This window comes from Cygnus olor, chromosome 1 (assembly GCF_009769625.2).
Source record: "Cygnus olor isolate bCygOlo1 chromosome 1, bCygOlo1.pri.v2, whole genome shotgun sequence".
Lineage (NCBI taxonomy): Eukaryota > Metazoa > Chordata > Aves > Anseriformes > Anatidae > Cygnus > Cygnus olor.
The window spans coordinates 129,671,344-129,931,381 of NC_049169.1; the positions used below are offsets into that span (position 1 = coordinate 129,671,344).

The following is a 260,038-nucleotide window of genomic DNA, read 5'->3' on the forward strand; positions in this document are numbered from 1 at the left end:
CCTCAACACCTGATAAATACATGTGCTGTGAAAAATGATCAGAGTTTGTTCATTTTAAGACTGTTTTTCATTAGTGTTCTTTCACGCTCTCCATCCTTGTGTTGTAAGATAGTAAACAGTCAATTAACCCCTGTTCAACTTGTCCATGACACTCAGATTTCATACACTTCTGACCTCTGTCTCCACATTACAGTCACTTCTTTTCCAGGCTGCATATCCTCCTCTGTGTAAACCTCTCATACTGAAAAGGTTTCATGTATCTGGTAACTCTAGTTAACGTTCTCCATAACCTTGTGAGTGGGCCATCCATACCCTTGAAAAGAAATCCTGGATATGCCCTGTGCTTTCAGATGGCATTGGACTTCTTAGCTACCTGAGCAGACCCTGGCACACCATACAGCCTCCTTCTACCTTTTCAGAGGCCAATGTCAGGCAAAAGAGAAAGCCTGGAGTCCTCCCTAAAAAGGCCCAAAATTCACCTGTCCAAGGACAGATTAAACTTGCAGACAGTCTGACATTATACTGCATTGTGGATGCCACGTGCCAGGTCTTAACAGTATGCTGGGTTTTCAGGATTAGACACCTTGCCAGAAGTATAATGTAAATGTAGACACAAAGTCAGATAATTGCAAAAGTGCTGAGTCAAAGGGACCTGGAAGTCATCCCATGCACCTCCCTCTTAAAGCAGGACTTTTCATCAACACTTTTTCAGGTCATCACACCTTTGTTCAGCTTTTTCTTGAAAGCATCCAAGGACTGATATCACAAAATCTTCCTGGGCACCTGTTCAGTGCCCTGTTCACTGCCGTTCTGGTGAAACAGCTTTTCCTAATGTCCAGCCTCAATGTCCCAGCCACGCTTTGTGGCTCTTGCCTCTTCATATAGCACTGTATACCACCAAAATAATTTGGCTCCACCATCCTTATAACTTCCCTTCAAGTAGCTGCAGGCCACTATTAGGTACCCGCTTAGCCTCGCCTGACGGAGCATGTGGTCCAGCTCACTACTGTCTTGGTGGCCCTTCACTGGACTTTCTTCAATTTGTCTATATTCTTGAACTACAGAGGTCTGAAACCATATACAGTCCTACTGGCAGCCTTACCAGTGCCAACTGGAGGGGGATATTGCTTCCCTTGATCTGTCAGCCACTTTCCTCTTGAAGTGACTCAGCATGTAGTTCACCTTATTTGCAGTTGAGATAGCATTTTTGGTTCATATTCACCCAAGAGTAAATAATCCACCACAAAGCCTCAGACTTTCTCAGCTACAGTCAACATAGTTCTGGTCAGGTAATTCATCGCCCCAGATTTAGTAAAATATATGGCATTCATTTTCAGGTGTGACAATAAATTTGTAATCTCATGACAATTTAAACAGCCTGTGGCACAGGAACAGAGAAACCTTCACACATACTAATGAAAGAAGGTAGTCCTTACTTCAAAAGAAGAAACTTAGACAATTAGAGGTATTGCATGGAAAATGAAAGTAAATAGCCAAACATGAGCTGACAGTGAGATACTGATGTTTAGTACAAAAAGTAGCAGTTTCAGCATCAGCTGCCCATGCCATTATATTTTATTGACATCTTCCATGTCTGATCAAAGTAATCGTGGTTATAATCACAGAATCATTCAGGTTGGAAAAGACCTCTTAAAATCATCTAGTCCAACCTTTTACCTAGTACTGACAAGTCCACCACCAAACCATGCTACTAATTTCTACATCGACACATTTCGTAAAGACCTCCAGGGATGGTGACTAATGGTGCCATGACAAAACTCCGTCGGGTTACCAGTCTCACATACAATGTCATTTTTCACAGAGGCTAACAGAAAACAATATGGCTTAAGAACAGGAAAATAAACACGACAGAAAGTTTTACCAAGGTAAGTCAACTGGAAAGAAGGAAATCCCCAAATACCTGTGGTGCTCAACATGTTCTCTGGAATTCCAGAACAATTTCTGCAACAGCTCCCAGAAATCTCCTCGGCAGGCAACCTGTGCTCAAGTGAGGCAAGAAGGCTGCTAGCTTTCAGCCTGGGGCTGTGTTCTTCAGAGTGCTCTACCTGGGAGCCTCTGCAGGTACATGGGACTGCACTTTCTTTTTAACCAAGCTCACTGATCATGCCAGGAGCAACAAGTTCCTGAAGTTCCTGCACATCGCCTACAAACCTCCTGTCAATGTTGTCAACGTGACCTCAGCAGTAAGAATGACTGAGGGTGAGAAGGTAAAAAGCTGTAAGAATTTTTGTGAAATATCCATGAAAATTTATTGTGAATATTTGAAATCTAATAGTAGTGAATCAAGAGTAGTGAATTTTGGGACAATTAATTTTACAATATTTACAGTATATAAAGTAATTCAGAGGGTTAGTCTGATCTCTCTCTGTGGCACCAGAGCACAGTTTTCCTTTAAAAAAGGCTATATTCATAGGAATCTGAATAAATTCAGGACCATAAACATGTTACTGCATTTGCTGAAAAAGGAACAGCAGCCTAATCTGGTCATATTTCCAACACAAAGTGCCTCATAAACTGTGAAACAGGAAAAGGCAAACTATGCATTTTCCCTTTACTAGCCCAGTCTGCTTTTAGCAATGGTAAAAAATAAAAATATCAAAGAAGAGCATTTTTTCGGAGGCTGTTAATATACGCAGTTTCTAACTCCATGTGAATCCAAAAAGTGTAGCAACTCATTTTTCCTCTCTGTGGACTGAAATCATTCTGTTCCTGCTCTAGTCACAATTAAAAATCCCAGTAGCCATAGCAACCGGACCACTGAATGTCCAAGGCAGGCCATATAAAGGTCTGAGAAACACTTCCAAGCCTGGAGCATATATGATTTAAAAGGGAAGCGTTCTTCCTCACTCCTTGACTACCATCTTCTTGTTGCTGAGGAAGGAGGCAAGAATCCTAACTCCCAATATGATATCTCTGTATATTAACTAGTTAGAATAAAGGCTAAATTCAAAACTAAATCACTCGAGCAGAAATTCAGTACCTAATTTACTCTAATATTAGGCCCTTGGCTCCTATTGTCTTCAGTTCATAAATGCAGATTGGCTGGAGGGACTGCAAAACACAAAGCAATAACATAAAATAAACTATTAAAGCAAAGGACACCGTGTTCCTTCTATTCTCACGAACACCCACACACAAACACCCACACATGCAAAAGCTCCTCAGGAATAGGAATCCTGAAACGTGAAAAGTCCAGTATGCAAGAAGGCTGTAAAACAGATTTACTACTTTTTAATGTACATGTCCTTTGTCATTAAGCACCCTTCCTAGAAAAAATGCCATGGCATCTACATGCCTCTTTTTTGGTGCCAGAGAGGTAATTGCTTTTTCAATACAAGTCATTTCAAGCTACTTGCTATACATTGAGTGACACAGTGGATGAGGAATTTTGTGTTCCCACAACAGCAAATTAGAAAGGCAGCTGAGCAACTGAGTAACCACATGGCAATCTTGGTCTCCCCTCAAGTTTCAAATTATTGCATAGAAAGCACTAAAAACAATAGAAAGTCCAGCTATTGATTTCACCACAGGCCGTACTTCACCCCAAATTCTTCTGCAATAGTTCACGTCTAAATTGCTTTTAAAAGGATTGCAAGTGTCTAGAATCTTAACCAAAAAAGTTGTTAAAGTTTGATTTTTACAGACATGGGTGAGAGGAAAAAAAAAAAAAAAAAAAAAAAGCAGTTTATTTTTGAAGGAACCAGTTTATCTTTATAACACTAAAAAGAAAACAAAAGGTTAACACCAAAAGCAACCAAAACCACTTCCAAACATACAAATCTACAGGAGAGGCAAACAGAACTTCTGACAGAATAAATCAAAGCAATGCAAACAGAAAAAGGAATATGCTGAAATCCATACTTCGGTACTCAGATAGAATTCATACAAAATTTAAAGCAAGATTTGCAAGCAGTACACTAACTGGTTGTTCAGACTCCACGACTTTCCATAAATAAAATTACAAATATACAAGATAAACATCCAGATGAAGTACATTGGTTTTCCTGTCTGCAAGTCCAAGTCCAAAACAAATTACTTGTCTTCTGTGCTCAGACTCAGAATTAGAAATAAGTACAGCTGGTTCACTTCTGGCTCAAGGGATTGGCTCTGAGTTGGCTTGCTGAGCTAGACAGCAGCAGTAAGCTTTCTGTGTGTAGAATATAGTGTTAAATTTGGCACTTGTTCTCCCTGCAGTCCCCTTGCACAATGGCATCTATTCAGACCGCCTAGTTTAGTTGCCTAACACAAGTGCTGAACATCTCAAAACTGGATGCCTGACCACAGCAGGCATCAATAATAAAATAATTCAGAGTACCCAGCTTAGGGCTACTTAGCCTCTGGAAAGAGCCAGGACTGCATGAAAGCCCCTGAGGAATGATTCAAAGCACTAAGAAAGATGCCAGCTTCCTCCTGCTGCCTGGAAGACCCTGAAAGATGAAGAAATAATCCTGAAGGTTTCCTTGGGAGTGCTGGAGCATCACAAATTGACAACAACCCATAGGAGAGGAGAAGATGGGCTCCCAGCAAGCGCTTCTCTGAAAGTTTTCTATTCAATGTTTGTATCTATGTGAGTTTGGAATGGCAAGCCTTCACCTGTGGGCCACATACCACTGAGGTGCCCCCTGGTCATGCTGGGCAGGTGAACAGAGCCTACGCAGGACTTGCTGTGGTCCAGCTGTGATGGTTTCACACTAGTAGGTAGCTTAGCACCTCCGTGCCACTCCATCATTGGCCCTCCTCAAAAGAAAAGGGGGAGAAAGTAAGACGAAAAAAGCTCGTGGGCTGAGATAAAGACAGGGAGAGCACTCAACAGGTATCATAATGGTCAAAACAGACTCAGCATAGGGATATTAATATAATTGATTGCCTATTGATAACAGACTAGAGCAGTGAGAACTGAAAGCAAACTACAAACACCTTTCCCCCATCCACCCTCTTCCACCTCCTCCCCCCAAGCAGCACAGGGAAACAGGGAATGGGGGCTGCGGTCAGTCCTTAACACCATCTCCATCGCTCCTTCACGGTCCCTCTCTGCCCCTGCTCCACGTGGGGTCCCTCCCACGGGATGCCGTCCTTCCCGAAATGAGCCTGCGGGGGCTGCCCACAGGCAGCAGCTCTTCCAGAACTGCTCCCACATGGCTCCGTACCACGGGGTCCATCCATCCCCCAGGAGCAAACTGCTCCAGCACGGGTCCCCCACGGGCGGCAGCTCCCCCCAGACCCCCTGCTCCTGCGTGGCCTCCTCTCCATGGGCTGCAGGTCCGGCCCGGGGCCCGCTCCTGTGGGGGCTCTCCGTGGGCCGCAGCCTCCTCCAGGCCACATCCACCTGCTCCACCGGGGGCTCCTCCACGGGCTCCAGAATGGAAATCTGCACCACTGTGGTGTACCATGGGCTGCAGCCTGCTTCACCATGGTTCTCTCCACAGGCTGCAGGGGAACTTCAGCTCCAGGGCCTGCAGCACCTCCTGCCCTCCTGCTGCACTCACCTGGGGGGCTGCCGCGCTGCTTCTCTCAACGTTTTCTCACCCCTCACTCCCAGATGCTGTGGTGCAGCATTTTTTTCCCCCTTTCTTAAATCTGCTCTCCTAGAGGCCCACCCAGCGTCGCTCCCTGGCTCAGCTCTGGCCAGCAGCAGGTCCCATTTGGAGCTGGCTGGAGCTGGTTTTGGTCTGACCTGGGGCTTCTGCTGGGCTCTGCTCACAGAGGCCACCCCTGAAGCACCCCCTGCACTACTGAAACCTTGCCATGGAAATCCAGTACACAAGCCCTCACCCAGGGTCAGAAGCAAGCTAAGCCCACCATCCTCTTTTCCCAGGGACATGCTATTTGCTGCCTTTTTGGAGGTCATCAAGTAGAGTTCATTTTTGTTCAACCCCACTTGCCATGGTAGCACAGCAGACATGTTTCCCTGAGCAATTCATTCGTTAAGTAAAGTAGCCTATATTCCAGACTTCAGCTGCAATCTAAGAGCTGATGCACTTCTGATAACGCAATGAAATTTTATTTTATGAAGGATCTTATCACAGAATCATCTAGGTTGGAAGAGACCTCCAAGATCACCTAGTCCAACCTCTGACCTAGCACTAACAAGTCCTCCACTAAACCACTAAACCAGATCACTAAGCTCTACATCTAAACGTCTTTTAAAGACCTCCAGGGATGGTGACTCCACCACCTCCCCGGGAAGCCTATTCCAATGCCTAACAACCCTTTCAGTAAAGAAGTTCTTCCTAATATCCAACCTAAACCTCTCCTGGCGCAACTTTAGCCCATTCCCCCTCATCCTGTCACCAGGCATCTGGGAGAATAGACCAACCCCCACCTCGCTACAGCCTCCTTTAAGGTACCTGTAGACTGCGATAAGGTCTCCCCTGAGCCTCCTCTTCTCCAGGCTGAACAATCCCAGCTCCCTCAGCCGCTCCTCATAGAATCTTCTACGTTGGAAAAGACCTTCAGGATCACCAAAGCTAATCATCAGACTGATCTACCAAGTCCCAACACTAAACCTTGTCCTTTAGTGCCACAGTATCACAGATACATATTATAGAATGGCTTGGGCTGGAAGGGACCTTAAAGACCACCTAGTTCCAACCCACTGCCATGGGCACTCCTCCCACTACACCAGGTTACTCAAAGCCCCATTCAATGTGAACACCTCCAGGGATGGGGCATCCACAGCTTCTCTGGGCAACCTGTGCCAGTGCCTCACCACCCTCTGAGTGAAGAATTTCTTCATAATACCAAATCTAAATATACCTTTTTTTAATCTAAAACCATTCCCCCTTGTCCTATCACTATCTGCTCATGTAAAAAGTTGTTTTCCATATATAAATATATATTAAATATGGTATATATATACGTACATTAAATATGTATTATATACATATAATTGATGTATTTTATATATGTATTTTATATATATAATATATATATAACAATGAAAATATGTATATATACACAACATAAAATATAAATATTAATACACTTTATATTTATATAGTCTATTATATATAGATTATATGTGAATAACTTTTTGTATTATAAATTACTGCATTTATCATAAATAGTATTATATTATAAATAATGTTATATATCAGCAATATATATAAACTGAGATCTTGCTCATTCAGAAAAAAGTGTAATTCAATATTTTTTCAGGTTTTCTAGGCTTTACTCTTTGCAAGAATCCCTTTATCCCCAGAATGGGATGAACAAATTCAATAATGGCGTTCAATAAAAGATAGTGTTTCAGGGAAAATTTCATCAAAAGGTGGAATGATTTAAGGCAATCAGCTAAACTGAACCTCTACTTCCTCTGCTTCCATTTTCAAGTGTGAATATATGTAGCATAAATGTAGAACAAACATAACTCCTGCAGCATCTCCAATCCCGTCTCCTTGGTCTCTGAATTGTTTCAGTTCGTGACTTGGTATTCCCAGTACTGCTATTCCAAATCAGTACAACATGCAGGCATTGTACATTAAAGAACTATAAAATGTACACATAAAGTCTATGCATACTTACAGTAAGTTACATAAAGCTAAGCTGGTCTGCTGGATAATAGCCTAAAAAGCTATCAGTGCGAATTTTGCTCTGTTAGGATAGACAAATACAGATTTAGAGCAATTCAACTAGAATCATTGGATACTCTGAGCTTATATTTGCCACCTAATACTATTCAGAAAGATTTAGCGGTATTTTTCCCATCTGATGAAGTCACAAATATTTTTCAGGTTGTCTTCAGTGTGACAGAAAGAGAAGACTATGAGACCCACAGGCCTTTTCTTCAAGGTTAACAGCATGCAAGATGTGACTTTACATCCTCTGAGCAATGTCAGTTCTCTTACATTCACCCCAAAAGTCTTTCCATTGCATCATTTCTAGAACTTGCTTTCATATTTCTTATTTCCAGTGAAATAGCACTTTCTTCCCTTGTGAAGTTGTTTTTTTCAGTATTAGCAAAAACATCAGAACATCCGAGGCAGTATCAAAAATGTGGTTGGTGGGGCATTTTATTTTATTTTTACCTTGTTCCCAGGATGCTACATGCTTGGTGCCAATATTATCAACAACAAAGTTAACTCCAAATAACCAAATGTCATGAATGCCTGGTTGTTAAGTACAGGTATCCTACAGATCTGGCCATAATCATCTATGGACTTATATCTCATGGTCATCATAAATAAACCCCATTTTATCAAGAACAATAAACAGAGGTCATGAAGAAAATTCTGGCTGGCCCACGATATGGCAGCACGTCTCGTCTGTTTAGAAGAACAAGTTGCCCTGAACACATCAGGCTATAATTCTCTGTTCTGGTGCCTGCTGGAAATAAATAAATAAAAAATAAGTAAATACAAATTTAAATTATATATATATATATATATCCTACCAAGCACCGTCCTGCTGATTTGAGCATGCAGAGGACTGGCCTCGCTACCTCAGACCATGTCTCCTCCAGGTGGCCCCAAGACCTCCACACCAGGAGAGCCACAAACTGAGTATGGGAAAGCCAGTGCAGGATTTTCAGAAGAAATCTGGCAGGAAGGTGGGGGAGCCAGGAATGAGACTCAGCTCTCCAGCTGTTCCACACAGAATCCCATAAATAAGTGTTTCAAAATACTTACACACTGCAGAGATAATTTATCAGGAGAAAAAGTGAAGCTGTACAGAGAGTGCTTGCTCATGCAACAGGGAGATTCCCACCTGTTGTGAATGTTCCTCACTTTCACCCTGATTCACGTGCCAGCTCCATCCAGCCCTGCAATCAGACAGGACAAAATAGAAAGAGAGACAGACAAGAGATACAGTTATTATTCCTATGCTGAAGGCACTTTACAGGCATTCACTTACCATCTTGCTATGGAGAAAACATTGACAGATAGATAGAAAGGAATTTAACATAAATGACTTAACTGAACAATCTTATGACACTATATGATCTATCACAAAAACGTCTTCTGAATTTTCCTCTATTTTGCAGTTAATTGTTACTCACTAAAGTATTTCAAAAATTAAAATTTACAACATTTTTTTCAATATGTCTTGGATGAACTGACATTAATATACATGCTGTTCTTATGAAATTTAAGCTATTCTTATTTGCATTCAAACTGGGATGTGTGGGAGTTATTTTGGGTATTCTAATAGTAAATGAATAAATGAATAAATAAATAAATAAATAAGAAGGAAAGGCTTCCACCAGTTCTTGAAGTCAATAAAAGCTAAAATGGTAAAAGGACAGGCAGAATTGTGTGAAATCTTCTAGCATTTAATATATTTTTTTAAGGCAAGTGATGAATTTTTTACCCTTAAAAACTAGCAAGTTTACTGTAGGGAGAAGGCTACGACTTATAGTAATAAAGTCACAACATTCAAATTATGGAGCTTGTAAAAAGAGAAAATTACCTTTGAACATTAAGTCACAACTGTAAGATGATTAGCATTTCGCATTTATTCCTGCACCATTTATATGGCACCACTGGTGTGTGAAGCAGTATACAAGAGCAGAGCTGGGGTAAGATGAAAAACTGGTCATTATGCAAAGCTAGTTGAAATGCATGGGCCGATATTGCAAGCTATAAAATAAAGTTGGACACATTCTGGATATAGATTTTAACCTCATTTATTTGCATCCTCAGCCATGCCCAGTTTAGGCATACATCAGCCTTTCATAGGCACTCGATGCATATTTTGTTCCAAGACATACATACCTTAGTGTCAGTATCCTGTGCCTATGATCTCTGCTTGTTCAGAAGTTACCACCAAGGCATGCAATTCATCCACCTTATGGCTGCCTTTCCTCATCAAATCTTTTAATGGGTTTATCATGCAAAAACATTGCTCGGTCTAAAATTAATCTTCAGTACCACAGAAGCCTGAAATGTGATTGTTGTGGGAATTCCTCCAGCTTTGCAGCATTTAAATTCTCAGCCACAATCCTGTGTTAATGTAGAATAGTTATTGTGTCTTGAATAGGTTTGTGCCTACCCAGAACAATGTTAGATTAGAGCTTAACAATTCTGTATCGCCCACCTTCTTGTCACATGCTTTCTTTTTTTTTTTTTTAGCAAAATTAAATCCAGCTTTACCTAGTACATACTAATGAGTCTAAGCTCCTTCTGTTTACTCGTGGGGAGTTTCCTACGGTTTATGTTACAGGTTGGAAAGCCTATTGTGTGTTCTGTTTAAATGAAACAATGAAAAAAAGCAGAGCTGAAAATTAAGTCCTTAAGAAAAAAGACAAAACTAAGAAAATTCCTCAGCCCTCCAATTAAGAGCTCGCTCATTCAGGCCTTATGCATTTCCAGCAGACTACACACTGATAAAACCAATTTTAGATTATTTAGACTTGAGAAAAAAATTCTGTGAGTTTAGGGAGCCAGCATGAAAATCACTGGCATAATGACAAGATCCAGCAATAAGAAAATTCAATTAAATCATTACACAGAAACATAAGCACTGATGGAATTTTCACAGCTCTAATGATGCCGGTATGGAGTTCATGACCCACGATGAAGAGTGTTTAACAATGATGGGCCACTGAGTGCCATTATTTATTTGAAGTTCTAAGAGGGAACTCATCCTGCATTCTGGATGGGTCTAATCAGCACTAACAAATGATAGTCTAAACAAAAGACATCTCTACCTCTTTCAGCCTCCCCTTTACCAGAGGAGAAAAAGATAAAATGATTTTTGCAGCAGTCTCATAAATTGGGAACTAGGAAACTCTTGGTGAATCAAGGACAGTGCTCAGCTCCATCAGCAGGTCGTGATGAGGCTTTAAGGGATGTAGAAGAATGATTGCTTTCTGATGACAATCTTTAAGAAAGTTGTCAAAATAGAAGAGAACTGGTGAACTGGGATTAGGGTGTACGAGAGAAAGAGCCGTGCACATGGGAAAAGCAATGGGACAGGAAACAGCTTAGTTTAGCAGAAGTGCATGACCAAATAAATCCAATGTATAACTGATGGTGCATTTAATGGGCTGAAACCCAGAGACTCAGACTTAGACTCAACACTGCCAGGCTCTGTTCTTCACACTGTGTAATTGTTGCAGTGATACCTGTTATAGTTCTGGACCACTACAACTAAAACTCCACAAAATTTCTGGTTGTGGTTTAAAAGTGAGTCTGGATCTCAAGCATCAAGTTGTATTAGAGAGGACTGTTTAGCAGTGTGGATGCAGGGTGCCCCATGCTGTTCAGTGACAGCACCAAGCAGCCCTCCTGGGCACATCCAGTTCCCCTTTACAGATACTGCCAGAAAGTCCTACCTCTGGTGGTCAAGCCACAGCTGCTGTGCCTGGCCCCGTTCCTACTCCTGAAGGGAGAGGGCAGGAGGGGATGAAGTTGTGTCCCACACCAGCAGTCAAGAGAGTAAGATACTGGCTGCATTTCTTCTGTGCCCAAATCGTGGAGTTCTGGGAGTGTGGTCAGAGCTATTACAAGAAACAAAATAAAATAAAAATAAAAACAAGAAATAAAATATTTTTTCTTTTAAAAAGAAAAATCTGAGAGAGATTATTTGTACAGTCATTTTTTATTTCATTTGGCTGACTTGGATTTCAGATCAGCTCTTGAGAACACAAAGTACTTTGGACTCCATATGAAGTCCTCCAGTCAGAATATGATTAAGACCAATTTAAACTCCCCCTTGTAGACAAAATCAAATCCAACACCAGGAAGAATCACTTACTTCAGTACTCATGGGAGAAGCAAAACACTATTAAAATAAATGCACAGTGGGTAAACACAGCTCCTCACATTCTCTCTCAAATTGCATTTTTAGAGAAATACTTTATTAAGGTAAATGCCATTCTTAAAGCTGTTGTGGGGAGCGGGGGAGAAAATTATCCTCAGCTTTCAAAAATAGGCTTCATGGCCTTCAGAGGACCTTTTTTGATTTTTGAATTTTTAGTGTCTCCACCTACATCCCTCTGGCACATGCAGCCAGGACCTTTAGTTGAGTGTTTATTGAACAGGTATATGTTACCTTGCCACATAAATACTGTTATATTGATATTTCCAATGCTAAATAAGCCTTTCCTTGGCTCTTTAAAATTCACCATGTAATATAATAGTCTATGCTTGCAGAAAGGTGTTAACTAAAGAGAAGGAAAAAAAATGAGAGAGGGACAAAAATGCTTCTGGCAAATTTCTGGCAAATTTTCCCATCATCCTCATATTCATATAAGCACCAACACAAAACATAGAAAAAAAAAAAAAAGGTTCAGAGCAAAATGGTTTATCTAACATGTTAAAGTAATAAAGGCTTGACTGTGATATTCACATCTTCATGAGTATTGGTAAGAAGAAAGTCAATTCCTCAGTATTCCACACCCTTCTCATGGCAATGCACAATTAGAAAGAGTTGGGACTTAATGACTTGTGGACATTAGCTTTATTCCCTCCCAGAGCCTGATCTTGCCTCTTTCAATGTTCCCACTTCCATGTCAGCACTCAGTCATGCTGTTTGCATAAGCATCTCTGTTCTCAAGTGTACCTATGCAGGGTACAGTTTGTGCTCAAGACAGCTTGCTCAGTAGGATGCAGCATATTGTGCTGGACCATGTCGTCTCTTCCCTCTTTAATGAGCAGAGAGAAACATCTGTGGAATAAGCCTGATTTTCTGAGGAGCCAGAAATAATTACTAAGAAGCAAGTTAAGAACAGAGAAAAAGGTGGGATAGGTCCAGGAGGGGACATTGGAGAAAAACAAGCCCTGAGTTTCTGCGCTTTTTATAGATGTTGTAGACGTAGAGGGATTGCCATTTAAATGTTTGCCAAAGTAAATCAAATATTTACAAAGGAAATTGCTTCCTTGGGTGGAAAACTGTAGCTTTTCAGAAGCTATGATGTGCTTACCTGGAGAAAATGGAGAATTTTCTTTAAATAATCACACATTATTTGGATTTAAATCCATCTGGTGACCGGTCACCAGTGGTATTCCCCAGGGGTCGGTGTTGGGGCCCATCCTCTTTAATATCTTTATTGATGACTTTGGATGAGGGAATTGAGTGCACCTTCACTTGCAGGTGACACCAAGCTGGGGGGAAGTGTCGATCTGCCGGAGGGTAGGAAGGCCCTGCAGAGGGACCTGGACAGGTTGGATCGATGGGCAGAGGCCAATGGGATGAGGTTCAACATGGCTAGGTGCCGGTCCTGCACTTTGGCCACAACAACCCCATGCAGCGCTACAGGCTTGGGCAAGGTTGGCTGGAAAGCTGTGCAAAGGAAAAGGATTGGGGGTGCTGGTCAATGCTCACCTGAACATGAGCCGGCAGTGTGCACTGGAACATTTGGAAATAAGCTGTGTTTTCCAACAGCTGATAACTAATGTAGCTAAGCTTCCAGCATGCACTTTTAAATGAGCTGTAGCCATCATTATAGGTAACACCAGTAAAACAGGTTGTGTTACACAATATTCTGATGGGGGGATTTCTGTTTCATCTTAGTGCTCTAGAGCAGATTATCTTGCAAATGTTTGCCACAATGCCTAATTATACCTGACTGAAATACAAAAAAAAAAAAAAAAATAGTATTTCCTTGCTAGCAACCATAATCGTCTAAAAAATTCCAATTGCTATGGTTTTTTATCCCCAAAAAGGAATCACGCCATTTTAGTCTGAATGCCGCTACTGAAAAAAAAGTATGGGAGAAATTCCCTGTGTTTGTCTGTTTTGAAACAGACAGATTTTATTGATTCTGCCTCAGTAATATCCCTGCTGCAGACAAACTCTTTAGAAACTGGAAGGCATAATACAGAGGGAATCAAATGATGATTGCATAAATGTCTTTTTCCCATTACCCAGACTGAAAGCTGCTCCCACAGACATTTTATGAAACTTTCCCACCAACTAGTTAAGTGCAGAATCACCTTGTTGTTTTGTTTTGTTTTGTTGTTTGGTTGTTTTTTTGGTTGTTGTTTTTTTTTTGGGGGTGTGTGTTTGTGTGTTGGGTGGTTTTTTTCAGTCTATTTGTGAGAGTTTCTGAATTTGACATAGGAAGGCACACTGATGTACTTCTTAGAAAAGGCTCAGGTGAAGGGTACTGGAATGTTACCTATACATCACACGGCTTTCAAGAGCTTGGGTAGAAAGTTAAGTGTTATTAGGCTTTGGAAAAGAAAGTATTTTCTCCAGCTGTCCTCTGATTCCTTGGAGTTCCAGTTCAGCTCATTTGTCGTGTGGTGGAACATGATAATGGAAACTGTTGTTCACGTGAAAGCTCTGTGAACAGCCGGCATATTTTACGACCATTCCTACTTCAGGATCATACAATAATTTGTGTGAATTACCATCATAGCTGAAAATCTTCTCTTGTCACTGTGAGTTGTCAGATGTTTTTGGCTTTTGCCTATAATAGCCTACATAAAGCATGCAGGAGCTGCAAAAAGGACTGGACATTTTTGTCACAATTGGAAAAGTACAAAGGGTACAGTTGCAAGATAATCAGTTTAAAGAGATGAAGCTGCTGCATAAGTTCAAATTTTGTCAAAATGTGTAACAAGAAAACATTTGATGAAAACTAGAAAGCTATTATTTCCATAACCATAGCAATAGCATTAAGTAGCTGGCAACTATACTTCCAAAGTTGTGTAACGTTTTAAATCAGAGTCACATTCCTCTGTTCTTGTAATAGCTTGTCTACCCTCTTGTTCCCACTGCCTTTATAAACATGGTTACTTTCATTCAGCCTGGCACCCCTGCCTCTCCAAATTGCAGGGTCTCTCCCAGCCCTCCTGAATGTAGCAACCTTGACCTCCCTCAGGGCTTCCTGGCACCTCACCTCACCAAACCACAATATCTTCCCACCTGTTAGCCAGCTCTCTGTCCATCTACCCAGGCCATCTGCAAAACTACTCCTTCCCAGGTATGGCTGCGTGGGTCATCCCCACCAGTTCTGGTGCCCCCAGCCATACCAATGTCCCCCAGCAGAACCGGGCACCGCTGCCAGCGCCACCCTCCAGCTGCTCCCTTGGCCCTCCTGACCCAGCCTCTGCCTTGCCCTTGTGCTGCCTGGGCGTCTGCTACCACCTGCCTTGAGCCTTTCAGAGCCTGGTCTGAAGAGGCAAGGAATCAGTGCATAGAGTTACTTCTGTGGCTAGTGCCCAGCAATGGAAGTACTGTATATGTATATATACATCTACATGTGTCTACACGTTACAAAAGCCAAAATGGTAGCCAGGGGCTCACTACAACATGTAGTGTTCCCCATTCCACCTCACAGCCCTAACGTTGCCCAATTCCCATCCCAAGCCACACAGTGTGCTAGCTCAAAGTAAAGATGACACTCTCCATGTGGCTATCAAAGAGGGTTACCCCAGCGTTTGAAAGAGAGAAAATTCAAGAAAGAAGAGGCAAAGACCACATCTTATCAATGCTTTTTACACAATGAATATACATTCTGCACATTATCCCACCCCAACATTACCAAAATGGGTAGGCTGGGTCTTTTGACTGAGCATACAGTGTTATCCAGTGATATCCTACATAGCTTCATACTGACCTATGTCAGTCCAATAACTATTTTTGAAAAGATTGTTTTATTTTCTTTCTAAATAAAAGCTGCATTCACAATGATTTTTAAATGTTTTATGATTTAAAATGCTTTATATTATTATCTCCCAAACAGTGTCATCAAATTTCCTAAAGTGGTGGAGAGGGAAAATACAAAGACCAAAAATTCTGACTGTGCACCAGTAAAGCCCAGATAGTATTGTGCTCCTCCTGTTCTTCTTTAATGAAAGTTGAGGAATGTGGCCCAGTTGTACACATGTGAAATCTGCATCTCATTAGTTGACAACCCTCATAAATGTGTCAAAGACTATAACTTGTACAAATGTGCTACAGAAAGACTTCTATAACCATTACAAGATAATGAAGACATTGAGATCTCAGTTAAATCTATTCTAGGAAGATAAAATGAGCCAAAATTAATCTAAACTAAAAAATTTGAAAGCTACGTGTCTTGAGAGTTTGAAAAATGTAACATCCTATGAGCAATGCCCAGACAATCTAACACAATGAATTTTGAATAGTATTTTGATGCCAAGAAAAGGCAGAGAGCTCTACTTCAAAATGAAAAATACCCAATTACAGATTTCTGTAAATTCTTGAGCAATAAGAATGGTAATAAGACAAATGAGAGGGAAGGAATGAAAGGGGAAGGAATTCAGTTCTCAGATCTTTATAATACAAAGCTTTGCCTGCAGTTTTTCTGTTCTTACCAGCATTTTTCTGGGACTTGCATACTTTCTATTTCTCCTGGTTTTGTTCCTTCACCATGACTACTTTGATTGTTTACTTTCTCTGAATTCCCGAATGCTATTGTCTGGGGTTTAAGTGATTCTGTGAAGATGTTACATGCACTGTACAGCACTTTTTCACCTAGAAAGGCATGCCCCAGTAAAGACTGGGAAGGACTAAAGAATGTGCCTACGGGGCAGTCGGGGCAGCACCCCAGAAGCTTTGTGCCTTTGAAATTCCCCCCAGGGGACGCCAGCTCCTAGCTGCAGGAGATGCTCCAGCAGAAGAGCTGTCTCACCGGGAACAATCTCACACAATGATGAGACACAAGTTTCCTTACACCACTTTCACATCCCAGCACTTTCAGAAACAATGGTGGGGGTCCCTCTGAAAGCAGCAAAGCCTGCTTTGAAAGCAGCAAGGTGGCCCACCCCCAGGCTGGACTGACCACCAGGGGCTTCGTGCCTGGAGGAGGCTGCAGCCCTACGCATTATCACCTCACAGCCTGGTGCACAGAGTTCAACCTATGACAGTCACAAGCCCCACCTTCACTGCAGTTGTACATGTCCCTGATTATAGCATGAAAATGCATCAAACAGCAGTCTTTTCTCTCAGCAACAAAGTGACTAGAGGTACCCTGAGGATACACAACTTGTGAAACTCTTGGATACGAAGTTAATGACGGTATGTAGAGCAGACAATATTCTGTTAGCACCCCACACGGCTGGCACCAGAGTGATACATCAAAAATTATTTATGTCCAAGCCAGCAACTGCATGTGGTAAAACGAACTGGTATGAGGATTATCCCCATACTCAAATAACTCAGACCTTGGCACGTAGTTGAAGTCTTGGTGCCACATGCACCGAGCATAGCCATCTCCTACTGCTGGCCTAGAAACAGCGCTGTCATACCACTGGTTTCTCCTCTAATGCTTACACTTGCAAGTGAACATGCCTCTCCTCTTGCTGCCTCCTACCTGATTCTCTTTGTTAGCTTGAATGTATACTTTCTGAAGTCAGTGAAAGCGTTTCCACTGCAGTAAATGGTCTAAATTCAGACTAACTGTCTGCAAAGTAGATATCTTAGCCAGAGATAAATGCAGTGGAGACAAAGATGCTATGGAAACTACCACAGTCTTAGCTGAGGACAGCTTCCTTATTGTTCACAGTAATGACAGGTCATAGCCATTCTGAAGAAAGGATTAAAAACTAGCAAGGGGGTTGCAATAGTTCATGAAAATCTCTTCTGAAAACCGAACACCATTAAACCAATAGAAATATAATAAGCCTTGGTAAATCTGTACAAGCTTAGCCAGCCAGAAGGACTCTGAGAAGGATTTTCAGTGTGTGTATTCTCATAAATTAATTGTTGCTTCCTAGGAATAGTATTCAAAAAAGGACAAAAAAATCTTGACTAAGGAGTTTTATGGTGACCTCATAAACCTCCAAAATAACAATGCCATTATATGAGCTTTTTGTTTTGTTTTGTTTTTTTCTTTGGTTGTGTCACAGAATGATGATGTGTAAGAATGGAATTATTTTCTCAGGAATAAATCTCTGGAACCACCTCTGGATCTATCCACTTATGTTGTATTGTATCCATTACAACAGCATTTGAGCACCTTCCAGCTACTTACAACACAAACAACAATCTCCATCTCCTTTCCCACAATAGGATTGCATTCATATTCATTTCTATGCTAGCAAATTGTTGATTTGTGTATCTGGTGCATATGTAGTGAATATCACAGCTTGTCCTGTGTTTCTGGGTATAACATACAGTAAGTATAATACAAAATAACAAAAGTGAAGTAATCTCTGGTTTGTCTGGCAATATTGTGTGTATGCACATGCCTGGGATATTCAACAAGTAAATATTGAATTTGCTTTTGGAATTGAGCATTATTTATCACACCAGAATTTCTCTCATTTTGTAGAGGCAGATTATCATCTCTACTCCTGAAGATTTCATGCTACACTGATTCAACGCCATGTGCACCTCCCTGTAAGATAAACCCACCAGGAAATACTGGTAGTGAGATTTTGCTTTTCCCAGTCATTTAATAAAAAGTGCTTCATTATTCATTCTATAGAAGTCTCCCTGGAAATAGCAATCTCTCCTTGAACAGAGAGATGCTTCAGTTGTAAATCATAGGATACCAAACCGGGAAGATATAAACCACAAAGAACATTTAAATTAACAGAGAACAGATGAACAATTCATAATTAATGATTTGGGAATGAATGCCACCTCAATTTATCATCACATATTTGCAAAGGCGCTACATGCACTTATACGCCTTTTACTGTCTTTACAGGGTCATTACTGAACACTGGTCCAGTCCGTTCCAGTATGACTGATATGGTCAGGTAGTTAGTCCTTCTCTGACCTCTCTGCTAAAAATTGTGCAAAGGATGACATCAGTAATAAATTAAATGCTCATTCTCTTTAAAAGGAAGCAGGACTTTCAAAGCTTGTGCCTAGGAACTCAGTCTGACTGACTGCAAATTGTTATAAAATGCTTTGTGGAATCTCTCTGTGCAAAGTTTAAAAACAGATTGATACTATGAATTTGTGTTTGTGAAGACTGCAATTTCACTTCATATACAGAGTTTGTCTACTCCCTGTGTTGTTTGTGTTATCTCCTGATTTTATTTCATTTTATTTTATTTTTGTTAGACTGAAATTCCCAGGGATGGCGATTCAGGGCTAGCAACTATGCAGCAATGCCATCTTTCTGCCAGCATGTGTCACGTAACCTGTTATGGAGACTATTCATTGCTACCTTTCTCACTCATAAAATCACACATGCAGCGTCTCAGGAGCACAGCAAGGTCCCCCCTCTCCTGGGGTCACTCTGTGCGTATCACCTCTGGCTATGTAGTGGGAATGTGCCTGCATACCAGGTCTCCTAAGTGACTTCACATGTACATTGCTAACCACAGCAAGAAGACCCTAAGCATGTCAGCTGGAATAAATACATTTCAACCATAGCCCTGTGATAGAAAAAACAGCTGAGTCTTCGGGAAAGAGAACAGCAGGGAACAGGCTGTGAGATCCCAGAGCAGTTCGTCCAGCTCACTTCAGGCTCTCTTGCTATCTCCAGGCTACCCCAGGAAAGCGGGAGTCAAGATGAACTCCACAGACAGGCTGAACTATTCTAGTCATGAAATTCTTGTCATCCATCACATGGAAATCTCACGGGACAAAAAACTCATTATGACACTGGCCAGCTTCTTTCCTAAACCTAAAATAAATGAGAGAAGTAACTGAGTGGGGGATCATCTAGTGGGAACCTGGATCACATGTAAAGGCTGGTAAAAGGTTTAATTGATACAGAGTACTTTGGTCTAAGGAGAGAGCACAGGTGAGTCCAGGAGAGGAGGCAGAAAGCTAGCTACATGCCAGTATAGAGACCCTGGTGGGAGAGGGCATATCATTGCTGCAGGAGAAAGGGACCCAACGACAGTTCCAGAGGAAGGAGAAAACTCGAGTACAGGTAGATGTGAATTCGCTCTGGTTCTGATTTCCTGTGCAAGGTACTGTGAAGAGTCATCATTTTTTGAGATGCTTACCAAGACTGCATCTGCTTGCTTCATCTCTCACATATTTCTTATAAAGCCACCATCCCCTAACAGTCAGAGCTCTGAGAAAGAATAAGCAATTGGCGTGCAGGAGATGCCCAGGGATCAGCACAGAAGTTGTACCAGAAGTACCCAGAAGTTCCTTTCTGAGAAAGAGGCCCAGTCTCTGCTTATAAAGTTTATCAAAGACAGCAAGGAAACAATACCAAAATTATTCAGGCGGCAGAAAGCTTAAAAGAATGCAGGATCAAAAGGAGCCAACTCAGCAGCAGGACATGTACCCAACTTCTTTAAAAACCTTGCTTCACAGTTAAGATCTTTGCACCTTTCAGGATTCTCATAATTTATCTGGGACTTCCAGCCAGAGTATCTCAGTCAAATGTAACTTAGCAATAATATGACCCAGAAGCATCATTCTTTGAACACTCAAAGGAAAACGTTTGCTTGCAATGTTACAAAACCAGTTCCTGTACAAAGATTAATTTAAATTTACTTCCATATTTTATTTAAATCTACCAAAAACATCTTGAGTTTCCAATACTAGTCTCTATCAATGTTTGCCATATCCTGAAGTTATCTGTCAACTTATATTCAGTTTGAACCCAGGACAGAGAAGAGAAAACGAAGTGAAACCTTCAGAATGTGGTGCCCTTTAGAGACTTGTGTCTCCCAAACCAGCAGTAACTACGTTGTATGTAAGCCATTTATCTGGGTTTGCATGCAGCTGGGTTCTCTTGGAGAAGCCCATTTTTCTGACTCCAGAATTTTCTGTGGAGGAAATCTCTGGAATATGTCCATTTGTCTGGGATTTCTGGACCAGCATATGGGAGGAAGTTCCAGAGGTTTCGTTGCCTGCGCATAACCCAGTGAAGCCACACCTGCTCAGCAAGATCCAGAACCAGATATGGCTGCTGAAAAAGTAATATATTTGATGTAGAACAAACCTGATATGTCCAAGGTGTCTTGTTTTTTCTATACATAAGCAAATCCCCATAAACAGTGGATCCTACCATTCTCAATAGCAGGGGTCTTGCTTCATATTTAACATATGATGTATAAACACATACTTCTGTCTGATATTTCCAAGATTAAAATTATATCTCTCCAGCCAAAAAGCAGAAATCAGCTTCCTATATATCACCAACAGTCAGATCCCATGGGTGAGAACTGAGAATAAATTGAAGGAGAGGCCTACATGACACCTCCCTCGGTCTTCTCGCAAATTTTATTGAGGAAAGTTGCTTCCCTTCTTATGCCCCCATAGGGAACAAGCTACACTGAGAACAATAACAAATATTTCCATGAAAACTTCAATCAACAAGAGCATTCTTATCGAACTAACACAATGGAGGTAATTACACAGAGAAACTGGGTCCAACTGATGATCAGATAAATAAAATAAAACAAGCTGTTGATGCTCAAAATATTCAAAATTTATGAACCCACCTAACACTTTTCTCATGATTACTCACTCCTACTGCAACAAACATGTTATTTGTTTCCCTAAATTTCAAGTCAGTTTGCCTGTCTGTTGTTTTTTTTTTTCCTTCTTTCTTTTTTTTTTTTTTAATATAAGTTGGCCAAAATATGTGTGTCTGGGGCATTGCAATATCGTTGGCAAAGCTAACCAAAAGGCTTGCCAAGTAATGTCTGTGGAATCATACAAGCACTGGAATGAAAAATAAAATGCTGATGCTGGTCTATAAACAGGGGTCAGGCTTTCATGGTCAGCAAGAGGTAAATGGTTTGTTTGTTCTCCTGGGGGTGACTATTAAGCCTCGGAGGTTTTGAAAGGAATTAAACACAGATCTCTCATTTTCTAAGAAAGTGATGTACTCAGCAGGCCCTTCTATAATCAGAGGGAAAACGTTCATCATGACTTCTCATTGCCACCTAAAAAAAAGAGAGAGACATGATTTTCTGAGAGAATAGCTGCAGGTAAAGATGTCCACATCATGTTTTCCCCATCTTCTTGCCTACCCTTGAATACTCAGCAGAAATACCTAAGCTTATATCTGAACTCTAAGGTCAATGGGGGCAGCCATTCCAGAGATCTTAGCTCAGGTGCTAGGTAGGATCTCTGTCTCCTGGGGATACATGTCTTCCTGAGCATAAAGGGAGTACGGGCTCTTCATCTGGAAACATAAAGTTGGTAGAATGAACCCAGGTCCCAGCACCAATATTTTTCAGATAACTCTTCTGGAGCACCCAACTCTCCCCCTGGGTTGAACAGAAAACCTCAGACATGGCTTTCAGCTTTGGATCCTGCCTTGTGTATTAAGAATCAAGAAGTCATGCACTTATATTCTGCTACCTTTTTTTTCCTCTTCTCCCCATTAGTCTAGTCCTGAGTCAGTTTCAAGTTTCACAGACTTAATTAGACCCCTAAAGAACTAAAAAGCCATGTGTAGTTCCTGAACCAGAAGAGACTTGTGAACAGTTCAAATGTGATTCTGCCATCAAAGCCATACCTCTCAGTAGGTTTGTACTAGCTCCACAGCTGGTGGTCATCTAAATCCTTGGCTGCTGAAAGAAGCAGCTGAGCTGACTTCTCAGGGTGGCTGGGTCAATCCACCTGTGCACCTAGCTCAGCTCTGGCCCATTATTGAGCCATTGCCATCTCCTGCCTTTGTATCCAGAACTTTCTGCAGCTCTGAGCAGTGCAATAGGCAACTCATCGCTCTCAGCCATGTGGAGACTAAGCAATGCACTTGTAGGATTAGCCAGCCTCCCCCTGTTTGGGACAGGTCACCATGAGCACACACCTGATCTATATTCTGCACTGCTCTTCAGTGCGCTTCTCATGTCTGTTCAAAGCAATTGCAACTAAAGCTTTTATACCAGATGACAGAGACAACACAGAGAAAGTCTTTTGCCTCCTCAAAGCCCTCTTTTAGCAGAAAGATCGGTCAGCAAGCTGTGGTCTGTCTCAGGATGCAGGTGCAGCTATGGATATAATTATTTTCACCTACTGTACTGGGCATAGCCATTTACATTTGTGGAAATTCAAAAGGTCATGGAAACATCATCAGTGAGGCAGTCTGCAGCAACAATTGAAAGAGAGCTATGGCTTACAAACAGACAGCTTTAAGAGTTGTGGGAACAGCAGGTAGGTACAAAAAAAATAATAGAAATAGAAAGGAAAGATGAAAGATGATGGAGGGCAATGCTAATAAATCAAGCAGTTACAAGGACTGACAAGAATGTAACTGAGTGATTTTAACTGAGGCTCAGGTTGGAAATGAGGAGACATTTCTTCTCAGAAAGAGCGGTCATGCATTGGAAAGGGTTGCCCAGAGAGGTGGTGGTGTCACCGTCCCTGGGGTGTTCAAGGAAAGGTTGGACCTGGTGCTTAAGGACATAGTTCAGTGGGTGACATTGGTGGCACGGTGATGGTTGGACCAAGTGATCTTGGAGGTCTTTTCCAACCTTAATGATTCTACCATTATGTGAATTCCAAGTGCTACGCACTTCTGTGACTAACCTATAGTCAATCAAAAGTTGACCTTCTATTTGAAAGATGTTTTTTAAGCTTATGCAGAAATTAGCACGTACAAAATAATGAATAAACCTGATCTCAAGTCACAGGATTTGCACAAACTCTTTCCATACAAAGATGTCTATCAGGTGGAATCTTTGTACCCATACCTCTTAGGCAATTCATGATATTTCAGAGATCGATGAAGGAATTCAGTGTACAAATAAAAACAACAAAATACTAAAGTTTCTTTTGGGAATTCATCTGTATCCCTCATATGCAATGTTTGTCAAAGGAGGAAAAAAAAAAAAAAAAGAACTATTAAAATGTTGAATGTTATTTAGACATAATTGGTCAAAAATCATTTGCAAAGTATTATAACACATATTACTGAGTGGATAAAGTATTAGGGTGGAACATTAACTTGGACATCATGAGTTTTGTGGACTACACGCTAATAATTAGGGGAGTTACTTCAGTATTCTTATGCGAATGTCGCAAATGCATTTGGGAATCATTTGGGGCTTAATAATGTTATAAAAGTAAAAGGTGAAGGGTAATAATGAAGCCAGGTATAGTGCTGTTTCTTCTTACATGCAGTTGATTCAACACTCCTTCTTGGGGCCACATTCAGGCATGAGTAGTTTGTATCAAATACACGCTTTGTACACTGCAGCAGTTAAGACAGAACTGTTGGTGGGGTGGGAGCCATTCTGCCTGCACAGAACGTAGTACCATGCAATCACAGAATGGTTTAGGCTGGAAGGGACCTTAAAGCCCACCAGATTCCACCCCCCCTGCCAAGGGCAGGGACACCTCCCACCAGACCAGGCTGCCCAAAGCCCCATCCAGCCTGGCCTTGAACACCTCCAGGGATGGGGCATCCACAGCTTCTCTGGGCAGCTTCTCTCCCAGTGCCTCACCACCCTCTGAGTGAAGACTTTGTTTCTTATGTCCAATCTAAATCTCCCTCCTTTCAGTTTACACAATAAAACAGACTCAGTGCCTTCCCTCACCACTGTGGTCACAGCCATTTGGCTATACAATCCTCCCCTGCTCCAGTCAAGGCACTGAGTCTCTCCTTAGGTAAAGGAACCAAAACCTGGCTCACATCTTCTGATGGTTTCATAGTCTTCATCCTCACTATGACCTCTTCACATGTTGCCTGCTGACTGCAGGCGTTTACACAGAGTCACAGAATCACAGAATGGCTGAGGTTGGAAGGGACCTCTGAAGATCACCTAGCCCAAGCCCCCTGCCAATCAGGATCACCTAGAGCACATTGTGCAGGATGGCATCCAGGTGGGTTTTGAATATCTCCAGAGAAGGAGACTCCACAGTCTCTCTGGGCAGCCTGTTCCAGTGGTCTGTCACCCTCACAGTAAAGAAATGCCCTCTCATATTCAGCCGGAACCTCCTGTGCTAAAGGATGTCTGACATTATTTGAGAGTTTCCTGGATGAAAAATAACTGATAACAAGTGTGAAATAATTCAATTTTTTTTTTCTATACAACAGAAACAGCACGATGTCATTGTCCTTCCTAATTAAAAACTTTAGATGCTGCTCTTGTATAATAATGGCAAAATTAACAAAGATATATAAAATAGATTCAGTGACTAAAGACCAACAGGATAAAATTAAAAGACAAGAAGACAATGTATCATTATAACGTTTTATTGTGTGTGTATACTGCATAAAATGAACACATAAAATCCTTATCTAAATCATCATAAGCTGCTATGCCAAATGTTCCACTGTTAAGCCTCTGGAAATAGAAATTAATTGAGTGCTCAACCCTTAGGGTGGTTTTTTTTTCATTTTTCAGGCTCTGAAAATCTAGATGGCACAAGGTCCCTTTGTTAGCCTTCAAGAAAAAGAGGGACCTCGTGCCATCTGAGAGCTAAGAGAAGACAATATTTTAGCAAGCCAGAGCTACTTGTCAGGACTATTTGGCAGAATTTTTGCTTCTCCAGAGCAACCAGTTCAGACCCTAGCACTGCTGTTTGAAGCAGAGGTTTGTGTATTACTATTTTACAATGCTGCCATCTATTGGCTTAGGTGGGGGGTTATGTTTTATACACAGAGTTGTTATTAATTTTTTGTACTTTTAAACGTTTTCTCAATGGCTTTTATGTGGCTGAACATACACAGCTGCAATAAGAGTACCTCGTGAGAACAGCTTCAAGTTTCCTTGAAAGTCAGTGGAAGAAATAAGGATTTCTGGGGTGCGATTCATTTCATCCCAAAGTAGATATCCAACAGACATCAGATATGAACAGTACCCAAAAAGCATTAGAGTGTTCTGCCAATGGCTATAATGGGATCTCAAGAGTGACCAGCTCAGGTGTAGACACCGCTGTCACACTGTAAGTGTAGAAAGACGGCAAAAGGAATAGTAGCCCATAATCCAGTGGGGAAAGTCTTCAGAGGTGCTGCCAAATTCATATTATATGAATATAGATATGAAAATATTTATATTTTCTTTGCCAGGTAGACTGTCTCAATGATACTTCTACCTCCCTCCCCTGCCCTGCCTACATAGCCTATTCCTTTCCCTTCTCAGAAAGCTTGAGTGAAGTAAAAGAAATCTCACGTGTAGTTTCCTGTACATAGACACAGATCAGAAAGGGGCATCAAATTTTCTTAGAAATTTTAAGAATTTCAGATTGAGATTACACATGAGCTAGACCTAAGAAAGATTTGTTTTAATCCAAAAATAGAATTTGCATTATAGTTAAAAATCTGCTGCAAATAAAGCAATGCTAAATATGGTTTTGTCTTATCAAAGGACAAACACAATAATGTAAGTGCTTTAACTGGTTAATAATTAGTCAACAGCTTTAGGGATGACTTATTTTGGGTTATGCCTAACTGAGTAGAGCAACACTAAAACACCAGTCTTTGCAAAATAATGGTCTGCATACAGATTTGCAGCAGTTTAACCGGCCCACATATTTGGATGTTACAGATGTGTACTCCTTGAACAGTTGTGCAAGAAAAAGAGGTCAGCACCTAGCTTCCAACTTCCTATCATTATCCCCCTGTGCTGGAGACTACCACCCTTTCAGATTTGATGACTACAGTGCTCTTATAGTCTTATATAAGTGGTTAAGTATGTTGCAGATTTAAGCTATTTACATTTTTAACAAATCCCAAGTCACTGTAAACCTTTTTTCTAAAAGAATAAATTAATTAATTGGTCAGTTAATGAATCTGAGTATCTGGCAAATGCTCTCTAAGATGCTTAGACTTGACAATTGCAAATGCTGCTTCTTACGAGGTAATTTCCCTGCTCTCATAGCTGTTCAACTCTGGCATTTCATTTTCCTGTCAGGCAATCCTAATTTTCAGCCCAGTTCCCAGCTAATATTCAACCATTGGAGCAACACTGAAAACTGAAAGGAACATGGCCATGGAAGAAAGCTCAAGAGGGTCCTGCTGCATTGTGCGACACCACTGATAAAACCGGTAAGTATGAGCAAACCTCCCCTGTAATGCCTCTGGCCTCAAACCTGGGAGGGAAGAGCTCACGCTGGAGTCAACAGGAGCCACCCTTTCTTCACCTGTGTTAGCTTTGGGAGAGAAACTGCAGGGGTGTGCACTTCATTCTAGACCCACTTTACATCTTTCATGTTTCATGGGTGTAAAATAAAAAGATTTAAGAACCAATAATGAGGAATTAACACAAGACCTTCACATCTGTTGGGTTGTGTGAGGGACTGTGTGAGGGGGTTGCCTTTTTAAGCAAACCTTTCTGCTAAAGGCTTCCTTCTCCTCTGATAAAAGGCAAACTTTAAATAAATGAAAAATATATACAGGCTTCCAAAGAAAACAGCTCTTAAAACAGCAGATATTTTGTGAAGTGACGGACTCAGAAGTGATCCAGCGACAATGATCAGTTGAAGCAAGAAGAAAGAAATCAGTCTTCAGCAGGCAGATCTCTCACTGCTTGCAAAATGTATGTAATCAGAGGTTTATTTAATATGATATTCACATAGGTCTCATAAGATAGATAACTTTTTAAGTGTTTCCACACAGAGTAACTGTGCAATTGTAAAGATACTTAAGTATAGTAGGTAGATGGAATAAGTAGGAAGTGGTGAAATGAAGAGAAAATGTCTTCTAACAAGTAATACTATCCCCCCCCAAAAAAAAACAAACAAAAAAAAAAAAAAAAACAGACTTTTAAACTGAAATATTACAAAACTAAAACCAGTACAATCTCATTTTTTAAAATTTACACAGCAGCATTAGTAATGTGTTACTCAAAGTCTCTGGTTGAGATTAACAACCTGAATAAAACCAGCACATATGTCATATCTTTGTGAAATTTGCCCCGATGATGCCTTTCTTCCATACAAAGTACAGCAATTCAGCAGTAATACATGCCTTTGCTTAAAATGTATGTAACAAGAATCACTTCACCAAGTCTGACCAAAGGTCTATCCAGCCCACTACACTCTCTCTGGGAGTTGCCAGTGGCAGAGTCCTCAGAAATGAACAGGATAAGCATACAGTAGCTGTTTCTCAGATCCTCATAGAGAAGCTGCTGAAGTATGGGCTGGATGGGCAGACAGTGAGGTGGATCCAAAGCTGGCTGAACAGCTGGACTCAGAGGGTAGTGGTCAGTGGTGCAAAGTCTAGTTGGAGGTCAGTAATTAGCAGAATACTGCAGGGTTCAGTATTGGGTCCAGTCCTGTTCAACTTGTCATTAATGATCCAGACGATGGGGTAGAGTGCACCCCTCAGTAAATTCATAGACAGGATGAAGCTGGGGGGAGTGGCCGGTATCCCAAAGGGCCACACAGCCATCCAGGGGGACTTTGACAGGCTGGCGAGGTGGGCTGACAAAAATCTCATGAAGTTCAGCAACAAAAAGTGTGAAGTCCTGCATCTGGGTAGGAACAACCCCAGCCACTGGGGGGCACACAGCTGGAAAGCAGTTCTGCAGGAAAGGACCTGGGAGTCCTGTTAGACACGAAGTAGAACATGAGTCAACAATGTGCCCTTGACAGCCCCTATTGTGGGCTGCATTAGGCAAAATATCACCAGTAGGTCCAGAGAGGTGATCCTTCCCCTCTACTCAGTGTTGATGAAGTGGCACCTGGAGTACTGTGTCCACTTCTGGGCTCTCCATTACAAGAAAGACTTGGGCGTACTGGAAGGATTCCAAGCGAGGACCACCAAGATGATCAAGGTACCTGGAGCACCTCTTCTCCAGGTACCTCCTTTCTTCACTCTAAGGGTAGTGAGGCACTGGAACAGTTTGCCCATAGAAGCTGTGGATACCCCATCCCTGGAGGTGTTCAAGGCCAGACTGGATGGGGCCTTGCCCAACTTGATCTAGTGGGTGACATCGTTGTCTATGGCAGAGGGGTTGCAGTTACATGATCTTTAAGGTCCCTTCCAACCCGAGCCATTCTGTGATTCTATGAGATGCTCAGAAGGCCTCGGATTGCTCCTGGAGGGGACTCAGGGAGCCTGGAGGGGACTCAGGGAGGAGCTTATCAATGTCTATCAATACCTGAAGGGAGGGTGCAAAGAAGAAGGAGCCAGACTGTTTTTTTCAGTACTGCCCAGTGCCAGGACTAGAGGCAATGGGCTCAAACTGGAATACAAGAGGTTCCATATGAACATCAGGAAGCAGTTCTTTGTTGTGAGAGTGACTGAGCACTGGCATGGGGTCACCCAAAGAGGTTGTGGAGTCTCCCTCCTTGGAGATCATCAAAAGCTACCTGGACATGGGCCTGGGCAGCCTGCTCTGGGTATTCCTGCTTGGGCAGGGAGTTGGAGCAGATGACCTCCAGAGGTCCCTGCCAGCCTCAGCCACCCTGTGATTCTGTGATCCTGTGATTCTTAGTGCACCCTCTGAGCATCTGGTAATTTGCTCAGGGAATTCCTAAGCCAGAACTATACCTTAATGACTAATAGATACCCCTTAAATGACTTCCCTAGTATCTTTTTTTAACCTAATTGACTCTCCAAGTTTACCTCAATGTTCTGCAGTCTGCAGCTTTCATCCATCAGTTTGCCATGTGTAAAAATATGCACCACCTGACACAACAGGCCCTGAGCAGGCTGCTGACATGCCATCCTATGAAAATCATACAATTGTAGAATGATTTGGATTGAAAGGAACCTTAAAGATTATCAAATTACAACCCCCCCTGCCACGGGCAGGGACACCTCCCACCAGACCAGGCTGCCCAAAGCCCCATCCAGCCTGGCCTTGAACACCTCCAGGGATGGGGCATCCACAGCTTCTCTGGGCAACCTGTTCCGGTGCCTCACTACCCTCTGAGTGAAGAATTTCTTCTGAATATCTAATCTAAATCTCCCTTCTTTTAGTTTAAAACCGTTCCCCCTTGTCCTATCGCTATCTGCTCATGTAAAAAGTCACATTTTTTAAAAGGACGAGGGCAGGGGGCTGCACGGGGACGACCCTATCCCGAAGGGTGACTCCCAGGGGACCATGGCCGCCGTCTCTCGGCGGCCCCACAAGATGGCGCCGCGGCACCGGCGAGGGGCTGAGCGGAAGCCGCAGGAGGAAGCCTCGCTGGCCGCGCCGCGCCGCCCTTGGCTCCGATCGCCCCGGCAGGGAGCGAGGAAGTACCGGAGGCGGCTCCCCTGGGCTCCCCTCGCCGCCGGACCCCCGGGCTGCCCGGGTGGGTGCGGAGACGGCGGTGCTGCTGCGCAGGCTGCGGCCGAAGCTTCGCCGCCGTGCCGGGGCTGCCGCGGGAGGGACGGCCTGGGAGGGAGCGATGGCGTTAGGGGGGAAACGAGCAGGTCGGGAGGGAATTAGGTTTGCTTTCAGGGCTTGGGCGCCTGGTGGGGGCGGACAAAGGGTGTTTTTTGCACCCAGATCGCTGTGTGGGGTCGGGGCTTTTCCCCTCTTTTCCTCCGCAAAATGTCGGCCTCAGGCCGGCGGCGCGGCCGGTGGGTGGGCGCCGTGCCCCGGCAGCCCCTCGGCTTCCTCGTTTGCCCTGTTTGGCAGGGCCAAGGGCTGCCCTTGGTCGGGTTTTGTGGCGGGGGTGACGCTGAAAGACTGGGATCAGAGTTTGGGCTCCGCGTGTGTGAGAGCAGGAAATGGGTTTTGTGTTTAAAAGCTATAAGGTTTCATCCTCTTCCTAGTTTACGACTAAACTGGCAAAGTCACGTGAAACAAAAGCTAACTGGGACTACTGGTCATTGCACAGCCTTTAGCATTTCACTCTTGACCTCAGATTTTGGCCCAAATAACTTTAGGGTTTGTATCTTGGGTCTCAGAGAATAATTACCATATTTTCAGGAACAGCATAGGATTACTCTCTCGGGCTCTGCTTGGTTAAAAAGTGCCATAATATATACCCTAAAGCTTGATCAGCATGACTCAATTACAGGGTGTAGTGGTTAAATGGAAGTAGCCCTTGCAGCGAACATAATTTTGCCTTACATGTAGTTAGTTTCCCTTCTGTTTGCAGGAATTATCACTGTTGGTGTAAGGACATTGGTGTGAAGACATCACAGTGATAGGTAGGTCTTCACAGCTCAGCTGCCTTTCCTGTTTGAGCTATGATTGAATCCTGAGTGCCAGATCGAGCTTGTGTTTACGGCCATTCACAAACAGGAATTCAGTGGAAACTGTTGGGAATTTTTACTGTTTTTGAGGGAAATGTTTGTACGGCCAGCTGTCTTACCAATCACAGACTTATGTTTTTATCACTGTAACTAGGGCACTTTGGTATTGAAGTTAACATCATACACCAGCAATGCGCAGTATTAATCTAAAGCATAGCATCAAAACACTGTTCAGACAGTTCCCCTCCTGGTGGTAATTCTGCACTAGGAGTAACCATTAGAAATAAATGAAGTAGGTGTTTGTGGGAAGATGCACACTACTGGTATCGTTAAATGGCTTGCTTTTCTTACTGAACTCATGGAATATTTTCCAGGAGTTTGGAGTTGGTGAGTTTGATGCACAGATTGGTGTGTAACACATTAAATTATGAAAATTACAGCCACAGGATCTCGTGGAAACGTGGGTTCAGAGAAGTGACATCTTGGCTTTAAATACCAAAACCAGTTGGGAGCTTAAAAAGTATTTGAACTGGTACTTGCAGAAATCAAGCTAAATGGATAAGAGTAGCTGGAAAAGTACTTCCTGTGCGCATCTTCTGTTCTTTTGAGTATCTCTTACTACCTGTTGCCAGAAACTAGCTACTGAGTAAGGGAGATCTCTGGTCTGTTTGAAGAAGGCACTTCTCACAGCCTGAAGGAACAGAGACATAAGCAGCAGGGGGCACGGGATGTGATCTGCTGTCTATCTGTTGTTTTGGGCATTTCTGATGTAAACAAAGTTTGCTTTTTCAAGAAAGCTTTATATAAGTGTTTTTGTTGAAGTCTTCATGTTGAATTTATTGAAAGCTCACCTTAATTTAATAATATCTTATATTCTTATTTCAATACCATGGAACAGTTTAATTAATTTTGTGCTCATCAGTGTTCTAAGTAAAGTCAAAACCTTTTTAATCCAGCATTCATAGGTCTTTTTGAGCTGAACCTGTAGCTAGCAATATGGCAGCCATGTGGCAGCACTATATCCAACACACCAGAAGATGGCTTTGCTCCCATCGTGTGTATTATATTAGCAAGTCTCACAATACGACTCTATCAACTGCTGTTAACTCCAATCAAATTGAATGCTGTCATTGCTTTGATCAGATATATTTACTTTCATTAATGCATACTTGCCTGAAGAGGACAGGCATGTTTTGATTAAAGACAATACATCCGTATTTAATTATCAGTGGGGAAATACTCCAAAACTGAGAAAAGGAAGTAATAAAATTTATCAAAAAACTTTTTCATCATTAATGATCAGTATAGACAAACAGATATCTTCATCATTTTAAACTATACATTTGCTGACAAGTTTCATATGTGTAGTTGCTTTCATATTTTATTTTTAAAAGTATGAATTATAGAAGTAGAGCTATCACATTTATTTTCTGCTTGTCGTATTTCATATTTTAGGTAGTTTGTTTTCAAAGACTGATTCAGCTGAAAACAAACTCATTCTTTAATTTAGGGTTGCAGCTTGCAGCACTGTTACACTCTTTTATATTTCTAGTCATGCTTCAAATAATTTATGAAAATAAGTAAAGTTTCTGTGTTTGGCAAAGCAGGCTTTTCATATTTGGTAAACTTAACAGAGTCAATTTTTTTTTATGTTTTTTATAGGTTTGTTCTTCTTTCCACCTTTCCCTTCAGAGAGCGTATGTACAAGTTGTGTATTAATAATAAAGTATTAGACCTCACCACTTACTGCTTTAAAAAGTGTATTTACGTTAACCTCTGAACCTGATTTCTATTTATCCTCAAGCTAGTTCAAATAATCTTTTTGCAGTATAGGAGGAATTAGAGTGATCATGAGCGTGTACCTATTTTTTCTGAAGTAGAAAATGGAAGAATTGACTATCACGGGTTTCAGATGTTAAGTGTGAGGAAAAGACATTTATGACCTTGGCAATGTCCAGATATGTATGGAAAAGGGACAGAAGGTACACATGTAAGTCATGAGAGTGGAGCTAAAAGTTTTGAAGAGAGGTAGCATGGGAAATGAGGTGTTGAAATTAACAGAGGGACAGCCCACGAAGCTTATATGTAGGTGCAGGTTTTGAGTTACAAGTCACTGCAGTGTTTTACAGCGATCTCAACTCTGGGTTCTGTTCTTCCTCTTCCAAGCAGGCAGAAGGAAATACAACGAATTTACACAATTTGGTTGCCTACTGCCTCAATCTTTTTCTTGTATCAGTCATCCCATTGATTGCAGTGGGACTGCTCATGTATGTAGGGTTTCTTGTCAGTGTGAGCAAGGGTTTATGGGTTTGAGCTTGGTGTGTACTGTGCAATAATTTGTGGTAGCTTCATGATTTAAATTTTCTTTCAATATAGCTCATCCTCGTTCTCCTTTCATTCAGTATGGCTTGTCTGAAGAGGCAAAAGGTTGCTGTTTCAACAGGAGCATTAAATGTGAGACAGCACAACTGGTCTATGTCCTGTATTCACTTGCATTTTGAAAAATCCTAATTTTATGCAGGTATAAATCGGCAACGGTTGTAAGTAAGCACTATCTTGGCTTTGACCGTGTCTTAGGGGTGACAGTGGTGATTTAGTGTGCTGGGTCCCTGTTACCTTTCACAGGCACTGACATAACATCAAGTTTGAATTGTGGGTAACAGTACTGGGAGAAATGTGGATGAAGCAGCTATTGTAATAAAATAATTGTCAGGTAGGGAGGTAATTTGGAATATTTCTCAGTGATTCATGCTGGCAAATCACATTGAAAATGATGATTATTACAAATCCTTCCTAGTGGTTACGGAAATTTTATTCATGCCCTTGATCTTTCCCATCCTCCCTCTGCCCTCTTTTTTTTCTTTTTTTTTTTTTTTTCCCTGCCAATTGGCCCTATTCCTTTCACTTTTTCCTCACGTTTGAAAATGTGATTGCAACCTGAATTGGTTTGTGTTTCCCTTGTGAGAGGCAGGATCAGATGTCTGAAGAAAAGGAAAGAAAGCGAAAGAAAGGACTATATGCAGTTATAAGTGCACCATAAGTTGTCAGAAAATTTAGTACTTAAGTAGAGTTAAGATGGGTTTAAGCGTTTTGTGGTAACTGCTATTTCTACAGATGTCCCTGTGCAGATGCTGCTAAAAAGCAAGAACACTGTTTCATTTAAGCTTTTGTTTGCTTGTTTGTTTTGCATTTAATTTAGAAAATAAAAGTTTAATAAAAAAAATAAAAGCATTCAGTCCCAGCATTTAGGCTGTGTTGTGGTAGAAGGTTCCCATATTCTGGGGAGGGCTTTCTAAGGAATGTTGTTTTTTTTAACTGGCTAATAAAAAACTATGAATAAGAGACTTCGGCTAGCCACAACAGAGAAGAGATATTTAATAGCTATAGGCCAGACTCATGTTTAACAAAAATATATTCAGTACTTGTGACCACGCATACTTCTATGAATTCAAAAACTGCTATTTTCTTTTCCAGTTCGCTTTGAGCACCAGAACAAACTCCACGAGAGATGGTAAGCAGTCTATGGGTGTCTGTATGATAGCTTAGTCGTGTTTTATACACAAAATGCGTATAAACACTTCTATTGAACTGTCAATACAGACGTAAAAATTAGATATGAAAGTACCTAAATTGCTTTGAAATAGAATTCAGATTACAACAGTGAGCGATTTGTCTACTTCTGGTAAGAAAGACTCCAGAGACGTAACAGGAAAATAACAGAGGACTCTGATCATTTGCCTTAGATTTATAGCTTTTGTTTGCTTGAGGAAATCTCTTATTTCCATTTATTCTGCAGCTGAAAAAGCACAGACATAGAACTAAGTCAGACTTTGAAGTGTTCCTTTCCCTTTTCCACCCCACTGTAAAATATTTCTGTAATTTCTTTTTTAACAGATGGATTTTTAAAATTCAAATGTAAAAGGGGTGGGGGCTTAAGGGTCACTTTCAACAAAAAAGCCACAAAAAGTATTTGGACAGGCATCAACATCACAGTTCTGTCTACATGAACTGGCTTTTTGTCTTCCTTTCCCCTAAATTAACAACTGGAGCTAGTCAGCCAGCTGGATTCCAGAGCTCTCAGTAAAGTCACCAAGGGCCTTTTTAGAAACATTTAAGAACTGGAGATAATGTTTGAGCTTTAAAAGAATATATTGTCATCTTTGGAAATATATAGAATATGCAGCTTGACAAAAGCAGAGATCTACAATGTTTAAAAACTGTGTTTGTTTGGTTTTTTTTTAAGTAGTGTACAAAATAAAATGTTCTGAAAGTAACCCGTGAATGTATCAGACTGGACAACAGAATGTTCTCAGCTGGCTGCTGAAGGATGAGGAGTCAGTGTGACATTCTTAAGCAAAATAAGAACAATAAATATATATTTTTTTAAATTGTATATCTAGCTTTTAGGTCACTGGATGATTAAGAATGAAGAAATTCCATATGGAAGGCAGATGCTTCTGTTGCACCCACTCGTTTTAGGAATAAATCTTCTGAAATGAAGGCATTGTAGCAGAGCGATGTTAGACCAAAAGGAAAATCAGAGCTATGAAGTTTCACGTCCATGAATTGCTGCTTTCCGAGAAGATCATTTGTCTGGGCTTTTCAATCAGATAGCTGAACCCTTTATCCCTTCACAAATAGGGTGCAATTTTTGACCAGAAGTTACTAAGGAATGCAAGTTTGTTTTATTGTTTTTTCTTTATGGATTCTCTTAGCAGGAGGTTTTTTCTTCTTAAAAGTACTTACCAGTGACCTACAAAGGTAGCATTTATGAACCCCTAATGGAGTAATGGGCTTGACTTTGAAGGAAAGGGAAGAAAGAAGGGAAACATAGCAGGTTATTGGTTGATTTGGTGGGGTTTTTCTTGTACTAATAATTATTTCTCCAAGTTGACTAGCATTTACATTATTGCCTGAGAACCAGAAAATGAAAACAAGTATAAATAAATGAAATTAACCTTGCTTTATATTGTTAGTGTTAAATGCAAAGTACTTCTTTGGGGTTTTGTTTGGGGTTTCTTTTCCATTTTGTTGGGGATTTTTTTTTTTCCCAGAAGGTAATTCTTTTACAGCTATGGAATTGTGTCAGCGCAGATCAAGAAAACAGATTTAAAGAATATTTTCTCTCTTGTATGTCTTTTTAAAAAAGAAAAAAACATTAATAAAGGGCTGTAAATGTCACATTCATTTCTGAAAACCTCTGCTAATCTTGCCATAGGTTGAGAGTTTGCCAAAACATGGTTTAATTAAAATTCTCCTGATTTAACAGGCATTCAGTTTTGCCCAGAAAAAAAGATTTTCTATTGAAATTAGATTGGGGGTGGGGGAGAATGCAGTTTGTTTTACTTGTTCTAGATGCTGGGTTATTATATGGTCTTCTTTTAATACCCTATATTATCTCCTCATTTTGAGAGTAGGATGGCGAGGGGGGTGAAGTGGCCTGTATGAAGGGGGCTTAAGGCTAGAGGGACTGTGGGGCTTTTTAGCTGCTGATGAAATGTGAACAGAGTGAAACCGTGTTTTTTCAGGAAAACTCAGATGAGCTGGAAGACAGGAGAAGGTGTGTTGCAACATGTTTCACTCTATAGAACTATTTTTTCCATGCACTTTATCAGTGGTACTTTGTTACCCCTTTTCATATGTTGGTTGCTGATGAGTACAAAAGGGAGATTTACTGGCAGCTGGCAGTTGGCTAAATGCAGTCTTGTTTTTGATCAAGGCCATGATGGATATATGAACTTGGCTGAATTGCCATTTGACCTTTTCTGAGAAACTTATTTTGGCAGGCAGATGGAGGAAATATGTTACTGGATAAAATGAATGCCTTTGTTTAATATGGAGGAATTTTAATCTCTTGTGTTTTATGTCCACGGATTTGGGAATCAGGTGTAGGTTGTAATGCATACACCTTGGAATGATTCAGTTCTTACAACTCATGGGAGTGATGAAAGGAGAAGTAGAATATACCTACACAGCATTTTCCCTAAAAAGAACCCACTTCCACCACAGCAGCACAAACACTTTGTGGGAGGGAAACCTCCTGCATGCTACAGCTTCACTGTTGCTGATTTTTCATTGGTAGATGTGATGATTTAGAAAAAAAAATCTCTTATAAAAATAAGAAAGTGTATTGCACTAGTACTGTGGTAATACTTTTCATTTTCTTTTAGCTATGGGTGTTTTTTTGTATAAAAAAATGACTGATGATTAAAATGCAAACTTAGGGCTTGCTTTTACAATTTCTCTTCTCTCAATCACTGTTTGTTTTCCTTTTTTGTGTGTGCGCGCGTCTGTGTGTCTCCCTTCTTGTGTGGATGCAGGAGGAAACTGAGCCGTGGTATTTCCAGCAAGTGTACGCCAGATACTGGAAGCACTACGACTTAGCCATGCGCTGGATGCGTAGGCACCAGAAAGCCTACATGAAAGCCATGGAGTCCTTTTACCACCTACCATGGCCTCCTTCTGCAGCTTCTCCGAGCAGCCGCTACTCAGATTGGGATGGGAATGACCCCCCGCGTACCCACGACTATTTTTCCAGCTGTAAGCCTCGTGGCAGAGCTCAGCACCATAGCAGAGCTCAGCAGTACGCAGATGCCCACCCAGAGAGGGAGGATGCTGACAGGGACTCTGAAATGGAGGAGGACTCCGAGTCCGAAGGGGAGATAGAGTATGACCTGAGTAACATGGAGATCACAGAGGAACTTCGCCAGTTTTTTGCCCAGACAGAGAGGCATCGGGAAGAACTGCGTAAGTCTGTGCTTGTTGTGTGTTTTCTGGTGGCCATAATGTTGAGTGATGGGTGGCTTCAGAGTTCCTGGGTTTTGTAACAATTCACAGAAACAGGCACTGCAAGTGAACAAACCAAACAGAATGAAACAGGCAAGACCGATGGCGCAGCTAAGTGCTATTCATTAGAAATAAGTCTCAAAATATGTTTGAAGGTCTTTTTTCTGTAAGATAGAGAGAACATTATGACTGCAAAGAGGAGAATAACATGTTTGTCTAGAAGACTATATTCATCTTCAGTTCCAAAGGAAAAAACTCCAGAATTTTTAAGGTTAAATCTGGTTAACATGCCGTACATCTGAGAGGGGAACCCAGAGGAAGTGCTTCATTACATCACTGAACCCTAGGGTAAACCTCAGTCTAGTTTATAATATGGAGCAACCATTTTGTTTGTTCTTTTTTTGGCTAACCCAAGCGTAAAATTTCAAGACCTTTCTCTTCTCCCCCTGCATCCCTAAGGTACTCTTCATTCTGTACTATACCACAAGTGTCTATTTTGCATCTTGATCTGGAGCCAAGTTGTTAAGCAGGGGATATAAGCCAAAGACTTAATATGTTTCTCAGGTCTTGATCCTCAGAGGTGTTGATCATCTTTTTTTTTTTCTATCTGTGAAATCCCTTAAAAAAAAAAAAAAAAAAAAAGGGATTATATTTATTGGTAGCTTACCGCATATATAAATGTTGCGGGCAAATTTATGATCTGTTTTAAAAAAGTAGTATGTTGAAATAGAAAATGGCTCAAATGAATGTTTAATAGACCTTTCTTTGTGCAGCAAAAGAGGGGAATGTTCTTTTAAAAAAAAAAAAAAAAGAGCAAGAAAGGCAATGGTTGGGTGGGAGAGAGAAAAATGTTATTTTAAGGTCTTTGATCAGAGGGTATCCAGTGCGCTGAGACACCTCAGCTTTAGCTTCCTGCTTCCTATCAGTATGATGCACCATTTCTCCAGTTAGCAGAGGAATGTGAGCTAAGGAACTCAGTGGCAGTGCGTGACATGCCAAACCTTTCTCATCGTGCTTTACAACAGAGAACACCATGCCATTGCTGCAACATTCCCTTGGTGAGGCACAGGATACTTGAAGATGCTCAGCAGTGTGCTTTCTTTGAATTTATTTTATCTTTATGGTAATGATGTTTAAAGGTATGTGAGTGATTAAAATGGTGTCCTGGAAATTGGGAAATCTGGGCTCATATGCTCTTTGTCCCAAATATCCCGTATGACCTTGGCATAGCTATTTAGGCCCTTCCTGACCCCTCGCTGGCTGCTCTTGCTAAAAATATGATTTGGGCCTTTATGATGAGCAGGTGAATCACGAAGAGGTTTGTGACTCCAAGTACAGGTTTTGCTTTTGTTCATCTGCCAGAGACGCTTGGAGCCTTTTGGAATAATGAGGTTTCTGCTCTGTGCCATATAGTAGCCTAGTTCTGAGTAAGTGTAACACCAGTCTCTTCAATGACTCTATTCCAGATCTTTGTCCAAAGTTGAGCAGGATCTGGCCTTTACCTACTGCATGCCTCAGTTTCGTACAATTTCAAGTTTCTTTATGGTACGATAAAGTGAGGATAATAATTGTCTGATTCTTCAAGGCCTGAAAAAGTAAACAAGTACTACATTTAATGGAAATATAAAAGTGCTACAGAACTCTTGGATGACTGGTGCTACCTAAATACTAATTTTATGAGTAATTAAAAGTACAGTATGAGCTTGTTCAGAAATAATTTTTTTCTTGCATGGTGGGGAGGGAAGGAAAAAGGAAAATAAAATGCATTTTTAATTCTGTTGAAGTTTCTCAAATAACATAAGCAGCAGGCAGAGGGGGAAATCATATTTCCCTCATGGTATGGAAATGAACTGGTACAGAGACTGTTCAAGGCAGCATCACTCTATGAGGTAGTGTTGCTCGTTTTCTTGGATGCTTTCTTTGAGCAAAATCAAATTTAGGGATTCATTAAGCTGCAATCCATAATGACACTATCATGTTCTATCTTTCATACTGTGCTGAAGAATCATTATAGTTCTGTATTGAATTGATGCTCAAGACAATTGAGATAATGCAAATACACAAGAGAAACCCACAGTCACTTAATTCCCCTCTAGCTTTTCATTTTAATCCTGAACTGTATGTCACGGGCAGTCTCAGCCCTTTAGGAGCAGATCTGCAGAGAAACTTGAGCACTATGAAGCTCAGTAATGCCTGAAATGTAGGCTCTCCGGGAGAGCCATCTGTAAGGCTGAGGTAAGTTTTACTGGGCATGTCAAAGGAGAATACCAGTAGTGACCCTGATGATCAGGTGTAGTATAAGGCAGCTCTTAGGGAGCATTAGGGGAAGGCGGTGTCTCAAGTTCTCTTTCTCTGATGTAAATAAGGGGCTCCAGGTGGAGTTCATAGCCCTCGACCCCTGCACCTTGACGTGCACTTGGGAGCAGACACCAGGCTTGCTCTTCCTTTGAAATGAGTGCTATGCATGAGTTCGATATATGCATATGGGCAGCTCGGTAAAGTGTGAGTGAAGAGCAATGGGACAAGTAGAAAGGGAGTTTTGGCACATAAGGAAGGGGATACTGGTACAAAGGGTGGAAGGTTGATTTGGCTTTGTGAAGGATGACCGCCACTGGTCTGATGTTTTGCAAGCCCTGCAAAATTGTGAGATTTTCTCGTATGTGTGATGAGAGCTTTGATGTACCAAGTTAGATGCACGTGATCCATGTCTCAGCAGTGTGTAGAAGAGTAATCGAATGGATTAAAATGAATCTTAGCTGATGTCAGACTCTCACTTCCAGTGCCTGTTAAAGAGTCTGCTGGAGGTAGCAGAGTGATCACGGACATCAGAGGACAGTATCTTGCAAACTTTGTTTAGAAGATGGAAGTAGGCCTGAGGTGTAGGCAGGAAAGTCGTGTATGTCTGAATGGTGAAATACTGGTGAAATGGTGAAATACTTAACACTAATGGCAAAAAGAAAAGTTTCAAAGAGAAGAAAGCCATCACGTCAGACTAGCCAAAAAGGAGAACTTCAGGTTCATTTCATTTTTCAGGACCTACTGCAAGCTTGGAGAATTTAGGAGTGTGCATATTTAGCAGATTTTTTTGTTGTTTTCCCAAGTGGGCATTTGCAGTCATTGGCTGGCTGACTTGCACAGTAAAGCCTTCGAAACTGGCAGACTCTTAAGTCTTGCTGCATGATTTAACACTTATGGGTATGGTTATTCACAAACAACCTCTTTTTTTTTTTGTCTTGGAAATCATATCAAATCTTCATAGCTTTTATGTAATGTGGTGCAATCAAGTTATGTGTTCCTGGAAAGCCCCAAATTTATTGTGAGCAGAGTTTTGCTGAGGCAGTATGAGCTCAGACTTTTTAATGCTCTACAGATTTGTCTCATATTCTAGATATTCTGTATGTTTGGTTAAAGCCCCTTACAGGCAGTTTTAATTTCTTTCCACTTCAGCTGTTTACCTTCATATGCCATCATAATCACCTGTTGTATCTACTTTTTAGGGGGTTTTGTTGTCAGGCTAGTCTGTTCTGGTACTTCATCTAACTGGTAATCCTAGTACTCCGTGCTTCTGGGGGATGTTTTTAGTAGCATTTAGGTCTTCACTAAGGCTGCTGAAAATCATGAAGTCATTTCACTGAGTTATCGCGCCTGTCAGGCCTAGATAGTGTACTTAAATCTCCAAGCATTAAAGATATTAAAAATATAAAGGATTGACTACAGTAAGTCTTTTTATATTTGCAAGATCTAAAAGGACAAAAACCAAGAAAGGAAGATTCACAAGCCAACCAATTCAGTAAGTTGTCTAATTGCATGTACTTTATTTATTGCGCTTCCAAATGTAGCCTTTGAAGCATAGTTTGTCTTTATGCAGTTTTCCTTTGTTCCCTTTTTACATACAAGAGGAGATGACTGCTCTAATTGAGCAAATACAGCATTACGAGTACATTGGGAACCATTCTGTAGCAGTCAACAGGCAGTAAGACAGTGTCCTTTATTTAAAAACAAAGCAAAGGAAAGTACTGTCATGTCAATTCATTACTGTAGCATAATGGTCTGTCAATTGTTAATGCGATGACTTTTTCCATTAAAGCCTCTGTTTGTATTACCCATACATACCCTCCAGCTGTTCCCAAAATAATGTTGTCTCAACTTAAAATTTTCATGCCAGGGGAAAACCTTTTCGAAAAAAATGAAAGGAAATGATGAATGAATATGTTTGTTTCAAATCTGCGATTTGTAGATTTTTTTTCCCCTTGGGTTTCTTTTCCTCTGAAAGATGACAGTTGCCACTGCCTCTCCTGTGAAGAGGGAGTAATGGAATTTTCCATGTTTTTAAACTTGTCTGAATAATACCAGAACCATTAAGTTTCAGGTTTTGTTTAAAGCCTTTGTACTTCTTTGGAAAATATGGCTTTCATGCAGGTTGTTTGTCACCACGCTTTTTTGCTTTCGCTTTTGGTAAATGCTTCACCTTGTTCTTCATCTGCCTTTTGCTCCATCAGGCTCTAGTTCTTACTCTTGTTGACCAGCATCTTTTTTCCTGCTTCTTTCCTACCCAAGACTGCCAAAGCAGCGTGGATGGTGACCTCATAAATGTCGTCTGCTCAACTTCCTTGGCTTGGTCATCACACGAACTTTTACCACTGTCTTCATCATCTGCATTGCTGAGGTTTCCAAGAAAATTGTGAAAGAAGAGTGCTCTCTGCAACGTGTATGGGTGCTTGTGAGATGCTTTTGAGGCATGTTCTTCCATCAACTGAAAGAGAAATGTGGAAGGCTCTCCCTTTGTGCCATATCTCTGCTCTTAATGATCAAACCTTTTATGCTGTAGCTTTGGAATCATCTCAAGTGTACATGCTACATCCAACGTAGAAGTTGTATTATTTGGTACTGGAAGGCAACAGCAGAAAAATGCCTCCTTAGCACAGAAACAAGGAAAACTTCATCTATTTTCACTACTTTAATATTGAAAAGTAATGCGTATTTGCAAAAAAAAAAAAAAAAAAAAAGGCTCTGAATTGCATTTGCAGAGGCCAAACAGAGTTGGGCATAGCTTTTTATCTGTTTGATAAGGGACGAGAGTATCTTTTCACTAAGAGCATCGTTTGGGCAACACAGCTATTCCTAGGGTATGTGATAGTCAAGGAAATGTCCTTGGACCTTGGATGCTGCAGACCGCGTCCGTGCTCCCACACGTGGGGCTGGGGCTGGAGCCCTCCAGCCCTGTCGGCTGATGGCTGTACAGGGCTCAGTTCTGCCCAAGCACGCCGTGGATTGCTGGGGCTGGAGTTGCAGCAGGCTTATAGCTAGCAGCATAGGAGAAGCAGCTCACCTGGTTCAGTGTAGTTGCACTGCAGACATCATTTTAAGAGGAAGATGGAGGTGTCAACCGTCTCCATTTCCTCTTGCATTTGATAGAAATGATTGCTTCAGTAGCTGTCTTAATATGAAAATACGTATTAAACTTTGGAAACCTGTGTTTGAAAATCTCACCCTTTATTTGTCTAATGTGTTCCCATTAATATAGCGGACATGGTACATACCTCAGGTGGCTTGTTGAGAGGTTCAGTTTGTTCATGTTTATAAGGGAGTTTGAGTACCTCAGGAGGAAGTAAGTGGAAGCCTTAGGTGGCAGAAGAATGAACGGTAAGATATGAGAAGAGTTGTTTGTCCCAGACCTTTTGTTTAATACTTAAGTTAGCTGCCACCTGTGACCAAAAGGCATCCTTCTGACATCATCTTTACAGAACAAGAACAGGATTTGAACTTCCCTTTCTCCAAGAGAGCTTTTATCTGTAAGTTATTCAGGAGTCACTGAAGAGGGATCTGGTAACCTGGCGTTGTTGCTGCTCTGAGTAAATCAGCGCTGCGGTAAAATTCCTTGTGGCTGGAATTGTGTCTTGAGGGTAGGGGAGGAAGGGCAGGGACCACGGCTCCTCTCAGCTGCCCTGCCCCTTGCCATCCGTTTGCTAGATCTGCTGTTGATAACTCTTGATAGTTGGTGGTCTCAGAAGGATACAGTGCAATCAGGTCTGTGGCTTGCTGTCTCATACGTGGTTGCTTTTGTAACTCTGATAGATCAGCTATTAGAACTTTCCACACAAAGAAAATACATGTGGTAATTCAGTTTTAGGTCAGGCAGGCAGCATGTCAGTGCCTGTTTTGTGTCTGTGCAGTTTCCAAGGCACGAGGGCCTATTGCTGGGATGTACCTGGGCCCTGTGAAGCTCTGGCAAAGAACCACCAGGCAGACCCGACGGCTTAGGGGCTCTGTGTGGAACGAGGAATCCCCCCCGGTCTTCTAATAGGCAAAATAACTCGGAGACGGTTGTTGTAGGAGGCTGCCTCATATCACAGAATCACAGAATCGAAGGGGTTGGAAGGGACCTCGAAAGACCATCGGGTCCAACCCCCCTGCCAAAGCAGGCTCCTTAGAGCAGGCCGCCCAGGTAGGCGTCCAGACAGGTCTTGAATATCTCCAGAGAGGGAGACTCCACAACCTCCCTGGGCAGCCTATTCCAGTGCTCCGTCACCCTCACCATGAAGTTCTTTCGCATGTTGGTGCGAAACTTCCCGTGCTCCATTTTGTGGCCATTGCCCGTTGTCCTGTCCCCACAAACCACTGAGAAGAGGTTGGCCAAATCCCTCTGTCTCCCACACCTCAGGTATTTATACACATTGATGAGATCCCCTCTCAGTCTTCTCTTCTCCAGGCTGGACAGACCCAGGTCTCGCAGCCTTTCTTCATAGGGAAGATGCTCCAGGCCCCGTATCATCTTTGTGGCCCTCCGCTGGACTCTTTCCAGGAGATCCCTGTCTTTTTTGTACCGGGGAGCCCAGAACTGGACACAGTACTCCAGGTGAGGCCTGACCAGGGCAGAGTAGAGGGGGAGGATCACCTCCCTTGACCTGCTGGCCACGCTCCTTTTAATGCACGCCAGGATCCCATTGGCCCTCTTGGCCACGAGGGCACACTGCTGGCTCATGGTCAACCTGTCGTCCACCAGGACCCCCAGGTCCTTCTCCGCAGAGCTCCTCTCCAGCAGGTCGTCCCCCAGCCTGTACTGATAGGTCCGGTTGTTCCTTCCCAGGTGCAGGACTCTACACTTGCTCTTCTTAAGCCTCATTTGGTTTCTTCCTTCCCTTCTTTCCAGCCGGTCCAGGTCTTGCTGAATGGCAGCACAGCCTTCTGGCGTGTCAGCCACTCCTCCCAGCTTTGTGTCATCGGCGTACTTGCTGAGGGCAGACACTATTCCCTCATCAAGGTCGTCGATGAAGATGTTGACCAAGACTGGACCCAGCACCGACCCCTGGGGAACACCGCTAGTCACAGGTCTCCATCCGGAAACAAATATGGGAACAGCTTGGTGGGGGAACACGCAGGCTCTGCTTAAACTGGGAGCTGGTGCTGGCAATCTTCTGCAGGCAGCTCTGCCTGCCTGCTTGTCCCCTTAGCATCTGCAGCTGTGCTGCGTGGCTCCCCCGGTCTTCTCTTGGTTCTTTGGCCCTGCAGGGGGTCTGTGAAAGCAGCTGCTGTGGAAAAGAGCAGGTGAGACTATGCCGACAGCTCTAGGGAAAAGCAGTATAAAAGGCTCTCTGTGCTAATCGCCGGTCTCGGGCAGTCTGTCATCACAGCTTATGCACTTTTCTATTGCCCCTGAAATTCTTGTATTACTGGTTCCGTCAAGGTGCCACGTGCAGCGTTTCTGGATCTCTGAATGGTTTTACTTGGGCGAGAGCTCAGACTCTGTTCTCTGGTAATGAATCTGAATTGATCCAGCATGATGCTCACAGCCCTGTAAGAGGACAGTGATGGTGCAGACTATGAATTAAACGTTTTCTAACTCAGCCTTTTTTTGTGACTGCCTGGGGGGCTGTTGCTGTAGCATGAACTTTTAAAGTTTCAGGGTGTACAGCACTGGAGTGAATGTGAAAAGCACTGTCACGGACCAGGATGGAAATGAATGTAACCATGGTGTGTGTTTTCTATGCTCTTTACCTACAAAATCTGCTCAGAGTCTATAGCAGAGCATGACAGCAGTACATCCCAAGCACTCAACATTTTTGGTCTCCATGTTACAAAACAAACCTCTTGGGCAGATTTGCTTGGAGATAACATGACTTAGTCCTGCCAATTTTAATGTGGTGTTGTTAATGCCAAAACTTCAGAGGCACCATTTGCTTTTCAACATCTCTCACTTTTCCTCAGTTTTAGCAGAAACGTCCAGATGAAATTCTTATTCATCATTAGGGGATTGTGGATGCTGCATGGACAGAAACTGGGAGTTCAGAGACTTCCTTCTGCCTGGCTCTTATCAAAACTCACCTCTTTGCATGCTCAAAATCGAGTGAGAGAGACAGACAGAGGCTGTTAGGCTACCAGTCTCAGACTTCGGTGGCCTTTACAGACTTCTGTCATGGCCTCAGACCTGTCATTTGGGACTGGATCCGCAAAAGCTTTCAAAATGGATGGAATTTAGAATCGTATCCAAAATCATCTTGCTTTTCCAACCATGCCTTCAAGAAAAAAATTCATATCCAAAGGACGAGGTATCCTAAGCTCCCATGTGCAAGGGACTTTGTTGCTCTACCCAGTGGTAGGGTTGAGCACCTCTGACAGCTTGCCATGTGGTCTTCTGTGAAGCCAGTTCCAAGGAACCTAAATCACCTTCTGCTCCAGGAATTTGTGTCCAGAGTCCCTTTTTCAGATTTGGGCCTGTGATACAGGGAAGGTTTGTATGTCAACACACCCAGAAAGAGTTTTGCTGCAACCATATGAAGTGCTCAGTATGGATTGGTCCAGCTGTTCATCAGTGTTACAATTATTTGCCTCCGAAGTACATAAACCTGATTATCCAGGTATCAGAGTTTTTCCCTGATATTTTCAAGGACGTATGTCTCAATCTGTCAAAACACTGCTCTGCTGTATGCTGAAATCATGGGAGCAACGTAAAATGAAGAATAAATCTTAAATGGATATTTGTACTGAAATAAATAACATGGGTGCTGTGCTGATGATTGCTATTGTTTGCATTTAGCTGGATAAGAATCTCTTGGGTTTAATTTCACTTGTAGTTGCTGAAGTGGTTGTTGGTGCTCTAAAAAAATCAGCTCACACGGAAATTAGAAACTTTGCCAAGGAATGTAGGTCTCCAGAGAGTATGTTGGACCTTGACTTTGATATGGCTATTCAATTAAAATAAAGCCAAAACTGTTGTGATCTCATTCCGCACAAACCTTGCAGAACACCTTCATTTCTAGGAGCTCTGTGATTTCTGATGTGATTGCTGAGTAGAAGGGCTGTGGAAAACTTGCCTTCAGATTAATCGGTTGTTGTTGCTTTGGGATTTTTGGCTAGTGGTATGGTGAGAAAGAGCCTGAGAAATTGCAGAAGAGTCTGGATCACGAGGTGGCATCACGGGTGATGTGTTGGTGGCAGAGGTGTTGAGGTGGCAGTCAGCAGGGCATCTGGCTTTGGTGGAGTACAGGGAGAAGTATCTGCTTTTTTCTGGTCTTCCCATTTCTCAGTAGGTAAATCTGGTGATCTGTCATTAACTGCATTCCCTGTTTTATGTTCCTCCCTTGGCATCAGCTGCTGGCCTCTGTTGAGGGCAGGCTGTTGGGCTAGATGGGCTCTCCTTAGCCATGAGAGTCTCATGGCTCTCCTTAGTGAAATCTTCTCTTCGTCAAGTCACTTCAACACTTCTTTCACATGCAATTTGCCCACTGTAGTCACAGAGGGGAGGCGCGGAGCTCCCACTTGCCAAGTGTTAATGGGAACCTCCTGAAAGCCACGGCGCCTTTTGGAAAGGAGGCAGTGCGTGGGCTTCAGCAAGGGACTCTCCATTTGGTCCTAGTGTCAAACATCCCCCTTCTGCAGAAGGCACACATCTGCAGGTTTTCTCTGGCATGTTTTCCTAATGTTTTTGTTGTAGTTTTAATACTGTCCATAGCAATTTAACCTTGTATATTTAAGTAAATCTAATTTAATTTGCTCAAATGATGAAATCATGCTAGGTGAAAGGCAGGATAAGAAGCAGAACCAAGCCTTTAGTTTGTGGGTTTTTTTTTCTTATGCAAGTTGGTATTGCTCTTGAACTATTGTGATGGCTTTAAAGTCCTAATTTGTTACATTTTTTAGCATGGTAGCAACAAGAAACTCAGAAGGTCAGAAGAAAAGCGAGTTTGCAAAGTTACCCCTCAGCCCTTTCTTTTACAAGTTTTGTTTTATATATGTATATACTTTGCGGATTCCTTTAGTTTGACCCTCTTTCCAGATGTCTCTTACAAAATGATTGGTCAGGCAGCACACTGTAGGCTTTTTGTCGTCTTTTTATTTTTTTTTCCCCAACAGCACGGAAAAAATGCGTTTACTTGCTGAGATTAATTTTATCTGGATCAGTGATTGCTAATTCTGCATGGCTGCAGCAACGCCAACTTGTGGACCTGCTGGGTAACTGAAAGGTCAGTTTGTAGCCCACCTATGCTTTCTTTCAAAAAAATCGGTGACGTGATCACAGGATGCTTTCAAAAATCTTTATTTTTCAAATGTTTTTGATAACATAGAAGATTTCCTTGCATATATTATTGTTATGCCATAGCATAACGTAAAACAAACTTGAATTCAGGAGAGTAGTCTGTGGCTGGAGTCAAGAAGGAAATTTAAAGGTCTAATGCATGAGTTTGATTTAGAAGACTCATACAGGCTACTTTTTTTTTTTTTTTCCCATGAGAGCACCAAACTTTCAGTGTTATGTAGCCGTCTAGCACTCGGTACATCACAGAACACTTTCTTCCCAGTGCGTGTGCCCACTTCTATTCAGGGCACATGTAAAAGCTGGCGGTGAAACATATGTTTCCTCGTTGTTCTGGTTTGCTTTTAAAAAAGCCACTTTTAATTTTGAGTGTTTCTTTGTTCTGTCTCCTCTGGCTGCGCCATATACGCGCGTGTATATACGGATACAGTTATATATAGACTTAAGTAATCCTTCTGTTTACTCTCGCGCTGGTGTCTTTGTCTGGCGTCAGCGTTGTTGCCATCAGCGACAGATTGGGGCTGCTCAGGGGGATGGGAGTGCAGAGTCAGCTGGTCTGTGTTTAATCTTCTTGCTGTACTTGATCCTCACTAGAGGCAGCTGCCAGTGCCTGATCCTGTACTAATTTCTGCACGGTGGGCAGCAACTTCCTGGCTTTTTAATTCTGTGGGGTGGCACACGGGTACGGCCCTGGTGCCTCTGACGTGATACACTGCACCACCTGCCCTGGGCCCGTCTGTGTGCCCGGCGTCCTGTGTAGGGCTGTCAGAGAAGTACATGTATCCACGTGCTACATTCAGGGCATTCACATTTCTAGAGCAGGCTCTCTTGAGGGTCCACTGTGCTTGCTTCACGTTCATGGGCCTTGATGCAGTTCATTTTCTGGTTGGGATAAGAATATCCCCTCTTAAGTGCCTCATTGCAGAAGGTGATAGGAGAAAATAAAACAAGTTACCGGTCATTTAGCTGGACAGTAACCGCTGTGGCCCACTGCTAGGGTAAACACGAAGGTGAAGGCCTGTATTGTTTCTGTCTAGGAGCTTGGAAGTTTGTTTTGGAGACCACAGAACAACCTTTTTGGTTTCTAATCCCGTTTGTGAAACAGAAATCAGCCTCCTTAATATCTGGTTAACTGCATAACTTTCTGCCAGCTGCTTACCCCACGGATTTCAAAATGGTGTGAGATAATTAATTCTTCTTAACCATCAGATAGGAAAGTACTAGGCTGCTTTTACAGATGAATTACACTGAGGCATGGTATGGATAATTAACAAGAGCGATGCACAATGCTCAGTAGCAAACCTGGAAGTAGAACACCTTGATTCTAACTTATTGCTGGCTTTCTGTTCATTTGGATTTCAAAGAAAACATCTAGTGACTTGCTGACTATTTTGCCCTCTTTCTACAGAACTTTGCTCTTCAAAATGTGTAGAAAAAGTCTGTTACTGTAAAAGGGACAGTATCAAGCTGAGTACTTTAGATTTGCAAAATCTGCTTGCTGTCTGTTCTGACAGCCTGTTGCAACTGCATCTTCCTTGGAGAGTACACCCTCTTTCCTTAGACTGTTTCCTGCTTTTACCGGTAAACTTCTCAGTTTCAGTGAACATTTCTCAGTGCCAAGGCCAGGTTAGGTCTTTTTTCTTCCCAGCCCATTCACTCGTGCTCCAGTGCTGCCACTTCAGTTCAGCATGTGGTGCCAAGACACTGAACTGTACCGAGCTTAAACACAACTTTTTTTTGTAGGTTGCGTTATATGCCCCCTTAGACAGTTGTACCGGCATCCTTGAGGGGCTTGGGAACTGGAGCATGCAACTAAGAGAGAAGGAGGGGAGCAGAAACTGCGCAAGCTAGTTTTGTTGCTGAGAAGAGAAAAATGTCCGCGGAGCCATGGTTTCAGCCTGCCACAAGCCTGCCAAGGAATCACATCTGCTCTTACTTCAAAGCCTGTAACAGAACATTTTCTTTTTTTTTCTGGGGAATATTGCATTGCTTGTAGATATATGTGGTGAAATACTCAATTTCTTTAACTCGTTCCCTCCTCAGCTTGCAGATGGAAAATGTCAGCATAGGTGCTTGGGTTTGTAATGCCTTCAGCATTTTTGGTAGCTCTGTTTTGCAGCAGTTGTCATTCTGGTGACCAAGAGCTTATCACTGCAGGCCTTACTCCCCCAAAAAGTCACCTTTATTCCCAAATAGTATTTTCAAGCCAGTTACTTGATTTTACTGCACCAGTTAGGGTGCTGCTCTTGTAAGATAAAGCCTAGTTGTCTCTACTTTGAAGATCAGGCTTCTCCTGTTAAAAATGATAAGGGAGAAGTTACCTCGTGTCATGTGTGATCCTTTTGTTATGGGTTTTGCAAGCGGGAAGTTTTAAATTTGATGAGAAGTTTAAACACAAGTCTCTTTTCGCTAAGCCATCTCACAGCTAGAACAATGCTGTTCGTTCTCCTATAAAATCATCACTCTCTTCTTTCAGTGCGTTTTCACAATTTCCGCAAATTGCTCCAGTGTTTCAAAGTAACCCTCCAGCAATCAAGACCATGCTGTTTTCAGGAGCCCAGAATATTTTATCTTTACAGGCGCGGGGGTAAGTCGCAATCATTTGCGTGTCTCAGGCTCCCACTGATGGCAACTCCTGTCCTGCAAAGCTTTGCACTCGATAAAGAGTAATGACTGTGATGTCAGCTTTCTAGAAATGCAGAGCTCTGAGCACTCTGTAAAAATTAAACTCCCAGGATATCTTGTCCACAAATCCGTAAATTTAAATCCTTATTTTGTTGGAATTCCTTCAGGTAAAGATTGGGGTTTTCCCCCGTAGTATGCCTGGTAAGTACAGGCGTAATAAAATGGTCTGATGTTATCACTTTGGGGAAACTCGTGTAAGTTTATGGAAAAGGTACTTAGCTTTTCGGGGGAGGTGGAGAAGCCGGCATCTTGCTCTGAGAAGCCTGCGTGGGCAGAATTTAACACAGCAGATAGGCCTGTGGGAAGCGGCATTTAAAGACGGGGAACTGGGAGGTTTTAATCAGTAGAAATGGGTGGTGCGTTTAACTCTTGGTGTGGGCTGCTCGAGATCAGCTCAGGTAGCATTTAAGACAAGACGAGAGAGCTCAGAAAGTGCGCGCGCAGCAGTAACAAAATCATTCGTCGCTTGAAATAAGCAGACAAATATGTGAAGGGGGTATGGGTCAGTCTGAAATCACGGAAAAGAAAAAGCAGATCAAGGCCGGGGAAAGTGAGCTAATTCCTTGAAGAATAACGTGCTAGCTAAGCAAGAAGCTGCAAGTCAGCAAGGCCGTGTGATGCTCGGGGCAAGCAAGACCCGGGTCTTGTGCTGAAACTGTCCTGGCATGGGGCAGGGTGGGCTGTGGGAAACGCCCCCAGAGAACTGGGGAGAGCTGCCCTCTATAAAGACTTCTCTCCAAGTAAGGGAATTTACTTGGATTTTGGTTTTCAGGTTCATTCTTTTTCCTTTTTTTTCTTTCTCCTTTTAATAAGAAAAGGATGAATTCCAGAGAGGAAATTTTTTGATTGCTTCTTAAGTTTCTCAAAGGATATGACAAACAAAGAAGAGCAAAGGAGTTCAAACTTAAAGTATGTGACGTTCTCCGTTTTGGAAAATAGGAGAAACGAGACCTCTGAGTTTCTGAGGAGCCTATAGGGAAAATTGCTTACTGCTTGAAAGGCTTAGGTCACAGTTTTGCAGGAAGCATGCAAGATGATGCTTGTGTGCATGTGGAGCCACAAAAGCAGTGAACAGCTAAGATGTTAGTTACCCTTTATCCTGCTTTTGTCAGTCCCTGAGGATGGATGTGGTTGTCTATATTCATTCACGTTTCTTTTCACCTAGTATACCTGAAATTAAAAGTCAGTATCCATAGCAGTCAGGAAAAAGTGGGTGGAAGAAAAAACTTCTTTCAGAAGGCATGGAAGCACTGATGATGCCCCAGGACACAGTATGAGTTGGGCAGAGATCTCAGTGTTCCTCAAAGATAAAGAAAAAGATTTACTGCAACTTGGGGAAGAGGTCTCAACTGTTTCTGGCCAGGTAGTGATGGCTTCCCAGCTGAAGTAGGCTGAAGAGGACCAAGTCAATTCTGAAAATGGCTTCAAGAGAGAGGAGACTCTCGGGTACAAGAGGAACTGACCAGCGATGCTTATCCTTTGTGCGGTAACCAAACGCCGCCACCGCTGCCTTGCCTGCCTTGTGAACGTTTGCAAAGTGCTGTTCCACAGCTGGGGGAGGCTTGCCAGTAGGTGAAGCTGAAGGCTGTTATTTTATTTTTTATGTTTATTTTAGTCTATGTGAAGTGGAAGGAGGAACTACTCAGAATTGCGTAAAAATTGTTTCACGTTTATTGCTTGGCAGCACAATGACGAATTTGGAGTGTGGAGCTCAGATTTGAAAATGAGCTGGGGACTCCATTGCTGCGGGCTGAGAATTATTTTTCTGATAAAAGCCCTGCTACCTAATTCATAGATGAATGTTTGGCGCTTGCTTCAAAGAAATTCCGGCTGCCGCTGCAGGTTATTAACAGCTTTAAACAGCTTATGGTTGTTTTATTGTTGTTTCCATTGTCAGGGACTTGTCATCTTTTTGATGAAAAGGTAATTGCACACGTAGCACAGGTTGTACTGTTTTTAAAGTAAATTGAGGTAATGGAAAGAACCCAGGCTGGCTGGAAAGGTAGTTAGCGAGCATCACGACAGGACAAAACTGCCTCTGCAGCTATGTTTCTTTTCTCCACGTTTGGCTGGAAACACGTCTCTTATAAAAGCAGTGGTTGGCATTCCCATCTTCCTCCATGGCTTCTTGTTCCGTGGTTGTCCATGATAACAAATGGCACCATCACTGCCGGTGGAGTTGTCACAGCAGTGTCTCTCCACTAATAACAGATCTGCAGCTTCTCCCACACGACTACGACGGCATTGCTACCGTATCCTGTGCTCCAGTTCAGCCTTTGCTATTAAAAGCTGTGTCCCTGCAGCAGATTTCTGTCCCCAGATGGATTCTCTAAAGCTCATTCTCATGTCTGAGACTATGTAACAGAGAAGCTCTGGGAATTGTTTTGCCAGTAGCTACGGGACAGTAAAAGTTAGGTTGGGAAGTTGAGGGCGGGACGTGTCATTGGTAAAGTGTAAAGTAAAACATGTACGTCAGAGGTTCGTTAGGTAATTCTGGGAGTGGAATTTGAATTGATATTATTATTTTGATTGTTAACATTAGGATCTGCAGGTTTATGAACCTCTCCGTGCTTCAAATGGAGATTGATGCATGCTAAACTGCAATCCACTCATCCATCATAAAGCTTCTGCTAGAAACGCATTTAATTTCCAAACAGAAGAATTCATTACATATCTCCAGATAAATTAATTTTTTCTTCAGTGTTACTGTGTGCAGTGAGCTGTCAGAGAGCGTTCACAGGCAGGCGGGGAAGCAGCTGGTTCTAGCATGCAGCTACAGAACCGATGAGTAACACGTTTCCATGGGCAATGCAGAAGTAGAAGGAATTATTTTTGTGGCTCAAGAGAGTCAACAAATACAGGTTTGTTTCATTGCCCTGACGGAGTTTTGCTGTGTAACCTACAGCAGGAGACATTTTTCCAGCATAGATTCTGGGGTTTTGTCAAAGAATTTGGAACGTAAGTTGCATTATTTGCACCAAGTTTATCCCTTAAGTGTGTTACCTAGCTGTGGGCAGCCTGGCGTCCCAGTAAGTTTGGGATACAAGTGACCTGGGCAGCCTGAGCTGTCCTCCTGGTGCTGGGCCCTCTGCAGGCAGCGTTAGCACTTTTAATTCAGACCTTCTGGTTAAAATGGCCTGACACCAAATAAATCCGGCCCTTTCAAAAACACATATGGACCTCTAATGTATGTTTCCTCATGAGTTCTGGCAATGCAGCACACTTTGGGGGTGTGCCCTTAAAGCAAAATCACTGAAAGCGAAACATCCCCCAGGAGTAGGTTGCTAACGGCCTCTCAAGCACTCCTGCCCTTCCCCTACCGACACAAAGCCATGGATGCTGTTTGAAGTGGCAAGACAAAAGCGTTCCCCATCCCTCTGTGACAAACAGATGCCAGAATTGAAGTTTCTGATCATGCTGTTGAAAGTACCTATTTTCTGCGAATGAGGTACGGGGGATAATTCATTTAGTAAGGCTGACAGACAGGCAGCTGGCTGCTCCATGCAGTGTAAGAATAAACTGCAGATGTTTGACACAGCTATGTCGGGGTACTTACTTGGGTTAGGGTTTGCAGATGTCGTGTGTTTGGTAGAAGCTAAATCTCGCTCTTAGGGGAAGAGCTGGCAGCACCAAACACTGGGAAGCACATCCTGCATGTGACTAATGCGTCCTGACCAGTTGACTCTGTCTCTCTTGGTTTTTGACGGTGGTGTTTTTTTAAGAAAAATAAATAAATAAATGAGTGCTTGCATTACGAATTACTGTTTCCATGACGCAATTTAGAGAACCATCATTTGTTATTGGTAGGTGAAGGAGTTCAATGCTCACCAGGTGATCTTCATCTGGTAGAAATGTCCCCCATAAGAGGGGAGCCTTATATACCCTTTGCTGTTTTAACTGCCTACAGCATTATTTGCTCCATCAGAGTAGCTGCCACAAAGCAGAGGTATCTTTGGACATGCAAAAGCAAGTTCTTCCTTCCAGATTGGGATTTATCAAAGAGGATTTTTGAAGACATATTGGTCCAAGTGTTTCACCTCTCTGAAGTGTTTTAATCTTCTTTAAAGAAATGTGGTGCAGGGATCTGTCTCGGCTGTTGTTTTGCATTGTCTTTAAAGCAATGTCAGTAAGGCTGTTGGTTCTGAACTTTGCAAGTCTTGAGAAATGGCTAAGGTTGGGTAGTTTATCTAAACACAGTGCTTACGGCTGCGTTTCATTGGATACACTTGATGGCTGACACTTGCATGAGAGGTCGGTTTGTTCATTTTCAAGGAGTAGTAACTGATTACATTTTCTGTTGGCTGTGGTTCAGCTAAAGTTGCATTGTCCTGTGCATTGTTTCATTATCTCAGCTGCTAAGTAATTACTTTTGGAAACCAACTCTTGTATTATTTTTTTTCTTTTCAGGGCATGTACATGTTAGGGAGGAAGTGAAGTAATGCTGATTTTTACTTTTTACTAACAGAGAGGTTTTCTACATTTTTAGTGTTCAAATCCAGGCTCTTCTTCCCTTGAAGGAGTTGGCTGCACCCTAGAAGGGGTGGGTCTGGGCTGTTTAGACCCACCACAGTTGTGAATGTGTAATATTTTAAAAGTTAAAATAAAATGTGATTGGTTGATAGCTTGGTAATTTACATCTCTCGTGGTTTATTTGTCTAGGGAGACAGCAGCAGCTGGAAGCTGAGCAACAAGAAATGTACGTGGAGGCTGATCAAGACCTTCACAGAAGCACGAGGCGTTCTGTGGAGCCGCCTACAGAAAGACCTGGGGAGAGACGAATGGCAGAAATGGAGAAACTGTATGGTGCTGAAGCTGCCAAAATCCTAGCGATGGAGACTGCCATGCAACTTATCTTTGATAGAAATTGTGACAAAAAACAGCCCAAATACTGGCCTATTATTCCTCTCAAGCTGTGAGTACCCGGACTGTGCTCTGACCTGGCACCGAGCTGTAGGGGTGGGTGCCTCTGGCTGTGCTGCTGAAAGAAAAAACTGCAAATTTTGGTTTTGGATGGGCTTTGGGGTAGAGGCTGGCAAGGGCACAATGTTCTTCTGCCCTGTGTTCCTTTTACACTGTCAGTGATGGTCACAGTCCATTCTACTTACGTGCTGTTGCTGATTAGTAAAAGGAAGGTATAGTAATACACCTGTCTAAAATCGGAGTTTAACTCATTTGATTCCAGCCTGTCTTTACCATACTGTGAGAAATGTAACAACATCTATACTTAGTGAACTGGGAAAACTTAAAAGCAATGACAAAAAGACTATACAAATTGTCAGCTCTTTCCATTTACAAAGCTGAGTAGTCCCACTTTCTAGTCTTATTAAATATAGTAGCATTGGGATCTAGCTTAACACAGCACAATAAAGTGTTGTGTCTGGTAATCCTTGATTTTTTTTTTATTTTTTTTTTGAGAACCAGGAGCCCACTGGCAAAGACACAACATACCAGATTACTGTAGCCCAGCCATTTCAATTCTATTTCAAAGGCTTATAATAAAGCAGGAAATTTTTCTTACACACTGATACTTGTCTGGCAGGAGTTCAACTCTAAAGCAAAATTAGATAGGAAAATGTTCTAATGAAGGGGGTGCGGGGAAGTAGGGGAGAAACCCGGTGTGGCCATGCCTGTTAGAGATCTGTTTAGCATAGGAGATCCTTAGGAGGACAAAGCACTCTCGGGACCAATGCCAACAATGATTTTTGCCATTCTAATAAAAAGCGTCTAGTTGGCTTGAAGGTTGAAAGAAGACATAGTAGCAACCTGATAGACTGAGGGTACATCTGTGTACTCTGTGCGGAGGTCTGGAACCCATGTTAGCCCTGAGGGCTATGTGTATTTTGGGTTCAGCTCTCCTGTGTGCACCTGGGTGTTACATGCACAAGGCATAAAACGTATGCAAATTCATAATGTACCTCTGTGCGTGTGCTCACCCATCTGCACAGGCTCTTGGGCTCCAGTTCTGTTGCTCCCTCCTTTTGTGCAGTCGTGCTTGCCCCACTAAAGCTGACCTGCCAGACTGAGGCACGCAGCTGGTCTGTGCAAGAGAGGCGGGACGGACCCCTCACTACTGGTGATTCCTTAGAAAATGGTACCCTGAACACTTTAAAGGACTTTCTCTGAAGCACTGCTGCTACGTATCGTGTGCTGGAGAGCTGTAGTTTGTATTGAGCAGTACTGCCATACCAGGGCAAAGGAACATTATGCTGTTTTAATTCTGACAAGCATTCATGTGCCTTCTTCACCACGGAGAAAGTCACAGCTGCAATTAACTTTAATTCATGCCTGTTGTGTCTGGTGTCTCTCTATAGCACGCGTAATTTGTAATACACAGCAGTAGTTGCTGTGCCCTCTGCAGCAGCCAGCTGCACCAAAGCAAATCTGAGGTATTACTGGGAATCTCTCTGTTTCTACTAGTAGTTAGCATGTTTTTTTCAAATCAGCATTTTCAGTTCAGTTCCACCTCCTTCAGTTTAGATGTAAAGAGATCTGAAAATTTAAAGTCCTGGACTTTAAACACTGAAATTTAAAGTCCCCGATCTCCGAGGCTTGTTACTGATGTAATTGATATGAAAAACTTGTGTGTGACAGGAGAGGGAACAATGTTACAAATTACAGTCCTGAATTTGTCTTCACTCTTGTTCTGTGGTGGGTTCTGTCAAAAATCTAATGTTTTGTTTGGGCTTCTTTGCTGACCAAATAAATTCTCTTAACAACATGTTGTAATTGATTTTTTTTTTTAAACAAACTTCCATACTTCAACACTCCAGTTTTCATATGCTAGAGCCTTCTTTTAGCTGTTCAGAGAGGGTTGCACTGAGAGCAAGCGCAGTTTTAATACAGTGAGAAGCAGAGAGTGTTGACAGGACGTTCACAGGAACATCAGTCAGTACCTTTCACGCGTGGTATGGTACAAAATGAATGGGAGAGCTGTTGCATCCACTGGGGGAAAACCCTGTCCCAGATTATGTGCATAGGTCTGTTTCTCTTTGAAATGTTTCCCGTGTGGTGGTGATGTCTCCCCTGCATGGTTCAGTACAGAAGACAGAAGGGGGGTGTAGGACTGGGCTGTTCTTACTTTCAACCAAGTTCTTGCTGTGGATGTTTCTATATCCAACTGGTTCTGCTGGCAGAAGCAGAAATTCTGGTCTCCTAAAGTATTTTTGGAGACTTCATACAAGACAAACATTGAACTCCTTTCCCACTTCAGACAAAATATACAAGAAATTTCCTTGCCTTTGTTTCTTGTAACTATTTCTAAGAGGTTTTAGCGTGGTTTGTGAGGTTGAAAGTAGAGAGACCTGGATAAAATGTTCCCTAAGAACTATGCATTAAGGCTTGAGAGAGAGGAATCCACTCTTGTGGACAGAGTTGCTGCCAAATAATCTCTTTACTGTTCCCAAATTTCAAGAGACTGGCTGTTGTTGGTAATTGGCCAGAAGTCCCATTTAGCTGGTAGTTCAGTGGAACTTGGAGATTTTGTGTTCTAAGTCTTATTTTGAATCCTGTGACATTTTGCAGTCCTAAGAAATATCTCAAAAAAGCACATGATCATGGAAGCAATGCAATTGCATTTCAAAAATGCACATTTAGTCAGAATGTCTGGAACGCTCTCCTCTCTTGCACATTTGTATTGCACTGAAATCCTCAGTCATCAGACTACGTACCTTTTTTTGTTCCCTAATTACAATGTTATGCCAGCCTCTCGAATAGAATGCAGCCGAGATGCTGCAGACTTAATTCTTCCTTGTCCAGAATATCATGCCATTGCTTTCAGTTACACCAGCTGCTTTACAGTCCTGCCCAGAGGGAATTAATTCTTCACTTGCTGGTGGTGCTATTTCTCATGAGCTTGTCCCAGCAGAAGAAATTGAACCTTAAAGTCACGAGTGTGAGTTGTCATACAAGCAATTAGTCTTAATTTCAAAAGTTGGTTTTTGTATTTGCTCATCTTCAGAAGAAGATGAAGATGAGCCTCAGAAGAAGAGTGTGTGATTGGTTGAAGATGCTTTTGAAGATTGGAGAAAAATGGTAATTGGTCTTTTTTACTGTAAGCGTTCTTGAAAGAAAAGAAAAAAATACTTTCAGAACTGTCACAGTATAAATTTAACATACGGATAAAGCAATGACCTCTCGGTTTTCTACCAAAAGAAAAACTACTTGCACTTACACAGTGGTGACATTGTCAAGGACACTTGTCCTTATAGAATTATTTCCCCATAAAGCAAGTGACAGTTCAGTATGCCTGTGTATACAGGTAAACTGAGAGGAGATTAAATAATTTTGACTAGCATAATTTTTCATCAAAATTATTGTTAAATATTCATTTGATGGTAGTCTTGTATAATGGCTAGCTGCACATGCCTCGGAAGGAGCTTTAATGTAAAGCAACTTAAACTAATGTAGCAGCTTTTATGAAGGATAAATACATATATAATACGTAAGGGATTTGTTCATTCTTACATCTTTTGCTACTTGCAGAAGCTTCTCAGTCACTATATGAATATATTTCAAATATCATCGTCTTAATCTATTGTTGCGTTAATCAGAGAACAAGTCTTTGGACAGGAAGCAAGACTGATTCGGCTGCTTAAATCTGGGTTTATAAGTACAATTTTTGGCATGCTGGTCTGAATATTTTGGCTGAAAGAATTACAAAGTGGTCAAGTTTATTGCCTGAACTGTGAAATACAGTCTGTCAAAAAGAAACATCCAGAATCCTGTTGTCCTAGTTTCTTAAAAGTATAAGTTTCTGGGGAGTATGCTATTTGATAAATGATACATACATGCTGCAATGAAAATTTGTCTTCATCTTTGTGTGTTAATTCATCAGCCATCTATCCTGTCTAACCTGCTATGTTGTCTCCTATGGCCATGCTAGGATAGTCTAAAGGAAAAAAAATTCTCGTGGACTTTATCCTATGTAGAACAGCAGCCTGTAAGCAAGTCTCAGCCGCTCCTGAAGGGTGATTACATTTAAAGTATGAAGTTCAAGGCCTCACGTCCCTTTGTATATTCTTGCATAGCTGGAATTGCTGAGCTAGTGGATAGAGGCATGTGCATTGGAGCTTTGGTAGGTGATGGACCGTGGCTTTGGTATTCGGGTATTCTCTTGGAGACCTAGCTGTTGTAACAGAAGAATTTTCTGGACTTGACCTGTGTAGGTGAGCACACCAGCATCAATTTTAACTATTCAGCAGGTCAGGAGCTTCTCAGAAGTCATATGCCCAGAAGTAAAGAAAGACCTGGCTTGGTTTGAGCTGTGTGTGTAATCAGGATTCTCTGTGGATGGATTCTATTAATGACATAGTCACAGAAGGATTTTTCCCTTTTAATCATGAATCATTTTGTTCTAAGAAAGCAAGCAAACAGAATATGTGGTTTTTGACAAGAAAATACTTAACAGCCTAATGGTGCCAATGCTACTGGCTGGTTTCCTAAACTACACTGAGATCTTTTGCCTGCAAAGGCTTTTGAAAGGCCAAAATAGACAAAATTGCTATCCTCATGACTGCTGTATACACACACCAAAAAGAAATACCATTGTGTGGAAGAAGGGAAAAGAATAATGGAAAGGATTGATAGGGCTGCTTTCCAAAGCTCTGACTAGTCCTCAATTTTTAAACGTCATTTTAAACAAAGTAACAGTTCACCAAATTCTGGGCTCAATAAAGCTGTGAGGCAGAAGTCTGTCATGGGCTGTTAAATATGGAGTTAAACCGTTGTGCTGAATGACACAACACTACACCTTACTGGATGCTGGAAAGGGATTGAAAAAACACTGCTTTATTCATGGACTTCTCTTCTACTGTCCTCTAGACAGCTGCTGTTGGGTGACAGTGTAGAAAGCTGATGAGACCTCTTACCTGTTTGTTATGATTTTCAGAATCGTCCCCTGTGCTTATACTGAAGATCAAGGTGAAATACCAGTCCTGAGGTTCCTCTTTCAGCTGTCCCACACATTTTTTTTTTTTCCTAGCTACAGAAATCACCCCAGTGGCTCAGCTCCACCAAAGCTCACTGCCATCTTGGGTCTGTCAGCAGCTCGTCTGTGTGATCACTCCCTAGCTGTAAGTCAAAAGGAGCTGAGCGGGAAGAGCCCTCTTAGAAAGCTGTTTAAAGCTTATTTGTAGCGAAAAGGCTTGAGGGAAGCACTCACTTATGCAATCAGATGAGTAGATCTACGGGGGTGGCAAACTCCACAGACCGAAGCATTTATAAGTTAATATTGCCACCACTAGAAGAGGACGTATGAGCACATTTCATAGTACTTGCAGCCTTCAAGGGCTTGTCCTGCTTTGGTATAAAAACAATCCCCTCACACTACTTCCATTAGGCAGGTTCAGCTAGCTTTCTCTATTACAAATCATATAGAAGAATGTGCTTTTTTTTTTCCTCGCTGGACGTACAAGATACGCTTATTTAGGCAAACCCATGAAAAGGTTTATCCCAGGTTTTCTAATTATTTTCTTCATTCCTACTTTCTGTGTAGAAGTTAGTTTCTGAGTTTGCAAGCTTGCAGACGCTGTCCCGAGGAGCATACTTAGAAGATTCTGGTCCGTACCCTTTGCTTTGGTGTGAACAGTGGCAGGAACCAGAGGCCCAAGATTCAGTTGCTCAACCCTTTTGGTCTAGCCATGTACAAGCATCCAGCAAGACAAAGCCCATGCCCTTGTGTTTCATAAATTTTGACTCACATAACTAAGCTTTACACGCTTCTGTTGCGTTGGACGGGAAAAGATCTCCTGGGTCATCGTGTCTAGTTTTTGTTACCTCCGGCAACCACATCGTCTAATCCATTTCAGAAACTAATTAGGCTCCACTTTGAAACAAATTCCATTTCCTGCCACCCCCACTTCCACTAGTTTAGGCTGTATGGCCTGCTTTGTACTTGCAATGCACAATAGAATACCACGAGTGCTATGAGTTTAGATTAAGTTGTCCTTTGTTAGCTCCAAAACTCGAAACGCAGGTACAGATTATATACCTTGGCTTCTTTTTGGATTGATTGTGGTGCTGTGATATCCTCCCTGAGCAAAAGGAAAGGAGTTACTGTTGTGACAGAAGTAAATGCTTGAAGTATGTTTTTACTTAAGAAGGAACTCATCAAAGGCCACACTTCTCGTCTGCAACATGTTACATGAAGTGATTGAGTAATGGCTGATGGCTCCTATCCCACTATCTTCCTTCCATGCAAAGTGGTGAGGTTGAGCTAAAACTTCAGCCAGTTAGGCTGCAATGCACTCGAAATACAGCAGTTTGATGGATTCCTGACAAGACCGCAGAATATAAATCTGAAATGGACTGTAAAACAAAAGCAAACAAAACAATAGGTATCACATAAATGACACAATCTCTGGGGAGATATTTGTATTCATTATTTTTATCACGTTTCTATATATGTGTTGATTAATTTAGGATTTCCAGTAAGGCCAGATCACCCTGCACTAGAGACCAGAAAGTGTTTGTTCTATGCAGTCTTGCTGAGCACAACGTGGTTTTCATTTGCACTGCTCTGCCATTGGGCTACACTCCGTAGGTCTTGGCAGTGCCATGGAAGATTTTGGTCCTGTTTTGGTTCCACACCCCCAGGTGCTCCAGGGACACACGTAAAGTCCTTCCTTAGCACCTCCTCTGAGGAGCCCTGCAGCCAAACTGAGGTCACGGGGTAAAGGGGAGTTGAATGCCAGGTCTTTGTTACTTCATCTTTTCTGCTGGCTGTTGAACTCAAAACATGCAAGCCATACCGCTTATTTCATGGCTTGCTCTTGCTCTGAAAGCCACGATGCTGAGCGTGTGTGACGTGACCAGGTCCCATGGCAGCAGGCCGTGATATCGTAAGCACCAGGTGAGGAATTCATTTCAGGAACACGCCAGAAAGAACAGCTGCACGGTGACAGAGACCATACTTCCTCCAGAACTGCTCTCCTCTACCAGCAAAGACAACAGAGAGAACTACTGACAAAATCAGTGCTTGGTGCTCCCTCCTTTGCTTGTTCTGTTGAGACGCTCCCTCTTCAGGTCACCCGCTCCAGTATTAGAGCATCAGCAAGTACCTGTGGAGTGCAGAAGTGCTTCTACAGAGTGCTTCTAAAAAGATTAGTTCTTTGCCCTTCACAAGTGTGTTTTATGGCAGAGACCCACTCTGGAAGGATGTCCTATACTTTCCCTGTCAACAGCAGTTAAATCTTGTTTGGAAGGGGAAAAAAGAGCTGCCTTAGCGTAGTCTTTGTCTTTTCCCTTCTGTAGCTCTTTTAGTCTCTCAGTGTTACCTGCATTATTCAAGTCTAGCAAAATTAAATTTCTTTCTACAGCATGGCTATAACCAAAGCTTTTTTTTTTTTTTTTTTTGAGTAAATACATTGATAATAATTAACCACACTAGTGGCTTGTGTTACATTGTGAAAATTGTCATTCCAGGCATAGACTGCAGTGAGATAGTCCCCCTCCGCTTAAAAGAATTGTTCAGCTCAGTCCAAGAAGGTATCACATCCTACTGGAATAAAGCATGCCAATAGTTCATATTGTTGAAACTTTAAAATGCCATATTAAAAAGTGGTAATTGAACAATTTTATTTAGCTTGTTTAAATTCCTTAATGCCAGGCTTTTGAGGTGTGAAGTGATGTAGAACCACCAGAATACTAGAAAGCATACAACAGGATCTCAGGTGCAATGTAGATTTTTTTTTTCTAATAGAGTGCCCGAGGTTACAAAAATAATCGTGAAGAAGTGACAAAAAGTGCTGAGTTTGCTGATTTTCCAACATTATTTTCATTTCTTGGTTTCCAGAAATAAAATCAGATAATTTTTTTATACTTCTTAACTAGGCAACCTTTAAAATGTTGAATGGTTTTAGGTAGTCACGCTTTGCGGTGCTTGAAATAACATGTGAATGCACGCTCAGCGTAGGAAAAACACCTACACCACCTCTCCCACTGCTGCCATCACCACAAAGCTACCTGCAATTAAATGGATATGCACTGCAATGCATTTTTTCTGCCAATGTCCCTCATACTTCAGATCTCTGAGGACCCAGCTGAACAATTTCCAGGTTTTTTCTTCCCTCCGTCGTTTTCAGCTTACCCGTGTTTTCCTCTTTCTCTCTGATATTCTATTTCTCCAAGTTTCCCTCCCAGCTCTGACTTAGCTTGTAACCCTCCACCCCAACACGTGCTTTTGGCAGCCGAAAGTCTCCCAGCTCCTGCGCTCCTCTCCATCTCCCATAGGTAGTGGACGAAATGCTGCCCAGACACCCAGCAGCCAGCAGAGCAAGTGAGAAGGACTAATCCAGATGACCAGAACAAATGCTGAAATCAGAGTGCCAAGACCCTTACCACAGTGTTGCCCTCAGCACCTGCTTAGCAGCTCCAGCCCCGACCTGGCTGAGGGAGGATCGCCCTCTCCTCTTGTCCTGGTTAAACCACAAAACTCACAAAACTCCCTCCCTACCATGCCAGTGGTGGGAAGGGTGTTGCTGCCAAGCCATCTCTGGGCAGACTCCACCTGGAGTAAATATCCCACTGACCAAAGCCCTTCTAAAGTCACGGTGCAATGAAGCCACCAGGATCCTGTTGAGCACTGGGGGAAGCTTTTGAAAGATTTTCCCCTTAGTGGGAGGAATTACTGGATACAGAGCCTGGGCTTCACAATCCATCTGTTTAATTTGCAGTGTGTCTCAACAGTACATCTCTGTCAACTCCATCTCTTCAATGGAAAGGCATAATTGTAATTTAGGAGCTCAGCCATTTGAAAGACCAACCAAGCAACCATGATCTATTCCCACCCAGCAAATGAGGATGTTGCTAAGGCAGTTTCTCAATTTAAGAATCATTTTGTCTCTTTTCTTCTCTCTTTTCAGCCCTCTTTGCCAGCTGGCATCCTGTTTCCTACTTTTGCAGCAGGCACTGCTTCAGCTCAGCTTGATCCTTAGGAGGGGGAGCAGTAGCCTATTTAGAGCTTAAAGCCCATGGGGATTTACTGGCTGGAGCCCCAGAGAACAACCTAGCAAGAGGCTGACGAGGGCACTTGGCCAGATCATCTCCAAAACACTACTGCTAAAGGAACCCGATAGTCATGTGAAGGAAGCATCAAATATGCAAAATGCAGCACACATAACATGCAGATAATAGCATAAGGTAATGGGCCCTGTCTCAAAATAATACCACTCTCATAACCACAGGCAATTCCAGTATTTTCTGTTCAATTCCAGTGTCCTCTGAATGTGTCGTATCTGTAATGTACCAAAACTCCCACAGGCTCCAGCAGGACTAAGATGTAGTGTGAAACCCTGGCTAAAACATGAGGAAGACATTTCTCTCACACAGAAACAGGCACAAACTCGGGAATAAATGTGATCCAGGAAGTAATTAGATAAAGCCATTGATAATTTCATTTGCATATAAAATAATAACAATAAAGGAAGCTAAATTATCCTGTATATACAGAAACCCTGGGTGTTCAGGATTGGTTAGTCATTATTCTCTTGTCATATAAAGCGATTCAGCCTGCAGCTGCTTTTTTGTTTTAGAAATCCAATTCAACCAAGAGAACTGAAACATCATTAGCAAACCCACTGATTTATCCACCGGTGAAGTGCTGATACAGGCGTCTATGCCTGCTGCTAATAAATTCTCTACACAGCAGCGTTTGCTCTCTCTAGAGATCTCCCCTTCTTCTAGTGGCTACGGGTTTCCAACTTTGCTGCTGAAATTTGTTTTCTACCACCAGGGTCCTGGCAGTCACCTCCCCGCTCCTCATGGCATCATCCCATTGCAAGGCACAACTTGAAACAATTTCTGTGTCCTTTTCAAGGTGGACACCAAGCAGTGACGGTCCAAGGGCTGTTAGAAGTGCCCTTGCTTTTTAGAAATCATTTCCCAAGCTCCAGTTTCAATAACTTCTTTGACGGTGCTGGGTCATCTTTTTCTGATAAGTTTACATGATGTTTGGTGTATCTTTGGCTTTTTCATCTTTTAAAGAACAACAAGTTATTGCCTTTGAATATGGGAGGCCAGAATTAATATTGTAGGCTATCTGACTGCTAAGAAACACTTCAGTTTGGCCTGAACTTAATTTAAAATATAACATACAAAAAGAATCCAAATCCACCCATGACAGTAGCCCACATTTAATATATCTCTAATAAAAAGGTTTATTGCATTCCTCTCTTGAAATGGTATTATTTTTCTTCTTGCTGAGCATGATATTCAAGATAACTAGAATCAGATAACAAGAGTCCTAAGAGAGATCTTTGTCTTAAAAATACATGCTCTTCAACCTATCTTATGTATGCTATAAATGAAAGGCAAAAGGATAACTAATACCTGACAGGTTTATTTACTTTTTCATCTCTCAAATTGGAGAATGAGTATATATGTGTGACTAATGTGTCCTACTTTTTTATTTTTAATCATATGCTTATGTGTTTCCAAAAATTCAGTGTCTGGACTGAAAATAAGGGGAAAATGTTCATATTTGGAATAGATGTTTGGATTTTTTTTTAATATGTTTTTTAATCTGGGGTATGAGATATCAAACTAATTTTCTAAAGCCAAGATTTAATATCAAACTTGATCTTGTTATTTTTCAAGTTCTTCCCTTGCATCCTCAGCCTGGTTGGGCTTTCCTGGAGTGCTGTCACTCAGCTGGCCAGGTTGGCTGATGCTTTTTTATTTCTGAATGTCACATTTCTGGCAAGTTTAATGTGTTTGTCTGGCTGCGAAGCCAGAAGGAGGCGAAGCGTTTCCATTATCAGCAGACCTGAAACCACTCCTTCCTTCTAAACCCACACTTCACAGAGCTGATGGAGGCCTTTGCAGCTCATCCCCACTTCTGCTATCAACCAGTGAAGAACCTGCAGGGCTGTAGCAGCCGTCATAGCTCACACAGCTCAGGACACCCATCCCCTGCAGTCCGTTTGCACTACACCACTGCACTGCTGGGCATGCTGAGTAAGTTATACCACTGCTGAGTTACTGAGTCACTCTTTTCTCCAACACATCACATTTTTGCCACAAACCGCAGCTCGGAGTATAGCCATTTGCTAGAACTGGACTCTGCAAGGCAAGAAGAACAGCAGAGAAGCAATAAAATGTAGTGGGGAAAACCAAAAACCTAACCAAAAAAAAAAAAAAAAAAAGCACCACCACCAAACCCAAACCAGCATTTCAAAATGTATATTAGTGAACAACTAAAGCTGGGTAGCCCATTATGAGAGAATCTAACTCAGCTTTAAGTCTTAGGCACCATTCATGTTTACAGAGCAGAATTAAAACCTTCTGTAGTAAGTTATGAGCTTTTCCCTATTGACAGAAGTGAAAAAACGAGAACTAAAATGAAATCAGCTGGCTGTTACTCAGCCTCCTCTGTCCAGCTGGATCAAGGAAAAGTGTTAAAATGAGTCCTGCAATTTTCCTTCCCCTGCTCTTTGAGTCTGATTTTCAGTTTGAAAAAAAAAAAAAAAAAAAAAAAAAAAGGCACCTGAGAATGTTCTTAAATGCTCTCTGCGACTGCCATCAAAGGAGTTTTCTACTTTGGAAAAAGAGAGAGAGCCTTGTCTCAGAATGTGCTTTTGCCAGGAATCCTGTCCTGATTAGGCTGCCTTGGAGCGATTTCTTGGGTGGGTGCCATGCTGAAGTTATTGGACGGCAGCCATGTGTTCAGCACTCTAGAAATAAAGTCTATTCCGTTAATTTGCAACTCAACATAAAACTTGGGTTAAGTCTATTGATACTGCTGGAGGGTGGGGCCAACATACATATGTATGCAATTATTTTCAGGATATTGCAATAAGCACATATATGGTCACACAGAAGTTGCTCTGAAGTTGAATTCTAATGTTCCTTGGGTATGCATATTGCCCCCGTCTGGTTTCTTCATTTGCAAACTATTCCGAATTCAAATCTCCCCACTGGTACTAATGAAATGTTGGATAATCCATACCTTTGAGTCAGCTCCTCCCAAAGACAGCAAAGTGGCCTCTCCAGCTCACATGCTCCTTACCTCACAGCACAGCAGTAACTCAGCAAAGCACTTCAGTAAATGTTTATACCCGAGTCTGCTAGACTGAACACAACATCTTTGGCCAAATTCAAGTGCATTTCTGAGCCTAAACGTGTTGAAATGAAGCGTGTGGAAGAATGCCTTCTCCGGGTGATCGTTTTATTGTGACCCGGACAGCAGGAGGTGGGATTTTTCTCTCCCTCCCTTGGAGGTGGGGTTGTCAGCATTTCCCATGCACATTTTGCAGATTCATAAGGGAGGGGGAGGATGAAACCAGGTGGACTCCACATTGGAGGAAATTCATACCAGCTTGTATTTTTTTCTGTATAACACACATCAGTCCTCAGAGATGTTAGCTTATTCTTTTTCACTCACAAACTTTTGACTCCATAAAATGGTTTACTGAGACCATCCGTGCAATTTCAGACCTCACGTTAACTCCTACATGGTTCCCTACCAGGTCTAGGCCACCTCCACGAAGTGCAGAAAGGTAAAGGTGCAGAAGCAAGAGCGTGCATCCAGAAGAAAGACCGTGGATGATACTCCCATCCTCTTCTCTCTGGTCTCCCCCCAGGCCCAGATGTCTCATGGACACCCACAGAATACCCATGCATGTAAGAGCAAAATGCCATGCAAGTGAGGTCCAGCATGTAGAGCTAAGTGAAAGACGACTCTTTAGTTGCCCAAGGTCCTATTCTAAACACTATCCTTCATTTTCAATGATATCATATATATATATATATTTAACTTTAATATCACAAAGTGACATTAGTTATTCTGCAACTTGGAGTATATGAGACAGAGAGGAGTTTATCTTTTAACACTGAAGATGTATTTAGTACTCTGTAATTAACACCAAAATGGTAATTACTAATTTTCAGATAAAATTAACTATGGTTCATTGGGAAAAATTATGCATTCTGTTGAATATATAATTATATCTATTCTAAAGCAATCACTGCTGATATTTACATATTGCGGAACGGTTGCTGAGAATGTGACCTAGCTGGTAATAAGAAGCAGTTTTGATTTTGAAGAGTATTTATTCCATATGCTATTGTACCTGAATGTTAATTTCCAAGGGGAGTATCTACATGCTGGGTAGCTGGGTAAACTATCAAATCACTTCTCGTTTTTCATCTTTCTCCTTCCATCTTTTCCCCCAGACTATGCAAGGCCAATGATCTGAAGAATTTTGCGCAGCATTTTGCTATATGAACTTTCCAAACAGCTCTGTGCAGTGAGGACTAAGAAGGGGTTTTGGTAGCAGCAGTTGGAGTGTAAAGCAGATCAGCACCGCATAAAAGGTACAAATGACACAGGAGAGCGTGAGTCATTCTCCTTAATCTACACCGAGATGCTGAGTTCAAAGCACAGAAAGGTCACCACTTCTTCGCACGCAGATGACAGTACAAAGTGATCCAATTGTCATTTTATTTCTCTTTAACATCCACGGCCTCTGTAACGCCACTTTGAACAGAAGATCACATGGGAGAGAAAAACCCCAGCATGCCTCAACTGTATGGGGAATCAGAAGTTCAAGACAGAGAGGACTGCCGAACCCCATGGAGACAGGCCTCAGAGAACACTCACCGACACTAAAATGGGATGTTATCACTTCTGATTCCCTTAAACCTAAAATACACTCGTGTTAACATTAAAAGGGAGGCTGCCTCACGAGCCCCTGATTTTACAAGGTTTTGGAGATTTGCAGGATTTTTGTAAAATCAAGTGTATGAGTGGCATCCTATGTACTCCCTCTAATCCTCTGGAAAGTGGAAATGACTGTTACCCATTGGCACCACTCATGTAGCAGTCAGACATAATACGAGTAGCCACCGAGTTCCCTCTTAGCACAGGGGGCCACGGGAGGAGGGTTCACACACAGACAGCAGTGGGACACTGTGTGAACTGGGATCCGCCAAAGCAGGTGTCCCACTAGAACACTTCTGCATTGAAACACTGCCTTTACTGTGATAAAACCACAGAATCACAGAATCATCTAGGTTGGAAGAGACCTCCAAGATCACCGAGTCCAGCCTCTGACCTAACACTAACAAGTCCTCCACTAAACCATATCACTAAGCTCTACATCTAAACATCTTTTAAAGACCTCCAGGGATGGTGACTCAACCACTTCCCTGGGCAGCCCATTCCAATGCCTAAAATTGGAATGTAAACAAAATAAAAATAAAAATTAAAAAATTTATTAAAATTAAATTTATTAGAAAAAGAATTTTAATAAAATTAAAATGTTTAGTCAAAGCTAAAACATGAAGTGGGAGCATACTGCTTTTGGTTCTGATTTTAATGGGAAAGGCTTCTGCATGTAGGGCAATCTGTCTGGTTGCATGTCCCAAGGAAAGACAGTAGGAGTGGGAAAGGGGGAAAGCAACCACGTAGCAGCAGCCACCACATGGATCTGTCCAGGGATTCATTTTAGAGCTGGGCTGTTCTCCAGTGAGAAAGAGGGAACACGCACAGAGCCTGGTAAAAATAAATAAATAGATAAACATGAATAATTATATACAATCAGCCTCATTTACTCTGGAAATCTGTTCCACCACTGATGGCTGGCAATGGTCAAATAAGGTAAAATCCAGAGTTTCAAGCTAATACGGTGCCCTCAGTTTCACCTGATGAGACATTCCTTTTTGTCCTTGGCTCCTATCATCGTCTTGACTGACTTGGGTATTGATTGCTGAGCTTCAATTTTCTTCTGCAAATCAAACAGCCTCCCTAAAACATCTCCAGGGAAGAGCATACCGCCACGCCCTAGGTTACATCAAGCACATTTCTACGGGGAGTGGAAGTGTTTCTTTAGAAACCTGCCATCACCACCCCGGTGCAATGGCAGCACTGCAAAATACACAGAAGGGTTTGCAGGTTGTTACCCGAGCTGCGGAAAAGGTTTCAAGCACCCAGTGTAGACAATGAATAACCTTCATCAGCACAGAATTGGAGCCTTTGCCTTCTCTTTTATGGACTAAACTTGCAACAGCACCAGCACACTGCTATTATCCCTTGATGCCAGGATTGCCTGGATCACCCTGGCTTCCCACAGCATTTATAGCAGCCTTTTGCACAGCCTCACAGCTACCGGCCGCAGCACCCGAGGAGTCCTCCAGCCACTGAGGCTCACTGAAAAGCTGTGTAAACCAGCCTGACTTTCCTCTCTGTTATGTACTGGATAACAGAGTAAGGGCAGGGAGCACAATCCATGCCTTTCCCTGACAATGCGACTAGGAAAGAATTCATAGTTCAGAAAGAATTCTTGCCTTCCTGACCTCACGGAGTACTGCAGCTTCCTTTCGCCCAAGGAAAAGCCCTGTGCTCACCACTCTGCTCATCAGAGACTAAGTTCGGTATCTCTGTGACTGGAAATCCCCATTGACTGCGGAGCCATGGCCAATATTTGGACAGCTGCTCTCTGCTGTGCTCTCTGGAGAGAAAAACGACCAATGTTTCTGAGGATGATGGAAAGCTCATCAAGGGCAGCAAGTGTCTCACATTAGTGCATCTCGCAGGAATGCTCCCCCTGTGTTTTGGTGCAAGCCCATAAACCCAACCCAGATGGTGATGGCCCTGTTGGTCAGCTTCCCTTGAGCAGCTCTGCCCTCAAGTTTCCACAAACTTACTCAGAGATGTAAACATGGCCAGAATCAGGGACATATTTTTCAACTGCTCCTCCTGATATCAACAAAGCAGCGCACTGCCAGTGCTTCACAGAATGTAAATTTAACTAAGGAATTTATTTTTTTAAATAAAACAGACCCCCACCAGTACACAGTGAAAACACATCAAGGTGCTCTTACCTTTTGCTTTCAGCTCCCATCGTATTTCAGTGCTATTTAGTGCCACTCTGGTTAAGGGTCATGTGCTATTTCCATGATTAATCTCATTTTTCAAAGGTGTGTAGCTCATCCACTTTAATACCTGGGGGGACTGGAAGCAACTTGCAGCGATCAGCTTTGCTATGACTTTTTCCTGTCTTTATAAAATGGGTTACTCACTCAATCCTCTTGTTGCCTCTCCGAGAAGGAGCACTTGCTCCCTGCTCCCGCAGTACTCGCAAGGTGTTAGGCCTGTAGTTCTAAGGGAAAAACATAGATCTTTCTTAATCGATGCAAAAGCCTCAAGTGATTTTGGCCTGAGAGGGTGGGATTTTGCTTTTGGTGGAAATGAAGGCACAGCTTTGACATTGCAACTTCAGATGTGAACGCAGGCACACTGCTGCTTCAGGAGCAGGGGTCTACAGCTGCAACACGTGAACCGACTTCCCTGGAAAGAAGTGTTCTCACTTTTGTCATCCCATTGCCTTCCATCCTTTATTAACGTGTGTTCGGAAGCAATCTGTCTCATTTAGAGGGGAATAATACGGTTGCGTACTTTAATGGATCATTTTGTTAATAATCATGGGAGAAGTTGAAATATATCCATACACTGCAAGTAAATAACAGAAAAGGAGGCTACTGTTATCATGGCAAAGGCAAGGGAAATGTGTGCCAAGTGCCCAATTAATGTAAATCAGCACAGGCTGGTTGATATTAGTCCTCTTTTATTCTGGCTGAAGAGCTGGCCTTTGCATCTCAAGTAAGCAAATTGCTGCTAATGGTAGGAGCCCAACTGAGAAAATCAGTGCAGCTTTTCTGACTTTTCTGCTCTCTTCCACATGTGTTGGCTGCGACTGTGAGGACTTCTGCATGACACAACTATTTCTGTGCAATACGACTATTTCTGTCTCCAGTGCATCTCAATGTGGCTTCATAGGTGAGCAGAGAAGCTGCCCCTATGCTTCCAAGCCACCTCACCCGCTCTGTGGGACTCCCTTCCCCTGTGTTTTTCCTAAGGGATAGGGTACGTTTCTTCTAATGTTTGAAGAAATGTTAAAACAAGTCCCTGCGTGCAGTCTTGTGGCTGGAACACGGTGCAAGCGATGCATCCCAACGCTGTAGGACCTCATCCCGGGCTGGGAAGAGGCTGCAAAAAGTACGAAGCTGCGGACATCAGGGGAATTGGGTTGTGTCGGACACCTGAACCGCAAAACTCTTGAGCAGCAAGCCGGGCGGGAAGAGGAGCAAGAGTAACGCCCCCCCCGGCCTCGGGGGTCGCAGCCGGGGCCCCCAGCCCCGCTCGGGAGGCCGCTGCCGTGCCGGGTGGGCGCGGGGCGGCGCTGCTCCGCTCCGCTCCGCCGTGCCCCGGGCCGTGCCGTGCCGGGCCCCCCCGGGCGGCGCAGGCAGGCGGGGACATCCCCGCCCCTCTCCCCGCCCGAGGCGAGCGGAGCCCGGCACTGGGCGAGCTGCGGCCGCTGCCCTCCGCAGCGCATCCCGCACAGCCCGGCTCGGCACGGCCCCTGCCCTGCGCCCCCATCCCCGCCGCGCCCCGCACGGAGAGAGCCAGCCATGGGTAAGCGGGGAGGTGCTGGTTGGGGGGGGGGGGGTGAGCCAAACCCGAGAAGGGGCGTTTTGGGGAGGGAAAGGGCCCCCCGAGCCCTCCGCGCCCCCCTCCTGCCCTGCGCGCATCTTGCGCGGGGGCGCCTCCAGCCGCGCAGCTCGGGGGCGGCGGGGGTTTCTGCTCCCGTCCTCCCGGGCTTTTGGGGGATCCCCTCGGGTTAAGCAGTGCCGGGGGTGTGTGGCAGGAATGGGGGGAAAAGCAGCGGATTTGGGCCCGCCCGGCAGCGCCGTGCCGAGCGGCCGGTGTCCGTCCGTCCGCCTGTCCGTACGGGCACGCTGGTGCTGGCACTGCCTCTGGTTTTAATCGAGAAAAGAAGGGAGAAGGAAAAAAATTTAATTTAATTACTCAGTCAAAGGAAGCTGCCAGAATTCCTTTGGTTGCTACTTGGTTAAATTAATTTGCATCGCCTAACTCCGTAGTTTCTAAATGCTCGTTAACTGGCTTGTTCTCTAGCTCACAAAAGATCAGGCTCCCGTAGCACTGAGGTCTTTTCGCTGAGCTTTTCTTAACTTTCCAATACCCCTCGAAGTACATGCTAGAGCACTGGGTTCTGCTGCCTCTTCAACTCTGAGCGCTGGAGTAAAGATAGCGGCTCAATTGTCTGTACCAGAAAGCTTGGGCTCTGCCTGCCTGGTCTGATACTCACTTTTTGGACTGTTTTTGCTATGTACACCTTTGAAATTGATGTTAAATGAAACTGTAAAATTGACTGCCTCTCCCATGTCTCAGTGTACTTCTCTTAACAAAACCTTTTACTTTACTGCCACGGACTTGTCAAATAGATCTTCTTTCTCGTCTTCCATCCCCACTACAAAAGTTTTCTGCTATGTTATTAAGAAAAGTGTGTTTGTTGGATTACAGCATCTTATTCGGGGATGGTGTTGGTACAATTCATTAGATGGTAATATATATAAAGTTGTTCTTAATTCTTTGCTGCTAAGTTTGTGAAATGATCTTTCTTCAGTAAATTGCTAGGGATTTGACGTCAAAAAGCTCTTTCAAGTCCTCATAGGTGATTCATCTTGAAGAAGCAAGTCTTTACTTTAGTGCTAAAGCCTTAGAAGAACACAAGCATTGGTTTCGCAAGGTGTGGGTCTGTACATAATGTATGGTTTGTGTCCCTATAGAATGTATTGTCCTGTTGAGAAAAGAGGTGTGGAAGGAAGAAAACGTTTCTTGAATGTTTCGCTGGTAATAATGGCACAACCCCCCTGTGTCTGCCGGCTTCTTGTCTTAGAAATGCTGTGGGACAGTCTGGTTGTGACCCATCAGGAGAGGGGGCTTAGCACAGAACCTTTAATAATTTACAAAGAGCTCACAAAAACTAAGTCTTTGTCAGCTGGTGAACTAGTTCTTCGTGAATGCAACTTGCTGTTTGTGCTAGCACGTAAACACCATTGCCTTGCTGTGGCGCAGGCTGAGGCTGCTCTGGCTGTCCGACCAGGATTTGTTGGGAGCTTCAGCACTGTATCGAGCTTGCTGATCCTATTGCAAGGATGCGTTTGGCTGTTTCTAATTAGGACCATTTGAATTGTCCTTACTCATGCAAAACTTTTGTGTAAGACTGGCCCACTGAGACTGATCTATTTTTTTATTTTTTCCTTTTTGGAGCTGCTGAGAGCCCACTGCTGCAATTGACTGCATTGGGCTTTTGGCTCACTCAGCACTTCTGAAAGTCAGGCCCATTGTATTTAATTACGGGTTACATCGGCTCTAGGGTTGTCCTTAATAACCACCTTAATAACCCATCCTTGCACAAAGAACCACCCATTAGCATCTCTTACATCGCAGCACAGATTTTCTCAAATGCCAGGTCTCACCTTGGGAGGGGGGAATATTTTACAAAATGAACAAAAAAAAAAAACACCACAAAGCGCTTTTGTTCTAAAAATTTAAAAAGCAGCAAACGAATGGCTGTGTGATTGCGTAGTTTCATACCTTTTCTTCTTTGTGCTTCACCAAACTGTTGATTTCAAGTAAGAAGAGTGGTTGGAGCAGAGTGGGTACATACATTGTGTTTAGTGGTGTTTTTTTTTTCTTTCTTTTGTTTTTCCAAGTTGCTGAAGCAAACACTGTGTGTGAATGGGGGGTGAAACAGTGCCCATCTTCATATGGGTGTGCGCAGGTGCTGTGAGCAACCACTGCCCTGCAGCGCCCACAGACATCAGGAGGTTCAGATATTCCCCTGGCCAGGGTTTCTCCTTATAAACAGCTGGGGGCAAATCCTGAAAGAAAATCAGCCCTCTCTCTTTCTGTTCAGCTGTATGCTTTGTCCAGGCGGGAGCTGAGATCTTTTGTGTATCACAGTAATAGTAAAATCCGATTAGTATCAGTCATTAAGGGTGGGTAGATTTCAATTGCAAAGTCTTGTCGTCCATATTCTATTAAATCTTGCACCGCTTAAATATATTTAACCTTGTTCCTAATTTAAAAAAAAAAAATGTTATTAAGTTTATCTTCTCTTAAAACCTGTGAAGTATAAATTTTTTTACTCCTGTCCTTTTCCTGTCTCCACAACACTTGCTTAGGCTATTAACAAGTGCTTAAATTTGCCTTTTTGCTGTAATCTCTCTTGTCTGAGAAGGAGGCGGAGGAGAAAATGTTGTGCATTTCAGATATTTGCCAGTATCCTAAAAAATCTGTGGTTTCACCATATTTACAGGTTCTCTCTCTTGCTCTCTTTCTAAGCATGTGGTTTAGTAATATAGGAAATCTGCTGTCCCTGTGCGAATTATGATATGTCTGATAGATCTGGAAATGGTATGTTTTGGAAAAGCACAGTGGGCTATAGATTTTTACCCGCTGGAGAGCTGAACTGTGGAAGTGCTTTGATTATCTGTCTTCTTCAGTGTATTTCTATAATTTCTTAAACCAGTTGAAACCTGTACGTCACTTCCAGTGCCTTAAGTACTTTAAGCATTTAATTAATTTTCTCAAGCGAGGTATCTTTTCTCAAGGTTGCTTCTGTGTGTCATTCTGCCAGAACTTGTGGTGTTGAAGCACCATTTTCTACATGGTATTTGTTCAACAGCCTTTGTTTTTCAAGATTATTGCTATCTAAAGTCATTGCTATCTCTCAAAAAAATAAAAAATCCTGAAATGTACTTTGGACCAAGTTAAAATAAATTGAAAATAAACCTGGAGAAGCCTACTTCTTGGCATGTCTCACATCCCTTGTGCAGAAGCGTCGTGGTGTGGCATTCTCCCTGAGTGGAGGTGTGCTTTCATGGTGTGGATTTTGGGACAGACTGTACTTGCACTGATGATGTTTGGGTGTAAATACGTTGCTATCTTTCTAGAAGTGCAAGAGCACTGTATGCAATGAAATTTCACTGGGGGAGACCTCCGAGAACATCATAAAGTTTGTGGAAACCATGGCACGTTTAACTCTTGCATTTAATTCATCATGTAGTTATTCCTGCTGAAATTTCCAGGTTTCTCTTACGGTTCCTCCACTTTCGCATCCTGCTGGATGTGCTGTTAACCCTGTCCAAATGCAAATGCGCCTGGTGCCCATGACTGCATCTGTCTCTCCTTGACGTCTGTATGGGTATAGGAGTGATGGAAATTAAAACAGGTGAGTTTGGGTTTGAGCTGTGGTAAGCAAACCTAAGGAAAGAGTGTAATCTCCAGGTGGCAGCAAGGACATAAAAGATGTTGTATTAAATGAACGGGTCACAGCTGAACCTGCTGGTCTCTGTACAGATGCAGAAACCTGCATTGGGAACATTACTATGTAAATACCCAACATGGGTAAAGGACAAAACAAGGGCAATGGACTGTTAAGGTAGCCTCATCCAGGTTATACTCAATGGAGCATGTGGCCTGGAGGAAGGTGACTTCAAGTGGCAGCGCCAGGGATAGATCCAAACCTCATGGACCTCTCCATGCCTTTCTTCTGCAATTAGGTGTGAACGTCTGGGCCCAGCTGTACCCTTCGAAATTCGCTGCCACCCATCCCCTATGAGCACAGCAAAGAGCAGCGGGGTACAAGGAAAGGTTCAGCATAACAGGTAGCATTGTATGTGCTATTTAGTCCTCACTGTTCTCCTGCTTTCTATTGCTGCTCTGCTTTGGTGCTTTGGCAGTCTCCTTCTCCACAATTACTTGTCTCTTGGGTTTTAGGCTCAAAAGCTTGCATATGGAGCCGTGGCTTGGGAAACATTTGCAAGCAACACAAAGAACTATGAGAATTCCAGATTTTTTGTTCTCCGTGTTTTTTGAGCTCTTTGACTAGCAGCAATTTCAAAATGTGAATGGAGCTTATGTTTTGTTAATAGAAAGATGTGCCTGACACAGAGCCATTGAGTGATGTAAAACGGTGCTTTGCTGTGCACCATTTGTGTGCGTGTTTGCTTTATGCTTTGATATTTGAACATGTGTCATGCTTGGAAATGTTAACCTAGAAGAATACATAAAGAAAACAACTTTCCAGGAGTGTTTGTAGTTTGTGTTTGTTGTTTTTTCTTTTTGCATGGTGTGGAAGAATTTTGGAAAGGACTGTGATTCACAGATAGTGGGAACATGGGTCATGAAAACTGAACCTACTGAAGGCACAAACTGATTTGGAGTATCCAATTTAAGACACAACACTCATAACTTTGTGCTTTTTATTAAGAGCACAGAGAAATCATTGCATGAAGCAGCCTGAAACTCTGTATTCATCTACGTTCCTTTGGTGCCAGTGAAAACACAAGAATTGCCCAGGTCGAAGCCATACAGAAAGTGGAGAGTAGGATTGCACTGATGGCAAACAGGGCAAACCTTGCTCCTGCACCGTGAGTGACTTAGGAAGGCGAGCAGCTAGCCTGCCTTTCAGATGCTGGTTTGTGGACTGGCGGTTAGGAGGACACCTGGTGTTAAGAATACAGCTGGCCTAGAGTCTATGGAGATCTGCGAAACGGAGTAAGTGATGGGATTCCAGCCAGAGGAGGATTAAGTTTTGAGTAGTGTGCTGTTTTTCTTAATATTGGAAACATATATTTCAGCTTATCAGTGTTTCTGCTGGGCTGGAGCTGCAGAGCCTGTTGCTGATGGCTAACCAGGGAAGAATCTGCCTTCCTCATCCAGCCAACAAGTCCAGGCTAACTTAGGCTCTCCAATAGCTGTTTTTCATTCTACCTTGTAATCTGCATTTTTGTCAGCTTGCACGCTAGGAAATTCTTTGAGATGTCTAATCCTGTGATACATGGAGCGTGCACAAGCAAAACCATGGGAGGGCGTCAGCGTTGGTTGTGCGTGATCTGTGCCCTGCGAGGCTGCCAGGGGTGGGAGCAGTGGTGTAGAAACTTGGTTTCTCTTTGAGAGAGAGGTTTTGCACAGAGATTTTAAACTCTCTGGGTTTATATGAGTTTTTTTTTATATGAGTTATATGAGTATAGTTTGTTTTTTTTTTTATATGAGTTTTGCTTAATGGTGCAACACAAGTATTTTACAACCAGAGTTGTAAAATGTGGAAAAAAAAAATCTTAAATTGACTTTGGTCAACTTAAGACATCTTCTTAAAGCTGCTTAAATCCTAGATTCTAGGAACCTCACTTGGGATTTGCTGCAAGGGAGTCCTGAACACATCATGCCTGCAAATGCAGTGCAAGTCTGAATTAGTGCACAGGTCTGGCTGGATCTTCAATACTTTATATAAAGCCTTTTTAAGGAAAAATTTTCAAAGGTTTAAAATGATTGGTGTTTGTGTATAGTCATGCTTTTGCTGCCAGAACTGTGTTGACATAAATGTCATGTGCTTCCCCAAACAAAAGTGTAAAAAACGTTGTTGTATTTGCTAGGAACACAGCTGAAAATAAGTTTGCCACATGGAACTTCCCTTGTGGGAAATCAAATGATTTTCTTGAGCTGCTTAGGCATGTGTTACAAAAAAAAAAAAAAAAAAAAAAATGTAGTCAGGAGTAAAGAGAACTGACTAGTGGGAGTATGTGAAGCTGAGAACTCCTGACGCAGGCACAGGGATCTGCTCCAGCACATCTGTCAAGAGCCCACGATTTGCAAGGTGGCCCAAACAACAACACTTCCTACAACATCTGCTCTGGCTCTGTGATGAGGGCTGGTGTAAAAACCAGGCCTCTTGAAGTCTCTGAGATATTTGTCGTACCATGCCAGGGGAATATAACAGAGCCTGTTGCATAATCTGTTATTGCCGGCCCACCAGCCAATGAAGTTACTGGGTCCTAAGCTGACAAATGTTCCATTAAAGCAGAGTTTGATGCAAGCAACTACAACGAGAAGGCTTTGTGATACCCTACTGATTTGGCCAGTGCTAGTAATTATTTCCCTGATGTAGTGTATGCCTTCATAGATGCTTCTTCCATTCCAGACTGAAATTAAAGTGGTAATTTCTCATGCTCAGTAATTGTACAATGAAAGCCCCACATCTCAGATATTCCTTTAAGTTTCTAGGCACTAATGACTTGGCATGAAAAATAGCCAGGAAAGTAATTTTGCTTTTATAGCCTGTTATTATTAGTTCTCCCTTTAAATTATTTTTAAACAGTTTGAAAATACCTGTTTTTCTTCTCAACCTTGAGTTGTGGAAAGCATATAATAGATAGATCTTTAATCACCTCCTCAAATTCTTCTACGGGATTTTTTTGGTCTTATCTGCCACTTACACTTGCAAAGCCATGTGTGAGAAATTGTGGTAATCTATGACATATTCAATTCCTCTTATTCCTCAGTGGAAATCTGAGAGAGGAAGAAAAGAATCAGGAAGGAGAGGAGTCGCTAGGAAATGCTAATATTTTAGAGTAGCCATGACAGACTGAAGGTAACTATTTGGGGAGTGGGTGGAAATGAAAGAAAATGCAAATGAGGTAGCAGCTTTATCAAGATTAGAATGATTTCAGCTTGTAACAGTCAGTAGATTTCACTAAAATGATTATTTTTTTTTCTTGTAAAGCTTTATCTTTGTATTTTCAGAAGTTTCCCATGACTGCTATCCTACAAAGTTTTACATGTTTCCCCATTACAGTCAGCTCCCCAGTGTGGTTTAGGTTCTTCGGATCATCCTCACAGAGGGGAAATGTTGGATCTCGTGGCCAAACCTTGTTCTGCTCTCCTTCGTATCTGCTCCCTGTGAGGTTTTGCGGGAAGGGGTAGGTAGGTAGGTAGGTAGTTCTCTGTCCCCATTATTCCTACTTTTTTATAAGTACTCTTAAATTTTCTTTTCCTGAAGACCATTGGTTTTGTTTGCTTTCACTTCTGGTTCATATCCATCCCTTAGTTGCTATGTGAGTGGGTATATCCCCTTGTGTAATTCTGTGGTTTTGTTTTCCTTGCCATTTTTCCTTCTATAGTGGCAGGTTTTATCTTATCCATCTCCTCCTGCCTTTGGACAGTTTGGGGTTGACATTTGATCCTCTATTGAATGCACTCTCAGTAATCTGATGGCCAAGAGCAAAGTAAGTGATGTACCCATGTTAGAGAAAGAGAGCAGTGGGAAAGTTGGCAGAAACAGCTTTAAAATAAACAGAAAGTTGGGAGATGCCCTGTTAAAGCAAAACAAAGTGATTTCCTGGAGGGAAGTTGAATTAGGTGATCTTTAAAGTCCCTTCTAATCCAAACCATTGTATGATTCTGTGAAGACTTGGCTTTCTGTTGTCACAGTAACTGGAGGGCATGGTACATGTGGAATATTAAGTGTTGTCAAGGCTAATGGGGATGTCCCAGCTGCTGTTAAAGCACGGTGTATAAATGTGTTAATTACTGTATGTTTAATCATTTCTGTTCCTGTAAGAATCTACAAAGAAAATGAATCAGGGAAGTACCAGTGTAGTTACAGTCACCACTATCTGTTTCTTCCCCTGACAAAATGCTTTTAGTTGATAAAGCTTTCCCCCCTCCCCCCTTTTTTTTTTCTCGTGCTTTATTGGTTGCTCTCAGATAGATTACTATTTCTTGTTTGTAGAATCACCAAACTGATTAGTATGCTGACCACAGGATGACAATTGAGTTTCTGAAACTCGTCTGCCCCCTTAGAATAAATTCTGTTCAAATGGGTTGGAGAACTAGGAACATACTTTCTTCTTCAGTGCCATTGTTAGTTTAATGAGGGATGTTTAATGTTAGTTTAACTGAGGGATGAAAATGGAAATAAAACCTGAGTTTTTGTCAAAAAAAAACAAAAACAAATACCCACCAGCTTTCTGGGAACATGGTATCTCTGTTCATTTTTCCTCTGGCGTGCTAAATGGGTCCTTGTGCAGAACTCCTGGGGGGGCTCCTATGTGGACTTCATAAGATGATGCAGAAGGGGAGAAGTAGTTACCAGCCACAGCGTGAGTTCCTGGAGCATTCCTTTCTCTTTCTTGTGGTATAATACAGGTTTGTGGATTCAAAATATGCCATCATGCCTGCTTAAGTTCTCAACCACTATAATCCTTCTTAAAATACTTGATCCTTAACCCTTTGTTTTTTAGGGAAGAGGCTGGTAAGATCGGAAAGAGGAAAACATGTCTTTTTCCTTTTGTCAGGAAAAGTGTGACTGCTGTGCCTGCGTTCCACATGGTCAGTAGTCTGTCGTCTTCTGTGTCTGTGAGATATCCCTTATGTTACGGCATGTACCTTGTAAATGAAGTGTTTTCTGTTGCCTTGCTCAGAAAATATGTCAAACTTTTCATTGCATATGCTTCATTGCTCCAACACTTGTGCTTTGCATTTGCATCAGGTTATTAGATCTCTGTAGAGAGAGATTTCTTTTCCTCACCCAAATCTAAACACAGGGGAGAAATGGTTGCATTTATTTTCCATTTTGATAGTATTTTCTTGTGTCAGGCTAAATTACTGACATCACAGAAGTATCCCAAAACGGAATCGATCCTGAACTGCTATGTGGAGTCCCAAAGACATTCAGAATTTGGCTTGTGGGCACTCTGATGACTTCTGTAGCCATGAATGGACTTGCATTGGGGGCCTTCATCCTCTGCTGGCAGACATGGCCGGAGCTGTGATGCTCAAAGCCTTCAGGCTTGACAGCTGCTGTGTGCCTCCCTTTGTCCTGCAGGGGACAGCTGGGAGGAGCACCCTGCTGATGACAGCCTGCATCCCAGGGCACTCAGGACATACCATGCTGGTGCTTCCTGCCAGGAGATACTGGCAATTAATTTCAAATCCTTCCCCTAGGTCATCAAGGCTTTTAAGGAGCTTTTGCACTTATTATCTCCAAAACCGCCTTTCTTCCTTGACCATGACCTGCCAAGACAGCTGTGTTTCTCTTAAGCACTGGAGTTAATGATACAGAATGTGAAGGTTGAGAGGAGAGCAGGATTACAACCCTCCTTAGCTGTGTACCCACTGCCAGCATCCCTGGGAATGTGGGAGACCAGAGAGATCAGGGGCTTTTGAGGCTGCTGAAAAAAGCGTAAGACACCTTGGGCATCTTTGATCATTTCCACAATGTTTTTTTGAGGATGGTGCTGCTGTATATCCTTTCTGGGCTGACTGTGAGACGAGGCTACCTTTTCTTTACTTGATGTCTGCTTTTTGCCTGTTATTACCCAGATGCAATGGAAAGGGCTTTTTTTTCAGGCATAAAAGTAACACTATGTAAAATGATTTCCCCTTGTGTTGTGTACGCTGCTGACGTACATTGCTCTTATAGTAAGCCCACCAGAGCAGGTGGCTTTGCATTTGAAGGCAATCACAACACCCCTATATCCAGTGGGGCAAAAGTTACTCGGTGTGGATGTCTGATGGTGCTCCGCCTAGACTGCATAGCTTCTTTCTTATCATGGTTCATGCAGTAACCCTGAACTTGCCTCTATTCATATGACCTTAACAGCCAATTTAACTTAATCTCTCATACATGAGCGCACAGACTTTTTCATTTCCAGCTTTGCTCCACATTTGGGATCTCAGACTCCTGCTGTCTCTTTTCATGAAGCTGTGTGTGGGCTTACCTGTAGCATATATGGTAGGAGTTTGCACTCAGAAATAAATTCCAAAACATGAGCCTCAGCAGCCATTTCCCTGGGAGGCATGTGGATGAGGCAGTGCTGCAGTGCCAGCAAGCTTTACCACTGTCTTTTCTTTCCCTCATAGCTATGGTGACCCTTGATGTGAGACCAGGAATGTACAAGCTGGAGATGATTTAAGGAAACGTGCAGCACTACATACTAATTAATTCAGGTCATGATGCTCATAGGATCAGCACAGCAGCTTCCTGCCTCCCAAGCGGTTGCTGTGTTTCTGATGTGAACCCCTTTGGTTTATGCCAGGAAAGAACTGCATAGTAATTAAAATTAACCTGAACAGCTTTAGGAGAGCCTAGTTTGAATCAGGGCATGATTATTGACTCTAGCAGTATTTTCCTTTGGAAAGTCTTTTCCTTCCCTTCCGTGCCACCCCCCAAAGTGCTCAGTAGCATCCACTGGGAGCACCTGTTCAGATGCTGGCTGAAACCTCCCCTCTCTGTAGAGGCAGTAAGGGCTTGGCCAACACGTACCACACACCATGGTGGGATGCTGTCAGAGGTGAGGAGACAGCTGCAGGGCTTGTTCATGGTGGCTGCTGTTTTGCATGAGCCAAACTCCAGAAAACAAGGAGTGACAAGGTAATGTAGCTGTACTGAGCACTGTTTGTCTGGTGGACATCTGAAACATTTATGTAACAGACTAAGAACACTTGGAGTTGTCACATTAAAGTTCTTTGGGCTTTGAGGGCATTGCTTTCTGTACATGTGTAGCAGCTTCAGGAAAAAGCAAGAGACTGAGTACGAATCTCAAACTGCAGCAGCTCTGAGTGTTCGGAGCCCCTTGATCATGGTTTTCTTTCATGTGACCTAGATGATGTGCCTATGTTTTCTTTATATGTAGATGACACCATTTAAAAACATATCTTCAAGCTCTCTTTGTGGGCTGGTAAACTTCAACCATGGGTTTTCATCAGAAAACTGCAGTAAAGCATTTTTAGAAAGTGTTTTGCAGAAGGTTGTCTTGTCACTAGGCCACAACCAGCAAGACATGTCAAGGTCTGTCATGCTAAAGCTGTGCTGCATGTTTTCCAAGGCATTTTTCTGTCTGGTTCTACTGGAAGCTGCTGAAAAGTTTTCCCATATTCATCTCTGGGAGAGTGCCTGGATGCCCTTATGGCCCTGCCTTGTGCTGTTGTGCTGTACTGGGGTGTGGTAAGGTCCTCCATATGTGTGCCTTCTGGTGATGGAGCAAATAGTCTTCTTTTTCCACCGTTGTTTGTTTTCACAGCATTTAAGAAGTTGGTGTTGGCAGAAGAACAAAAAACAGTAGGAAACTCTTTTTTTGTTGTTGTTGTTTTTTTTGTTAATCCAGACAGGCAGGATACTTATATTAGAAAGATCTTTCTCTGCTAAGAAATTGAACTGTCTTGTGTGGAAAAAATGTTTGAAATGTATATTGTGGTATAACTTTTTTTTTTTTTCCCTCTGAGAGAATTGTCTCTGCAGTGAAATGAAACCAATCTTAGTTTCAAGACTTGGATATTCACCTATCTTGGGAGCTATTGGAAAGGAAAGCAAATGTGTGAGTTGCACAGAGGTGTTGTGGTTTAGACTTTGCTGTTTTTCTGTTTATTTTTGTCGTCCTTTTTTGTTATTTATTATTTTCTTTTTGTTTTTGTTGTTGTTTTGTTGTTTGTTTGTTTTTCGTGGTTTCTTCCTCTGAATTTCTAACTTATTTTGGAAAGGAAGAGAAATTAGAGGTCACTAAGCATAATTTTATTTGGTCCTGTAAAATGATGGAGCGTTGATAGTCTATAAACATGCCTGCCATTTCTCCCTTTTTGAGAATAGTTTTTCTGGAAGATATCATTAATCTCTACTCCCCATGAGATGTCTCACACTACTTACAGAGGGTCTGCCCTGTTGTCTTCTTGCTTTCTATGCAGGAGGCTGATTAGCATCCTTCCAGAGGTCTGTGGGCGTGTTGTTCTTAAGCACCACAAAATCTTCAGTGTCTGTTCTATCTCCTATCCAGCCATTGTCTGTTGTAGTCCTTGAATACTCAAAAATCACAAGACATGCTATTATTTTGGAGTCATTTGTTTACTGTTTCATTTCTGAGCACTTAGTGGCTGGTACTTATTTTTAATTTTCCCTCTTCCAATTTTTTTTTTTTCTTTAAAAAAAAAAAAAAAAGTTGCAGTTTGCAGCTTTTCCTGCTTGCTTTAGGTCTTAAGGGCAGCACCCGACCTTGGTGAACATGGTGACAGCATTGCAAGAGGCTGTTCAACCGCAGCTGGCACGCCTCTCTTCCTAGGTGATGCTAGTACCTTTGCTCTTGTTTTGGGAAAAAAACAGGCTAAATCCGTTCCATACCACCTGCCTCTGATTTTTACACTGCTATTTTTGGTATAGGGTTTCCTGTTGCAGGTGCGTAAGAAAGCTCAAACCCTAGGCAAACCTTGAGCCTTTAACGCATGTGAAAGACCTGTGTTTTAAGGGAGTACATCAGAAGTGAAACTCTGGAAATGAAATGGGGATCACCTTTTTGGTAGGTGATGCCTATTTGGGTAGGCTTAGAAGAAAAGTGTTGTCTTCTAATGTCACAAGGATCCTACGTTTTCAGTTCTCCATATACTCTGCGCTTCTTCCCTGCCTTTTCCCTGTAGAGAAACAAGATCTTGCTGTAAATTTATTGATGGCATTTGAGTGTTGTAATATGTCTATCTGATGCTTCCATGCATTCCCTGTTCAGTCCCTAAAGGGACTCCATTAGCTGCTGTCCTTTTTACAAATGTTTAATTTAAAAACAATAAATTTGAGGGTGGGGGAGTGGGAAGTTTCACAGCAGTGTCGTTAAGGAAATCCTTGCAAAACTGACGTGTAAGTGTCAATTTTTTTTTAGTTGTGCAAGTCCTGCATTTTTCAGGCAGCCTTTTCCATAACAGAGCAGTTAGGAAGCAGTGGTTAGTGGGTCAGACAGGCCCAGGGGGCTGAACGGGGTTTCGCTCAGCCGAATGTTAGTGCTTGTGAATCAACGCCGAGCTCTGCGTACAGCACTCTTTTCCTTCCCCAAAGCCACAGTGAACCAAAAACGGGTGTTCAGCTGGGTCACACACAGCATCTGTCCATGACTGAGGCAATCTGGGAGCTTCTTTCCTCACCCACCCACCACTGGGGCCTACTGCAGGCAGCCTGCAGGCCCCAGCTCCCTATGGAAGGAAGGGGAGCATTCCCTCCACATCTCCTGCAGCCTTCTTAAGACGAGGCACAAAGCTCCAATAAAGCCCCGTCCCTGAAATTGGATGTGCAATTAATCTGTAGTGCTGTGAAATAATTGCAAAGATCTTTTTTTCCCTCTGCACCACTTCCGTAGGTGTTAGACTCGCTCGCATTAAAGAATTGTCTTTTCAAATCTCTCTGCTGCCACCTGCTCAGTCCCTCGTAAATGTAATTAACATGATGGTAGGAATGCTGGAGGCTATGGATTCTCAACTCTAAATGGCTTATATATTCCCTACCGCAGGCAGTGTGTTAATTGGGCTATCCTGGTAAGTTTCAATTTGCCTTGATATAGGGTTTTTCTTTTTCTTTTTTTTTTCTTTTTTTTCCCTTGGACAATAATCTCCATGTATGCCAATTTCATTAAAAAAAAAAAAAAAAAAGTATTTCAGTAAAAGAGCCTCAGTGGACATCTAATGCAGGCGTCTTTAATTTGAGGATTTTGCATTCAGCTGAATGTCTTCCAATTAATAAACTCTTTACACAAAGCAGTCTGAGCCAATGGTGTATTTAAAGCTAAAAATTAACTATGATTTATTAGATACTTATTGGTGGCTGCTGTAAAGGAACCAAAGAGCAAAAAATGGCAATTTTATTTTCTTATGTTCTGAAGCAGTTCATTCAACTATTTTCTATTAGAGGAAATGGGAGGACCTAGAGCCAGGTGATGTTGCCTTCATGTTGCAAAAAACAGGAGAGGTAACTTATTTTTGCTTTGTTTTAGGTAGAGAGCCTAAAAAATAAAAGCATTAATTGTTTTTAGAGGGTTGTCGTCCACAAAAAGTTACTTTAGGGGGTGACATTCTCCTGAAACTTCCAATATACGTTGTTTTAAACATAATGGAGATGTCTCTGAAGGAGACAACTTGGCTCTGGAGATCTTGGAAGCACTGTGTCTTCTCATAGTGCTCCAAGTTGACCTCTCCGTCCCTCGTTACATGGCAGGTTGCAGGGAGAGGCAGTGGGCGCAAATGGAAGCATGAAGTGACTATTTGAAAAAATAGGCTAAAATGAGAAACCAAATGCATTTTTACTTACATAACTAATTCTCAGACTTTGTGTCTAGTGGTATAGTTTGTTAGTGGCACATACTTGTTGATAACAAGGTTTTATCCCTCCCTGTTCAGAAATGCATTAAGATGTGCTCTTCTCCTTAGACACACCAAGCAGCAGCCTCATGTACTTGGCTGTAGAACATATAAGTAGCCTGACCCCGTATGTGACTGGTGTCTGTATGTGCATGCTTGTGTTAAAAAGAAACTTAGGAAAATACACATGCACAGCATGTATAATTTAGCTGATTTGACACTTTGCAGCGGTTGTAAATTCTTGCTTTAACAGACAGGAAAAGTCATATTTTGTATCAGACTTAGAACTGAAAGAAAATGGTTTGGAATGATTCATAAAATATGTCTTGAAGTATTTTTGTTTTGGCTGTCCCATTGTATTAAAGACCAAATAAAATATTTCTTTAGCTTCATCTTTCAGGTAAGCAATTATAGAAACATGCATTACTATAATCAAAAGTGGTTGCTTTTTTTTTCTTTTTCTGGATTATCAAATAGTAAGATCTACAACACATTTCTCATGCTACGAGCACAATCTTGGAAATTGTGATTGAAGATCACTCCTATGGCAGGAGATAGTTCTCATGGAAATGATGTACACTGCAACTTGGATACAAGAGGTTAATCATATGTATAGAAATAGCACATGAAAGCATGATTACTGGCTTCTAATAGATGATTTGGGCTAGCAAGGGGCTAATATGCATAGAAGCTTTGACTTGGAACTTTTTTTTTTCAGAGCAACACAAAACTTTCTATTTGCAACTCTGTTGTTACCACTGTTTTTCATTTAGCAATCAAAATCATTGTAATAAGTAAAGATCTGTTCTGTACTGAAGATTGTAATAGAAATTATGTTCTTCTATAATTGTAAATATCATTGCAAAATGTATACTGTTTCACGGTTACAAAATACACTAAAAATGCTTATACTTAATGGAAAACAGTGCTTCTCCCAGAATCATGAGTTGTTCTGAAGCGGTAAATTGATCTCCAGGACTACAAGGGAACATGGTGGCTTTGCCTTTCTGAGTTGCGTTTTTTAGTCTTCAATAAAAATGTAAAGAAAATCCCAAATGCCTGTTAATTTTTCAGTAATGAAGTGCTCACAAGTACTCCAACGACAGCCTTCCGAGGTGATTGGTCTTGGTAGACAGTTCCTCTTATAGGTACACTTAGCAATACGAATTCATGCTTTCACACACACAGTGTTTCAAAACTGTGTTACATTGTCTGTAAACTTTCATCTCTAAAATGCTGTATCTCCTTTAGATATAGGTGTGCATAAACTTACATGTAGCAGCTAGGTGGCAGAAACTGTGCCTTTTTAAAATAGTGATACTATAAATGCAGGAGTGTTGCTTTGCAGTGATTGCTCAGTTTCTTCAAAAGAAAGATTTTTTGATACAAAATATGTCCTTTGAGAAGACAAAAGCAAACAACTGTCTTCTGTTTTATTGGTGACATCTTTTTGCTAGGTGCCTAAGTGGCCAGAAATATCTTCTGTTGCATGCCCACCCTCTATATACCCTAAGTACCCTCTGTTTAAAATATAAATAGTACATCTAACAGATGTCACTTTGTGCTTCTACCACTGTGGCTTTTTTACTGTCATGTCATTTACCTGTCAGACTCTTGTATAACTAAGTATGTATATCAAATAAACTACTCATGTGAAAGAAGGTTTGGTTTGTGAGTGTACCTGTACAGAACAGAAGCTTAGGGTATGAAAAGCTGGGAGCAGGGACTGTTCATGGTTTTCTATCTCACTCATCAGAGCTGAAGCCCACCCTAATCATGCGAGCTAGTCCTCTTAGTTGTGGCAATTATAGTACAAAATATGGGGAAAAGGTTTATTTAAAGATACGCTACTGTTTCAAAAAGAATCTAAAAGGAAAACTACCTAAAACAGAAATGCAATTAGTAATGAACACTATGCCCAAGTAGGAAGTTTTCTAACTTTGGATGATGGTGGCAATTTCATGCAGTTGTTTGAGTCCTTTGCTGGACATTGCTCGCAGGCAGAGGCGGTAAGCAGTTTTAGTGTGCTGCTTGAAATTCTCCGACCTTCCAGTCCTTTCTTTTTGGTGCCTGCTGCAGTTTGGGTAGGAAGCCAGAGAGGACTTAAGCCCCCCTCTGCATGCATTTCTGAGCTTCAAGACAGAGCCACTGTTACAGCTGGCAACTCTAGGACTAAAGCATTAAGTCAGTGAGGGTGAAGCCCTTGCTTTCCTGGAAGAGTAAGGAGCTTATTCAGGGTTCTTCAGTTGCTATCATGATGCTGATACAAAGAACATTCATGTGTTTTGATTAAAGGAAGGGTTAGAAAACATCACAAAAAATATATATATATAGTTTATGAGAAGTGGGTCCCTCTTGCTGGGTTCTTCTTCATAACACCTTGGGTTGGAAACGTGAAAAAGCTATTGCTGCTCAGCCTCTCTTTGTTGCAGCAGCTTCTCTTGTCTGAGCAAGCAGTCTTCAAGCTACCTGTGCTGCGTCAGCGGCATGAGAAGTACTTTTGAGTGCACCGTCTTATCAAAGTTACACAAGTTAATTTGTTTTAAGAAGAATGTAGCAGGGTTACTGAAGAAGAAGCTGGTTATTTTGTGTGATAAGCTGGGAAATAAATGCTATGTTACAAAACAGGGTGTTTAAGAAAATGCTTGAGAAGGTAGAACATACTGTCCTCTCATAAAAAAAACACTGTATACAACAGTTCTCTTAACTCTTGAATTACCAGAAAATTTGATTCCTTAATGACCAACTCTGTGGGAATTTGGAACATATGATCTGGAGGACAGTTCATTTGTTATGACGTTTAAACTTCCCTAAATATTACAATGTAATTTTATTGGACTCAGAAGACAAATTGTAAATTGTCAAGTGCATGGTGTCCTAAAATGTAACAGAAGGGATCAGTGGGTTCCCGTGCCTGTATTGAGCGTTGACAAACACAAGTCATATATAGCAGCTGGATAATTTGTAGGGTTACTGTAAAGCCCTTTCAGTCACTCTAGCTTTTTAATGTCAATTTTGTGTATTGTAGCCAGAGCCATCATTGTTCTTTTGACTACAGAAAGTGCAGTCTGATGAAAATGTTCGTGAGAGTCTTCCCAAATGCATTTTTACAGGAGCGAGCATATTTACTTAGCAAAACGCTAAGTTGTTCATTAAGGCAATATGTTGTAGTGGCAAATGCCCAGTAACTTACATGAATTTTCAGTCATATCTGTACCTGTTTCTTGGTTTTGTGGCTTTGCACAAATGGGTTGAATTCTTTCGGTTCACTTCTGTTTCATTGGCTTATGTATTCGGGATACTTAAAGGGTAATTATTATCTTCAGAGTGCTGTGGTGCCTAAATGGAGGGTGAAGCTGAAGAGGTTTACTTATGGGAAAAGAAAAATGACTTAAAGTTGCAGGCTTAATTCATATTTGTTTTTAGCATTGTTGATTACTGTGTGTTTTTAAACCCTTACAAAGAGTAGTGCCTAAAAAGGCTCATAAATCCTCTCCCTTTGGTTTCTCCTCTTGCATTCATAAAGCAGAAAGTTGGAAGAAGAAGCAGGCTGTGGCTGAGGAGAGAGGCAATGCTTTGCCTTTCAGAAACTAATGTCAACTTTTTCCTGTGGTTTAGTTTCCTACTATCCTGGGGATGTTATATTTTCTGCCTGTGTTTTCATATAGATTTGTCTAAATACAAAGCAGAAAGAACCTTATCCTTTTTTTCATCATTTAAAGAAAAACAAACAGGCAAAAAAAACCCAAGCCACAAGAAAACCCACTGCTGCTTCAGATTTGGAGCTCTCTGTGGCTCTGCCATGCCTGGTGCTTCAGAAGTAAGAAATATGCCCTGGCTGCAATCCAGCCCATTGCTGCTTTCTGTAATTTCACAGGTTGGTTGAATTACACCTTATGGACCTTAATGTAGGTGGTGGAGGAACCTCTGCCCCTGTTATGTGACAGAGAAAGGGCTGGCTGACAGTGTTTAGGCTTTTGGGAAGAGTAACAGCATTTCCTAGAGTTTGCATGCTTGAAGGGTCTTGAATGGAGAAGCTCTGCTACTCTTCCTTGGCCCTGGGACATGCAGTCCCTTCTTGCTTCATTTACATGTCATTGAACATGAATTCTTCCTTGTGCTCTGCAAGTGAAGTTAGCTGTACCATTAGTGGTAATTAAGGCAAGGACCCCACATCTGGAACGAGGAAGGGGAACATCTGCCGCAAGCCCTTAGGAGGTGCTAATCCCTGTACAACTGGGGGCTGCAGGAACGTGACAGAAGAGGAGAGGGGGCGGACAAGGAGCAGGGGGATGGCAAAAGAGATGGGAAAGGCTGTGCATGGGAAAAGTGGAAAGTCATGGGAAAAGCAGCACTACATGCATGTGAGTTAAAATAAAAAAAAAAAAAAAAAAAAGGGCTCAATGGGAAGCAAGGTCAAATTTATTCTTCGGACCTGTTGGGCCCTGTCAACACATATTGATGTATCCCAGCATACAACTTGCATAAATAGTTCAATATATTTTTATTTCTTTGGATGTCAGTAATTAGGTATCTAATACCAAATGAAGCGTAAATCATCTGGAATTTAAACCTCTGTTGTGTCCATTATGCAATTTTAGTACTTGTTTCCACTCTTAAATTATTCTGAGCTGTGGTTTAATATCCATTTGCCCAAATCAGGCTATGTGGCAAATCGTGGGAGAGAGAAAGTGTGTGTGATTCATTAAGAATTTAAGCACAAGTAATCTCTCTTTCTTTCTCTCTACCTCTAACCCAGTTCATGAAATAAACTCAATCTTATTTTCAGAGAGGCTAATTTATGTATTCGAGCAGTTTCTCTCCTGAGAACCCTCTTCTCTAGCCACAGGTAATGGTTGCTTATGAAATAAGGGATTCATAGTCCAGACGAAAGGAATTCGGGAAGCTTTGTCAATACTGCACGTTTTTCAAGGACATGGAGCACAGCGTTTTCAGGCCAGATCCTGATATCCCTTCTTAATGAATGGTTTTCACTGCAGCAAGGTCCAAATCTAAACATTGAATGCAGCAGATCTGATAAAAGCAGCAGAATTTGACCCCTTTTTGGCTCATACTGTGTCTGCTGTGAACTTCAATGATGCTTTTTATGATGTTTGAGAGATAATCCTGTTTTTTTTGCTGCTTGATTTATTTCTAACAACTCTGAAGGCCTATGAATATGGCATTTTCTGGAATGAAGTGTGTGTTTGGAGCGGGGGGGGACTGTCAAGCTGTTTTTTGTCCTTTTGTTTTTAACCCTTCTTCCATAGAAGACACAGTGTCCTACAAACAGATAGAACAATGCTATATTCCATCTTAGCATAGAATCACAAGCGGGATCTTTGGAATTAAATTTGGCGAATTGCCTGGATATGTTCAGTTTTTAACAAGCACCGCTTTGTACATTAGCACCCTACGCTTCCTCCCTCCCTCCTCCCAACTCTGCTACTGAAGAGAGGAGGAGAAACAAAAAAACAAAACAGAATAAAAGCATCTGTTAGAGCAAAAAATGGGGAAGAAGGAAGGGTTGAAAAGAGGAGAAAAGATTTATTCCATAACAGCTGTCAAATTTGTCAAAAGATCTGGACATAATTTTTAAGTTAGTCACACTCCTGTGTATCTGATTACACATAACTTTTTATTTATTTATTTAACATTTGGTGTGATGTAAATGCAATGCTAGTTTTTTCAGGGAATGCAGCTCAATTTTCAGCAGAATGTTTGAATGCTTTTTTACCAGAACTTTGAACCTCTGAACAAATATGGAAATATATGTCACTGTCTAACACTTTCTTCTTTTTTTGTGTGTGCATGATTGGAGACATGCTGCAGTGAAGAATATAGATTATTATTGAGCATGGTAGCTAAGTAAGGCTTTGGCATACTTTAAGGTACGTGTTAAGACTGTATTTTATTAAATGTTAATGTTTGTGCTGCTTTTCTTTTTTTTTTTCTTTTAATTTGCCAAAGGATAAATGGAAGTGTCAAGCTGAAAGGATTATTTTCCTTGAAATAGAGACCTGTGAAAATATATCATATGACCTGAAAGCAGTAACTTTTGAGGAAAAGTACTGCCCTACTGTTGGCAAGATTGTCATTAACTTATTGATGAGTCAGCAGACAAAGATCTCCTCCCCACCCCTTTGTACCCACTTTGTGGTTAGGTCAAAGAGTGTGATTGATTGCAAATCACCATCAAGGTACAGCCGCTCAGCTGGAAAGTGTTCATCTGCTACATGTAATGCAATGCGTTGTTTCAGTTTATCTACAGAGCAAAATCTCTGATTTAGATGAGGTTATATTCTTAAAATTAACTGTCATGCAGTGGCTGAACCCAGTGCTCTATTCCTAAGAGGAAGTAACCATGAGTAAGCTAATGGTTTAATAAGAGAGGCAAATCCAGAGAAGTCCTCTTCAGCTGTGCCCTGCTGGTAGGGGCCTGGGTCACTGGGCAAAGCTGGAACTGAGAGGTGGAAAACCAAAGGCAATTCTTGTAATCCTCCTGAGCTGTAGGCAAAGCTATTTTGCAGTGGATATGTATCAGCTCAAACGTTTTAAATTTAGAGAGTGAAGGGAAATCCATAGTGAAGTAAATGGCCGTAACACATTGCATGGGCTTCTGCGTTTGTGTTTTATTTTTGATCTGGAACTGAGGCTCTGAAGCAAATCTCATTTATCCTCATGCACTGTGCTTTGGTTCAAGTCTCAGAGCAGTCCTGGAGCACACGAACTGGATTCCTTTCAGATGAAATCGAACTGAAGCATGGGCTCCAGGAGGGCATCTGTAAAGCTCCTGCTACTGGGAGCTGCTCTGTTCATGGGCTCAGACCAGAAATGCTTTGAAGTAACCTCCCCTCCTGTCCTACGAAGAAATGCATGTTCTGTGGATTCCCAGACTTCAGCAGCAGTTGTTTTTCCCTACAAGTCTGCTGCTCTTGCTTTGTAAATTTATTTCTCAGTTGGCTCTCCAGTAACCACTTAAAACATGTTGACTGAGGTATAGATAGACTTCTGACTGAATTTGCACGTTTTTGTTAGGCACATGATATGCAGCTTTATTTTAAGAAGATGCATAATCTGTGAGTTTCTTAATTTATTAGAAGGTGAAGGATGAATATTTTTAAACAATAGATCAGTTTAAAGTCAGACTTTGTTTCAATGAAGACCACATACTTCTAATGCACTTTACCACTTTGAGTTGTTATTTGGCTAAAACAAGGTTAAATAAAACTTTGTGTCAAGCCTGCTGTAAAAAGGGAAGCATATGTGTAGCTAGTAAGTAGAAACATTTGCATCTGATCACTCTTGTCTACATGTATGCCATATTTTAAACCTGCATGTGTTCTCCCACGTGCTGCTAACAGTACACGCTTGTATTGATGCAAGTCTTGATAAGATGGTGACGGAGCTGGTGCTTGTCCCTTCGCATGGGGAGACAGGCAGAGCCAGCTCTAGGGAGGACCTCCTGGTCTGTAACGGTGTAGGACAAGATGGTGTTTTTCCAGGCCTAAATGATTGGGATAGTAAATACACCAGAATGAGGGAAATGTTTAAACTTGTATTTCCCTGTGGTGGTTCAAATCCCAAAAAAGCCATTTCAGTAGCCTCTAATTCTGTGCTTATCTAGTGACTGCTGCTATTCTGGTTTATCTGTCTTTGAAACCTGACAGAAAGCATAAGCTACTTGGGTATATGCTATACATAATAATTGTGAAGATGATATATCAGTGTAAGCCTCCATATAGGTTTTGAAAGCTCAGAAGTAGGTTTGCTTTTGAAGAACACTAAAGGAGGTCCTACTTTTGCTTTTTTTTTTTTTTTTTAATTTACTTTTATGGTACATCCCTGTCATTCACCCCTCTTCCCTCTTGACTAACATTCAGCCCCCAAGCCATGCTTGGGGAACTGACCAGGTTTTGGGGTAGTGCCAAGAAACCAGCATACGTGAAGTATGAACAGTCAGAAGACAAAAGGTATGCCACAAGGCAGTGAAGTTATTGCAGCGTACTTCCTGTTGGCTTTTAGCTATTTGATGCCTTTCTGATTTGCTGCTATAGCTCTCTCTTTAAAGTTTATTTTATAAGGAAGAGGTAAAATGATGAAGTGATACTAAAATGGTGGTGTTGAATACTAGAACAACTTCTGAGCTTTCAGAAGGACTACTCAACGTAGCGTACTAAAAGGGATACTTCAGTATTTTCAGTCAAACTGAACACGTACCACAGCTTGCTGCAGCCTGGTAGGTGAAACCCCACATCTCTTTCTGGGGCTGATTAGAGTTGCAACTGCTGTCCCAATTCCTGGTCTGTGCTGGTTGTGTGCAACCAGTTGACATAGCCCTAGGTGGCCATGTCCTACATGAGCAAGTAGTGTGCCTCGTTAGGGTGGGATCTGTACGAAGAAGCTGTTAAAGTCCCAGTGTCCTTGCTGGGGAACCGAGAGTTACTTCAAATTCTCTGTCATCTGAGCTTGAAAACTGAATTTAGTTATATAGTTGGAGTGCATTAAATGTGCTCCTGGAGCACACATTTTGTTTAATTTCATTAAAAAGAAAGCCAGTTTGTGTGTTCCAAGACTACGTTGCAATGTGGGCCCAGGTATGGTAAGGGGGGATGGCTGGGAGATTTGTGTCAGAAAGGCTCTTGTGATTTGAACTACAATTATAATCTGTAGGGTTTGTTGTATAGGTGCACCCTAGCTGTTCAGTCCCTGTGTGTTTTTGTAAGAGGATGATAATCTTTTTTCCTGCAGAACTTAGCATTAGTGTTCCCTCACTATTGAATGTATTCCTGCAATTTCCCTAGCATTTTTTCAGTCTGTTTTTAACTGGAGTATATCACTTGGTTATAATTCAGATGGCATTGTCTGTCATTGCTAAACCGCAGCATTGCCTTTGTCAAAAGTTGGCGGCAGCTGTTCACCAGAGTGGTGTGAATGGTGTTTTAGTGTGCACGTCTGGTCATTTTGGAACAGGTTTAGTACATTCCTTTCGGTGCTAGAGTTTAATTTGCAGCTGGAAAGCAGACCAGAGCTAAACTAAATTACTCAGCTTAAGATAAATGCTTTCTTTGTGACTGCTTTGTGAAAATAATTTATGGGAAGGTTATGTATCCTGCTATGTTTCTTCCCCTCTTTTCCCCCAGCCGCCCGGAGACTAACATGCAGCAACTTGTGTGTTAGTTTTTGGATCTGCTGCTAAGTATATAACCATTACCTAAACTGAAGATACAGACCATATAATTAAAGCAATAAACTGGAATAGAAATGTATGCTACAAAATCACGTACCATTTGGCAGTTGTAGGAATTGAGAAGAATGAAAAATCAAACTTTTGCAGATAAGTACCAGCAACTTGTGTGTCGTGCACTTCAGGAATGTTTTTGTAATCTGTTTCAGTACTCACGAAGTACAACTACTCCAAACTAGGAAAAGGGACTTTCACTGGCTAAAAGAGCCAAAAATTGATTCTGGGCAAGCAAAATTAGATCGTTTCCCATAGAATTGCTCTTGAACATGCTGTGATAAGTAAAGCCATCTTCCAGAGGGGATGTACGTGAAGATAATTACTAATCTGCCTTAGACTTTAGTGGTGTTCATACGCAGCAAAGTTCAGTTTTCAAGACTCATGATAATAAACTGGAAGTACTTATTTTCCCTTACTGTCTCAGATCCTGATATTTCTTTCTAAGCAGCAAGCAGAGGAGAAATGGATGGTGTCTTTTCAACGCAGTTACATTTTTTTTCTCTGCTCAGCTGTCGACCTTGTCATCATCAGTATCTTTGCATCTTCCTGTGCCTATGTGTGAAGATCATAAGGAGGTACCTGTTTTCCTATTTGAACTTTCTAAATGTGAAGTATCAAGGTACTTCATTTTCTTTAATAATGATTAACCCATATTAATTTGTTTTTAAATCATTGTCAGCAGGAAGTATCATTTATTCTTGAAATTTGAGCAAAGAAATTTTATCATCGATAGTTACCTTTATTGTAGAGGTGAAAACACAAGCATGTATGAATGCACACACACACACATTTTGTCAAGATGGACAATACCTTTTAGAATGAATTGGACTTTTTTTCCTTATTGAGTTCACAGTTGGCTGTTACAGAATGTTTTTTGTCTCTCCTGCCCCACATCGTTCCCTACCTGTTTTGTTGCTAGAACCAACTGGTGCAAGCTCTTTACTTGTAATAATTGGTTTGCTGCTTCAGCAGTTCTTGGGACAGTATGCACAAAATAAGTGATGTTTCCAGGACCAGTCAAAACTGATGCTAAAGTATTAGATGGAGAGATCGTGGGAAGTGTGGATGATGTAGTCTGCTAATTGTCACCTCATCTAAATCATTGCACAACAGTATTATCGCTCTTCATTTGGGATGCAGGAAAACTTACTGCCATTTATCTATAGTCTGATCTAAAAACCCTATCCATTTCATTCTGCTTTCTAAAGTGGCTTTGAAAATAGCTGCTTCAGTTCCAGCGAAGTGGAAGCCACCTAACTGTTTTCTCATTGTACCATTTGGAAGATGGACAGTTGAAGTGGAAACACCGGCATGCTTGCTTTGTGCTCCCATGAGCAAAACAGATCAGGCAGTATCTTGAAGAAGCTACATATCTATCTGAATTTTCTCTGGTCATGCATCACTGCACAGCAATCTCTTGACAAACTTTTCGCTAGTGAAAAAATTATTTCTGTCATGCAAGTGTTTTTCCTTCACCTCAATACAACATGAGTATGTTCATAATTATAACTTTAGCATTATAAAGCTTACTTTATTTTCTGTCTTTATTGCTAATTTAGAGTGATTAAAATACACTTTCTAAATAAATCACTGAAAGTTGAGTGATTCTAAATAAATCCTTCACACTTGCTAGGTTTCTTTTACAGCTCATAATTAAAAATAGTAAATTCTTATTGTCCAGCAAGTTTGGTTTTGATCCAGATGCTGTCTTGGTGTACCTCAATTGTTTTCACAGTACAATTACATATTTATTTATTTTTTTCTGTTACAGTAGAAGACTTTCAGCAAGGGTGGTGGCTCTTACCAAGAGGTCACAGAATCACAGAATTGTAGGGGTTGGAAGGGACCTCGAAAGATCATCGGATCCAACCCCCCTGCCAAAGCAGGTTCCTTAGAGCAGGCTGCCCAGATAGGCGTCCAGACGGGTCTTGAATATCTCCAGAGAAGGAGACTCCACAGCCTCCCTGGGCAGCCTATTCCAGTGCTCCGTCACCCTCCACCGTGAAGAATTTCTTTCGCATGTTGGTGCGAAACTTCCCGTGCTCCATTTTGTGGCCATTGCCTGTTGTCCTGTCCCCACAAACACTGAGAAGAGGTTGGCCAAATCCCTCTGTCTCCCACACCTCAGGTATTTATACACATTGATGAGATCCCCTCTCAGTCTTCTCTTCTCCATGCTGGACAGACCCAGGTCTCGCAGCCTTTCTTCATAGGGAAGATGCTCCAGGCCCCGTATCATCTTTGTGGCCCTCCGCTGGACTCTTTCCAGGAGATCCCTGTCTTTTTTGTACCGGGGAGCCCAGAACTGGACACAGTACTCCAGGTGAGGCCTGACCAGGGCAGAGTAGAGGGGGAGGATCACCTCCCTTGACCTGCTGGCCACGCTCCTTTTAATGCACGCCAGGATCCCATTGGCCCTCTTGGCCACGAGGGCACACTGTCGGCTCATGGTCAACCTGTCGTCCACCAGGACCCCCAGGTCCTTCTCCGCAGAGCTCCTCTCCAGCAGGTCATCCCCCAGCCTGTACTGATAGGTCCGGTTGTTCCTTCCCAGGTGCAGGACTCTACACTTGCTCTTCTTAAGCCTCATTTGGTTTCTTCCTTCCCTTCTTTCCAGCCGGTCCAGGTCTTGCTGAATGGCAGCACAGCCTTCTGGCGTGTCAGCCACTCCTCCCAGCTTTGTGTCATCGGCGTACTTGCTGAGGGCAGACACTATTCCCTCATCAAGGTCGTCGATGAAGATGTTGACCAAGACTGGACCCAGCACCGACCCCTGGGGAACACCGCTAGTCACAGGTCTCCAGACGGACTCTGCACTGCCTATCACCTCCCTCTGAGCTTGGCCAGTCAGCCAGTTCTCAACCCACCTTACTGTGAATGAGATGAAAGTTGTTGATGACCAACCCAACTTGCAGGAAAAGAAGAGCAGGCCTTTTGGGTGCTTTGTTATGGCTACTGCTTGTTCAGAACAGGATGTGTTGGTGCTTCTCCCCATGTCCTTTTGGTGTAAGAAGCACTAAAACGTTCAAAGCAGATCAGTAATGACATGCTGCTCCTTGAGTTGCAACTTCTCTGTTATTGCTTGATTTTGGATTAAAAGCTCTGGGAAGCAAGTCCAGCAGAAATCAAGTGAAATGTTTAGGGGACTGGTGTGTATGACAAGAGGCTGAGGGAAGGAAGAAGTCTGGGGTCGAGGGAGCAAATCTAATTTGCCAGATGATAATGAGGGAGTTGTAGAGAAGATGGAGACAAATACTTTTAGATGTGCACACCAAAGAACAGGAGGCAATTGTCACTTGTTTTATTGGACATAACGAGGAACAACTGCAATGAGAGTTGTTATGTGCTAGAAGTTGCCCAGAGAAGTTGTGGAAGCTCTGTCCTTAGAGATTTTCAGCACTCAGCTGGGCAAGGTCCTGAGCAACCTGGTCTAACTTTGAAACTAGCCTTTTTATGAACAGGAGATTGGACTAGTTCACCTCCAGCAGTCCCTTCCAAATGTAAGTATTTTATGACTCTTAATTTGCACAGTTCAGAACATATCTTTGTATGTGTGTGTGGTCTTGTTTCCCCCTTGCTCCATTTCTCACTGTCCTGGTTTCAGTTAGGACAGAGTTAATTTTCCTCCTAGTAGCTGGCAGGGTGCTATGTTTTGGATTAGAATGAGAAGAGCGCTGATAACATGCTGATGTTTTAATTGTTGTAGAGCAGTGCTTACACCAAGCCAAGGACTTTTCAGCTTCTCGCTCTGTCCTGCTAGCGAGCAGGCTAGGGATGCAGCAGGAGCTGGGAGGGGACAGACCCAGGACAGCTGACCCAAACTGGCCAAAGGGGTATTCCATACCATCTGACGTCATGCTGAACAATATATAGGGGTGGCTAGCTGGGGTGGAGGGTGGGCCGGCTGCTCGGGGATAGGGTGGGCATCGGTCAACGGGTGGTGAGCAATTGCATTGTGCATCACTTATTTCGTACACATTATTACTATTAATACTATTATTATTATTATTATTGTTGTTATTCTTTTCCCTGTCTTAATAAACTGTCTTTATCTCAACTCACAGGCTTCACTTTCCCGTTTCTCTCCCCCATCCTGGAGAGGGAGGGGGGAGGGTGAGCGAACGGCTGTGTGGTGTTTGACTGCCAGCCGGGCTAAACCACAACACTCACCCTGTGCTACAGGAAAATTTAGATACATAAATGTGAGAGAGAAAACCCTGGCTTGAAAAAGACTTCGTATGCTTGTTATCTGAGTTACTTGAGAACGTCTTGTCAGACAACTGATCTTTCAAACTATTGCCCAGCTTAATGGGGAAACTTGTCTGTGATATGTCATAACTTTCTTGGTTAAAAAGACATAAGTCAGATTTGAAATAGATATTTAATACCAGTGGAAGTGTGTTCCTATAGCTGTTAGCAAGCTGTATGTGACCATGTCATGTCATATGTCATTTTTCTCAATATCCTCCTCTGAGGTGAAGACTCTGCAGTGAGGTCAAGTTTCAACTCTGATTTAATACCTTTTTATCCTCCCTTCCCCCTTCCAAGGTCATATAGTCTTGGAGCTTGTTACTTTTGTTGATGTCCAACATCATCTGAATACTTCACTGATGGAAGATTTAGTATGTGTGTCTGTTTGCACATTGTTTAATGAATCGGGCCTTTTTACGGGAATTCATGGTTGACTGTATGTGATCTCTGCGTAATAGAAAGACCAAGCAACCTTAGAGGCTCTTTCATCCCAGGAGATGGAAGTGTCATCAGTCAACACAAGACAATTTCCCTTTTTCACCTTGAAACAGCAAACATTTATTTTAAAGGGTTGATGAAATTTTAATCATGTCCCTGTACATTGACCAGTGAAATAATTTGATTCATATGTTACTATCTTTGCTCAAGGATCAGATCACCATGTAAAGAAGCCAGTATAAATAATGTGGCCAGTTAATTATCCATTTTCTTCAGCTTGAAAAAACAATCTGTTTAAGCTAAAGAATTTTTAGTTTTTGTCACTTTGAGTAATCAGTGACTATTTTGTGTTTCAATTAAAAACAAGAAGTAAAAATACCCCAACAGGATGCCTACTGCAGTGCTGCTCAGGAGTCAAGAAGGCTGGGAGCTGAGAAATTGTTACCCTTACTCAGTCACATACTTTTCCCTATGTTCCTGGTGTACCAAGGATCTGTGGTAATTCAGTACCATGCTCCCAAATATCACATATGTCAGTGCCATAGTTCTCAATGTCACCTTTCTGTCTTTAAGCACATTAGCTGTCTAAAAAGGGGAGAGACCAGAGAACTGTGGATGCACCCCAGTCCTCTGTGCTCAGTGGATGTTCTGTGTGTAACCCTAGAAGTGGGCCCAACTCCATGGGCACTTCCATGTACGAATGCAAGTGTGTAACATAATCTCCTTTATAGGCACACATAAGATGTTTGAAATTAATATTCCAAATTATTCAATTAAAAGCAGTACAGATTTTCAAAGTGTTTCCTCAGACACTCATTTAAGTGTTTTCTGATATTGAAGAGAGTTATTGAAGTTCTGGAACTTTGATACTGGGTTTTAGCTCCTTGTAAAAGCGTCTTAAAATTTATCTGGTATTTTTGGGGCAATTTGTCATTGAAACTTAACCACTAATGTAGTTAAAGTTATTGTATTGTAGTTCATAACTGGACTTTTCCTGAATGGAAAAATTGCTTCTAGAAAGTATATGGCTGAATAGAGTAAATACATATGTTCAATACTTACATTTAGTATAGTTTCATTGGAGTGCAGCCAATACCAGTGAGTGGAAAGAATTGTATAATTCTTAAGAGATAGTGGAAAGATCTGGTCACTAATGAACTATAAAAGACTTTTAAAGATTGCTGGTATTATGTTTAAATTTTCTATTGCTTTCTACGACAGCTTTAAGGATACAGATGCCAAAAATCTGCAGATAAAAGCTGTTACACATTACCCAGAGCATTGTAGTACCATTTATTTAACTACTTAGTTAAACAAAGAAAAGCAACTTCTACAAAATTTCATTTTAAAGGATTAATGTATAGATGAGTATGAAGAGGGAAGAAAACAGCTTAGTTGTATGGTCCTTGAGTCGATTAAAACCAAAACAAACCAGCATCATCAATCTTCCTGTACTGACTTGGAGAAATATTTGTTATGCTTTCCAAATATTGATCTTTGTGACTTAACAACAAAATACCAAAGGAGTTTTTTTTTCTTCAGTCCCTGGTCATCCAGTAAAAGATAAATGGATACCTGAAACTGGTGAAATAATTTTTTTTCCCTCTCAGTCCTTGGATTTAAAAGGAATTGCAATGTCCCTGTTTCTAAAAACCTGTGAAATGCCTGCTGATGGGTTTTTGTGTTACTCTGAAACACAGGCAGCATTGTCCAGGGAATAGCTCAAAGTCGTGAGACAGGCAGTGGTGAACTGTTAAAGGTCAGAGCTTCTGCTCCTCCCCTTAAACCTTTTTTAAGAAGTCCTAGATTGCCACTCGCCTCCAGCAAGCGCAATTCCTCTAACCAGTATGTCCTGTCAACTGTTTAATAGATACATGGCTGTGAAAGCACTCAAAGACAAAACGAAAGTGAATTATACCTGATAATTGTGACACTGTAGGAAAGCACGTCAATGTATTACCTAGCAATTCCCAGGACACATTTGTCTCACCTAGTCTGGGAAAGCTCCAAAGACTGAAACTTTGGGCTCCTTTGGGTGATCTGTGCTGTGCCTTATAGCTGGGGGTCATTTTTTTTTTTCTTTCCATTATTCCTCTTCCCTCAACGGCCTCCTCCCCACAGTTTCCCAATAACCAGTCTAAACTTATCATCGCTTTAAGCCAGCTGTACTGTCTGTCCCTGGTGAATATGGAGGATGATATGCTCTCATCCTGTTTGCAGAAACCTTTCACATATTCAAAATCTTTTGTCACGCCTCCTTCTTTTTATTATAGACTGTTGGTCTAATGACAGATGGAGGTCTGAGTAGAAAAACAGAGATATCTGTGAACCCATGGGTATGCTCAGTAGCAAATAGGTAGTGGAAGCAGTTGGGAGAAAGGGCATATATGCTTTTTTTAAATCTCCCTAACCTTGATTTATGTGGCTTTAACCCATAATGCTCAATTAATGATGCACTCAGTAACACATAAGTAGACAGTGAGGAACGACTTAGAAATAGTGGGCAGCTCTCCTTAGCTACAGCTACGAGTTTATACTTGTCTGCTGCGTCCAAGTGCTGCCTGTGGGTGAATTGGAAAGGTGTGCTTGCTCTGTGATTGCTGCATTTCATGAATCTCTGATGTACAGACTGAATCTCTGATGTACAGATACAGAGCTGTGGTTGTTTAGCTTGGAGAAAAGAAGGCTCAGTGGAGACTGTATTGTACTTTACAATTGCCTTAAGGGAGGTTGTGGGAAGGTGGGAATCAGGCTCTTCTCCCAAGCACTAAGTGATAAGATGAGGGGAAATGGCCTTAAGCTGCAGCAGAGGAGATTTAGGTTGGATATTAAGATAAATTTCTTTGCTGAAAGGGTTGTGAAATATTGGAACAGGCTGCCCAGGGAAGTGGTTGAGTCACCATCCCTGAAGGTCTTCAGGAAACGTTTAGATGTAGAACTTAATAGCATGTTTTAGTGGTGGACTTGTCAGTACTAGGTTAAAGGTTTTACTAGATATTCTTAGAGATCTTTTCCAACCTGGATGATTCTATGAAAATTTCTAGGTGGCATTACCTGAACACCTACCTATTTCAGAAAATGAAAAATGTCTTTTTAATGAAAAATTTTGGATTAAGCAAGAGTTCAAGATATTCTTAAGGTCCCTTCAAGATTTGCATCTGCTGGAGAACATTTTCAATTCGATACGTGTGCAAAAATAAGTGTATCTTACTGGGATCTTTAATCACTACTGTAATAGAAATATTAAAAAGTAGGGGGTCCAGTTGTGTGAAGAATGTCATGGAAAATCATTAAGAAAAAATGATTAGTCTTCAAGTGTTGTGGTAAAACAAGTGGTCTAGATTAATTTACAGGCATACTGCTCATCTGCCAATACTCTTCCTGATGCCTCAACATGGAAGTGCATGTTGGCAGAAAAGTGAGAGCTGTACAACTGCTGTAGTATTTGAAGTTGTGATATTTCTGCAGTATTTTGGTAATAACAAGGACCACCTTGTTTGTACGTAGTTAGAAATTTAAGCCTTTTTTTTTTTTTTTAACAAGTCACCCTGCCCTTAACTCCAGTTTACAGTCTTCATTCAAGATCATCAGCCAAAAATACATCCATTGAGTATATCTCCCCTCTACAACTTCTCACCTTCAGAAAGCATGCTTGATGACTGTCTTACCTTGCGTTTCGGACTGGAGTATAAGGTAGTGTATATAAGCTCTGCAAGAAGCCTTGGCTTGAACTAGTCTGCTCACACTGTGTTAGTCCAATGGCGATTTATAACTGTTAAGCTGAAGCAACCTTGTTTGGTGGTACAGATGGCATCAACCAGCCCATCTAGTTCTGTGCACTTCAGTCAACCAGTAGCTGTTCCTACAGGATGAATGAGTAGGGGGATGGGGACCTTTATGTGTACAGAAGTTTGAGGTGATGACTTAACTAAGAAGAAAAAAGAGGAAAAATAGCTAGCTTTATTGGTTTCTCCTAGAAGAAACAGGCCTTGAAATCAGTAGATGAGGTTTTATTGTGAACCACAAGAGGTTATAAGGGCGTTGATTTAATCTTTACTAAGAGAGGCTGGGATTCACTGGGATTTCTCCTTGCTTAATGGCACAGCACTTTCCATGATGCACAGAAAATACTATATAGTTCAGTCTTTTTCCCTTGTGCTCTTCAGAGTGCAGTAATGAGCTTCAAACTGAAGAAGAGAATAAAAACCAAAACTGTGAATAATGCATGAAGAGCTTCTGCCGAGTGTCTGGGATGAGGCTGACTTTGATGCCATGTTCAAACAGTGGTCTAGATGAAGTTGAACCCTAATCCCATCCCCAGCCTCCTTTCTGCTTAATATGGGTGGGACACAGGCACAAGTCTGTTCAGTTTGAAACCTGCTCAGTTGGGTTTGTGGTGTCCTCTACTGGCGCTCCTGTGCCAGGGAAAGCAATCACGAGATCTGTTTGAGCTTGCCCTCCTCAGAAATGTAACCAGCTGGAAAATCTGTCCTCTGTGAGTGAAGTTTTGGGGAAAAATAATAAAAAAAAAAAAAAATCCTTTGAGGGTATTTGTTGTTTTGGGGAACACTTCAAATCATGACTCGAACTCAAGAGTACAACTCTCAAAAGCGTTCATGTTATTCTCTTACACATAGCGATTTTGTGGCCTTCACAAGCAGATGTAGCCTGGGAGAAACTCCCCCTGAGCCCCAAAACTCGGAGCAGGTCCCATGAGGTTTGTGGCAGTGTGGACATGATGGTGGTGGACCCACACTGTGAGCGGCTGGAGACATGCAAAAGCTGGCCTTGCCAGTGCCCAAGTGGCCCAGCGTGCCCCATTACAGGTGGCTGTGGCTTGGTGTGCTCATCATTGGGGCTTGCTTGCTTCAGGCTGGGAGCATAGAGGTGCTTTTCCTGCTGACTGGCTTAACCTCTTCCTGCACTTTCAAAATAATTCAAAGTGGCTCAGAAGCCTTCCAGCTGTCTGGAATTAAGTGTAATGGATAAAGTGTAGAGACATCTTGATCTGTTTAGTAAGAAACCCCATGCCTGCTGGGTGAGAATGTGTGTAGGTGGGTTGTGTGCTGAGGAGAACGTGGAGGGGCATTTCATAGAGGGGAGAAGCTAGAGCTTGGAGCGAGAGATGTTGTGGCCATGAATCACTCTGCATTTCATTTGTCCATCCTCTTCAGTCAAAAAAACATGCTGCTTTGAACAACAAAAGGTGTTCTTGCTTTGGGCTTAAATGGCTCTTAGCACGCTGGTGAATACCAACCCTCTTCCCCAGTCTATATATAAATCCCTTTTGCTAGTAAATTGTCAGCGGAGTTGATTTTCTGGGTAGCTTCTCGTTTCATTGTGTTTAGTTTTTGATAGGAACTAGAAATTTGACTGAGGTCTGGAACATTCTGTTCCCTTCCAGTAGTTGTTTTGGTGTGAAGAAGATGTGGGCTCTTTTGTTTTGGGTTTTCTGTGTGTGTGAGTGTGTTTGGTTTTTTTTGTATTGGATCCCCAAAAGTTGAACTCCGGAGCTGATAGAGCATTGTGTCAAACCTTCTAAAGCAAGTCACTGAGGACATCTGTTGGGTTTCCAGCTACCTCATGAGGATGATGGCCCAATATAGACATTCAGGCTCTCAGAAAGTCATGATCCAAAACCACACCATTTGTTTTTAAAGTATGTGCTTTGGGTTCCTTGTTTTGCTTGTTTGTTAATTGTTAAATGTTACATTCTGAGGCTTTTTCTCAGAATATGTGGAAGCTAGGAAATTTATTATTATTTTGTGTTATTTTTTAAAAACATCTTACATCTGAGGTTTAACAGTTAAGGAGCTGAAGCCCTGAGAAAAGCACTGAATGTCATGAGACTTGAAATAAAATCATGAGATGGCAGTGTTGCTACTAGCAGCTGATCTTTTTGGCAGTGCTTCATTTTCTAGGTCTCTGTGCGAATGCTTTTTGATTACTAAAAGCCATATATTGACAAATTTCAGCCAAGACTAAAATGCACGATTATTTCCACTATCTAACCTGTTTATCATTCATGTGTTATGTCTGGATTTGCCAGATGAAGCTCTTGCAGGCGCAAATTCCTGTACTCGTTTTCCTGGCAACACACAGGTTTTGAATATGGTTAAATATGTTTAAATTAACCTGGCATCTGGAGATGTGGGTAGTGAGAATGCGTTTCTATGTTACCAGCTAACTTTAGATGCATAGCTGAGGAGCCTGGTCCATCCAGGCTTTCTCTGCAGCTAAGCATGAGAGGCAGTGGGAGGAGGCTCGTAGGAGAGGGATTTGGAGAAGACAGCCAATGCCAGGCGTGCCCTGGCAGTGCTGACCTTCAAGGCAGCCTGAAGGAACTGGCTTCTTGACTGATGGGCTTCCATTTAACTCAACCCATTACAGCCACAAGGGCATCGTTGGCCTAGCAACAACCAGGGACTTTTGACGTGTATTTGAGACCCAGCCTCCATGGACTTGTCAGGTGCATCAAAACTCAGCTAATACTTGACACCAGGAGAGGCTTCCTTGAAACAAGTGTTGTCACTTTCATATCCTGGTCTGGTAGCACTATAATAACACCTCAGTGCCTCCAAATCTAGCTTAGAAAAGGTACCAGCATACTTATGTGGCCCTTTACCTAGGAACCAGTCCTAAGATCTTTCTCCATAGATCTAAGGGTAACTATTCCCTTTATGTACTTGTTTTTCCCCTGGGCTTTTGTTTTCATCCCAAGGCTTTCCTGCAGTTGATGTACTCAAAGGGTGACGTTTGATTGCTTTCAGCCAGAATAATGGCTGCTCTCCCTAAACGTGAATAACACTGGTATCCTTTGAGCAGGGGGAGGCAGAAGCATTTCCTGGCTAGACAGCAAACCAAACCATCTCAGGGAGAAGCTTTTGAATGGTTTGCTTGCTGTGTGGGCAACCCTCTCCATGGACTGCAAGGGTGGGAATTTAACTTCAATATGTGTCTTTTTTTTGCATAGAAAAACATTCTCACTTTATGTGAATGTTTTCAAAAGAAAAGGCATGGGGTTTGTTGCTCGGTCTAGACTGAGGCTGAGCATGGTGGTAGCAGCTGCTTCACAGCTGTGGTAAACTTGGAGTGACTGAGCTGGCCTCTGCATGGTACAGTGGTGGCAGCCTCCCAGTGCCTCAAGGTGCTGTGCTCCTTCTAAATCCTTGCAAGTATAAACGGGTCTGGTAAGCTCATGGACAGACATTTGGATTTCAGTATAATACTGTAGAAGCAATTAAATATTGTCTAAGAGCAAGAACCCAGGAGAAACAGTTACAAAAACGGTGCATTAAAATAGCTTAATATCATGTTAAAATGTTCTTTCCTGGAAAGGGCCTTCCTGCCCTTTAGAATGGAAATAAAGACAGCACCTACATTTTTATCCCAGGATCCCTGGTGCCTGATGGCTTGGCTTCAGTGATTTTTCAATAGAGTTCAACTTTGAGTTGCTCCCAAATGAAGAAATAGGAATTGAACTAACTTAAAGGAAGACTTTTATCCCTTTGAAATATACAAATAATAATAATAATAAATCATTATATATATATATTGTTGAAGGGACCTGCCTGTGTCTTGCTTTGAGTTTTTTTCATATCCCTGTAATCTATGCATTGCTGTTGATCAAGCTCTGCAGCCTCTACCACAGCGAGGGTTAATTTTGGAAGGCTGCAATTTACAGGTAGGAAAGGACGCACAATTTCAGGGAAAATTTCAGTGGTAAGTTCCAAGTACCTACTACCTTCTTTTATATAGCAATTCTGTATCCTCAGGGAGCATAGGGAGAAATTGCTGCAAAAAATACAAATTGCCAGGTTCGCATGATCTTTCTAAGTAGCATCTGCTTTTGTCATTCTGAGTCAGAATACTAGACTAGATGGCTATTGCTCTGACACAGCTGGGCATCATTACTTATATTTTTAAGCAGTGTGAAATTCCTTTTCCCATGTTCCCACAAACATCAAGCTATATATATATTACTTCCACAAGTAGTGTGTGTGCATGTGTAAACAAAGTAGAAAAGTCAAGGCTTTTCTCTGTGTATATGCATGGACATGTTTCTTTCCTTGGGGATGGATGCCCCCTCACAGTGCTTATCTTCCTGTGTTATTATTTCAAGACTACGTGTTGGCTGAAAAATATAATTCCCCAAACAGGAAGGTGAAGGGGCAAGCGGAATGTTGCTGCACACAGAAGAAACGTATTTCTGATGATGTAATTGCATCAAGATATATGGATATAGCCATGCAGGAGACTGGATATATTATCCATGAAAACTTTCTGATTCTTCTGACCCTTCAATGGTAGGCTTGTTAGAACTTCCTCACCTTGTTCTCAGAAATGTCAAGCCTGGAATTTCATCTTGATTTTCTTACATGGATTAGCCCTGGCATAGCTTTGATGCTACTCAGTCTTCAAGGTGCCTTCAGGGTTACAGTGTCATAACAGTGTCATCAGTATTGTTCTCAAAATATGCCTGATAACCGTCTTCAGTTTTAATAATAAACAAAAGGAAGCTAATCCATGTAGAAAAACTTCTAAGGGAACTTAAAGTTCTATCACAGTGTAGAAACTTTTAGCTGATGTGAAATTCTTTGTACTATAAAAGTTATAGTCTTTTTTTTCCTGTTGTTTCTGTTTTTAATATGATGTTTCAGAAACTGGTGCACCTAGTTGACAGTCAATAGATACCTAGTTTTGGTTCTAAAACTAAGCAAATTCTAGTTCAAGGTTACAAAGAATTGAGACACAACATGAAGGTGGGATCCTCAAATAACTCAGGGCATTTATGGACAAACAGGTGGAGAGAGGGAGGGAAATCCTATGCTTATGACAGGTGATGGGGAACCTGAGCTGAGTTCTCGTCATGGGTTTGTGTGACCTTGAACTTGTGTGCCAGACCCCCCAAAACTGAGGATGGATAACACTTCACCGATGAAAAGGAGCTTTGGGTAGATGTTTTAGATGTGCAACTTCCTTCCACGAACAGCATGGTACAGTATCTGTCAGACTTCTTCAGGTAACAGCTGACAGTGTGTTGCAAAGTGCAGATTAAACAAAGTTTACACCTCACCTTAAAAATTGTTAAAATTACTGCTGTTTTAGCACAACTGTTGGCTGTTGCAGTCCCACTTTGGGATTAAGTGTTATGATTCAGAGATGCCATCGTATCTCTTACAGTGCTGTTTATCCATCTGCACTGACAGTTTTCTCCTGACTGCAGAGGGATGAAAGGGAAAGACAGAGATCTAGATCTGGTGACTAGCTCTATAATTCTCCTACTTCAAAGGCTATTGCTTGCTCTCGTCACCTCCTGCACTATTTATGTTGCATGTAAATCATCTGATCCACATTGTGCTCCTAATAATTCTTGAGCTATTTGCCAGAGCTGCTCATCACTGTCCTTGCTGCCATGGAAACAAATTGTTTCCAGCTTCATAGGAGGAGTATTTTCTCTTTCTGTGACAGCTTTGGTTACCATGCATCAGAAATTGTTAGGTCAGGCTTCCTTCTCTATAACCAGGTGCTCTGGAAGAGTTTTTGGAGGAGTAAAGTAGAGGTGATTCTACTTAACATTTGTTGTTTGTTCTCTTTGGAAAATCAAGTGAAAAAGGGAGGATGGGCATTTGATCACATTCTCTGCTTTCTGTTAAGGGAAGCACTGCCCCAAAGTCTTGCTGCTACACGTCATTTTAAAAGATGAATGACGACCACTGTCTTTCTCCCGTCCTTTGCGCCTTCAAAACAGTGTGACTAGTGTGTGCCCATTGGCTTCTACTCTGACAACGTTGAGCAGTCACTGCTTGTTTAAGCCACATTCAGGGAGCTTTGCGTCCTTCTGAGCAAGAGCAACCCCTTTCCTAATTGCACTATCCAGTGCCTGTACTAGTGCGATCTGGTAACAATGTATGGTGGTACAGTGCCAACTTTCATCTGCTCTGAGCTAACCTGGTGCTGGAGGATTACTAAGTACCCAAAAGCACAGAAATGATTAAAGCTTTTACCCCCCCCTCCCCCCTTTATTTTTCTTGTATATGTTAATAAACAAAGTATTCTGCCACCAATCTGGTCTTAATATGAACTCTAGCTCAAACAACTCTGTTGACTTTCATTATGTTTGTTTGTTTGTTTGTTTGTTTGTTTTTCCCTCTCCCCACATGCTTTCAGGTTCTTTGCTGGTCTACCATGTACCTGTGGAAGGAGCTCCCTGTATGGGAAGGTGATGCTTATCCTTCTCATCCCTTTTCTGGGTGCATCTTCCCCAGCAGTAACAGGCTGGCCATGATCTCAACTACGAGATTGAATCCTCAGATTTTGATAGAATGTGCACTGATTTTACTGTACTTTACCCTTTTACCTAACGGGTATTCCCTCCCATCTGTTTCTTTTGTATAGCTCCCGCAACTTGTCTATATACTGGAGAATTCAGTCCGGGATTACAGCAGTCTGCTTTCTTCATTTCTGACATGCCTAGCACAGCAGGATCCTTTTCCCCAATTGGGCCTCGTAGGTGCTAATGCAGAAATGCTTTTGCTGATAGTGACAGCTTACAACATATGGTTACATCTCAGCAAAATATGAATACCCTTATCGGCAAGGTACACTGAGCAAGTCAGCTTGCATTTCTTCATTCCACCAGATGGAGCAAACTTGCATCAAAATGTCTGTGACTGCCCCTCCATGCTACCTTTAGTCAACTGGTATTAAGCCGTGATTATATATGCTCTAGTTTTTGGGTCTGTCAGCAAAGTTATAGCAGTGTGTGTGCCTGCAGGGAACCCACTGTTGGTGGACTGAGGGCAAGGGAAAGGGCAGGGAAGAGATGAGGATGCTTTTGGCCTACGGGCTTTACAAACAGATCATTGAATGACAACTGAAACAGGCAGAGGAGAAAAAGCTCCCTCACTTCCACTCTGTCTTACCCCTTCAGTAGTTTAGACCTTGGAAGTATATTGCTTTAAGCATGTCTAAATTAATAGCTCAATTTTTCATCCTGACATTTAAATTCAGCAGGAAATGCTTCAGAAAGAACGTGCTGCCTGCCACAATTGCTGCTACATGCGTGGGCCATTGTGGGTCTGTGGACATTTAGCTTGGGTCTCTGAGAACAGCTGCTTGGGGGAAAATCAGCTTTGTCCTAATTTATTCTCTGTGGATTGAAATCCTGCATCGATCCAGACAGAGCTATGTGTCTATGTAATTCTGCCAAATACAGGTTTGTCAATATTTACTTCTGCTCTTTGAAAAGGTAAGTCATACGCAATGCCTCAGTCCTGTCTAAACTATGTGCTGTTCGACAGGGCCTACATGAAATTCTTGAAATTAAAAAGCTTAAAAGTTGTTTTTTTTTTTTTTTAATCTTTTTTAGGGGAGAGGCCGGTGGGTAAATCTAAATGACAAAAAACTCTACAACATGACTTCTGTTAATTATGTTTCAGATTGGTTGCCATTTGGGGCATTTGGGGATTTTTCCTTACTTGGAAGGCAAAGATTTTTATTATTTATTTATTTGTTTGTTTATTTTTACATTTACTTTTTTATTTAAAGAAATTTTAGAGACTGAGAACAGACCACAGTGGAGTCCTCATCAGAGAGGGCTTGGCAATTTCCTGGTGAATTTGGACTAAGTGCATCACAGTCTGCTGCCATTCCTTTATTCTAAGATCTTTTCAAGGATGTGCCTCAGCAGACTATATGTTAAAATAAAAATTTAGAAGCAATATAAGTCAGCTTTTCCTATACTGAGTGTGTTTTTTCTTTTCTTTTTTTTCTTCCCCAGAGGAAAACATTTTTTGGTATTGAGGGTTATAATGTAAAAAGACATCTAATGAGGACAGAAAATTTGCAAGAAAATTATTGTTATGTACCAGATAATGATCTGTGCCCACCTTATACTTCACTAATTGTCAAAGTAAACCTTGATACTGGACTTGGAAATGAAAATGAACTCTTTTTGTGGTCTTCCTGTAGTTTACAGCCAATGAAACTTAACTGTAGAACAAAAGAAGAGAAAGCTATCAAAAATGCTCTTTTGTATAACAGCATAAGCAAGCAAGAGATGCCCAGTGCCTTGCCAGGAACGTTTTTTTAGCGTAGCATGTGCTGTGGTTTTCAGCAATCCCATTTTGAGGCAGATCAGGTGCAGTGCTCAGCGGTTGGGGGCGAGCGGGTGAAATAGTGACTGACTTGTGTTGGCAGATGGGAATTCAGGGATTCATTAGTCATGCTATAGTCTCTTGTTTTTCTGTGTGTCGTGATGAAAAGAGAGAAGAGAGTTGCCTTTTGATAGCTGAAGAGGGCTTTTAAATATCACAGACTGAAGGCCGCTGTGTTTAAGCAATGTTGTCTTCCAAAAGAATTGATCATCAGGATAGTTGTATTGCAGATGAGGGAGATGTATGTGATGGGATTAGGATTACTGGGCCCTCCTAATTACAGAGAGTGGATTTGCTGAACCTTATTTTGCAACAATCAGAGAATGGTCCAAAGAGACATCCATCTTAAATACCTTTTGCAACCACAGCGTAATCACGCGGTACTATAGTTCTCACCAAACTATTTTGGTCTGTTCCAGTAAAAATCAGCCAACTGGAAGAAAACACTTTTTTATTTTTTCAATGCATTTTATATTATGGTACTTTTGTGATACCCAAACTTGGCTTCTACATCTATCTTGTGGCATTTTTGCCCAAGGGGGCTGTAGTGTGCTCTTTCAGGCGAAGATTTGCCTTACCTTTCTTCAGCATTCACTCTGCGGGTGGAAATTGGGTCTAGACCTGTGCTATCTGTCAAAGAAGTGTATGAGGCACACTGTCCTGGTCACATCATTTTAATTTTAGATAGCAGGAGGGAGGAGGAAGACAAGTCTTTCCAGCCACCTACATCTTCAGTGTTGAAGTCACAAATGTCTAAAAGGGTGTAAGTGGAAATGATTAGCAATGAAATCATCTGTGTAAGTTAATAGATGGGTAAATATATGATGAAGTGAAAGATGCTATAAAATTAATGCTTGGAGAGATGTGAATATTTGTAACCTTTCTAATGTCTGTGGCAAAATTAATTTTGCCTGAATAAATTGGAGTAACAAGGAGAGGAGTAAGCTTATTAAAAGTCTGAAGTGTGTTCTGTCAAAATTGGACGTTTCTTAGTCAGGAACATTTCAGAATTATGTGAACGCAGACAAACCTTGAGAGACGGTCAATCCAACAGGAAACTGAGTTAATCAGTGCGAGGCCATTTTTGTGCCTGTTGCTTGGTAAAGAGGTGAGTGTGAAAGCCCTGGACATGGTGACACTGCTTTAATAGGACTGACTGCTGGCAGCCCTGGTGCTAGAGCCCTCCGAGCTTGGTTTTGTGCCCTCTACGGAAGTGCAGACAAATAGAAAGGTTTAAAATAAGTGTTCCTCAGTGTAGCAAGTGCTCAAAGTTCTCCCATATTTTCTCTGGCTCTTTAAATGTTGTGTTGTGCTTTCCCATTGCAGTCTTCTGTCCCTGTTGCTCCACAAGGATTGGAAAATTTTCATGTTATCAGTCAGCAATTACTCCTTTAGTTGTAGTGCTGGTCACACCGAGCCTCATGGCTCTTTAAAAGAAAAAACTTAAACTGGCCTTTTTTTTGGACAGCTCAGGTAAGCACAAAATTTGGAGGTGATCCAAGCCAGTGATGTTTTTGACACCTGAATTAATGGGGGCTGAAATTTCATCTGTTTGCTAGCTGTGAGCGTCCAACTGAGCAGCTGGCTGCTGAGCCTTTCCAAGGAACGGTGCCATTGGAGCACCTAAATACATCTCCGGGGGGCAGGTTTGGGCATCCCTTAAGGGACTGCTACTGCACAAACACTGACCAGTGCCCTTGCAATGCTGCTGAGAGCCAGACCAATAAAATCTGAACCCCCATTTCAAATAGCTTCTGGATGTATGTAGAGTGCAGGAACAGCTTTTGTATGTGTGTGGGGGGAAGAGCTGAAGCATTCGGTATTTCCAAAATGTTCTAACCAGATTGTCAGTGTTGCTTAGCAGCAGAGGGTTTAAAATAGCGGTATTACTCAATAGTGTGAGCCGCGTTTGCACATGGTAATGTTCTGTGTCCTGTGCTGACTTGCTTTAGTATAGAAGTGCTAAGTTAATGTAAGGAAAGCGAAGATAGCTCACCTCCTCCTCCCTTAACTTGATGAACAAATGGCTGATCAGTGACAGGTCTTCCTTATGGTTTCAACAAGCAAATGTCCCGTACAGGCTTGCCATGGTGTTTAGGTGCACATAGGGTTTTGCGTGCAGGCATCGCTTGGATGTAAGGACCTTTCACACCACGTTCACCTATGAGCAAGTTTAGCTCTTGGCCCAACAGCCTGTGCTGGCACAGACGAGGGCTGTGCTATTAACTCAGCATCAGTTGTTTTTAGGGGGTGCTAGTGAGGAACAGTGGGGTCAAGAGCAAGTGCGAGTACCACTTGGTGACCTCTTAGCAGCCCGACATCCTGGTCCTTGTCAGCACAAGTTCCTGCTCCCTGCCTGATAGAGAGGCTGGACTAGATGATGTCCAGAGGTCCTTTCCAACCTCAACCATTCTGTGATTCTGTGATCTGCTTTCTGGTTGATTTGGTGTTTTGAAGTGATCCTAAGAGTGTCTGGGGAAGAGGTGTGTGCCTCTTACCCATTGTCTGTGGGAATCCCAGCTTGTCCATGGAGCAAGTCAGAGGACTTGCAGGAGCACATATGTGTTTGCTGTCTGCTCCAGAAAAATGGAATTATGGTGATAATGGCAATAAGTAGCTTAATATATTGTAGTGGCCAAAGTGAAAAATAATATCCAGGCATTAAGTGTTTGACTTGTTTGAGAGTTTTGTCCTCTACAGTCTTAAACTAAGAGTGGGTGGGGGCTAAATTTTATGGTAATCTACTGAAATATAATCTTTGTTGATGTAAAGGTGAACAGCCCTATATATTACATTTTACCTGCTTTGAAGAGCTTCAACAGTTGCATTAGAGCTACAGAAATACTCCCTGAGCATTGCTAATGATCCTCCTAACAAACATGATTGTGTGTTATTGTATCAAAATAGGGCCATATTTTAAAGCCCTGAAGTAAATTAAAATAGCATCTGGATCTGTCATTAGTGCTTTGCATGCAGTACTGTGGAAATAAAATGTTTATCAGATGCAGGTGCTTGAAACCTGGCCTTAAAATTAGGATCTTAAACAGATATCTTTTTTTTTTCTTTTTTTCCCTAGTATTTAAAACCCTTGCCTATTTCTTCAGTGGAGGCTCATAAACAACTCATCTTAAATCGTATAGTTAGAACATCATTTCAATTTATGGTTGTTTTATTCACCCTTTGCCTGAAATATAAACCATTTTATGATAGGCATTGCATCAACATACATCGACAGTGGAAGAGTGTGTTCATGAACTTTTAATCTAAGACTGGGCTGTGCATAAGTGAAATACCTCATTCAACCACTTGCAGTTTGGAGGGCTGTGGTATTCGTTGTTTCTAAAAGAAATCCGGTAGTGCTGGTGACAAATAGTACTGTAGAAATTGAGGAAATTAATATTAATTTAAAATTCTGGTTTAATGTTTTTGAGAGCCAAGCTCAGCACAAGTATAAATGAAGTCAACTGTTTGGTGTTGGGCATAGCAGCTGAAAACAGGTTTGAGTTTGGCCCTCTGTATTTAAAATTTATAGCATTTCTTCATTGATGGTGATGGGGATTCCTCTTGCCTTAACTTTCCACCTAAATTTTAGGGGTCTGGGTTTCCTCTGCAGTTGGTGGAGTGTGATAGGTGCCTCCCTGGGGAGAGTCAGTCCATCCCTGGATACCTGCTAGTTTTATGTTTTCCCTGTGGAGGAAGCCTGGATAGACAGGTAGCTTCAACTGGGTGCTGGGCTGTAGATGACTGGACTGAGCAAGGGCTTCAGAAAGTAAATACCTTTTTCTTGGATAATGCATACAATGCATTATAAAGCTGTGTGATTCATATTTTGCATGGTATAGAGTTTGAATGCTGAGGGTGTGCTGAGCATTAGCTGAATGTGAGGGAATTGGTGAAATTAAGTGACCACTAAAAAGCCTAAGGGATTAGTATATACAAATGTTGCTGTACAGATCAGATACTTGGAGGAGAGTGGCTCTTCATACTGATAAAAGTGTAAGTGTATAGAAAGCTTAGTCTGAAGCCAAGATATTTATTTTTCATGTTCCCACTTTCCCAGTGGAAAAGCCTAGGATGGAAGCTGGACAGCAAAACATACTGCATGTTTGTGATAGCTTGGCTTGGCAAGTAATTGCCTGATGGCCAGACCAGATGAAAATCTTGGGTGAGATTTTTCAAGAAGCTTTTAAATGATTTAGGACCACAATAAAAGTCAGCGGATTTAATATTTACATAGACTTGCCATTGCTTTACCTCAGCAGAGACTTATGATACAAGTGATAAAGAGACTGAAATAAATAATTATGCTACTAGTTGCTTGGAAAAGCAATGTTTTTCAGTTGTTGAAAGAAAACAAAACAGATGTCACATTTTAGTCAGAAAAAGGACACCTGATGTGCCAAGGGATGATGCTTTTTTTTTTTTTTTTTCCTCCCCGGAATGATTATAAAAGACATAAAGGTCATATGACAGGCCTTGTATTTCTCTGCACACATGCTTTGTACTTCAGAAAGCAGCTAGTCTCATGAGATGTCAGTCGCTAAAAAAAATATGCTTCTGTTTCCAATTAGGCGAGCAGGGTCTTGTGAAACTGTCTCTGTGCAACCTACTGTAGTTTGGTTTCAAAGTTCTCGTTAGCAGAGGACGGCCAGGGACAACCCCCCACCCCCCCACCCCCAAATTCTTGAGGTGCACAGGAGATGGTGCAAGTCATGTCTGCGTTACTGTATGGGCATGTTGGGGCCATATGTTACCCGGCTGATGTGCCCACTGCCACGTGCGGACTGAGAATGTTGGCATCGTGTGCTGGGTTTGCCTCTGAGTTGGAAAGGAGTTTTAGCAAGTGTGATTCAAGGGTAGCACTTAAGGATCTGATAAAAAGAGGAAAGAGCTTTTTGATCTGGGATCAGTGAATTGAGTGAAGTGGAAGGAAGGAGAGCTGGAAAGCATTCAGTCCAGCTATACTTTGTGTTGATATTATTTACTGCTTCTGATAAGCTTTTGATTCCCTAAACAAATCGTTTTTTCATATATGCATACATGTGCATGTATATGTGCTATAACAAGGTCTTGAAATGTTTGTCCTGTGCTTCAAACGGGCCTTGTTCTTGTGGTTTCTAATACTTGAGCTTATCTGTGACCTGTTTCCTGGACAGTTTCCAGTGAACATAAAATACATTTAGTTAAAAGAAAGCAGCTGAATGAAGACTAGCTGGATACATGCACCGTATTCACCTTCTTGTGACAGTCCCTCCTCACTGATAAGTGTCCCTCAGAGATGCGCAGAATTTGTTCCATTCGTTGTGGATGAAAATCTTATTAGGGCTTGAAGTTGCTTACAGGTGGGCAAAATTAGCTGTCAGTAGCCTTGCAGAGCTCACCTGTACTGGGATTTGGTCCTTTGAAAGTGTTGTTTCAGTACATGTGTTTGAAATGCTCATCATCTTAAGGCTTGTGTGTTGCCTTGAGTTATCAGCTCGTTACCTCAGAGACCTGACAACTCTGCGGAAGAAGGAACAAGATGCAGATTCTTCCTGCCACCTTCTGTAATTGTCCTAAGGGTTGGTTACCTTGTTTCTTTTTTTCTTTTCCATGCACTGTAAGGATAGTGAATGTTAAAATCTCAAGCCAAATCCTGCATAGAGGAGCAAAAAGCTCTACATTCAGGCTTTCACTGACACAGTGCAGGTTTGCCATGAGTGGCTCACATTAGGCTCTGGGGCTGGGCCAAGAAAAGAGCTACATTTCCGGGTTCTGCCTGGCTTTTGAAACTAATTTTACATCTGGAGAAAATACTTCCATTAAATGCTTATTCCCTTTGGGCAGAGACAGATGTGAACCCTGCATACCGCCAAATACCGGGACCCGGATGTTTGCTATGCTTGGCTCAGCTGCTCACTGGAGAGCTCCCCAGCTCCCATGTGGGTGTCTGGTGGTGGAGCTGCTCAGAAATGGGGTGGCGAACATTTCAGGGCAGGCTTTGTACTTTGGTGGGACCCAGAATGGGACACTGGTCTGCATCTGCTGTTACACCTAGGGGTGTGTAAGATTAATTCACATGCCCACCAGATAGGTGATACGTAGTGAATGTGGTGGTGTTTCTGTTTGTGACCAACTGTTGTTGCATAAACCAGTGAACAAATTAATTTCTGGTGAGGCCTATGCGCATGCCTGATCCACGTGCCCTAAGTGCCTAAGATCTGTTCTTGTGCTTTTGCATCCTGCCAATTCAGTACCTAAATAAATAAAAACAGATCTCAGCTGCATAATTCTGACTCCATTTCCCAGAATTTTGGTGCTTTCCCATCTCGGATTGATTTTCTTCTCTTTGCCAACCTTGCTGCCAGCAGCTGCAGAGAGCTCTCATGCATGTTGTCTCCTGACCAGGGACAAGTAAACCAGTTGCTCTTTCTGATTTCCCTTTCTTGTTTTGAAAGGAGTTTTTCTTCTTAAAATTTTCCCTACAGACAGACGATCAAGGTAGCTTTTTTGCTTCTTTCTGTTTAATCCTAGGTATTCTGATTCCTAGCATGGATCTTCTTTGCTACCCTGGAGCAGCAGTTGCTGCTACCTGAAAAAGCACTGAGCCCAGGTGTTTCATTAGTGTGTGCTGCTTGAATATAATTGAAGGACAAGCTAGGGCATGGCAAGTCATGACTTGTTTTGTTGCTTTCCTGGCTGCCTGGAAGAAACTGATGTCCAAAGCATCCATCTTGTTTTCTCTTGTTGAGGAAGAACTTGGGAACTCACTCAGGTGCAGCTTCTCCTCACCCAGGGTACTCAGGAGCTTTGTGCTCTCCTGACAGCATCTCTAGTAAATGGCTTGGCAGGAAAAGCCGATCCTGATGAAGAGCTGGGATCCATGCTGAACTGCTGACCTTGGCAAACTGTTTAATTCCCTATTTCTTAAGCCTATGTTTTGCTTTTGGTGGGTAGAAGTGTCTAGAAAAAGGATCCAGGAGCTGGTATTTGCATAAGTCAAGGCAGTGCAAAGTCCACTTAATATACGGTAGATTTTTTTTTTTTTTTTTCATCTATCTGTGTATTTCCTGGAGGTCTTTCCACTGCAGTTTTAGATTTCTCAGAACTACCAACACTTTGTGGTATGTAAGAGCTGCAGGATGAGAGAGCGTGAGCAATGCAGTCCTGGATGTCTCCTTGCTTCTTCCTTCCTCCTCCAGCCTCTCTCATGTTGCTGTGGCAACTCAGAGCACCTACAGGCACCGAGTAGTTGTTGCCTATCCTTGCCTTCTTGTTTAGTGTCCTCCTATTTCTGTGCCTTGAAGTTTACTGCATGTTTTGGGCTTTGGAGGTTCTTTTAATCAAGGCTCGAAACTGATAACTTTATAGGATGACAATTATCTTACCTAACAAGATGTTTCAGATTACTTCTGGCATGCTGTATGTTGCAGTGCTTGCATTGTGTTTAATTAAAATTCTTCAGACTTCTTTTCTGAGTAAAATGAAGCATGTGTTATGCAGTGTCCTAGTCACACAGTAACAAAGGACCACATTACAAGATTTCTTTGGGAGTCTGTGTATATCACAGTTTCTACCATTTCCAACAAGAAACACACAAATGACCCAAGGGAAAGTCAAATATGCATACACTGTTGTTGAGCTATCTGCAGCTGGCCTGGAAGTGTTTTTACAATCGCCATCCTATGTTTTGTTAAATATTTTCTCATGTTCTTTTAAATTATAAGACCTTTCTTAGTTTTATAAACTATTACAAAGATTGGGAATTACACAGACTGTATTTTGCTGTCATTTTCTTCATTTAAATACTTTATCTTTCTCTAATTAAGCTTTTTATCATGAGCCATTACAGTCATCTTATAAAAACAATTGCCAAAAGGTTATCTTCCTTTAATAAGAGAACAGGAAATTGTGCTAGGGATTAGAGACCTGGTAGATGTTTGCCAATAAATCTTCTATGTAAAATATTTGTAGTCTTTGTAATTGCATGGTGTACTTTGTGCTAATGCAGAATCACAGTCTTGAGTTCATCAAGCCTAAATCTTAGGGCTTTTACAGTTGCGTATGTGTTTAGCATATATTTACCAGCCAGAAAGTAGATTGAAATAATGTAGGAGAGAAAATGGCCTGTGTTTTTGCTTATCTCTATTACTGTGCTACAAGCAATGTCCACACAGATGCAGATATGGCACAGTGGAGGAAAAGGTGCTTGAAGTGCTGTTGCAGGATACGACTGTAGAGAAATTGCAGGCAAGACTGAAGGGTGTCAAGTCATATTTGTCAAAGGAATTCTTTCCTATGAGGGCAGTCAGACACTGGAACAGGCTGCCCAGAGAAGCTGTGGATGCCCCGTCCCTGGAGGTGTTCAAGGCCACGTTCGATGGGGCTTTGGGCAACCTGGTCTGGTGGGAGGTGTCCCTGCCCATCGCGGGGTGGGTGGAACCAGATCACAGAATCACAGAAAGGTTGTGGTTGGAAGGGACCTCTGGAGGTCACCTGGTCCAACCCCTGTTCAACCCAGAGCAGTCTGCCCAGGACCACAGCCAGGTGGTTTTTGAAGATCTCCAAGGAGGGAGATTCCACAACCTTTCTGGTCAAATTCTGCCAGTGCTCGGTCACCTACACAGTAAAGCAGTGCTTCCTGATGTTCAGAGGGAACCTCCTGTGTTCCAGTTTGTGCCCACTGCCTCTTGTCCTGGCACTGGGCACCACTGAAAAGAGCCTGGCTCCATCTTCATTGCACCCTCCCTTCAGGTATTTATAGACATTGATGAGATCTTCCTCTGAGCCTTCTCTTTTTTTTGGATTACAGTCCCATCTCTCTCAGCCTTTCATCATCTCCTAGGAGAGGTGCTCCACTCCCTTAATCATCTTTGTGACCCCACATTGGACTCTTTGCAGTATATTCAAGTCTCAGTTGTACTGGGGGTCCCAGAACTGGACACAGTGCTCCAGGTATAGCCTCACTAACACTGAGTAGAGGGGAATGATCACCTCCTTTGACTTTCTGGCAATGCTTTGCCTAATGCAGCCCACAATACCATTAGCCTTCTTAGAGGCAAGCAAACACTGGTGGCTCATGTTCTACTTAGTGTCTACCAGACTACCAGGTCCTTTTCTGCAGAGCTGCTTTCCAAATGAGCAGTCCCCTGCATGTACTGGTGGGTGGGGTTGTTCTGTTCTAGGTGAAGGACCTTGCACTTGACCTTGCTGAACTTCATGAAGTTCTTGTTGGCCCATTTCTCTAGACTGTTGAGGTCCCTCTGGATGGCAGCATGACTCTCTGACGTATTTGTCACTCCCCCCTGTTTTGTGTCAGCTGTGAATTTACTGAGGGTGTGTGCTTACCCCATTGTCCAGATCATTAATGAAGACGCTAAACAGCAGTGGGCCCAGTATTGACCTCTGGGGTTATCTGCTGGCCTCCAACTAGACTTTGCACCACTGACCACTAGTCCCTGGATCCATCCACTCAGCCGGTTTTGGATCCACCTTACTGTCTACACATCCAGTAGATACTTCAACAGCTTGTTTGTGAGGATCTTATTGGGGCAGTGTCAAAGGCCTTACTAAAGTACAGGAAGACAATATCCACTTTCCCCCCTCATCTGTGATGCTGGTCATTTCATTATAGAAGCTTATTGGGTTGGTCAAGCATAACTTCCCCTTGGTGCATCCATGCTGATGACTACTGATGATTTTCTTGTACTTCATGTGCCTGGAAATGGTTTCCAGGATTAACTGTTCCATCATCTTCCCAGGGACTGAGGTAAGGCTGACCCAGCCTGTAGTTCCTCAGGTCCTCTGTCTTGCTCTTCTTGAATATAGGAGTGATATTTGCCTTTCCTGCAGTCTTTGGATACTTCTTCCATTTGGCATGCTTGACCAAAGATTATCAAGGGCGGCCTCGCAGTGAATTACATCTGCCAGCTCATTCAGCATTCATGGGTCAATAGACATATGAATGTCCGATTTGCTTAAATATTCCCAGACCTGATCCTCTTCCAGATGACTTTTAAAGGTCCCTTCCATCCCAAACCATCCCATGACTCTGTAAGTAGATTCAGTTTCATGGGGACTCCAGTGAAATTGCCATTTGTCCTTCGTCTCAGATGTAATGCCTATGTACTTGAATTTGTACAACTTGTACTTGCATCTCTTTCCTTGTGACATAGCCTGTCGGTAATAACAACAAAGGCTAGAGACATTCTAATTTGTGCATGTCTTCCTGTGCTACCATTATGTTTCTGACAATAACTTGTAGTAGAGAAAAATGTATGAAAACTGTCTGGGTCATTGTGAATTCTTCCAGTCATTCCCCTTCCAGTTTACTTGTTTGTTTGCCTATATTGTTCTAGACAGAAATCTCACAAAAATAAATGTTGCGTATTAGAATATAAACAAATGTTATTTAGTTTTGCTGTTTTTAGAATTAATGGAATGCCCTCTTAATAATTAAGATTAAGCATATATTTTTTAAGAGGGTCTCTTGAAGAGGATTGTTACTTTATTGAAACTGTCAAAACATTTGTTGTGCAGCTTGTTTTTATTTATATTCTCTCTTTCCTCATTCCCCTTGAATTATCTTACTTAATTTGACTTATCCATACTGACAAAATGACACTATTTATTCCATTCTGGTTATCCAAAGTGTCACTCTGGGAGTGTGCACTTGAGTAAGCTTGCCAGGTACTGTGAGATATAATTTCAAGAGTATCTCTTATCAAGAGAGTGCATCAAATTCTTCTTCATGAGTGACTTCTGAAGGGCTAACATTTTTCTTTTGCCTTTGCTTGTCTTCAAAAGCTATTTTTACCTCTGCTGTAGCAGTCAGGGTCTCACTACCACGATAAGCCGTTACCTAGTTTGGTTTCAGTAACTGGACAGAACATCATCCAGCTAGAGTTCAGGTGTCTTCCTATGGACCTCAGCTGTTGCTGGGTGCTGGGCTAGGAACTGACTGGATTGAAAAGAGTTTGGTATGGAGAGAGAGTTGGAGAAGAGGAAAGAAGAGCTCAAGCATTACGCTGGTGCTGTGTTCTGGGGGAGGACTTTAGTCAATGAAATCTTGAACCAAGATTGCAAACACCATTAGTTCTGAAGCATGAATGTTTCTTCTTTTATGAGTGCTGTTGTCGACACCAGGAACCTGACTAAATTGCAGATTTGGTAAACATTTGTTGTACTTAGTGGCAGTTTTCATGCAGTTCAGACCAGGATGGTGATGGTCAGTGCTTTATCCAAACAGTCATGTTATTTTGGGGCACAATGTTGTCCCCAAAGGGACAGAGATTTGATTCAGAGGGATCTTTCAATGGCAGACTGCTTTACCAACTTTGACAATTGTGCATCCATCTATTGAAAAAAACACTACTGGTGATTAGATGCTTAACATCTAATTATTTCTGTAGGCATGTGTATCTGAGTTGTGTATATTCTACTTTGATTTAATGTAGCAATAAATTATCCAATATATTGAATCTGGGGGAAAAAAAAAAAAAAAAAAAAAAAGAATGCTGCTGTAGGAGCAGCAGTATTGTTTTAAAGTACTATAGTTTCAGGCCAAACTCCACACCAGAGAGGCTTTTAGCTACCTAAGGCTGAATTTACACACCTAAATATTCCTTCATAATTCAATTTGAGAAACTTGCAGAGCACTGTCTATGCAGGGGAACTGAGAGAATTTTGCCTGTTTAAGCCTGGAGCACTAGGCAAGCTCAGCCCTTCTTCCTAGCCCTGAGCTATGCAGGAGGGATTCAGAAGAGAATTTACATGTTTCCTATGAACGTGGGCTTCTAAGATTGGGTACCTGGCATCATACAATTATGGCTGCTGAGATCTAAAACATTGGTGAGGAGGAGGGCACAGAGGGGGAGCTCCAGGCATGGACAAAGGTCTTGTGTTCATGCATGTGCTTTTGCTGTATGTAGGTGACTCCCACTGCTGCTAGTCGAACCATTGCCTACTCTCCAGGTAGACAGCAGGTTTTGGAAGAGGGGCTCTGAAGAAGTTTTCCCTGGCCAGTGTTTTCCACAGCTGGGTCTGGAGTGTGTAGAAATCATTCTTTGGGATCTTAAAAAGCTTGGAGTGGAGGTTCTCTTTTTGTCATGCAGTGTGACCATGCACTTGTGTCCCTGTCTAGTTGCCAGCCTACACGCACGTATCTTATCTTCTGCAGAGCCTCCCTACCTAGCTCAAAGTACTGAAACCCGGCCAGATACCTAAAAATTGACCCGCTTCTTTGTGTCGGCCAGGATGGACCAACTGCAGCTATTAGCCACCTGCAGCTCCACATCTTGCAGTGTTTAATTTGTCATGTTACTGGCAGCAGGATATGGGAGAAGAGGTGTGTGCAGTGGTGGGACGAGGGTAGATCCCACTGTATGCCTTGTGTAGCAGATCTGTTCTGCAGCAGAGCCATGCAACCTGCAGACTTGTCATGGCCTTAGCTCCTCCTCAGCTTTCCTTCACAGGTACCATTTTGCTCCAGTGCAGGTTAGGTGCACTTATGGCACTTATGCAGGTAACGATTTTAGTAGGCAAAATGCATTCAGGAGTGTAGTCTGTCCCTTGATCTAACTCCTTTTCTTTAGTGTGTAGGGAGATTTCTTTTCATGTCACACTTATTTAAAATTAAAATCTAGCATTTAAGATTGCCTGCAGCTATCCAGTTCTAGTGCTTATCTAAAGATACAAAATTGAAATAAATACTAAACTTGAGGTTTATAGCATATTAGTTAAATACAAAGATAATGTTTTCCAGTCTCGATTACAAACTTTTGAGTCCCATTCTTCAATGTCTCAGCAGGTCCCTAAATCTGCTATGCTACATGCAGAATGAAGCTACCAGCTACTCTGAAGCCAAAACTGGTCATTATAAAACCTCTGTAAGCTGGCTGCCAGCCTCAGAGTTCATTATGAGGGAGGTCATTCTTCCTTACAGGAATGAATGTAGCTTTTGAGTACATTTTTAAAGTTTCATTTAATCACAATGTGGATGAATTGTTTTAACCGTGATCGCCTGATGGGAAACTAACTTTCTTCTTCCTGAAAGAAAAAATACCGTGTTGATTCTTGCAGCAGCTTTTAGAACTACAGGAAGTGATTTACTTTTTTTGAAAGAGTTGAAGATTTTGGCACTAACGGAGGAAATTTTTCTCCCTTTCTCTGCTTTTTCTTTAATACTGAGTAGTCAGTTTTCTTTTCAAATCTGTGAATGCACAGAATAAGGTCTTTAACAGGGCCCTTACTGAAGCATCCTCTCAAAGTGTTGTTTTTTTTTTTTTTTTAATATTTTCAGCCTTTTCATTATAGCTCTGAGATTGCAAAATGCTTTGATCACCATATCAGTTTTGTATTTGGCTAGAACATATAAAATGAGGGCAAGAGAGTATATGCTGTTTGGTTTTACTTGTTTGTTTGTTTTCTTGGTGGATAGTCTTTAGCCACTTATTGGGAGTGTTTGAAGAAGAAGCAGCCAGGCTCTTTTTCAAGGTGGGTGGTGTTAGGATGAGAATCCACTGCCTCAAGCTGGAACATGGGAATTTCTGATGAGATCCAAGGAAATCTTTTTTTCCCCATGAGAGTGGTAAAGCACTAGTACAGGTTGCTCAGTGAGGTTATAGACATGCCATTCCTTGGAGATACTCAGATCTGAACTGGACATGGCCATGAGCAATCTGCTTTGGCCTAGGTGCTGGACTAGAAGCCACCAGGGATCCCTTCCAACCAAAGTTATGCTATGATTCTGCAAAGTTACTTTTCTTTGTGTGTGCAATATCTTTAGTATTGTGCAAGTATGCTCTTCTATTATATGATCATACTTTTTATATGATTGTTGGCAGCTGAACAGAAATGTGGAGAGGTGATTTTGTATAAAGGTCAGAAGCATAGTGGTTTGGTAGTACTGCAAGTCGCCACAAATTCAGGAAATTATCCTGCAGCCATGAAGTGGGGTGCATGTGTATGTTACTCATTGGCAACTGTCTGTGGATTGCCATGTTGTAAGTAGCTGTGAAGAGTTATGCCCAAGATTGATTTTAATTACATGCATGAAAATACATTGGTGAATGAAAATAGTGAGTTTAAAGTACTGTATAGCTTTAGTTTTCTCTAGCACTTTGCCAGGACTGGTTTAGAAGAAACCTGTCTCATATCACTAGTCCCTGAATACTGAGAAAAGCAAATAGTTGTGATTTCAAACACCTGTCTCCTCCCAGCAAAACTCCAGGACTTTTTCCAAGTAAGTACTTGTATCAAAACATTTTTAAATGTTGAATTTTCACATGGCTTAAACTAAACATGCAAAGTAGTAGGGGTATCCAGTTCTAATCCTCTGTAAACCTTTTGATTTGCTTTATGGTTGTTAGAAAGGATATTGATTGCTTGTTGCCAGAGAGATTTAAGATAGGCAAAAGGACACCATATTGTAGATGCTCCCCAACCCAGCAGGTTAGAAGTGGAAAATTGCTTGGATTGAACTATTAAACATTTCAGCAGAAAAAAATTATGCCTTCCAGAAAAAAGTTGTGGTCTCTGTTCTAGATGTTTCCTTTCTTGCTATTTCAAGTGAATTATTCATTAAATGTCTGTTTTCAGATCTTAATATAGACATGTCAGTGCTATCCTGTTGCAGGTGCACAGAAATTCTGCGCCATTGATGTCAGTGGGGTTCTACAGCATTTAGGTGTGTGGTCCAGACTGGAAGGAGATGGGAAAAGTATTTGTTTTCCTGTGATATTCTGCTCATTGGTCTCCTTATGCTTATTTTTTTGAAGTGGTGGATGACTTGAGGAAGATTATAGATCGTAGAATCATAGAGTGGCTTCAGCTAGAAGGGACCTTAAAGTTCATCCAGATCTCATTAAGCATTAGGCAATGTTCACTGCAAGACTAAGTTTCTTGTTTTGAGATACTTTTGGAGAATCAGACTTTTCTGGGAAGAACTCAGCCAACTAGTGTTGAGACATATCTTGTATACTCTGTAAAGCTGAAGAAGCCATTTAAAACTGTCACACAGCTGGGCTGAGATGAAAGGTTTCTGTAGCTGTGATTCAAAAAGCAATACCTGGATTTTTTTTCCTCCCTCCCATCACCTCTAAACATGTGAAAGTGATTCACTTAATTTAAGTTGTCCCTGGAGTACCTGGGCTGCATATTCCAAGAAGTCTAATTACGGGTAAAATTCTTATTTCCCAATAAATGGAAAAAAATGCATAGGAAAATCATAGTAGCAGCATTAAAACTGTAAAGAAATGCTATTGAGAGTAAATGATATACTTTATTGCACAACATAAAATGAGTTGATAAAAAATCAATGGGCTTCAAGTAATTTTTTTTTTTTCTGAGGGGACATGGGAGAGGAGGATTATCTTTTCTAATTAATTCAACCATCCAGAAATGATGAAGATAAATTATTTATACAGACAGTCTCTTTTTCAGGAAACCAAGTGTAGGTTACGATCCTAGAGGAGAAGAACTGTGGTTTGAAAAGCACATATGCTTTGTGATGGATAATGAAACACGAGCTTTAAGCGTAGCATACTCAATAGAGGAACACAGCTGATCCCTGCTTACAGGAGTGATGAAAATTCAGTACTGTGTGAAAGAGATGGATTGAAAAGAGTTGCATGGAGAATGGTAGGTCTAGAAAAGCTGTGAGGGAGTGAACTTTTGCTTTGATCCAAGAGAAGGTTAAGTTGTTTTTAGGTCAATCCATAAGTGGGAGACTACTTCTGAGAGGACAGAGATTTGACTCATAAGGCAGTGGCATAACAGAATTCGATGTCTGGAAGTTGAACATAAAATGCATGCTACTAGTAAGTAATATTATTTATTACGCTGATGATTAATTTATAAAAGAACTAAAGCATTAATTTGGTAGGGCCTCCATCTGGTGAAGTCTTTAAAGACATCAAATTAGCTGTCTCACTCTGCAAGAAGTGGTATAGCTCTGTAGCAAAGGTAGAAGACAGTGAAATGAGGCAGGACTCACTGGGTGAAGTCTTGTGGGCTATAATAATCTGGAAGCTTTGTGATCTGGAATAAGTCTGTCAGGAACTGGAGTGAGGCCATCAGGGTTTTTTTGTTTTTTTTTTTCAGATAGGCTGCTGAACAGCTGTCAGACAGTAGCTGCCAGTTAACATAAAGAATGTGTCCTACGTTGCCAAAATGTCTAAGTGGTTTTGGCAGTGGAAGGATATGTGGGCTTGCTTCGTAGTCTTTTCACCACAGGAATGGATGATGTACATTATAATCTGTTCTAGCAGAGCATTTGTTTGGACATCAGAGGAAATGAAAGAAAATACAGAACAAAAATCCAGGTCAGTACCCTGCATAGAAGGAAGGGAAAGACTAGGATCTTGTAGGTTTTTATATGCAGTTAAGTTACACTCTTTGGGAAACTTTTAGAAGAAGCTTACTAAATTGTGTAATATTTTCAGTTGACAGTTCTGACTTGTTTAAGTTGTATGTGTTGCTGCTTGAGGGTAGCTTCTTCTGGACTCACCAAGGTGCTGCTGTAGGTTAAAGGTGGGAAATTAGTGTGCTTTTATATACCTGCTGTCCAGTAAGCATTTCTACTGTGCCAGTTTAGCACTAGTGCTGTTTCACAGATGTCAGAGCTGAATATCATCATCCTTCGCACCCAAACAAGTGCTGGCCTTGTGCTGACTCTCATGTCCCCTTTTCCAGCCTTCTGAGGGTTCTACTTCTCTAATGACAGGTGCATGTGGTTTGGGATGCAAAATGCATGACCATGCAAATATTGAAAGAGAAACTGAAATCTCTCTCATGCTCTAAATCTTTTCGTTTTCTCCACTACTCTACAGTATTATTTAAGCATATGTCCTGTATGTTTTGAGAGTACTAGGCTCTGTGGTATATATTTGCTCCATCTAAATAGTAAATAAGAACATTATCTTCTAATATGTATTCAGTCTTGCTACCCTACCTGTCTTGTGACACCCTGACCTGCTGTGGCACTTGACCACCAGGTGTTGGGATGGTTCAATGATTTGTCTCCAGCCTGTTGGCGTGGACTGAGTACTCTAGCTGCCAAATCTTCCTCCAAAGCCTTCCATGTGAGCATCAGCCAGTTTCAGTGATTCTTCGTTACCAGCCCGATGTCATCGCTCCTTGCAACCGCCTTTTGAGAAAGGGATAGAAGGATGGCAAAGATGTCAAACCTTCAAATTCTCTGCTTCCAGAGATCTTGTTACTGTCTGTAGATATAAAAATAAATATTTATAAGAAATCCTAGATAGTACATAGACCACTGACTGCTGCCTTGTTCCTGCTTGAAGGTACCTCACCTGGAGAGAGACTTGAGGAAAACACACGTGGTTAGCAGAAATAGTCAGCAGACAGTGGCAGTAATTCCCAACTTCAGAAGCTGATATCGAAAAATTATGTAAAGATTTACTTAGTAGTCACTATGTTAATGAATAGTTTATTAGGAATTGAGAAAGGTTGACTACACTACATAAGAATAGCATTATTCACATACCGTATTTATTTACAATGTAACTTTTCTACCTACACTGAGAATCTGCTGGAAGTCAGTCTTAAAAAAGAATCTATTGCAATGAAGCACAACAATGCATTTAGAATTAATTTTCTCTCAAAATAATTGGTAGACATATGTAATTCATGACTACTTAGCTCTGTAAGAGACTGGTATCTCTAGCAAAACAATCCAGTAAAGCTGACAGGGTTGACATGAGAGGGTTTAAATTCACTTTCAAGTAAATTTATTTGCTGAGCTAAAAATAAGCATATGCAAACATTGCAGGGTTCAAGGGGAAAACAGTGAACCAGCTAGCTTGTAAGGGAAGTACCTTACTGCCCGTCTGCTTCCACAGAAACGCACCTCTAGCCATCACTGTATTTTAAAGAGCTGCTATTGTTGGGAGCCTTTTTGTTCTGTAACTGATGTTTAACCAAGAGGTACTAAGAGAGGTTCATTAATAGTAATTCAGGAATAGTTCAGTACCATCAAAGAAGAGTAATCGAATTGGATTCTATCCCTCAAATTCCTTTGTTGTTGTTGTTGTTGTTGCTGCTAAAATTTCACTTCTTTCTGTAAAGTACCTTCTCTGCTTTGCTGAAAACTCCCCTACGTTTCACATGGAAGGTCTCCTCTGCTAACTCCAAGGTGTGCCTGTAGGTCAGATATTTCTCTTTATAAACCGGCATATTGCAACCCATCTGGCCTTACAAAATTATCCATGAGTTTGCTACACTTTTCTGCAAATGGTGCTGTTTTCCAAACTTCTGTATGGAGGTGTGTGGAAGGAGAGCACAACTTCAAGTCCTCCTTTGCAGGTGTGTTGATGAGGAACCCCCAGTGAGGTGCTTAAGTAGTCTGGTTACTTCTGAGTAGCATCTTAAACTGGGGCTCTGTATGTGCCTTATGCTACTTACTGCTACTGTGTGAGAAGGTGAAGTAGTGAGACAAAATCTGGGCAAAATCTGACCATCTTTTATGGAAAAAGTACTTTCCATACTGACTTTGCTGAGGCTTTAGCTTGAATTAATCCTCTTTCTGTTTATTCATTTAAAAACAAACTTGCTCAAAAGCAATTCACCAAGTACACTGTGGTATGTAGCAACACGAGGCACATCTGTGTATGAGATGATCACTTCCTTGGTGATGCGCTATCCTTGAGTTTGGTGACTGGCTCTGAGATCAGCAGCGTGACTGAATTGCTGGCATTGTAATGCAGGGCTGGTCTGTGATGGTGCTTTTGGTGAATGTCTTAGATATTGCATACCAGGGGGGTCCCATTTTCCACTGGTAGCAAGACAACTTGCTCACCAGAGATAGTGAGAAGAAACCTACCCGGAAATTTGGGTATATTTATGTTGCTACACCTGCATTTGCGAGAAACAGAAATTTATCTTATAACAGGCAAAGGAATTAACTTTTCTTCATCCAATGAGAGAACTCAAAAACAGAGATTTCTGCAGCACAATGATCTTCCTGCCGTGGGACAGGTTTTTGTATCAGATACTTTGAACAGGCTGAAACTATGTGTAAGTAATGACTGCCTAAGCTGGCCTTGTGCTAGAAGGCCATATGTTCACTTGTGTAGACATGGTGAAGGCAGGCAAACAGCATCTGCAGTGCTTCTGGATCTGTCTCAGACCTGCTTACTCACTGCAGAGCACTTGATGAGGAAGGCAGCCCCAGTGCCAGCCACCTGAAGTAGCGCTGATGTTCTCTGATGATTCATGAATAGATATAACAATATGTGAATATTCATAGCCCATTGCTGCCAGCAGCATTTTGGCCCTATGGGTCCTCAGCCTGTCTGCTGGTCAGAGGCACCTGATCTGTAGAAGGTCTGCATCCTCGTGTAAAGGCTTGACCGTGCAGACCAGCCTGTGTATATGACATTGGCATGATAGGTAGTGTATAAGCAAGGACTTATCCTTACAGAAACAAGGGATCCACTCATCCTAAAGGTGTATGCCAAAGCCAGCACATGCATGTACCTCCGTCTGAGAAGGGACAGAGGGGTGTGCTTTATATATCTTCTATGTTCCACTTGTATTTTCCACATGCACCCCACAAATGAACTTTTCTGATCAATTGCAAGAAAAAATGAGGAGATTTTAGTTGTCTCAGTATTGCTGTGGGTTTAGTCCTTAATTTGATTATGTGCCCTTGTGCTGAAGAATATTTGTTAACCTTTCTGGTGTACTTTAGTTTCTTTCAATATCTTGAATTCTACTTGGATACTTTCAAAAGTGTTTGCACAACGTATGCATTTTCTGGGAGTAAGGGCAATAGCCACAGTCTGAAACAAGCATGTGGTGTTCTGCACTTGACATCCACGTTGTTATCCTGCAAGTTGGCACGCTCTGTGCTGTTACGCAAGGTTATCTTGTGTCAGAATAATAAAAGCTGAATGCACTAAAAGGCTGATAAGCCTGCCATGAAGGATCACATTGTTCACGTTCTTCTGTCTTAACATAACACCTGTTGCTTCACTGGCTGGTGCTGGTAGGGTTGTGTGCCTAGTAGTGAAAAATGTAACAAATAAATAAAGTAAAAAGGCATCTTTAAAGCAGTTCAGATCCTAGCCTTAGCAGCTTTGAATTTAATAGTGTCTCTGAGCCGCTCTTACACAAAAGGACTATGAGAAAGCAAGGCTGTTTTGAGCTTCTGCATATTAAAAATGGACAATGCCACTTTTCACTAATATTGCTTATAGCCTTGAAGGACCGAACATGAAAACAAGTGCTCCTTCTGTTGGCAGGTGGGAAGTTCGATCCCTTAAAATGCAAAATAAAAATAATAAAGTACGCTGGCGTGGGGATTCGGGGGGTCGCCTGCAAGGAGGGGAAAGAGACGAGGTCCCTGCAGCTGCTGGCAGCGTGCAGACACAAGCCATCAGCCTGCTCCCAGTGGGCCTGGCGCGCATGGGGGGAGACGGGAAGTTCAGCCCTGGTGCTGTGGCTCGGCACAATGATCCCCTTTCTGGGTGCCGGGGTCACAGCTGCTGTCTGGGGATTAGGCACAGAAGCGCTCTTCTTTTCGGGAGAACGAGGTTTCCTGGAGGATTAAGTAGGGGCTGGAAGCAGGGGGAGCTATCTGGGAGGGAGACAAAGGAAGGCAGCCAGCAGCACAGGCAGGCCACGGCCCTCGGGGGAGGAAGGCCGTCAACGAGAAAACAACTGCTGGTAGTTGCTGCTTTGGTGGGAGAGAGTCCAGTTTGGGGTCCTGAGGTGGTCGCATCGAGGGGAGAAGCCCACCATGGGTTGTGCAGAGCTGCTGGCTTACATGACTTGGAGTGTCATGTGGGAGGGGGACAAGATCAGGCAGAGCTCGGCCGCTTCCCCAAAGTTGCTGTTTTGCTCACCACTTCATGATCATTTTAGTCACTAATTTATAACTCAGAAATAGTGATCAGTGTGGTAACCGGATTCCCCATGTCAAGGTACTTTTGCACACACCATCTGCTCTGCTTTTTGTATTCTCCTTGGGGTTAGAGTGCTGTCAACATGTCTTCTGCATCTGGTGCATCCCCCTTCCCTTTTCCCTTCCCTTTTCCCTTCCCTTTTCCCTTCCCTTTTCCCTTCCCTTTTCCCTTCCCTTTTCCCTTCCCTTTTCCCTTCCCTTTTCCCTTCCCTTTTCCCTTCCCTTTTCCCTTCCCTTTTCCCTTCCTTTTCCCTTCCCTTTTCCCTTCCCTTTTCCCTTCCCTTTTCCCTTCCCTTTTCCCTTCCCTTTTCCCTTCCCTTTTCCCGTCCCTTTTCCCTTCCCTTTTCCCTCTCCTGCTATTTCACCTCTTGGATGCACACATTCCCTGGAAAGTATCAAGAATAATCCTTCTACCCACCTATAATGTGCCAGCACCCCTATTTTGTGTGGGAAGATCTTCTATATTTGAAGCCAGGGCCATCTGCTTAGTTCCAAAAAAAAAAATCCCCATAAGGTTTCTTGCAGTTTTCTGCAAGGGCAGTGGCCACAGTTCTTCTGTATAACTTTAAAAGGAAAATCCAACTCATCCTATAGTAATAATATTTGAAGCTTATCTCCTATTTATCACTTATCTCAGAAGTTGAGACTCATTTCACTTACTGGATCAAATTTCCCACAGTTGCCATATGCTGGTTATTTCTTTTTAGTGGCTTCACAATCCACTAATGTTTTTTTTAATCTGAAACAAATGGGCGCTGCGCATAATGTAGCACAGGGAAGGTGGAGGCAGAGGAGGCTCACAATGAGTGCATTCAAACTATGTAAAAATGTAAGTGGGGAAATTATGACTGTGTCAGTAGAACTTGTCAGAGGGGGGGGGTTAAGGAATATCATATAATAGCAAATCATTGGTATTTTGAAGGCAAAAGAATGAAACTTCTAAAAAGAAGCAGAATTCCAGAAAGACTCCAATGAGTAAGTATTTGGTAATTACCAGTGTTTAAATGTAATGTCATAGTCTCTAGCTGTCATCCCTGCTGCATGGGTATTTCCTAAGTGCAGGATGACTCTTAACCATCTCACTTTTAAACTCATGTTTCCAGTTGCCTCTGGATCTATTAAATCCTCTCTAAAAAAGGAACATTATAGAATAAACTGATAAGATAAAATATGCTGGTGTTCTAGCTGAAAGTGGTTCACGCTTCTGCTGTTGCATTTGGGAATATAAGCATAAATATACGGAAAGCAACACAAAAGCTATCATGAAAAGAAAATTGGTGAAAGCTTAGTAAAGGTGTAAGGTAGAAACACAACGTGTGTTGCTCACTTAAGTCCCTAGTCTATAATTTTGTTAGAACGAAATGCCAAAGAGTGCTCCCTTGCCAAGGAAGCAACTTCAGTCTTGTTTTGAATCACCAGTCCTTGTTGTGAAGAGTACTGTTCCCTGTCTGCATCTGGTGAATGGGGTTGGGATTTAACTAGAATGAAAAGCTTGGGAAATTTTCATAAAGCTTTAAGATTAATACATGAAAGAAAGAGAGGGCTTATCTAAAAATCCAGAGAAGTGTTACTGAAATGTTCCTTGGTCATAACCTGAACGTGGCTTTCCTGCTCCTGAAAGGAGCAGCACACGCAAATGGTAGCCTACTTTGTTTGTTCGGGTAATTTGGTGTATTTAAAGACACTTGTTGGACCTAATTGACCTCTGTAGCCTAGAGAGTTCATCTAGAAATATAGGCACATACTGTGAAAGATCAATAAAGTGGGTTCAGTGCTTGTGAAAGAAAATTTTCTGTCCTGGTTTATGCATTAGAAAGGATAATACACCTGTTCAACATTTGCGAAGCGTCTCAGCAAACACAAAAAAAAAGGCATTCTGTTTGGTTTATGTACTTCATTTTGCAAGACTGTGCCTTAGTGGTAGGTTTCCAAGCAAAAACATGCTTTCTCTTCTATTCTCACATGCACATCAACTATTCTGTATCGCAACAAAAGGTTAAAATTCAGGCTGAAATGTGGTGCAAAGAAGAGATGGAGGCAGAAATTCCTTCTATAACGCCTACTGTAGAGAGAACTTCTTCCCCCACACCTCTAAATTTAAGGTATACACCTGCACCGAGAAGCAAAGGCTTTTCAAAAAAGAAAATGACAAGTTGGGTAGTAGAAATTACAAATGTTTTAAGACGGAAATAGCTGCTTTTATGTCTTCTCTCTGTGTAGCAGTTCTGACTATCTGCTCACCTTTCGGTATGCAATTTACTTTTTTTCTGTGGGATTGCAGGGGGCTTATTTGCAGAGGATATTTATAACAGTGCTTCAGCTTGTAGAGGTGAAGAGTAGGGACCCTATATGTATTGGTAATAGGTATTTTGTGTCCTGAGGAAAAATCTTGAACAATAGCTACCATTTTGGAGCAGCATGTCTAACACTTCATCAGATGATTCAAAATTGTGGGAGAATTACATATGACTTTAGTTCTGTAGGGCATCTCACTTGTTTGATTGCTATATCTTGGATTAATGGCTTTTTTTGTGTGTTTGTTTTGTAGGAAGTCCCAAACCCTTCTTCTTTGAAACATTTAGCAGACATGAAATTTTGTCAGCATCCATGGTGATGTGACATTACAAGTATATTGTAGATAGGAAATAAAGAGGAGCAAGACTTTTGGAGAGAGAAGTGTTTCTGTGCTCTTAAGCATGCAGGCACTCAAGTCTTTCTGGAGTTGTTACACTTCAGAGCTACATATCTGTGAGGAAGCCACCCTGTAGTAGGGCACAGTATATTCCTCCCCTCCCCAGTGTGGGATCAGCCCCTGCAGTATGTCTGGGACCTGTGAAACTGCCTAGGCACTTGTCTCAAGTTCTGCCCAGCCCTGTGTAGGATGAAATGTGAGGAAGCACTTCCTTCTCTTCCTCACCCTGATCCATGCCAACTCACATCGCTGTCCCTGCAGTCCTCCAGACACCTGTAAGCCTGTGACACAACATCTAAAATTCACGTCAGCAGTGAGCACGACTAAGCCAGAAGAGAGAGAGTTATCGTCAGCACCATGGTACGCAGCCAGCAGCATAGGGCTTGCCTTGGTCTTGATGTGATCGGTGGCCCAGCTCCAGTACTTGGTGTTCCCAGCTCTCCAGCCTTGATTTTAAGGGGGTCTGTTATTCTATGGGGGCCCGATCCTCTGTCTCGGGACAGCTGTGAGAGTCCAGGGTGCTGTAACATATGGGTATGTGTCTGACTGAGTGCTGGGAGCTCTTGTATTTAGAGCAGAAATTTCAGACTTGCAAACTTCTACCATAACCTGAAAAGCCTGAAGATCATCTCTGCCTTAACTTGGTACCTTCAGCCAGATTCCCCCCGTGAGGGAAGTGTTTAGAAAGCAGTAAAAATAGTAACAATCCAGGAAGACAATTTTGTTAGGCTGAGTTAAAAGGACAGGAAGGGAAACGTGAGGGACTCATCCCACTTTGTAGCAAATCAATCTCTTTTTGAGTGCCAGTAGTTTGGGGGGTTGTTTTTGTGAGATTAATATAGAAGAACAGAAACTATTTCTGCCTGGAGGAGCAGGCATAGCATGTCCTGAACATTTTCCGTGGCTTTCTCTTCTCACTGAAAGCTGAAGCGTGAAGCATATTCTGAGATACTTGTATGTTGTTCACTTGCACAGAAGAAAATAGCAGTAGGTGGGATACTGGAAAAGTTAATAGCACTTACTCAATGTGGAGGTGATAAGATAGTTTTGTTTCTGCAAGATAGTGACTCATGATGTCAAAGTGAATGCGCTAAGCGTGGTTTTTATTTTAGCTTAGATATCGTACCTGTTGAGGTCTAAGAAAAAAGAAAAAGCAAGTGAATCTTTGGTAGGAGTAGCATCAGGGTTCAATACCCTGCAGTGATCTGACCTGTAAAAACCCATCCCATCACATGAGAATACAGAGGGTTCTTTCTGGGACTTTCTGAAAGGAAGAGTGGTGCCATTGTTTGTGGGGTGCTGTCTGGTGCCAGCGTGCCATGGCGGATGGCTGGATGTGTGGTATATTTATCAGTTGTCTGAATCTAGTGAATATGAAAAATAACTGGATTTTGAGAATATATCCTTGATTGGCAAAGTGTTGTGATCGAGTCCCTTTGGGGCATTTGCAACATGAAACGTGCTGTTTTACCCTGCTCTGTCTCCTTTTACTACTTTTCTTCTCTTCATCCCAACTGTCCTGATGAGAAGTTCCACAAGTAAGATTTATTATCTTATCATCATTGGAGGATTTTTTTTCTCAGTTTTCACTTTTCTGGACCTAAATTAAAAGTTATGAGACTATTTTACCTAAGGTTTAAGTTGATAAACCCTCTCCCCAAGAAGCCTAAAATCTCATTTCTGAGTTCACTGGACCTCTTTAGTGGGCACTTCTCTTGCTGCCTTTTTGTTACTTGTAAGAATTGTCATGGTGCAAGTACCTCCATTTGTAAATGGAGCTGAAAAATTTTTTATTTAACTCTCTGCCAGGCTGTCATGGCAGTCAATTGAACAACACTTCCAGAGGACCCATCTCAAAAAGAGTGTTTACAAATAAAGCTCTGCTCATCCTTCTATGAATGAGAAAACCCATCTCCACTTTGGTCTTTAATTCCTCTGTCTCCTGCAAAGGTGGCTTTATTACTCCGTCTGTTAATAAAGGCCTCTGAAATCCATCATAAATCCTTTCTCTTTTTGCTTTGTTTGAGGCCGTTCTGTGGTAGCATGAGGAGGTCTTGTCCACTATTTTGATACCAAGTTATGAAGTTTCTCACAGCTTGGAAAAATGTGTGTCCAGCACTTAGAGTCAATTCACAGGTGGTGGTAGAGAAATGCTGCCAAATAATGTGCAGTATTCTTCAACCAGATTTCTTTAACCACTTGGATCAGAAAGTCATCATCAACTCACTTGTGCCCCTGAGTGCAGCGACAATATTGTTGAAATGAATGTGTGTCTATTAGAGATGATGAAAAAGCTGACCAACGGGAAAAGCTCCAGGAACTCTTTGTTTCTGGTGGTAATAATCAGAAACACCTCTCCTACACCAGGTGATGTAAAAGCCACTGGGCTGGCATCCAACGGGAGGAAGCATGGCACTGCGGGGACCACTTGGCACATGAGCAGGTACAAATGGATGCTTGAGAGGGATCTGCTCGTGTGCAGACTGTTGAGTATCTTGAGCATTACCACTAAGGGAAGCAAGGAGGGGAGATGGACCCTAATTCTTAGGAAAACCTCCTGAAAAAACAGGAGAGTCTGAACAAAGAAGGCATTTCTTCTGTGAGACACTTTCAAAAGGCTGCATCCCAGGCTTCACAGGCTTTTTTTCTGAACAGTTTTTAGATCTACCTCACTTGCAAGATGCCTGGGATCTCATTGGCATTCTGATTTTCTGCTCTATTCTCATGTTGTTAGGGAGCGTGATTTTTGTTCTTAGCTGTGCCGCATATAGAAGATTACATAAATACCTTGGAAATCTTTTTTTTTTTTTTTAATGACCATGTAATCTGTAATCTTATGTCTTCCTCCTAGAGAAAATTCTGTTTCACATGGGAGAGGAGGAAAGCAGCCATGCTTCTTCATTACCAAGAAAGCCACCAACTGGCTGCCTAATCGCCCAGCTGTGTTAATGAGCCATCACAGCCAGACACAGAGCTGAGGTGGATCTGTTCCCCTGGCAGTTGTCTCCCAAGGATGTTTTGATATAGAAGTGCTTTGCCCTGTGCTGAATTAGCGTCATTTCCTTCTCCTTCCCCCTGCCCTGCTTCTCCTGGTAGATAGGTATTCAATTTCTAATTTGAAGCCGTTTCATAAAGGGGGTTGTGTCTGAGATTCAGGTCTGCTGTTCATAACCCTCAAGTTAAGCCAAAGGGTAACCCCAGGAGAGGGGTGGCTTTGTTTTCTCCCTGCAGTATCACAGTTTAATTTCTCGTAGAAAACTGGTATTTTCAGCAGCATGCCTGTGGTACAGGGGAAATTGAGCTGTGGGTACAGGAGCCCACGTGGCTTTATACTGGGCTGTGTGAATGTCTTTTAGCTCAGAAATCCTCGATGGCGGGGTCTGCCCCAATGCTTGGGGCACCTCCAGCGTGTGCTTTGGTGAGAGCATGGTTCTCACCAGATGATGTTGCTCTTTGCTACGTTGAAAGAGTGGCCTTCTTTTATTGTTGTTGGGGTTTTTTGTTTGTTTGTTTGTTTTCTGAAATGTATCAAATAATATAATTTGCTAAAAAGATTTTATCGGCTGCACTTCCTTCTTTTCAGAAAGAGTGAAAATTTGTTAAATATGCTTGCAAACCGGGAGAGGGGGAGGGATTAAAACTTCAAACAGCACTGCTAAAAACAGCCCGGGCTGCTTTTGTTTAGACTTTCAAAATGCAGCAGCTTAATGCCTCCATTGTACAGCGGGGGAAATATGCTAATTCGAAGCACATTTCCCATCAGAAGCCCTTTCAGCCGTGTCATCGCTGAGATATGAAGGATGATAAAAGCGGGGGGTGAGGGGAGGCCCCACATTACAGGCGTGCGGCCGTGCCCCATTGTGTGCGGGGCTGAATGGGGCTGACGAACCCGGTCACCCGTGAAGCCCCCTGGCTCGGGGGCCGGGTGGGTTCCCATGGGTGCCCGCTGCCCCCTGCCCTGCTGGGACCCCCCCGCTGGGGCAGCCTCACCTCCTCAGCCCAGCCTGGCTGCACGAAGAGAAAAGCGACCATCGGTGTTTGGCGTGTATTAAAAATCTATAAACGCTGCTCTTTTTAAACACTTGGTGGTATATATATCTAAAAGCTTAGCTTTTCCTTTTTCTTCCTCCCTAGAGTCATTAAGAGAGCTTTAAATTGCGGGTTTGGGCTCAGGTGTCTGATCCTGTTGGTTTGGAGCTGGGGTGACGCTCAGTTTACCCAGGAAGACTAAATTTGTTTTTCTTTCTAACAGGAGCTGCTGTTATTTTAAAGTAGAGAATTTGGGATTAAACAATCTCAAGGTTCTGGTAATGTTGCTATGATATTTGCTTGGAAACGGTTTGAAATGGCAATGAGATTTTTAGCTCTAGCTGTTTGTTTGGCTCTATAAACCTGCCGTATACTAATGGTGAATTAAACCAAGAAAATGGGCTTTTGATTGCATTTGCAATCTGGTGATGTTCCATCTGCAATAGAAATATATGCTACGATCAAAGAAACAATTAGTTTAAATACTGCTGAGGACCACGGCTGAAATTATTTCCTTAGAAATACTTTTAAAGTGGAGGTTGGTCTTCAGTCTCTTAGCTATATTGCTAAACTTGTGAACAGGCAGATGGGACTGGTTGATTTTGGTTATGCTTAAGAAGCTGAGATCTTTTTCTGCAGCCTGTGGGCAAGCCTGTGAACTGCATTGAGGAGGAGACCTCTGTCCCTGTTGAGCAACCTGCCTTTGGTCACCTCCAGGACAGTGGGCGCACACTCGCCAGAGTACGTTTTCTGATACAGAAACACGGTTTCTCCTGCAGACCAAAGAGAACATCTTAGCCAGAGGCCTGTCTGTTGTTTCTGCCTTGTGCTTTTCTCCATTTTTTCAAGTATTTTTTTTTCTGTATAGACATCCCTTTTCCCTTTGGCTGGTCCCTTAGCTCCATCCTTTTCCTCTCCAAATGGCGCAGAGCAGTGGAGCAGATGATGGCACTTTGGGAGTCAGGAGTGGTGATAGAGAGATGTATGATGTGTCTATAGTACTACTGAGAGCAAAAATACTCAAGTGCCACTTTGTATCACTAACGCAAGGGTCTCCAGAGCAGACACATGATGATGATGCTTAGTGTTTACACTTGGGAAGCTCTGAGTGCAAGAGAGTCCATTACAAATGTGCTGAAACCTACAGAACAGAAATAAAGTGGGATGGAAATGACGCGAGGAACAGGTCGAGAAAACTAGATGCTAAATGAATTTCACTCTGACTCACGACAAAGTGCTGAAATTATGGTGTTGAGCTGCTTAAACCAAATGAATGTTGTGTTTGGAAAGAAATTGGAAAGCAGGGATGTGACTAGGCAGTGTCAGGGCAGGGTCTCTCAGAAGAGGGTCTGGGTGGTTTTTGGAAGGGCCCAGTGCAGCAGGACCCGAGGATCTGGAGTCAGGGATCCACCCCCAGCTCATTTTGGAGGAGCTGCTCCTCTGTGGGCTGCAGAGGGAGCCTGGCCATGTGAGGCCACCACTGGCCTTTGTGTCAGCCCACCTTTGTGTCAAGCTTTGAAACATCCCAAGGCTGTGGGGAATGGCCAGGCCGCAGGGCAGCTCCGCCGCTAGGCCACCCAGAGGCCACCAGCTCACCATGCCTAAAAACGAGGGGAGACAAAGTGTTGGAAATGTAAACTGTGGGGAATAATCCTGTCTTGGCAAAGGGATTTTGCTTGACAGCCTCTCTGGGAATTCAGGCTGAGAGCTGCTACTTTGTCCTTAGCTCACCCTATAGCTCTTTTGTCTCGGAGCCCTCTTTGTATGCAGGATCACCCACCGCTGAGATTCGGCAAAATGGAGGCATGACATGATCCAGACGGAGCCCCAAACGCACTCCTTGTTGGCAGGTTAAGTCCTGCGCTGTTTATGAGGTCGAGGGTGGGTGTTTTTTTCATTACGCCGAGCTCTCCGAGTGCACACTTAACTTTCTGAGCGCGCCAGTGAAAGCCCTGTTAAACACTTCAGGGGCTGCCGTTTGTTGCCCACCAGCGGCTGTCTCGAAGGCTTTGTGGAGCACAGAAAGAGCCCTCGCATTATACATGACCGGGCTCCCAATTCGGGGCCGCTAGAAAGAAGGGATTGGGAAAGCAGGGCTGGTTGGGGTTGCCTGGCACATATTTAGCGGATGAGTTAATTGGACACCCTCAAAGTGGTACTTGTTAATGTCCTACCGCTCTCCTAATGAGGATATCTGCACTCGCAAAGAGTGTGGCGATTAATTGGGAAGACTTTAGTTGGCGTCTTAACCGAGGGCTTCATGACCAGTGTCTTGTATGAGAACAGAAGATATATTTGCAATTCAACAGGCTGTCCATGGCCACAAAACATAACTGGCCAGGATCCCAAAGTACAGTTTAATTACACTGGAATGGGAATTTTCAGTAGCAGCAACACAGCTATGGTAAGTGACTTACAAGATGCTGAAACTTTAGACACTGAATACCTCATACCAGACATTATTTTAATGCTTTACTTTATGTCAACATTTTGACTGCTGGATTAGGTGCATTTTTCTAAAACATTGACATGTGACTGCCCAATAATCCATGAATGTCTTGGAGTGAGGAGTGGCTGAGTGTTGGTGGGGCCAGTCTCAGCCCGGGATGCTGAGGTGAGCACGCGGCAGGGGCTCTCAGTCAGTGCTCTCACCTTATGGCTCAGCTCTGCCACAAACTCCGGTCTGACTTGGGATCACACAGTCCTCTCTGTCTCTGCCTGGAGCAAGAGAAGCAAAGAAGTCCTACACAGGGGGGGAGCAGGGACCTCTATTGGTGCTCTCCAGCCTTTATGTGGACGAGACTGGGGAAATGTGATGTTGCTTGGTTGTGCATTCACTGTCAAGTGTAATACCTCCTGCATGGCTCTGTAAATTAATTTTTGCTCTTCATTGTGGTTCTAATGATAGTGATAAGGTTTTCTGCTCAACAGAAATGTGCACAATCATGTGCATGTTTTCTTCATGCATGTATGTATACACATACATATGGTTTCTGCATACACACATATCTATATGAATCCTGCATACTATCCCTCAGGAAATTCAGGAGGCCACTTCACCTCAGTCTCTCCCACACCCCTCCAATGTGGGGTATGTTTTATAATGAGTGCCTCTGTTTCTTTCTGGGGAGCAGCCGGGTTTTGTGCTCCTTTATACTTCTCTGCTTTTTCAACGCTTTGTGAAAAGACTGGACTGAGGCCAAGACTGAAGAACAAAACGAGCACTGAATAGATGAGAGATTGTAGGTGGGATGCTGAAGTCTATGCAAAGAGTGGGAGGGCAATTTTCAAAATCAGAACTGGATGTAAAGTTAACACAGGATTGTCTGATGAAATCCAACTTTGCGGAGCAGAAGAATAAGTTTGTGTCAAGGCTGAACTCAGTGAAGTTTCAATTTATTTATAGATAGATAGTGGAAAAAAAATCAACTCATAGCCTCCCAATACTGATTCTGTTGCAAACTTTTGTGTTTTGAGACTAAGCAGTTTATTAGTGGGAATGTGTTATAATGACACCTATGCTGCCTTCTACAACTCCAGTAGAAATAGCTCTTCTACATGCACAAGAGACATTAATGTAGGTATGGTAGCAAGTGTGACTTAAGCATCTACAATGTTATTTCAGTATGTCCAAATATTAATGAATTCTCATTAGTCTTCTGAGATGGCAGCAGGATTTGGCAACAGTATTGAAGGAAAGGGTTCACAGCAAAAGAGGAGTAGGTTGGATTGTCCTCAAGGCACAGAATTAAGGGGGTGAAGACAAAGGATGCGAGTGTATCAGTTTCCTGCTGCACTGCAGCATTTCTGCTGCTGAATGCATGGCTCAAGGCAGAGGGATAAAGAAGCAAAAATGACAGCTGAGAACCCCCCCCTCTGTTGTGAAGGTGACAGAGAGCACGAAAAAGGTGAGATGTGTGCCAAAATAAAGAACCTAGCCCTCAAAATGAGGGAGGAATCATAAAAGTGTTTGAAGCACCACTGAAGGGCTTCATATATTAGTTATGTGTGTGAGGATGTTGCTGCTGCATGAATGGAAAATATATGTATGATTGAATAACTCAAAGCCTGGGTTTGCTGCCTAATTTTAAATTTAAAGCATTTGAAACCTGCCATACATTACACTTGTAGGAAACTCTGCATGCTGCCATGAAATTGTTGAGCTGGAGGAGAAGCCGAAGATGACTGTCAGGGCTAGTGTTCTGAATGGTGCGTGCTGAATGAAAGCGGCTTCAGAAAGAAATATTGGGTTGTCTTTGCTTTTGTTTTTTTCATAGTCTTTGTCATCCCCAGGTGGTGTCTGCTGAATCCCGGAAATGCGTGAGAGTAAGGATGTGACTGCACTTGTTTTCACTGTTTGAAGGATGTGAGTGACTATGAGGCGATACCTGCCCAGCCTGTAATACAATTTGAATGTCTATTACAGCGGGCAGTATGTGCAGCCAGAGTCTCTCATCTCTTCAGAATATCCATTACATTTCTGTCTACTGGTTTTAAAAGTCCCATAGGAGAGAAGATTTCATTGCTTCCTTTAGAGGCTTGTTTGATGTCAGGAAGTTTGCCTGAAATTTAGTCAGAGTTTTCCCTTTCAACTGCATCCTCTTTTAATTATGTTAAAGTGGTTTTTCCCTTCTTAATATTTATTTATATTCTGTATATGAAGGATTTTCCTACTTTCTCTTAATTTTTCATTGAACTGTTTCTACATCTCTGCGCTCTTCCAGCTGTTGTGTAAATAGGCTCCAGTTTGTCAGCATGGTTCTGGCTCTGGCTTGCCAAGAGCGTGGTGCTGCTCCAGGCACTTATGCACCAGAGGAGTGCAGGAGGTGATGTTACTTCCAGGTTAATTTCAAATGTAGCCTTTTTTATTTGTACTGCTTTTCCCCAAAAGTCTTCAGTGTGGTTGAGATTCCCATGTTCTGTCTCTCAGGGTTCTGAATTATTTTTTCCAGTCTGTTTTCAAATGCCTACAGTTCTTACTCCCCCTCCCAACAACCCCCCCACCCCCCCAAAAAAAAAAAAAAAAAAGAGTATTAAAGCCATTACTTTGGATAAAGAAATAATAACTAGCAAATATCTATCATTTTTTAAATACTTACATGTTATTGCCTGCCTCTCATAAGCAGAAATGGATTTTCCTGCTGCTTATAAGAACATCTACTTTTGCTTTCGTTTTGACCTTGATTACAGCTCTTTGGGCTTTTGTCTTTGGTAGCTTTCACATCTCTGCCGTTTGATTTTTTTTTTTTTTTGAGACTAGGTCTTGAGACTGTCCAAGGCTTAGCTACTGGAAAAGCCATTTAGAACCACCTATTCAATCTTTATGGTATTCTTTTTTCCCTTATGTTCCAAATAAAGCCATCCGTCTGTGTTCTGGTTCAGGCAGTTTCCTGCCTGTGATTCTCCCCAGTGGCGATGATTGCAATGGGCCAAAGCTGCAGTCCAGCTGGAAGCTAGCGGGCCAGCCAGAGAAATGCATGAAACCCAACAACTGAACAACGTCTCCTTTGCCTGCCTGCTTGCTGCCAGGCATTTAACTTGGCAGCAGTCATTGCCATCTTCACGTGGCTTCATGAAGGAGGTCGCAGGACTGGCACTTTCACACTGTTAAGCTTCACTCATCCTCCTGGGCCACCTGCATCAGTGAACTCAGCATTTCCTTAGGTTGCAAAGATAACTACTCTCCAGGCTTAAGCCTTCAGTTTTGCTCCTACACAGAAATCCAAGACTGAGATCCGTAAACTGCAGTCCAGGCTCATATTTTTTTAATAGTCTGTATTTTGTGATGTGGTAAAAGTGCAGTTTTTTTCCACCATTATTTGTTCATGAGATCACTAATTAGGATTTCATTTTCCTAGTAATCTAATATGTCTGAAGAATGGGTCCCAGACTTTTTTTTTAAGTAGTTGCCAGGTACATGACTGCTGCACAACTAAAAGCCTGTTTTCATGCTTTAATTTCATCCACATGGAAAATTTGCTGGCTTTTGCATAAGCATTCAGAGTGGGTTTTATACTCGAGCCTAGGTAACAGCTCTAAAACAGGTCTGATCATGAGCAGTTACACTGAGATGCACCGAGTGGCTGTATGTGTATTTGTTCCTTCTCTTGAATATTTTTGCATATTTTCTAAAACATGCACGCTACAAGTTGTCTTTAAAATTAGTTTTTTGGAATACGTCAGTGTAGTCTGAGGAACAGCCTCTGAATTTTAACTTCAGAATCTCAAATCTTATAGGATGATCTGAAATTGTTCTTGAACTATCTGGGAACACTCTTTATTACAGCTCTGTGAAGGCTTTGTAGAAATGGCAAAAAATGTGCTCATCTCCTTAAACCTCCTGAAGAATTTTCCCTAGCTTATGATAGAGCTCTTTAGCCTTCAGGAATGTAAACTAGATTCAGTGACATTAAAGATAGATGTTTGACAGAATTGACACATGAATGGAATTAGATTTTTAATATCATTTTAACCCATGCAATTGTAGTGCTTTACTTGACTGAGCAAAATGATTAAATGTGTTTTTTTATTTTTTTATTTTTTTAAGCTAGATAAAATAGATTAAAACCTCTTTAATTCTATTTTGTAGTGAATGTCACTTGGTCTGCAGTGCCTTCACATGTTTTGCTCCATTGCTGTTCTTCATGGGGTCTGGCTGTGCGTTTTAGCTGTGTTGTCTGTTAGGATTCTGAATGATTTTCCCCAAGGACATGTGCTTTAGCAGCAGAATCCCTTACTGCTCTGCCCTCTTCTCATTTTCGTTTTTATTTTGGTCTGCAAACAAAATGCTGGGCTGAACTCCTAAAATGTAACTAGTCAACTTTCCTGGTCACTGGTTATCTAAATCAGCCCGATCAGTACAGCAGGTTTTTGCTAAGTATCAGTCTTTAAAATTTTTGTTTGTTTGTTTTTGTAATTTTCTACCTTTGTGTCATTGTCTTTTGCCATTTTGTCATAGGCATAGACTTGATGTCTCCTGGTTTGATCACGCATTATGAGAATGGTATATCTGGTTTGGAGAGGGGGTGATGAAGGAGAGAACTTGCTGAGATTAACACGTGATGTGCAAGACCCACACGTGTTAGCACTGGAGGAAATAGCCTATGGTTTGTTCTAACTGTTGTGCTTACCAATGAGGGGACAAGGAGCAAGATTAAGAAATGACTTATGATGATAAGTACATAAAACCCATCACACATTCCAGCAACCTGGAAAGCAGTAAACAGTGGGGGAGAACAGTGCGGTCATGCATCACTTAGAGCTTTTAGAGGATGATTTAGTAGAATTAATGCTTCCGAATAGTTTAGGTTTATGGCCTCTGAAGTCTTCATTTCAAGATCTTGTGTAGTTTTGGTACCGTGCACTTACTTCTGCATTACTTGTTTTTTGTTGAAGGGGTTATCCTAAGAGAAAGTAGGGGAAAATATTCTCCTGGCTTCTTAGTTCTGTCATCATTAAAAAGTCCTGAGCCTGCCCAACAAAATCTGCTTGCCAGAGGGAAAGCATGCAGTTGTTTGAAGGAGTAGGTGTCACTGACAGAGAGAAAGGGGTTTGGTAAAGGGTTTCTTTCAAGGACAGAACCAAAGATTCCGTTGAATGTATTTTCTGTTTAAAGAAAGGAAGTTCCAGGTGACAGTTGTATTTTCTGTGCATTTATACTACTTCAGTGTATTAACATTATAACACTCAGATTAGTTTCTGAACAGGGTTTTTGTAACCTTGGGTAGTCAGAAGTGAGGTTTCAATCCTTTAATTATTTTACCTTCTAAAGTGAGTGAAGGTCATTAACAAACTGAGGTATAGCCTGTCACAGTTGTGAGCTTCCAGAAGCACAGACTGAATGATGAGAAGTTCCAAGCAAGGAATTTCAGTGTCAGGAACAGTCAATTGTTTTGATCAATGGCTAAAATCAATGTGACTTTCAGCAAGTAGGGTGTGTTCACTATGTATTTTCAATCTTACTGATGGTAAATGGTAGGAAGAAACACACTATATAGAAGATTTACTTTGCATAATCATTATCCCAAATTCTTTTTCCTTTCTGACTGCAGAATTTGAAAAACATTTAGTAATGGTTAGAACAACGTAGCAAACATGTCACCTATGGTTTCACCATTCGGCTGCTTCCTTGAAGGAGAATGTTTGCATTACATGGTCTCGCTGGGGCCAGGATTTTGGTGTGTATGGACTGCTATGTGTGTGTTATAGCAGGCTGGTGAAATAAGCCTTGCACCTGGGGTGAGGTTTCTGGTGGGGCTGCTGATTTGATTGCCTGCAGGAGCCTTGCACATGGGTTCCTGTGGAAACTTCATCTCCTCTACAAATTAGGTTCATCCTGCTCATAAGACGTTCTGCTGAGATGTGAGCTTCAAGCACAGGCTCTTCCTGGACTCCAAGAAAGTTTTTTAGGCAAATGCCTGGCATCAAGTTTTGGTGCTGTGCTATGAAGTCTTAGGATGGGTGAGGAGCACAAGACCTCTTGGCAATGGGGTTGGGGCATGCTGCACTTGTTACTTTGCTTTGGGCATTACTGCTCAGCTGCTGCTGTGGTGACACTGGTGAGGGAGGAGAGATTTGTGCACTGGTTTCTTGCAAAAGAAGGGAACTTTCTCTAAAGGGTCTGAGGTTTTTTGTGCTTTTCACTAGACATCTATAGAAATAAAAATGCACAGCAAAATTGTGGGTGTAGTAACTTCAGTCAGAAAAGGCTGAATTGCAGCTACAAATCCTTGGCCTGCTTCCCTCTTCCCACTCTCTTGGTTGAATCCGCTATATGGAACATGCAGCGTGTAGGTTTTAACATCTTCAGCATTTGCTGAATCTTCTTGGCGCTTTTGCAGCCTGCAGGATCTGCTGCAGGGGCTCTACAGTGCTGAAACCTGCCAGCTAGCAAAAAGTCCATCGCTCCTTGGTTGCTCCATCACCCTGCAGGCAGCGAGGGGTACATTTGGGTACAGCCACCCTGTGCAGCGTGGCATACCGTGGGGCCACTGAGACGAGCAGAGTGGTGGGCAAGGTTCATGAGCCTCAGTACGGTGCCTTGGATGTGTCGGCTTGGGATTTGGAGGCTGAGTAACACCCCTGTGCACGTTGGCTCCCCCGAGCAGGCTGGGGAACACCTGAAGTGGCCCCGTGTGGAGCAGCACAGCTGCAGCCTGGTTTTGCTGCATGCAGAGCCAGTTTGGTGCCGTGCCACGGGCTGTGCTGCATGGAGGGCAGGCATCGCACCCAGCCTTCGCGGCGACGATGCACTCATTTCTGTGCGTAGCTTTAGGTCTCGAATGGCAGGCATACTTTTATAACCCCAAGCCATGGTCTTTTTTTTAACATTTCATCCTTTACACTATTGCACACACATTTTAGGTCACTTTAGCTTGTCTCCTTTCTGCCTGCTGTGATTTTTATGTTTTTTTTTTTTTTTTTTTTTTTTTTTTTCCATTGTGCTCACGAGTCAGAGAAAGAATTTAGATTTTCCTTACAGATACAGGCGCCCTTGCTCATACTCCTCTTCCCTACATGCTTTTGCCTCGTGTGAGCGGGACTCGCTCGGCCAGGGGAGCAAACAAGCGGCACCGACCCCTCGCCCCCCATCCCTTGCGAGGGCAGGGGGCGTGCGGAATAAATCAAAATGCGCGGCGTGGCGACATGGTCCCACGGGAAAGCGAGCCCTGTGGCCGTGCCCCGGCCTGCGCTCCCCTCCAAGGCGACGGGGGGGGCTCCTTTCTTCCTCACCCTCCTCTCCCCTCCCCATCGCTCGCCGCAGGGGAGCGGTTCCCCTATGCCGGGGAGCGGGGAAGGGGTGCAGGGGGCTCTCTTATAGCCGGGGCCGGCGGTGACGTACGGTGGAGCGGTGGCTGGCACGGTGCCGGGCGGGCCAGTGAGCAGAGCGAAATCGAAGCTGACAAGAGTCTGGGCGATGTGGAAGGGGCTGTGATCCACGGGAGGGAGAACAGAGGCGCTCCGTCACCGCCGCCCTCAATAGGAGACGGAAGGGAGCGCGAAAGGAGGCGAGGAGAAAGAGCCTGTGCCGGGGGGGCGGGGGGGGCAGCATTTTTGGTGGATGGTATGAAGCCAGCCATGGAAACTGCAGCGGAGGAAAATGCAGAACAAAGCCAAGAGAAAAAAGGTACCCGGGGGTCGAACAATAGCCTGTTTAAATCCGTTCACTGAGGGCGCTGAGAGAGGTTCAGGCCAGTTGGGTCACTTTTCAGAAGGGCTCTCAAGAAACCCTTAGCGCATCTGCTGGCTCGGCAGCGCGGCGATGGAGCGGCGGTCTGTCCGTCTGTCCGAGCGTATGGTTGCTCTGAGCCTTTCCTGAGCGGACCAGAAACGATTTCTTCTGTAAAAGAAGTCTTGTCATTGCTGCGTCCCTGATAGGCTTTGGTGAATTTGGTTTGGAGGGAGCATGTGGCTATGTGTTTGCGTGTCCTTTTCGGAGCCGAAACCCGGCGTTTCCACCGAGACCTGCCGTGTAGCGGGGCTTGGCAGTGCGGGAGACCTTGGCTATAGGAACATACAGGAGACTCCAGTATCGCACAACCTTCCTGTAGCTAGCTTGCTACTCTTAATTTTAAATTCCTTTTCATTTTCTGTGGTGTCTTCTGGCAGATTTTGTTCATGTGGAGATCTGCCTGCTCTCTGGAAATGGAGAATAGTGCCATGAGTTTCACAGTGTTAGGTTTCGGGATGTGTTTAACCACTGAGAATTGCTATTTAATGGAGAAAACAAGCCGGTGGTAGCCGTTGTGCAGCAGGGAGGTGGCAGTGCATGGGAGAGGTGCTTCGCTCATCCCAGCGGTACAGGTGATGCTTTTGGTCTGGAGGGCTCAACTTCAGGGGGTAGATGCAGCCACCCAGGGACCATTTTATTCCTGCATCACGTAATTTGTGCCAAATAAATCTCTCCTTATAGTGTAGCAGGCTATGGTACAAGTCATAGCAACAAGCTTTTTGCTAAATAATACAAAATTAGTAAAATTTCCACTGCCTTTTTACATGATTCATGCTATTCATGCTATGTTGTGTGCTGTTTGTAAGCAATTTGAGTATCTCATAGGCATATACAGCTGACACACAACTAATAGGTTTCACTGAGAAAATCGTTTCATTTATTGTTAAACTGTTCAGATACGAACGTAATGATAAATCTGATACCTTTCAGTACCAGATTCTGTTTTGCTGCTTTGAACCTGATCCCTCCTACATACTTTGTATAATTCAAACCTAGCTTCAGTTTCAAGTAAATGAAATTTGTCAAGTGATTAGACAGAGTACTATATAATCCCTTAGGGATTTCACAAAAGGAGTTCCACTGATGAGAGATTAAACTCTGAAAACCATTAGTGTATGTGGGCAGTAACCCACCTCGCTGCAGTTTTTGAGTAATTAATATACAAAATGTCCTAAATACCTTGGCTATTAAACCACCTGGAGCTCATAGATAATTCTTCAAAAACTCCAGTGATTTCTTTTCTTATGACTGATGAGTTTTTTTTAAACTGTTAGAACTCACAACAATAGAAACCAAAGTTATCTTTATGTGTTAGCAGCTGTGCAAAACAAAATGTGTTGCTGAGAGTGTTTAGGATGAGTTTATAGTTTCTCCTTTTATTTTGGCAAGGGTGAAAGCACAACATGTAGAACATTAAATCTGTTACCAAGTCAAGGTGGTTGATCTGTTGTTTTCGTAGGATGCAGCCCGGGGAATTTCCTATCTTAATTTCACCACAATTTCCTGGCTTTTCTGTGATAATTTCATACTTTGGCTATGTTACATAGGTATGTTTATGTAGCACTTCAGGGCTTTGTTCATGACAGTTCCTTAATTTCTGAAAGTAACACATGGTCTCCCACATTATGCTCTTTATTTCCATTCAGTTAACTTCCAAATATGTTTCACAGCGAATTAAAATGGAGAAAGCTGAAACAGTCGATGCTACTTTTAGTTTCAGTAGCAAAATAGCCCAGGTCCCCATGAGAAGTTACTGCCATGAAGTGCTTGCCGATGGAGGAGGCATATTCGGGTTTGCTAGGCTTTTGAGGGGCAGATGTTCCAGCACGCTAAGACTGCGTAGTCCAGCCGGGTTTCAGATGGGCTCAGCAGGCATCAGGTGCCCCGGGGAAATGGCAGGCTTCTGCAAAAGGGCTTTTTCACCAGCAGCCCTTGTGGTGAAAAACGGGCTTTTTCTTTGTGTGGAGAAACTTCCTGGAAAATGTTGCTTTGTTTGGATGTGCAAAACAGCAACTGACCTCTTCAAAAGGGGACTGGATCTCCTGACTGAAAGGCTTGCAAGGCTGGCAACACCTCCTTCTTCCTCTTAGATCACACCTGACCTTACTGCAATAACTGCCCTTTATGAAAAGCCCTAAGCCCAGTGGTTGCAAGGCAACTATGGCAGCTTGGAGCAATGGAAGAGCTGTCACACAGTATTTTAACCGTTCCTTCCAGAAATGAATGGCAAAGTCCAAGGAGATGTCGTTATTGCTAATACTGAGCAAGAAAAGATCCCGAGCACTTCACATTGGATATTCAGGTCCACATGCAGGGTGCTTTGCACTGCCAAATGCAAATACTTTGAGGAAATGAGGATACGATTGCACGCTATCTATGTAAACTCCTGTACTCCGGAGGGGAACAGAGGGGAACAAAACCACCCAGACACTGAGGCTGTGCAGCCAGGTCTGCTTTGAGTTCGAGCACCTCATACAGTCACAACTGGAGAGAGGTGCCACGTAGGTACCGGTTTGCGTTTCCCATCCCTGTGGCAAATGTGGAAGGCCTGCTATTTTGGATTGCAGTATAATTGAGACAATTTACGCAAGCTAATGTGCTTTATGAATATCTACAGTCTGGTAAATGAAAAAGATTGATCTTATTTACATTTCCAAAGTTTGCTGAATTGTATGTGAATTCCAGCTTTGTATTTTAATAAGGTTTTTTGCAAGTCCCCTGCCTGATTCAGGCAATGATACTGCCCAGCTGTTGGATTCAGTGCTTATCAGGCATTTGTTCCTCTGCACCCAGATGAGTGGCTGCTGCCCCAGTTTTTTAATTGGAAATGGAACAACGCCCATGTTGATGGAGATAAGAAGCAAGTCAGCTTTACATTGCATATCAGCAGCCCTTAGCAGAGAACACCATGAGCACACTCAAGCAAAATGTTTAGCAGATCCTTTACAGGGCTGCAGGACAGATTGGATGCCTTTTAAAGATGAAGGTTTACAAATTATTACAAATGACAGGGCTTATCTTGCAGGCATTAAATTAAATCAAAACGTGAGGACTGGGCAGGCAGATTTACTGAGGTGGAATAAATAAGAAAAACGAAATGCCTTTTTGCATCAGCAGTGAGTGATATAGATCCTGATACACATCAACAGAGACAAGAAGTTCCCCTTTTCATTTAACTAAGAGGAATATTACGAAGCTGCAAAATTCCCCCCAACACACGCCAAAAAGAGAAAAAACAAACAAACAAAAATAACCAATCAAAAAGAGCTGTGGATGGCCACAGTGAATTTACCATTTACACATGGAAGAAAGCTGTTATATTTGGAATTGGTTTCCTTGTAAGGATGCATACTATGTACAAATTGCATTTGCTATACTTAGGAATAATGAAAACCAACCTGAACAGCTGTGTCAGTGGTTCATTTTAATTGGCTGTTGCCTAATAAGATACTCCCTGAAAGACAACCTTGTGCACAGGAATGGCTGTGATCTGCGATCATTATATTCATGATAATACAAAAGAATATTTCCAATATTAAACTCTAACTAGGTAAGTATGTGCTAGTCAACAGCATGAAGAAAATACTTCTCTTAAACACAACTGTGCAACTGTGTTTGCAGTATGAACAGAGATGCTAAGGTGTGACTTGAGAAAGGTCTGAATTAACATGCAGTTTATTGCACTTTTAGTGACGTTCTTTTTGTGAAATGAACTTATGACATTTTGATGCATCACCAACAGATGCATTTTTCATTACAGCAAATTGAAAAAAATCATATTTTTTACATACGTTATAGTTATTAGCCAAAGTTTTCAAGTGCACTGCATGAGCTTAGCATTAGGGGATACTTTCAGAGCTATCAAGCCATTTAAAGTTTTTTAGTATGCTGCGTATTTTTTCCTGTTTCAAACAGTTTATTGGTGTTTCAGATCTCTAGAAAATAATAACTGCTTTAGTATAAGTCCCTGAAAAATATAACTGTAGAAAGAGGTCCAGCCCAGGGAGAATCTGGGACACACTATATTCTGGGGATAATAATTTGGCAGGCTTAGTGATTTAGGTTTTAATGAGTATGATTTGGCTTCTAAATAGGAGGGGGTTGAAAAACGCTCAGAAACTGTACTCATACTTGCCTGAATGACCTCATGAAAGCAGAAAACCTAGACATATGTGCCACAGGATATGGTAACAGGGAAAGAAACCCAGATGGCGATGTCTGTGGACAATAGACTGCAGGAGGAGAGGGGAGCAGAGTGGTTGGAGAGGGGAGCCATATTCTGTTTCTCCAGCCTTTCCCCGTTTTCTGACCAGCCCTGCTGCTGGTGCAGTATATATCACCAGGCTGTCAGATCATAAATGACCCAGCGATAACCCCCTCTTTGCTCCCATGGACCACACACTGCTTCGTTGGCTGCCGCAGGTGAAAGTCCAAACTGTTTGTTTCCCCTAAAGCCATATGCTAGAGACAGCAAGCATGAGGACATTGGACACCACAAATTTTATTGCAGGCATGTGAGATGATTCATCCAAAATGTATGTAGAACGCCCCAGTCGCCATCAGCGTGTCTGCTGTGTGACACACAAACACTGTCGGTCCTGTAGCTGCTGGCTCTGTGTGGGATCCGGCACAGGATGCCTTAACGAGCACGGCTGTGCACAGAGAGCGTCGTCACCTACACCCAGAAATGCAACTTGTATCGTTAGTTCCTCAAAAAACAAAACAAAAAATATATATAAAGCAGTCATCATCTGAATTTTTGGGGAACAGAGTTAAAATTCCTTTTTTCTGTGCTGTGTGTGGTGGTTGTTACACCACTGAAGCCTATGGGGCTTCTGACTTGGTGGTGATTTAGCACGGATGGTCCTGTGTGGTGCCCAGAGAAGTCACCAGAAGATACTCTCTGGCTTCAGGAGTCATGTCATGCGTGCAGTGAAGGCCATAAAGTGGCCAGCTGCTAAGTGTCTCTTTGCAGAGCAATGGAAAAACTGAGATTCTTCATGCAATTTGAACCACCGCCCTATGAAAGGAGCCCTGTTTTTGCAAAGCCAGAAATGACTAATTAAAAAAAAATAAATTATTTTCACTTACAGAAATGATGCTGCAAAGTTTGCGTGCTAACTCCACGTTTCAGTGTTTGATGCTGGTCCCACAGTAGGCAGTGACTGTGCCAGCATCTGCTGCTTTCAGCAAGTGGTTTTTGTAGATGCCACAAGAGAAATCTCAAATTGTGGGTTCTGGCCTAGCCAGATAAGACCTTTGTGGTGCCAAGGATGTGATCTAAATGCTCCTGCAAAGCAATTGAATTTTTTTTTCTTCTCAGAAGTTTTGCCAGCTGGTTATTATTATTATTAAAATCTGAATCTGTTACTCATGTCCAGTAAGTAGCTTCAAAAAAATGAGGGAGCAGGGAGGAGGCAGGCAGTACACAGTACCAGCAAGCAGTGCTGTTGTTTTCCAGTTTGTATCAAATTTGATTATTATGGTGTTTTTTTGTGATCTCATGAGCGGGATTGTTCCTGTGTAAGCAGGAGGAGATGATATCATCACGGAAGTTTTCCTGAGCATGCACAGTCATTTTGGAATGATAGCTTCAAGACATTCTAAATTTGGTTGCCTTCATAAAATGTGGCACTTGTCTTTCCTAAGAGGAAGGGTAAGCTATGCAAAGTCGAGCAATGCCTCTTGGGAAAGACAGACTGCCTGGTACCTGCTTGATGGTTTGCGTGTGAGTACCAGAGAGGGGACAAGTAGCAAAACACGAATTATCCTTTACTGAGCCATCAGTACTATGTCTGTGTCAACCCAAGAGGCTCTTTTAGCACCAGAGTTCGTTCACTGATGCAGGAGGTGGACAAATTCCTGTTGCAAACCTCTAGATCCACCATTTGGATTCGAGGCCAGGATGTTTCTCTTCTGACATGTGCAAACGTAGCTGTGCCAAACTCACCAGCGCACCAGCAACAAAACAGCCTGAGAGAAGGACCGGGGCCCTCACAGCCCAAAAATGTATGGCATTCCTGCTCCTACCCCCTAGAAATTTGCCTTGGACCTAGTTCACAATACATTGCTTTTTGACATTGTAACCATCGCTTCCTCCACTTACTGAAATGCTGTGAAGTCGTATTTATTTTGGCCAGGGATGGTGATTACCTTTGCATTTCGCCGGGGCTGAAGGGGCTGCGGTGCATTACAAGGAACGGCCAGGTCGTCCTGTCCTGACAGCCCAGCAGTGCTGTGAGGGAGGCAAGGGGGAAATGTCGATGCTGTGCCTGTCCTTACCAAATGCCCTCTAGGCCCCAAAAACAGGGGGAGAAGGATAACAGCTCCTGTTCCCTCCAACCCTTGAATAAGCCTCTTTTAACTTATTTGGTCCAGAATTTTGGAAATCAGCAGAGCCTATGTGAAACAAAGCCCACAATTTATTTATTTTTTTTATGTAGAAAAAAAATAACAGAATGAGCTCTTGTGTTTGCCTTGTCTCAACATGTGATATTAATCATTCCCTCTGTCAGATTTGGAGTTTTCAGGAACCAGATAACATGGTTTGCCATGACTATGTCTTCCTTCAGTCCTTGCCATGAACAAGGAGGGGTAGAAACGGGGTGGGGGGTGAGGGGGAATGACCAGCAGCTGTAACAGAGGGTCCTTTTCCGTGTCTTTAATTCAAGTCTCAGCTGGAGTTTCAGCTGTTCAACACTTCTTAATATTTGTATGAGCATTTCCCTGTTGTTTGTCCCCTCCCCCCAACCCCTCCCTTGTTTTGGTAAAGTTACGTTATTTCAGTGGTGAAAATACAGCGTGTTTTTATGGGCTCTTATTTTTAAAGTTAAATGACTGAAAGTGCTGAACTACAAACTTTGGTGACACTGACTTTTTACCACCTAAAATTGGCAGTGATCACCAGACCAGAAATGGAAATTGGCAGGTACCACTGGATGTACAGGAGTTCAAGGCCACACCGGTACCATCATGTGCCAGCATTGAGAGGCAATGTTAGTCCTTTGGGGATTCAAGGTAAATAAAAGGCGGGGTGAAACTGGAATGGAGAGTTCAGAAATGGTAGCATAAACCTAATGCTTTGCAATAGTCCTAACAATTTAAGATGAATGTTCTTCTGCTTTTTTGTTGTTGTTGTTTTGTTTGTTAAGCCTGTAAGGAATCTAGTTCTTTTATACGAATACTTGACGTACGCTCAATTTTGGTTGTTAATGCCTGAAAGACAATGATGTGCAGTGAGGGATACCTCCCTGTTAACTGTTCTGCCTGATTGTTTCAAAAGTGTTTACAGATGAGATGACGTAGTGCGGTTTTTGTATGCAGATGAATCTATCCAAATGATCAGCCACAAATGCAGTGATTGACAGACAGTAAACCAGTGACAGCACATCTGGTTTATCAGTCTTCAACAACATGTTTCCTACATAATATTCTGTGGTTTTCTTCGCATTTTTCCATTGCTAGAAACAGTAGTGTGTATGTCAGCTTTTTGAAGACAGAAGCTGAAGTTTTAAAAATGGTTTGGTGTTTCCACATGCCTGGGGTTTCAATATCTGACTTGAGTCCTTAAAAAGATATTTTGTTTTCCCGAAGCTTCGTTTTAAGGATTTGGGGGAAATTTAGTTTTTAAGAATCTCAGAGAGGCATCTGAAGTCAAGCACATGACTGATGGCATTGGAAAATTAATGCAGTGAAGGACAGAGATGCTCAGGGAGCGCATTTGCAACTAGTTTCATCCAGCAGTCCTCTTCTCTTCATGGAGCCTAGTGACTGAAGAGTGCATGGCAGCTCGTTTGCTGGAGATGTCTGCCTCAGCATCAGAGACTTTAACAGCAATTGCAGAGAAACATTCACGAATTGACTTCCATTATATATTCATACCTGTTTGTTCCTTAGGATTCAAATGTTCATGTAATTCAGAATGTTTTCTTTTTTCTTTTGCAAGTACTTAGGTAGCAAATCCATCCATCTACCATCTTCAATTATCAATATTATTTTGGCCATATTTTACGATAAATGACCCAATGACAGACTTGAGGCTGCCAGAAGACATCAGAACTTCAGATCAGTGCACGTGCGATCTTTTGTACAAGGGAAAAAGATGCGGGGAGGGACGATCGATTAAGAATGCTGCCTTCCTGGCTGGCAGAGGGCATGGAGGGAGCAGACCAGGTGCCTGGTTATCGGGGTCTTGTGCCCCATCAGCTGTCCCCAGAGCTGCAACACGTCCGTATGTGCTGGCACGGATAAGCCAGGACGCAGAGGAGACTCGCAGCCTTCTGTCATGGCAGCTGGGAGTCTGGCACCTAAAATAGGGATAGAAATCCTTGTTGAGGCAATGGATCCCTAAGCAGGCTGCCTTGGGAAGCTTCCCGCAATAACATTCGGGTAAATGCGGTGCCTTGTCGTGGAGTGGTTGAAGAAGAAAGGGTTCTTGCTGATGGAAAGCAAATCAAACCAAAACAAGCCGCAGAGATGCCAGTTCAAAGAAAGGTGCTTTAAGTGGCTGCACTTAAAGAAATTAAAAGGTTTCTAGGCAGCAGCAAAACTGCTCTGAACACGTCTTGAGTAAGACCAACCTGCCAGTGATGGATTAGCCACAGTGAAAATATTGTTCTTTCCCTCAGATGGGAGGGAAAATGTGGCTTTAATCACAACACACCTGCTGTAACACACCTCCCTTCAGTACTGGCATGCAGTCTTCCTGCTGGTGGATGGCATTGGCTGGAGTGTAGAGATACACGCTCAAGCTGCTTTGACAAGCCGTGTTATTTCACGAGTGCTGGAGCAATGTGGATGTTCCTACCTTGCCTCCGCTGTGGGTGTCAGTGTGGTCATCACTAGGAGAGCCCCTCTTGGGCATCCCCACAGCATTTCACAGGATCCTCACATCTGACACGGTCTCTTCAACCATTTTAAGCTTTATTCTGACACTTGAGCAATAATGGTAAGAGTCAACGTGATATTTGCTGCAGTGTTCAAGCCAAGGCATCCTCAGAGCTTAAGCTGCAAGCTTAATGAGCCTTTAAAGTGCCTAAAACATTTTCTAATTTTATTTATTTATTTATTTCCCCCAGGATGCATTTCTGTCTCTAGAAAGAAATACTTAGCACTGGTGGTTTGATGTAAGCTTAGCTGTAGGCATTCTTCCAGTGGCGGTGGGCGTTGTTTGCTTTATAGGAATCTTTTTTCCTTACCTTCCCCCAGATTCTGGGAGGTGTTTCAGCTCTCATCTGTGAGTGTATGAAGGTTCTCAAGCATGGAGCATCTTGCCAAAACAGCTTGCACCCTCACTGAAGTAAGCTGAAATTTGGAAAATGGCGTGGTGGGCAATCAGCTGGGGAAATACCTGCAGGACACCTGCCGCAGGGCAGAGGACTTCTCCAGCTGCAGTTCAGGTTTCTTACTGCTCCTCTTGCTCCACAGCTGGGTGAACCTCCTTAGAAGATCTTGACAGCCTCATTTCTCTCTAAAAGTGTGAATTTACCTTCTGAATCTTAGACCTGCTAGGCTCAGTTTCCCCTGCACACTGTTTTTGGCCCTCAGCTCTAGGGAGGGGAGAGGTGTGTTTGTTTGCTTCTGTATAGCTGGAGAAGGAGGCATCTGGGGAAGCAGTCTGTAGCAGTGACTGAAATCCAGTGTGGCAAAAGTCTTAACTCTCCAGTTATGTACTGATGGCTGATGGAGGGTGAAGTGAGTTACAGCTGCCAGAAAGATGGAGCTAAGACCCACAACTCCAGTCTTTCAGGTAAGATTAACCTTTGATTAAAGTCAAGTCAGCTTTAGAAATGGTGTCTTCCAAGTACCAGATGGATCTGGAGGATGATTTAATCGGGGAGGCCCAGATGTCTTTACAGAAGGCTTCACAGAAGTAATGAAGTGGCCACGGCACTGAAGTGCTTAGGTGCTTTCGTGCCTCTCCCAGCGAGTGTGCCTGGATCTCTCCTGGATCTGAGTACCTCTGGCACTCTGCCCATCGCTTCATCCATTTTACTTCTTTGGCTTGAGCTTGTCCACAGTAATCACCTGGGCTGGCACCTACTGAGGCAGAAATTCTCGCATGCTGACCCTACTGATTGTTTCGCCAAGAAAGCAAAATAGGGGAACCGAGGGGAGGGAGGTCAGGGTGAGAGTGAGCAGGAGGCATGTCTTCAGGCATGTTAAGTGGTGAGCTGATGGTTCATCAGCTGAGAGATACAGCACAGTTTGGACCAGAGGCTGCCCTTGCTGGTGCAATGAATTTGCCCTTTAAACTCTATCAATGTGCCCTTCTACATGCTCAGGCTGTGCAGGAGTCCCAAGGGGCTGCGTTAGACAGTAAGACACTAAAACAAGTCTCTAGGAGGAATAATGCCAAAGCTTCTATCAGTAATGCTTGAGCTATTCCTTATGTGAGAAGTCTCTTTTTAAATCATCTACTTATTTTTTCTTCTCCAGGAGTAGCTTACAACTACAAAATATCCGTCCTCAAGGGGACCCCTATATACCTGTTGGAGTATAAGGCATTTCTGAAGCATAAATTAAATATATTTCTCCTGGTGTGCTTTACACTGTTTCACAGGCTAAAAATAAAACGGAGAAGACATGAATTAAAGCAGACAATGTTTTGCCTGACCTTTGAGCAAGAGCAAGCAAAGCGGGCAAGAGCAATTCTCTTGTCCCCTGGCCTCGTTGGTTGGCAATACCCTTCCCGTGTAAGTCTGGCTCCTTGCTGTCAGAGAGCAAACAGCTGGGGATGGGTGCTTGCAATGAGCATGGAGATAGTGATTAATTTTATAGATTGTGCTGTCTGAAAGAGACGCCTTCAGAACACCTGTGAACTTAATGAGCCTTGCGGAAGGCTGGGAATGATATAAATGGGGAGTGTGTGCATTTCAATAAATTTGAAGATGATAAATTGGATGGGGTCTGTAAAAAAGACCATTCCGATCATCTGTGCTGGCACTAAACAGGTCTTAGAATTTAATCTGCTGCTTCCTGCAGTGGGAATGCTTATTTTTTCCTGTAAGTGACCGTTTGAGGCTGAGATTTGATGAAAAAAGGGAGTTATGTTTACTGCTGTCTGTTCTTAGAGTCTTCCCTGTGTCATTTAATAGCATCCAGAAGAGAGAAATCTTGCCTTGGTAAAAAGCCTTTTCTCCAATGTGAATTTTGTTTTCTTTAATGAAAGGCAAAACAGTCAGCTTTTCCTGTTGATGAACACTGATAACCTCTGCAAGGATTTTGTTGTTGTTGTTGTTAAGTACATTACCAAAAAAAAAAAAAAAAGTGCTCTATTTTAATCCTGTTTACTCTTTTTTTGCTGGAGTATTCAGGTCCATCTTCTTACTTTTATTCATGTAGTACCACAGAGATGCCTAGTGCTTCATGGATTTAAAAAGGAGTCTTGCAATGGTGCTTTCAGGCTCCAAAATGCTTGTTCTTAGTGTGCACCAGTTCTGGCTTCACTGCACCACTTCCAGCACTGGAGACAAGAGCAAAGTTTTTTCTCTGGTACATAAGAGTATGGAAGCATCTAATGCTCCAAGGTTTAAACCTTGCTCTTCGGTCCTTCAAGTAGCTCCTAAATATTAGAGATCAGGCTAAGACTGACTGGATGGATCAAACTACCCCAGATCTCACCTCATTGTCACTTGAAGCATCTCACACTAGCCACCATGAAGAATGAGAGTGGTGGTCTTGTTGGATTTCAGGTCTAATCCTTTGTGGCAACCCTGATGGCTGTAGTCTTCAAAGGTCACATCGTCTTCAGCACAGATACTGTGCACGTTGCTGAGGAAGGCATACTAATATATTGATTTACAACTTGATCTAGCTAGACTGAAGCAGCATTGCATGAAGTTTACTGGCTCTCATGAAAAGTTCATTTTCAGTATAAGTTAATTTTGCAATTCTTCTGATTTGGGAAGGACAAAAAGGCAAAATTAGGGGGAGGACCAAAAGGCAAAATTTCCTAGAAAGGTTGGACTTGAAGAGTTTTAAGAAGAAAACACAGGATGTGCTCTGTTTGAGCTCATCGCTTATTTAGTCTATTTAATATACTTAATACCATACCTGTGGTGAGTGAACATTTATTATAATTGCTAATGAAGGTTTTAGCTTTGTGTCATATTTTGTAAATCAGTAACATTTAAGATGAACAGGAACAGGTAAGAGCAGAGCTTTAACAGACTTTCAAGTGATTTAACACAAAGCCTTTTTATTTTAGTGCCTCTGTTAAAGCAGGGAGAGAAATTTGTCACTTGCTTTAAACTGACCCTTGTAAGATTAAATATTTTATCTTATTGTACTGCTGCTGGTGACCCTTGGCAGCAGCTGTGGGTGACAGGTGTGAGAGTGGAAGTTATCTCACTGCTAGGTACTTATTCTCACACAGGAAAGGAAGAGGCAGGCAAATGCCACGTTTGCTTCAGAGGTATTGGCATATTCCCACATCCCTCACTGCTTCCCCCGTAAGTGTCAATCATGCTGTAGGGTACAAAACTGTACATCCTAGCATGCATAAGCCAGTCAGAAAGGAGATTTTCAAAAATACAGTAGGTGGCAGAAAGTGAAATTGGCATATGCTTTCATTGACATAAAGTTCAGTTTCTGACAGAGATCCATAGTGGTTTAAGACTCCTGTGGTATTATGCATGCTTGGCATTAGGTAATCTTCAGCACCGGGGAAAGAGGAGGTGAATGTAAAGTATTGAGTTCTCCTCTTACTTTTATATGTGAATTGGGAGTAGTGATCCCAACACCAGGCTCACGTGGATGTGTAATAATGAACCTGATTTACAGTCAATGACTGCATTTAAGATGTTATCGAGTGCTTTTTCTTCCCTCGGGTCTCTTGTAACCTTCTTGCTGTGAAAACAGTTCCTTGGCACTTGCTTCCTGAGCCCCGTGCTGAACACAGGAGAGATGGTGGTTCTGGGGCAGAAGAGGTCGTGTCATTTCTTCCATGTGTAAATTGGACAGGTGTGCCACATGCCAGGATTTCTAAAAATGCAGTACAAAATTACAGGCAGTAAGAAAAAAAAAAAAGTTGCCTATTGCTTCACCTTTAAGAAAAGGAAGACAGATTTACGTGAGGAGAATAAATGAAACTTCTAGGGAAAAGAGAGTGGGAGCCAACTCAGAAAACGGCCATGGGAACCTTGAGGTTTAGTTGCCTGAAATGGAGAGCTTTTCCAACCCCATTTCTGGTTTTCTCTATTCACTGTTTTTTTGTGCCACAGCAACCTTGAGTGGCCTTAGGGTATCAGTGGTTTGTACTGGGGATATGCCAAGGCACTAGTTCAATCTAGAAGGAGTATCAAACATTAGAGGACAGGCGGGCTTTTCTGTCCAGGAGGTGTTGTGGACACTCTTTCTTTACATCATGTTTTCTGTGCTTTGTTTTGATTGATGGCTTTATGAACATACATCTGGCTCAGCTTTTCAAGCCTGGCCTTCAAGAGCTGATGTGTTAACTTCCTAGACAAAGTCCTGGGACTACCCAAAACACCTACCTGATCCCATTGCACTGTATTTTGTCATCTCATTAGCACATATTTTGTCGTTCTGGTCCACCTCGACTTTAGTAGGATGAGTCAGAGTCTGAGAATTGCTTTTTTCTTTTTTCTTTTTTTTTTTCCTTAAGACTGCTTTCCATTAAATCTGCATTACCTTGCTTTACTGAGTTTAAATCTTAAAGCTGTACTTAAAGGACCAAAGACGCTTTAGCCACACAATTGCCATTTGACATGGGAAATTGAATGGCTAAGCCCCTGCATATATGTAATAGTCTGTACACCGCTGGATAGATTATATAATTATTCTTCATATATTAAGCAACCAATTTCTGATTTGTGTACATATGTTGGTTCATCCTTTACCAATTTCCTGTGACTGATAGTTTCCAGGAGATTAAAAGAATAGTTGGTTCCTGTCTCTTTTTTCTTCTCTTTATTTTTGTCCTTTAGCAAGAATATTTGTGTGTGTGTGTGTGTTTAATAGCATTCATTCCCTAGAGAATAATCTCAGTCCTTGTTTTAGCTGGCCTCCTTCTGAGAGTGTGTTAAATCTGTAGCCAAGATCACAGGCAGCCCTGGGCAAATCATTGGGCTGTTATTAACCTGCCGCCATGGCAACTGCTGCTCACCAGCCTGGGGACAAAAAATGTTTTTATTCTGCTGACTTGCACAAAAGGTTCTAGTGATGCCTTGCACAAAATGGCCATTGAAAGGGGAGATGCAGCGATGTGTGGTTGTGCTCCACAGTTTCATATTTAAATCATTTTACTCTGTTGTGTTGGAAGTGGATGTACAGCTGAAAGCTTCAGTGCAGTGGCTGTATGGGAAGTGAAAAGTAACAGAAAATTGGAATTAAACCTTTAAAAAATATATTACTTTTTTGGTCAGCTTTAGTTTGCAGACCTTCAGGCTGCAGTTGCCATCAGTGTGTTATCAAGCTATTTTGTAAAAGTGAGTATGAAATAGGCAAACGTCATTGTGGTTTGCTGTCATACTGTATGAAGATATTTGCTGACTTTGGGTTACAGAGATGGATCATAAAGCAGGTTGCCTAGGAAGCTTCCATTTTGAGAAGAAATCTTACCCAGCTGGGTAAGATTGCTTGATGTGCTTGATGTGCTTGATAAGAGTGCTTGATGAACTTCTAATTTTAGCTGTTTTTTGAAGCTGTTCCTGTTTAAGGTTTGAATTTAAAAAATAAAAATAAAAAATTAGAAAACAGCTCTATTGTTCAGGCGAGGCATGAATTTAGGCTCCTCACAAAGCAAGGGCCTGGCAGCCCTAATGCCAAGATGAGGTGCTGTCCCACGGGTCAGGTACCCTCTGGCAGGAGACTCTGCAGAAGCTATGGTGTTGATTTGGATGGCAGACAACTGTGCATGTATGGATGCTGTCTCATGGAAACGTGCTGGTTTGGGATGCTGTGTGCACTTGCTGGCAGTGTGCAATTTCCCTGTGAACTGAAGACCCTCTGCCTGCAGGTTGAGGCTTGCTGTGAAGTTCCTGCAGTTCCACGTTTGGGCAGTTTCCTCTGCCTCACTCAAAACAGCGTGATTGCTTAACAGACCTCTGAGGATGTCCCTTGGCCATGGCCTGAAACAACAAAGGCCACCCAAATTGTTGTGGTGCCTTCTTACTTGGGCTGTTGGGGTAGAATATGAAGATTATAGCCACAAAGATGCTATGTACTGCTGCCAACAACTTGGAAGAGAGAAGGGCGTTTGCCACCATGAGTCCTTTTCAAGGGTCTGTGGATGAACAGAAGGTGTTGCAATGTGTTGGGATAAGGTATCCTACAAGATGGGTTGTCCTGCTAGTAGCTGGGGCAGCAGGCTGTGCAGTGTGGGGTACCAGGGAGACAGGTACCTAGCTGGGTGACATTAATAGTTAATCCTGGGTTTACACCAATTTTGAGCGTTTTGTCAAGCAGGCTGCTCCCATTTTCTGAAACATGAAGCTTTTCTTGCAGACCTTGTCAGTCTGTTGGTTTTGCTTCCAGCTGGTTTTATTTCCCATCTCTGGTGGGATCCTTCCCTGAAGTGATCAGCATGAGGAGGTAATCAACCTCCTGCTCACCAAGTAGCGAGCTGGCGTTTGGTTACCTCCTCCTTCATAAGTAAGACCTGGGAGGCCATTTTGTGCTGGGCTGTGGCCATGTGGGTGCTGGGCCGCCATGCTCTTAGGCCTGTACAGTCCTTCTCTGCCAGCCCTGTGCCAGGTGCAACAATTCCTGGGATCAACCCTAGGAGATTTGGGCCTGATGTGGAGGCAGACACAGGTGGAGGTGAGCCAGCCTCACATGTAGGACATGTTGTGTCTGACGCGTGGCTTGGGAGCTGTGGAAAAGCTGAGGTTTGCTCTGCAAGGCCTGGTATCTGAACTCGACCCTGAACCTCTGTGATAAGATGAACAGCAGAGATGGTTTCCTCTGATAGCACACATCTGTGTATCTCGTCCCCTGAGTGCCCAGCTGCCGTGTCTGGCGGTGCTGCAGGGTTTCTGTCCTGGAGGTTGCTCCCAGTGCACAGCTTCCAGCTGCGGGCTTGGCTCTGGATGTTTCCCAGGCTCACTCCCATGCAATTAAACCTCGCCTGCAGCCAGCAGAGTGGCATTTTAAGTCATCTCAGTGGTGGTAGATGCTTAAGCCTGACTGGGACATTTGCCAGTGGGTCTCTAAAAGGAGAATTTTACACTTATGATCTGGGCTAGGACTTTGAGGAAGCTGGGATGTGTGGATTCGGCTGTCCCATACCCATGCATGGTTTCTTAATTTTGCACCATCCAGCAGGAGCAGCGGGCTGTGGTTCTAGGCCCAGCGCGCCATCGAGCGGGGTCCTAATGGCTTGTGCGTTGCGCAGTTCTATGAAACGTACCTTAATGGAGACAGCTTAATGCCATCACCCCGAAGTAATGAATTGGTATGGATTGCCATTACCATTATAACGCAGTTAAAAGCTGTGTTTGTTTCCGATTTACATTTCCCAGCTCTGCAAGCAGATGGGCTTTCAGGCAGCGCGGTCGGGAGGAGCCTGGTAATTCGGCTGCCACAACCTTATTGCAGCGCTTGCTGAGCAGCAGTTCTGGGGGGTTGTTTTGTTAACTCAGACTGCCTAGACAATAAATTTCATTAAGACTATGATTACGCTACTGCAGACTGTACTCAGGGATCACTGTAAATCCAGTGCATCCTATAAAGCTGGAAATGTATAATACAGCTCCATCTCACTACTGTCAGTAAAAATTGCTACTCTTTGGCAGCCACTAATTTTTTCTGTTGATAAATATCTGTATCTGTATAACCTTATATGGATTTACACACAAAGATATGGAAGAGTGCAGAGTAGTTAGGTTTCACAGACCTAAATATGTTCTCCTGTCAATGAAAACAACAAAGCATCTTTCACTTTTCCAGAAGGCTTCATTGGCTTGAGTGCTTACTTCTCTGGCTTCCCAAGCGGTGCTAGCACCTGGTGCTCGTGTCCTTAATACCAGTAATGCTGACATGTGATGAGCTCTGTGTCAGCAGCTGAATTGCAACGGATCACTTCAGATAAACAGCTTTTTTTCTTTTTCCATTTCATAGGCTGTCTCATCGATCTCTTCTTGATCCTGTAGAGTTAGGAGCACTTGGCCCACTTTCTGGGCTTCGAGCTCACCCCGACAGATCTGTAGGTCACTGTTTTAGAGGGTGATGCTTTCTTGCACCATCTATAGATTTTTGCTTAGCGCAACGTCAGTGTCTGGGCCTTTTATTCCCCATGGCTTTTACCAAGCAGAGAGTGAATATTCTTTTCCCTCATAATTTGCTTTTTGCTCATAATGTTCCTTTGGCTTTCTCTCTTCTGCTTAGGTTGCTTTGAATGTTGCATTAAGTGCCTAGGAGGAGTGCCATACGCTTCGCTGGTGGCAACCATTCTCTGCTTCTCGGGGGTAGCCTTGTTTTGTGGTTGCGGCCATGTGGCGCTTACAGGCACGGTGTCCATCCTTGAGCAGCACTTCTCCACGACTGCCAGCGACCATGCTTTGCTGAGTGAAGTGTAAGTATGCCTCTCATTGCCATTATTCTTGAAGAACATTCACCACAGCACCCTCATGCTGGATGAGCAGAGATGGGTTCAAATCTCAGTCTCTATCCCTGAGCGTTAGGTTGTCTGTTTGTCCAACACCTGTAGGTGTTTTTCAGTGTTTACACACAAAGAGGCAGAGTGTGTATCCTGCTTAACCCATTTGTATTCATGACATCAATTTCATGAGCATCAAGAGACCTCTGAATACGTGTATTATACCTACTGCTCCAGAATTATACCTGACTTCTTTCAGTCATCAGAAAGCAAAGATGCACCCAGAGTGGAGAAGCATCTTTTTGCACAGGGCAGGATAAGATCTTGTGCTTGAATTAGGTTCCCCGGTAAATGTGTTGAAACCTGAAGAAATAGTATCCAGCAGCAATACAAAGTTTGAAGGTATAACAGAAATAACTGTGAAGCATTGTTCTGGCCATCACCCCTCGGAAGAAGGTGGATTGGTATTTTGCACTGAACAGAAAAGCAAGAAAAAAAGGAGAGAGGAAAGATTATAAATAGTATAGATGTTTGTCTTTGCTACTTTAGCCTTTGTAAATAACCACCAGTGAAATGTTAGGGGATTTTGTGTTCCTGAGCTGTCTCAGTGAAGCCTGTTTCAGAGCCTGCAGCCAGCATCCAGCCCCACTGGAGCAAACCCCTGTTTTCCTTTAATGCTGAGGACCATGTAGACCCAAGTGTTCAGTAGTTCAGATGCATGCTGGTCTTTGGAGCATCAGCTAGCTGTGTGTTACATGTCCCCTGATGCTGAACTTGCTGGTCCTTGAGAAGACTTCTGTCCGGTGGTGGAAAGGAATTTTGATTAAGCTGAACTTCATGGAGATTGCATGCCAGTGTCAGGATGCTAAGGAAGCAGGGCATCAGGAACATGGGTTCTACAGGGGGTCCCTTCCCAGCTGCCAGCTTCTGCAGAGTTTTTTTTTTTTAGCTCTTGTGGACGTAGACCTGTCAATCTGCAGGCACTGAGCCTGAGACCACCACAGCTCCCCCCTTCCCATCCTCCGAGAGCACTGACTTCAGGCCAGCAGCACCATTTTGGGGCTTCTCCCCCTTCTAATGCCCAAAGCTGCCCTGTGGCATTGGATTGCACCCAGCCACTGACCTCTGTACCCGTTGAGGCTGAGCACCACGTCCCCAGCTCTGTTGCGTGAACCACAGGGATGCTGCCATTAGCATAAAAATTTAGAGAAAAACAATGAGCAGCTGTTCCTAGAATTTGCAAATGAAATTGCAAAAGTAGCCACAACAGGCAGCAAGTTTTGAATTTTGGAGAATGGTTGACAATGTTTCTTGTCAAGGCAGCATCAGCAGCTGGGGGGCTGTGTAATTCCTACCAAATTCCAGCTGTAATTCCAGCTGTGGTCTCTGGCTCTGTGGAAGTCAAAAAAGAAAGGCAAGAGAGAAGAGATGCCAGAAAGGGGCAAATAATTTAAGGCCAAGAGATGTAAAATCAATGAAAAATATATTAGTAGAGCCATCATTTGTAGAACAGATTTTTAACCAGGTTTTGTATTACTAATTTCTGGTAACATGCGTAGAGTCTCTCCCAGACTGTTGGTGACAGTGAAATGTCTTCTTTTATTCTCCATCAAATGCTGAGTTAATTTTTTCATGCTTTATAGTACAGGTGCAATGGATTTATCCTGTTATTTTGAATCACTTTGGAAAATAAACATGAACACTATTTCACTTCCCACATATAATTTTAAATGAGCAATATCCTATTTTGATACAAGGGGTGTGCTATCTGTCTGGATAACATTTAACTATGTAAGTGGTAGTCATCAGTTTTCTTTAAATGAAGCTAAAACATGCAGGTGCTCCTTGAAGAAGCTAGTTGGGGGAGAGTAGTGAGAATTGTAAAAACATCTAAGGGAAAAATATATATGCATTTGTTCCAAAACAAACAAACACACAAAAGCATCGGTATAGATCTACAAAGTTAATTTTCCTGTTATGTGAATATATTCATCTGAAATAAACATCTTAACAAAAAAAAATATTTATTTTTTTAAAGGCATGAATTCTGGAGAAGTTTGCGATAAAGTATGATTTTTGGAGACCAGGAGAATTGTTGTATAGGAGATCTGGCATTCTGGTCCTCCAAAACAGTCAGGTTCACATACTGAATCCATAACTGGATCAGTAATATTATAAATGATTCCTTTCCATTTACCTGTTCTATCAAGAGTAAAAATACTGTAAGAGTTTCATTACAGATGGTAGATTTGTAGGGAATCAAGAATCTTCTCAAATAAGATTCAAAGGAAGTTCTTATGCCACGTGTCCTGTGATCTTCTTCCTCTGGACAGTTCCAGACTACCTCAAATGGAAGGATTTCCTAAAAATTTGCTACGTGTTTTTGTAGTTTAACTACATTTAACGGAGCTTAAAACAGCTGTGTGACTTCAGGCACTGAAGCTATCGGCTCACTTGGAAGTACCCTCCTAGGCTGTGGAGCAGACCATTCCTCAGAACTCTCTGCAACATTTGCTGAGTTTTGTATCAGACAAGTTCCACGCAGATTTCTGTAAACATATGTTAACTGGATTTTACATGTCAAAACAGTGGATTTTGGGGTCTACTTCCTTCCCCTAAGCCAAAGGAACCACCATGGAGCATGGTCGTTCAGCCAGTAGTTCAGCTCCAGCCTTTTCTGCTTCAGTGCATACTTTCTGTGCCGTAGCTATTGGACATTCCCTGAGGCAGGTGTCAGGATCAGCCACGGGGGGGGAAACCAACTCCATGGTGGATGCATGAAATGGAGTCTTCCAGCTTCTGACTAACAGCAGTCAGTGTAGGAACTGCAGCACAAACAGTGGGTGCAAAACTAATGGACATTGGTACTGCTTACCTGTAGAAGTTGTAGCAGCACTTTCCTGCAGCCTGTTTGCTTCAAATGCTCTAAAGAGCCTTGAACTGTGTTTCTAGAAAGTGAGTTGACTCATACCTGTTATGATTAGGGAAGACTTGCTTTGCTTTAAAAGGAATTAAATCTAATTACATCTTTTTTTCTTTTTCATTTTAGAATACAGCTAATGCAGTATGTAATTTATGGCATTGCATCATTTTTCTTCTTATATGGAATAATCCTTTTGGCAGAAGGCTTTTATACAACAAGTGCTGTGAAGGAGCTGCATGGAGAGTTCAAAACGACAGCTTGTGGCCGCTGCATCAGTGGGATGGTGAGTAGTACTAGAAGTGGGAACGTTGTCGTTCCTTGCTAAAACCTGTCAGGCTTGGTTTGACTCCTGTCTCTCTGAACCACAATGTATTGCCGCCACCTCTGTTTAACTCCTTGTGGGTGAACCAGTCCCTGTTGCTGGTCCCTCTCTGAACTTTGTGGATGCTTGGTCAAACCCAAGTTCTGCAGGTTGACTGGTGGGGTGCTACCGTGGCCTTCCCCTCATAAAGCTGAACCCACTATTCGAAACTGGTGGAGGCTGCTGATTTTGAAAAACTCTGTGTGAGACAAAATGAAATTTGCACTTTTGAACGCAGAGTACACTGATAATGTTTAAGGGCAGATTGTAAGATGGCTGTGGTTTGCAGAGCTATTTAAATAGCAGACTGCAATGCCTCTGACTTCCATAGTCTATTTTACATGAGAACGTCTGGATCCTTCAAACAAACACTAATGAATGAAGCTTCACAACATCTTTGCACTTGAATCAAGTATTTCTGTCTTGCTTTTGCAGATGGCAAAAGGCATATGGATATAATAATGAGTCTTTTTTGCAAAGCTGAAACAGAGCCTTAAAGTTACAAGCCATCTTCCCTTCAATATACTTCTGTATTAGAACATTTTAAACAAAGTTTAACTAAAAATAAAACTTAAGATTCTCATCCACATTGCCCCCTAGGGCGCACTCTGCAAGAACAGAAACATAACTATGTTTCTAAGACAGGATTTCAAAGTTATTTCTGAAAATCTGAATTCAAAGCTTGTAGTTCTGAAGGAAGCTAACCAGTATGACAGATCGCCCACGGGAAAGTGTGGGTGAGAAGAGAAGAGGCTTTTGATGTGATTGTTGCATTTTAATATACAACCTATATCCTGTACTTAAAAAATATGTACTTTCAGCTGGTTAAATACAAAGAAGATGCATGTTTATTTTCAAAAGGGTTAAGAATTTTCCACTGTGCTGTCGGATACTTACTGAATTTTTCAAGGGCTAATAAAAATAAGACATCCAATCGTTTTCTAGTTAAGTAGCTATTTTCTTGCTCTTTTCTTTGAAAGTATCATCTTCACTGAGGAGCAAAATTATATCTAAAACAGCATTTCCAAAGATCCAAAATACAGTAGAAGCATACACATATGTGCATCTCGTTACTGCAGATAGTTGGGTAGTTAGAGACACGTCATTGTCAGCTGCTTACACAAATACCAGTGTGACACACAGACATATGACACAAAAACATGTTTTCATGTTGTCCTGTATTTGTTCAGACAATGAAAGGGAGAATTTAGCAGTTCAGTAAAGACTTGAAGCTCTAGTAAGACATCTCAGTGGTTAGTGGTGACAGCTATGGCATATGCCACTGTCTTGTGCTAGAGCTGCTTAAAACACCAGGCTTTAGAACAAGGTTTGTGAGGAGAAATAACATCCTAACATACTGGTGGTGCCTGCAGACAGCAGCTTTTAACCATCCACTGGTTTTTCTGCCTATTTGATCAAGAACACTTCTACTTATTCCTCAGTTACATCACCGAGATGGGCGCAGTCCCTTCCATGTTGCATAAGGTTACTACAGAAGATAGTCTTTTGACTTGACTGAATTATTTCTGTTGGCGGTCGTAATGCAGAATAACTGTTTCCAACAATTTATCTGTATTGTGTGTGAGAGTGATTTTGTTTTGTTTTCTTAGCTATTTTAGGAGTTAAAGGCTTCCCATTCTCCCTCTCATGCATATTTCAAATACTCACATGCAAACCCACGTTTTATGTATAGTGTATCTATAGAAATCCTTTAAACTGGTCCACTTGGTTGTTACCAAAATCCATTGAGAACTTCTAGTGTCTGGCATGATGTAGGGTATTTTAGTTCAGTTGTATTAATTCAAGACTAGCTGTTTTTGTGTGTGTCTTAGTTTTCCAAGTGCTTCCAACTCCCCACCTTCTTTCCCTACAAAATCTAACCAGTTACAAAATCTAACCACTTGCTCAACTGGTTGCTCCAATGTTGCTCAGTGTGTCTGGACACACCTCTGGGGATGCAAACTTCCACTGCTGCAGAATTTGTTCAGGCCGTCAGTTCTGGGGTCAGGCTGAGACAAACCCCCTTTCAGAGCCTTTCCCATCTTTGCTGCTGTGGCACACAGGTTTCTAATAAGAGTACAGTGCTCTACTGGAAAGTAAAGCCTTTCCAATCCACCTACAGTTAAATAATGGTGATGAAAGAACACAGAAGATATAAAGATGTTTCCCCATTTTGCAAGGGGAATCCAAACCCTAGCCTCTCAAGGAGCTGATGCCAGAGCTCATGAGTCAGCGTTTCACCATAAAACTTAACATGGAAGAATAGGAGAGAGAGGAGGTCCAGTGGGAGCGGAAAACTGGAGTTTTCTGAAGTAGTGAATGCCATACTTGATAATTTTACCAAAGAAAATGCATGTAATATTTAAAAAAAAAAAAAAAAAAAAAAAAAAAGAAAGAAAAAAGAAAAGAAAGAAAGAAAACCCAAACCAGCAAATTTTAATGGGAAAATCCATGATCATCTGAGCTGAAGTAAGTAACTTTTGTCTTGGCAATGCGTATTAGTTTTCTGATCTGCTATAATGAACATGGTATGTTTTCAAAAATTGGTATTCTCAACTGTTACATTCAAAATTGATTTCAATAAATCAGGGAGCACAGAAGAGCTCTACATACATCAATTCACTCTTGTTTTGATTTGCAAGTTGTATAGAAGTGCTAGTATATTACAGTTAATAAAAAAAATCCTTAAATTGACTTTTGTTGGAATTTTATTGGTTTTAGCCTACAACCTGCTTAGCTGAGACTCTTGAGAAATTAATGAACTGCTCATTCAGGAGGCCACACTGCTTGCTCAAGCAGTCAGATGAAAAAAGAAATGTCTGAATTACTTTCTCAGAAGCACTTAGAGTACCAAAGTATTTGTAAGCAACATAAGCAATGCTAATGTTGTTAGTATGCATGGAAATAATGAAGTAATTTAATGGAAATTAAATACCTTATTACTTAATTTCTGAAAATATGCTTAAAGACTGTATTGAAGCATTTTTTTTAAGGAAAATTCAAGTATTCCTTTCAAAGAACAAATATGAAGTGCGTGTGTTTTCTCTGCCCAGTTTGTTTTCCTCACCTATGTGCTTGGAGTGGCCTGGCTTGGGGTCTTTGGCTTCTCCGCTGTGCCTGTCTTTATGTTCTATAACATATGGTCAACTTGCGAAGTCATCAAATCTCTTCAGACAAATATGACAGTTCCAGGGGACCAGATCTGCGTGGATATCAGGCAATACGGTACTTATTTAAATCCTGATTAAATGCTTTATCCTTTCTCCTTGGTCTATCTTCAGTAGTTTTGTTTCAGCTTTACCAAATGAACCAAATGCAAAAGCATCTTGTGTCCCTGAATGCGCTATTACTTTTCTAATTAATTCAGATTACATTGATCTCTTTCCAGATGCAGTCAGTTTAACTGAACAGGCAAGTCATTTATCTAAAATGATTTTGTAGCAGCTTCCAATACCATAATATTAGGTGTAAAAATAGAACAGCCTCAAAATAAACTGCTTAGAGACAGAGCTGAGAGATAACCAGAATCTGTTTTCTTAAACCCATTTGTGTATATATATATTTCTTTCAAAAAGCTGTTTTTACATTTAATTATGAAGTTAATGCCTGAGTTTTGCTGTAACAATTACTTTCAATTAAAACCAAACACCTGCAATCAAGGGTCTGCCTCAGATATTAATGAATTAACTCTGCTTTCTAATTACACACAGAAAACTGGGGGAGGGGAGGGGTGCAAGTAGCAGAGCAGTGGGGCAATAGCTTAAAATATTGTCTGGCCTTTCAAATACTTTAGTCATTAAAGTGAATTTTTCCTGAAGTTAATCTCATCTTCCCTTGTGCTGAAAACCTTCTGTCACAGTTACTTTGGGCTTCATTTTAGCTTGCATGTTCTAGGAATGTTTGTTTCTTTGAACTAATTAAATCAAAGCTGAGGAAACAGATTCACAGTCGAGAAAGCAAGCAAGCTTGGTTTTGCTTTCCTGTCCTGGCTCTAGGTCCAGTAGGAGAGAATAAGATGTACCAACTTTAAAAGCAAGAAGTCCCAAATCAAATGTTTGCATCCTATTTCAGCAGCTGCCAGCAAGAGGCCGGGAAGTATGCTTTCTTCAGTAGCAAAGCCCAGGAGTGCAGGGGGAAGGTGCACTCCTCCACCCTTCTGCTTCTCCTGTTTGTTTTGCAGCTGTGCCACGGCTGCGTGGGGCTGTTTTTTTCCTCTGATTGATAAAATCATTTGTGTTTCAATGAGTGGCGGGAGAGAGCAGCTTCTCAACATGCTGCTTGTGTCACTGAAGTGTCTTCTAGTTCTGGTTGGAAGCGATAGCTGAATGCTGTCAACTGTATCTTGCAGTTGCAGAGAAGAAACTGGCTTTAAAGTAAATCCTATAAAGTCTTTCTGAAAGCCATACTGTCCTGAGATAATTTCAATGACCTGCCCCTTACAAAGTTCCTAATTCCAACCAGCTGAGTTTGAAATGTGAGTTGCACTGGGGAGGTGAAGTGCTGTTTTCCTTTTTCGAGCCATGGCTTCTGCTTAAGCTTTACATCTGTTACTGGCCTAAAAGTTTAGGTTATTTTAAATTTTCTAGATCCCATCGACTTTTCAGATTTTCAATCATGTAAGAAAAGTAGTTGGGAGTACATGAGGTATAGCGGACCAGATTCTCATGTAGCAGCTCTCACTTCATGCTTTTTTACCGCCTGGAACTTAAGCAGAAGAAAATTCTTGTGTAGTTCTCCCCTCCAGCTCCACATTCACCCGCTTCTACAGCAGTTGTTCAAGTAGAATTTAATCTAGTAAGGAATTGCACATTAAGTGCTGTCCTGAAAGATGCCAAGTATCTCTGAGATGCAGACGATCCCTTTCAGTCCCCAGTGTCAGGAAGCAGGCAGTATGAGACTGGACCTGAAGCACAAAAACCCAACCATTTGGCTGCCATATGGGAAAACCACATCTGAGAACGTATCTTGGCAACAAGCCTTGGTATAAGGAGAAAGTGCAATTTTAGTGAGCTGTTTAATTCCTCCTGCCAACTCAAAGCTGTACTGGTCAACGCGTGGATGCCCAAAACGGGAACACAACTGGCTAGTGGGCAGAAAAAATAATAAAGGAACAGAAAGTCTGTGTTGATTGCTAAAATTAGTGGTTTCTTTTGCTGTGGTATTTCAGGTATTATCCCGTGGAATGCTGTACCTGGCAAAGCCTGTGGTCCGATCCTGGAGAACATCTGCAACACGAACGAGGTACACAGGCATGACCCATGTGCGGCTTATGCCTCCAGGTCACTTAGGCACAACATAATAACTAACTTGGTGAAAGCTTGTGGAGGAAACTAATAATAAGAGTAGAAAGAAATTGATTTTAGCAGAATATTGAAACTACTCTGGCTCTGCACATCCAAAAAAAAAAAAAAAAAGCGTTTTCTAAACATTTTAGGTTTTTAAAGTTTTGAAGCTCTTGCTATGAAGACAGGTTTATTATCTTTATTCTTTAAAACAGCTGAAATGCATTTTATACTATCCTCAGTTACGTAAACATTTTTAACGTTGTTTTTTTGTTTGTTTGTTTGTTTTCCCTAGTTCTACATGTCTTATCACCTGTTCATTGTGGCTTGTGCTGGAGCTGGTGCCACTGTCATAGCATTGGTGGGTAGCATTTTTATTTATTTATTTATTTTTACTGCGCAATGTGTTCCTTTCAGACTTAAGATGCTTTAAGATCAAATTTTATGCATCTTAAAAATGCTGATACTAGACATAAAAGAGGGTGAGCTGTAATCACTGTTACTTTCTGCTAAGCTTTGGACATTACGAGTCAGCAGGTCCCACACTTCTGCTTTAAGAAGTCATCTTAACTCACCTGCCCTATCCTTAGGAAAAAAAATCTTTGCATGTCCTTTTAAAATCCTACTTCTACCCACTGTTGATATTTTTCTGTTCACTATTTCTTTTCACTGTTGTAGTTTATTTGATCAAAAGCTTGTAACCTCTTGTTCTTTTCGTCTGGACCCAGGCAATTTGACTAGTCCAACCCTGCAATGCCAATCACAGGTAGCAGTTGGAAAAAGGGATGTTAATAAGATGACTTTTTTCACGCGTCTAATACTTACCCTAGCTGCCAGCTTCTAACTTGCTATCAGCCAAATCTAGGTGTAATGGTGCCTGTTCTTTGGCAAAATAGCCTTAGGCCTGTGTGTAGATTATACTCAAGGGACAAAAGGCAAGTTAGTTATCTTGCATCTTCACCCTGGAGGAAGCTCGGAATAGCATCTGTTGTAAAAGTATCAACGGTTGCCCAAGTGGGCTTGAGCCGTCACCTTGTTGTGTCTTACTCTCCTGTATTTTGTTCTCTTCCACCAGCTGATCTACATGATGGCTACTACATATAACTATGCTGTTTTGAAGTTTAAGAGTCGGGAAGATTGCTGCACTAAATTCTAAATTGTATAAGCCCAGTAAAGAGCTGCATTGCTGTAGCTTGAAATACCACTGACACCCTAGGCTAAAAGTCTAGCTTTCTGAATTTTGTTACAGTAATTGTAAATAGCTTCAGTAAGCCTCATTTAGCTTATCAGATTAATAAAATGACTTCTTGTATATGAACTATGATGTGGATGAGATCTGGCTATTTTTTCCTGTTGAGAGGATTCAGTTACTGTTGGACTGTTTATAAATCGTCCTTTGGAAGATAGGACTTTTTCATTTGAAGTCTCCATTTGTTTTTTAGCAGTCATCTCTAAAACAAAGACTGGAACAGTTCAGGGTCAGAATTACTCGTCTATTCTTCATCCTAAACGACAACTACAAAAAACTCTGAGCATACAAATATATATGATACAAAATAAAAAGAGTAATAAAGTAGTGCCAATCTCTTTTGGCAGAAATCAGAAGCCCCAGTATTATGAATTAGTCGGCTTGTCTTTCTGGTGCATGGATGATTAAGTTGATTATTTTCTTTTACTTCATTTTCAAATAACTGCCAAATCATGCTCTCTCTGGAAGGAAATACATCCTTGTATTAGCTCTGCGTAAAACAATCACATTCTGGTTTTGGACCCTAAACTTGTAAGAAATAGCATATAAATAGTTTCTGTTCTTGTATGGCTTGCACTTTAGTAACTGATTTCTCAGTAGCCAGATCTCAAAAATGTAAGTATGACTGCACGGGAAGCAAAACCATGCATAGATCATAGAGACATTTTTACACTGTTGGGGGGAAAAAATAAAAAGTGAATTAATGTGTTCAGATGTAGATTTTTTGCATGAAGTGTGGTGAAAAGATGTTGGGAAGAGATGAATTCAAAAACCAGGAAAAATCCACACAATAAAAAAAAAAAAAGCTAATTATGATGTAAAACTTTTCACCTGAAGTTAGACAATGGGAGATTAAAATGTAGTTATAACAATACATGATTAAGACTTCTTAACCCAGAGATTGCATGCTTTTGCTTAGTTTTGGACTCGTGTTTTGTTGTTTAATTTTTCAATGTGTTAATGTAGCCTTGTTCACGTAAATAAAACTGTTTACAATTTCAGGCTTTTTCCAGGGGGAGGGTGGAATTCTCATCTGCTTGTTGGGGGAAAAGAATTACCAGGAGCTGGGCTTGAATATACATAAACACCACAACCTTAGAAACCAGTTCTTCTGAGCACCTCTTAGTTTACGTAGGATCTAAATTGCCACGTATAAAAGTTTTTTTTCCCGCTTCTCCCCATTCTTCATTTTAATTGATCCGTACAACTCTTCAGCTCATTTTATTGCTGTTGTACTAACTTTCTCTAAGTTGTGAATAACCAACCTAAATATTAGCATGCAAAATTCTAGAGATCTTTGAAAATAGCCTCTGTGCTTGTTTTAATAACAGAATGCTTATTAACGTAGAATAACTTTTTTTTGGTCATTATTGTAAAGAGCGTCTATTAATCTAACTAGCAGCTTGCTTTGCCTCTTGACATGCTCACTAGCCATCATGCTCACCCTTCTCTTCCAGATCCACTTCCTCATGATACTGTCTTCTAACTGGGCCTACTTAAAGGATGCAAGCAAAATGCAGGCCTACCAAGATATCAAAGCAAAAGAAGAGCAGGAGCTTCAGGATATCCAGTCTCGGTCAAAAGAGCAACTCAATTCTTACACATAAATGTTTGCCACAGTAATTCAGCAGAAGAATTCTGTAGCTCTGACAAATCAACAAATAGCTGCTCTGCAGTACAGATGTGTGTCTACCAAACAAAATTATAGAGAAGTGTAAAAGCTTCACGTTCAAGCTCCTGGAACACATTCATAGGGAAATCTTCCCATGGGTAATCTTCCATCTCACGCAGAGAATGGAGGTTTTATTCCAGGCATTTTAAAAGGCAACACTTCACAATAAGTGACCAAATTATTCTACTTTGAGACGTTCAGAATTTACTATTTGACATGCAGCATGAATTCCTGCACAAAACTGTGGCAGGTGCTCCAAACCAGCAAGCAGTAAATGTTTGTACAGACCTTAGACAAAGGCATGTGTAAGATGTGTGATTTAGTATCTCCTCAGTATATATACCAAATGGAACTGTGGCTGGCTAAGATTTCTGATAGCCTGTGCTTATTTGGAAGCACAGTTGCAGCGTTTTATAAGTCATAATAGGGCAGCCTTTGAACACTCTTTACATGGGCCACAGGAACAGCAATCTACTTTTGTGCCACAGTTTTTTACGATGAAACAGTCACTCTCCTGTGCTTACCTGAGTGTTGAGCAGATGTCCCAAGTTTTAATCTTTTTATTAACTATTTAATGGAATGTAGATGCTTGGATCTGGATAATGATCCCCTTCTTTGAAAATAAATGTCAGCTTTGCCTTAATATTTATTTTCTATAAATGTCTTAGCATTTATATAGTGGCAGGAGACCATTATCCTTCATTTTAAGTGAAAAGTGTTACCTTATTAAAATGACACTGATGTGACTACTCCAAACGAGCAGATGACGAAGTTTGCAGAGTTTTACACAATAAAAATGACAGCCATAAAGCAGAATACAGGATGTCCACCTTTTCTCTATCTTGGTGCTTAGCAAATTTATAGTCAGTGCTTATGTGTTTTCCTTTTTACAAATTAATTAGCACATTAAGAAAACGTGGTGTTCAGAAAAAAAACAACAACACAAACTGGTGCCATTTTAAAGCATTTCCCATAGAAGTCTGCCTTCTAATTAATGTTTATTTCAGAAGCTTTCAGTGATATCTTGAGTATTAGTGATGGTATATTTGGTGTTTGTTCTATATGATATATATATATATATATAAATGTTGGGGGAAAAGTAAAATACATCAGTCATTTGAAAAAAATTGAATATTCAAGTCATACCCACGTTAAGCTGACGTGTGGTTTGATCGTTTTGACTGTTTGCTGAATATAAGTAAGTCAAAGGAAGCACAAAACTTCTTTTACGTCAGCATTAAGAGAAAAGGCATTTTGGGGGGTATTAACTTCAGCTATAATTTTTCTGTTTAATATTGAAGTCTAATTTGACAGTTTAAAAAGGGGGCAAAGTTGATCAGTGTAGAGCAAATATGACAAAATAGCCTAGTGTATGTTCTTACCTGTTGCATGAAGGAGACATTTCTACAGCAAAGCAGGTGATGTTCTAGCCCAGTGTTTGCATAAGGGTAATAATGGAGGCAGTGTCTTAAAGCCTAATTCTTTTCTAATTCAGTGTAGCTATTACTGGGAGTTTTTGAAGTTTTGTTTAAGTAGTCTAATATTTTTATGTAAAGAGCATTAAATTTTGCTATGTATAAATTTTTGTAACCTAACAGTGAATCAATATTTTCTATCAGTGCCAAGGGCTTCCTGTAGTTACACCCAAGTGTTAAAATAAATATTTGTAGATAATAGACAACACTTGTGTATGCTTATTTTAAAACAGACCTACAGCTACTCTATACTAGTGCATCTCTGTTTTATATCTCTATCTGAAGTTAAACACATTCTGTTCAATATTGTCCATTTGATAACGTACTGCGAAAGGCTGCCCTGTAGGTGTATGCTTCAGCATGGTAAGTTTTTCTAGCATTAACTACTGATAGTTGTTCCAGGGCAGCATAAAGCAACAAGCACTATTCAGCCCGTGCTTGACATCAGACAGAACGAATTTCTGAGGAACTTTGTAAATTCCATTTTTGCTGCAACATAAAATTAATTCAGCAGCATGTAAAATTAGACTATCCCCTAAATATTTTGTCTTAATTTAAAAAAGAAAGTGTGTCTCATTTATGGTACACCACATTTCAACCTCCAATGAATTCCAGAGGGAGCTTCAGTTTTGCCCCTAAATTCTGTCAAACTTGGCTTCATGTTCCTGTAGTTAGGTCAAGGTAAGCAGCCTCCAATGCAGTGCAAGTTGTACTATATGCTGCCGCCCAAAATTACTTCATCGATAAAAAATACTGTATTTTATACTGTAAATAAAGTTTAATGATCTTGCCTTTAATCTACCTACGAAATGCAAAGCTTAAATAAAGATGAGTTAAATAGCATTTTTTATTTGAATCTCTCGGTTCTGGGCTGGTTAACACTAACAAAGCATGAGAAAAGGCTGCTTTTAAAAGTGTTTGTTTCTCCTGCTGTAGCAGTAAAAAGGACAAGTTAATGTGGTTCTGTCTCTGCTCTCTAAAAAAGCACAAGCCAGGGGTTTCTACGGGATATCTTTAAAAACATGAGATAGCCTCAGTGTAATAAAAAAGTTCAGTTGTTACTTTGACCTACTGTTTGTTACACTTGGTGGGGAACAGGAGAGGAGGAACAACATTTCAAAAGCTGTGGACATTTCTAGGAATTCAAGGTCAAGCACAGCTACCTGAACATACGGATTCATTTCTTTACACAGCTTTGTCCTTTCCTCTCACTATGCTCAAGGGCCTCCTGCTGGAAGAGTAACACATATAGACTCAATATTTAAATTCAGTGACTAAAGTGGTTAAGATTTCAATAGCAGCCTTACTCATTTATGATTATAGAGCCTGCAACTCCTGTGCCTAGCATTTATTACAACTTCATTTACGACCAGAAAGCTGTTTTAAAAACATTTTATTGTAGTTAAAAGAGAAAAAGAAAAACAAAAACAGTTGCTGCTGTTCACCAGAAGCTTTCATCATCATCTCCATGAGAAATGCCTGCAGCACTGTATTGGGGATAGGAAAGGAGGAAAAAACATGGCATTAAGTCTAAAGTAGCTTATTGTATGAAGCATATATTTGTTTCAGAGAAAGTTAAAGTTACACACAACTTAACAGAGTGCATCTAATCACAGGCTTTAGTCACTGACAATCTATGCTGCAGTTTTCTTGCTGTTCCAAAAGCCTTTAAGAGTGAGCATTTGGGCCACCTCATCCATCAAACAGCATTACTATCTACTACTTTGGTAGCACAAAAGAACACTGCACAAATATACTTCAGGAGCTCCAGAGTGGGGTCTGGTGTGTAAAACAGCACTTTAAAGGGACAGCTAACACTGAATCATTACTAGATACAGTGAGAGTCATTTTTAATCTGCTCTATATTTTTTGCTTAGATATATTTTCAATTCTACATCTGCAGATAAACTGAAAGATTTACCAAGAAACTAAAAGCGACGTGCCCTTATTTATTGAGCTCTAGCGATAACCACAGGAAATGCCCTAGCTGTGGAACTCAATCAGGCTGCCAAAAACCTCTCTGAAATAAGATATGTGAACTAGTTTGTTAAAAGTCCATGATGCTACTAATAAATCATAGGTAGATTCAATGCAAATAACAGACTGTATGCAACGTACAGCACAGACAACTTTTCACAGGATCATTACTCAGGAAGAATCCGTTGTGCTTCAGCTCACCATGAAGGAACTGAGATGCTGCTCAATTGCAGATAAAAAGTTTTAATTGTGACAGCTATTGAAACAGATCATCGAATATAGTTCCTAGATCCTAATTCAATATTGTGCCTAACTTACCTGTATAAGAATTGGGAGGATCCTCAATTATTCCAACGTATTTATTTTTTATTACTAACTTGTTTAAATTTATTTTGCTTTTTAAGAGGCAAATGTCTCTTAGCCATAATTCATGCTGTAAGTATTAATTAGTAGGAAGTAATAGAAGTCATTTGTAGTAATGTGTGAGCCTTACCTGTCATCTTTTTCACTCGATGTAATTCCCTCTGTGAGTGATATTTCTTGTATTTCTTCTTTTTTTGAATCCTGGCAGTCAAGAGGAAAATACACTTTCCGTAACTGGTTCTTAAGTCAAGGTTTAAGTGACTCTAATAATTGCTTCTGTACTTTAGGACACCTAATTGAAAATAAATATCTTCTGAAAGAGCCAGCCTATTTCTACAAATGAAGCACTGCATCTAGAATAATGAAGCTTTGGAAAAATGGGTTTGGACAGTGCCTGAATAAAACTATGCTGCAGTCTGTCATCAAAGTAATGTTCACACATGTAATTGTTCTTTAAGATCAAATTTTCCATCCTGCCAGATTATATTCTATCAACCTCATCAGTTGCGTTAGTGGAACACAAATCAACCTGTATAGATTCAAACTGATGTATTTTAATTAGGATCTCAAAATACTATATTTAAACACGGACTACTAAAAAAACCGAGGATGTATTTCTGTTTAAATACTGTCAGAGTACCTAACAAAAAATAAACAAAAAAACCCCACACATTTGAATCAACACATTTCTGCAATACAAACGCCCATTTCTGCGAGTTGTTACATTAAAGGCTCTTAATGAAGAAAAAAATTTAAAAATGAGATTATTATTTTCATTCTAAGCATACTTAGCAAGACACCAATTCAAACAATATTTTGGGGGGCCCAGTTTTGAGAATAATCACCTGGTGTGCCAGTTCCTGCTCTCTTCTCTGCTGAATTATTTTCATGTATTTTTCTAATGGATTTGGAGTAGAATCCTTTACAATATCTTCAGCAGCAGAATTACCATTTTCAAATTTTTCTCCCTCTTTATCTTCTTTTTCTTCATCTATTTTCATCGAATCTTGGATCCACTTTAAGACAAAAAAAAATGAAAATTAAAGACCAACCAGATCAATAAAACTACCTTTATACCTAAATACTTGCAGGATGTAACATTAAACTTGGTAAAATATGCCAGTGTAAATAGCATTAAACTTGCTACATGCAGTTCCAGATGAAACTTTAAGTTATCACTTCAATTCAGGAGTGTCATTCAAAAAAATCTAATCTGTTTGTATGCCTGAAATGCCGTGAGGACTGAAATCCTGGCTTCTGCATAAGGCTAGATCTACATGTGAATTGAAGATGAGCTGACACAGGTATGCAAGTTTCTTGAATGGCCTCGTTTGCTAGTGTGAAGGGCAGCATGATCAGTACCACTGAACTGAATTGAATTAACCAAGGTTTAAGTGTAGGAAGAGGAAGAAGAAAGAGGAGAAAACAAAAGCCAAATTTTATACAGTACCCAAAAATACCAAACATTATTTCGACATGCGCTACATCAGCTCAAAGGGATTTAAACAAACTCCACAGTCTCCTTGTAACTTCTGCTTCAAAAAATCCACCCTAAATACCGTTATAAAAGCTAATGAACAGGTGGACACTAACATTTTCTGGTGATGTCGCACTCGCAGCAGTCCAGACCGGAGCAAATGTATATAGCTTGTTCCAATAGCCTGGTGACATCTGCATTTTAAGTTCTCAGCATAAAACTGTAGCTTCCAGTTACATGAAGCATGGAATAAAAAGCATCCCTTTCCAGGGAAAAAGTTACTTGGCATAACAGGAAGTTCTAGCAAGACTCTTTGGTTAATCACACAGGTGCTTAAAACAACTTAGCCTCTACTATTTTCACCTAAAAAAAGCATAACATCTATTTTTAACTAACATCTATTTTAACACACAGCAATCCTAAACTAATATCACACTACGAAGCTACATCACTGTCAGAAATTAAAATACTAAATCACCGTCTCTTTCTTCAGCTGTTCCGCTTCGTTTTGCTCTCTCTCCAAAGCTTCCTGTTGTTCTTTCTCTCTCCTTTCTTCTCTGGTTCTCCTTTCCTCTTCACAGTTTTTGTCTTCTTTATTTTGTTCTTCAATCTGTCTTTGATCCAACACAGCTGTGAAAAATTATTTCAATATCTATGACATGATTTATAGATACTTCAGTAATCTACTATGGTAGCATACAAATAAGTAACAGGTTCCTGTATAACATTAAAAGGAAATGAAAAACAACTGGAAATATATATATATATATAAATACATATACTGGTGTTATTCTTATGTATCTGGCAATGTTTTTTTCCACCTCAATACATTTCAGTCTGGTATATGACTGCCTAAGAGTTGAACACTAGAGACAAAGTAGAGTCCAGGGAGTTGACAAATCTCTCTGCATTTCTTATTTCCAGCACAAACTTTCTCATCAAATCTGTTATGTTTAAGTTCATGTTGCTCTATTTTTTTCTCTCTAAATAAGAATTATCACAGTGTTACTATGCAGAGCAAAGTAGGAAAGCCACATACACTGCACTGAAATCATCCTCATCTATCCAAAGAATTAAATCTAGCATTGTGACAATGCAGTTTGCAAACTGAATCAATCAATCAATCAATAAATAAAAGCCAGGCACGCAGTATAGAAAATACTTCAAAATAAAAACTTTCAGGTCTTACTTCTATCAAGAACAGAGGCAATGTTTACTAATTATTCTAAAGAAGGGGAAAAGAAACATCAGAATCTTCCCTCCGGAGGCTGGGTGAAGGGCTAGGGCCAGGGTGGGGGGTGGGGGAAGAATTGTTAAAAGTCTTTAAATTAAAAACACATTTAAACAAAACTGGGGTGAAAAAGTCATCCTCGTACAGTAAAGCAAAAGAAAACATTCTCTTTTCTTTATTACATAATTACCACTTTTGGGAAAAGTCTTCATTCACTTTGGTGTATATACCTACAGAATGTTAAATATCTGGGGGTTTGTTCTACACACGTGACATCTAAAAAGGGCATTCACTTTTGTTTCTGAGCTGAAAACTCACTTAAGTCCTGCAGCGAAGTGGCTGTTGCTTGCATAGTGGTTGCGACATGGTTTTCATTGACAACGTCCCCAGATGGATGCAAGACATCACTTTCACACTGCTCTGGAATGTCCCCCTGATCTGGAGAAGAAATTTGAACAATGGCTTCATTATTTTGTAATTACAATAGTGGAGCAAAGGAATGGACACAAAGTGTGGGAATGGCTGAATTGGAACTCATAAATATAAGCACTAATTGAGCATTTTCCTTCCAACTTGACCATTTCCCTGAGGATGAAGAATCACAGGCTGTGCTTGCTTCTTTAATTACAGAATTGTTAGTTTTTAAATTAGCTATTGGAACACATCTGTTTACAGAGCCAAAAGAGAATCATGAATAAATATACAATAGAAAACCAAAATGTTTTCATTTCTTTACATAATCACGATACAGATCACAGAAAAATTACATGTCCAAGCTTAACTCATCCCTTTCATGCACATAAAACAACCTTTAAATTACTTGATCACATACTATTTCTTTATTAGGATCCTTGCCCTCTTCAGTGCACAGGGTGGATACTGCTAACTCAAATATTCTACATTATATTTTCATCTGTGCAACAATATCACTATTACACTCTACCGCTTCTTAATGATTTATGTGCAAACTGTGCAACTGCTGTTAACTCAGTGTTATGGAAGAAAGCAGAAAGAGATGAGAAGTCAGATGTAGCCACCAGAGTTTTAGGCAGCCAACCCAAAATACACAGAACCGTTTTCCAGACATGTAGCGTAAAATAGAACAGATACTTTATGCATCTCCTTAAGTTTTGAGTAAATGTTTAAGAATATGAATTCCCCATCCTTCAAGTGTTCAAGTGTTATCAAGGCTTCAAGCATTTTTCTTTCTGTTTTGTAATAAAAACTGAAGTATTTTGTATGGTGACAAACAAGACACCCAGACTAACCAGTCTCTCTCTCAGAATGGTCTGAATCCCTTCAATTCAAATTCTTTTAGAGGAATTTCAGATGAAGTTATCACACAAAAGTCATGCCAAACTGTCAATCTAACAAAGTTAGGAGAAAGTTTTCAGTTTCTTACAATAGCAGCAAGAAGTCTTACCAGGTTCCCTAGGCAAATAAATTCTATGTATGTTTTACATAAGACCAAAATAATGGGTTATCATACTCAAAAGATAACATTCCTTTTTTTTTTTTTTCTCCTCCTCTCTTTAGGTTTAAATTAAAAGGTTTTCAACAACAAAACTGTTTCTTAATTAAGCATCAGTATATTTCAAGGTATACGTAACGTTTAAACAGTCAAAAAATTTCTATCCCAAGTAGGTTCCTGTTAAATATTATATCTAACTTCTGAGAGCCTGTTAACCACACAAACAGGAAAAACAAATAAAACAATATAGTGAGAACCATGTTAACATTTATCATTCTGCAAAGTAAAAAGAAAAAAAGGTAACACTTCACACACCTTCATTCCTTTATGTAAGGGTGGACAGCAAGAGATGCATTATATCCTTAGGACGAGCACATACTAAAAGCAATTAGTGCCCACAGAAATCCCAATCTTTTCTGGCTAGAGCTCACTCACAGTAGGATTAAAAGGCTCTCCATATTTTCTGGTATCTCCCATATACCATATTCTGTGATATCTCCTTCCCTCCATTGGCTTTGTCTAGTCTCATCAACCTTTCTCCTTCTTCTCTCATTCCTTCATTATATCTTATGCTCTGTATACTTAGATTTTACATTCTTCTCCTCCCCGTAATTTCTCCTGCGTTACCATCTCCCCATTTTAGCCATTCTGATTTCCTTCTACATAATGAGAATGGTTGTTTTGCTGATGCAGTCTGAATCAAGTAAAGTACTGCTAATTTAGAAAGCACTGGTATGTGCAATCTCTTACAGTTATTACTTCTGACTACGGCATGTCACTAAATGATACAGTGGTAAGCTATTTGAGCACAGCAGCTACTCAGGCCTAACTGCCAAGAAAATGCCAATCTATTCATGTGTGTGATAAAGTAAAATTGAAATATTTAATGTGTTCATAAAAGTCTCTAATGTGAAAGTCAACAAATGAATCAAAATCCAATCAAAATATGAGATGAGGAGAAACCATTAGTGGTTACAGGCTTGGTTCACATTAAAATAATGCATTTAAAGCTCATAAAAAGAATACTGAATGAGGTAAATTTAAAAAAAAAAAATGTACTGAGTAAAGCTTCAAGGAGAAATGCACAGATTAGTCATCAGCTTCCACTAGTTATCACTGAAGAGTAACAAACAGCACATTCGCTGTGTACACAAACAATAGCTTTTTTGTTTGGTCGGTTTGTTTTTAAAACACTGACTGCTGCATTCTCACGGGTTCGGGAGAGTGAGCAGGGGCATTGCTTCATCTTCCATATGACCTAACTGCACCCAAAGGAACAGGCCAGTCTCAGACTCAGGAAAACACTCACCAGTTAGGAGCATTTTTTTTCCAAATCTGTTGTTCTCTCTCCCATATAATAATCAGCTCCTCACCAACTATGAATTCACGAATGATGTATGACCCCGTGACATCTCTCTGTCAGCCTCAAGAGTTTACAGACACAACAAAATTTGGATATGAGAAAGGTTCTAAAGCATACTGTTCACATCCTTCTCATTGATAATTTCACTTACTTTAAACTTACAGTTTCATGGGAGATAAAGCTGCTCAGGCCCACCATTAATGGGTTATTCAAATGCTGAAAAACTAGGAAATAAAGCCAATAACTTTCTATTTCTGTCTTCTATAAAGTACATAAACTTTTATAATCCTCCTGTTTCTACAGGACCTTACTTAGATGCAAAATTTTCTAAAACTGACTCTGCATGCCTAACTCCAGCATATAAAAAAGAAGGAAACATTTCTGTAGCACACAAAATAAAACACAACATAATGCCAGAATTCCTCCTGCAATGTAGACCAAAAAATGTAAATAAATAAAATTCTCCTCTCAGAAGGAAAAAAAAAAAAAAAAAGATAAATTCACATTTCAGTAACTTAACCATACATTCCGAGTGCACTCTGAGATATTCTGAAGTAACCTCTAACTTGTAACACTACTTAATCCTCGGTTACCGAAGAAGAAATCAACAATACTGACTGCTGCAGAAATTTATCTTCAGAGCTACAACTTGGTAATCCTGCTCTGATATTGGACCACGAAAAACACTCCTTGTGATTTTATTTTATGCAGCACATATAATAGGGCCTCAGGTTAGTTCATATACTCGTACACTTTGCTTTAAAAAGAAAAAAAAAATCCTACACCATTTTAAAACATTCTGAAGCAACTGTCAGACCTACATGCATTACTCAGAACAAGATTATGCAAGATTTCTGAACAAAAAGTATGTCCCCAAATTTCAGAACCAAATGGATTTTAGTATCTACATATTTCTCCATATCCTTCTCCTCTAAGGATGCAAATATGAAGAAAAATGATCTTTCATCACCTGAGACAGTTTCTTTTTTCTTATTTTCTTCAACTATAGTCCTAACCTGTTCAAGACAATCGTCTTCCAACTGTTAAGCCCTATGGTGTCAAATAAGCCATTTAAAATGCACTAAAACTTACATTCAAGAGAAGAAACGTGTTCTTCAAGGTCCTCGTATAGTAGTTTCTCTGGTTTGGGGTTACTGCTCAAATCTTGGTTATCTATTTGTTGATTCTGAAGTCTGAAAGAAGGAGGAAAGTAAACAATTTGAATAAATACAAACACTAAATCCTTTAAGCAAATAACTACCAGAGATTTAAATACAAGGCTTACTCACATGCACAGCAACAGACTAAACCTAATGTAAAACCTATAACGGCACAATGCTACAACTTTCTGCCTCCAAAGTCAAGGTAATTAAATACAGTTCTCTAACTTTTACCAAATGACAGCTCCATCACTCTGATAAGGTGCTGCCCCTGCAGCCTTTCCGCAAGGCCTACACGTGACATAAAGCTATTAGATTAAAACAATATACACACAAAAGGCATAAAGAGGAATAAGGAAAAAAAAGAAAAAAAGAAAAAACGAGAAATACAACAAAGCATGACACACAGTCAACTGAAATTTTTTAAATTGCCTTTTTTTGGCTCTGTGTTAATCTAATTCCCACTTTCACGTCACTTTAACAGATGTGTTTGAGATGTATTAGGATTAGGTGTCTGGCAAAACATGTATTCAGGGGTGAAAATCTGGGTTCTGTGAAAAATGGGGTTAGTGCCCTCATTCTAAATCCCCGTTTATCTAATCAGAAAGATGATGTGAAAGAACAATATCTCCCATGTGACCTTGCTACTAAACTGTGACCAGAATCAGAATAGAAAAATAGTACAGGTCACGAATTCATCAGCAGCTCTTTATAAAGGAGCTTACTTCACACCAGCTGTTGCTGGTGTACATTGTTCCATAAATATGTTTGTGCTTATAATTTCTAAGCAATTCAAGACTTCCACGTGGGCAAAAGTAGAGAAAAAAAATACATACCCCAATAACAAGGCATGTTCAACAAAAACAGTAAGTCTGGGGAAAAAAAAATAGATCTGCATTTTCAGAAGGATGGTTCGATAGCATCAGTGGCAAAAAACATTCTGTAAATTTAACACAGCAAAGTAGGTGGAACTCCAAGTTTTTGGAAGTCCATGTTTTTAGTCTCAAGAACATGCATGCCACATCCTTCAATACTGTATCCTGTAGCACTGCTAGGAAGACACTCAGTACACTGCCACAGATTTAGCAAAGAGAAGAAGAGCCCTGCCTCATTAAGATCATTACACACGTGTACTTCCAAACAATTTTCAAAATCTGTTTTGTCAATGTTGACGACCAAACCCCGGACTGTACCTTACATCAATGCTTCATAACACAATATTGATGTGCCAATCAACACCAAATAAATTGCAAGAGTTATACTTAAAATGACCATTAGAGTCAAAAAACAACCTCCACTATCTGTTTTATTAATGTCTAAAATTAACTTCTGAGCCTAAAACCGGTAACAACCCTCACAATCAACTTCTTCAGTCCCACATGAAAAAGGAATGGTTTAGATAATAATCTGCCTTATAACTCTAGTCTTCCTGTCTGTATTTATTGGCTTCCTTCATACCACTCACATTTTTAAACACAAATAAACAAGGATCTCCTAGTCACAGAAGCAATTGTTGTTCCCCACTGACAGAGGCCTAGCTTAATGGCTTACTGGTGTTACAACATCTTCTTTTCTTTTCTTTTCACATAAATTCCCATTGCCAATTAAAATCCGCAGGTCATAAACTAATCCCACAATGCACATCAATGATGTGGCATTTGCTAATAATGAGACTAAATAACTGGAAAAGCCCACACATGCATTTCTCAAATATTTCATGCAACAAAAAACAGTCCAAGGCACAAGAAATTCCAAAATACTCAACAAAAGAATGTTTTCCCTGTTAAGAAAGTCTTGGGAAAGCAGCAAGTCCAAGAAAGCTATTGGGACTATATATCCTTGCTTTGTCGTGAGGAACCCAGGAAAGCAACTACCACCCATAGGCCCTGGCCTGTTCTCTGTAACACAACTTGCTCCTACTGCTTACTGTTCCCACAGCGTATTTATTCCCTTTTGTAAAGCTGAGACTCCACAACATCCTTCCAAGAAGTATGCTTCCTCACAGCACTGAAGCATTTTCCCAAATAACCTTAACATGGAGGTTAACACAACCTTCAGTTTGTAAGTTCTGTCACAATACAGCAAATCTGATGCATACTGTAGAAAATGTGAATGAATAGACAAAGAAAACAGCCACTTAAAGGCAGACACCAAGCTAAGTCAGAACTAATCTCACAGTTTCTAGAAATCCCAACAGCTTCTTTTCAAGGCCAAGAACTTCAAGGATCTCCCCAAATTCTAACGATAGCAGAGATCCTCTCTACATTAAATGCGCACGAAGGACTGGATAGCAAGAAAATAAAGCCCTGTGAATGCCAGCTAGAGCTGCCCCACGACGAACCATCTTTCTTCAACCATCAAATCTAGAAGGATGTCTAAGACTCATTCAAGTGCCTTTTCCTGGGAAAAAAACATATTATATATGAAATACTCATTATTTTTTTTCTGAAGACACGTACTCAAGATTCTCAGTCTTGGAAAGTAGATTACTTTTTTGGAGTTACTCAGCATAGATCTTAAAACACACAGGAAAAAAGAAAAGCTCTGCTACCTTTCTCCTTCCTACGTGCAAGGGAGACTGCAGATTTCTATTCTGAAAGAAGTTATACAGGCACAGGAACATACTTTTCAGAGAAAAAACACATCAGCATTACAACTTTCTACTGAAGTGAGAATGTACAGCAGTCTTGATTTACATTCTTAAACAAGCATCAGAAACTACTGAGTTTCAATCAGCGGAGGAAAGGTCACTGATGTGAAAAACAGAGATATGATGGAAGAGAATGAGAATTGCTCAATGAATTAGTGGTGGTAGGTTTTTGTTGTTGTTGTTTTGTTTTTTATTAAAGGTTTTTGTGTGTATCAGATATAACCTTGATAGCTTTTGAACATCAAGCATATGCAAAAGGACTGTTTTGATATGGGATAGATGAGAGACTGTCACTACTTTGGACAGGAATTTGTGATGAGTTTGTCATTGAAAAAATAATTTCAAGTCATTGAAACATGAAGTTTACCCCTTTCAGGTCTCAACATTGTTTTCTGAAATTAAGTTTGTTCTCAAGTCAGTCCACAATTTCAGCAGGACTTCTCACTAGTCTTATCAGGACCATATGTATATGGATGACACAGAAGCCTACTAGAAGAATCAAAACTGCTAAATCCCAATAGAGCTCATGAAATCAAACTGCTAAAAATATGTTCACATTCAGTTAATTCACACAAGGGCAAAAACATACCATGTGATAACTCATTGGCCACTGTAGTACCTTCATTTTCCCATTTGCAGCATGTTACAGGCAGATGGTCCAAAGTTACTGGACACCAAGAAAACTCAGATATATCTCCAAGAGCTTGATATTGAAAGTCCTTACCTGCCAGGCTGAACTGAACCTACCCATAAAGATTACCACGTCTAAAGTCAAACACACATTCCTCACACATTAAAAAAATATAATTTCTTATTAATCAAGATTTTTCAAAGCTCTTATACAGAATTAAACAACTGACTTGCATGCCACAGATTTACTTTTAGAAAGCATGTTTTCCAAAATTAGTGATTAACTGAATATTAATTTGTAAGCAATGAAACTTTCATTCAGCTGTCTGAATGTGGTCTTCTGTGTAAGGAAATAAGATCAAACTGAAGGTCTAACTGACACAACAAATTTCAAGCACTGCACAACTTGCAGCACTCTTGAAATACAAGGATCCACACCACACTTTGCTTTATGTAACAGCATCCAGTGGTTTCAAAAGTTCATCAGAACACTGACACATGAAAAGTTTTAAATGGAAAAAAGGGAAAGGGATTGGGAAAGGGAGAAAATATTCTAAAGACGGAAATCCCTATCTGTCTTTAGAACAGTTTTAACTTATAAAACCATGGCTTGTTTGAATTATTAAAGCAGTTATCACCATGAACAGATGTATGTTGTGTTTTTTTTAATGTTAAAAATGTTGCTTTGTAAATGATATACCTGATTTTCTCTCTGTGACTGGATGGTGAGGAAGAAACAGACTCAGAACATGAAAGGACGTGTGGCTTTGAAATAGGAGAAAGCACCTGGTCAACACTCTGCTGGGAAGAGGCAAGGTACAAGTCACTAATGTCTGCAGAATAAAAAAAACATATAGTTTATATTAGTCAGTATTTATCCTACTACTTCTCAGATAAGACTTTTTCACAACACATGCATAATTACACTATGCACACACTGCCACTACAGGGAAGTTAACATCCAGACCTCTAGGGCTAAATACGAATTTTCTTGTACTGGTTATTTCGAACAGGGTAGGACCTGATAATGAAAACAGCAAAATTTGCTCAAACAGCAGAGTCTGTCATTTCAAATCTGCCAGTGACCCACACATAAAGAGAATTAAAAATAAATAAATAAAGTAAGAATTTAACAGAAGCCAGATGAAGCAGTCTTCATGTTACTTGTGCACATGTAACTACAATAGCTACATGAAAAGATAAGAATATAGATGATTAATTGTAATTACATAGTTTTAATAATGTCCCAAAGCAGTTATATTGAATATCAGCTTTTAAAAGAATCTCTGCATATCACAGGATTACACTTGTTGCAAATACTATGGAATAGTCTCATCTTTAATACTACCTGAATTGAATGCAGTGTGTGTAGCCTCCCTCCATGTACTTCCTCAGTGACAGTTTCCACAAAGAATTGATACTCCTAACAGCTAGCACACTTTGTCTCTGACTTTCCCTGACTTCAGGCAGCATGTCCTTACTGTGAGAGTGAGCAAGCACTGGCGCTGGAAAGGCTGTGGATTCTCCCTCCTTGGAGATCTTCAACAACAACCTGAAGATGGGCCTGGGCAGCCTGCTCCGGGTGTCCCTGCTTGGGCAGGGCTTGGAGCAGGTGACCTCCAGAGGTCCCTGCCAGCCTCAGCCATGCTGTGAGTCTGCGATTTTCCTGCCCCTTAGCAAATAATGAATGAGTGAAAGACTATCACTGCTAAATCTTACTGTTCCAGTCATGCAAGAGGAACAATAAGCACGACTCCAGAAAGGTCCCATATTAGCTATCATAACTTACCATCTGAAAGTTTCTTATTACTAAGAACTCTTTCCAATTTGGAAACAGGAGTAGAAGAAAGGCATCTTGAAGAAGGTGTTCCTCTGTGTGGTGGCGTTGAAGGATTTTTAAAGCCATCAGGCTGCCCAGATCTTCCAATGTATTTTTCACCTCTCGGACTGCTCACAGGGGAATGCTGGGAGCTAGGATTATCCTCTAAAAGTTCATGCTGTGTAGTCAAGGGGGCTCTACCAACAGCACACTGTAGAAGTAAAGGGGACTGCATCTTTCTCGGTGTTCTGCTTGCAGCTGTATCCTGCATTACTCTGTGTTGGTAGTTTCTGTAGGCTTCTTCCAAATACTCTGCCTCTTTTTCTAGTTCTTTTATTCTAGCCCGGGTTTGCGCCATACACTCCAGGTCAGAATCTGGAGAAGCACTGCGCGTCTGTAACTGCTGACGGTAGCCAACTCTTGGCACAGCATTTCCCTTCACGACATCACTCATAACGGGATTCTTCAGGAATGTGCTGTCCACATAGATATCATGAGGTACAATTCTATCATCAATGAAGTCAATGACAGAACGATCAACAAGCGAAGGCTTGGGGTTCCGATACACTTCATTTTCCAGAGCTAAATGACCAAGAATGTGAGTGACAGTTAAGACAGAGAGATGCACATAGCTAAACAGAAATAATAAAATGTGGCATTTAAATTCCAATTTGATCAAAATGATTTTAACATGCAATTTATTTAAATTTTGAGAGTTTAATGTATTGGTTTAAATGTGTATTTTTATGTAGTTCCATAGCTGCAAGTTATCACTGATATTAATTGTATATACAATTATTTCATGTAAAAACCTACCTGAAAAATACACACTTACTAAACATTCTTACACTGTTACTTCTTAAATCATGTTTAAAAGAATAATAAAAATGTCACCACGCAGGACAAATTATATCCAATGTTAAAGGGTGATGGACACAGGGCAGGCCAAAAGTCCACTTCTATTTAGATCAAAAAGAACTTGGGAAAAAGTAACATAATATAAATGTAATGTGTTTTTTTGTTTTTTGTTTTTTGTTTTTTTTTCAAATAAGTATTCCTCAAAAATTATCAGTTAAATGGAAATTTTCGGGGCTTTCTGCTGCCTGGATTGCACTTGTGTGTTTCAGTAAGCAAAAGACCCATCTATAGGGCTGCATCATTCTCAGCAAAATGACCACATTATTTTCATTCTACCTGAATGGTTTCTTCAATGACATCCTTAACTCTGATGCAAAATGAAATTCCATGCAGTACTTTGTCACTAAATTAACATATATTTGCTGTTTTCATACTGATGAATTTCCAATTCCAAATAGTACTGAGAGTAATAACACATATGAAGATGTACATATTGGTCTAAACAATCATATAAAGTATTGCATATACTGAACTACGGTGGAACACATTGTATGTAATGTATAATCACTGCAGAATTCAATTACATATTTTAAAATAAAATATATGTACCAAAACTTGAATTTATCATACTTGATATCAGTTTGACAGGCACCTTTAGAACACCATTTCTTCAGCAGACTGAATTGCTCTACAAAGCGCCTTCGTCTTCTTAATGACTATGCGAGGTGCTTAAGTTATTAGCTTTGATAACAACTTTAAAAGTTAGGTTTAAAATTGTGAGATATGCAATATAATTTCAAACTGATTATTCTTATTATGAACATTCAAGAATCAAAATGCATTAAAACACAATTCTCCCCCTGGAAAAACGTGATTATGTTATCACCAAATATTAATGTCTTTATACTGAGGAAAAACATAGGCAATAAAAAAATTATATAAAAAAAAAGCAAGAGTGTTTATCAATATGATGAGAGGCGCTTTATATATATAAATATATATTTATTAATGATCGGGGAGGAACACTTTCCCTTCCTCTTATATGTTTGCTTTCTGAAAGGAAGGAAAGTTGTAATCAGGCTGCATTTTAAACTGGGCTTTTAAATAGATTTTGATTTTCAACTTGAAATGTTTCAATGTTTAGACTTGAAACTACTCAGTGGTGGCATATCACTTCCATGCAACTCTAGCTCTTTTAAGCATCTGGAAGTTCTTATCCTGGTTAGGTAAGTGAACTTTGTAAAGGACTTCTTTGGTATAAGACACAAACCTGCCTGTGTTTGTTTCAACTGTAGTTTCAGTTCCTCAACCTGCACATTTAACTTCCTTACAGTAGCTTCAGAGTCCAACAGTTGGGTCTTTAACTGGGCAGCACGCTCAACCTAAAGATCAGGGGAAACAAAAAATATAATTCAAACAACTAGAATAACCTGAACTGTTTGAATACTTGTGTCCTTCTAATCGTTTTTCAGGTCCAGCAAAACCATATATATACATAGTATCCCACTGAAAGCCAGAGCTGAAAACTTAGTGGCTTGGAAAGATTTACTTTGGTTGGTTGTTTTATTGTGGGTGGGGTTTTTTTGGTTGGTTGTTTTTCTAAGTTGTTTACATAAAAATAAGCAGAGAACAAACCATTCCCATAACTACATGCAGAAAGAACAGCCTGCACAGGTACACAGATAAACATTAGCAACATGACAAGAAGAAGAAAGAACTCAAATTATTAATAAAGAATCATTTACCTCACTTTGTAGCTGCTTTTCCAAAAACTGCTTATCACTTTCAAATTCATCTAGTGCCAGCCTCCTGGAACGTTCTACCCTCCTCAGCTCTGCCTGGCAGGCCAGGTGCTCCACTGAGGGCTGGGACAATTCTTCCCGAAAAGAGAAATACCAGACAGTCAGACAGAGAATGACAAGCGTGCACTTTTCTATAAGATACACCTACAAACTTAAAGACGATTTATTTTCAAGCACATAACAAAGTATTTTAAAACTAGGCTTTGTTTGAATAAAGTACCTGGGGATTTTTTTTCCTTTTACAAAGAACTGAAGGGGTTTTTTTAGCATAGTTTTTTTTAGTTTTAGCATAGTTGCTTAAGGACTAGACCCAGATTTTCCTATTATGGAAGAAAAATACACATTCCTACCTAACTGGGTACATACATCTCTATTTTCTAGTAATCTCGGATGCACATTAAAAATACACATCACTTGCTAACTAGTCAGGTGAACCCTTAAGAAAAAAAAAAAAAAAAGCAATGTTCCTTTTGCCATTACTAAGCATACTAACACTACTGTTGGAAATATTGTACTTCTTTTTTTAAAAGATGAAAGGGATATTCCTTGTGTTATTATTATAGCTACCACTTAATTCAGGATTTCTATTATACAGACATATTGAAGAAAAACTTCTAACATCTAGGACTTTGATTCATTTTACACTAACATTATTTGGGGTTTTGTGCAAACTACTAGTAAACATAATACAAAGAATGTATTTTAATGAAGAAGCATTTCTAAAGAAATACTTGCAGGGAAACACAAACAAGAAAATTACTAAATTATTCACACTCACTGTCTCGAAGATGCTGGTTCTCACTGCGAGTCTCATCCAGCTGTTGCCTAAGTAGTTTATTCTGCACTTGGAGCTCCAGTTTCTCCTCCTTTAGCAAAGGATAGTCTGACACCTCTTTCAGTTTTTCTGTCAACAGCTGATTCTGTTTATTTACCAACAGAACCTGAGCTTTCACTGACTCCAAATCCAGCTGCAGACAAAGAACAGTTTAGAAGCTTATGAAGTTGTTTCTCAAGAAAAACTGTTACTTACTTTTAATACTATTTAACAGTGAATTTTATTTCACTTTTTTTTTTAAATGTAGTTCAAATGCACTCATTACAATACAGCTTCTCTAAATTCATGCTTACAATTACCTCAAGCTCTTTTGTGCGCGATACAGCTTGCTTGAGTTCCTCCTTTTTTGAATTAATAGCAACGGCTTCTTCATGCAAAAGCATAGCCTTCTCTGCAGGAAGGATTACAAATGCTGAATTAAATTAATAGATAATTATATTTTAAAAAGTATCAGAAAAAAAATAGTTTAAGGTGCTAAGTCCAACATTCAGTTTAATTCAATGCTTAAAAAATGACTGAATGTCATGTATGCTTACACACACCTCCAAAATTAAGTAAATCACTGGGTGTGCGTGCATATATGCATGTGTACTACTTCAGAACTAATTAAATCAAATTCATACACACAATACATCATTTCTTTCACATGACCCTAACTTAGAAGTCTAAATATGCTATCTGTCCCAGCTCTCTTCTCAAGCTTCAGTTAAACATCTTGTGTACAATAAATATAGAAACTGGCAACAATTCAACCAGAGTGTTTCAGAGTTCAATTACAGAATGAATGAGCTGCTAGAACTTAAGAGGAATCTGGGAAACTGAAAAAGCAGGAGGCCTTGCAGCCTTCATGTGAAGCACCAGCTCGTGGTTCCCACTATATATTAAACTGTTATACTGCAAGGAGTTGCTGACCTGCCATCGGATCCTGCTACATGTTTTTCAAAGACTAGGTTAATGGCTTTTTTGCCACTTACACCAGCGTTACTGAACGCTGTTACTGTGTAGTAACAAGTGTTTTGATCCTAGGTAGTAAATGCTTTAAAGAGCTACTTTATTAAACTCAGATGGTTACCTTTATTTTTTTTCTCATCTTCAGAAACTTTATTAGTTCTGGATATGTATTCTTCTCTTAATTCAAGCTGATATCTAGAAGTAAAAAGAATTATGTGCCCAAAGTCTGTATGTATACATGCACATGTGTTTGTGTAAACTCTAGTCTTTGCCAAAACTAAGCTATAATCACACAATTATTTGTTTTGCACAATCATGTAAACAGCTGGAAAGGGTCCTGCCACTCACTCTGTTCAACCACCTGCTCAAGAAGCAAGTCAACCACCAACATCAAATCAGGTGAGCCATGTTTTTTTCCTCAACAACTCTTGAAAACCTCAAAGGAAGTAGAATCCACCACCTCCCTGGGTGACCTGTGCTAATGCTGCGCTACCCTCTCAGTAAAATAAAAATTTCTCTATGTCCCACCTGAACCTCTCAAGCCAGGGTTTATTGGCCCAGTCCTGTTACATTGTCTGGCATTTGCATGCTACAAAATACATGAAAAATAACTATAAAAATGAGTGAAAAATTCAAGCAGCTGTGGGGTACAACCAGATCATCTAGGCTCATCTGCAACAGGCTAAAGAAGCTGCATTCCCTCAACTTGTCCTCATAGGTCACATTTGGTAGTCACATAAGGGTCTTGACAGACCCTTACCAGGCACTCCCCAATTTCTCCACAACTCTATTGAACTGAGGAGCCTAAAACTCAGTATGGTATTCCTAGTGCAGTCTTCACCAGTAGCTTAAGGGGACAGTAACTCCCCTCAGTTTGTTGGCCGTGCTGCTGCTAATGTCACCCATCATGCTGTTTGCCTGATTTGCCAGAGCATGCTGGTGGATCACAGTCAGCCTGGCACTCACTGTAAATCCTGTGTCCTTTTCAGAAAGGCAGCTGCTCGCTCCGTTCCTTTTCCCCACCTGCACCACTGCGGAAAGATACTCTGTCCCGAGAGCTGAGCTTTGTGGTTCTCCTTGTTAAAATTCCTGAGATTTATGTTGGCACCATCCCCAAGCTTATCAAAGTCTGTCTGCATTGAAACGCTGCCATTTGTCGTGGCAGCCATTCCCCTTAATTAAGCCTCGTGTTCAAAGTTGCTGAGGATGCACAGTGTCATCACCCAGATCACGGATGAAGGTACTGAACAGTACAGGACAGTACTGGCTCCAAGGGCGCTCTGCATGCCATCAGCCACCAGCTAGACGCTGAGCACTGCCCAGATATACTGCTATTCACAGCCCAGTCAGCCAACTGTACTGGTCAATTTTATGGCAATCTATAGGAGCTAAGAACGAGCAGCATTTTGTATGACTGGAACAGAAATTATAAACACATTTGTGTAAATGACCTGGACCAGTCAGATCCTTCTTGCAATTATTACTTTTAAAGTTTATCCTAGAAATAAAATATTCCTTTCCCAACAAACATCATTATTTCTATACAATAAATAGCAGCTCTGTGCTACTTTTCATTGAGGATTTGGGACAAGGATTTTATCTTCCTGAGCACTTGCAGCTTGTCTAAAACACTTTTTAAATTGATAGAACAAGGTAAGCAACTGTTAATCCTTAAAATAATTTCCCTTTCCTCATGAACCAAAAGCACTTTACAAGTATTATCTGTAACTAGCTGTTAGCGGTTAACTGGATAACATAAGGTACGAGGGTAAGCCAATTAGCTCAGCATTTCATTGTTCTCTGACAAAACCGTGTTATCTACTCAGTTCCAGTTGAGAAGTCATTCTTATCAAAACCTACTCTTTACATCTTTCCTCTGCAATTTAAATAAAGACACGCTAACAGAGATTCTACTTACTGTTTACTGATGGCTGATACGAACAGTTGATACTTGGCTTGCAAAAAAAAGTCATGATACATCAGTCATTTGGTTTACTTCCCTAACTGGAAGACTTTCATGCCATGATATAAGCATGAGCAATAACATACTGGGAGCACCTGCCTGCACTGAGGCATCAAGGAACCTTCAAGTGACCACAGCACTCAAAGCAAGTGCAGTAGCAAAGGATATATCCACTGCAACACCTCAAAAGCGGTCACAGATGAGTATTTCAAAGAGCGTTTCTAGGCAAATTCTTTGAAACCATGTTCAAGGAAATTACAGTCATTAAGACAGGGTGATCTAGAACAGAGACCCCCAAAATGTGGAGGCATTAAACCTTAATGAAGAACTAATCTGTTTGCAATATGGGCTGGTGTGTCTCGCACCCCTTTTCCAAGAAATCTCCAACACCTCTTTAGTTAATTTAACCTCCATGCTTCTTCTGTGTCCATAGAAAGGTCAGTTCTTTAAATTCTGGTCAAACAAACTCACTAATACTGGTTCAAATCCTCTTGTCTACACATGCAACTTATCTGACATCTCTTCCCCATATAACAAGGCAGAATTTAAGCCACAAAAATAATATAACCTATAATCAAAAGAGAATTATTTTCTATAGCGAGCATTTTTTGAACCTGAAAGAACACTTTGTTTCACTATCAAAGAGATAAAATATATAAATAATTCTAGCCAACTAAAACAAGAACATAAGTGAACATTTTAAAGTCCTTGCTTTGTTACGTTAGTCAAATAAATCCTCTAGAATGTATTATTCTGTTTTCATAGGAATTAGTACATGTCCTATTAGAGACAAAAGAAAAAATTACTTTAGAAGTTCAGTCTTAAGCTTCTGGTCATAAGACTCCTCTATGTTCTTCACAGCAACCTCCCGACGTCGAAGTGCATCATCAATAGTTTTATTTTTCTCTTCCTGAAGTTTCTGAGTGCTGAAACAATCATAAATATACAAAGACTGATTACAAAGCCAAAACTTAATTTTTTTACGTATATGTTTTTTTTCTTAAAATAACAGTGACATCAAAGGCTGATGTGTGTGCTAGGAACACCTTAGAAATTTAAAATTATGATCAGAACCTGTCACTGCAATTCATTAAGAACAAGGAAATGTGACACAAACTAAATTGCCCTAATTAAAATCCAGTACCAATCAATTATGAAGCTATCCCGGGGTAACCCTAGTTCAGCTTCCCACACCAGAAAGCCTTCAGAGATAGTGCTGAGCGCTATCAGCACCCTCTGCTGGCTTGTTAAAAAAAAAAAAAGCCACAAGTTATTAGCGTGATGCTTATTTTGCTATATAAAACAGATGACAGAGTAAGTACTAGTAAAAACCTAGCCAAAACCAGTTTAGTTATTTTCTGATTTAACCAAGTAAAACTCATCGTATTAAGGCTAAAAGTCCTAGCAGTAGAAAAAATAAGACTAAAGAAACAAAATATCATATACATGCCTCATGACTCAGAATTATATACTGTGTCAGTTGTTTTGTTTTGTTTTTAATTTAAGAACTTCAAAGCAAACATATGGTTCCTTGTCTCCAAAGTCATGCTGCATTATTCTGGTTGGATGAGAGGGAACAGATAAAAAAGCTTCTCTTTGTATGGGGTACCTCTCATAACAGAGGCAGTATACAATACTGTTCAAAATGCAAACACAACTTGTGGGGTATATAAAAATCTATTTCAGCTTCATAGAAGCAGCAACATCATGAAGCATGCTTTGTAGAAGAAGAACAACATGTAGCATTGTATATGACCTTCGGCAACTTACATTTCAAATGCCTCGATTCTTTGCTTCAGTTCTGCCTCTCTTGTCCTCATGACTTCGATATCTTTCAGCAGACTCTGTCTCTGAGCATACACTTCCTTTGCTTCTATCTGAATCACAAAATATTATCTTTAGTTTTACTTCACACTGTATACAGTATCTATCATTTAACACATTCAAACTTTCAAGGACCTTCTTGAGGCCCCTGAGGAATTCCAAAAATTATTAGTCATTCATAGTCATAATTTTATGTAACATCCAGAATTATATTATTATAATTATAATAATATAACTATAATAATAATAATAATACTTATTATAATACTATAATAATATAACTATTATAATTTTTTAATTCCTCTTTTCCTTTTACTCTGAATAAAAACGTTTTAGATAGAAACACTACTGGCTGCCAGCAAACACTTTCCATTTAAGAAATTACACTGACTAAAACTTATATAAAAGGAAAAAATGGTTAAACAAGTATTTACAGAATAAACATGTTCAAACTTCTGAATTTTTAACAATTTTGCATGTTCTTTTGCATGTTTTGCATAAACAAAAGTGAAAAAAATGCCCCAAAATTGATAAAACATGACTTGATAAACTGATAAAACAGTCAACTAGCAGTCTGTTATTGAAATTTAATTTATATAATCAAACTGTAAAATTCAATCATGAACATGCTAATACCAAAATCCATATATCTTTTTCTTGTTATTTTAATTACTGAATTGATTTCATGTCCACAAATGAAGATTGATAGCATAAAATAGATGGTTTTACTTGTAAGCTTCTAAGAACATAACAATGAAAGAATTTCACATAGCACTGATAAAATGTTTAATTTTCAGAAGGGAAAGAGGTCAGTAGTAGCTACATATATACATGTATACAATAATATAAAAATGTTAATGATAGTTTTGTTACCATCACAGGCTCTGAAGGGACAAAAAAAAAAAAAAAAAGCCCAACCACACCTGAGCAGAAAGGTGATAGCAATTGTAGATGACTAAATTATTTGGACAGGAAGGCCTGCTGCAGACAGCAGGAAGATTGCCAGGCAAATAGGCAACAGAATAGCAAGCAAACTACTCTTCCAGAAACTGAAAAGTAATAGATATTGAGTGAAGCAATTTAGAACTATATACAAATTATTATATACTGCAGTAACAGTTACTATGCTGGCAAAACACCAAGAGTTAACAGCCCAAAGGAATAACTCGTCAACAAAAAAGAGTTGAAAGAGAAACGTGATATTAGCCTAGAGCAAAGACAGTGGCTACTGAAACTCTTCAACACCTAATGACATAGAAATGTCATGTCTCTAACACGTGGACTGTATATTCCATTTAGTTTAAAGTTCTTCTTAACAATTGAAAGGATTTATAGTACAACTAAAAGCTATGTTTTGGAAATAAAAGAGTAAACAGTCCTATAAACTATTTAAAAAATCTCTGTGATCTGAACTTAGCGGTTATTAAAACAGATTAAAAAGTATCTATTACAATTCAGCCCTATTTAGCGGAACTGTTCCTTTCCCAGACAGCTTTACTTAAATACTTACCCATAGTCATCCTTGTATTTGCTGAATGTGTTCTCCTATTTATGAGAACAAAAGTAAATTCCAAGTTTTCACTAACAAGCCAAACGAGAGCTGAAGGTAAATCTCACAAAGATAAAAGAACAGTTTAATTGACTCACGCATCATTTTGTACTAGATTAAGAAAAAGTATCTGGAACTTTACCTCTTGCTGTTTCTGAAGCCTCTCAATAGCATTCTTTTCACGAGAAATCAAGGCTTCAGCCTTTGCTTGATGTGTTCTTTCTAACTCATACCGTAGCTCAGAGATTTCTTTGTGGGTTTGCGCTTTCTCCTCCATTTTAATCTTTGCTATTTCAACTTCTTTAAAATGTTCTAGCTTTTACATAAAAGAGGAAGAGAGGGTTAAATAGTGTTTTTTTCAAAAGAGCAAAGACTATCCCTCCTCAGACAATTCTAAATTTCTCTCGGATATTTCCTGTTAGGATATTTCCTGATAGGAAGTATGATGAAAATAAAATACTGTGATAAAAGTATCTCAGTAGCACACACTATTTGCATGTCTCACATCATTTCCATCCATTTATCTAGCATCCCAAAACAGGTCTTACAAACAATATTAGGTTTAGAAAACAGCAAAACAGAGACCTATGAAGAAAAATTCATTGCAGGAGTGCTGCTCTGCTTGCAGGTAGGGAATGGCCACACTCTTTGATTCCTCCTCTGCCACAGTCTCTATTTTTGCCTCTTTCTCAGAGAACGGCTTTTGACTGGTGCTACTAGGAACAGCAGAGGCAGACCTATCCAGAATCCCTGAGGAAAAACAAAATTTCATCTGGACACAAAAGAAAATGCGGAATGTGTAACTCCGCATTAGCACAGAAAGAGAAGTCCTGACTCACACTTCTTAGCACAGCTGAGAAAAGTAAATGCATACAAAAAGGAAAGTATGCATTTTGCAAGTGCACAGAAGAATTGTAGGAACCATGTGTCCCTAAAAAGTGTGAGGTGCAATATACGCAAGAACTACTGGGATTATAAAGAATTATAGTAAGATTTAATAAAATAATAAAATTATTATTTTAATAACATTATAATAGAATTTTGGAAGAAGATGGAGAGCATACAAGAATAAAAGAACGTGCGAAACAATGAGCAAATTAGAAACGAATGACAGGAAAAGTTTGAGACTTCAGAAAACAAGGATATTAGAGAGGGGAAAAAAAGCACACTGGGAATGTCTGATCAAGGAATTCAGTCCTATAGGCACAGATTTGTGAAAAAGTAGAAAAAAATGGTGAGTCGGTACAGCCTCACTTGTCCATACACAAACTGGGCTAGAAATACCCTACAGTAACTCACTTCACATTGCTAAGGATTTACATTCCATGTAAAGTTAATTGAATTTAGAAGTGATTTATATCTGTTTAAGCCTCCAGTTTTCTGCTTTGCTTAAACTGAGACAAACTTAACACACAAATTAGCATTTCTTACATAACAAAAATACAGCACCTACCAGGGATTGAAGTCCAAATGAAAAACGGAGATAAAATGCACTGGCTTTAGTTTAAACTCTCCATCTCTCTATTTTTCTATCTTAATAATTATGGCTAAACTGTTTTCTTCAAACAGTTTATATGCAGATGAGTGCCTTTAAAAAAGTGTCCCTAAACATTCTAATTGATTATCAGTGAAAAAAAATTTCTATTGAAATACACAATTCATCTTGACAAAAAATAATGGAAAAAAAATATTTAAATAAACTGCAGTACATTCTATCTGCTCCATTTTCCAGGCATAAGTATTAATCAACAGACTTTGTGGCAAAAAATAAAAATAAAAATAAAAGTATTCTTAAAGTAAAGGACAGGTCTCCAAAAGAGCTTTGACTTTAATTATAGGAAGAAAAAAAATGTGGAATAATTCAAAATATTGTGCCTGTTACGATTTTAACATTTCTGTGCAATGTTTTGTAATAGTATGTAAATTCTAATCAGTATTAAAAAAATAAATTGACCTGTCAAAGTATACAGCAGCAATTCATGCCCCTTGGTTGTAATGCATTATGCTCAAATTCAAGCTTCAAGATCTTAACTGGGAATGAAAATAAATAGTATAACTATGAAAAGTAAACATTTTCCCATAAAACAAAACAATCAAAAAGCAGAATTTACCAAATTAAGACAATCAAAATAAGAAAAAGTTGTGTTTCCAAATTAACACCAGAATAAAGAGCTGAACTGTATACATTAATCAAAAGGTAAATGACAACATACACGTGAAATATCATCAAATTAACAAATGGTATTTGATTAACTTAGCCTTTTGTGTTAGATATAATTCATGATGAGACATTTTTCTTCAAGTTACCTTAAGTATTAAAAGTTTGTAAGGTGTAAAGTCAAAATTCATAAATTTCTCCCTCAAATTCAATCACCAGAGCAATACCTCTTGAGCCATTTCTGCTTGAAGCTGCTTCTCTATTTCTTTCCTATATTCATGAAGTTTTGCTTCTAAAGATTCATACTTATAATGCTGGGGATAGGAGCCTGCAAACTGCTCATCAATCAGCTGAAGCTTCTCAGCTATAAAAAGAGCAACATATCCATCATAATTTAAAAATAAATCAGTCATCACAATTATCCTACCAAAGACTGTGCGATTCTGTGTCTCTATGAAGTACCTCAGTGTACATAAGTATCACCTAAGACCTATGTGGTACAAAAGCTGTGGCAGCACAGAAAAGCCATTTATCAGCTCTATGCCACAAAACATATCTGTAAGAGGAGGTACTTAGCTGTTCAGGCATGATTTGCGGCATATATAGTCGTTCATCCTCTTTGCATCCTCTAGAATTTTCTCTTGTGTGCAACTTCTACATTTTTGTATTACTAATAGTGTGCATATTATAATTCAAAAACTCCCACTCTATGCACAACGAACAGAAACACCATCATACACAAAAGCAATGCATGCAGTTATAATTAAGTTTTCCAGAACACATTTCAGCACTTAACATTTACAGTCCATCTAAGAAGTTATAGCTGTTAGCTAAACACCTAAGAAAACATCTGTGTAATGAAAAAGAAAAATAAAATAGCAGGACTTCTGTCTTATTTTAAGCAACAATAGGAAAAAATGTAGAGTGATATAGGTGTAACATTTATTTATTATTACTTTAGGTTGTATTTGAATAAGCAATGAATTAATACCATTCATACAATTTATTCATCCATATCATTCACCAATATGAAAATATTTGGGGAGACTTTATTGCAAAGATTGTACTTACCAAGAGAGTCTCTGTAAGGAGGTGTTGAGGTTGTCTGAGTTTCTGTGTCACGACTTTCCTTACTTAGATGATGCTCTGTAAGTCCCATCAAAATCTGCATGAGAAAACCTTTCAAGATCCAATAGATTAGTTACTTCTCATTTCACACCAAAATTCAGTTTTCTCACCTGTAACTAATGAAGTAATTTTCACTACACACAGAAAACCTACCCAATTTACTGAAAGAACCCAGTGAATATTAAATAAAAATCAATACTAGCTAACTATTGATTTTTATTATATGCACTCCATCTTATTCTGCAAAAGCTGTGCTTTTACAACTTTTCCTTTCTTCTCTTTCTCTTTATTTCTTTGACTTCCATGGTCATTTGAGAGAGCAGGTTATTATTACTGTAATTATAATGACATTAGGGAACAGTGGTTTCTGAAAACCAAGTTACTTCAGGCTATTTAATATAGATAGGTTTCATCGTGCAGACATAAGAATTATTTCTTACATTAAGAAAACGGAAAGCCTACTAAATCTTCAGCTAGTGTTTGTAGTACATGTAATCTAATACAGTCAGTTATAAACACAAATCAAAATTTGAGCTTGTCAACACTTCCACAAAACATTACCTCTAGTATTTGGTGTACTACAGGTTTCAAAATATTAAATCCATACTACTCCACATCAACACATACTCAAGGAATCTGAATATCTACTTCTCACATCTTAATAAAAATGAAGGTGACATAATTATCAGTGTGTATCATGTATAAATATCTTGTACCTTTATTTTCCTTCTGAGTTCCCAAAGTCTGTAAGAAATAAAAGACAGCCTGTTAGCCAGGCTCTTCCACCACAACTGTAATTTTAGCTTATCTTCAGAATCAAAATAACTTACCAGTGATTTGTAAAAATTGGATTTCGGATTGATTCTCATTAATTGAAGAAGATCTTGCACAGACAACAGCTTTTAGGGAAAAAACAAACAAACAAACAAACAAAAACATAAAGTTGAAAAGGTTAACTACTTTAAAAAATACTTCAAATATGTAATAGCAGCCATTTTACAGTTGTAGAATGTTTTAGATTTGAGAAAGATCAAAATAAATAATCACCTTGCAAAACCATTTTCAAACACTTAACTGTTCTGGAGCTCCATTTGCTTATCTGTTACCTAAGAGACACGGCAGTCAATGTGTAGTTCCATGACCACCTGAAGCTGTGAAAAGAGAGGGCTTTGTTTCCTCCCAAACCTGGATGCATGCTCTCGCTACGTTCCTTGCCTCTATTTTGTTTTATCATATAAATCAGATGAGCTCGCTAATTGAAATGACAACTAGCTACTCACCAGCTCAAAAAATTCATTTTTGGTTAGAAAAAATTCATCACATTATCACATACTCATAGAGGAGAAACAAATACAGGGCAAGGACCGCGCTTTTCATGCAGAACTTGTATTTAGGAACAGTTTAAACCGATCATGAACCACACTTTCAGAGAACTGAATGGCCAAAAAGAGGCTAGCTTTAATCAGGATCAGCTCCCCAAGTGGCCTGTCACGTGGCTCTGCAAATTGTCACACCAAACAGAATCACACAATCACACCACAGCTTTGGGTGAAGCGAGCTGAGGTTAAGAGGCTGGCACTACTACTTTCCTGTACGGTGTCCTATTGTGAGTCTTCATGTAAATAGACCTGAATATTGAAGTCTTTTATGGAGAGGATTTGAAGCTGTACTTGCATCTGTATTTCACTGTCACTAAAGTGGATTTTTTCCAATTCTGTTGAAATATAACAAGCCCCCAGAAAACAAAACTCCTAGAAATCTTAAGAGATTGCTGAACTTACCTTCTTCTTCTCTAATCCACTTTCTGGAAAGAAGACAGAAAGCGAATACTCATAGCCACATCTCTGCAGATGATCTACCACCAAACTGTTGGAAGCCGTGATCAAAAGTGAACTGTCATCACTTGTAACAGTCTGTGGCTGAAGTTCTCCACTTAAAATTGGGTGCATCAGTTCATGGATTAGCTGTTTTCGGAGCTGTGTCTGACACAGAAAAGAAACAATAGAGTTAGTAACAGACAACCTGGGACTGTAATGAGAGCTTTATTCTTCAAAAACCATGGAGATCTCATTCTACTTTTACATGTTATATTACAACCCACACACCAGAATTGGGCAGCCTAATGTTGGCAGAATTTAGAAGAGTGCCTTTCTTCAGAATACTCTTAATTGCACTAAAGTGATCTTTGACTTTCCCTCAAGACATATTGGGATGTAGGACTGAGAAGTATTATACTCAGTCAAAAGTTTCACATAAACTCCACTCCAGTACTCCTAGCTTCAATGTTAGATCACTGTTTTTTTTTCCTTCTATCACTCTTAAACAAAGCCCATCTGATGTGGCTTCAGCTTCACATACACTTGGAAAACTCCCTAGTCCTCTTCTGAGTCCTATATCAAAAAGCTGTTGATTCCACCCCAACAGCAGATGGGAAAATAATGGGAAATTCAATGTCTTTAGAATTAATTATTTTGTAGGGAAGCAAAAGGGTACTAATCAAAAAAAAACCCTACAGGCACTAATAATAAATTAAATTGTATTTATTATAATTTGTTTTTGTTATATTAGTTACAATAGAGAAAAAAGGCAACCTAAGATCAGAAAGTCTCCCTAATGTAAGAGGAAGAAATAATCACTTTCACTATGCAATTATAGAAGTTGCTTAGGGCATACTACCAAATCATGAGAGAAATAGTGTTTTAAGCTTTCAACAGCACTATGCAACAGTGACAAAGTTTCTAAAGCTGATTAAAAAGATAGTATGTTACCGAATGGGATGAAATACTAAATGCTTACCAAAACTTACCAAAACTAGATCATATCGGACTACCCTGATATTTAAGCACGGCTTTCTGCGGAAATGAAGCTGATAATAGAGAGAAATGAAGAAAACTGACAAAATCATTTCCCTTAATTTCTGAACTTGTCCAGTTTCAACAAACTTTGACACAGATGAGGTCCCAAAAACAACTGAGCCCAGCAACCTCTTGCACATCTTGTGAAAAAACGCAGGGGAAAAACACAGGGCTATATCCCTGTCCCTACTAAGGGAAAGAAAGGCAAAAATCACTTGTTATACTATCATTATTCTTTTTGACAAGAAACACTTGGCCATTCAGCACATCTATAGCTTCAGATACAGCCTGCCTCTTACCAGCAGAGGTAGTCAGAAAAGACCATGGGAAAGTTGAGAGTATTCTTGTTGGAAGTGTGTTTGCAGGAATCTGTAAGATACCCAACTATACTAGTTCTTCAGCTCAGAGAAGCTACAAAATCTAGGATAGATAATCTTCTAGACAAGGAAAACTAAAGCAGGTAAATGGACTTAGATAGCATGTCACTATTAGTTAAGTCAAACAAGATGGGAAATGGTCCAATCATTGCAAGCTTATTATAGAAACCACTGAGGGAGAAAACAAGTTGTCTTGAACAGGAAATTCTTAGCTTTGAGATTATCCGTCATATTCTTGAAATATACAACTTGATTTTTTTTTTTTAAACTGTAATGAATTTGACACAAAAAGAAGGAGCTAAAAACATAAATGATGACATAAAGCTGGGAATAAAAAGTACACCAAGATCATTATGTCATAAAAAAATACATTCAGATGTTTAAACACCAGCAAAACTGAAACTGCATGAAATACAAAATTTCAACATTTAAGGCTTTATACAAATTTCTGGTACGGGACTGCTTGGAGACAGCAAGAAGTGGATGTGTCATTCAAACAATGACTAGCAGTACAGTTGTAACATGCCTCAAGAAAAGATACATGCAGCCTTCCAAAGAAAGAGGAAAGAATTCATGAAGAGCTACTTAAGGATACTTTCAGTACAAGAAAAAGAGGCAGACCAACTGCAAATAGGCCACAAATCAGAACTGTGTCACTCTTGAACACAACCGTCCTCCGAGACACTCTCCTGAGCAAGTCCATACTGGAAGACATTTGCCTGAACAAGTAGACAAGAGGAAAATAGCTCGACTAGTTTTAAATAGCTTGGGACTACAGAACTGGAAGAAAATTAACAGAGTAATTCATGCAGTGTGCTTGCTTACAGCAGTAAACAGACAAATTCTGTGATGTAAGGAGTCCTTTCCGATCCTGTTTTCCCATTTACTCCTCTCCTCCCTGCCTGACACTCTCTCCAGCACGGTACTTTTAAAGACCCGCTCTGGGCCACTAACCTTCCTGACAGAGCCTGAGACTACCGAAAGGCACTTGTGTTCAGGAAGCACGCGTTTCTGGCAAAAAGAAAACACAAACTGTTACGAATTATGCCATAGCACCAGCACCGTGCGTGAGGCGAAAGGCGAGGCCGTTTGCCCCGCGCGGATCTCGCTGGTTGCAGCGGGATCAGGCGCACCTTGAGCGTGTCCAGCACCCCTCGCTTCTTAAAAGCCTGGTACAGCCTTTTGCGGAGCTCATCCTGCGACAGCGCCTCCCTGCCGGCCGCAGCCATCCCGAAACGAAAAGAAACCCCCCAAAAATAAAGAACTCAACAACCCCCCAACAAGGGCCGTTACTGGCGGCAGGCACTCCGCCTCCCCGGCATGGCGTCACGGCGGCGCCGGATGCGAGCCGAGCCCTTCCGGGCGGCTGTTGGGAGCCGTTGGGAGCCATTAGGGCCGGTAAGGCCGGTAAGGAGGTGAGGGGACCCGGGGTGGGTCGGGGTCGAGGTCGAGGTCGGGGTCGGGGTCGTCTTCGTGAGGTGGCTGCGGCTCACAGGGGCGTTGGGCGCGGCCCCCGCTGTGGGGCCTGCGTCAGGTCCCTGCCTTCCCCCCCGAGGTGCCCCGCTGTGGAGAATGTCCGGCAGCTTCTACTTCGTGATAGTCGGCCACCACGACAACCCCGTCTTCGAGATGGAGTTCCTGCCTCCCGGGAAAGCAGAGTCCAAGGTGCGTGTTTCCCCCATCGCGTTGTTCTCCCCGCCTTTAATAATTTGAGCGACCCGCTGCCGAAGGTGTTGCTGGTGTCCAGGGCTTGCTTCTGGTACAGAAACGTTGTGATAGGGAGCAGAACTCTGCAGCACTTAAATCTCCTAAAAAATCTTTGCCAGACTGTAGTAGTTCTGCATAAAACGTTGTTTCTTTAAATATTTGATGCTGTGTTGTGGGGGATATATATGCCAGTCATGGTTCAGTCATTGCTCGTAGCGTGTGCTGCTTTTGTAACACCAAGTCATTATACACTGCTCTTTAGTGTCGCTATTTTAAGGTATCTGTTTACTGTTTTAAGGTATATGTTTACAATGATAAGGTGAAAGAAGGAACTAGTGTGAAAGCTCTATCAGTTCTTTATTTTTTGTGGAATAAATCCATATTTTTAAAATCACCTTCAGTACTCATGCCTGCTTTAGGTGGGGAAGTTTTAAAACTTGTGGTGATAAATATGCTTGAGAATATGAGAAATGTAAGACTACTCAATATATAATGTTTCCAGCAGGGAAAAAAACAAATCTATTCTTTCTGATACTATATCAAAGAAAAAGGCAGACTTCAGAACAAAAGTGCATGCATTTGTGCACGCATACCAAGAAATGGAGGTATACACTGTCACTGGTGTCATTTGTAATTTGTATTAGCATATCACAAAAGATCATAAATAAGACTATTCAGTCTAGATTTAGCAAGTGCGAGGATGTCAGAAAGTGGAAATACTTGTCTGACTAAGGTTGTAGTACTAAACTTTCTCCTAAGAGAGAATCTAAACTTGATGTGCACTGAAGAAAAACACGGCAGCATTGATGTGTTTTGGCAGCTATTGCTCCCATTTCTGAGACACGCCGTTTAAGGGTGAATTAAGGGCATGTACACGTAAGTCAGCACAAGCTTTTGCCCCTTAAACTTCACTACTTAGTCTCAGTGTCAGTGTGGAAGTGGTGAAGCTGTTAATGCACTAAGCCAAGCTTGACTTGGGCTGGGGGGAAGCAGCTTACTGAGAGGTGTGAAGTTGGTTTTAACAGCGTCCCAGTATTATAAGAAACAGTGCAAAGCTACTTATGTAAGAGCTTACAGAATTATTTAGTCCTATGTTTCTTCTTAGCAGATGTCCTTCAGGGTTCTGGGTAGTACACAACGTAAATGACTTTCCCATCACAGCTCTTGTAGTGTTAGGGTCAAATACTGTGGTTACTCTGTGAAGGCCGTTTATTATAGGAAGAGTTGCAATTTATATCTGCAAGCATATATTTAATACCAGTTGCAGCATGTTTTTCCCCACTAGGCTCTTAGGATAAAGAACCCCCCCCCCCCAAACAATAAAGCAAAATCCAGTGTTTCTAGGCAAGTATCCTGGAGAGAAAAAAAAAGAATCAAAAAGAATCTTTAGTGATAACGTTATCTGTATATCTCTGCTTTCCCACTCTGTCCACCAGACTCTGTCTTCAGACTATTTCTGTGACGACCTCTGTATTATGCCCTTTCTCTTCCTTGAAACCAAGTATCATGACAGTATGTACTGGTTTCATTTAATTACAGGATTAATTAACATGTGGCAGAAAAGAAGAATATATAGAACTTTATGTATGTTGAGCACTAGTTTACAAGCTTGAGCAAATTTTTATATTTAACTCCCTTTATTGAATTACTTACTAATTCTCTGTCTTCTGGAAATGTACTAGGATGATCATCGCCATCTCAACCAGTTCATTGCCCATGCTGCTCTTGACCTAGTAGATGAGAACATGTGGCTTTCTAACAACATGTACCTGAAGACTGTGGACAAATTTAACGAATGGTTTGTTTCTGCTTTTGTCACGGCTGGACATATCCTTTACTCTTCTTTTTCTTTGTATTTATTGAACCTCTTGTCAGAAAGTGATAAATAGTTGAAATGATGTTGTAGCAGATTTCTCTGGCTATTCACCACCATTATTGTTAAGAGTTCCCATCTTTAGGATGAAGTAAGTTGGGAGGCACAGTAGTTATTTAAGATTGGAACTAACTGGAAAGATGGATTTTTCCTTTTGAGAACCTGAAATGTCCTAAAGAAATGTGGATTTCACAGAGAGTAGAGGAAAAAGGCGTGAGAGGAATAATATGATGCAGTCTGAGCAAGCATACATGATTCTCTGCGTACATTCCTTAGTGTTAAAGAGGAGAAGCAGGGATAAACTTACTTGAAAAAACATCTTCAAAATACAGTGTCAAGGCTTGATCGTAGGTGTAGATAGTCCTTAAGAGCGCGTATTGTGAAACATTTGTTACACATAGCAAGTAGCACTCATTTAATTTCAGGGATGTATGGGAAAGGTACTGAGAATATCATTGATATTCAGAATTGTCTAGTTTTAAAAATAATGATCTTGAATAGAGAGGTGATAGGGAAATTTAAAAATATAAATGGAAACATAATGCTTTCTAAATTTCAGTGCTTCATTTAATTCTTTAAATGCTTGCTCCTATAGAGTCTCCTCTATTTTGTGGTGGAGTCACCGTCCCTAGTGGTGTTTAAGGAAAGCTTGGACGTGGTGCTTAGGGACATGGTTTAGTGGGTGACATTGGTGGTAGGGGGATGGTTGGACCAGATGATCTTGGAGGTCTCTTCCAACCTTAATGATACCATGTACAGCTAAGTATTTTAGATATATGCAGAATTAGGTGTAAGTGCTTATTTCAGAATATGCTATATGTTGTCTCTCTTATTTGTAAAAGTTACTTGTCCTTAATTGTTTTACATATGAGATTTATAATGCTTCATGATGTAAGACAAGAAGATGGAATTAAGAACTTCTTTAATGATGTATATGAGTTGTATATAAAGGTAAGAACCCACTTCTTACAATCGCATGGCAATACTTTTAAATATGTCCTGCTGTTCATGCTCAGGCATCCCTATATAATTATGTTTTCTTATGGTGGACCTCTGTAAGGGGAGAAGCACCCATGCGGTCCACAGTGGTAACGTGTGACATGAAGGCTGCATTTTCTATTAAACAGAAAAGATGTTTCTAAACTGTTATAGGTCGTGCTCCTTCCAAATTTCTTTTTTATTTTAATCCAGCCATTTGGGGCAGTGTTGTGTCAGTAATGCGATAATGACAGCAAAGGGCTGTCACAGAAGTCTGGTCAAGGTGCTTCTCTCCTCACAAGTCACCCATGTTGCCACAGCCTGGTGCTGTTTCCACTAGATGGGGCAGTTGCGAGCCTTGATGGCCAGCTCAGCCTCCTACAGCTACTCAAATGATGCCAATTCCTGAAACAAATTTCCATCAGCATCATGATGGATTTGTTCTTAGGAGCTCTTACTATGAGATGGCCTTGAAAATATATGACTACTTAGGAGATCTTTGCTTTTAAATGGCACTACTTAAGCAAAAGCTATTAGTAGTTTTCATTCCAAATAACATTTTCCAGTTCTGGACATTGTGCTTATGAGTTTTTCTTCTTTCCTCAGTTTGCAATGAATCCATTTTATGAACTCAATTCACCTATTCGATCCAGCGCTTTTGAAAGGAAAGTGCAGTTCCTTGGGAAGAAACACCTTTTAAGCTGAAAAAATAGCTTTCCTGAGTGAGTGCTTTTTCGTACTTTCCTGATTTGAGCTGTAGTTCTTCTGGTTAGTTCCCAGCATGTTTGATACTCACCTTTCTGAAGACTGACAAATTGGATGCTGAAAGCTTTTTTTGCTGATACAGATAAAACAGCCAGCTGCTCTGGTTAAAAATGTATCTTTAGAAGTTTTCATTCTGTCTTAGGAAAACTAAGTTTTAAGATGTCTGGGCTGAATAGGTACAAAGAGAGACATAGGTGTCAATGCATGTGCAAAAGATAAGCCTCTTACACAGGGTGGGAGGAAATCAGATCTAAACTTTAGATATCTCTAGTCATTTAATTTAATATGAGCAAAAGGGATTTTTGGATTGTTTGGCCAAAGTGGTTGAGTTTTGCTATAAACCTTTCTACTTAAAGAGTCCTTTGCTAGAGAACTCACTGCAGACTAACCAGACTAACCTTACTGTTCACGGTATTAAATAAGGTCTATATTAATATTGCAATGTGTAATATATTTATTATGAAGTGCTAAATAAAAAGGATCCATCAGCAAAGCTTTGTCTTTGGTATTTCAGCAATTTTAAAGTAAAAACTTGCACGTTTTAAAGCTTAAAATTGCAAATTTATCAGATGTTTCATGCAATATGTGTCTAGCTGCAGTGTTGCATCAATGAAGTTATTAAAGTAGATCAAAACAGCTCTCTCTGGCCTGACTTTAAATCTAATTCATACGTGGGGGGGAACAACACAACTAAACTTACGCATTCGAACCCATGTTATTTCCATTATCTTTGCAAGTGCTGAAATATTCTTTTTGAAAATATATTTAGACTAGGATCTTCGAACCACGAGACTGTTTGATGAGGGTTTCAGAAAGGCATTGTTTGGCCTGTCTGGCTACGATCACATTGTAAAATGTGGTTAGGTGGTCTTCTGCAAAACTTACCCTAGTTACAAAATAGTCATTTTTTAATGGGTCATCTAGCATATATGTACCTAATATCTTGGTTGATTTCACCATCTTTTACATAGTCTGTTTCTTTATGCAGCAAATCTATATAAACTATCTTCTTGGACTTTTTTTAATGTTTAAAATGGGATTTCCAAAGGAAGTGGCATTCCATTCTAAAAAGTACATTTTATATAGTTTGTATAACTAAGGGGACCACGTGTATAGGTACTTTAAATGTACACTCAGCCATTATTTCTTTGTAATCTATGTTTACTGCTAAAGTGTCATTGTAAAATATTCCATAAGAAAAGCAACACTATGCTATATGTAATTTCTGATACTTACCTTAAATAAAGTGTGGAATAATGCAGTATGGATGCCTGTTGACTGTACTGGAACTGATTTCAGAGAAAAGTAGATGATCGCGATAAGGCTTACCTTTACTGGTAGGGTGGTAAGCAAAGATGGGAATACTTGTCTGCAGTAGTATTTTCTAAAAACTGCATCATACAGCATTTTGAGAATCAAACTGATTCTCTTTAGGTACACATGAAATCAATAGAAACACACAAAGCATTTTTATCTGCACAGTAGGTTGCTGTTAGGCTGTTTCCTGTCTCCTCCACAGTAGCGTGATGGTTGGGGAAAATACAAGCAGTTCAGGTCCACTGAGGAAATACGTATGTTAAATAATCATGCACATGACAAGAAAGAAAACTTAGGGCAAAGGATTAGTACTAGAAGTTTCCACTCCTTTTAAAAAGGGTGGGTTTTGATCATTGTACTGTCTTGTGTCAGCACACAGTAAAAAGGAATCTATAAATCTATATAAAACTATAAATGAGAAAGGCAGTCTCATCGGTCCCTTTGGACTTGATGAAAACCGGTATGGGCCACAGGAAAGGGAACTAATTCTTCCCATTAATCGTTATAGGGTTTGTGGAGAGGAGCATTGTCTCTGGACAGAAGTTCAAAGAACCTTTGTTAGGTAGCTGTAATTTCCTGTGCACTGAGTACCTTTGTGTTGCAACTTCTGCAATAAGCTGAGAGATTTCTAGCTGCCACTTCCAGATAGAGTTAGCTTGTGTTCAGGTATGGTCACAAATCTGCTCTAGGTCTGAAAGATGCAGTTTTAGCATGGATGAGGCAATGATTGTGTCCAACAATATGAAGGTCAGTGTACAAGGCAGGAGAGATCTCCTTTGTGTTATGTTCAAACCCAGTCTCAGCAGCTTGGGAATACAACTTCAAGTGAAGTCAGTTGTAGGATGAGAAAGCAGCAAATAACCTGTATTACGCAATAAAGGAATCAAAAACATTCTGCAAGTCAAAGGGACTGGCACTATCCTACATGGTCAAAAAATTAAGCACAAGGAAATATGAACAATAGCACAGGCTAAGAACATGAATCAGCCTCCATAAAACGAGGCAGGAAATAGAGCTCCTAGACTTAGCTTTCTGCAATTTTCTGTTACTGTTTATGGAACCTGCCATTGTTAACAGATTCAATGTAAAGCAAAATCAGTTTAAGGAACAGAAAAGCTAACACAAGCAGCCTAGTCCTGGCAGCAGTCTTGCGCTAAGCATCTATGTACTCCGCTGGAACATGAGCTCTAAGGTGTGTCCTTGCTATTGTGCACTGCTCAGTTTAAGCAGAGAAGCAGTCTCTTGTGCCCCATCCTCTTCCTATTTTGCTGTCTGTTCCCTTATACATAGCTTTCATCAATCCCACCCCTTTGCCATAACAATGTTCTCACTCTGGCTCCCACCCTTTTTTTTTTTGGACCATATTCTACTAAGGCTGTTTGTTGAACTTTTTTCTTGGAGTTGGACTTGATGATCCTTATGGATCCCTTCCAACCCGGGATATTCTATGATTCTTCCTCATTTGTGAGGCCTGGATTTTTTTACATATATCTCACACTACAGAACTCAAAATACAGCTAACAGGACCCCCTAATACTTAAGGTACATTAGTACCTGACATGAATCAGTGAATTCAAACATACACCACAAGTGCCTACCTTATCTTCATATTGAATAATAAATATTAAGCCTTCACAAAGTACAGAAATGCATTTGTTGCAGAGTATTACGAAGGTATTATTTTGGCACCTTATCTGCATCTGCTCATCACAGGACTATTATTTCTTTCAACTGTGTGTCAGTCTCCCTCTCACAACAAAGCCTGACCTCAACATAGGTTGCACAGTCTTATTTACTATAGCATGTAAACCTCCTTTACCTTTACTACTTTTGTGATTAGTGTACAGTTGTGGGACAGCAGTTCACATGGCACAAGCAATGCACTTTTTTGAATTAAGTTACATTTAGCTTTATTAAACCTGCTTCTCGGACAGAGGCTGGGTAACCATGATGTCACATGGAAAGAGTACAGAGGAGAAAACACGGGTGGGCTATGAGGCACCAGAAAAACTACTACAACAGTTCTCATCCTTTGTTTACTTTTAGGGATCTTATGTAAATATCTGTAGTACTCCAATGGTAACAATCTACTATTTTGTTTCAACCTCACCTCCACTAAAAGGAAGGTTCAAGGAAGCTTTAAGTACTTCACAACAAATTTCATGTTACCAGTTTAGTGGCCCCTAATGCATGCAGTCTTAGTTTTTAAAGCTTTTTGCTCTCTCCGCTTAAGGTTAGGAAGAATCTAGCTAAGATTCTTTCTTTCTTCACCGATCTTTCATTCGCTGACCAGAAATCTAAACACTACAGAAGTAGCAGCCCAGCCTATATTTAGCAGTTCAGTGACTGAAGCTTAACAAAATTCTGTTGCTGTATATACAGGACTGTCAGAATGAAGTAGATGTTAAACGTACAATTAGTATAAAAAGATGTCACTTTTAAGCAGGAGCAGCAGATTCATGGAGCAAAACGGTCCTGAACAGGTTCAAGCAAGTATACAAAATAGTCCAAATTCTAAGTGTGTAAGAGCAAGATGAAGTTAATTCTGCAAGCTTTACTTCCAAATAACATCTGGTACAGAGTGAACAGATAGGTTGAGAGAAGATTCCTGCCATTACTGTACTATCCAGAAAAGCTTTTCTATTACAACAAAAGAGTTGCAGTACAGAAAGCAGAGTCTGCGTATTTTAATGAATAACATGGCCTGTTCTCTAGGCATTTGAATTCCTTTTGAGCTCTACAATGTGTATACAAGCATGCCTGTTAGCAGTCAGACTACACATTGAAGCAACAGTGCACTATCGAGTTTGCTGTTATAAGGATATTGAGTATTCTGAGAGCCAGCTTTCAACAACTTCTCATACAAGTATTGTACCATTTAACAGCAATGGAGAGCCTCAAACACGTGGTTTCACCTGCATTACTGCAGAAAGACTAACCATTAAATATGAAACTGGCTTCTATTCATTGTCAATTAATGAGTACAGTAACATTAAAGACCGTTAAATGTTTAAATCTATACCCTACAATGGCAAATTAAATACAGATCGAATTGAGCTCAAGTATTAGCTACAGGTATCTACTTGTACTAGAGCTGAAAGCTGTCACTATCTGCTGCTGTAAGTTACGAGCTTCCTGAGTTCTCTATGTATTGCCAATCCATAGTTTCACAGTACAGAGATCACAAATAAACACATTCATAGCTCAGGTCAACAGAACAAGGAGTTCAGAACTTTAAGGCTGCATACTAAAAGTCTTGTTGGAAATCTGCCTTAACATGGATCCCTTCAAGTGCTATTAAAGCTGACCGAATAACATTTTTTTTTCCATAACTAAAAATGGTTATACTTCAGTTATCCAGATTTTTTTTCCACCTGACTGATCAGAAACATGCCAGAATGGGACTTAAGGCAAAGACATATATTAACTTCAAAAAAAAAATCAGTATTTTGCATTAAACAGCTGGAAAAATTAGTATGGCTTTAGAATTGTAAGTGAAAGGAAAACGGACATGAAATAAGTAAGAAAATTATCTTCTACTTACGGACCTATAGTGACACATTAGGCAATTACAGAAGACCTGAAGGTAATTTACGTTAACTTACAGTAAACACATTAGAGATGAAGTACCACTGACATCAAAAGGAATGTAGTGAGACTAATGTTTAATATCTAGCATTGTTAAGAAACTGACTTCTAGTGAAACAAAAATGGAATGCCGATTTCATAAAAATATATATACATATAAAAGTTTGTGTCAATTCCAGAACAGTTTCTCTAAAGTAGTGCTTCTAGAACTTCAAGTTTTAATTATAATCAGAGTATTTATCATTTGATTAAAGTTGGCAAATTACATTCTTATATTAACATTTGTACTTGACACCTTCCTAAATAGGAAGTATCACTATCTCAATAATGGGTCACTCATGACTGGGGATTTCTTTTGCTCCCCTTTGCTCCCTCAAGAAAGCAGCAGAATATTACAACTTCAGTATTAGAGTGGAACCCACGTGCTACTTTATCTACTACACCTTTCCCACCCTCTTACAGAGCCAGCTAGTCAAAAGTAACTTGGCAAAAAAAAAAGTCAACAACAAGATGAACTGGGTTTTGGTTTCCGATGAAGGTTTACGGTATCTGTTTGAATAAATTGATCTGATCTGTCTTCAGAGGCTAGAACTCTTCTAACAGCTTCTTCAAAGGCTGCTGCAACATTAGTGGCATCTTTTGCACTGGTTTCAAAATAGGGATGATTACCATTATTCCGGCACCAGTCTTGGGCTTCTTCGGTAGACACTTGCCTTTCATTGATATCAACTTTGTTACCCAGTATCACAAATGGAAAACTTTCAGGCTCCTTGACATCTGCATAATAAATGAATTCTTTCTTCCAGTTGCTTAGGTTTTGGAAGCTTTGAGAGTCATCCACGCTGAAGGTAAGCAGGCAACAGTCAGAACCTCTATAGAAAGGAGTCCGCAAGCTCCTAAAACGTTCCTGACCTGCCGTGTCCCATATCTGCATTGTAACAAAGTGTCCATCCACTTCCAAATCCTTATTTAAGAACTCCACGCCTATTGTATGAAACAGCTGTGCATCAAACTTGTTGGTGACATATCTGTTCATAAGGGAACTCTTCCCAACTCCGCCATCTCCTAGCAGTATTACTTTAAGGAGTGATGATTTTGCTGCCATTGTTACAGGAAGAGATCTTCCTAGGCCTGTAAAGATTAAGAAAATGGTTAAAAAGGGGAGTTGTGAGCACAAATTTTTATACACAAGTAATTAGAAAGTGTTAAAAGTCTTCCAAAATAAGCTTCATGTAAAAAATAGGATAACGATGCTAAGCAGACAAAGTGTAGGTACTCATAGTAAGAACATCCACTCAAGAATGTGTGTTTAAGAGTCGTCACTTGCACAGACTGCAGTCTGCATGGCACTGCATGATTTACCAGTATGTCACTTAAAACACTTCTCCCCAAAAAGCCTCCAACATTTGTGCAGAAGGGTTATTACAGCAGATCAGTGCAAGGATTCATTTACGTTCACTGAAAGAGCCATGAAAGAATGGAGCAAGACGACTTCATAGCACATGTGCCTTTAATACTCATTTCAGTCCCACAGTTCATTAGCAAAGTTATGCTTTATTATGCAGAAGTGAAGAGGAAGCTTTATCCCTAAAGCGGGACACCAATTTTTATTAGAATTATTGCTTATTTACTGGAATTACTAAAATCAATTTGCAGGGAATACTGTGATCTACAGAACAAATACGAGTGCTGTAATTGGATTTTAAAGTCACACGACTTGCTTTTGTCACAGTATTAGTACACAAATATTCAGTATTTTACAGTTTACTCCTTGCAAAACAACTGTGGTAAAACGAATACTTATATTACAACTGCTACAAAAGCACATTCACTGCTGCTACTTCAAACTGTACTCAAGATGCCAAATACTCGGGATGAGTCTACAATGCCAGATCACTCAGTATGTGTAGGTTTGCCATGGTAAAACTGTTGAAACCTTAAAGGTGCTGGGAAAGAGTCTCGCTGCCTGCACAGGGATGGTCAAATTTGTGGTACCAATTCAGCTTTTTTGTTTGCTTTGTTGTTGCCTTTTTTTTTTTTTTTTAAACTGAGAGACTTTAGCATTAAAGGGTTTTATTTGTTTATTTGAAGCAGTTCCCTCATCAATGTTTTGGCCCAAGGTTTGCTCTTATTGCACTAGTGCCATCTAATACTATTAGAAAGTATTTTAATCACTGGGGGGTCAAGGTTCATTTTAACGAGCCCAAACGTAAGTTCCTACTCAAGGAGAACCACTGCTCCTGTACCACCCAGATATTAAAAGAACTTAAAGTAATTCAGCCAAAACAGGCTTTTGGGAAAACAGTGTCTATTTAAAATGGAAACAGGTCATAGGCAGCCCGGTCTGTCTCCTCCTCTGAAGGAAGGAATGTGGTCTTGCTAGTTGTAATTAGTGTTGCTGGCATATACATCACCCGCAGAGCATGGTTATGGAATTAATACCTGATACAAGCTGGCATAGGAGTCATATGACTGTGCGCTGCCTTAGAATCAAGGCCTACAATAGACACTAGAAATTGCAGGAATTTTTTCATCCCTAACTTTCCATCTTTGAATGTGTATTTGTTGGACACAACCTACAGTAAAACAAAAGAAATGCTTTACAGTTTGAGAGCAGCTGAAGCCTCAATGCAAGGAGCCTTCAAAATACAAGGAGGAATGTCTGCTCTCATTATAAATCTGTTCAGAGGAAGTGATTTAATTCATATTGCAAAATTAAAATGAGTATTTATAAATCCCTTATACAGGTTTGTATCACAACAGTTTTAAAATTGGTTAATAACCACGAATGGATCATGCAGTTACCTTTCACAGGTAATTGCTATGGCTCAGGATACGACCACATCCCATTTAATACACGTGAACAGCCTTCTTGGAGTCACTGGACTACTAGCATGTGATTTCCAGGTTCATGGTGAAATCTTTAAAATGGTCCAGGTCTTCATTAGTCTCCCTAATTCCTACTATTAGTTAACAAGTTATTTGAACTACTCTATTATTTAGTAACAATTTCTTAATAAATAATGCATTCATGAGAACAAAGGGTACTGAATGTTTCCCTGTTTTTCCACTTCACTGAAGGGAACACCTTACAATTTTTTTTTGTCCTATAAAATCAAACATATCGTAAAAGACAAAACATGAACAACCAACCAACTACATAGTTCTGACTGGTATTAAGCACTTGTTTCTTTACCTCTATAGTTTAAAGAACTGTGGTTAGACTGCAGTTAGTATCATGAAGTTATTTAGTTTTAACAGTTTCCTTTCTTTTTGTTTATCAGTATTCTGATGCTTTTGTGCAACCATAACCTGATAAGTTAATTTGCACAACTTGAACTACCTGAACTACTGCAGTGAGGCCTAGGAGACTGATGACCATAAAGATACCTCAGCTGGGCACTCAATTCGACATCAGCCACAATCCATAAAAGCGTCTCTTCAGCTACAGCAAAACCCTGGTACTTCTATACCAAGGCTACAGAAACCAGGACCGATAAGCAAGTATCTCAACGGGATTCTGCCTTCAAAAGCTGTCACTTTTCAGAACATTCAGCGTCCAAAAAGAAAAGCCACCATACCAGCAGTTAACATTTTTGTCAAGATTTTAGTCTGAAAAGTAATATTTAACGGATATTTTTTCAGTCATTTCAGTGTGAGCTTACAAGCTGTGTTTGAGGCTCCAAAGAAATATGTTTAAAGGCAGTAAGAAGCATTTTTGTTTGGAAGCAGCAGAAACTTTATACATTTACAGGTTTTGTTTACTGTAAGGGACTCATCTGTGGCCCAACTGATTAAATATGCGGTTTAGAGTATCTGCAGAACCTGGATGGCAGTTTCCAGTACAGCAGGCTGCTGCGTTTTTTCCACTTAAACATCTTCCAAAAGGATTTAAGATTTCTAAAATAACTTCATTTTTGGAATTGTTCCCCTCCAAGTAACAAAGTCTTAACACTAAAAAACAAGAACAAAAAACTACAACAGAATCTTTCAGAGGCTTGGAGAATTGATGCTATTTCTCCTATTACATATTTTAAACTTATCTGTGTAATACATTTTTGACAATCTTTTTTGGCGAAGAATGTCATTATCTGATATCATATTCCTGAGGGTTTATTACCTTAATTGTTCAGTTTAAATCATCATTCAGCACCTGAAAACAAAAGAAAAAACTTACTTTCCAATGTGCATCTGATAGTTTTAACCAACATCACGAACTGAAAGACACCGCAGAATTACAGACAGATTTGTTCCAGTTATTTCCCGCTGTGCTGCACAATTCATCTAATGTAAAAACAGTCTCAACCTAGTGCACAGAGAAGTCTGCAAGAGCTTTTTCCCTCATTCCAATTTTCAGTCCCAAACTAGAAATCCAAAACAAATAAATAAAAAGCAGCCCCACTGCAGTGCGTTTTGGTAAACGCTTCTGAATCTCTTCTTCCAGCTTATAAGGTCATAAGCTCTTGGATCACTGACTTCAGTATTCCTGTTAAAAGCAGGGAAGAGTTTCTACTAAATGCCATTTCTAACATGATCATGTACCATAACACAAAATGTAATTTAATTAGTCCCCTCCCAGAATCCTCCTTTTAAACAGTGAACTGAATTACAAGTCTGAAACATTTTCATTAGCAGTCCAAACATTTGCTGGCAAGACTGAAAACATGCAACTTCAAAAAATAAAATCAGTTTGCATTACAAAAATCTTTGATTTCCAGCCCTTCAGAGCTTATTGGACAAGGCAATGGTGTTTCTCTATCTTGGTTTTCTTAACTCCATGATGACAGCTTCATAACTGCCTTTTTATTTTGAGTGCAGCTACCTCTTTCAGCAATTGGATGTTGAGGCAACACTCAAAAAAAAAAAAAGAACAGCAACATGCAACCAGCCTAGGAATTTGTCTTTTAATCTATTAAATTATTTTTATAATAAAGGGGGGGGTGTGCTTCACATACTGCCAAAGGCCAAAAGAAGTCAGGTGCTGACGTCAAGTTTTGGCTACCAGTACCACTCTACAGACAACACAGTAACTGCATCGGATCTGATTTCAGCAGGCTACAACCTCACTTAAAATATTAAATGAACAGCATCAATTGGACTTCTACCATAGTGGGAACATGCACAGCAACACACCATTAAAAGCAAACAAAAACACTGCAAGTTAAGTTTTCTGCACCTCCTCTTTTCTTTTTTTTCTTGTTTAAATAGAAACCAGCAGAAACCGGATCCATCACCACTGGCCCACTGACTTCTCCCAGCGTTCTTGAAGAACCAGACGCAAGTGACACTTGAATTTTCAGTCTAGCATTTCTCCTCTTGTACCTCCACTCTGACTTGGCAACGTGATTATTTCCATCATGATTTTCAGCCAGCGGTCACTCACGAACCATCTGCTACAAACAATGAAAACTGAACCTAAAGTTCTCCTTGAAGATATGCGCTGCACTGTCCTTGAGGTCATTCTTTAAATAATTTTGTTTAAACTACAAGCCTGCAGTTTTCCAATACTTGCTTAAAACTAAAGTTCTTAGAAATTACCCATTTGACTTGGAGAAAGAAAGAATAAAAAACACAGCATAAGGCAGACTCAAGTTTGTTCTACCTAATCACATTTATTTACAGCTTAATACACTTTCAGCCAAGCCTTCTGTGAGGAAAATGTTAACAAAGTTAACTTTGTTAAAGGTTAACACCTAAGGAAAAAAAAAGACAACACCTTCTCAAAGGCACTGACAAGCACAGTCAGTACTTTAGCACTTCCGTAACTGACATAACACTGACATTTCAAAACCTCCTATCAGCTCTCAAACTTACACATCTACAGCATACCCATATCAGTTTTGAAGCCTATTCATAGTTTTCTTTGCTAAGCCTTTTTTTTTTTTTAAACCAAACCACAGGTATTAGCCATCACTAGTTTAAAAATGCAAACCAACATTTCAAGTATCCAGTCACACAAAAATACTTGCCTTGTGGTAACAATGCAAGTTTACTCCCTTGGTCATTTTTTCTTAAAGCTAGCTACATATTTGACGTTATTTCTCATATTAACATAGAAAAAAATCTGTCTCCTATGTTTTTAAGTTGCAGTGGCTCATCAGATAATGACATAAATTACTTCTATGGAAAATCTCTGGGCAAAAAAAGTCACAAGGACTAGCAGAGCTGCAAGGGCAGGGGCAAAATCCACAACTAAGTGTTAAAAACTACCTTACACTTGGTGTTTGTGGAGTCCTTACAGCTCTCAGCCCTCAGTTGCTGCAGTATGGCTACACTTACCACCTACAGTAGGTCTGCAAGTTACCAGAAAGCTGAAAAGAGAGGACAGAAGCAAGTTTACCTCCTTTTTTCCCCACTTAACTAATCCTCTCCCACATATTTAAAAGGTACTGCTTCACACTTTGGCCAGTTAAGCAGCACAAGAACTGCTCTCAGCGTGTAAGAGGCCACAAGCCTGTTCGACCTCGGAACACTCTGCTTTAAAGTTCTGTGCTGTGAATGCATTGCAGGCTCGGCCACGAAGCAGCCTCCAAGTCAACTTTCTTCTCCTGGGGGGGCCCGAAGAAGTGCCATGGATCAGGACCAGCCCTTCACGGGCAGGCACTCACCAGTGGCCCTGCTCTCGGGAAGCCTGGCAGCCCTTCAGTCGCATGGCTTGACCTACTGAGATCCTAATCACCTTGCAGGTTTTCCTTCCTGCATCTACAATTGCAACACTGCACCATTATCATAGTTTGTGTTTTCTGTTGGATAGATTAATTTGATGACAAGTTATCTGAAAATCATCTCTACTCGTAAGCAGCCTGGTTACCTAACAGCAGAATAAAACTAAAGTTTATCCCTAATAATTTGTACTATGAAAACAATGCAAAATGGATTGACATTAAGCTGCTGCTATTCATCTGTACGACCAAAAAGTTACATTTTAGGGTTTATTTGTAAGGTTACTTCTAACTCCTGTGCAGCACTCTACTTCCAGCAGTTGCCTGGCATGACTCAGGACAATGAAAGCAGCAGCAGCTGCCAAGAACAGGAATCCTTTAGTCTGCATGACCGTTGTATCATGAAGTCATCCCAGTGTCCACTGCCAGAATCACTTTATTTATTATAACTTAGATCTAACCGTAAACTCAATAAGAAGAACTTGTCAGGAGAAATGCCTACATTTATAACCCTGGGAGTTTCATCTTTTATAGACCCAGCCTTAGCTTTCCGTCTCATTCCCCACTTTCAAACAGAATGAGCAAGCTTGTTTATTCTGATTTAATCTGAGTTGACATTTCTCAGCAGCTCACAGTTGAGCATCTCCCAGCTTAAACATTCACTGTCTGTCAGCCAACTACAAAACAACCTTAGGTGCTACTTGGTCCAACATCTGTAAGAATTCAAGAGATCATATTAATTGACATTCACCTTGCAACCCAACTCCATTACTGCTTTCACTCTGTCAGTAATCTACCAAGCAACAATTTCTGCTCACCTGTGCTCATCTTTCTCCCCTACATTAGTTTCCCTTTTCCTCCAGGGATTCTTAGCAGCAGCAGCCCACACTGGTCAGCCTTACATTGAGAATATGTGATCTTCCTTATACGAGCCTGTGACCAAAGCCCATAAGTGAGAGTAGAAGTGTCAGAAAAAGGTTTTGGATATGCCTGAGGAGTAACTCTTTCCCCTGGTCTGCAGTTATAGCTTATCGCCTTATAAACTGCTAAAACACACACACACAAAAGTCCCGTCTCCCCCCAAAAAACACCATACACTAAAAAAAGAAAAACAAGAAACCAAAGAAAACACTGGCAATTTCAGAGCTGTACAATACTTTGAAGACAAACAAAAACCACATGCTTATTTAGCAAAGCAGTAAGCCATTGTGGGTAGAACAAACAAAAGGGGGGCAGACTGCATGCCAGCTATCTGCAGAGAGATGCTTTGACTTCAGAACAACATTTAGCCACGGAATGCCCTGCTTGCCTACCCCACCTAAGGTAATAAAATCCAGTGCTCTCCAGATATGTATGTCATATATGTAATAGTGGTAAAATTATCCCCGGTGCAGGTTTTAGCAGCCGGCCGTCCCACGCCACCACTGCTATTTATTCGGTAGCGTTACAGAGGCTGCACTGAAGGCGGAACACTGACACAGACACCGCCGGCTGCCCGCCCAGCCGTGACAGCCGGCACAACCCGCACCGGCCCGCCCGGGTCCCCAGCCACCACAGCGCCTCAGCTCGCACCGCCACCTGCGGCGGCCGGGCGAGTCACCGGGCTGCCGCAAAGCGGAGCAAGGCCACCGCGCGGAAAAAGCAGAGCTGCTAAAAAATTAAACCCACGTTACTCGGGGCCCCCTCAGCCGCGCTCCCCACCGCCGGCCTGCGAACACGGCGCCCTCCCCGAGGGGATCCCCTCGCCCCGGGGCTCCCAACCCCACAGCCGCGGGGCTCCTCCCGGGGAAGAGGAGCCCCTCCAAGGGGACCCCCCGGGCCCGTCCCGGCGCTACCTGCCCGCGGCTGGGGGCCGCCGCCTCTCCAAGCCCCAGCTCCGCCGCCCGCCTCCTCCGCCGTGAAGGCAGAAACAACATGGCGGCGCTCAGGGGGCGGCGCGGTCACGTGAGCACGGCCGCGGCCCCGCCCCGCCCCACCGAGGCCCCACCCCCAGCCGCGGCGGTGCCCTGTGGTCCCCGTGGGGGGATGGGGGGGGAGAAAATGGCTGCCGTGGGGGGGTGGGGGCAGGGAGGAGAGTTTGGGAGCCCAGTCGTTGTTCCGCTGCGATTTGTTTTCCTCAGCTGTTCTGAATTAACCCTTAAAACGCCCTTTTTAATAGCCGCAGCTCAGTTATTTGTAAATTGTAGCGGCACTCTTACTACTCCATGCTTAAGGGTCCCATAGAAGCAGACTCATGATGGCAAGGCAGCTTTGCTCTACAGGTCGGGGTGTTTAAAACCACACATCTGTCAGTGAGGGAGCTGAACAATGCCCAAAGAACACTCTTTGCAAGCGGTAGTCAGACACTTTGCTCTGTAGCATTCTCAGAATGAAGTCCTCTGGGCGCTAAAACACACTTACAGGAAAGAAATCTAATGAAACCGGAGATAGGGTATTTTCTGTGTTCTTACAACGTGTTACGAGGATAGGGCAAACTAATTAAAAATGAAAAGAGCAGGAATGTATTTAAGTGCGTTTGAAGAGGCTCCCACATCATCAAGAGGGATAGGTGATAATAGGCTTCAGGGAAGAGCGTTTGAAACACCAGCTTGCTCAAACAGCCATCACATGCTGTGGGTCACAAGGGAGATGCAATCAGACAGGATTTGCCACTTGCACAGTCATCTGGGTTTGGATCTGATGTACAACACGGCCTAAGGAATGGAAAACAAGATCTCAGATTTATCAAAAGGAAATGTCTCCTACTGACAGCAGCAGGATCCTTACAAGGCCACCCATGCTAGAGGCAAATCTGATGACACTGAACCCATTCTTACTTAACAAAGCTGGACTTTGAAAATTTTTAAGTACTTGTTTCCTGGGACCTGCTTTCATCCAACACTGAAGTAGAACAGAAAGCGCTGGGTACGTACAAAACAGCATCTTTAAATGGTGATGATCCTATGACACAAGTTCTGATCATAATTTTGTGATTCAAAAAGAAAAAAAAAGTCAGCTTTTGGAAGCTGAGGAAATAATTAATTTTTACCTTTTGGGGATGCAGTTACCTTTTTTTTTTTTTCTTGAGACAACACTGGTTCTCTGACATTTAGATACATTTAAGGAAGTTTTAAAATTCGAGTTGGGAACAAAATTCTTAAATTTAGGAGATGAGATGTACCTTTACTTCTTTTGCATAGGAACACACAAGAATGTAGAAAAGGAGCACGGTGTAATCATGCCTGCCTTTTTGCAATGCTGTAAATGAAGCTACTGTTACAATTAAACTTAAAACACACATACAGGTGCTCAAGGGTCAGGAATGGATGCCCCTTTTCCCTCAGTTGTCCCTGTTACTCTTATTCTTGTATTATTACCAGATGTACTTGCTGCAGCACGGCCAGAAAGCCCAGATGAGCACTGCTGCTGGCAGGGCAGTGCATGCAAGGTCGGCCTCAGCAGCAGGCCAAAGGAAATGCCTGGCTGAGACATGGTTTGGCCCATGCACACCAAAACCGCTCTGCTTTCAGACCCAGCCAGTGCCTTGGGGCTGAAATGGTGCCTCAGGCCTTGCTCTCACCACAGGCTGGTGATGGCCATGGAACCACCTCAACACAGCCTCCTGCCTGCAGGCTGCTTGTTGCCACTGGCCCCCAGCCCTGCCGCCTCAGCTGGGTGCTGCAGGAGGGGCACCCGCTTCCTGGGGTCTCCATCCATGTCGTGTCACCCCTCCTACGCTGGCAGTACTGGGAGCGGATGGATGGGTGTTCCTGTGCCGTGTACCATCGACGTGCAGAGGAACAGTGCCACGGCTAGTGGAGGACAGTGGGGTTTTTCATGCAAGAGAAAGTTCTGTGTCAGCAAAGCTCTCGTGTAACGCAGCTCATGAATAATGCTTTTTACCATCCGTAGCTGGCAAGGAGACTTTGTCCCATCCTGGCAAGTGATGGCAGGGCCTCAATAAAACATGACTTTGTCATCTCCTGGCTGAATCACAACAGTACAAAATAAGGGGATGTGAAGTCATCTGCCTTTATTGCTCTGCTCATATCAGAGTGCGGCAAGCCAGTCCCCCAGCAATCCAAGAAATTATCAAAGCACTCTTGTTTCAGTCTTTATCTTTCAGGCACTCCATGACCTGGGCCATTACACCCTGAAGACGCCCTGAAGGATTGTAATTCAACATATTTGCTCTTTAGCCACAGCCTGTGACCAAGTAACTTCTATTTTTGCCAAAGGGAAAAAAAAAAAAAAAAAAAAAAAAACAAAAAAAAAAAACCTTCTTTTGTACATACCATGGCAGACTGAAATGAATACATTTTAAATAAACAATAAACATCATTTCCTTTTTTGCTTGGAAAGGAAGAAAGAGTTATAAACTACAAATGGCAGCAGAGCAAGGTGCTACAAGAAAATGGTCATGAGGAAGAAACAAAAGGCCTTCAGCAGGACCGAGTTAAGTGGATCCCGGCAGCGTTATCTCCAGGAACCAGAAGTGCCATTATTAATATTAACACAGCTATTCACTCCTATTCATCAACTCCTATTAGCAGAATACTTCTCACAATAATATTTTTGCTTTTACATCAAAATTTGTTTGAATTTCACTGTTAATTTAGCTCTCACCTTCTTAAGAGACAAAAGTCTTGCAACTACAGGTTGCTTAAACTTTGAGTGCAATCTACATTTTAACACTAATTGTTACTATTAATTTGTGGGATAAAGGGAGTAGCTGAATTTACAGTTTTTCTGGAAAAAAAAATAGAAAATAAATACAGACTTCAGCCTTATCCAGCATACGTTTGCCTGTTTGAATTCCCTCTGATGTCATGCCTGTTTGTGGAGGCACATCGTGGATATGCCAAAAATCATACCAAAAATAATAGTCTCCACTTTAAGAAGTTGGAAGATTTTTTTCCATCAGGAATAAACTTAAAAGAGAAGGCTTCAACAACACAAAATAATCTCACTTTTCAAAGCTTTCTTCTTAGTCTTGTTTTGGGACTCTTGACACTCCCTGTGCTCAGTAACTTAGACCCTCATGCTGGTGCACATGCTGTGTGATTGCAAGTTGACTTTTTAGAGCTATTTTGAGCCAAAGCATATAATCTTATCCAGTCAAACATTTTAAGCCTGCGCAGTTACACAGTCTAGGAAGGGACAACATAACCTATCGACAAACTGCAGCCTGGAGCAGTACTTTGCATAGTGAAACTGAGACCGCACCTTTTTTGAATAAGAACAAAGTCTGCATCACTTACCCGAATGATTCTCTCACATTTGACACTGCACGTCTGCAGACTACTCTGATATATAGCAGCACATGACACCACATGACATTTGCTTTCTACTAAACCTTTCCAGTCATGAGGGTTGGATACAATCGCAGATGGAAAAAATGGCTGAAGTAGTAATGAACCATGTTAGGTGAAAATAAGATGTTTAAGATGATCAAGAACGCAATAAAATAATTCATTTACATTCAGTTTCATCGACTGTTAAATGCTAATTTGCCACACATTTATCAACTTGAACTAGGCATGAAGTGAAACTGAACCTAGACAATTTTTTTTTCAGCAGCACTGGAACAAGCAAGGCCTCATTTCCTATACATGTGTCCTAAGCACACTTAACAATAGACCCCATACTTAACAATGGACCCCATTCACTCTCCCTGCCTCCCAATACTTGCTTTTCCTTTCCACCAGTAGTACCAGATCTCTTCCTTGTCCCTGGCTTATTTTGTGCCTGGCTTTAAGGTGTGTTGACTGGAAGCTAGCAGCTTAAACAGACTAGGTAACTCCTGAATAAAGCAAAGGACTCCAGCTCTTCCGATAGGAACAGAAACTCTAATAACAATTACTGACATTTACAAAATTTACAAATATACTCTTCATACTTTAATGTCTAGGTTTGTAGCAAGTCCAGTTAAAAGCAGCTATCAGGTTCAATTGTTACTGAGAAGGAAGGTCCCAGTTGTGCTGGGGTGTACAGCTTAGCACTACACGCTTAGTGATGGGCAATTCAAAAGAAAATGATGTTACACGTTAAGTAACAAGTGTAGTCAATAGGATGGCTACACTATTTTATTGCTGAAATTTGTTCTGCCAAAAAGACTGTCCAGGCCTTGCAACATTTCCCTTCCCTAGGGCAAGCCTTGGATGAGCTGTACATTACCGGAATGACTTCAAAACCACCTGCAGGCAGAAATTATTTACACATGTCCGTTGCTCATGGCTAAAGTCAAGTCCCTTACCGGAGGAGGTTCTGGGACAGCACCGTGCTGGTGCCCAGCTCTGCTCAGCAGCACCGTGACCTCCAGGGCAGCTGCAGAGAACTCTGCGCTTACTGAGAACCACTGGAGTATTTCTTTGCCTACAGTTTTACTGAAACCAAAAAATAGTACTTATAATCATCAATTCCAGCTCGTGTAAGTGCTGGCAAAGTCAGATATAAGATCGGTTACATACTTGAATGTTGAGGGCCTGGCCTAATGCTTTAATATTTGTTCAATCCCACCAAAACACACATTTTCACATAATAAAATCTAGGTAATGCCACAGTAAATTACACTGCTGAAGGTTAACTATTAACACTTTATTTCACAGAATGGAAAATATTTTTTTAAATCAATTAATTCTAAGTACCTCTTCTAACATCAGGTTGCACACCATTTTCACCATATATAAATAAAAGCCCCTTTTGTCTTTTGGTTATGGCCCTGGCTGGCTTTTACCTCACCAACAGCTATTTTCTCACCTCATGCCCCTACCTCCTTTCTCTGACAGGTCATGAGGCTGGAAAGCTCCACAGAAGTGCTGACAAGGCTCAGCCACCTTACGGACAGATGGGCACAGGAACTGTCCCTAGCTCCTCTGGCAAGTTACTCAGTAGGTTTCTCTGCTCAGCTGATGAGTTTAGTCTTGAACTGCAGAATGCCTGCTGTGCTTTTGTAAAAGATAACTCCCTTACAGGCAACTCCGCAGTTTCAATGTGTTTATACAATAGGGTGAAATGAAAAAATTTCATTTGTGCCTCAACCATGAGATTGGCAATTTATCGACCCATTTCACCCCCTAGACCATACCCCAACAAGGAAACTCATTATGAAGGTTATGTTTCCTAACAGTTATTGTGTTATATAGTTATATTTCCTAACAGTTAACTCTCTGCTGCAAGACCCTCATTTCCCAGACAGGGCAGATGTATTCTTCACTGTGTTTCCTTAGCCCACGTCTTGACACATTCATGTGCTCAGAAAACTAGGATTCCCTGCAAGACCCATTTCCTCTAACATGTAAACATTTACAGTAACTCAAAAATAATGAAATAAGCAAAATAGGGACACACAGTATAAACAGTCTTCTACAGATCCATATGCAGCTGTGAAAGATACCTGGACTTGGGTGGTTCTCTAAGTTCAGAAAAGAAACTTTCTTATTAAACTTTTTATCGCAACCTATGAATTTTCTAACTTTTGCCCTTCTGATTTTTTTCCCCCCATCCCACTGGTGGAAGGTGAGTGAGTGGCTATGCAGTACTTCGCTGCCTGCCAGGGTTAAACCACAATGCACGTGCAGTCTTACATTGAAAATCTGAGCTTCAGATGGATAGACTGGCAAGTCTTTTTTTCTCTCTCTCCCAGTAGATATAGAAAGATTAAGAGAAAAGTTTATTTTTGCTTTCATTTGCTAACTGCCTTCTTTTATACTGCATTTTTCATTACTATTTTTCCTTTGGATGTTACTCCTCATACACATTCACTCATGTGAACATCTCACATTCACTTGCAAAAAGTGATTTAATTAAGGAGTGAATCCATGCTCAACATTCTGCACTGCATACAAGTATGTGAAATGCAGCTTTGGAAACAGTCTGTTTACTGTAAACTAAACTTATGTTCTGTGAAAGAATTCCAGCTAAAGATAACGAAAATTCCAAGTACACAGTACCCTGGGGAAAGAACAACTGCAGTACTTGGAATATTTTTAATGGGCTTACCAATGAACAGTCCAGTCACCATTTTTAATAGATTTTAACATTAATATTTAATATTAATATTTATTTTAAATTTTATTAATTTATTATTTTTATTTTAATTTTAATATTTTTAACCATTTTAATATTTTAACCATTTTTAATAGATTTTAATAGATTTTTTAAACACACCAAAATACATACTTCTACATATACAAAACTACATACTTCTACTTATAAAAAAAAAACACATTTGTTCAGATCATCTTCAAAAATAACAGCAATTTCTATAAAACCTTTTTTTGCAATTTTTAATTGCAACTACACAGTGTCAACATAAAATCTTAAATTATGCAGTTTCAAGAGACACCTTCTCTTATATACATTTCTCAACTACTTCTTGAAGAGTGATATGTGGAGGTTTTACTCGGGTGGGCAGCTGAGTTCCACCATGGCTGCTCTTTCACTCCCCCTCCTCAAAGAGGAAGGGGGAGAAAATATGACACAAGGAGCTCAAGGTTTGAGATAAGGACGGGGATCAACAATTATTGTAACGGGCAAAACAGACTCAGAGTAGGGAGACAGTAGTAAGATTTATTGCCAATTAGTAACAAGCTAGAGAAGTGAGAAACAAAGGAAAGAAACCAAAAACGACTTCCCCCATCTGCCCTCTTCCACCTCCTCCCCCTGAGCGGCACAGGGGAAGGGGGGAATGGGGGTTATGGTCAGTCTATAGCGCTTCTTCTCCACCGCTCCTTCTCAGTCACTCTCGTCCCCTGTGCTGTGGGGTCCCTCCCATGGGATGCAGTCCTTGCCAAACTGATCCGGCGTGGGCTGCCCACAGGCAGCAGCTCTTCAAGAACTGCTCCAGATATGGGTCCGTACCACGGGGTCCAACCCTCAGGAGCAAACTGCTCCAACCTGGATCCCCCACGGGCAGCAGCTCCTGCCAGGTCACCTGCTCCTGTGTGGGCATCTCTCCACAGGCTGCAGCTCTGGCCCGGGGCCTGCTCTACAAACTCAGCTGCCCACACGAGTAAAACCACCACAGGACAGGACAGCATTACAAACAAATCCACCTGCTGTGATACCATTGTTCTCCACATTCATTACAAATAACATAAGTCAACATTTGTTCATCTGGATTTGTGTTTCGCACCCAACCTGGAAGAAAGAGAGTTCCTCTGGCAATCATAGTGACAGTACAATCAAATTTTTCACAGCGCCTACACTTTATTTTGTTTGTCTGAGTGCCGTTAATAACTTGTGGAAGCTGATGTTCCTGCACAGATGACTCTGTGTACAAGGCCCTGAGCTGTTTCAGTTCATCACTGGCCATTTCCATCACTGTCATCTCAGCAAAAGCCTTTGGACTCAAAGTCCCCGAAAAAAGGTTACATTTTAAGTGGCTACTTTTAGGGTTCTTCAGGTTAGAGATTTTACTTCTGATGCAATTTTTATACTTTCTGTCATTTTTAGAATGAAGAGCAAAAATATGTTCTTCGATTTCTTTAGATAGCTCTAGCCATTTATCAGTTTCTTCTTTGTCTTTGGCAGAATCACTCATAGCTTTATAAAGAAGATCTGCACATTTACACCTCAGAGCTCTCACGTGATCCTGCTGCAAGCTTACTTCATTAACAAGAGGTTTAGAATCTCTGTTATCAATACATTGGTCCTCAAAAGGGGAGAGCTGTTCCAAGCTACCTTCTGGCTGACTGCATACCACATTTTTAACGGATTGTGATGGGACCAAAACTTGAGAAGGGGCAGCATCTAATACTTCCTGCTGACTTGGTCCTTCAGACAGCAACTGTTCTCCAGGAGTCACACCGAGATGTTCAAGTTCCTCTTTCACATTTCCAGAAACTGACTTCTTAACTTGCACTGACTGAACACAGTTATTCTTGTAAAGTGCCTTCCACTTCGACAACAGCTGCTTTGCTTTCTTCTTCAACTCTACTGAAGGGCAGCTCTTGAGTACTCTGTATACAGCCTTGGTAACTTCTGTCCCCTGAAGATATTCAATAGTCATATCAACATCTTCAAGCTCTTTAAGATGATCCTCAATATCTTGGAAATTGTTTCCAGAGAGTAGCTTTTCGATACAACGGGCTCTGTGTACAATAATTTTCTGGTCAGACATTTTTAAATCTGAAAGCCAAAAAATATATATATTTAATCATATTTACTATAGTTATGACATTTATTAAATCATTTTCTCTATATTCTCACAAGTGTTTTTTTTTTCCTGTATGTTATTTGACACTATTTTATCTGCATAATATCATTGTGTTTGCCAACTTTCCCTTGAAATGGTGTTAGCAGATCAAATGCAGAACACAGAGGAGGCTGGGTCCTGGGAAAGTGCATGCAGACATGCAAGTCTAACACATGCAAGGAAAATACTGGCAGAAAGAAGAGACCAGGGACTTCTGATGAGGCAGAGTTAGTAGTTTTAAAGGTAGGGCATGCATGACAATAATTTTCAAGGAAAAACCAAAGTGTTTTGCCAAAAATCACACTGAGACACTGCCAGCATAATAAAATGTTTGTCAAACTACATATGTACACCAAAACAGAAGTACCCAGGGAGATTGGCAACCGCTACAAAGAGATAGGTAACTATGCGCCCACCCTGCCATTTGAGATTACAGGTGGCTTTCGCAGTGTTTTGTGCATTAGCAGACTAGTACCACTGGACTACCAAGGAGCAGTGAGTTCTGAAACTCAGTATTTTTCAGTAAAGGCACCAGATGAATGGTTGTTGATGTTTAAAATGTTACCAAATGTTACCTCCCCCTGGAGTCTTCACAGGTAATGTATCTCCCCCTCTTTACACATAAAACAATAAAAATACCGTTAGGGTTTTCACAGTATTGGTGTCAACAAACTGCATTTACTGAAAATGCTGATTTTGGAGAATGTTTGCTTTTCTATCACACAAATTCAAAGTCTATTAAAAATTAGGTCTATTAAAAATCACGTCTGAGGTCTTTTGCTGTAGCTATTTGAACAACATCATGTCCTCACACTGCTGAACACATTCTGTACTAGCCTCCTGATAATCTCCAAGGGCAGACTTGTAAGTAAACACTGCACTAATTTAATCTGAAAGTTGCAATGACTTGAGAGTTTACCCCAGACCAAGGGAGATGACTGCTGCCATCCTTCCAGAATGCATATGCAAAATAATTCTCCTCAGAAAAAGCTGACATACATCTCAACTTTTGGGAACCTTCATATAAACACCTTTTTCTACTTTTCACTGTTTCCAAGCATGACTACACACTCAGCACAAGTTACAATGATACAGAACATCAGAAAAAGACAAGTCCAGAAAATCTGCACTGCCTTTTTTTTTTTTTTTTTTACTTATTTTAAATCAGTCATCCCTGTATCTACATCTTAATTTGGCAACATTTTTTCCCACAAATCATTATAATAAGCACTGAGATGTTGGGCTATCTGTTGTTTCATTTTTAATAAAACATGCATGTTTCCATTTGGTTCCTCATGGCTTTTGTTTAGTTGAAATCAATCGAATAGGTGTTGGCATTAGAAGAACCATTTGGAGTAGGAAGCCACATGGAGCAAAGCTATGCTTTTCACAAATTTGTTTGTTGTTGCCACTATCATGTAAAAGTTTCAGCCTGTAGAACAGAGCATCATTGATACAGGCAGTAATTATACGCAAACATAAGATGGCAGTTTTCAGGCCTTCTGAGGAACTTCGAAGCATCACCATAACTCCATATGAGGAATTTCTTCACTTAACAAACAGTAAGGAGCTGAACACATTATACTGGGAGCTACCAAGCTAAGGTTTGGGGCTACTCTGCAGCACGATTAAGCAAGTGAGACTGACGTAACTCCGTGGATCTTAAGCCCCAAACCACAGTCTGGTTCCTACGTGACCCATGAGCCTCAGCACTAACTCAACCTTTCACTTGTTATGCAAGAGATCATGTGTTATCTTTCTTCCAAAAGCTTCTCTTTACAGCTGCTAACAGAGAGGCAAATCAGACTAGTAAACTTTTAACAGGTCTACATCATTGCCCTTTCCCTTGCTAGCTCTGTCATCACGTTACAGTTTGATGATCAAGGCCGGGCAGCTCAAGAACAGTGACACCTACAAACCAGTTTGAAAACAATGACATCTACAAACAATTGCTACTTTTGCAAATTCTTAAAAGTTAAAGACACATCCTCCACATGCTAAGAAATGCCTGACACGTGTGTTGCCTTACAGCAATAGCCCTATTAAAGCATGCTCCCGTGTACTCTGACTGGTGCTAAAGAAAAAGGAAATTTCAGAATGCAGTCTCATGGCTTGAAAAAGATTTCCTTTTATTTTTTTTTCTTTCTCTTTTTATTTTATTTTTACAGAGCCATTTGACAAAAGATGCTTAGTGCGTTGATGTGTGCAAATTAACAACAACAATAACAACAAAATACTGACATTATTCTCCTGTCTGCTGAACAGGAGAATTAAATGTAGAATACAGAATTGAATGGTGTGTTATGAGCATGTATTCTCTTTACTTAGGATTTAGTCTACTAAATCCATACACAAAAACAATGTTTTGGCTGAAGCTGAATACATCCTGATTCTACTCTAGAAAAGGCCACTTGCATTTAGAGATTGACACGAGGCCAGCTACACATGTGCACATTCAAAGGAACTCATAAGCAGATTTCTTGCACCATCACTGTTTCCATGATGAAATCTCCTGAGAATGGGGGAAGAGGAGGGAAAAGAGAGGTGGGTGGATAATTTGCACGCCCTGCTGCTTTCAATGACTGCCGGGCTAGTTAACTTGTTCTGTGCGTGCCAGAAATATGTTCAAGCTTTAGGTAGGGCCTTGGAGCTCCACAAAAGGAAAGGAGAGAGATACAGAGAGCATAAACCTTCATTGTATTTCTATAAGCGCAAACTACAGACCAACCTGACCTCCACAGTGAATGGTCTGCGTTCACTTAACCCGTCTTTAAACAGCTCATTCTTGCCTGACATTTTGAAGTCCTGTGAGACCTCAACAATGGCTATAACAGAAACTGATTTGCTAAAGTAGTTTCAGAAACAGAGAGAGGCACAGGATACATTTTTCAAATACATTAACTGAACTCTATGCATTACCATATCGAAAAGCACAAACACTTGCATCCTGTCTCATCTGACCAGCCACACGGAACTTGTGAGAGTGGAAAGAGTTGTTTTCTTGTAGGGCGGCCATCATTACAGCAGGACAGCTCCCTCCTGTCTTCCAAATGCTAAGCAGCTGACAGTAGAAGATGACGATCTGCTGGCATATACTGTTTTTCATGCAACCTAGGGCAGAGGCAGGGACACGTGTATACACAACTAGTATGACTGCCCTGTGCCTTAGATTCAGCTCTGCTCCTTCTAACGTGCCTTAAATGTAATTTTCTTCAGTGCTTGTACTTATCAATATACATACTGTATTACGCTACACATACCGTAATGTACACTTACCCACATGCAAAACAGCTCATAAAATCTCAGCATCAAGTATACAGCATGCAGGTTAGTAAATGCCATACCTTTTATTTTGGTTTATCTTCAGTCTTACTCCACTGGCATGTATTTGCAGCGAGGAAGAACTACATGGATAGAAGCCTGTCATATAAAGCTGTGGTGCTGCAAAGCTTCCCTACCTCCCACTTACTGTACCAGCGGCTTCAAACATGCAAAGAAATTACTACGCACAAAGTGCTCTGCTGATAATTTGTCCATACATGCACTTTTACCCTGTGACAAAGGTGTGGTATTTTGATATTCTTTCACTGAGAACTGTGCTTCATAAAATTCCTTCTCTAATAGTGCACGGTGAGGATCTGTATACAGGAAATGCCACGTGAGGTCAGTATCATCTGCTTTTTGGTAGTAGTCTTCGCTCAGGGTCGTGCACCTGACCCTGGGCAGCCCAGCAGGGTGGCGAGGTGAAGACTTGCCCGCTTCTGTGGCTGACTGCACACAGGTAAGCTATAAGGCTGAAAAAGCTTCCTTCAGCTCTACAACCACAGGCAGTCACTTTCAGACGGGATGACTGCCGCAAAACCTCTGAAGGCAACTGGAGCCCACACAGTGGCACGTGCAGCAAGAGCTCAGCTTTCTGCCACACGCTCACACTGAATTACCTGACACTTATTGGACACATACAGCTATTGAGAAGGAGCTGACATATGCTAATTCATTACCCCACAGTAAGATGTATTTTTTTCTAATAGGCAAGTCTAAGACAACCAGTTTTTTTTTTTTTTTTTTTAACCCTCTAATAGGTATGCAAAAGGTTGCTTTGATTTAGATTAAATGTAGTATACACAGTCTATGTTAGAACTTCTTCTGTGTATGCACACTATGGCAGTAATTAAATTCTTAGAAATTTTAAGATCTTTGTAGTCATGTGTGTACTTTTTCAAGTTTATGCAACATTAAACTCAAGTAAGCAGCAGTTAAACTGAAAATAGAAAATGGACATGAAAATATGAAGAATGATTAAAAACTAATTTTGGAAATTCAACTACTTAATAGACTTCTCACATTTATGTCAAAACAATCACTTCTGAGGAAATGCTTTCCTCAACACGTATGAAAAATAGCAGAGAACTGAATGACTCCCCTATTCAGCAAAGCTACATAAAAGAAAAAATAAGTCATCAAAATATGTGACAAGAACAGAATTGAAATCTGTAATTAACAACTTCAATGGAGTGGAATATTCATTGGCAACTGACAGAAACCCAAGCAACAGCCAGCAGGGAAAACACTAAGTAATAAGTGTGTATTTATTAATGAAAAATGATAAGGAGGTTTCTGGGGGGTAACCATTCTTTGAATGGCACTGGCTTTGCTGTGTACACCTAGTTTACGAAGGACTTTAAAGTACTTCAGGATGAAAAGCGATACGTACATATAAAACACCACCTTATCTACTCAATCATAAATTTCAGTTTTGTTTCCAAATTAAAAGACAGTGTGTTGAGAAAAAAAATGTTGTTTGTGTATTTGTTGCTCTAAATCAAGTAGCAACTGGATTTTAATCAGTTTTAATCGCTAAGACTGATGGTGAGCGCTATTTTAACAGGATCGGATATCAAACAGATTCCTGATCTTATGAAGAACATATAAGGTTGTTTTACAGCTTCAGACTTCCTTCAAAGGATGAGGTAGGACTTTTCCTTCACTCTGGGAACCCTGCATAGCATTTCACATTAAGTCAGGATGTCAAGGACCTCTTCCACTTACAGAATCAAGACACAACAGGACTCCCTCAGACAACTGTAGAAAACTTACTTTTCGCGTTCTTATATGGAGAAACAAAGAATTACTGGTGCAGGGGTAATACCAGAGTGCATTTTGTAGCACAAATTCACTGTGAACCAAAGCAGAACAAGCCTGAGTTCTTTCTGATCACACTCCTATTCCTTGAACACTGATGTTTCTGCTGTGTAACAGGGTTTTGACGTTTTGTAGCATGACAGCAAACAGATGACAGCAGACAGGCTGCTGCCTGCTGTCAAGGGATTGGTGTTTTCTGTGTCAGATACACAAAAGCATTGCTTGAAAGAAGAGTTATTTTTAAAAAAGATAAGAAATTAACGTTTAGAACAACTCTAGGTCGTCTACAAATATTCTCCCTAGTTCGCAGATGACAAAACTGAAGCTTACACAGTGAAATGTCCTGCCCAAGCTGGTTCAACAGGTCAGGTGCTGAACAAAGAGCACTGTCGTAGCCCTTTCACCCACTGCTCTGCTTTGCTGATAAGCCCACAGCCCTGACAGCCGTTCGTATTTTTCAACATCTGAGGAAAGAACAGGCAGAATAAAGAGGAAGTTGGAGAAAGTCTCTATGCCTTCTGAAAAGAGCAAGTGTTTCACAGAAAGTGAGCTGCAGTTTGAAATGGGAAAATATTTCACCACTTGAGGGAGCTGTAGTATAGCAAACCCATGCAGTCTTGTGAAAATGTGCATAATGAGGAAATCCAAACTGTAAGCAAAAAGGGAAAACTATTTCCTTATGACCTTTAGGAAACCTCACATTTTCAAGGGTACCTATTTGCCTAAATTTGGCCAAAAAAAATGTATGTCCAAAGGTGCCAGGACACAGGATGGAAAGGGTGCATCCCTGATTCATTTTTCATTCAATGCTCCTTCATTCAACATTTTTAAAATTTGGAAATAGGCCACTTCCCTACCTGATTTAATGCTATTTGGCAAATGCTGCTCAACAAACATCGGTAAAATCAACTGAATCACATAGTCAGTGTTCTGCTGTCTTCCTAGTACCAAGAGGTAAGAAATCCAAGAAAAAGGTGAGCAGACAACATCGTTTTTTTCCTGGTGTCACAAAATGCATCGTGATTTTTTGTTATTGCAGAGATGCAAGAACGAAAGTCTGAATGCTAACATTGCAATTTTGTGCTGTACAAAATAAACATGCCCATCTCTCCGACAGCTACACAAGGCATTTCCCACCCCGCCTAACTTTAGCAAAGCATGAGAACACCTGTTTGAATTTCAAGTGTCTATTGAACAAGGTAGAGATTGGCTCGTGTTTACAATTAGACTCTGTAATACTGTGCTGATGAGGTACTTGCCAAATCATTAGGACCTCTCACACTGACTGCATGGCATAATGAGTCACTTGTGTATACAGGAACAAATGACAGTGATCAATAAAGACCTTTCAAGTCAGTTTGTTTCCAAGGGAAAAGAAAAAACAGGCTACCTCAGGTTTGAAATGCGTCGCCTACTTCGCCTTGGTTTACCAGCAGGAGTTGGCTGCACTAAGACAAACCCCAAAGGCATCCACATAACATAATGAACATCCTGGAAGCGCAGAGTAGGCTCAGCACCAGCCCTCTTCTCCCTTACCCCAAACCGAGATGTAGCCGATTCTTCCCCAGAGGAATTCTATGCAATTGGAAGAAAATCGGGATCTCAGCCAAGATAAAGATCAGAAGCAGCCAAGTACTCCTAACAGTGTAACTAATTTTCTGCAAAAAGACGTGGTCAATGTTACAGTGGAGACGGTGCATAGCACAGTCTTGGAACCACATTTTTTGCCTTGGGCAACCTAAATTCTGTATAAACAATGAAAATGATCAAATGCTATTTTAAACTTGGAGCCTAAGACGAAACCAGAGAAATCTCAGAGCCAGCCCCCAGCCCCCAAAACATTCCTTCATCTCATCTACAGCAGGAAAGCAGATATCAAAGATGTCACCAATAAATCATTTTCCAGGGCTTTTATTTCATCTTGGCAAAAATCAGAGCTCTTCCTGCCTCTCAGCAGGACTGCCTCCCACCTCTAAAGACTATAAAGAACTATACAGAAATCCATCTCCAATGCAAAGCCACATGAATAAAGCAGACTTAATCCAATAATAATTGAGATAATACAGCAGTGCTATTGCCAGATGTCCATGACAATCCAATAAATGACAGTTCACTGACTAAGACAGCCACCTTTTGGTCACTGGTCTAGAAGAAATGGAGTACATGAACTCAGAACTATTGCAAAATCATTCCCCCAAAATCTCTACTTCACTTGCACATGGAGTAGAACCACAGTGAGGAAAAAACGGAAGAGAAAATTAAGTAAAAATACTATGTAAAACATGATTTCAATGCATTTTCCAGGACAACAGCTGGTATAAGAGCATGTGAATAATAAAAAGTAGTCTGATAGAGCAGTAGTTTTGTTCTGCATCATCTACACCAGTGACTGAACAACAGCGCTCTTAACTGGTCTGGAGCTATAACCTGTGTCTACCTTCTATTTTGCCCACTGGACCCATTCTCTCAGGCCTTCCTCCTAAGACAGGGAGATTGCAGGGAGAAAGGGCAGAGCACACCGTATTCACGTGAGGATGCACAAAGCAGCCTCTTAAAAAGCAATTTTTTGATCCCAATCTGGAGTTGTTTCTCCTAGAACCCCTCAATTTTAACTAAAACAGAATTTTATTTCCTTAAAATAATAATTAAAAAAAAAATCAATAGACTGCATAATGAAGTTACCAAGCCTCAGGGACAAAAGAGAGTCATCAGCACATTTTTCTGATAAGATCAAACAAACATGCATGGATTTAATGAGAAAGGAAAAGCTGTAGCCCTCAAACTGCTTAGCCACTAGCTTTGATCAACCTCAGTATGTATGTATATAAGCTGGAGCTCAGAAAAAGACTTAGAATACTATAGCTATACCTGATGAATAACAACTGTGACTCTTCTCACGGGCAAAAACCAGCTGAAATTTAATTCATGAATTAAACAGCAACAGCTCTTTTGTGTTCTGGGAGTTCCAGCTGATGCTGCCATGCAAGCACACACCCTAATAGAGATGCTGCTGTGCTAAATGTTACAGGTAACTGATTAGTCCACCGATCCAAAAATCTTAATTTCTGTTGATATGGTCTATGCTTTTAATAAAATACTCCTAAGGAGTTAAAAAATGACAGAATTCAGTATCAAGTGGAGGTAGCAGCTAATCTTCACAACAGGACAGCTATACAGATTCAGAAGGTATTCTAAAGCATTATGAGTCACTAGGGCAACAACAGAATGTTTGTATACCTCAGACAGATTCGTCATTAATTACTTCAATTGAAATTACGTGCAAACAACACGAGCTTCCTTTTGCTTTAAGATTGGCACCACTTCACATAAAGAGACACGTGGTTTCCCTCATTTACAGTCACATGATTTTTCAGACTTAACTAATTTTATTATAAATTACACTCTCAGATTTGGATACAAGGTCACGCCAATTTTCCAGGGGCTGTCTGTTTTTTCCAAGTGTTTACGACAAAGCACTGGCAGAGGAATACCTTTTTCTCGGCCCCTTTCCACCTCTTGCCTGTATGAGGTCCTTGCTGCGTTCAGTGGACAGGAGTGCTGATTCTCTCCCCTGCTGGTGCTTCCAGCAGCTCAAAAGTCAGGCTGCAGACACACGGGGTACGTTTTCAAGATATGAACTACTATTTTGGTCAAAGTGACAAATATACATAGGAAAAGAAAAGTGCTGAATGAAATTTAAGCAGATGATTCAAACGTGAATTAATGCTACCTAGGGACACAGATTATGACATACGTGTTTTGTGTTAATTAACCTACTAAAGCAAAGATTAGCAAAGGGCTTAGGCTTTTTGAAGGGCTACACACTTTTTTTTTTTTTTTTTACAAATCATACAATAAGAAATTAACAGTCTCTCACAACATAGAGAGTATAGTTTATCATCTCATCATGCCAAAAAAAAAAAAAGAACAAGATTGTTACATTTGGCATCTTCGTAACACAACTCTATCCTAAAGAGCAAAGCTTACCATGGGACAAGAAGAAAATGCCTATACCTTGCTTATAACGTCACCTGTGTTAGTACCCAACCAAGCCTTCACTGTTTGAAGTTATTTACTTGCACTTTGTGAAATGATTGCTTCATTTCCTAACATTGTTTTTCCAACAGTAACAGACTTTAAAATAAAAAGAATTTACCATTACTATAAAATTTGTAAGAAAATATGAGAGTTATATTTCGCCATTTTCCCACAGCAAGAGGATGCTGTAAGCTTTTTTTCCTTCACTTAAGAAATGTACCAGGAAACACCAAAGTAATTGAAGCATCTTAGTGACATAGTTTATTAACTATCTAATTTAATTAAACACCATTCGTCTCCTAAACTATTCATCTGGATGGATGCAAGCAATCATATCCAAATTCTACTCACTTTGGACAGCAAACCAGCAGAACAATTCCAGCAAGAATGCAACATCTTCCAAAAGGAAGTTGTTTTCTTCAAAACACATTGACTGCATTGCCTGATTGTCCATACAGGTAATGCTAACAGTTCCAGTTCACGAAGCTCTCTCCCTCCTGCCACCTTTGGGATTGTATCAGACATCTGGACTACTCCCTCCATTTCATGCCTGTGTAGGAGACACATTCACAATGCTGTCCTCCAAACACTAGGAAATCATAATTCAAAATCCCCAACACACTGAGCTGGGCCTATCCTGCATTTATTTATTTATTTATTTAGAGTCTGTAAGCCTCTAGTGGTCATATCTCTCCTTCATAGCAAGAATGACTAGTTTATGTGTTTGTTTTTGTTTGTTTGTTTTTTTACAGAAAGACAACACTACCATGTACAACATGGCTCCATGAATCACTACTTGACAAAATTAAAGTTTTGAGCACTCTATAGAACTCCTAAAGACTGACAATGCTCTCCCTGTTCACCTATAATGATGGCAGTAATATTAACTCTCACGTTCCTGCCCAGTAGCACAGCTTTCCTTCACCACTTTCTAACTCCCTTTTGAATTTCTTGTCCTCTTGCTTTGGTAGCATCAGTTGTGATTTTTTAAAACCTTCTAGTGAAGGGAAGAACTGGTTGTGAGCTGCAGGTTTAGAACTGGCACACCTCATCTAACATTCTTGTTCATCTACTTCTCTTTTGGTCTCCAGAAATACTGTTGTTATCCACTTACAGACCCACAGATTTTAAACCTCGACAGCCTCAACCTAAGCAAAGCTTCCCCACCTTTTGGTAAGCTTCTGCATTGGCAGAGGTGTCCAACAAAACACACTGGCTTGCAGATAGGAGCCTAAATCAACAAGTAAAAAATGTACTTACCACAAAACCTATCTATGCGAAGTACATTTGTTCATTTAATACTTTAGAAACAAACTATGAATAGTTTTTGGAAAGAACAACCAATTCTTTCTCTAGAATATGCATTTCCTTGCCAAAAAGGCTTTAAAATTATTCTTAATCACAGAGCTAGTAAGGACTTCAATTCCAGCACAGTACAAGCAAAAGTAGATGTTCAGTCTGCATTGCCTTTTTATGGCAAAATGTACCGATAAATTAGTATAAAAATAGGACATGTAAGTAATAAAAATCTGTTTTATGCTCTTTTGTGAATGACTGCATTTTTTGATCATTTATCAGATAAGCACAGACTTTTTATTAGCTTTAACGTTCAGTTTCTTGTTAAGGCTCAGCTTGATACTACTTCCATTTCTCATTCAGTTGTTAAGGACATAATTCCATTAGACATCGCTTTATCATTCTTTTACAGGTTTTCCACTCAAAAATGATATAACTTTTTCCTTTTAAAAAAAATGTACTTTTCTACATCCAAAGGAATATGTTCCTGATTGTTTTACAGAGAAGAAAAAAAAAGAATGCTATTAACAAACGGTATTTGTACAATATTAGAGTATCCAGCAAAATTCCTTCTGCTGAAATATGTAATAAAGTCTAAACATTTGAGAATCTCGATCAGGACACTTGACAAGCACTGGCTGAAATAAGTTCTGAAATACCTTTGAAATGAAATGGATTTTTATGTATTTAACTATTAAAAACAATACTACATTGAGCAGGGTGAACTCTCTAATTCCTTTCTCAATTTATGTGGACATTTGACTCATCTCTAGTAAAACGCTGCATGGAAATAGATGGAGCAAATACCTAAAAAATGGCACCCATGACACTACCATTAGTGATATCCATCCTGCGATTTCTCTGTTCAGGTTCTTCTACATTAAGAATTGCAGCTGTGAAAGCTGAGGTTTAGGTTGGATATTAGGAAGAACTTCTTTACTGAAAGGGTTGTTAGGCATTGGAATGGGCTGCCCAGGGAAGTGGTTGAGTCACCATCCCTGGAGGTCTTTAAAAGACATTTAGATGTAGAGCTTAGTGATATGGTTTAGCGGAGTTGTTGTTAGTGTTAGGTCAGAGGTTGGACTAGGTGATCTTGGAGGTCTCCTCCAACCTAGATGATTCTGTGATATGATATAAATTAGTAGGAGACCTACAACAGCTGAGAGAAGCACGCCAGCCTTACGCATTTGTATGAAACCAGCTGAGACATTTGCCAGATGCAGAAGTCAACAGCTGATGACAGCTCATACAAGAAGGTTTGGAGTCGCTCTAAGGATGCCAGCGGCCAACTACCATCATCGTAACCTGGCCACCACACACCAGCCTAAGCCATGAGACTGAAACTACAAGGCCTGTAAGTACTCCCATAAAACGGGTGGCCCACTTCCAACCATAACCATGCTCCTAAATACCGCTTAGTACTCCCAGGGATACACTAACTACGTTTTTTTGGTTTTTATGCCAATTCAAATACCACCCCCTCACGCCTGCTCCTCACGCCCACCTCGCTTTAGCCTGCACACTACTGTGTTGCTCCCTCCTTAGTCGCCGTCCTCCACTCCCTCCCCTTCGGCCTCTGGGGCCCGTAACGCCGCCACCTCACCGAACACACGGGCCCCAAAGGGCACCGGCATTAAGGAGCAGAGCGGACCCAGCCCGAAGGAGACGTTTTGTGTCCCCCGGGGGTGGTGGCAGCGGCAGGGGGACGCGGTTGCCCCATCCCGCCCGCCCTGCGGCGCCATTTTAGGGCGCTGCGGAGCCCCCGGCCGCCTGTTCCCGGTGGGGCTCACCCCTTCCCCCGACCTCACAGGGGAAACGTCTCCCCGACACCGCCGCGGAAGGCGGAGGCTGCTCCGGGGGAGCACAGAGAGCCACCGGCCCCTGCCCCTGCACCGCCGCCGGTGCCGTTACCTCCGCGCCGCTCCGCAACATGGCGGAGCCCTCCGGCTTTCTGCGCTGCGCCTCCGCCATCTTAGCGGGCGGGCGGGCCGGGGGTGAGCTCCTGTGCCGGCCCCCGGGAGAAAAGGAGATAAAAACGGGGTTATAAAACTTACTTCACGGGGTAACGGGTATCTGCGTTGCATATACCAAATTAAGCAGTAAACGTCCAAGAATTGGTGTGTCGCAGCCAAAGCAAACGTGTTTTAAATAAAAAACCGCAGCGCTTTCATATGCATTTTACACAGAGCATTTAAAATGTGTTTGTGAAAGGTTAATATTTCTGGTCGGCTCTGCAGCAAATGTACAGGTGTGTGGTGGGTGTTGTTCTCAATTACAGCAGAAAACCTGTGATTTTTAAGGAAATGCTTTTGGTTTTATTCACTGATGAGGCCTATGTTGCCCTCTGCTGTCAATAAAGGCTCCTGCCTCAAGTTATCAAATACGATTGGTATAAATGTGCTGTAGGGCAGGTACACCCCTTTTTCTCATTTTCACATAATGAACATCACCAGGATTTACCACCAAAAAAAAAAAAAAAGCCCTTGTATTGATGTATAGACTGTAAAAAATCATATAAGCAATTTATTAAATTATTGGAATGAGACAGGGATCAATATTCTCTGTTGCATGCTATCAATCTTTTAATCGGTGGTGCTGCAGCAGTTGCATTATACACTGTTAAGTGAAGAATCCTAAATGGTTGCTAATTTCCTTTAATACTTAACTCACAATGTATTTGTGTCAAGCTAATGAATTTGGAAGTGATTGAATACAGGGTGCAACGGTCAGCCCTGTTCCACGTTGTTATGTATTATAGACAACTGGTGATTGCAGACGAGGTAGGACTTCCTTTTTGCCACGTCTTTGTGGCTCATACAACAAAGCATGGGACAAAGCCTATCCCAAAGAATCCATAGTTTTATGGAACAAGAGAAGATGAAGGATTGGAAGCAGATAACATGGCGTTCAAGAGCTGGTGCTGAGCTCCCTTGGCAGAGTAGACACAAGAAGGAGCACGGCTCACTCCTTGTGATTAGCCCTCCTTGGAGCAGGGATAGTTGAAGCCTCTCTTTTGAAGCAGGTTCCTTACTCAGACCCTTATCAATTAAACCATCTTTGGTCTAATGAATGAGGAATCATTGTTGCAGTTTCCCATTTATAAAAGGGACAACAATGCTTTCTCAATTACTCCTGAAGTAAAACAAAAATATGATAAACATGATATATCTGTTATATATATGTGTATACATGGAATGATATATGTGCACATCTTAGTGTTTGCATGGTTTTCCAGGATAAAATCAGTGCTACTGTAACAGCTTGTGTTCCTTGAGACTTCAGTGTTCGCTGTAATAAGTATCTACTTCTCTAAAAGCGCAGGCTTCTATTCAACAGGGTGAGACACTCTGCCAGCTGATAAAGTGTAAAATATGCATGGAAATAGTTGGAAAAATGTTGGTAGAACAATGTTCATCATAAGATTCTTGCACAGAATAGGATGTTTCAAATAAGCTTCCCTAAAAAAAAATTTTTTGCACAACAATGGTTCTGTTTGAAGAAAAAAAAAATCAAAACAAAATAGATGGGTGATATTTACTCTATACAATTAATTTATATATATGTACACACATATTTAATTGTATCAGGAGTAACAATACCTGATGTTTTATCATGTAATTTAGAACTTTATCATATAGTCCCATAGTGATATAACACATCATTTTGGACATATTATAATAATTTACCATTACTGATTTTAAATGAACTATCATTTTCCATTTTCTGCATGTGATCTACATAAAAGTCATTAGCATAAGAACATGTGAACACTTCAGGCATGCCATCAAGCAGGAAAATGGCAGAATTGCCAGAATAATTACTTTGTTTATTAACTTAGACCCATACCTGTGAAAGAGATTGCCGTTGCTGAAATCAGAACAATGATAATAAAGTTTCTTTTCATGAAATAAAAAGCTTTCTTCTACTAGTTTTGAAGACGTGTATTGATAAGGTATTAGCAATGAATTATTGCAGAGTTGTACTCCCATTCACCAAATATATGTAATGTAACTATTTAAAACAAAATATTTATGAGTTCTCTTAAAGTCTTCATTCTTCCAATTGTTTTTCAAAGGGATAAGCTTTAGTCTGTACTTTTTATTGTCCATTCTTGGAATTGTAACAATTGCCTCTTCAGAATAGCTCAGAGAAAACATGTTTTGGTGGGAAGGACTGATGGATAGCCATTTCCTGTAAAATCTCTAGACACAAGCACTGAAGCTGTGGTTTAAACTTTCTGAAACCTTGTGCACAGGTAATAGCAGCAGCTGTTTCTTATGAAGTGGAATCAGGGAAATTACATCCTTCTTGAAAACCTAAAAGGGAACTGGTAAACGGTCACTTGCTAGAAATGCTTCTAGTGGGGGAGGCAAACTCAAGTTCTGCTCTTAGTAAACAGTATAGATCAAAGGGTCAGTAGGGAAATCAGATTAGTAGATTTACATAAACATGACTGAGAACAGAATTTGTCTCCCTGTCTTCGGCAGAAAGCTTAAATACCAAAGCTGTGCTAAATGATAAAAAATGCTCTTGCTTCCTGAATGAAAATCAAAGAAAGGCAGAATTACAAATATCACTACTAAAAATACTATTAAGCGTGTAGAGAAACATATATATACGTATATATATGTTTAATTCATGCTTCATACAGCATTTTATAGGTTTGCAAAGCACTGAATTGGCCACAGGATACTTTTGTATTAAATCTCCATGATAATATGACTGTAAAAAACAAATGGGAGGTGGCAACAATTCAGAAAATCTTTATTAGCATGACTGAATAAAATGGATTTGTTCAGAATTATGGCACAGACTCTGAAAAATTATGTTTATTTTTCTGTTTCCTGACTAGGAAGAATTAGGTCAAATTATCCCTGGAAATCTAGAAAGCCAAATATGACTAGTAAAGGCATTGACCGATTAAGAGGGATCCCTGTTAGTTTAGGGTAAGCCTTCATTGTTCACCATCAGATATGACAATCCCGCATACAATATCAGTGGTTGAAAATGGTGTCTGAACACTAATGAGAAAGTTCGCTCGATGAGAAGGAGATGTGACTGAAATTTTGCACGTGATGTTACTTTACATTTCATAGGGAATATTTTATCATTCTCACTGGGACTGCATGAAGATGACAGCAAAAAGGTACTTGTGGTGTTGTGAATCCTTGTTCCTATGACATGTTAATTGCACAAAACAGTATCTGATGATGGCTGAAGAAGGTATGCTTTGTAGTATACCTTACTCCTACTCAGTTTTTTAAGTGTTTAGTGAATATTTTGCCATGCAAGCCACTCAGTCAAAGTCCTAATTTGTCCTCCAAACTGGTATATAACATAATGGCTCTGAAGTCTCAGGAGACACACAGGCAACAATTTGCTTGTAAGAGATTCCTTAGCTGTTTAAAGACCGAGATGAAGGTTGGCCTAATTGTTGTTAACATTTGGTTAACTGTTTCTCCTTTTAAACAGTCACGTGAAAATTATGAAGTTATTACAAGCGATACTGCATGGTTTAATGTAATACTTCCTGTATTATTAACATCACATACTGATTTCATCAAGTCCTAGCAATGTGTTACTGTATTCATAATCTTTTTGTCCTAGTGAAAGCAAAGAAAATAAGATGTAGCAAAGTTATTTTCAGTGGAAAAGAGATCCTTTCCTTTATAAAAAGAACCTCAAATATACTCAAAAAAAACCTGAACAGTTCCTAAGCAGTATTTTAGTTGCATGCTTTACATCATACCTGGTATAATTCCTAGTGCTTAACATACACAAACAGTATTTTGACTTTGTAATATCACTGAAGTCATAATCCTATTAAAGATTAACTTTGCAAGCTTCCTGAAGAACACAGTTTAAGCTCAGAAGTGGCTAAGCATAGAGCTTCACTGCATTTTCTCTCCAATGGGGAAGTCGACTTACGAAGCTTCAGTTCTCATGCCTCTGTCCCTGCTCCTATTCTCCAAAATGCAGGAGTTTGCCAACCATTTTAATTTTGTTTTGTTTCTAAATTGGATCACTTCAGCGATGCAGTTTTTCAGCGTGGCCTGGCAAACTGTCAGATTGGTGCAATAGTGAGGGTATGGAAGGAAATGAATAACTAGGTGATAAAGAGGTGAGAAAGAAGAGGACTCAGACTCTCCCACTGCCTAAGAAAACCATCTGTTTACTTGCATCTTAAACAAAAAACACTCTCAATGCTTAAACAGCCTTACTACCATATTTACAAATATTTCATACCTAACATCATTCATGTCCTACAAAATCAGGTGTGCTTACTACCCTGTTCCTGGAACCATATGCCATTTTTCATGTTACATAAGATGCTTCTTTTACTCTTGCATCCAACAACTTAAAATGATTGTATCCACCTTAGGCCATGTCTAAATTAGCAAGCAATGTGTGGTGCAGCAGAACTGGATCCGCAGCATGAAACGATTGGTTCTGAGGGCACAACTTCCACACTGTATGGTTTTTGTTTGTTTGTTTTTTACTTCATAATCATTCTAGTTTGGCCTGATGGGTAAATGCTCATCAACTAAACGTAATCCTGGAACACATTTTCCAGTTGCTCCATGAAAGGGATCCAATTCCTATGCTCCAAGACATTGTAAAGTTTTGTTGTTAATGATGTGATACAAGAATCTTAAGAGAGTTGCTCAGATCTAGCAAATTTTGAAAGAAATAGAAAATGGCCCACAGAAAGAGAAGTTCATGTTGTGGCATTTGTTTCACGGTCCAGTGCTGTAATTCTTCCCAAAGTACTTTCTTCAGTTCAAGGTTTCTTCAGGGAATCCTACAAACATTCCATGTTCATAGACTGAAAATGCAAGAAATGGGCTATACTTTAGTTCTCCAACAGGTTTCATTTTGTGAGAGTTCCTCCCTCCACGCAGACAGCATTTGAAGCATGTTCATTCACACAAAGAAAGAAGTCTTGGATGTTTATTCCTTTCAAGGATCTCTTTCTGTTTTTTTTTTAGGGGGTGGGGTTGGTGGGTGGGAATGGATCAGGTCATGAACTTATTTAGCCTGGCTTTGAATCACTACCGCTTATGCATGATTAGGTAAAACCTTCAGGACTGGGTGGTGAATGAGCTTGGCAGTAACACAGCTCACCTCTCCCATTCATGGCTGTTCATGCTGTTTATTTCCATGTGCCTCAGACACTGTGAAGAGCATATCTTTAGTGTATTGCTACCAGAAAGCTGATGAAGGGCCACCAAATAGGATTCAATAAAAAATATTGTGAGGGCTGTTTTAAACAATTACTGATCTTACTGTTCTTTTAATCCTTATGATTTCCAAGTAGAATTGTATCACAAGTACTAGGCTTATACGAAAACTATGCATCTTGTCAATACATAGTTCCTGAGCTTAGTGGAGCGTTACGAAGCCATCTAAGTAACTCGCCCAGGTAAATACAGCTCAGAGGACTTAACCTGAGATAACTTGAGATAAACAGTTCTCTCTCTCTGCATCTTCTTTTCTGCTATACATCCACAACTAACCATTCTGATGTTGGTTAGTCAAATATGAATTTGTTGTTTGAGACCAGGGGTTGTTGACCTACCCAGTCAGGTCTTATAGTTTGATTTTAAAATGAGTTAATAAAACACTTTAAATGTGGGTTTAAGGTTAGCTTTAATCTGAGGACCTGAGCTTTAATCTTGATGACTATTCAAATGATTTCATAGAATCACAGAATCATTAAGGTTGGAAAAGACCTCCAAGATCCATTAACCAAGTCCCTAAGCGCCACGTCCAACCTTTCCCTAAATACCCCCAGGGATGGTGACTCCACCACCTCCCTGGGCAACCCGTTCCAATGCCTGACTGCTCTTTCTGAGAAGAAATGTCTCCTCATTTCCAACCTAAACCTCCCGTGGCGCAGCTTGAGGCCTTGTGAGCTCACATCTAAGGAGCCTATTCTTCTCAGGTGTGCATTTGAGAGAAATTGGCATAATATGTTACAGCAATTTTAAGAAATTGAGAGAATAAGGATTTTCAAACAGAGCACTAGGTCATATCCTATTAAAATATAAGTAAAAATTAAATTTTAATTTTAATTAATAATAATAATAGTATTAAAAGAACCTTCTAAAACCTAGTAACTCTTTACTGAATCACTAAAGACTAATATTCCCCAAATAAAAAATTAACAATCTGTTCTTTCAACAGTTCTGTAATATTCACTTGCGGAAGAGTTGGGGGTTGGAAGGGGAGGGTTGGAGAGACAATGTCTAACTTTGTTGAAATCAAACTGTGAAGTCAGGTATTTTGAGGTTAATAATTCTTTTCCATCAAAATTCTATTGTCATGATAAGCTTTTATGTAACAGTGCACATATGACCAAATAAATTATCACCAATACTTTCTTGTTATGTATCTTTGCACGAATATGTTTCATGAATTCCAGTGCTTCCAGTACATGCAAGTTTATGATTCTATCCTAAAACATTATAGCAGTTATGAAGTGGATATGAGTGGCAATCAGTCTCTGAGAGCATCTCTCCATTATCTTCATCTATATGATGCTTAAAAATTGCAGTGGGGAATCCTTATTTAATGTATAAAAATAACATCTAATAGCTGGAAAATGTTTTAAGTTCTTTTCAATTGCAGGTTATAGTATAATCATCTTCCAGGAACATGCCTCAGCACTTCCATGTATTCAAGGTTGACAAAATGAAATATCTCCTTTAATTCTTTTGGCAGTTGAAGAAAAGTGATTGAAACCTTTTGTTATACAACCTTTAAATGATCACATCCGTAGGGTACTTTCTGAGGGATGTAGTACAGATTTGCAAAATTAGCTAGAAGCTCTTTTTTTTTTTTTTCCACCAACTTGAAAGCAGAGTACTGTCTCCAAAGTTTATTACCAGCTTTAAGAGCTGCAAATTTCACCATCAAAGTTCAAACCACTTGATCATAGTATACTTTTAACAGTTTCAAATGGTCCCAGTGCAGTTTCATTGCTGTCTAGAACAATCAAGCAGATAATGGATTTCACATTTCACAGTAACAGAAAACTGTCAAGAACCTTTTGAAGCATTAATGACTGTGGGCATAATATGCCCTTTAACTGTTTTCAGCTGAAGGAGAGATGTGGAACTTTGCCCTAAGCAGTTGGGTCTTTTGAGTGAATGATGCAAACAATACTAGTTAATTTGTTGGTGTGCTAATGCGATTTATATGAACATCTATTCGTAATGCGATGTATTTTGTTGCTTCTGCAGAAGCCATCTTCAAATTTATTCACAATAAAAGAGGTTTCAGTTTTGCTCTTCGGATTTTGTGCTAGAATTATTTTGATCTGTTGTAATGCAAGCTATCTTGAGCCTGATAAGGCATCGCAAACAAATGACAAAAAACTTCTCTGTCTACTACAGAAGGCTTTACAGCAGTTATTGCAGTCTTTATGCATCAGTGCAAATCACTTTCTTGCTCGTTTCATGAAAAGCAAAATCGTTTCTTTTTATCTTGTCTTTTGGATGGAATGCTATTGCTGAGGCGATTGCTGTAGTCATGATTCATGGTGGGCTATAATTTGACCAACAGCAAATAAATATTGGCACATCTGGCTCCATATCACACCATGTTCATTGTGTTTGCTCTCTATCCTTTGTGTATTGAGCAAATAGTCTGTAGATATTGCGCCTTACGCATGCAATATTTAACCCTTGATAATTACAGAGGATGAAAACATCTTTCCATGGCAAATAACTGCACATATAAGAAATGCCTAGCTGCACATTATTTATTTATTTAATTATTTTTTAGTTAGGCTTTGCTCTAAATGCATATTTCAGATATATCACTTGCAAGAACCTTTTGAGGCATTAATGACTGTGGGCATAATATGCCCTTTAACTGTTATCTGAAACAGATCTTTCATTTTCTCAGTGTTCAGTAAGGGTAGCTGTATTGAACTTA

At 41.0% G+C, this 260,038-nt stretch overlaps 6 protein-coding genes and 1 long non-coding RNA gene across 37 annotated transcripts; 3 read left to right on the forward strand and 4 right to left on the reverse strand.

Moving 5' to 3' along the window:
• The first annotated feature begins 29,835 nt into the window (after nt 1–29,835).
• GEMIN8 (gem nuclear organelle associated protein 8) lies at nt 29,836–57,612 on the forward strand. Of its 6 annotated transcripts, none has more exons than XM_040533285.1 (5): nt 29,856–30,000; nt 30,796–30,847; nt 34,367–34,403; nt 37,213–37,639; nt 42,236–43,284. In XM_040533285.1, the coding sequence occupies exons 3-5, from the start codon at nt 34,401–34,403 to the stop codon at nt 42,361–42,363; spliced, it is 558 nt and encodes a 185-aa protein (XP_040389219.1). In that variant the 5' UTR covers nt 29,856–30,000; nt 30,796–30,847; nt 34,367–34,400; the 3' UTR covers nt 42,364–43,284. The 6 variants fall into 6 exon arrangements, with proteins under 6 accessions (XP_040389185.1, XP_040389219.1, XP_040389205.1 ...); XM_040533271.1 differs by lacking the exon at nt 42,236–43,284 and adding an exon at nt 55,554–57,612 and having other exon boundaries at nt 29,860–30,000; nt 30,796–32,589; XM_040533243.1 differs by lacking the exon at nt 42,236–43,284 and adding an exon at nt 55,554–57,612 and having other exon boundaries at nt 29,860–30,000.
• Nucleotides 57,613–65,140: 7,528 nt separating this feature from the next.
• Nucleotides 65,141–71,890, reverse strand: LOC121058226. Its single transcript, XR_005814122.1, has 2 exons — nt 71,712–71,890; nt 65,141–66,950 (listed from the first exon to the last, which is right to left on the reverse strand). It is a non-coding gene; the product is annotated as an uncharacterized LOC121058226 (long non-coding RNA).
• Nucleotides 71,891–72,584: 694 nt separating this feature from the next.
• On the forward strand, nt 72,585–181,428 carry GPM6B (glycoprotein M6B). Of its 9 annotated transcripts, none has more exons than XM_040533379.1 (8): nt 72,585–72,666; nt 158,488–158,607; nt 168,940–169,126; nt 172,200–172,356; nt 175,488–175,659; nt 177,602–177,675; nt 178,012–178,077; nt 180,423–181,428. In XM_040533379.1, exons 1-8 carry the CDS (start codon nt 72,600–72,602, stop codon nt 180,570–180,572), a joined length of 993 nt encoding a protein of 330 aa, XP_040389313.1. In that variant the 5' UTR covers nt 72,585–72,599; the 3' UTR covers nt 180,573–181,428. The 9 variants fall into 9 exon arrangements, with proteins under 9 accessions (XP_040389313.1, XP_040389330.1, XP_040389346.1 ...); XM_040533388.1 differs by lacking the exon at nt 72,585–72,666 and adding an exon at nt 73,158–73,302; XM_040533353.1 differs by lacking the exon at nt 72,585–72,666 and adding an exon at nt 151,410–151,485 and having other exon boundaries at nt 178,792–181,428.
• Nucleotides 179,396–213,956, reverse strand: OFD1 (OFD1 centriole and centriolar satellite protein). Of its 4 annotated transcripts, XM_040533298.1 has the most exons (23): nt 213,687–213,956; nt 213,508–213,564; nt 211,103–211,303; nt 210,152–210,220; nt 210,038–210,065; nt 209,265–209,372; nt 208,421–208,557; nt 206,178–206,351; nt 204,433–204,539; nt 203,469–203,588; nt 200,821–200,894; nt 200,048–200,139; nt 199,692–199,881; nt 198,857–198,987; nt 198,382–198,493; nt 196,224–196,835; nt 195,135–195,267; nt 191,087–191,187; nt 187,479–187,598; nt 186,408–186,559; nt 185,298–185,468; nt 184,583–184,653; nt 179,396–183,599 (listed from the first exon to the last, which is right to left on the reverse strand). In XM_040533298.1, the coding sequence occupies exons 1-23, from the start codon at nt 213,780–213,782 to the stop codon at nt 183,554–183,556; spliced, it is 3,102 nt and encodes a 1,033-aa protein (XP_040389232.1). In that variant the 5' UTR covers nt 213,783–213,956; the 3' UTR covers nt 179,396–183,553. The 4 variants fall into 4 exon arrangements, with proteins under 4 accessions (XP_040389232.1, XP_040389262.1, XP_040389242.1 ...); XM_040533328.1 differs by lacking the exon at nt 213,508–213,564 and having other exon boundaries at nt 213,847–213,956; XM_040533308.1 differs by lacking the exon at nt 213,508–213,564.
• TRAPPC2 (trafficking protein particle complex subunit 2) lies at nt 189,362–219,137 on the forward strand. 2 transcript variants are annotated; one of them, XM_040533488.1, is made up of 7 exons: nt 189,362–189,367; nt 200,107–200,111; nt 213,902–213,960; nt 214,109–214,218; nt 215,943–216,087; nt 216,999–217,084; nt 217,718–219,137. In XM_040533488.1, exons 4-7 carry the CDS (start codon nt 214,126–214,128, stop codon nt 217,814–217,816), a joined length of 423 nt encoding a protein of 140 aa, XP_040389422.1. In that variant the 5' UTR covers nt 189,362–189,367; nt 200,107–200,111; nt 213,902–213,960; nt 214,109–214,125; the 3' UTR covers nt 217,817–219,137. The 2 variants fall into 2 exon arrangements, with proteins under 2 accessions (XP_040389422.1, XP_040389414.1); XM_040533480.1 differs by lacking the exons at nt 189,362–189,367; nt 200,107–200,111 and having other exon boundaries at nt 213,838–213,960.
• Nucleotides 219,138–221,077: 1,940 nt separating this feature from the next.
• On the reverse strand, nt 221,078–231,452 carry RAB9A (RAB9A, member RAS oncogene family). 6 transcript variants are annotated; one of them, XM_040533446.1, is made up of 4 exons: nt 231,279–231,380; nt 230,262–230,376; nt 225,587–226,934; nt 222,842–223,912 (listed from the first exon to the last, which is right to left on the reverse strand). In XM_040533446.1, exon 4 carries the CDS (start codon nt 223,884–223,886, stop codon nt 223,281–223,283), a length of 606 nt encoding a protein of 201 aa, XP_040389380.1. In that variant the 5' UTR covers nt 223,887–223,912; nt 225,587–226,934; nt 230,262–230,376; nt 231,279–231,380; the 3' UTR covers nt 222,842–223,280. The 6 variants fall into 6 exon arrangements, 5 of the variants coding, with proteins under 5 accessions (XP_040389380.1, XP_040389370.1, XP_040389361.1 ...); XM_040533436.1 differs by having other exon boundaries at nt 226,902–226,934; nt 231,279–231,372; XR_005814117.1 differs by lacking the exon at nt 230,262–230,376 and having other exon boundaries at nt 221,078–223,912; nt 231,279–231,452.
• Nucleotides 231,453–238,213: 6,761 nt separating this feature from the next.
• TCEANC (transcription elongation factor A N-terminal and central domain containing) lies at nt 238,214–252,579 on the reverse strand. 9 transcript variants are annotated; one of them, XM_040533578.1, is made up of 4 exons: nt 251,601–251,868; nt 248,254–248,365; nt 243,965–244,056; nt 238,214–239,553 (listed from the first exon to the last, which is right to left on the reverse strand). In XM_040533578.1, the coding sequence occupies exon 4, from the start codon at nt 239,543–239,545 to the stop codon at nt 238,463–238,465; it is 1,083 nt and encodes a 360-aa protein (XP_040389512.1). In that variant the 5' UTR covers nt 239,546–239,553; nt 243,965–244,056; nt 248,254–248,365; nt 251,601–251,868; the 3' UTR covers nt 238,214–238,462. The 9 variants fall into 9 exon arrangements, 8 of the variants coding, with proteins under 8 accessions (XP_040389512.1, XP_040389503.1, XP_040389484.1 ...); XR_005814135.1 differs by lacking the exon at nt 238,214–239,553 and adding an exon at nt 241,792–242,731 and having other exon boundaries at nt 251,601–251,874; XM_040533569.1 differs by lacking the exons at nt 243,965–244,056; nt 251,601–251,868 and adding an exon at nt 252,151–252,579.
• Nucleotides 252,580–260,038: the final 7,459 nt, after the last annotated feature.

Coding starts and splice junctions, on each gene's coding strand:
- GEMIN8 (XM_040533251.1), top strand. Junction 37,640..55,553: donor GAGGCATCGGGAAGAACTGC/GTAAGTCTGTGC, acceptor TTATTTGTCTAG/GGAGACAGCAGCAGCTGGAA.
- GPM6B (XM_040533379.1), top strand. CDS start 72,600: ATGACACAACTATTTCTGTGCAATACGACTATTTCTGTCTCCAGTGCA. Junction 169,127..172,199: donor CATGCTTTGCTGAGTGAAGT/GTAAGTATGCCT, acceptor TTTTCATTTTAG/AATACAGCTAATGCAGTATG. Junction 172,357..175,487: donor GCCGCTGCATCAGTGGGATG/GTGAGTAGTACT, acceptor TTCTCTGCCCAG/TTTGTTTTCCTCACCTATGT.
- OFD1 (XM_040533298.1), bottom strand. CDS start 213,782: ATGGCTGCGGCCGGCAGGGAGGCGCTGTCGCAGGATGAGCTCCGCAAA. Junction 210,221..211,102: donor GTGGATTAGAGAAGAAGAAG/GTAAGTTCAGCA, acceptor TTTCCCTAAAAG/CTGTTGTCTGTGCAAGATCT. Junction 187,599..191,086: donor ACACGTTTCTTCTCTTGAAT/GTAAGTTTTAGT, acceptor TTTCTTCTCCAG/ATCAGGGGGACATTCCAGAG.
- TRAPPC2 (XM_040533488.1), top strand. CDS start 214,126: ATGTCCGGCAGCTTCTACTTCGTGATAGTCGGCCACCACGACAACCCC. Junction 214,219..215,942: donor CCGGGAAAGCAGAGTCCAAG/GTGCGTGTTTCC, acceptor GAAATGTACTAG/GATGATCATCGCCATCTCAA. Junction 216,088..216,998: donor TGCTTTTGTCACGGCTGGAC/ATATCCTTTACT, acceptor TAATTGTTTTAC/ATATGAGATTTATAATGCTT.
- RAB9A (XM_040533427.1), bottom strand. CDS start 223,886: ATGGCAGCAAAATCATCACTCCTTAAAGTAATACTGCTAGGAGATGGC.
- TCEANC (XM_040533569.1), bottom strand. CDS start 239,545: ATGTCTGACCAGAAAATTATTGTACACAGAGCCCGTTGTATCGAAAAG.